We start from the raw sequence: 271,382 nt of genomic DNA, 5'->3' as shown, positions 1-271,382 counted from the left end.
CCTTTCATTACTTCACATAGCTTAATTTCTTCCTTTATTTTTCTTTTCTTCCCTCCTTCCTTTATCCTTCTTTCCTTCCTTCATTCCATCATCCTTCTTTTCCACTTTGGTTCATTATCACTTTCATATAGTTTAATTCCTTCCTTCCTTCCTTCCTTCCTTCCTTCCTTCCTTCCTTCCTTCCTTCCTTCCTTCCTTCCTTCCTTCCTTCCTTCTTTCCTTCAATCCTTTTTTCTTTCTTTGTTTTTCTTTCTTTCTTTCCTTCTCTCCTTCTTTCATCCTTCCTTTCCTCCTATAACTTTCTTTCTTTCTTTTGCTCATCCCTTTATCCATCTTTTCTTCCTTCCTTCTGTCTTTACTTCATATAGCTTTCTTTCTCTTTATTCCATCCTTCCACCATTCATCCTTCTTTTCCTCCCTCCTTCTTTCATTACTTCATATAGCTTAATTCCTTCCTTATTTCCTTCCTTTCTTCCATCATTCATCCTTGTTTTCCACCTTCCGTCATTACTTCATATAGCTTTATTTTCCTCGTTCCTTCATCCTTCTTTTCTTCCTTCCTTACTTCATATAGCTTTCTTTGTTTCCCTCACTCCTTCTTTTCCACCTACCTTCCTTCCTTCCCTCAATTCTTCCTTCTTTCTTTCTTTATTCTTCCTTCCTTCATTTCTATTCCTTTCTATAGCTTTCTTTCTTTCTTTCTTTCTTTCTTTCTTTCTTTCTTTCTTTCCTTCCTACTTCCTCCCTCCTTCCTCCTTTTTTCCTCCTACTAGCTTTCTTTATATAATATAGCTTCATTTCTTCCTTCCTCCCATCCATCCATCTATCCATCCTTCCTTCCTTCCTTCATTCCTTTCCTCTTCCTTCCTTCCCTCTTCCTTTATTCTTCTTTTCTACCTTCCTTCCTACTTTCCTTCCCTTCCGCCTACATCTTTCTTTCCTTCCTTCCTTCTGTCATTTCTTCATATAGCTTCCTTTCTTTCTCTTTATTCCATCTTTTCATCATTCATCCTTCTTTTCCTTCTTTTATTACTTCCTATGTCTTAATTTCTTTTCTTCTTCTTCTTTTCTTTCTTTCTTTCTTTCTTTCTTTCTTTCTTTCTTTCTTTCTTTCTTTCTTTCTTTCTTATTATTTCCTTCCCTCATTCCTTCATTATTCTTTTCTTCCTTCCTTTCTTCCTTCATATAGCTTTCATTCTTTCTTTTCTACCTTCCTACCTACTTTCCTTTCCTCCTTCCTTCATCCTTCTTTTATTCAATCCTTCTGTCATTACTTCTTTCTTTCTTTCTCTTTATTCTTCCTTCCTTCTGTCATTACTTCATATAGCTTTCTTTCTCTTTATTCCATCCTTCCTTCCATCATTCATCATTCTTTACCATCTTCCTTCTGTCATTACTTCATATAGCCTTCCTTTCTTCCTTAATTCATCCCTCTTCCTTCTTTCCTTCTTCCTTCCTTCTTTCATTACTTCCTTCCTTTCCCCTTCCTTCAACCTTCTTTTCTTCCTTCCTTCTTTCATTACTTCACATAGCTTAATTTCTTCCTTCTTTTTTCTTTTCTTCCTTCCTTCCTTTATCCTTCCTTCCTTCATTAATTCATAGCTTAATTCCTTCCTTTCTTTTTCTTTTCTGCCTTCCTTCCTTCATCCTTCTTTTCTTCCATCTTTCATTACTTCCTTCCTTTCCCCTTCCTTCATCCTTCTTTTCTTCCTTTCTTCTTTCATTACTTCACATAGTTTAATTTCTTCATTCCCTTTCTTTCCTTCCTTCCTTCCTTCCTTCCTTCCTTCCTTCCTTCCTTCCTTCCATTATCCTTCCTTCCTTCATTAATTCATATAGCTTTATTTGTTTCCTTCATCCTTCTTTTCCACCTTCCTCCTTTCATTACTTCATATAGCTTAATTCCTTCCTTCCTTCCTTTCTGCTTTCTTTCTTTCTTTCCTTCCCTCCTTCTTTCATCCTTCCTTTCCTCTTATAGCTTTCTTTCTTTCTTTTGCTCATCCCTTCATCCATCTTTTCTTCCTTCCTTCTGTCTTTACTTTATATAACTTTCTTTCTCTTTTTTTCCATCCTTCCATCCTTCATCATTCTTTTCCTCCCTCCTTCTTTCATTACTTCATATAGCTTAATTTCTTCCTTACTTCCTTCCTTTCTTCCATCATTCATCCTTATTTTCCACCTTCCTTCTGTCATTACTTCATATAGCTTTATTTTCCTTGTTCCTTCATCCTTCTTTTCTTCCTTCCTTCCTTCATTACTTCATATAGCTTTCTTTGCTTCATTCATGCCTTCTTTTCCACCTACCTTCTTTAATTACTTCATATAGCTTAATTCCTTCCACCCTACCTTCCTTCCCTCAATTCTTCCTTCTTTCTTTATTCTTCCTTCCTTCAGCTTTCTTTTTTTCTTTCTTTCCTTCCTACTTTCCCTCCTTCCTTCATCATTCTTTTCTACCTTCCTTCTGTCAATACTTCATATAGCTTTCTTTCTTTCTCTTTATTCCATCCTTCATCCATCATTCATCCTTCTTTTCCTCCTTCCTTCGTTCATTACTTCATATGGCTTAATTTCTTTCTTTCTTTCTTTCTTTCTTTCTTTCTTTCTTTCTTTCTTTCTTTCTTTCTTTCTTTCTTTCTTTCTTTCTTTCTTCCCTTCTTTCTTTCTTTCTTCCTTCCTTCCTTCTTTTTCCTTTCCTCCATCATATAGCATTCTATCTTTCTTTTCTACCTTCCTTCCTACTTTCCTTCCCTCCTTCCTTCATCCTTCTTTTCTTCCTTCCTTTTGTCATTACTTCATATAATTTTCTTTCTCTCTCTTTATTCCATCCTTCCTTCCATCATTCTTCTATTCTTCCATCATATAGCTGTCTTTCTTTTCTTTCTTTCCTTTCCTCCTTCTTTCATTCTTCTTTGCTTCCTTTTTCCTTTATATAGCTTTCTTTCTTTTTTTTATACCTTCCTTCAGCCTTCTTTTCTTCCTTCCTTCCTACTTTCCTTCCCTCCTTCCTTTAATCTTCTTTTCTTCTTTCCTTTTGTCATTACTTCATATAATTTTCTTTCTCTCTCTGTATTCCATCCTTCCTTCCATAATTCTTCTATTCTTCCATCATATAGCTTTCTTTCTTTTCTTTCTTTCCTTTCCTCCTTCTTTCATTCTTCTTTGCTTCCTTTTTCCTTTATATAGCTTTCTTTCTTTTTTCATGCCTTCCTTCAGCCTTCTTTTCTTCCTTCCTTCCTACTTTCCTTCCCTCCTTCCTTCATCCCTCTTTTCTTCCTTCCTTTTGTCATTACTTCATATAATTTTCTTTCTCTCTCTTTATTCCATCCTTCCTTCCATCATTCTTCTATTCTTCCATCATATAGCTTTCTTTCTTTTCTTTCTTTCCTTTCCTCCTTCTTTCATTCTTCTTTGCATCCTTTCCCCTTTATATAGCTTTCTTTCTTTTTTTATACTTTCCTCCAGCCTTCTTTTCTTCCTTCCTTCTGTCATATAGCTTTCTTTCTCTTTATTCCATCCTTCCATCATTCATCCTTCTTTTCCTTCTTCTTTCATACTTCATATGGCTTAATTTCTTTTCTTTCCCTCCTTCCTTTATTCTTCTTTGCTTCCTTCCTTTCTTCCTTCATATAGCTTTCATTCTTTCTTTTCTACCTTCCTACCTAATTTCCTTCCTTCCTTCCCTCCATCATTCATCCTTCTTTTCCACCTTCCTTCTGTCATTACTTCATATAGCTTTATTTTCCTCGTTCCTTCATCCTTCTTTTCTTCCTTCCTTCCTTCCTTCATTACTTCATATAGCTTTCTTTGCTTCATTCACGCCTTCTTTTCCACCTACCTTCTTTAATTACTTCATATAGCTTAATTCCTTCCACCCTGCCTTCCTTCCCTCAATTAGTTTCTTTCTTCCTTCCTTCCTTCCTTCCTTTCTTTCTTTCTTTCTTTCTTTCTTTCTTTCTTTCTTTCTTTCTTTCTTTCTTTCTTTCTTTCTTTCTTCCTTCCTTCCCTCCTTCCTTTATTTTTATTTTCTTCCTTCATATAGCTTTCTTTTTTCTTTTTCTTTCTTTCTTTTCTACCTTCCTTCCTACTTTCCTTCCCTCCTTCCTTCATCCTTCTTTTCTTCCTTCCTTCTTCCATTCATTTATATAGCTTAATTTCTTCCTTCCTTTCTTCCTTCCTTCTATATTTATTTTTCTTACTATCTTTCCTTCCTTTCTTCCTTCCTTCTTTATTTCTTTTTCTTTCTATCTTTCCTTCCCTCCTTCTTTCATTCCTTTTTGCTTCCTTCCTTCATTTAGCATTCTTTCTTTATTTTCTACCCTACTTCCTACTTTCCTTCCCTCCTTCCTTTATCCTTTTTTTCTTCTTTCCTTTTGTCATTACTTCATATAGCTTTCTTTCTCTCTCTTTATTCCACCCTTCCATCCTTCCATCATCCATCCCTCTTTTCCTCCTTCCTTCTTTTACTTTTCCTCCTTCCTTCATATGGCTTAATTTCTCTTTCTTTCTTTCTTTCTTTCTTTCTTTCTTTCTTTCTTTCTTTCTTTCTTTCTTTCTTTCTTTCTTTCATTCTTTCTTTCTTTCTTCCTATAGCTTTCTTTCTTTCTTTTATATCTTCCTTCCTACTTTCCTTCCTTCATTCTTCTTTTCTTTCTTCATATAGCTTTCTTTCTATCTTTCTTTCTTTTCTACCTTCCTTCCTACTTTCCTTCCCTCCATCCTTCATCCTTCTTTTCTTCCTTCCTTCTTTCATTAATTTATAGTGATGGGCGAATTTATTCGCCAGGCGCGAATTCGCGGCGAATTTGCGCGATTCGCTGCCAGCGAATAAATTTGCAAAACGCCCGCGAAAATTCGCAGCAAAAACGGGCGCCGGCATCAAAAAGCGTTCTTTCTTTCTTTCTTTCTTTCTTTCTATGGCATTCTTTCTTTCTTTTATATCTTCCTTCCTACTTTCCTTCCCTCCTTCCTTCACCCTTTCTTCCTTCCTTCTGTCATTACTTCATATAGCTTTCTTTCTTTCTTTTTTCTTTCCTTTTATTCCGTCCTTCCTTCCTTCATCGGTCATTTCTTCCTTCCTTCTGTCATTACTTCATATAGCTCTTTTTCTTTATTCCATCCTTCCTTCCATCATTCATCCTTTTTTTCCTCCTTCATTCTGTCATTACTTAATATAACTAGCTTTTTTTCTTTCTTTTTTCTCTTTCCTTCCTTCCTTCCCTCCTTCCTTCCTTCTTCTTTTCTTCCTTCCTTTCTTCCTCCATATAGCTTTCTTTCTTTCTATCCTTCATTCATCGTTTCTTTCCTTATTCATTCTGTCATTACTTCATATAGCTTTCTTTTCTTTTTCCTTCTCTCTTTTCTTCATTCTTCTTTTCTTCCTTCAAACAACTTTCTTTCTTTCTTTTTTGCCTTCCTTTCTACTTTCCTTCCCTCCTTCCTTTATCCTTATTTTCTTCCTTTCTTCTTTCTTTACCTCATATATGTTTCTTTCTATTAATTCTTTCTTACCTCCATCTTTCATCCTTCTTTTCTTCTTTTCCTCCTTCCTTCTATCATTACTTCATATAGCTTAATTTGTTCCTTCCTTCTGTCCTACCTTCAATCCTTCCTTCTTTCTTTCTTTTTGTTTCCTTCATCCTTCTTTCCTTCCTTCATTAGTTCATATAGCTTTCTTTCTTTCCTACCATCCTTCCTACTTTCCTTAATGCTTCTTTTCTTCCGTCCTTCTGTTTTTTTGTTTCCTTCCAGGCTTCCTTCATCCTACTTTTCCTCCTTCCTTCTGTCATTACTTAATATAGCTTTCTTTCTGTCAGGGAGCTGGGAGGTAGTCAGGATCAAGGAGGAAGCCCTCTTGAGGGAGCAAGGTTGCGGTATCCAAAGGGTTAAGCAAGCGGATGGTCAGAGTCCAGGCAAGAGTTCAGTGGCAGGCCAATCAGGATCAAATAACAAGAGTTCAGGCAGAGGGTCAAAACCAAGGCAGGAACAGGAATCAGGAGTGGGAACAGGAATCAAGGTTTGGAAACAGGAACCCAGGTTCAGGGTAGAAGAACCTATTCTTGGGCGCCATTCTGGCGTCCTTGGCGCCCTTAAATACACAAATCTTGGCGCCATAGTGACGTCACTGATGCTGGGTTTTTGCGCCACGCTGACATCATTGCGCCGACGCCGCTACCCATGTGGCGGCCATGGGCGACGCCATTTTGGGAACGATGCCGGCGGAGGAGGACACGCTGCCCGGAGTTCCTGGGACTGCTCCGGGCGGCCATCGTGACACTTTTTTTCTTTCCTTTCTTCCTTCAATACTTCATATAGGTTTCATTCTTTCTTTCCTATCTTCCTTCTTAATTTCCTTAATCCTTCTTTTCTTCTTTAATTCTGTCATTACTTCATATAGCTTTCTTTCTTTTTTCTTTCTTTCTTTTTATTCTATCCTTCCATCATTCATCATTCCTTTTCTCTTTCCTTCTGTCATAACTATATATTTACGTAATATAGCTTTCGTTCTTTTTTTTTCTTTCCTTTCCTCCTTCCTTCATTTTTCTTTTCTTCGTTAATTCCTTCCTTCAGTACTTCATATAACTTTCTTTCTTTTCTACCTTCCTTCCAACTTTTCTTCACTCCTTTGCTTCCCTTCATCCTTCTTCTCTTCCGTCATTATTTCATATAGCTTTCTTTCTTTCTCTCTTTCTCTCTCTTTATTCCATCCTTCCTTCCATCGGTCTTTTCTTCCGTTCTGCTGTCATTACTTCATATAGCTTTCTTTTTTTGTTTCTCTTTATTCCATCCATCCTTCCGTCCATCCTTCATTCATCCTTCTTGTCTTCTTTCCTTTCATTTCTTCATTTCTTTCTTCCTTCCTTCCTTCCTTCCTTCCTTCATGCTTCTTTTCTTCCTTCCCTCCTTCATTACTTCATATAGCTTTCTTTCTTTCCTTCATTCCTTCAGCCTTCTTTTCTTCTGTCCTTCCTTTATTACTGCATATAGCTGTCTTTCTTTCTCTCTCTCTCTTTATTCAATCCTTCCATCATTCATCCTTCTACTCCTCCTTCTGTCATTGTTTCATATAGCTTTCTCTGTTTCTTTCCTTCCTTCCTTCCTTCCTTCCTTCCTTCATCCTTCTTTTCTTCCTTTTCTTCCTTCCTTCCTTTCATTTCTTTCTTCCTACCCTACTTGATGCATCCTTCTTTTCTTCATATAAATTAATTTCTTTCTCCTTATTCCTTCCTTCCCCATCCATTTTTTCTTCCTCCCTTCTTTCATTACTTCATTTAGCTTACTTTGTTTCCATACTTCCTTCCTACCTTTCCTCCTTCCTTCATGCTTCTTTTCTTTCTTCCTTCTGTCAATACTTCATATAGCTTTCTTCCTTCCCTTATTCATTACTTCCTTTAGCTTCTTTCTTTCTTTCTCTTAATTTCTTTCTCTCTTTATTCCATCCTTCTTTCCTACAACCTTCCTTCCTTCTATCATTACTTCATAAAGCTTTTTTCTTTCTTTCTTTCTTTTTCTTTCTTTTTCTTTCTCTTCCCTCCATGTTTGCCATTGCACTAAACCAGTTTTCTATTTCTTTCATTTTCTCTTTCTTTACATGTTTTCTGTTACTCACCTTTATTTCTTCCTTCCTGCCTTCCTTTCTTTATTCCATCCTTCCTTCATCCTTTTTTGTTCCTTCCTTCTTTCATTATTTCATCAATAGCTTTCTTTCTTTTTTCTTTAATTTCCTTCCTTCATTGTTCTTTTCTTCCTTCCTTTATTCATAACCTCATAAAGCTTTATTTCTTTTTTCCATCCTTCCTTCCTAACTACCTTCCTTCTTTCCTTTCCTCCTTCCTTCACCTTCTTTTCTTCCTTCCTTCTGTCATTACTTCATATAGCTAGCTTTCTTTCTTTTTTATCTTTATACAATTGGTCCTTCCTTCGTCCTTATTTTCCTCCTTTCTTCTGCCATTATTTCATATAGCTTTCTTGCTTTTCTTTCTTTCTTTCTTTTTTCTTTCTTTCTTTCTTTCTTTCTTTCTTTCTTTCTTTCTTTCCTTCCTTCCTTCCTTCCATCCTTCCTTCATTCTTATTTTTTTTATTTCTTCTTTCATTACTTCATATAGCTTTCTTTTTCCATCCATCCTTCATTTCTTCCTACTTACTTTTCTTCCTTCTTTCCTTTGCTCCTTCCTTCATCTTCTTTCTACCTTCCATCTGTCATTATTTCATATATCCTTCTTTCTTTATTCCTTCATTACTTCATATAGCTTATTTTTTTTTTACTTCCTTTCATATAGCTTTCTTTCTTTCTGCCTTCCCTACTCAACTGGTTTTTGATTTCTCTTATTTTCTCTTTCTTTACAAATTTTCTTTTTCTTTCTTTCTTTCTTTCTTTCTTTCTTTCTTTCTTTCTTTCTTTCTTTCATTCTTTTTCTTCCTTACTTCTGTCTTTATTTCATATTGCCTTCCTTCCTTCCTCCCTTCCTTTTTTATTACTTCATTTTTATTACTTCATATAGCTTTCTTTCTTTCTTTCTTTCTTTCTTTCTTTCTTTCTCTTTATTCCTGCCTGCGTTCATCCTTTTTTCTTCCTTCCTTCTTTCATTACTTCATATAGCTTAATTTCTTTCTTTCTTCTATCCTTCCATCCTTCCAGTGATCCTTATTTTCTTCCTTCCTTCTGTCATTACTTTGTATAGCTTTCTTTCTCTTTATTGCATCCTTCCTTCTTTCAGTCATCCTTCTTTTCTTCCTACCTTCTGTCTGTCATTAATTCATATAGCTTTCTTTCTTTCTCTTTCTTTCTTTCTTTCTTTCTTTCTTTCTTTCTTTCTTTCTTTCTTTCTTCCTTTCTTCTCTCCTTCCTTCATTATTCTGTTCTTCTTTCCTTCCTTAATTACTTCCTATGACTAGCTTTCTTTCTTCCTTTCTTTATCCTTCTTTTCTTCCTTCCTTCTTGACTTCATATAGCTTATGTATTTTCTTCTTTCTTTCTTTCTTTCTTTCTTTCTTTCTTTCTTTCTTTTTTTCTTTCTTTCTTTCTTTTTATTCCACCCTTCTTTCCTTCATTCATCCTTCTACTACTCCTTCATTCTCCTTACATTTTTTAATGATCAAGACAAATTTGAAAATTGTGAATTATCCAAACTCGATTCCGATTTTAATTCGAATTTGATTTTCAAGATTTATCAAACGCTGGCCCTTGAAAAAGTCAAATTTGACTGTTCGCCACCTAAAACCTGCAAGGTCATATATAAGTCAATGGGAGAGGTCCAGGCATCAATTTGGACATGTTACTTGCCTTCCTGACATTTATTCTGAGAAAAAACTCGAATCGAGTTTATTCTAATTTGAGCTGGTAAAATTCTTTAAATAACCCCCCAATCGAATTTTTGAATTTAATAGAGTTAGAAAAACTCACATGAATTAGAAATTTGACCTTTAATATACGTGCCTCTCAGTTATATATTACTCCTTTTTCTTTCTTTCTTTTGTTTTCCTTTCTTCTTCCCTCTGATATGTTCTGATATGTTCTTGTTCTCTGATATATTCCACATTTTCATTCCATTTTTATATTGCTTAATTTTCCTATTGCCTTCCTTAGCATAACTTTTCATTTTCATTTTTCTTAATCAATTTTTACCTCTCTGTCTTCTTTCTTTCTTCCTTCCTTTCTACATTCCTCCTTGTCTAGTTCTGCCATTTCATTTCTTACATATATTTCTATTATTCCTTTTTCTTTTCTTCCACGTTTCCATTTTTTTTTGGTGTGATTTCTTTCTGTTTTATAAATTTCTCTATTTCTCTCATTCACATCTCTCATATCTGTATTATTCCTCTTTCTTTCTGTCTCCTTCTTTTTTCCTTCTTTCTTACATTCCTCCCTGTCTGGTCTGTCATGTCTTTCTGCCTCACACACTTGTATATATCCTGTTTATTTGCCATTCCTTTCTGTTTTATAAATGTATCTATTTCCCTCATTCATTCACTCTTTCTTAACATATGCTGTATGTAGATTTCCTATTTCTTACTTCTTTCTTGTTTTTGTCATTCTTTCCTTCTCTCGTTACTTTATAAATAGAATGCTTTCTTTCTTTTGCTCTCTTTTTCGCCATTCACATTCTTTCATACTTTTACTATTACGCCTCTTTCTCTCTCTTTCAATCTCAGGTTCTTTTACTACCATTCCTTTCTGTCTTATCCACTTGCATGTATTTTTTCTTCCTTGCTTCCGTATTCATTCCTCCTTTTTCATTTATATATCTCCATTACCTTTCTTTCTTTTCAACTTTTCACTTTAACTTTCTTCTTCTTTGTTTATTTTTTACCCTGTTTTTTGCCATTCTTTTATGTAAATTTCTGTATTTCACGCATTCATTTTATCTTTCTTTACATATATATCTAGTACTCCTATTTCTCTCTATCTTTCATTCTCTTCTTTCCATCCTCTCTCCTTTGTATTTTACTGTCATTCCTTTCCATCTCTTAATTATTCATTTCTTTCATTTTTTTCCAATCATCCTTTTTTCCTGTATTTTTCATTTTAATTTTTCATTTGTCATTTCTTTCTGTTTTTTTTTAAATTAATTTCTCTATTTCTTCCATGCTTTTCATCTTCTCTTTTTTATTTCCTACATTCTTCCATCTTTGTTTTTTCTACAAATCCTTTCTTCTTTTTTTTTTCTTTCATCTTAAAAATATTTTTTTTATTCCTTACTTCCTTCTTTTCAGGCATTTTTCAGAATTCCTTTCTATTTTTTTTTTTTTTTTTTTTACTATTTCTAAATCTATGTTTGACTACCTTCTGCGTCTTACAAATTCTCTTTTCTACATTTTCTCTTTCATTTTTTTAATTTCATGTTTTTTTTCTCTCCATCATTCAACTTATTCACCATTCTTCCTCCTTCTTTATGTTATCTTCCTTGGTTGTCTTTGTTATTTATATTCTCTGGCTTTTTCTTCCTTAATTTCTTCTTTTTCTTTTTAATATTCTTTTTATTGCTGAAAGCTCATTTTCTCTTCCTTTTATTCTGCTGATTAATTTCTACTGAAATTAATCATTTTCTTCTGCATTTTTTATCTATTGCTGTGATTCTCTCTCTTCCTTCCTTCATGCTTCTTTGATATTTAATAATCTACCTGTTCTTTCTTTCTTGCTATGCTTTGTTATTTATTGGTTTCATTATGTTCTGTTTATATCACTCCATATCCTGTGTATCCTGTGTATACTGTGTAGTATACCTTGTGGGCAGCATGGTGGCAGATTGGTTAGCGCTTCTGCCTTGCAGCACTGGCATCCTGGGTTTGAGTCTGACAGGGTACTATCTGCAAGGAGTTTTTACGTTCTCCCCATACATATCTGCATGGGTTTTCTCTAGGTTCTCTGGTTTCCTCTCACACTCCAAAAACATTCAGGCAGGTTAATTGGTTTCTGATGAAACTGACCCCAAGTGTGTGTGTGTTTGTGTCTATTTGTGGTAGGGACTTTAGATGCACATGTGCAATTCTGTTTCTGTAGTGTTGTGGAATGTGCAGTACTATATAACATATCTTTTACTGTTTACCATTATTTCACCTTCAATGTTTATGTTTTTTAATCCTCTTCATTTTACATTTATCATTTTTGGCTTTTCTGTTGCAGGTAATGGATATTTCTTGCAGGTGGTGGGTATGAATATCTCTTGCAGATAATGGATATGTATTGCAGGCAGTGGGTACGGCTATTTGTTGCAAACATCGGGCTTTGATTACAACATTGATTGGAGAGGGGAAAATATATAAAGAAGTGCAGAAAATGATAAGCTGCTCAGCTAAAATGATCTCAAATGCTTTAAAATGGCACCAAAACTTGAAAGACGTGGAAGAAAATGGAAAACGACCATTTGAATGGATAGAACAGTGATCCCCAACCAGTGGCTTATGAGCAACATGTTGCTCACCAACCCCTTGGATGTTGCTCCCTGTGGCCTCAAAGCTGGAGCTTATTTTTAAATTTCTGGTTTGGAGGCAGGTGCACTGCCAAACGGAGCCTTGTAGATAATAAACTTGTCTGTAGCAAGCAATGCCAGTCAGCAGCATCAAGGGCAAATAAGGTCTTGAGTTGTATTAAATGGGGCAGAGAGTCACGGGAGGAGGGGGTCGTTCTTCCACTGTATAGAGCACTGGTAAGGCCCCATCTAGAATATGCCGTACAGTTTTGGTCTCCATCACTCAAACAGGACATTATTGTATTAGAGAGGGTACAGAGAAGGGCAACTAAGCTGGTAAAGGGAAAATCTTAGCTATGAGGAAAGACTGGCCAAATTGGGGATGTTCACGCTGGAGAAGAGGCGCTTAAGGGGAGATATGATAACTATATATAAATATATAAGGGGATCATATAATAATCTCTCTAATGCTTTATTTACCAGTAGGTCTTTCCAGCTGACACAAGGTCACCCATTCCGATTAGAAGAAAAGAGGTTCTGCCTAAATATTGGGAAGGGGTTTGTTACAGTGAGAGCTGTGAAGATGTGGAATTGTCTCCCTGAATCAGTGGTACAGGCTGATACATTAGATAGGTACAAGAAGGGGTTGGATGGTGTTTAGCAAGTGAGGGAATACAGGGATATGGGAGATAGCTCATAGTACAAGTTGATCCAGGGACTGGTCCAATTGCTATTTTGGAGTCAGGAAGGAATTTTTCCCCCTCTGAGGCAAATTGGAGAGGCTTCAGATGTTTTTTTGCCTTCCTCTGGATCACTAGCAGTTAGGCAGATTAAAAAAAAAAACTAAAAGGTTGAACTTGATGGACGTGTGCCTTTTTTCAACCTTACTTACTATGTTACTATGTTACTATGAATGCAAAATTGATGAGAGGGGCTATTCTAATCACTTTTGCAATGTACATTTGTCATTTATTTATTCCAAGATATTAAGGGATACATGTACTGTTAATATGAATGAATTTTGTTACAACAGCACCACCTGCTGGTCAGTTTCCCACCAGTCTGACCACCAAGTAGTCAAGGAAGTTGTCAGGAGAAAGAAAGAGGCTGCTCTGATGTTCTTCTGCTTAGGAAAACAATTTGAAACCTTTTTCAAACCTCTTCTTTGACTTCTCGGAAACTCAAGATGGGCTCCCTACACTCCTGGGCCCTGCATCATTTGTAGATCTGCATATCTATTAGTACCCCTCAGACTGGCACATTGTTGTGTACAGAAAGATGAGAATAAACTGGCACTCATTTACTAACTGCTTGAGGAGGCTCCGGGGACAAAAGAGTAAATGTGTGTAAAAGTCACAGTCTAAATGGAAAAAAAAGGTTTATTAAAGCAGCAGTGTTTTGCTTCCCCCTGGTGGAAATCAATAGCGAGGACATGTATAATACAGATCAGATTGTAGGGTAATGAGGATGGGAATAATGAATAAGCAGCTACAAATACTACTTGCTTTGCAGTTCTTTTCATACAGAGCTATGTATAATAGACTGCAATAAAGGGAACACCAGGACATAACACATTCCCAACTTTGAGAGTTCCTGCCTTGGTGGACTTGCTGCGGATAGAGTTTTGGGAATTTCTCAGCGAAAAGGGACAAATTCGCCCATCACTAGTCATTAGGATTGTTACTTGGGAAGAAACCAGGCGGCATACTCTCTCTATGGACCATAGGGGGCTCTCCAGGAAAACTTGACTTCTTGTGGGACAGTGTAAGCACCTAACAGTAATGATCCAGACTTTCAAACCCAGCAGCTCCCCATCTTGTCAGGCCATCTTCTGTGTGTCAGTGGCACTGCACGTGCTCAGTGTGCTCTGGGCTGTCGCTAAGCTTAGGGGTTGTTGGGAATAATCAAGCAGAGAACATGTTTTTTTTTTTCTATCACAGAAGCTGATGGTACAAGGCTGATTATTAAATAATGCACATTGCACTGGTTTCTATGCTGCCGTGTGATTATGAATTAATTACTAATCAGCCTTGTATTGCGAATGTTATATTGTATGTGTACTGTATATTGTGGGTGGGCCATGAAAGGATAAGTAAACCTTTAAAATAAGTGAATGTAAAATTGATGAAGGGGGGTTTCTAAGCACTTTTGTAATGTACATTCATTATTTGTTTTGTTTTTATTCCTAGATATTAAGGGATACATGTACTGTTAATATGAATGAATTTAGTTACAACAGCACCACCTGCTGGTCATTTTCCCACTAGTCTGACCAACAAGTAGTCAAGGAAGTTGTCAGGAGAAAGAAAGAGGCTGCTCTGATGTTCTTCTGCTTATGAAAATAATTAGAAACCTTTCTCAAATCATTCCTAAGCAGAAGAACATCAGAGCAGCCTCTTTCTTTCTCCTGACAACTTCCTTGACTACTTGGTGGTCAGAATGGTCAGAAAATGACCAGCAGATGGTCACCAAATTAATTCATATTAACATATTACATGTATCCCTCCTATCTTGGAATAAAAATAAAATTAATAACGAATGTACATTACACACGTGCTTAGAATAGCCTCCTCATCAATTTTACATTTTAGGTTTACTTATCCTTTAAGCTCAGTAAGTGACAGCAGCATAGAGCATGTGCTAAAGAACTATAAAAACGTGTTACATTTCTAGCCTAGTTCTTTGTTGAGGTGTAGTTTTTCTTTAAAAGGAGAAGCTACTATCAAAATAAATAAATAGAATTATGGCTCTCTAAATGTAATTCACAGCAATTCAACACTGGATGTCTGTTTGTGGTCCCTGACTTGCATCTTCGTGGTCGATCATTGTTTCACGATTGGCTGGATGAGAATATGCTGTGCTTGTGTATATTTCCATCAATTAGCCTAATGTTCCGTGACATGGAAACCCTGTGCTTAATGGTCTGTGCAGGAGAGCGAATCCTTTACACCTGAAGTCCTGCATGCGGCAAGGGAAAGACTGCTGCTCCCCAGACTGACAAACTATAAAGGGATTCTGTCATGATTTTTATGATGTCGTTTTTATTTCTAAATGTCACTATTTACACTGCAAATAATTCACTCTACAATATAAAATTTCATTCCTGAACCAACAAGTGTATTTAGTTGTAATATTGGTGTGTAGGTGCATCTCAGGTCATTTTGCCTGGTCATTTGCTTTCAGAAAGAGCCAGCACTTTAGGATGGAACTGCTTTCTGGCAGGCTGTTGTTTCTCCTACTCAATGTAACTGAACGTGTCTCAGTGGGACCTGGATTTTACTATTGAGTGCTGTTCTTACCAGGGAGGTGTTATCTGGTGTTAGGGAGCTGTTATCTTCCCTTGTTGTGTTGTTAGGCTGCTGGGGGGAAAGGGAGGGGTGATATCACTCCAACTTGCAGTACAGCAGTAAAGAGTGACTGAAGTTTATCAGAGCACAAGTCACATGCCTGGGGGCAGCTGGGAAACTGACAATATGCCTAGCCCCATGTCAGATTTCAAAATTATAAAAATATCTGTTTGCTCTTTTGAGAAATGGATTTCAGTGCAGAATTCTGCTGGAGCAGCACTATTAACTGATGCGTTTTGGAAAAAAACATATTTCTCCCATGACAGTATCCCTTTAATGCCATTGTCATGATAACTGATAATTAAAATTTGACCAATAGGCTTGCTTTAATGCAGATGTGGGCAACAGGATGACAGCTATCATGGGTGTGGCGTTGGCCATCACATCATTTTGCATCAGCAAAAGTGTGAGTAGTAGTGTCCCACAGGTCAGTCCCAAACACATGACTTTAAGGGGCAGATTTATCAAGGGTTGAATAGTGAATTAGAATTTTCAAGTGTCAAAATTTGCACTTTCTGATTTTTATCCCCCTATTCAAATGTAAATTTTAATGTGAGATTTATCACACCTTGACCATGGAAACAGTCCTAATTCGAATCGACACCTAAAACCTACTAAAGGTGGCCATAGACACACAGATCCTATTGTACGAATCGAGGATTCGTACGATTTTCGGATTGTGTGTGGCGTGTGCCGACATCTTTCGTCCGGCGGAGATCGTCGTTTGGTCGATTGGTCAGGTTTGATTTTGACCCAACTGATCCCGCCGGAGCTCATGGCACATCGTAATCGGATCGTTCGGCCTTACGGCCGAACAATCAGATTACCCCCGATATAGCCATGCTCGTTAATGGCATATCGGGGAAAGATCCGCTCGTTTGCCGATGTTGCCAAATGAGTGGATCTTTGCGTCTATGGCCACCTTAAGTTAATGTACAAGTCAATGGCAGAGGTCTGATGAGCCATTTGGAGAGGTTAATAGCCGTCCTGACATTCAAGTTTTTTTTCGGGAGAAAAACTTGATTTGTACGAATTGAATACAAGTTGAATATGATTAGAATTTTCTGATCGGAACCATTCAATTGATTATTATACATTCAATTTTTTTCTTAAATAACCTCCCAGTCGGATTGTGAGTATATTCAAATTAAAAAGAAAATTCACATGAATTTGAAATTTGACCTTTGATAAATGGGCCTCTAAGGGTCCAGATTTGGCCACATCCCGAACCCAATCCTGGATTCCGAGCATTCCTACTGTGCAAGGATGTTAATATGGGAATGTTTATTGCCTAAACAGACATCAGGACCATTAACTTACTTTATTAATTACACCTATAGAAAAATAAAGGGGAAATACTGCCCTTTTGTGAAAAATATGTGTCTTCTCTGTTCCCATTGCCAGTGCCCTAAAGCTTTTTAACTTTAGTAATTTGACTGCTTTTACCTTGTTCAGGGCAATGTGCATGTGGTCAACCAGGTAAACATACAGTTCACTCAGGAACCCCTGCAGCTGCTCTGGGTCCTCAAAAGCTGTCATGTTCAGATACTTCTCTCTTACAATCTTCACCACTGCATGCTGCACAGGGAACACTTACAATTAGACTTTACACGCAAACCCCAAAACAACACTGTTGCCTCCTGTGCCTGACACTCACCCATTCTTAACTATACTGTCTGTACCTTCAGCTGCTCCTTGAATGCAAAGTATTTCTCAGTACAGTTCAGCTCATAGTTCAGCAGGCACTTCCAGTGTTGGACTGGGATGCCAGGGGCCCACCAAAAAACCTTAGACATGGGGCCCATCCTCATTACTATTATTCTTTCTCTCCACTCAACCTCTATTCTCCTAGTCTCTTTTCTTTACATACTATAATCTATTATTTCATCTATTTAGTCTCTTTGTTCTCATAGAAATAGAAAATGGCCATGAAATAGACCAAATGTTTAGCAGCATGAGGGGCCACTGACACCTAGGCCCACCAGGAGTTTTCCTGGTATCCTGATGGGCCAGTCTGATACTGAACACTTCTGCTCCTCCAAGGCCTGGTGGTCCAGCTCCTCTCCCTCAGTTGCCTTCTTCCCAAATAAAACACAGTACTCCTCCAAGATGAAGCTGGTGATGCTGCTGATCGGGATGTGGTTTTCCATTACTGCCTGGAAAGGGGACATTGGTTACTAAGAAAGCAGTGCTTCTCTATGGGCCATAGTAACTCACTGCACCATAGGTGGGGTATTCAAGGATAAATAAACCTTTAAAATAAGTGAATGTAAAATTGATTAGGGGACTATTCTAAGCTCTTTTGCAATGTACATTCATTATTTATTCATTTTTTTAATTTCCAAGATATTAAGGGATACATGTACTGTTAATATGAATGAATTTGTTACAACAGCGCCACCTGCTGGTCAGTTTCCCACCAGTCTGACCACCAAGTAGTCAAGGAAGTTGTCAGGAGAGAGAAAGAGGCTGATGTTCTTCTGCTTAGGAAAGATTTGAGAGAGGTTTCTAATTGTTCATCTAACAATGAATATGGATGGTTGCACTCTTACACAACCAAAAAGAAATGTATATAAGGTGATGTGTGAGCATTTAGGGGCGCCGGTATAATTACACCATGTGCCACACTCAAAACAAATGACGCTGCATAACCTGCGGTACTACTCTAGAAACGCACCAGTTTAACTACAAAACACTGGATATTTTTATTGGGCACTGACTGATTAGTTGTTTAAATATATATACAAGGATACCTATCATTTGGAGGAAAGAGTTGTATTTTCTGAAGGGAATTCCTCTAGTGGGCATGCTGGTCTCTACATTTGGAGTCAGCTCCATTTACGGCCAGTCATGTTGTGGCACACATATAGGGTTGCCTCCTGGCCAGTATTTTACCAGCCTGGCCGGTAAAAATGATTGAGCGCAATGTTATTAATGGGAAAAAATATAAGTATATAGGAAGGCCGGTATTTTTTTTCCAGAAAAGGTGGCAACCAGGTCCGGACTGAGAATTAAACTAGGCCCTGCCACTTCAGGTACACAGAGGCCCAATCAGCCCTCACAGAGGCCCAAACAGCTCCCACCAGCCCACTAAATAGTGACTTTCTATGGCACCTTATAGCAGCCCCTCTGGCATTTGCCAGAACCCACAGATTGCCAGTCAGGGCCTGGTGGCAACCCTACACACATACACATAATGAGCAGATACCCCAGCTTGCTAATTGTATGTAGATGGTATAGGCAGTGTTAGACTGGGGGGCCCAGGGCCCACCACGCCTGTTGCCTTAGGGGCCCCCACTGCACCCCAGGCCTCCCAGCCACAGCCCCCTCTGCCCCCCATCTCTGGGTATATGAAAGGTCAACACACCCCCCTATTCTACATCAAATTCGTGTGCAGAAGGAACAAGCTGATAAGCACTTTATGCACACGCCTGTACCCCATAAGGCCGCTCTCTCCCCGTGCAAAGGCTAGAACACTCGCTAGAGGCATTTTCCTCATAAAAGTGCTATTGTGCCATCTGAAGTAAGGGCTCTGCCAGCCCACAGCTCTGGTAGGAGAATCGATTCTCAAGTGATAGTTACCCTTTAATGTTTGCAATTCATTCTGCTGATAAAAAACAAAGATCTGCTGATTGAAATGTCAGTCTAATGGCATCAGGATTGGACGGCAGGAACACACTGAGCTGGGCACTTGTTGTACATAGCAGCTGATGGTGCTTAAATGAATGACAGAGGGAGGTGTGTAACAGTAGAAGGATACTCTGCAGAAAGGTAAAATAAATGTTAACGGAAACGGGCCTGGAAATACAACGAGTTATGTAACTGACATGTATTACAGCTGGATTTATAATGGGGCATATGCAGTAACTGGGAACATGTTTTTCCTGGTCTAGTAACCCACAGGAGCCAATGAGATTGTTGCATGCATTTCTCTAACTGCCCTAGACAGTTAATTTTTTTCCCTAAGCAGAAGAACATAAGAGCAGCCTCTTTCTTTCTCCTGACAACTTCCATGACTACTTAGTGGTCAGAAAATGACAACTAAGAGAAATGTAACAAAATTCATTCATATTAACAGTACATGTATCCCTTAATATCTTGGAATAAAAACAAAATAAATAATGAATGTAAATTACAAAAGTGCTTAGAATAGCCCCCTCATCAATTTTACATTCACTTATTTTAAAGGTTTACTTATCCTTTAAGGATAGTTGTCAGTCTTGGAGATAAGAGGTAGTAGTGGATGCAAGAAGTAACAGCCCTCTGTATGCTCAGGAATGCAAGTCTGTAAGTATATACAGTATACTGTTATACAGAAACGTGCTGGCTAAGTCTGCTCTTTTATAGAGGAGTATTTATACTGATTATTTATAAATACTGAACCTGATTTATATGGACTATCCTTATTATTGTCCCTTTGTCTCTGATTTTTATTGTCTACCTTGGTTTTGAGTTTATGACCCCGAAAATGTCCCTGGTTTTAAAGAACAACCAAACCTTTAATAATGACTGGGTCCCCCGCCAGAGCTGCTCCCTAGAGCAGACGCCAACCTGCACCACTTCAGGTCCCTTTCTCTGCCAATTTTAACACTGCCAATCCACTATGCTGCTCTTCAGAGACAGGCAAAGAAAATATGAATCTTAATGGGATACTGTCATGGGAAAAACATTTTGTTTCAAAACGCATGAGTTAATAGTGCTGCTCCAGCAGAATTCTGCACTGAAATCCATTTCTCAAAAGAGCAAACAGATTTTTTTATATTCAATTTTGAAATCTGACATGGGGCTAGACATATTGTCAGTTTCCCAGCTGCCCCAGTCATGTGACTTGTGCTCCGATAAACTTTAGTCACTCTTTACTGCAAGTTGGAGTGTTATCCCCCCCTTTCCCCCAGCAGCCTAACAACAGAACAATGGGAAGGTAAAGATAACAGCTGCCAGGTAGAACTAAGAACAACACTCAATAGTAAAATCCAGGTCCCACTGAGACACATTCAGTTACATTGAGTAGGAGAAACAACAACCTGCCAGAAAGCATTTCTCTCCTAAAGTGATGGCTCTTTCTGGAAGCACATGACCAGGCAAAATGACCTAGATTCTAGAGGGAGGGCCCTGTTATCACTAAGGGTCTAAAGGTCTTGTTCTCCTTTAAAGCCAGGGTCATTAGACCAACTGCTGATTTAGGAACAGTAATCACTTCTCAGTGTGTGTTCTCACAAGAAAAAGGAGTACAGAAAACATTATTGAACTATAATAAGTATGTCCATCAAATAGGGCACAGGCGAAAGGTATTCATTTATTGCACTTCTCTCTGGGCACAAAGAGCAGCAATAATGTCCCCTTAGAAGTGATTTTTGCAGTTGTGTTGCCATTGTTGTTACCAGGTTTTCAGCCTTGTGAAACCCGAACATTAATCTGGCCAAATGAAAACCAATTAAATACCAAGATACTCACCTTGACATGGCTTAGTTATTATGAAGTGCAGTTAATTTCTTGTTATTAAAGAAACAGAAATCACCAAATCAAAAACAAGAAATCGTTTTTCTAAATGAGCATTGCAGTATTTCAGAGCTTTCTGGATAACTGATTTCTGTATAATAGATCCCATACCTGTAGTTAAAGGATTGGTCTTACTCATCAAGCAGAATAGATAGGGGTTCCAGCCGTGTGGGTTTCAATTGGACATCTCAGTTTGTCAAAGGGCTGTCTGTTCAAAACTTTCTGTCCCATTTAAAACTTTGCGAAAACTGGACAGAAATCCAACCATTTGCATATAAGTGATGTAATAACCCTGACCCGGCATCATAGCTCCACGACATCATTGTGCCTGACTCTGATGTCATCATGCCCACCCCAAGATCACTGCTCCACCCCCAATTCTATCTGCCCCACCCCCATTGTTCAGGTTTAGCCACCGGCAAAGGTGTCAACCCTAATATACTGTGTCAATACCCCAAATCACACAATCAATGTAAATTTGGTAAGTTACAGGACAGATCCAAGGCAGTAAACTTTGACTGCAAAAATGTTTTATTGGGGAAGAAATCAGGTCCAGACTGAGACTCAAAATAGGCACTGGAATTTCAGCTACACAGAGGCCAAATCAGCTTACAATGAGGCCCAAACAGCCCCCACTAGCCCACGAAATACTGACTTTCTATGGCACCTTATAGCAGCCCCTCTGGCATTTGCCAAAACCCACAGATTGCCAGTCCAGGCCTGGAAGAAATGCTCCAGCAAATGTTTCGGGCTAAGCCCATTATCAAGTGTGCAAGAACATACAAAGGGAGGATATTCAAACATTCAATGAGCTTTCACCTCTCTTGGTGCATTGTGGGTGAGTCTTAAAGTGATAGCAAGTGAACTGTTATTCAGTGATTAAATTTCAACATAAACCACTGTGATAAAAAAAACTTTTAATCTGGACTGCTTCAACAAATGTTATGTGTATGACAACCTTTGCTCCTTTCCCTATGTGGATTTTGATGTTGGATAGACAGACGCACATTCTTTGGTAAGTAACCCCTACCGTGAGGACAAACAAACCAGAACCCTCTGTAACACAATGCACATAATTGGCCCCCAGACCCAATGCAAGAACTATGTACTGTCTGGATCCTACATTCATAAACTGGGCATGCTCCCCAAATGGCACCCCATTGGCCCGGCAGTATTAGCTATGATTGGCACCATTACAATTCATAGCCAGATTGGCCCCTATAATGGCCCGCCTGACCTATCATGTGATTGGACCTTCTGGAAGCTGCCTTTGTGGTTGACAGAAGGAATCAAACCCTGTTCTGCATTTACGACAGGGGCTGTTCCCTTTCTGGCATACAAAGTTGTTAGTCTTTTTATATAGATGGAGGACCACAAAGACTACCCAGCTGTAAGCCATCACAATTGTATCCACATGCTCCAGTAACCAGCAATAGCAGTGCCCACTGGCATTATCCACAAGCAGAACTACTGAATGCCGGCTGGGACATGATTTATGTCAAAAAGTTGCAGGCCATGTAAATGCAAAGGGAAAGTAAAGTCAGTTTCACCGATTACACAGACTGCTATACAAGCAGAGAATTCCACACACACAGTCTCTGAGCCAATGCTGATGATGGGCACGTGAGTAAAGCAATCTGCTCACAACAAGCACATGGGGACCTTCACAAGACCAAACCTCTTCTTGTTGAGAGAACCCACAGCTGTCAGAAAGTGCCCTCCTTAAATAAAGAAGGTTAACTGGTGATGTGTAGCAGAAGTTCCTTTTGGGATCTAGAGCTACAAATCAGGTAAGGTTAAGTAACACTTACTTTGTCCACTTTTCCAGGTTTTCCCTTTGGGCTGGGAGCAACAGTAGGGGTCCTCGTTATCCTCACAGCCAATAGCTTCACTCGGCAATCTGCTTCTGTATGCTGGAAAATTAAATACTATTGGTATGGGACATCGTTGTACATTATTTTTATTATTATATATTATATTATTATAATTATTATTATTAAATATATATATATATTATTATCAAGTATTTTTAGAGCGCCAACATATTGCTGTAAAATGAGTGTGTTTATACAAAGAAATCACATGAATTACATACATATAACATACAGAGTTACATACATAACAGCCAGTTCCTGTACAAAAGGTGAGGCCCTGTGCAAAAGAGCTAACAATCTAAAAGGACAAGGCAATGAGACACAAGATGTGGGCGTGGGCAAAATTAAAAATAAGCATGTAAGAGATGTAGCATATGGTATGGCATTTTGTAGCTAAACAGCGTGAGGGTAGGCTTCTCTAAATACAGTAAGTGTGTTTTAAGAGATATTTTGAAAGCAGAAAGGTTTGGAGCAAAGTCTGGAATGCGAGCGTGTGAGAAGGTAATGAGAGAAGGGTTGAGGAACAGATCAGTACATTACATATCTAATGGTTTTTACACTTGAATTCTAACGGGTCCTTCAAATAAGGAGGGAGGGCAGAGAATGGTGCAGAAATTAAGCATGATTAAAATGCATACATGACAATCATTTTTTGGTAAATCTACTTTAAATCTTACATTGGTGACCTGGGTATTGCATGGGGCTATTCTAAGGAATTTTGCAATTTACATTCATTATTTATTTTGTTTTTATTCCAAGATATTAATTAAGGGATACATGTGCTGTTAATATGAATGAATTTTGTTACAACAGCGCCACCTGCTGGTCAGTTTCCCACCAGTCTGACCAACAAGTAGTCAAGGAAGTTGTCAGGAGAAAGAAAGAGGCTGCTCTGATGTTCTTCTGCTTAGGAAAGATTTGAGAAAGATTTCTAATTGTTTTCCTAAGCAGAAGAACATCAGAGCAGCCTCTTTCTCTCTCCTGACAACTTCCTTGACTACTTGGTGGTCAGACTGGTGGGAAACTGACCAGCAGGTGGTGCTGTTGTAACAAAATTCATTCATATTAACAGTACTTGTATCCCTTAATATCTTGGAATAAAAATAAAATAAATAATTAATGTACATTATAAAAGTGCTTACAATTGCTCCCTCATCAAATTACATTCACTTATTTTAAAGGTTTACTTATCATTTAAGAAACTAAAAGGAACACTGACTTGAGTACCATAACTCCCAACATGGGTCAGATCAATACCTCGGTGGCTGGTGAACTTGGTGTATCATAAACGTGTAATTCTAATGTGATTGAAAAGGTCAAGTGAAGCCATTGATGTCATACGCTGTGACTGTGAATAACATGATATACTGAGATACAAGTATGTGCTGACAAGGACTCCCACAAAAGCAATAGGATTAAAGAACAGCTTGGACAGAGATAGGAACATGCTGATCAGTTGGGTCATATTTGTATATAATGGATAGTGATGGGCGAATTTATTCGCCAGGCGCGAATTCGTGGCGAATTTGCGCGATTCGCCGCCAGCGAATAAATTTGCGAAACGCCCGCAAAAATTTGCGGCAAAAATTCGCTGGCGTCAAAAAAATTTTTCCGAAAAATGGACGCCGGCGTCAAAAACGGGCGCCAGCGTCAAAAAAACGGGCGCCGGTGTCAAAAACGAGATGCCGGCGCCATTTTGCGAATTTTTCACCGTTTCGCGAATTTCTCAAATTTTCCGGCGAAGCAAAACGGCGCAAATTCGCCCATCACTAATAATGGAGCAACTTACTGATGCTGGGAGGGAGGATTAACCCACAAGATGCCAGGTCAGGGATGCTATGAAGCTGCACATAAATAATAGTTCTATGTGATACAATGAATGTATGATAATACACGACAAAGGGTTATCAATGTAGTTTTGACTCAACTGCACAACAATCTTTCCCTATGCCGGGCTCTAATCCCAAAGTGTCCGGTGTCTGGCCTGATCAAGCCACAAACAGCTGCTCTGGACCCAAACCCCCATTTTAACGGGGAAGTAAATTCTAAAATAGAATAGGGCTAGAAATGCTGTATTTTGTATACTAAACATAAACATGAACTTACTGCACCACAAACCTAATCAAACAAATGATTTATGCTTTCAAAGTTGGCCACAAGGGGTCACCATCTTGTAACTTTGTTATACATCTTTGCAAGACCAAGACTGTGCACATGCTCAGTGTGGTCTAGGCTGCTTAGGGATAGTCATAAATTATCAAAACAGCACAAGTAGTTTTTGTATTGTTTAATACAAACTTTCTCCAACTCTGCAGAACCAGTGGCTGCAGCAAAATAATCCTTCAAATAGAATCCCAGTTTATCTGTTTAAATCTGATCATTGTCCCTGCAGCTGGAGTTGGAAACAGTAAAGGGGATGTAAAGCAAGAAATAAAAATCAATATAAATCTCTACACAGTCGCCGACTGCTCTACAGGGCAAACAAATAAAGCTGCTTGAGTTCTGCAGGGCTGGGAAGTAAGGTGGGGCTCCCCCTGCTGTTCATAAGTATGATTGTTTCCCTGCAGAGCAGTTAGGGACCGTCTGACAATTATTAAACACAGCAGTAAATGAACAGGGAATTTCACTGCATACAGTTAGGTTTCTTATAAAAACAGTAAACATTTTTTAATTAAAGTATTTTCAAGATAGGTTTCTTTTTCAATAAAGAAAGTAAAAATGGGATTTTAATTTTTTGCCTTTACATGTCCTTTAAGTGGATAGTAGGGAATGGCTGAAGCCGCAACTTCCTTATACAGTGAAACCTCAATTTTACATCCCCTGATTTTAAGTTTTCCCTCATTTTACATTGTTGTTTTGTGGTTCACACCTATATACTGTTTTATACATTTTCCTGGATTTTACACCATTTTTTTCCGGTCCCCTGGAAATTTTAAATTGGGGGTTCTACTGTATGCAATTTAATTGGTGTACTGATAAATCAGCTCTGTGCACTTTTGGAATCCACCTGTGTAGCCAAACTGCATCACGGAAACTGATCGCAGCTCCCATTTTATAGCACGTTTTATTTAAGCAACGCTCTGTGTCTCCAGAAGGAGGAGCCTTAGCTCCTTTAATGGATTCTTGGAGGGTGATCTGATACTGACACTTTTGTGGGTCTTGGAGTCTTATGTTTGATGTAAAGCTATTCTGCTTAGAATAAAATCACAAGGCAGAAGAATGGGGCGCATTTAGAAGGTTCTGCAGGAAAGATACATATTGCTGAGTATTGCAGGTCCCTTGTCTCACATAACATTATGGGGCAAATTCACTATGCGCCGAAGCGCCTAACGCTAGCGTCAATTCGCTAGCGTTGGTCATTTTCGTTACTTCACAAATTCACTAACGAACGCTGGCTTAAATTCGCTAGTGTTACTTCTCACCCTTACGCCTGGCGAATATGCGCAACGGACGTAACTACGCAAATTCACTAACGCGCGCATTGTTCTGAACGCTACCTTTTACGCCAGACTTCCTTCGCCACCTCAGACCAGGCGAAGCGCAATAGAGTAGATAGGGATTGCTTCAAAAAAAGTTCAAATTTTTTCTATGTCCCAAAAAACGCTGGCGTTTTTTCTATATTATGGGTGATAGGCTGAAAAAGATCGAAAAAATTTTTGGGGCTCCCCTCCTTCCCCCCTACATTTCCTAACTCATGGCAACTTAACTATACAGTGGGCACATGTGTAGGGCAAAATAAAAATTTTATTTGATGTTTTGAAGGTTTCCCAGGCATTTGTAGTGATTCTACGTATTCCTCCATTGAAATTTGAATTTGGCGCCGTATGCAAATTAACCATCGCTAGCGTAACTTCGCTTCGCTTAGCGAATCAATGGTAGCGCAACTTCGCAACCTTACGCTACCCCTGGGCGTAACTTCGGATTTTAGTGAATTTGCGGAGCGTTGGCGAAACTACGCCTAGCGAAGTGTGGTGAAGTGCGGCAAAGTGCGGCGAAGTTACGCCTGGTGCAACTACGAATCTTAGTGAATTTGCCCCCATAAGTGCTTTCTACTGGCTTTAAAGGATAAGTAAACCTTTAAAATAAGTCAATGTAAAATTGACAAGGGGGCTATTCTAAGCACGTTCGATTTTCAGGGTACAGAGGTAGGGTGACTTTGAAATTATATTCACCTAAAATGAAAAAATAGCTTCAAATTAATACAGTACTGCAAATGACTACCTCTACTGTTCCCTTAACAGACTCTCTTTCTAAATAGTTTAATTTCATGTAAATATTGGCACAGGTTTTTCTGCACAACAAAGTCATAATTATTTGTATATGTGTGGTTTATCGTCTCAGAGGAAGATTGCTCTAATGCGCTAACCCCATTTGCAGACCCTAATGAAACAGCGACGTCCAGTGGGGAAACTAAGCTGACAACAGCTGTAATGATAATACCCCATTATTCATATATTGTAAAGTACATTCAAGAATATATAAAGGTGCCACCTGGCCAGTATTGTTACCAGCCTGACTGGCACAAATTATACGTCTGTTATTAATATGGAACAAAGATAAGAGAAATAGGAGGTGGAACCCAAGGAATAGGAGGCTCAGGATATTAAATTGTATTTTATAACAGAGACGGAGAAATGTCAGTGTCTCCAGTAGCTGCTAAGTATAGCCCTGGTGATTACATTGTGCTTCTGCTGCATGTTAGATGCTCCTGTGAATGAACCTTAGCGGATATTCCTGAGTAACTAAGAGTAATGGGCTTGCGGATATACACGATATATAGAGCCGCTGGTTATTTAGGACAATTAAAGGGGAACAATACATAAAAGTATTTTATAATGAAAAATGTATTTTTCTAATGAAGGAAAATATAACTCTAAGCAACATTCCATGCACCTTCAAAGCCTGAAAGGAGCCGAATGCTGTAGATCAGCGGTCCCCAACCTTTTTTGGCCCAGGGACCGGTGTAGAGCCAATTTTTTTTGCAAAGACCGGGAGGGTCAGAAGGGGGTCGGGAGGGCTCAGCATCCAATTCGACTCTCCGGCGTCCAATTAGGCACATTGTGTTAATTGGTCAATAGGCTCGGCGACCCAGTTCAATACTGTCCATGGCTTGATTCTGGGGTGCGGCCTGGCGGTTGGGGACCCCTGCTGTAGATGAATATGACAAGGAAGAAGAACCAAGGTAAGTTCCGCTGAACACCAATGTTTTTTTTTTAATAAAACTGGCCACCAATGGTTTTTTTAAATTTTCAAAGGGGACCCCTGACCACCAATGCTTTTGTTTTACTTGTTAGGGGGGCCACTGACCACCAATATGTTTTTTTACATTTTCTATGGGGCCCTGACCACCAATAGATTTTTTTTCATTTGTAAGGGGCCCTGGCCACCAATGTTTTTGGGTTTTTTACTTGTAGGGGGGGCCTAGAAGAGGTTGTCGTATGGGGGCCCGTGAATTCTGATGTAATAGTAGTATATTGTAATGTAGTAATGTCGTGAAGTATTAATAGTAAAATTTGCGAAGCGGTAAAAATTTCGCCAAATGAATTCAAGTCTATGTGCAGCAATTTTTTTTTGACGCGCAACTAATTTTTTTCACCCATTGGAATCTATGGGCATAATTTTCACAGTAAAACCGTAGTCTGTACAGAGAGATCCCATAAAACTATGACAGCATAGGTATTCCCCTGTACTAAGCACAATTCAGCAGGAACAGCCCCCTAAGTTTGCTCATAGTCTGTCAATTTTCAATTTTTTTTTGACGCGCAACTAATTTTTTTCACCCATTGGAATCTATGGGCATAATTTTCACAGTAAAACCGTAGTCTGTACAGAGAGATCCCATAAAACTATGGCAGCATAGGTATTACCCTGTACTAAGCACAATTCAGCAGGAACAGCCCCCTAAGTTTGCTCATAGTCTGTACAGAGAGATCCCATAAAACTATGGCAGCATAGGAGTCTATGTGCAGCAATTTTTTTTTTGACGCGCAACTAATTTTTTTCACCCATTGGAATCTATGGGCATAATTTTCACGGTAAAACCTGGTGAAAAATTTCACTCATCACTATTCAGTAGCTTGGTTGGGGGTCTGATTGATGGGGTTGTCCTCAGCCTGGCCAGTGACCTAGGGTTAGGTCTATTTACCTTTCAGCAGAGGAAATAGATCCACAGCATCTCGCCCAGAACCACACACTTCTCCTCCTTCTTCTCCTTAGGCAAAACGTAAATTTACTGAAAAGCAGGCAAACAGTGGAAGATAAGAAGAACACATGGAAAACAATCATGAAAAAAAGAAAACTTTCTAAGTAAAAGAAGGAAAGCTGGGACCAGCTCAATGCAAAAATAATCTATGGATACTATTACACTAGCTGAGGAGTATGGCAGATTCATTTGAATGAACACACACATAAATAAACAGGGCCGCCATTAGAAATCACGGGATCCCGTACAACAAAATTTTTGGGGCCCCCTGGGCCCCGCCCATCCTGGCCCCCAAGCCCCACCCCAGACCCGCCCACTCCACACCACAGTAAAAAAAACAGAAAGACATCAGCACTAATAACCCTCCCCCCCCCACACACACAAGTTAGAAAAAGCTATTGATGGTCAGGGCCCCCTTATAAGTTAAAAAAAACATTGGTGCCAGGGCCCCCCATACAAGTTAAAAAAAAATTGGGGCCCCAGAGAATATTTTTTAAAAATACATTGGTGGCAGGGGCCTATAGAGTATTAAAATAATACATTGGTGGCCAGGGGATTAACAAAAATAAAAAAACACACATTGGTGTTCAGTAGAATTGAACTCGTGGCTTCAGGACTTGAACTTTGCCTCCTTTTTCGGACTTTGGGTCTTTTCGCCGCTTCAGGACTTCAATTTTGGATGTTTTCATGACTTCTGGTCTATTCGCCAATTCGGCTTTTTGGCATTTCAGCTGTTCGGGACTTCGGAACAGCGGCACGGCTTCGGCGTTGTCAAGGGCAGCATAGGTATTCCCCTGCAGGCGTTTTTCAGGGGCTAACTTGTATCATGTCGAGAAGGTTCCACATCACTGGTGGAGTGAGTGATGTTGTGCTCACTGCACTAGAAGAGCCGAATTTCAGTTTTAAAAAATGGAAATTTGTATGTTAAAGTTACCGATCCGTGTCACCTGAGGTAAGATTCTCACCTTGCCTCATGGCCAAAGTGGCCTTGTTCCCCTGTACTAATCACAATTCAGCAGGAACAGTCCCTAAGTTTGCTCATAGTCTGTACAGAGAGATCCCATAAAACTATGGCAGCATAGTTATTCCTCTGTACTAAGTACAATTCTGCAGGAACAGCCCCTAAGTTTGCTCATAGCCTGTACAGAGAGATCCCATAAAACTATGGCAGCATAGGTATTCCCTGTACTAAGCACAATTCTGCAGGAACAGCCCCCTAAGTTTGCTCATAGTCTGTACAGAGAGATCCCATAAAACTATGGCAGCATAGGTATTCCCCTGTACTAAGCACAATTCTGCAGGAACAGCCCCTAAGTTTGCTCATAGTCTGTACAGAGAGATCCCATAAAACTATGGCAGCATAGGTATTCCCCTGTACTAAGCACAATTCTGCAGGAACAGCCCCTAAGTTTGCTCATAGTCTGTACAGAGAGATCCCATAAAACTATGGCAGCATAGGTATTCCTCTAATTCCCTGCAATAAACACAATTCTGCAGGAACATGTGATAAGAACCGACTCAGCAGATGTTACACACAACCTTGGAACAGTTTCTAGAAGGGCCCATGGACACTATGAAACTGTTCACTCCATTAAGGGGGGACAAGCATGGCCTGCAAAACTTTTCCTCCACAAACAGAACAGCCTTAGAATTTTGCTTATAGCAATTTTAAAGAGACAAAACTAAGCCAGTATAGGTATTGCCAGGCATTGTCAGACTGGCCCATAGGGATACCAGGAAAACTCCCGGTGGGCCCAGGTGTCAGGGGGCCCTTGTGCTGCTAAATATTTGACCTATTTTATGGCCATTCCCTATTTCTATGAGAACAAAGAGGCTAAATAAATAGATTATAGAGGTTAAGTGAGGAGAAATAATAATAGTACCCTGGTCTATGGTTCTTGGCCAGGTGCCAACAGTCTCCAAACATGAACAAAACTTTATATAGATTAAATAGTTTGTTTTTGGTCAGAAATTGAACAGCAAATGTCAGAACAAGAATAATCTGAAACAGGACAGGGTGAGACAGGAACGAGAACTGAATGGCAGCTCTCCTGCCCCCAAAAACATCTGGTGTCCTCAGAGATACAGTAATAACGTCCTAATCTTACCGTCTCCGAAAATCGAATAACGTGCGTGATGTATTATAAATCAATTAATATATTTATGTGGTTACCGTGAGCTCCAATGGCCCCAGTAGCATATTTTTAAATGACCATCACTACAACTGATATTCTGAAATATTATTCTTTATATCAGTAGTGGCTTTTGTTACATAGAGCTTCAGTCTTCATTGCTGGTGTTTATATGTTATATTCAGCCTGGGACTTGTTATGCAGTGATATCTCCCAATAGGGCAGGCTCATTTATCAGCATCTATTTACTAAAACATTTTACTGATTTTCGTGTGGGTGTTTGTAAGTTTATGGACACAACTACGGTGTCGATTTTGGTCTACTGTATTATATAACCTTCCTACCCTTCACCACCAGAGATGGGCAAAACCCCTACAACTGACAAGAAAGAAGTCCATAAGATGAGAAGGACCCCAAAAATGTACCAGGAAGATGCCTATGGGAAAGAGGCAGAAACCCCACAAACAAACAGTAAAAAAAAGTCTACCAGAGAGGGGCAGGACCTCTACAAATGACCAGAAAAAACCTACAAGAGAGGAGAAGAACCCCTACCACTGACAAGAAAGAAGTGCACAAAAGAGGGGCAGAACATCCAAATATTAACCAGAAAGAATCCCATAAGAGAAAGAGGCAGAAGACCATAAATAAAATGACCAGAAAAAATCTATATAGAGATAAAGAAGCCACACAAATGACCAGAAAAAAAACCTACAAGAGAGGAGAAAAAACCCCACAGATGACAAGAAAGAAGACCACCTATTTGGGGCAGAACCCCCCCAAAATAACCAGCAAGAAGCTTATCAGAAAGAGGTAGAAGCCCCATAAAAAGTCAACAAGAGAGGGGCAGAACCCCCTCAAATGAACCAGGAAAAAGCCCAAAATGAAAGGGGCACAACCCCCACCAGTAAACCAGAAAAAAACCCAAAAACCTACAAGAGAGGAAAAGAATCCCCACAAGAAAAAGAAAAAACGTCTAAATGAAAGGGGCAGAACGCCCGCAAGTAAATCAGAAAAAAGTCTACAGGATAAGAGAGGAACACCAGCGCCGGGCCAGACCCATTTTTGTTTTGTTTGTCGGTGCCACACAGAGCGTATTGCCAGCGCTTTCGTTTGTGCGTGCAGAGAGGTGCGTCAGAGTAGGGGGGTGGGAGGGGTGGAGGGGGGGCTCTGGACCCCCAGTCCGACTCTGGGAACCCCCACAAATGACCAGAAAAAAACGCTACAAGAGAGTGAAAGATCCTTCACAAATGACCAGGAAAAAAACCTTCAATAGAGGAGCAGAAATTCCACAAATGACTAGAAAAAAACCAACATGAGAGACAAAGAACCCCCCCCACACACAACTGACAAGAAAGAAGCCCACAAGAGAGGGGCAGAACCCTCAAACGTTAACCAGCAAGAAGCCCACAAGAGAGAGAAAGAAACCCCATACATGAACCATAAACATGTCTTCAAATGAACCAGAAAAAGCCCAAATGAGAGGGGCAGAACCCCCATAATTGAAGCAAAAAAAGCCACAAGAGAGGGGCAGAACCTCCACGAATGACTAGAAAAGAAAACCAACAAGAGAGGGTAAGAACCACTACAAATGATCAGAAAAAAACCCACAAGAGAGAGGAAGAACCCCCCAAAACTGTCAGGAAAGAAGACCATGGAAGAGGGGCTCAAAAATGAACCAGGAAGAAAATGAACCAGGAAGAAAATGAACCAGGAAGAAGCCCATTAGAGAGAGGCAGAAGCCCCACAAATAAACCATAAAAAAAGGCTGCAAGAGAGGGGCAGAACCCCCTCAATGAACCAGAAAAAGCCCAAATGAAAGGGAAAGAACCCCCAAAGTGAACTACAATAAAAGCTCACGAGACAAATTAACCAGAAAAAGCCTACAAGGGAGGGATAGAACCTCCACAGAATGGCCCCACATCCTCTCTCCTGTCTATAACATTGATTTCCAATTCCTTTATTTGCAAGAACTGTAATGAAGAGGTCACTGTAACCACTGGCCCACAGGAATACCTCGAAAACTCCCAGTGGGCCGGAAAACTTCGGGCAAAAAAACAAAGCGCTCCGTTTGCCATCCCGCCGACGATTTTCATTCTACCTGACAGGAAGGCAGAGCAAGGCAGTTCAGGGAGATTAGTCGCCCGAAAATTTTCCAAAGATGGCAACCCTAAGTACAAACCTATCTAAAACAATCCCCTTATCCGGAAATGCCAAGCTGTCTGCTGTCTAATCTGCAACATTATCTTTTTCCTTGGTAGAACTTTATTCATAATAATATTATTAATAAACATGACGTATAGTTTTAAGTCCTCCAAAGTTATGTCTGTGTCTCTCCACCCTCAAAAAATGCTACTAGGGACTATGGAATTTAAACAGGCTTAACCTATGTGAAAGCAAATACTGCCCTGAACTATGTGGGCCTGTAAATGATAGTAAATAGGATCATAACTTTTTGAGTGATGGATTCCCTTTAAGGCATCCATGGTAGTTTATATGTCTCCTATATTTAAACACCGATCACTTCACATACCATCGATTACTCAGTGTCGTACAGGAAGGCATATCTTGTGTCCCTCGAGGGTATATTGATCTAGGCACTCACATTCCTTATATTATTGGGAGACAGACATGTCAAACCCAAATGTCATGGGGAGCCACGTTATGGTGACCTTGGAGGGTGGGCACAGCTGTCTATAGAGGGGCCACGTACACAGTGGAGATGCAATACTATTGTAGAGAAGAAAATGTAAAAAAAAACCTTCAGTTTGTTATTGACTAAATGTTTAGGGACCTGTTATCCAGAATGCTCTGGATTTTCCGGATAACAGATCTTTCCTTAATTTGGATCTTTATACCTTAAACACTGTATCCAAAGGGTGTGAGGGTCTCCAAAAATAAAGAGGCAAATATAACAAGTAGAAAAATTTATTAGGACATGAAGACCTAGGTCTTCATGTCCTAATAAATTGTTCTACTTTTTATATTTGCCTCTTTATTTTTGGAGACCCTCACACCCTTTGGATACAGTGTTTTTGGTTTTTGCACCTTGGGACTGAGGTGAACTGTGAGTGTTTTCTCCTTATTATTTCTTCTATTATATATTTTTGTATCTTTACTCATTTAATATTTATTTGTTGAGTGGTACCATTGATACTTTTTGTTATGTGGCAGTACCACAAACCAAAGTATTTTCAGTCTTTATACCTTAAGTCTACTAGAAAATCATGTAAAAGGCCGGTTTTGATTCCAATAAGGATTAATTATATCTTAGTTGGGATCAAGTACAAGCTACTCTTTTATTATTACAGAGGAAAAATGAAATCATTTTTAAAAACTTGGATTATTTTGTTATAACAATGTCTATGAGAGATGGCCTTTCCATAATTCTGAGCTTTCTGGATAACGGGTTTCCTGTAATAACGCCAATTATTAGCTTGATAAAGAGCCGTGCTAGGCTCGAAACGTTGTAAATGCTGCTGAGAATAAAGGCATGTTTTAACTTAATTTTGGAGTGCTGCCCATTTCGATTGGTGATAACGCCAATTATTATACAGGTATGGAACCTATTATCCACATAGCATGGGATCTGGGTTTTGCCTGGTAAGTGATCTTTCGGTTATTTGCATCACCATTACTGGTTAGGGCAAAACTCCCCTTATCCATCTAGGGAAGAGTGCTAAAGATGACATTCCTCCCTAAACTTCTATATATTTTCCACAACTCACCATTCTTTATTCCCTGGAAATTATTTAACCTCCTAGATAAAGCCTTCTTGTGGGCCAACAAACCCCCCAGATTTGCTAGAGACAAGCTCAGAGCATCCATCAGGGGTGGTGGCCTAAGTCTTCCACATTGGCAATTTTACTTCCTAGCTGCCAGCTCTACTAATTCCAATGGTGGTTCTGCCCTGACCCTACCAATCCCAACCTTCATTTACAGGCAACCCTAGCTAGCTGAAAATACATTTCACAAACTTTTGGATAAATCAACTGACCACCCGATCATTGGGACACTCTATAAAGCATGGCAGATGATATTGACGTTGTATAAGATGAAGCCCTCAAATCTATCCCGGAATCTGCCGCTATGGGGTAATTCTCACTTGCTCAGCTTCCAACAAATTGCCCCATACCGAGTGTGGCCTCACTGGTGGTGGGTACATATGCTGGGCAATATGACTAATGCTCGGGTCTTGTTACCTAGAGACCAGATCAGACACACAGAAACAACTCCAACAGGTCTTTCCACAGCAATTCCAAGAGACCATAGTGCCCCTGACGCTCCTCAAAGTTGAAATCACTCTTGGCAACCATTCCTATAAAAAGTTGATTTCCACACTATACTCTCTACTCCTCTCTACCCTCCAATCCCCCTTTCTCACACCCCACACAGCTTGGTGGCAAGACATACCAGAGCTTGATGATGATGACTGGGAGGAAGCAACAGACAGGCCCTATGACTACCTGATCTCCACAGGAGAAAAGATAATTCAATTCAAACACAGGCTTCACCTGACCCCCTATGTTGAATGGGAACCAGAGACTCGTCTAACTGTCCTAATTGTAGTGCCCCCAATGCTGACTACCTCCAACTAATATGGCTATGTCCACAAGTCTACTACTTTTGGGATGAGGTCCTAGACTATATCCAGAGCATAACATCTCTACCCAAAATTATTACACCCAAGATATGCATATTCATAGAATATTCAAGTAGCTGCAAGCAGAACATTCATAGAATTTTAAAGGTGTTGTTTTTGTTGTTTTTCATTAAATTAACTTTTAGTATGATGTACACAGCAGTAGCGTCACTAGAGGGGGGTGGGCCTGGTGCGTGACGCGCAGCCGGGCCCCGCCCCCTCCATACGGCCGCATTTTCAGTTGTGCACGGGCTGCCGGTGGGGCCCTGAGGAGGTGCCCTGGCCCGCTCGCACCCCCTGCTCCCCCGGTAGTTCCGCCAGTGATATTCTCCAGTTTGCATTTTCAGCAATCTGGTTGCTAGGGTCCTAACTGCCCTAGCAACCATCCATTGATTTGAATAAGAGACTGGAATATGAATAGGAGGGGTCTCAAAGGAAATATGAGTATGGATTCGTTATCTGGAAATCCGTTATCCAGAAAGCTCCTAAATTATGGAAAGGCCTTCTCAGATAGACTTCATTTTATACAAATTAGCCAAATTTTTAAAAATAATTTCCTTTTTCCTCTGTAATAATAAAACAGTATCTTGTACTTGATCCCAACTAAGATATAATTAATCCTTATTGGAGGCAAAACCAGCCTATTGGGTTTATTTAATGTTTACATGATTTCCTAGAAGACGTAAGATATGGAGATCCAAATTATGGAAAGATCCGTTATCCCGTATACCCCAGGTCCCGAGCATTCTGGATAACAAGTCCTGTACCTGTAATATAAAGTAGCAACAACAATACATTTGTAGCCTTAAATAGAATTTGTTTTAAGATGGGGTCAGTGACCCCCATTTGAAAGCTTGAAAACGAAAACGGCAAAAAATTAAAAAATAATAAAAATGAAAAATAAAGGGCAATTAAAACAATATTTAGAATTAGCCATTCAATAACATACTAAAAATGAAATGAAAAGTGAAACACTACTTTAAGAGAACAATTCTGCATAGCTGTACCTAGAATTTGTAAACAATCTCTATTAAATTTTTTTCAGAAGCAAGGTACCTTTTCCCCGTTCAAGCCATTACAAATTCCTGAAGTTAGTTTCCCTTTCAAGGACAAGTAAACCTTTAAAATAAGTGAATGTAAAATTGATGGTGGGGCTATTCTAAGCACTTTTGTAATGTACATTCATTATTTATTTTGTTTTTATTCCAAGATATTAAGGGATACATGTACTGTTAATATGAATGAATTTTGTTATAACAGCACCACCTGCTGGTCAGTTTCCCACCAGTCTGACCACCAAGTAGTCAAGGAAGTTGTCAGGAGAAAGAAAGAGGCTGCTCTGATGTTCTTCTGCTTAGGAAAACAATTAGAAACATTTCTCACATCTTTCCTACAAAATTTTCTGCAAAATTCCCTATAAACCCTATAACCGTGGGTAAATAAAGGAAAAAGGTGATAATGATATAATGGGCTGGAGTGTATATACAGGTATGGGATCCGTTATTCGGAAACCAGTTATCCAGAAAGTTCCGAATTATGTAATGGCCGTCTCCCATATCTTAGATTATAATCATATAATTCCCATTTTTTTAAATGATTTCCTTTTTCTGTGTAATAATAAAACAGTCGCTTGTACTTGATCCCAACTAAGATATAATTAATCCTTATTGGAAGCAAAACCAGCCTATTGGGTTTATTTAATGTTTACATGATTTTCTAGTAGACTTAAGGCATAGAGGTCTAAATAAAGGAAAGATCCCTTATCCGGAAAACCCCAGGTCCCAAGTATTCTGTATAATTGGTCTCATACCTGTGCCATACAGTAGTTATTCTGTTTGGGTAACGGTAGCCAAAATGATCTGCCACCTAAAATATAATATATATACATACTTAAACCTGCTGAGACTGCTCTCATGGATATTAATAGAGGCAGGTTGTTAAATTTTGTCAGTTGTAAGTTCCGCCCCGGGATCCATTCCCAGCAGTCTACTTAGGGTGGAGCAGGGCTGGGAGATCGGGTGCTCACATCCAAAACCAGAATCCATCAGGTTATAAGAGGAAGAGGAGAAAAGAACAAAGGACTTGGAGGTAATTGACACAAGTTTCACTCTTTTTTTTTGGAGGGGGGATCCCATAAGTTTTAAAAGGGTTCTAAATTATTGTAATAATTGTAATATTGTAATTGGCTTTATCTAAATAAGTCAGGTAGTTGTGTATCTGGGTAGGAAGATATATACAGGGCAGTCAAAACATGAAAGATATGTTTGATTTCAATATCATTTGAGTCATTTTTTTTCCAAATATTTTCAGCCTTCTCAGCAGTTTTATTTATTGCAGGATGCAGCTAATTTACTATCATTATTTTCAAATTAAAGTCTTCATTTTTTTTTTTTTTTTTTTGCATAAATAGAAAAGTAATTGCAATTTGTCATTGTACCCTAATGGAATATATATATATATATATATATATATATATATATATATCTATATATATATATATATATATATATATATATATACATGCATAAAAAGACCAGCAACACCAGGATTTTTGGTAAAAGCATGTACAACCGATGTGACGTTTTGGTCCCCATTGGGACCTTTGTCAAGGTTCACTATACCATCACTATATATATATATAATACTATTGGGATACCGGCACTCCAGGAAAAATGTAGATCAACTGCCTGGGTGCTATCCTTAAACATTAGTTACTGGGGGACTATATATATATATATATATATATATATATATATATATATATATATATATATATATATATATATATATATTCTACATAAGTATGGGATCTGTTATCGAGAAAGCTCTGACTTTTGGAAAGGCTGTCTCCCACAGACTCCATTATAATCAAATGGGATGAAATATTAAAAATGATTTCCTTTTTCTCTGTAATAAGAAAACAGTATTATTTTATAATCCTTATTAGAATCAGAACCAGCATATTGAGTTTATTTAATGTTTACATGATTTTCTGGTAGTCTTCAGGTATGACTATCCAAACTACAGAAAGATCCATTATCCGGAAAACCTCAGGTCCTGTGCATTCTGGATAACAGTTCCCTTGCCTGTAATAACAGATGTTAATAGTGTTAACTAGGCTGCCTTATTGGGTTTTTATGAAGCAGGAATATCTTTACTAGCCTTAAACACCCGTTATCCAGAATACTCCAGGTCCCAAGCATTATGCATAATAAATCCTATATTTGTACAGTGGTATGTGATTAGGAGTCATTTGGTTGCTATTTGCTCACATATTCTGGGAAGCATCAGTGTCCAATCAGCACTTTCGCAGTGGCACTGAATGATGCCATAGATGGGTGTTGGAATGGGAGCTGCGTTTGTTTCCTAGGCTGCTGGTTCAGTTGACACAAGTTTGAGATGTATATAGAGCTAATAAAGACATTCGTTGGTGCATACCCATACAAGTAGAGAATCTCACCAGATTACACATGGGGTCTGGGTGCACATGAAGTAAAGGAACAGCAGACTTTATTTTAGGCAAATAGTAGATGTATCTCAGAGCAGCTGACGTGTGTGTCAGGTGCTGACCCTCTAAGCTTCCCATGAGCGTTGGTCTATTCCATTAAAAGATAAGTTGGGGTTATCTTCTTTCTTAGCGCAAGTCAACATGTATCCTCCTGTTGCTTTCTGTTAACTGGATCTGTTGAAATTAGCCACTTGTCCATTAGTCCATCTCATCACACTTGTCAAGAAACCAACCTTTCTGGTGAAACAGTTGTGTCTTGTCAATAATGAGCAGAACATTCAAGAGAATGTGGGTAAAATAGGAGTATTCCCCTATCATTCCAGACTTTATATGCAACCTAAAAATATACCAGTACCCTTGTCTTTTGGTGCTGAACGACAAAGTCACCGTTATTCTAAACTTGTCAGGCATCCTATACTGAAGGTGGATGTTGATTTTAGTCTTTGGGGAGGCTAAATAAGGCAGGCATACATTATTGCAATGCTACTTTGGTGTAGTATACCCCCAAAACACCTGGGTAATAATTACAGTGCCAATTCCATGTATAATACCCAACATACACATGGCAGATTAAAAAAAAACTCTAATTCCATGAAAAATTCCCAGAACATATGGCAGGATAAATACAGTGCCAATTCCATGTATAATACCCCAGAACACATGGCAGATAAATATAGTGACAATTCCATGTATAATACCCCAGAACACATGGCAGATAAATACAGTGCCAATTCCATGTATAATACCCCAGAACACACAGCAGATAAATACAGTGCCAATTCCCCCCAATGGTATAAAATACCCCCCCCAGAACACATGGCAGATAAATACAGTGCCAATTCCATGTATAATACCCCAGAACCCACATGGCAGATAAATTACAGTGCCAATTCCATGTATAATACCCCAGAACACATGGCAGATAAATACAGTGTCAATTCATGTATAATACCCCAGAACACATGGCAGATAAATACAGTGCCAATTCCATGTATAATACCCCAGAACACATGGCAGATAAATACAGTGCCAATTCCATGTATAATACCCCAGAACACATGGCAGATAAATACAGTGCCAATTCCATGTATAATATGGCCATACAGTGCCAATTCATGTATATACCCCCAAAACATGGCAGATATAATACAGTGTCAACAGTGTATAATACCCAAGAACACATGGCAGATAAATACAGTGCCAATTCCATGTATAATACCCAGAACACATGTCAGATAAAATACAAGTGCCAATTCCATGTATAAATACCACAGAGCACTATGGCAGATAAATTAGCAGTGCCAATTCCATGTATAGATACCGGCCAGCACGATAGATAGATAACAGTGTCTCAATTCATGTATAAGTACCGAGAACACATGGCAGATAGAATATCAGTGCCAAGTTCACCAGAACAGCAGTGGCCAGAGACACTATGGCAGTAACGACATGTCAGATTAGATACAGTGCCAATTCCATGTATAATTACAGCAGACAATTCCACATGCAGAATCATGGCTGACTAAATACAGTACCAAATTCCATGTAATATACGCCAGAACACATGGTAAGATCAAATACAATCGTAGATTGCATATCAGAACACTCTATGCAGATAAGATATCAGTGGCCAGTTGCAGTGTATATATACCGTCCAGAGGACACATGGCGATAAATACAGTACCAATTCCATGTATAATACCCAGAACACATGGCAGATAAATACAGTGCCAATTCCATGAACCCCCAGAACTACCATGTGCCCAATTCAATGTATATACCCCAGAACACATGGCCACATAATCCAGTGCCAATTCCATGTTTAATTCATGGCAGATAAATTTCAGTCCAATTCCATGTATAATACAACCAGAACTCATGCAGAAATAAAAAAATACATAAAAAAAGGTGCCAAATTCCCCATTGTTTTATAATACCCCATGAACACATGGCAGATAAAATACAGTACAATTCCATGTATAATACACCCAGAACACATGGCAGGATAAATTTACAGTGCCAATTCCATTATAATACCACCAGAACACATGGTAACAGATAAATACAAGTGCCAATCCATGTATATAACCAGCACACATGGCAGGATAAATACAGTGCCATTCCATGTATATACCCCCAGAACTATGGGTTCAGATACATACAGTGCCAATTCCATGTATAATACCCAGAACACAATGGCAGGATAAATACAAGTACCCAATTCCATGTATAGATACTCCAGACAATATGGCAAGATACATACAGTGCCAATTCCATGTTACTACCCCAGAACACATGGCAGATAATAATCAAGTGTCAAATTCCATTATATAATACCCGAAACACATGCGATAAATACAGTGCCAATTCCATGTATGATACCCCAGAAACACAATGGCAAGAAATAATACAGTGCCATTCCATGTATAATACCCCAGAACACATGCCCAGATAAATACAGTGCCAATTCCATGTATAAATACACCAGGTAGGAACACCAGAGTAAATATCAGTGCCAATTCGCATGTATATTGATTAGTACCATGGCAGTAACACATGGCAGATAAATAGTCAGTACCTGTGTGAAATTCCATGTTATAATAGCCAGAACGACATCAGGCCAGGATAAAACCGTGCCATTTCCATGCTTGATACCCCATGAATACATGGCAAGATGAAATATAGTGCAATTCCATGTGATTATGTGATACCCAGATAACACATGGCAATAAGATACAGTGCAATTCTCATTTGTATAATGACCGTGCAGGGAAACGATGTCAGATAAATACATGTTGTGCCAAGTTCATGTATAATCCCCAGAACAAACATGGCAAATAAATACAGTGCCAATTCCATGTATAATACCCCAGAACACATGGCAGATAAATACAGTAACCATTCATGTAATAATACACCAGAAACACATGGCAGATAAATACAGGTGTCACTTTCCATGTATATACCCAGAACACATTCAGATAAATATACAGTGCCAATTCCCGATGTATAATACCCCCAGAACACATGGCAGATAAATACAGTGCCAATTCCATGTATAATACCCCAGAACACATGGAAGATAAATACAGTACCAATTCCATGTATAATACCCCAGAACACATGGCAGATAAATACAGTGCCAATTCCATGTATAATACCCCCGAACACATTGCAGAAAAATACAGTGCCAATTCAGGTCACACTGGGTATTTCGGGGAGATTTAGTTGCCTGGCGACTAATCGCCTCGTCTTTGCGGCGACCAATCTCCTCGAATGACTTCCCTCACTCTTACGCTGGCTAAAATGAAAAATCGCCGGTGCTAAGCACATGCGGCAATTCGTTTTCCAAAGTCGCCGAAGTTTCCTCGTGAGGATTTTTCATTTTAGCCAGAGCAAGAGTGAGGGAAGGCGTTTGGGGAGATTGGTCGCTGCAAAGACAAGGCGATCAGTCGTCAGGCGACTAAATCTCCCCAAAACGCTCAGTGTGACCTTACTCTAATACCCCAGAACACATGGCAGATAAATACAGTGCCAATTCCATGTATAATACCCCAGAACACATGGCAGATAAATACAGTGCCAATTCCATGTATAATACCCCAGAACACATGCCAGATAAATACAGTGCCAATTCCATGTATAATACCCAAGAACACATGGCAGATAAATACAGTGTCAATTCCATGTATAATACCCCAGAACACATGGCACATAAATACAGTGCCAATTCCATGTATAATACCCCAGAACACATGGCAGATAAATACAGTGGCAATTCCATGTATAATACACCAGAACACATGGCAGATAAATACAGTGGCAATTCCATGTATAATACACCAGAACACATGGCAGATAAATACAGTGCCAATTCAACGTATAATACCCCAGAACACATGGCAGATAAATACAGTGTCAATTCCATGTATAATACCCCAGAACACATGACAGATAAATACAGTGACAATTCCATGTATAATACACCAGAACACATGGCAGATAAATACAGTGTCAATTCCATGTATAATACCCCAGAACACATGGCAGATAAATACAGTGCCAATTCCATGTATAATACACCAGAACACATGGCAGATAAATACAGTGCCAAATTCCATGTATAATACCCCAGAACACATGGCAGATAAATACAGTGCCAATTCCATGTATAATACACCAGAACACATGGCAGATAAATTACAGTGCCAAATTCCATGTATTAATACACCAGAACACATGGCAGATAAAATACAGTGCCAATTCCATGTATAATACCCCAGAACACATGTCAGATAAATACAGTGCCAATTCCATGTATAATACCCCAGAACACATGGCAGATAAATACAGTATCAATTCCATGTATAATACCCCAGAACACATGCCAGATAAATACAGTGCCAATTCCATGTATAATACCCAAGAACACATGGCAGATAAATACAGTGTCAATTCCATGTATAATACCCCAGAACACATGGCACATAAATACAGTGCCAATTCCATGTATAATACCCCAGAACACATGGCAGATAAATACAGTGGCAATTCCATGTATAATACACCAGAACACATGGCAGATAAATACAGTGGCAATTCCATGTATAATACACCAGAACACATGGCAGATAAATACAGTGCCAATTCAACGTATAATACCCCAGAACACATGGCAGATAAATACAGTGCCAATTCCATGTATAATACCCCAGAACACATTTAAGATAAATACAGTGTCAATTCCATGTATAATACCCCAGAACACATGACAGATAAATACAGTGACAATTCCATGTATAATACACCAGAACACATGGCAGATAAATACAGTGTCAATTCCATGTATAATACCCCAGAACACATGGCAGATAAATACAGTGCCAATTCCATGTATAATACACCAGAACACATGGCAGATAAATACAGTGCCAAATTCCATGTATAATACCCCAGAACACATGGCAGATAAATACAGTGCCAATTCCATGTATAATACACCAGAACACATGGCAGATAAATACAGTGCCAAATTCCATGTATAATACACCAGAACACATGGCAGATAAATACAGTGCCAATTCCATGTATAATACCCCAGAACACATGTCAGATAAATACAGTGCCAATTCCATGTATAATACCCCAGAACACATGGCAGATAAATACAGTGCCAATTCCATGTATAATACACCAGAACACATGGCAGATAAATACAGTGGCAATTCCATGTATAATAATGTATTGTAGTGCACCTCAGTAACTGTTCCATTCTGCCTGTATATTAGGGGGTGGGAACTATGGATATCTATAACATGAGTTTCTAATGTAAGCTAGGAATAGGGCAGGATTTACATGTATGTGGATATGGGAGGCAAGTGACTGGTGAGGGTGTGTATAATATATAATATGATTCATGTGTTGAGAGGAATGGCTGGGGTATGTCAGGGTTAGATGGAAGGGCTGAAAGGGCTAAGAGACTGGTATAATAAAGGCCAGACTATCTCCAAACCTCAATCTGCTGTCACTCACTAAACACTGGGGTTAAGGGTTTGCTTGTCACCTCATTAGTCTATTAAGGGCTGGGCATTCCTGAAAGTTGTGGGAAGCATCTAATTATAGGCCAGACAGACTCCCATATGTTTCCACAGCTCTTTCCTCCATACTGTTAATGACAGGGGAAAAGCCATTGTGTTTGTTGTGTCTGATAAAAGTATATTTACTGTAAAATAAATTGCATGCAATGCTACATATTTATGCTTCCAGATTAGAACACTTTATATCCTCTTGGATCAAGACTGCACCTCTGGTGTTTCCTCATAATTAGGGAGAGGCATTGCCTTCTGCCCCTCTGTAGGGGATTAAAGCTCCATTTCTGGACTGTATAAAAAGTATGTGTGACATCTTGTATTTGCCCTGTCTCTGCTTTTTGACTTCTAACTGATTAGAATACTGATTGGGAGGAATACTGGAACCTAGAAGAATACATGAATCCTGTCAATATTCAGAAATATCCCCCCCCCGTGCACTACGGCATGAGCAGTAGACAAACCATATCTGTAAGTGCTACACAAACAATTTCAATCTAAGAATAGTTCTCTGAGCAATTAACACAGTGCAGCCTGTCTCACGTGGATTGTGATATCTAAATAGACTTTCAGCAGTTCCTACAGCCCAGCTATTTCAATTGCACTCTTCCCCCAAGCTCTTTATTACTTGTGGGTAACACTATCTTCCATGGCATTATCTCTACTTAGGAATAAACATTTTGGCAGTGTAGCCCTCTTCCTGGCTTGCGGCCATCAGTCTTAAAAGGCACTACACCTACATTTCATATGTTCCCATGGTATGATTCCAATAGATATTTAAAGTGCTGAATAGATCATTACTGTGTTTCTAGCTCAGCTTTTACTTTCAGTTGTGCCAACAAGTCCACCTGCCATAGACCTGGTATTGTGTTATTGTGCCCTAACAAGACACCAGGGTAGAGGCTTATGTAAAGATTCATTCTTTTTTTCTTGTAGCCTTTACAGAGAGATACTAGGGGTATAGGCGTTCCCCTGTACTAAGCACCATTTTGCACAATATGTTAGGCTTTATAAGTTGTCTTCTCACACCTCCTCTGTTCTTTAGTTCTTGGGGTCAAGCCACTGTGCATCATTATATACTTGTATAATGTTATATGTGTTGGCCACAGAATATAGTGTAGGTATTAATTGGGTGCAATTTGGGTACAAGGAGCTTTGTCACCATTGTTCTCACCTCTTAATCTGCTAGCAAATGTTTCATTCTACCTATCTTATCATCAATGATCCTACAAAGGACTCCTCTCATCTTAACATTATCACCAGCAAGGTTTGACAGGTGGAGAAAAAAAAGTCTGTCAAAAGGTGTCCTTTGAAATGCTTCATATAATCATGAAAGGTTCACTGGAGAGCAAAGTAGTAAAAAGTAGTGAAAAAGCACCCTAAAAAGTCTGTTGGTGTAACTCAATATATGACCTCCTTCTTCCTTCTCCAGACTAGAGACTTCATCTGCTGTTGACATCCTACCGTGGCCTTGAAAGAATGATAGAAATGTTGTTATCTGAGTCCTTGGTATTTAAGAGACCAGATGTGAAAGCAGGTTCATTGCCAACCTCCTGGATGGAAATGATCTCCAGTGAGATCTAGCATGTCTTTTATTCCTAAGGTTGAAGATGAGATCTTCATCCTTGTATCAGTTATATATAAATTATTGCATTAATGGCTGTTTAAGTAGGGATCTGTGTTGGTTGACCATGTTCATAATTTAGCATTTTAGCATCTACCAGCAGTATAGTTGCAGTTTAGAAAGCTTGAGAGATGCAGATTGAACATTCTTGCTCTAAGCCCTTTGTTACAAATATAATTTACAGATTCACATGTCTAACTGGTGTTATGCCTTTCTTTCTTCTTATAGCTGTAATCATCTCGTTACCATGTCCCCGAAGAAAAAAACCATGAAGAGCAGCCACCCCGAGCAAAAGCCACCAACGGTGTCTGCTGCAACCAGTAGCTATTACACAGACTCTCTTGGTTTCATGTCTATCGACAGTAATGTGCCCGGCCTGTCTAACGTCATTCTGGAGAAGCTCAATATGAAGAGCTTTGAAGATTACAGGTAGACTATCTCTTATGTCTTTTATCTCATCTACTATTTTTTCTCCTCTATCCTTTGTTTGGTTCTTCAGTTGTCTTTAAGACTCCTTTTCCCTGTGGTCCTGGCTAGGCCCTCGAATTTCATCTCCTCTTTTGCCTACAAGATCACACCTTTCCAAGATGGTCCGCTTACATCTAGAAATCTAGGGGACAGCAGTCCAAACTCTTTCTAATTTGAAGGTTACTGGAAGTAACTATATGCCCATTATATTCTCTGTTGGTGGTCACCTTAGATAATCCTAGGTTAATACAAGCTCCTCTACTGAACACTATCAAATGTATTACTCAGGAGAAGAAATGTAAATTATATGGCCCTGCATAAACCTAGTTATTTATCTGTCTGTGAAAATTCTCTTTCATAGTTTATCTATATTAATAAGTCATATCAACTGGATTGAGATACAGCAGTTGACTTATTACTAGTTATTTATCTAAGATGACTGCTACATCATACTGCAAAAAGTACAATGTCTTCAGAGAATTCTATAACCTAAGTTCATAACCTAAGGATGAACAGACAAGGGGTTACTACGCTCAACTTTTTAGTCACATTATACCACTTTTATCTCATTTCCATTTCCCCCTATTTATTTCCTCTTCCCCTTCCTCTTCTTTAGGTCTGCAGTGGATGGTAAAAGCTTAACCACTAATTTTGGTATCCGAACCTATTATGATATGTTTCAAAAGATGGAGGACACTTTCAAATTTTGTGCTCAATGCAAGAAACTTCCATCACTCTTGCCAGACCCTCGAAGTATGAGACGGTGCAAAAGGTAACAAAGGGTTTTGTTCGTATTGACCTTGTTTATGGTCTTCATAGCATTCCCCTGAACCGTTATAATTTGAAGTACCGTTATCTAAGCTGATTCCCTTTATTTTGCTTGTGCCCATCTAATCTACATATCTGTTTTCCTACAGGTGTCAAAATGTATATTACTGTGGCTCGGAATGCCAGAGAGAGAACTGGCCATCCCATAAGAAATTTTGCAGAAAACTAAAGCTGGCAGCAATTGACAGACTGGTAGAATGGTTGGTATTTACAGGTAATGATGATGGGACAACTTGCTTCTTTACCATATAGCAACACATCCCAAGATGGTCTTGGAGTATTGTTCTTTGTCTTGCAAAATAGGAATTCAGGTTTGGCTAAATCCTGGCACTTATTGCAAGACCTCAAAAGTGTCATTAATACGGTTTGATGGGTAATGGGGTAGCTGGGTTAATTTGGTTTATCCTTATGGCCATGGTTAGTGGACAGTATGACACCAGAATTATGTTCTTGGTTTATAGGAGACATTCCATTTCCAACAAAACCATGGACCAAGTCTTGTTCTGAGGTGAAGACCTGGGAAGACTGGTTCTCTATGCAAGAGAGCCTGGAGGAGAAAGTGGACAGTATAATGGCAAGTCGATATATGGGGATCCTGTGGGCAAATGCTGGAAAGCCAAAACCAGAAGATGATGAACTCAGAGAATCGATTAAGCGTCTGACAACTGATTTCTTCACTAGACCCATGACCATCGGTTTTGCCATTAATGCCTTCAATGTGGACCCTTATACTAAACCAATAACGGTTCATGTGATTGGGGCTTCTTCTATTGAGACCCTGAACAGCAGAGTTACCGACTATGATGAACTAGCCAAAATGTTTCCTGGAAACCAAGGCATAGAGGTGGTAATGGTGGGACCTGAAGTAGTGGACGGCCCTGTTATGAGACCTCCCCTAGTGTCTTATGGGCCAAGGGGAAGAGTTTATGTGAGTGGATACAAGGGACTGTACCATGTCTTCTGGGAAACACTGATTGAGAACCAACAAGCGGCAAGACCTGATCTCGTAGTGGGCTTTCATCCAGGTACTTTGATCTAACTTCTTAAACTCATTTTAGGGAATATAAACAGTGCAGCAGAAGTTTATCCTCAGTTTTGCATCAGATGTTTGTGGTCTTGTCCAGTTCCTACATTTGGTCAAGGAGGCCAAATATGACCAAACATAGTATCAGGGTCGGTGACAATGCTCTAAGCCCCCCTAGGTGTACCAGCCCCCAGGGAGTCGTTCGATTCGCAGTGCTCGGTGTCAGTAACTATATTGTGTACTTATTTTTCCAGGCAAATGAGATAGCCAGACACATGATATGGTCTTATATTTAGACTCTAGAACTGGTGGAGTTAATATTTCAAATGGTTTCTTAGAAGAGCAGCAAAACAGGTGCTATGTTAGCTCTTAAGCACTGGTCTAGCTCCATATAGGTGCTTATGACTTTATGGGGAGCTGGAAGAAATTTGTGTATTTACAGCATGTGTAGAGCTTTAGCTGTGAATCTCTCTTGATGCCTGTGGATCCAAGGCTGACCCTGCTGCAGGATCTTGCCAAGACCAGTAGCTTAAGCTCAGGACTGGGATTACATACATTGCACACTTGACACCAATGCATTACTTGTGGTGACGTCCTCAAACAGATTCAGCAGGGATTTGGTACAGAATAATATGAGGCTTAGATCTGTGCAGGTGGGGATTTCTACATAGCACATAGTCTGTGCTTAGCTAGTCTAAGCTCTAAATCCTTAGCACTGGCTTTCAGTACCATTTTCCATCAAGTACAGCCGACATTTCTTACGATGTCAAAGAGTGAGAAAAGGCCTGAGCAAAACACATTTTTAGAGGGATGGTACAATATAAATTAGAGCTTCATCTATCTATACTTCAAATGCTATCCCTAATCCATATTCCATATTCAGAGGTTATTACTATTACTATACCTGCTACCCCACAGTCACACTCCCTTCCCAGAGACTATTATCCACTGTTACTATAGGCACCATCTCTCCCTACTATACCTGCTATCCCACAGCCACACTCCCTTCCCAGAGACTATTATCCACTGTTACTATAGGCACCATCTCTCCCTACTATACCTGCTATCCCACAGTCACACTCCCTTCCCAGAGACTATTATCCACTGTTACTATAGGCACCATCTCTCCCTACTATACCTGCTATCCCACAGTCACACTCCCTTCCCAGAGACTATTATCCACTGTTACTATAGACACCATCTCTCCCTACTATACCTGCTATCCCACACTCACACTCCCTTCCCAGAGACTATTATCCACTGTTACTATAGGCACCATCTCTCCCTACTATACCTGCTATCCCACAGTCACACTCCCTTCCCAGAGACTATTATCCACTGTTACTATAGGCACCATCTCTCCCTACTATACCTGCTATCCCACAGTCACACTCCCTTCCCAGAGACTATAATCCACTGTTACTATAGGCACCATCTCTCCCTACTATACCTGCTATCCCACAGTCACACTCCCTTCCCAGAGACTATTATCCACTGTTACTATAGGCACCATCTCTCCCTACTATACCTGCTATCCCACAGTCACACTCCCTTCCCAGAGACTATTATCCACTGTTACTATAGGCACCATCTCTCCCTACTATACCTGATATCCCACAGTCACACTCCCTTCCCAGAGACTATTATCCACTGTTACTATAGACACCATCTCTCCCTACTATACCTGCTATCCCACAGTCACACTCCCTTCCCAGAGACTATTATCCACTGTTACTATAGGCACCATCTCTCCCTACTATACCTGCTATCCCACAGTCACACTCCCTTCCCAGAGACTATTATCCCACTGTTACTATAGGCACCACCTCTCCCTACTATACCTGCTATCCCACAGTCACACTCCCTTCCCAGAGACTATTATCCCACTGTTACTATAGGCACCACCTCTCCCTACTATATCTGCTATCCCACAGCCACACTCCCTTCCCAGATACTATTATCCACTGTTACTATAGGCACCATCTCTCCCTACTATACCTGCTATCCCACAGTCACACTCCCTTCCCAGAGACTATTATCCCACTGTTACTATAGGCACCATCTCTCCCTACTATACCTGCTATCCCACAGTCACACTCCCTTCCCAGAGACTATTATCCACTGTTACTATAGGCACCATCTCTCCCTACTATATCTGCTATCCCACAGTCACACTCCCTTCCCAGAGACTATTATCCACTGTTACTATAGACACCATCTCTCCCTACTATACCTGCTATCCCACAGTCACACTCCTTTCCCAGAGACTATTATCCCACTGTTACTATAGGCACCATCTCTCCCTACTATACCTGCTATCCCACAGTCACACTCCCTTCCCAGAGACTATTATCCCACTGTTACTATAGACACCATCTCTCCCTACTATACCTGCTATCCCACAGTCACACTCCCTTCCCAGAGACTATTATCCCACTGTTACTATAGACACCACCTCTCCCTACTATACCTGCTATCCCACAGTCACACTCCCTTCCCAGAGACTATTATCCACTGTTACTATAGGCACCATCTCTCCCTACTATACCTGCTATCCCACAGTCACACTCCCTTCCCAGAGACTATTATCCCACTGTTACTATAGACACCATCTCTCCCTACTATACCTGCTATCCCACAGTCACACTCCCTTCCCAGAGACTATTATCCCACTGTTACTATAGACACCATCTCTCCCTACTATACCTGCTATCCCACAGTCACACTCCCTTCAGAAGACTATTATCCCATTGCTATTATCAACAGTGCTATTTCTGGTAACAATCTTGCCTCACATGGCACTTTACCAGGGGTGGCAAAAACCTATTGAGATTTCCAACATCCTAAAGCTGTTTATCTGTGATATTGAACAGTTTTCATCTCTTAGATGACTGAGTAGAGTCACCCCTGAATGCAATAGGGCAGTGATCCCCAACCAGTAGCTCGTGAGTAACATGTTGCTCTCCAACCCCTTGGATGTTGCTCCCAGTGGCCTCAAACCAAGAGCTTATTTTTGAATTACTGACTTAGAGGCAAGTTGTTGTTGCATAAAAACCAGTAACGTAACTAGAGGGGGTCGGGCCCTGGCGCAGGTTGTGCAGCCAGGCCCCGTCCCCCTCCGTACGCCCGTAAAGGGCCGAAGAACTCAGTGGCGTGCGAGCTGCCAGGGGGCCCTGAGGGGGTGCGGGCCCTGGCCCAATCGCACCCCCTGCTCCCCTGATAGTTAAGCCACTGATAAAAACCCCATATTCTGCCAAACAGAGCCTCAAGTAGGTTGACAGTCCACATAGAGGATACCAAATGGCCAATCACAGCCCTTATGCGGCACCCCAAAAACTTTTTTCATGCTAGCGTTGCTCCCCAACTCATTTAACAGCTGAATGTTGCTCAAAGGGTTGGGGATCCCTGCAATAGGGCAACAAGGTCATTCGTCTGACCTTCCTAATACAGTGTGACACAGACACGTATAGGATTTACAATGCAGTAGGTCACATGGCACATACAGAATTTTTACATACATTCCGTTTATTGCCATTTGATGTTGTATAAGAGTCAGCGGCATCAAAGGTCTTTAGGGAGGGACACAATGGCAGGTGCTGCCGCTGATCCCATTTCACTGATACAATCCTGCAGGGGAACTTGTTGTCCTTGAACAAAACAAGCTTTTCATACTGTAAATAACAGTGAAATGGCCCCTGACTGAGCCAAGCGTCAGACAGCTACTGTTATAGACTCCATGGGGGGGGGGGTATGTGACACTTTTTCCTTGTACAAAACTGCCATTTAACTTTTATGAAAGGACACAGAAAATACAAAAACGTTGCCATTTTGTAAGGGGCACTACAGGGAAACGGAGTCTCCAGTCTCTTCTACAAAGAACTTCACCGCACCCACCTCGGTCTTGTCCTGCGCAGGGCAATGAGCCAACCATATAGTACAGGTATGGGACCTGTTATACAGAATGCTCAGGACCGGGGTTATCCGGATAATGGATCTTTTTTTTAATTTAGATCTTCATTCTCTTTGTCTACTTAAAAATCATGTAAATATTAAATAAACCCAATAGGCTGCTTTTGCTTCCGATAAGGATTAATTATATCTTAGTTGGGATCAAGTACAAGCGACTGTTTTATTTTACACAGAAAAGGGAAATAATTTTTAAAAAATTTGGATTACTCAAATAAAATGGAATCTATGGAAGACAGCCTTTCCATAATTTGGATAATGGGTTTCTGGATAACGGATCCCATACCTGTATTACTGAGCATGAATACCTATATGGGGGGGAGGGGGAATCATCTCAGTGCAGTAATCCATAGCAACCAATCACCAGTTAGCTTTTATCAGTCTGTCACATATAGAGTAATAAAAGAAAATCTCTGATTGGTTGCTGTGGATTATTGCCTGGATGGGTTCCCTTGATTTTTGTGTGAGCGCTGTGCTGTATGAGAGCCAACAGGATGGCATTTATTACTGGAAATGGCAGTTTCAATATGGGATTATCTGTGGCACATGCTATTGGATGGGTGAAAAAATTCAGGCACCAATTCGTGGCAAAATTTCGCGGTTCGAATAAATTCTCTAAACTGCTGCGAAAATTTGACCGGCATTAAAGGATTTTGAAAAAAAAGTAGTTTGCGTCAAAACTGTCGCGCATCAACATTATTCACACGCCCATTGACTTTATTGCTGGCGTCAAAATTGACGTAAGTATCAGAATTGACGTGGACATCGAAATTCGGGTTTCGCGAACATCTCATTTAGCGAATCTTTCACTGTTTGGCGAATTTCACGGGAACTTCTTGAATTTCGTGGGAAACTTGCGAATTTTTAGCTGAAACGGGACACATTTGCTCATCACTAGTAATAAACGTTTCCAAAGCCAAAGGCTTTATTTATATCAAACTGACAATGAGTTTCTGTCTGATAGAAAATGTCCAGCCTCCTAGTGACTAAATTCGTTAGCCTATTACTTCAGGCCGGTGCTTCTATCCATAGGAAATAAAAAGCACGTAGTCATTAGGCTGAAGGGGAATAACACATTATGGAGAGGCTGAGACCCAGCACTTAGTCCAATGAGACCTACAGGGGGGTGAGTGACAGACACAGACAGACAAGTCCCAGTCACTTGTGATGTCCGAGCTGCTGTCACTATAACAAGCTGAAGGGCTGTCACTCTAATGTCAGTTTGTCCCTCTTATTAATCCCCCACAGATTTTCAGGCTATTTTCAGCGCTATATATGAAATGCCCCCAGGCCTGCGGAATGTCACACTCCTATCACTCCATATGGTGCCTGATTAACCCCTTCACTACCTCAGTGTCGCTTAGCAATGCCCAGAAAAAGGAGATTTTTCAAACTAATATTGCCATTAAAGGGAATGCTATGATTGGTCTAAAGGAAATAAAAATGTGCTAATTAGGACATTTTAATTATTTATATTTTAAAAAAAAAGCTGTTAAAGGAGAACTAAAGCCTAACTAAAGAAGTAGCTAGAAATGTTGTTTTGTGCTTCTGTACCAGCCCAAGGCAACCACAGCCCTTTAGCAGTAAAGATGTGTCTCCAAAGATGCCCCAGTAGCTCCCCATCTTCTTTTCTGCTGATTCACTGATTCACATGCTCTGTGCTGCTGTCACTTACTGAGCTTAGGGACCCACTCACAATATACAGTACACATAGAATAGAAATGTCACAATATAAGGTTGAATAGTAATTAATACAGATAATTACTACATGGCAGCACAGAAACCAGTGCAATTAGCATCAGAATTTAATAATCAGCAAACCTGTAGCATCAGCTTATATTACAGCCAGGGAAGCTCATTTTCTGCTGGATAATTAGTGACGAGCCCTAAGCTTAGCTTCTCAACAGCCAATCAGAGCCCACTGAGCATGTGAGTGTCACAGACACTTTCCAAGATGGTGACCCCCTGTGACAAGTTTGAAGTCCTGGATCATTGCTGCTATTGACAAGCTGAAACTTTAGCCTCGTGCAATAAGTTCACTATATAAAATATGACATTTTTAGCCACATTCATTTTTTAGGGTTTAGTTCTCCTTGAAAAGTTGGCACTTTTTTTTTATCACTACTTGTCTATTAGGAAATGTTAATGTCTCTTTCCAATCTCCCTATTTATCCTCCCCAGGGTTCCATGCGTCTCAGGGCCTGGCAGAAGGTTGGCTTCCCACTCTGTTGCTGCTGCGGGACTACAACATCCCTTCCTTGTTTACTATGTACAGGTATTTGCTCTACAGGCTGCTGTTCCTTTATTGCTGTTCACTAGAACTAGGGGAGCAGGGGGTACAATTAAACAATTACAATATTGAATTCCAGGCTTGGAGGCAAGTTTTGGTTGTATAAAAAACAAGTGTACTGCCAAATAGAGTCTCCTGTAGTCTGCCAGTCAACAAAGGGGCTACCAAATAGCCAATCACAGCTCTTAATCTGCACCCCCTTTTTCATGCTTATATTGCTCCCCAACTCTTTTTTCAATTGAATGTGGTGAAAAAAATGTTGGGGGCCCCCTGGTTTAGAGTGTTGAAAATTGGGTATAATGTCAGTTTGCTTCAATGTTTTTGGAAGTGTGACTATTACTACTATTATCTATATATTTGCAACTGTGTTAAAGGTCAGTTAGGGGGAGATTTGGGGTGAGTGCTTAATTGTACCCTGGAACTATAGCAGGGTGACTGTTTCCCCAATGTTTCTATATATCTGTAACCTTGCTATAAGCTAAGGGGGCCCAATCTGAAGTTCAGTTAGGTGGAGATTTGGGGTGAGTGCTTATTTGTACCCTGGAACTATAGCAGGGTGACTGTTACCCCAATGTTTCTATATATCTGTAACCTTGTTATGAGCTAATGGGCCCAGCCTGAAGGTCAGTTAGGGGGAGATTTGGGGTGAGTGTTTATTTGTACCCTGGGTACCCCTGGAACTATAGCAGGATGACTGTTACCCCAATGTTTCTTTATATCTGTAACCTTGTTATGAGCTAAGGGAGCCCAGTCTGAAGGCCAGTTAGGGGGAGATTTGGGGTGAGTGCGTATTTGAGCCCTTGGTACCCCTGGAACTATAGCAGGATGACTGTTACCCCAATGTTTCTATATATCTGTAACCTTGTTATGAGCTAAGGGGGCCCAGTCTGAAGGTCAGTTAGGGGGAGATTTGGGGTGAGTGTTTATTTGTACCCTGGGTACCCCTGGAACTATAACAGGGTGACTGTTACCCCAATGTTTCTATATATCTGTAACCTTGTTATGAGCTAAGGGGGCCCAGTCTGAAGGTCAGTTAGGGGGAGATTTGGGGTGAGTGTTTATTTGTACCCTGGGTACCCCTGCAACTATAGCAGGGTGACTATAACCCCAATGTTTCTATATATCTGTAACATTGTCTTGGGGTGCAACCTGAAGGCCAATAAGGGTGAGCTTTGGGGTTTATAAGTGGTGGCGTATTTACAGCAGACCAGAAAAGTGAAGTGACTGGGCACTGCCATCAAACACTTATCTGTGCATTTTCTCTTCGTCAACAGTGAGCATGAGATGAAGTATTCCCTGCAGATCCTGGCAGAGTTGGAAACCCAGGTTTTGTCTTTTGGGCCTTTCCCTTTTGCATCCCTGAAGCCAGAGCAAGTCCAGACGGACCCCAACAAAACCCCAGCGAGCAGTAATGCTCTCCACCTGCTCTTCCGAGGCACCATTGGGGCAGACTCAGAGACTGACATGGCAGAGTTAGAGGAAACAGACAGCAGCTAAACAGCTACTTGCCTTGCCCCCCCAAGGTGCAACAGCCCACGTCTTAACAGTCCCACGACTTAAGTCCAGTTGAAAAAGGTGGCCTGTCCTACTTCTGTACTGGTGCCTGGAGAGTCAAATGCTTCACCCATAAAGCCATTCTGACTATTTGTATTGGGGTTTTTTTTCTAGATTTTTCAGATTATAGACTGACAAATATATCCAATCATGTTTTTTTTTAATATCATCTTGTAACGTTGTCTGAAAATGATGTGAAATGGTTAGTAAAGTAGATGGGAAAACTGATTCTTTTTTTGCATTTGACATTTCTTTCTTGAGGTTGTGTTTCCTTCCTTATTAACAATAAGCAGCAGTGCTGTCTTGCTTTCTGGCTGAGCTTCCAGCAAATGGATCTCTGGAGGACACTGGGGATCAGCATAAGCGGTGTGACCTTCCATTAGAGCCCAGGCAACAATGAAGTTCTTTGTAAAGCTGAAACTGCCAGATAAGCCAGTAACAAAGGGTAAATAAAATAATAGATCCTTAAGACAAATACAAAGGTAAACTATAGAAAAGAAGGTCTTCAAGTAAATAAACTGACGCTATGGTGGGATATAGTAACACCCATAGCAGACTGGATGAGACTTGTATATCATTGGCGTTCCTTATAACAAACAACTAGAAATACGTGGCTTATTCTCATCCATAATCAACCTGGCCAATTACTGAACTGTCATAGCCATTGCCTTAAATAACCCAAGATATGAGTCTTACTGTATATTAGATAAGCACTATTTAAAGATACTAAGCAGACTGCTACTGTCGGTCTTGGCTGCAGTTGCCATGGTAACTGATGCCAGCCAGTAACCGCAGCGTCAGTCACCATGGAGATAAAAGGGAGAGTGAAATCAGAATTCAGTGGTGGTTGTCCATAGCTTGGTGGAGCGTGGTGAGCTCTCACATAGGGGAGGAAGGGAGTTCTCCCCAAAGAACAGGGGTTTTGCTGACTTTAGACAGTTAAAGGATAAGTAAACCTTTAAAACAGTGATCCTCAACCAGTAGCTCGTGAGTAACATGTTGCTCACCAACCCCATGGATCTTGCTCTCAGTGGCCTCAAAGCCGGTGATTATTTTTGAATTCCGGTCTTGGAAGCAAGTTTTAATTGCATAAAAACTAAGTATACTGCCAAGTAGAGTCTGTGGGCTGGCAGTCCATATAGGGGCTACCAAATGGCCAATCACAGCCCTTATTTGGCACCGCAAAGGACTTTTTTCATGCTTGTGTTGCTCCCCAATTCTTTTTACATTTGAATGTGGCTCATGGGTAAAAAAGGTTGAGGACCCCTGCTTTAAAATAAATGAATATAAAATTGATGAGGGGGCTATTCTAAGACATTTTGCATTGCACATTCATTATTTATTTTGTTTTTATTCCAAGATATTAAGGGATACATGTACTGTTAATATGAATGAATTTAGTTCCAACAGCGCCACCTGCTGGTCAGTTTCCCACCAGTCTGACCACCAAGTAGTCAAGGAAGTTGTCAGGAGAAAGAAAGAGGCTGCTCTCATGTTTTTCTGCTTAGGAAACAAAAGTAGAAATCTTTCTCAACTCTTTCAAAACCAACTGCATCCCAACCAGCGCCCATCAAGTCCTGTTGCATTTTATGACCTGCACCCAACCACATTCCCCCATAATGTCATTATCAGCACAATTTCATCTCCAAACCAGAGGGGCCCTGCTTTAAATTTGATCCACCATCTGTCACAATTGGCACTGGCACCTCTATCTTGTCCTGAACCTGCCCAACCTCTGAGGAAACCTGCAGATCTCTTATTAAATAAAGTCAGTCTAAACCTTATACTCTAAAAAAGCTGTGGATTCTGGGCAATGTTTTTCATATAGGCACCGAGGGTGACAAGAGTAAATTTGGTGACCGAGGGGAGGTGGGCGGTGGATATGAAGGCCAACAGGATAGAATGAGCATGTGCCTATTGCCAAGCATAAGGGGCTGGCTGATGTCCGGTGCTAGAGCAGCTCTAGGCCTGAATACAACCCTTTGTGGGACAAGACAGCACCCCAAAAGTGCCTCAGATTGTATATCCCTGAAGGATCTACTTTTATGTGCTAAGGATTTAATTTATTAGGAAGGTTAATTTTTTATTAGGAAGGTTTTTGGGCAGCGTGATCTTCAGTGCTGTCCAACTTCTGTGGTACTGAGGGCCACAATTTTTCTGGCCTACATGGTGGAGTTAATGGAACCCAGTGTTAAACCACATCCATGTTACCACAAGACCATGTCCACATTAATTGTGGTAACACACCAAAAAAAACAAATGAGTATGGCAACACACAATAGAGCAGGCAGAATATGACACACACAGGGGGCATAAGGAAGGTAGAGTATGGCACACACAGGGAGCATAGGGAAGGCTGAGTAGGGCACACACAGGGAGCATAGGGAAGGCTGAGTAGGGCACACACAGGGAGCATAGGGAAGGCTGAGTAGGGCACACATAGGGAGCATAGGGAAGGCTGAGTAGGGCACACATAGGGAGCATAGGGAAGGCTGAGTAGGGCACACATAGGGAGCATAGGACAGACAGAGTATGGCACACACAGAGAGCCTAGAGCAGTCAGAGTATGGCACACACAGGGAGCATAGGAAAGGCTGAGTAGGGCACACATAGGGAGCATAGGACAGACAGAGTATGGCACACACAGGGAGCATAGGGAAGGCTGAGTAGGGCACACATAGGGAGCATAGGACAGACAGAGTATGGCACACACAGGGAGCATAGGGAAGGCAGAACAGAGCAGGAGACAGGGAAATCTATGAGGACCACTGACGTACTACATACAGTGACACAATGCTGGGGCCCCTCCAGCAGTTTGTGTGAACAGGTGAACAATGTGGGCAGTTTCAGTCTGAGGAGTGAACAGTAGGGTGTGTACAATAGAGGTGTTACAGGGGGATTACAGGTGTGAACAATACAGGGGATTACATTTTGAATTTAAACAATGCAGGGGCCACTTAATCTCAGTAGTGATACCATTTAAATCTTACACATGGTAATCAGACACAGCAGACAGACTTTGAAGTGGGGGGGAGGCCAGGCCTGTAATGATGCAGTACCACCAGTGGCCACCAGTCGGCACGAGGTGTGAAGTTTTGCTACAAGGCTGTCAGTTCTGTTTCTAATTTGGGAAAATTAACGAGCGAGAGAGGGTTTTTTTTCTATTTGGCTGAGATGAATCATATCAGTACTTTATGTTTCAACGACAGCTTTTTCTCTCCTGAATCATCCAGTTCTGTTCTTGGTACTTAAATTGTAATGAGCAATAAAAATCAATATTAATAAAGACTTGCCTCACGATTAGTCTGCTCTCTGATTGTCAGGGTCGCTGACCCCTAGTAAATGGTTTGCGTTTCCTTTTTTTTTTACTTTCCTGGGACTAAAATTGTCCTGATGCTTGCAAAGTAAAGGGGAACTGCACCTTTGAAGGGAAATTGACATACTGTAGCTGTAGCAATGTACCCAAAAATATAGGTTTTATTAGTATTTTATAATGTCTAAAATATGTAATGATATATCAAGTGCTTTCTCAACCCAGTCTTTTCCCCTGCTGCAAACAGCTCAGGCTGCAAAAGAGAAAATACACGTGGATAGTTCTCTTTAATGGATGTTTTCCTGGATGACTATGGAAGGACAAAGACAAAGATGCTGTTTATTTTGCACCACTTATTTCACCATTTCTGGCATTAAAGTTCGCAGAGGTTTATATATGGAGACCCTTCGTTTTTGCAGATCTCAAGCTTGGAATTTATCAAATCCAATATATAAGCAATGTAAAAATTGCAATTATATGGAAAAAAAGATTTCTAATTTAGTGGACTAAATCCTGGAGACTGATCGTGATTAAGGGGAGAGATCACCAAGACAAACACCTATTTTTAAAGGAATAAAATCAAGATTAAAGGGATGGACTGAGGGGGTGTTACAAGCATTTAGAAGTTGGGCTACTCGTCCTGCGGAATAACTGTTAAAATACAAAAATACAAAGGCTGCTCATTGGATTCCAATATTGTTACAAGGAGCAGGTTATGGAGTCAGACATGTTATGGCCTGGAACCCACCCCCATTAAGGCAATAGGGAAGTTCCATTGGTGTTTGTAGGGGTGTTATTGCAAATGAGGAATAAACCAATATCAGGTTCACGCACAAATGTCGTATTAGCCTGTCTACTTTAACCTCATTTCTGCTTAGGAAACTGTCCCCGTGGGACTCCTCAGGCACACAAGGAGGGGTGGCATTCGCATGAGTTTCCCCTGCCCCCCCCTCTCATCTGGCACACGATGCAAATAGAACCGTCTGACTCATCAGAATGACGTGTGGTGAAAATCTGAATATTAATGTGTATTTCTGGGCTAATTTATTCGCATTCTTCTGCCTGGCCAGACTCCAAGCGGGAGCACTTAAACATGGCACAAACAAGCAGCTTGATGTCAGAGTGCAGAATACACTGTTCTTAAAGGGAAACTGTCATTAGTAAATTCATTTGGTATTTGTGCATGAGAACATGGACTTTTTACTAGAATCACTCTGGGTGGGGATGTTTTTATGTACTTTAATGATGATCAAAGTGTGGAAAGTTGACACCTTTAGCAACCAGTAAGAAATAGATGCCCAGTTATTCCTCCCTTCTGAAGTGCAAATACCTAAGTAGCAAACCTGTTCAACGACTATTTATTCATCCTGATAAATTCCGGACACCTCACGGAATAACAATCACCGCTCGTTTCATTTGTTTCCAACAGACCATGTCATACTGGGAGGGAGAGAGGAGCAATTATTTCCAAAGCTTTGTATTATTAGAGGAGAAAGGGCTGATCGTTGTCTTGATCAAGGTTTGGCAGCTTGGAGACCTTTACTTGGTGTTAGACGACATCTACATGTGGTTCCCAAACTATGGGGGATGCCCCCTTCTCCTCGTGGAACCTAAAACAAAGATGTTGGGGATCAACCTCAAGGCCAGTAAGGGTGAGATCAGGGAAAAATGCCTATTAGGTCTCTGAGAACAAGACGTCTTGGCCAGTTAGGGTGAGATTTGGGGTGAGTGCTTATTTGTGCCCTGGGTACCCCTGGAACTATAGCAGGGTGACACCCCAATGTTTCTATATATCTGTAACCTTGTTATGAGCTAAGGGGGCCCAGTCTGAAGGTCAGTTAGGGGGAGATTTGGGGTGAGTGCTTATTTGTGCCCTGGGTACCCCTGGAACTATAGCAGGATGACTGTTACCCCAATGTTTCTATATATCTGTAACCTTGTTATGAGCTAAGGGGGCCCAGTCTGAAGGTCAGTTAGGGGGAGATTTGGGGTGAGTGCTTATTTGTGCCCTGGGTACCCCTGGAACTATAGCAGGATGACTGTTACCCCAATGTTTCTATATATCTGTAACCTTGTTATGAGCTAAGGGGGCCCAGTCTGAAGGTCAGTTAGGGGGAGATTTGGGGTGAGTGCTTATTTGTGCCCTGGGTACCCCTGGAACTATAGCAGGATGACTGTTACCCCAATGTTTCTATATATCTGTAACCTTGTTATGAGCTAAGGGGGCCCAGTCTGAAGGTCAGTTAGGGGGAGATTTGGGGTGAGTGTTTATTTGTACCCTGGGTACCCCTGGAACCATAGCAGGGTGACTGTTACCCCAATGTCTCTATATATCTGTAACCTTGTTATGAGCTAAGGGGGTCCAGCCTGAGGGTAGTTAGGGTGAAATTTGGGATGAGTGTTTGTGTCCTGAGGCTGGTAGCAAAATTATTCAGGCATCTGTTTGACCAATGTGGTATCCCATCTCTTCCATTAGCGTTTTTACAAGGAAAGCCATCTCCCAACATGTAGTGACAGAGGATGGAGCTCCCTTCTGGGCTGGCCAATCTCATCACACAGGAGATAGACCTTAAACCAGTGGTTTCCAAAGCAGTGGGAATTGGGGGGGGGCTCAGGCTGAGGGACATTTCAGGGTAAAATTTGGGGGTGAATAGGATTGTATTACAGGTGTCAGAGTGAAGTCTGTAACCTTGCTATGAGCTAAGAGGCAATATGTTTGACTGCAAAGGGGGCCTGAACCCAAGATATCTGAAGACTCTTCCATTAAACAACAGTCCCTTGAACAGTTATAGAATCTCAATGCAAATTAGGTTTTTCATATGGCTTTCCTTGTTCATTGAAACATGGGGATCCCAGACTCTTCTATGTTCTTCTATTCACTGATTGTAGTCTCTTTCACGGATTGTAGCCTCTTTTACTAATTATAGTCTCTTTCACTGATTATAGTCTCTTTCACTGATTGTAGTCTCTTTCATCTGACTATGGTATGACATTCAGTATGGTAGCTCCCCTGCCCACCTAATAGATTTAAAGTACAGATATGGTACCTGTTATCCAGAATACTCAGGATCTGGGGTTTCTGAATAATGGATCTTTCTGTAATTTGGATCTTCATGCCTTAAGTCTACTAGAAAATCATGTAAACATTAAATAAACCCAATAGGCTGGTTTTGCCTCCAATAAGGATTAATTATATCTTAGTTGGGATCAAGTACAAGTTACTGTTTTATTATTACACAGAAAAAGGAAATCATTTTTATACATTTGGATTATTTACTGTAATTATAATGAAGTCTGTGGGAGACAGCCTTTCCGTAATTCAGAGCTTTCTGGATAACGGGTTTCCGAATAATAAATCCCATACCTGTACCGTCATGCAGATACCAAAAGATCTCAGTATAGAAAAGCCAATACCCAAGTCTTTTTGAGGGTCTGAAGAAAAATACATTTTACTTAAAAACAGAGGAATTTTATGTGAATATTTAGAATATACAGTATCCTGCAAAGTCTATTTTTGTTGGTTCCTGGGATGTAAATCTGACCAATGATGCAGGAGGGGCGGAACAATGACACATGGGATGAGCAATGTCAGTGAGCGGAGTGATGACATCAGCGGCTGTATTTGGGGTGGATTTATGGGACAAAGAAAGCAGGAACAAGAGAAGATTACAAATTTACCATCAAGTAAATTGACAGAAAATGTTGTAATAATGGCTGCTGTTTTACTTGCTAGTCTGGTGAAATACCAGCTGGGTGACAACCCTATGGATCAGATGGCAACACAATTGATCAGATGGCAACCCTATTGGTCAGATGGCCATGGGGGCACCCCAATGATTGGCTGGCATTGTTCACAAGGATGATATCACCAGTTATGTCATAGCAGGGTTATAGTGTCCAAGGAAGCTTGCTAACTGCACTAGATCAGTACAATATAACTGTTTGGTTGCTATGGGTTACTAGATGTGGAGCAAACTTTATTTAATTGGATTTATGCTTAGATTCTCAAGAGCAGCCCAGAGCGCACTGAGCATGTGCACTGCCACTAAAATCCTAACAAGATCCAAAATGGGGAACTGCTGTGAAAGTGGATCATTACTGTTATAGGGCTGATAAATCCCAAGGCTGTTCTAGTATATAAAATAAACCACGTCTAGCCTTATTCTTTTTAAGGCTTCAGTTCTCCTTTGATTATACAAACTAAGACTTTAAATAGGACTATTTCTTGGACAATTATATTTCTTTATGGAAATATTTACTATTTACTCAGTCTGCGTTCTTCAACAAATTGTTTAAATCTCTCTACAAGTCCTAGGGACTAGGGACAGGTTTAGAGAACAGGGGGCCGATGAGAGGATGACTGTGCCATTGTTACTTGGCCTTATGATGTAGAAATGGTCACTATGGCCTAGAACAGGGGTCCCCAACCTATTTTATCCATGAACCACATGCAAATATAAAAATAATTGAGGAGCTGCACAAGCATGAAAAAAAGTGCCAGGAGGTGCCAAATAAGGGCTGTGATTGGCTATTTGGTAGCCCCTATGTGGACTGGCAGCCTAGAGTAGGCTTAGTTTGACAGTGCCCCTTATTTTTATGCAACCAAAACTTGTCTCCATGTTAGGAGATCAAAAATAAGAACCTGAGTCCACTGGGAGCAACTGGGGTTGGTGAGCTTGTGAGCTACTGTTTGTGGACTACTGGCCTAGAGAAATGAACTTGTAGGGGGCCTGATTAAATCCTGTGTCAGTGTGTTCTCTGCACCCAAAGGCCTGTAGGAAATAAACCTCAACAACCTGCCACCACCTAGACAGCAGATTTGTCAATTTTATCCCATTGTCCATCTGTTCCAAGATGGAAGCTGTAGCAGGGTCCATCACTGTGCTTCATGCTGTATACCGTGGATGCAGGTCTTCCTCATGGAAATGTCCTTGAGTCTGGGGAGGGTTACTTTTTAATTTTTCACGTTAGGGAACCATTTCCTGTGCCTTTGGAACAGGCAGAAAAAAAAGTGCAATTGTAAATTGTATTGGTCCCCCATTTTCAGCTGTCTGTGTTGGAAGGAGCGGAATGGCTGGATGGGCCGTTGGCTCTGTCTCTCAGTTCGGGTAAAGTCAATGTGTCTGGGGCTGAGGTTTTACGGGTCCGTTCTTTAGGAAGGCTGAGGAATTCCGGCGGATCTCCTGTCACAGGGGTGGAGGGTGCACTTCGGATGGCTGGGCTGTGCCCCTCTGCACTAATGGTGATGGTGGGAGCAACTGGGCCAATCTTTTCATTGGTGGCCGCTTGTGTCTCCTTTTCATATTCCCGAACTTCCATCATTGTCATCCCTGTGATACAGGAAACAAAGCACAGGTTGGGGGATCAGTGTTACATACTAGGGATGCACCGAATCCACTATTTGGGATTCAGCCGAATCCTTTGTGAAAGATTCAGTCGAATACCAAACTGAATCCTAATTTGCATATGCATATTAGGGTCGGGAAAGGAGAAAGTGGAAACATTTTTTTTTACATTCTTGTTTTGTGACAAAAAGTTTTGATTTGGCACAGAATCCAGAGTCTAATGTGTTTCATGCCTTGTGAGGACTTATTTATAAGAGCAGAATTTATAGACTAGCGTGCTTCAAGCTACTTATTTACAGGCACAGGATTCAGAATCGAACGCGTTTCATGCCTAGCGAGAACTTAATCATAGATGCAGAATTTATAGACTAGCGTGTTTCATGTCACTTTTTCATAGGCACATAATTCAATGTTTAAGGCATGTTATGCTTTGGGAGGACTTATTCATAAACACAGAATTTGTAGACTAACGCGTCTCATGCCACTTATTAATAGGCACAGAATACAGAGTCTAATGCATTTCATGCCTTGTGAGGACTTATTCATAAGCACAGAATTTCTAGACTAGCGTGCTTCAAGCCACTTTTTCACAGGCACAGAATTCAGAATCGAACGCGTTTCATGCCCTGCGAGAACTTAATCCTAGATGCGAAATTTATAGACTAGCGTGTTTCATGCTACTTATTCATAGGCACATAATTCAATATTTAATGCATGTTATGCCTTGGGAGGACTTATTCATAAACACAGAATTTGTAGACTAATGTGTCTCATGCCACTTATTAATAGGCACAGAATTCGGAGTCTAATGCGTTTCATGCCTTGTGAGGACTTATTCATAAGAGCAGAATATATAGACTAGCGTGCTTCAAGCCCTTTATTCATAGGCACCAAATTCAAAATTTAATACGTTTCATGCCTTGCGAGATGCAGAATTTATGGACTGGCGCGTTTCATGCACGTAATTCAATGTCTAATGCATTTTATGCCTTTAGAGGACTAATTCATAGGTGCAGAATTTATAGACTAATGCATTTCATGTCACTTATTCATAAGCACAGAATTAGCAGCCTGACATATTTCATACCTTGCCGGCACTTATTCTAAGGTACAGAATTTATAGTCCAAAGCATTTTATGTGTATTATTCATAGGTACATGAATTCATAGGTTCATGGGAGGACTTATCCATAAGAACTTAATTCAGAATCTAACGCGTTTCTTGTCTTACCAGCATGTATTCCTAGGCACAGAACTTGCAGCCTAATTATTTCATTCCTTACCAGCACTTATTCTTATGCACAGAATTTGTAGACTTACGTGTTAAATGACTTATCAGGACTTATTCATAGGCACAGAATGTAAAGCCTAGTGAATATCATTCCTTACTAGCACTTATTCACAGCCACACAATTTATAGCTTAACGCATTTCATACCTCACCAGCACTTATTCATAGGCACAGAATTCATAGCTTATTAGTACTTATTTATAGGGATAAAAATTATAGTCTAATGCATTTTCTATCTCACTGGCACGGAATCATAGGCGCAGAATTCATGCTTTACCCACATATATTCATAAGCACAGAATTTCTAGCTTTACGCATTTCGTGCTGTACCAACATATTCTCCAGTATTACTCACTTAGCGGCAGTGCGGTATGCCATCACTATCTGCAGTGGGGTAACCCTGGACTTGCCCTGGATTCTCCAAAAACCATCAATGGAATTTATGTTTACATGTTATATGTGGAGGCTGCAAATGAGCTACACCCACCAGTTCACCATGTTATGATTGGTTAGGAGATGGGTACATCTCTCCTCCCCTCTGCTACCCTTACCTTCACTATGGTTTGTGCAGCAAATATCTGGCCTCCATGAAGCTGCCATCCAGGCATGGGTTATATTAAAGGGATACTGTCATGGGAAAAAAAAAATTTTTCAAAATGAATCAGTTAATAGTGCTGCTCCAGCAGAATTCTGTGCTGAAATCCATTTCTCAAAAGAGCAAACAGATTTTTTTATATTCAATTTTAAAATCTGACATGGGGCTAGACAGTTTGTCAATTTCCCAGCTGCCCCAGTCATGTGACTTGTGCCTGCACTTTAGGAGAGAAATGCTTTCTGGCAGGCTGCTGTTTTTCCTTCTCAATGTAACTGAATGTGTCTCAGTGGGACATGGGATTTTACTATTGAGTGTTGTTCTTAGATCTACCAGGCAGCTGTTATCTTGTGTTAGGGAGCTGCTATCTGGTTACCTTCCCATTGTTCTTTTGTTTGGCTGCTGGGGGGGGAAAGGGAGGGGGTGATATCACTCCAACTTGCAGTACAGCAGTAAAGAGTGACTGAAGTTTATCAGAGCACAAGTCACATGACTTGGGGCAGCTGGGAAATTGACAATATGTCTAGTCCCATGTCAGATTTCAAATTTGAATATAAAAAAATCTGTTTGCTCTTTTGAGAAATGGATTTCAGTGCAGAATTCTGCTGGAGCAGCACTATTAACTGATTCATTTTGAACACATTTTTTTCCCCCATGACAGTATCCCTTTAAGCACACACTTGGAACTCTAGCTACAATAGCAGTGATGCATGGATTTTAGTGGCCATGCTTTATGAACCTTCTTACTTACCATACCACTCATCCACCCATGCGAATGCCTGGCGGTGTCCAACCAGCAACAGATCTCTGATCACCTGGAGCAATGAGTAAGCAAAAAGTAAACAGTGTTACATGGAGCAGCTGTAAATCTATTGGAGACACATAGGGGCACATTTACTAAGGGTCGAAGTGAATTTTCGAATTCAAAAACTGCAAATTTCGAAGTAATTTTTGGGTACTTCGACCATCGAATAGGCCTAAATTCGATTCAAATTGAAAATACTTTGAATATTCGACCATTCGAAAATCGAAATACTGTCTCTTTAAAAAACTTCGAATTCGACACTTCGCCACCTTAAACCTGCCGAATTGCTATGTTAGCCTATGGGGACCTCCTAGAACCTATAGCTAATATTTGGCTAAAGTTTTAGAAGTCAAAGTTTTTTTTTGGAAAAAAAAGTTTTAGCACTTCGAAATTCGGCCCTTAGTAAATATGCCCCTAAAGCACTTTAAAGGGGACCCGTCACCCAAAAAAAAATATTCAAAATTCTATTTTATCACATTAGTCAAGCAAAATGAACTTTAATTACACTGTATAAATTATTTGAATCTTGTTTCCTTCAGTCTGGGAATTCATAATTACAACAAGCAGGCAGCAGCCATTTTGTGGACACTGTTATTAAAGGATAAGTAAACCTTTAAAATAACTGCATATAAAATTGATGAAGGGGCTATTCTAAGCACTTTTGTCATATGAATTCATTATTTATTTATTTTTTATTCCTAGATATTAAGGGATACATGTACTGTTAATATGAATGAATTTTACTACAACAGCGCCACCTGCTGGTCAGTTTCCCACCAGTCTGACCGCCAAGTAGTCAAGGAAGTTGTCAGGAGAAAGAAAGAGGCTGCTCTGATGTTCTTCTGCTTAGGAAAACAATTAGAAACATTTCTCAAATCTTTCCTAAGCAGAAGAACATCAGAGCAGCCTCTTTCTTTCTCCTGACAACTTCCTTGACTACTTGGTGGTCAGACTGGTGGGAAACTGACCAGCAGGTGGTGCTGTTGTAACAAAATTCATTAATATTAACAGTACATGTATCCCTTAATATCTTGGAATAAAAACAAAATAAATAATGAATTTACATTGCAATATTTCTTAGAATAGCAACCTAATCAATTTTACATGCAATTATTTTAAAGGTTTACTTATCCTTTAAGACAAGTCTTGTATCATCTCAGAATCTTGTTTGTGCACCAGAATGGGGGAGCTGATGTCCATCCCCATGTCCTGGCTACACAATTAAATGGTGAAGAGAATGGGGGAATGTGGGGAGAGCAGTGACATCTAGGCAGTGCTGAATGGAAAGTGAAAGTAATTGTCTGCCTAAGGCAAAGAGGGGGGGCTGACAAAATTTGATTGACAGCTGAGATTTTTAAAAGAACGTACAACAGCTATGAATGCTTTAATAAAAAATTAGAAATTGGATTTTCTACTTTAAGTCCAGAGCAATTAAAAAACAAAGCTGTGAAGTGTAAATGGCTATACATATGCAAATGTATCAGCCTGCTAATTGGCAGTGAGTATTCCTATGGACACATGGACATTGGGTGCATTTATTTATAAACACATCCTCCCGGGCCTTAGAGAATAGACAAGTAGTGGTATCCACACATGTATTTGCATACTTGCTCGTTCCGATTTTAGCACATTAATTAGCACATTTGAAAAAATATCATGCACGTGTGCCCTTAATTAATTTCTACTCCTAATCACAAGTACAAAATCACACCTATATAACTAATAAACTCTATATAGAGCAGACTCAGAATAGCATATATACATATAATATTTGTCAATAAAACCAAAGAACGGATGCATGCTCATATATATATATATATATATATATATATATTATATATATATATATATATATTATGATGTACACATACATTTATATAATACACAAAAGCCATGAATATTTTGTAGAGTATATCCTTATAGACGGTGAGTTCTGATGTCATCAGTTATAGTGATGTCATTTCTGTCACATGACTCACTGAATCTTGTCTTGTATTTAATATATAAAGTACCCACTGTTACAAAATATGAGAATATTAGAATTTACCTCGGAGTTCAATGACCTGTATAAAAAAACCCTCGGCCTTCGGACTCGTGTTTTTATATGGTCATAAAACTCCCCGGTAACTTATAATATCCTTATGAGAGGGGGTACTTTATTTGCTATATATATATATAATGAAGAACCAAAAAATGCCAGCACCAAGGGTCTTGTGTCAAAAAAACTTGTATTAAGACATGATATGTAAAAACCGACGTTTCGGTCCCTCCTTGAAAAAGGTCCCAAGAGGGACCGAAACGTCGGTTTTTACATATCATATCATATATATATATATATATATATATATATATATATATACTATACACACACACACACACACACACGCAGGTATAGGATCTGTTATCCGGAAACCCATTATCCAGAAAGTTCCGAATTTAGTAAAGGTTGTGTCCCATAATCCAAATAATTAAAATTTTTAAAAATTATTTCCTTTCCCGAGCATTCTGGATAACAGGTCCCATACCTGTGTATATATATATATATATATATATATAGTGTTTCCATAAATTAGAAACTGACCTTGTGTACAAAATGCTCCACTCGGGTTTGCAGTCCCCACACTTCAAATTTGACATTAACAAGCTTATAGGAGCACATGACTGGCCGTACATGTTGCCTCCATCCCTCTTTCAGGGGACCTCGTCCTGTCCTACTTGACTCAAAATGCCGCAGATCCTGACAAAGGAGGAAAAAAGGTCATATAGCCTTCGCTAAAAAGGACAAACATTCTGTTCTATGGTTGCAATGTAAGAAAAGCAAGTGTTGCTTTGTTATGATTTGTGACATTTAAAACCTGAAGGACGTGTCTTTTTTCAAACTTACTGCATCATAGTACAGGCCTGAAGGTGCAAAGTAACATATACTATCACTCATGTACTATAAGGAATAATGTTCCCCCTACTGTAAATGATAAGGATATTAGAAGTCACTGAGGGGTTGTTCTGTGTCCATATAAAGGCACAAGGCTGCAGGCTGAGTTATACAGGGAACTCTGAGTATCACTCATGTACTATAAGGGATAATGTACCCCCTACTATAAATTGTAAGGATATTAGAAGTCACTTAGGGGTTCTGTGAGAATGTCTGTGGGAGCTGGTAGTTTATGTAACATTGTTCTCAGGCCCAGACTGACAATCTGGAAATTCTGGCAAATGGTAACTGTGAGCAGCTTTATCCTGGGCCTGTGTGGGTCTGTTAGAGCCTCTGTGTACTTAAAGGGGAACTATCACTATAATGAAAATTTAATATAAGCTTCAGCATACTGAAATAAAAAACTGTATAAATACAATCAATTAAATATTCTGCATTGTTTCTGAAATAATCAAGTTTATCTTCTCTATTCCTCTCTCAGCATCTGTTTCTCTTCATTCTCTCTTCATGCAGCATTTGGGTGTCAGATATGTAGGGACCTATAGGATCTATTAGGCTCCTATAGAGTTAATCCCCTACCTTTGCTTAAGTTCTCTTTTCCCTTGTTATTGGGCCAAGCCCTTGTAACTGGTAAAGTGTAACAACCACACCTATTGGACAAAGAGTGTAATGACACTCCCCTGCCACACTGCTATATAGTGCTGTGTAGGGAGTGGCCTCTTCCTCTTTGGCTCCTGGTGTCTGTGCTGCTAGGTGTTTCCCATTGAGCCTGGGATCACCAAGGCCCCAGTAAAGCCATTTACCCCAAAGGGACCTGTACCTTTGGTGCTGAAGTCGGGAACCAGGCAATCCCGTGAATGAGGATTAGCTATCATTAGGGCAGATCTGTAATAGTCTCTCTAGGAGAGAGAGATAGCTAGATTAAGGTAGCATGAGCAGTTCTGTGCTCCAACAAGGAGAATAGCAGGGAGTAGCCTCCCAAAGGCTTTTAAGGTGCCTTTAGTGTAAGGAACTCAGTGATAGGGAATTCAGTTAGCAGAGCACTGCCTGACCCCTACTTGATCGATCCTGTTTCACTTTGGTCGCTGGTCTTTGGGAGTGAGATATTCTTCCTACTGTTTGACTTGAGGAGTGACATCTGTACATGCTGCATCATCATCAATGCTATCCTTTCTCCTCTGTGATGTGCTAACTCCTACTGCAACTCCTGCGTGAGTAAACCTGTGGTCAATTGCCTTTGCATATCCTTTTGGGTTCAATAAACCATTTCACTTGTTTTCACTATCTAAGAACCTCCTGGCGTCCATTATTCTATTTTTGCACTTATATGCCTGTGGGTTGTAGTTTTACACCATCTTAAAGGGGAAGCTTCCATTTAGCGAAGGCTCCGCCCTGAGTGTAGTTTCACAGTGTAACCCATGCTCATACACTAGCTGGACACCCTTAACCCCTAATTGGCGGGATAGGCCAGAAAAGCGTTACATTTTGGCGCCCAACGTGGGGCCCCGCCCCCAATCCAGGCTATATTTGTGTTTTTACAATTTTTGTGAAATTGTGCACTGTATCTTTAAATTTTGCTGACAGGCTGCCGGACCCGTTAGGCAAAGGGCAGTCCTGCACGCACTTGCTATTTTTGGTGTGCGCATAGTAAGGCCGTGGGTTCGGGCTTGGTGGTTCTCCCCGTTCTCCTTATTCGCCTGCGCCACTAAAGTCCCGCCAGGCGCATATTCGCTGGCGGTTTTTGTTTTGCACTGTGAGTCTTCGCTGGCGCCATTTTAGCCCTCGCGAGATTTTCAGGCGCCATCTTGTCCCGCGCAGATCCTGTTTGGCGCGCTTGGGAAAGGAGGCGGTCTATGACTATACGTCACCGCCGCCATTTTTGTGGAGTGTTATCTGGAGGGAGGACGTGTCCCAGCACAGTTCCTGCTTTGGCCTACTTTACAAACCTAGCGATTGTTACGGTGAGGATTGTAAGCACAGTTACTCCACTTTATTAGCGATATTAGCTACAGACATATCGCCCTTCACTGCGGATACCCAGACGGTTATACCAACTTGTCAAGGTCCTCAGTGCCGCACCTTTACCGGTCCACGGCTGTGGCCGGATCCTGTGCGGAGTTCACACCAGCTTTGTCCATTACCCTGCGGCTGCGGGTTATACCATTTGCCGACCATCTTTAGCCACGTGGCAAGCGGCTGATTTCAAGATGGCGGATCATGGATGGGACGGCTGGCCTGATCCGGAAGCCGGTTCTGCTTCTAACAACTTTACCCTGAAAGACCCACTACCTGAAACAAGCAATAAGAGGTATGTGTGGAACGGCACTTTTGGGGAAAAATACATAACTGCCGAATGTAAGGTGATTGTGGCGTATTGTGGGCGCTGCGGCGCTGAAGGGGATAGAGCTTTCCGAAGAATTAGCTCTTCGTGCCATGTGTGTGGGTTTGGTTGCTGGATGGGGCCCCTAGCTGTTGTAGAGGAGTCCCCAGGGCCAATGATCATGTCCCCAGCACCTCCCGCACCAGAAGAGCTTGTCCCCAGGGTGCCTGATGTCGCAGCTGTGACTGGCAATGAGCCTGCACCCCCTGCCTGTCCATCACCGATGCCACGCTGTTCAAGTCCCACGGCTGTGGGTGAAGAACAAGCCTCTGTTGCTATGGGGGGCATTTCCCTAGATCCTCCCGTTAAAGATGCAACACCAGCCACACGTGGTAGGGGCCGCGGCCGCGCTTCCTCCACGCTTCCAAGGAGCACAGCTTCCACTAAAGGGAATGCTAATGTCTCCCAACCCAGTTCCTCTGCGGAGAGTAGCTTTCTCTCTATAGCATCTCCAGAGCCAGACTGGGCTGAAATGGATTTTGGACCTCTGCCAACTCCATCTTCATCGAATGATACAAGGTTTTTCTGTTTTGAGCCACTGCCTCCTAAGAGCCCTGAAGTCGACAATTCCTTTTGGGTCTCCCCTGGGCGTGTTGACCCTAAGAAACAGCGCACCGTTTCAAGGATCCAGAGGATCATCAATATAAAGGTGTATGACCAGTGGGGCTATTACATGCCATATGCCCCGGAATGGGTGTATGACGAGATGGAAAAGCACCTTGATGAATGGATCTACGGGGAGCTCCTCAGGAAGGAGGGAATTGGTTCTGGAGGCCTCTTCCACAGCGACGCTACCAAGAGGGAGCGTGACCTGAATTTCCTCAGCAACGTGGTTCACGAGTGGTGGTACGGCCGTACCATCCTGAAGCACTATGTCAAAAGCTGCGGGAAGTTCCAGGAAGAGAAGCATTTTGGGCTTAGTGAGCTTATATCCAATGGGGGCCGCGTTGACAAGCCGCACCCCAACTACTACCTTTCATATGAGGACACACGGGCCAGATCATGCCTTGGGAGAGGGATCGAAAAGCCTTCCTTAGAGGAGGTGTGACTGTAATTCCTCCGGGTGTATGACCCCCTCTATGTTTGCACAGCTCTCTCTGGACTCCAGTTTGTTGAGACTTCCTTGAGGGTTGTCTTTGTTTTCTGTTCGTCTAGATTGATGCCCGATTATTGGGGCCTTCTTCAAAGAAGTCGTCTAGATTGATGCCCTGTTTGGGCCTTCTTCATTTGTTTGTTCACCATTTTCAGTTGCTGGACTTATGGACATTGTCCAGGACCACTTGTAAATAGTTGGGTTCATGAGAAAGGACTGCTGAGCCCCCACCAAAACTCTTCTACCTCTAACTACTCGCTGAGTAGCACCTTTATTCTTCACCTTACTACTCCCCAAGTGGCTCTCAGTGACTTTGTACACTTGGGTAGGGGGGGGTGTGATATGGAATAAAGCTTTTGGTTATGGTGGGGTCATGTAACTCAACTGCACTGAAAATGAGTGTTCATGTGTGAAAAGAAATGTATGCTAATTTTTCTTTTCAGCCAAGCCTGGGCCTGGACCTCCTGATACTCTATGGATGGTTCAAGTGTCGTAAGTTAAGTGCCTGAGTGTCCTTATGGGTTCTCATGAATGTAATAAAGTTATGCAACTGATGTTATTTGCACTGAAACTTACTCAACACAGTATTGCACTTTTGCTCTTTACTGTTCTTTTCTCCACAGTACCCATTGTTACCAGGTATTCCTCAGGAGGGGATACCAGAAGAGTGATGTTCAATGGTATTGTTGGTTTGCACTTGTATATTCACTTTGTTACTATTGTGTCTATATTATTTCACCATTGTCGGGACGAAATGGATTTTTCCCCCGGGTGTATGTAGGGACCTATAGGATCTATTAGGCTCCTATAGAGTTAATCCCCTACCTTTGCTTAAGTTCTCTTTTCCCTTGTTATTGGGCCAAGCCCTTGTAACTGGTAAAGTGTAACAACCACACCTATTGGACAAAGAGTGTAATGACACTCCCCTGCCACACTGCTATATAGTGCTGTGTAGGGAGTGGCCTCTTCCTCTTTGGCTCCTGGTGTCTGTGCTGCTAGGTGTTTCCCATTGAGCCTGGGATCACCAAGGCCCCAGTAAAGCCATTTACCCCAAAGGGACCTGTACCTTTGGTGCTGAAGTCGGGAACCAGGCAATCCCGTGAATGAGGATTAGCTATCATTAGGGCAGATCTGTAATAGTCTCTCTAGGAGAGAGAGATAGCTAGATTAAGGTAGCATGAGCAGTTCTGTGCTCCAACAAGGAGAATAGCAGGGAGTAGCCTCCCAAAGGCTTTTAAGGTGCCTTTAGTGTAAGGAACTCAGTGATAGGGAATTCAGTTAGCAGAGCACTGCCTGACCCCTACTTGATCGATCCTGTTTCACTTTGGTCGCTGGTCTTTGGGAGTGAGATATTCTTCCTACTGTTTGACTTGAGGAGTGACATCTGTACATGCTGCATCATCATCAATGCTATCCTTTCTCCTCTGTGATGTGCTAACTCCTACTGCAACTCCTGCGTGAGTAAACCTGTGGTCAATTGCCTTTGCATATCCTTTTGGGTTCAATAAACCATTTCACTTGTTTTCACTATCTAAGAACCTCCTGGCGTCCATTATTCTATTTTTGCACTTATATGCCTGTGGGTTGTAGTTTTACACCATCTTAAAGGGGAAGCTTCCATTTAGCGAAGGCTCCGCCCTGAGTGTAGTTTCACAGTGTAACCCATGCTCATACACTAGCTGGACACCCTTAACCCCTAATTGGCGGGATAGGCCAGAAAAGCGTTACAGATATTCATTGACAGTTAGATCCAATATATCTTATAGGGGGGGTCCTTTTACCTAGAAGATGTATTAGAGCTCACTCTATTAAAATCACCAGACATCATGTCTCTCTACATGCAGGATTTGTGCAAAAGGCAGTTATTTTGTTAGATTTTGTTAGGTTTGCAAATTGCAAATTTAAGTTACTGTCAACATTATTTTCACGCACAATAGTAACGTAATTAGAGGTAGTAACGTAATTAGAGGGGGGTGGGCCCTGGTGCGAAATGTGCAGCCGGGCCCCGCCCCCCTCCGTACGCAATTATCTTCCCGGAAATCGGTGGGGCACAAGCTGCCGGGGGGCCCCGGTTGTTCTGCCACTGGCGCACAACAACTTTGCACAGTGTGCGCCCTCAGGCAAACACCCGTCTCATTTGTGAGCCATTTGCAAAAATTCATTCTCAATGCTAATTCGCAAAGACCGGAAAGACGAGCATAGCAGTGCAATTTTTTTAGTGTTCAGGAAAAAACATGGGCAATACAACCATTTGAGAATAAACAAACTTTATAAATGACCCCCACAGTTATTTAATGAGTGGTTACTGTTTTCAGGAGGTGCAGCTCCACTTGCACCCACTCACCTCCACACTCTTGTAATAGCGCTCTGGGATCTCATCAAACGCAATGTCTACAAAGGAGACTTCATGCGTGTCTTCTGAGTCGTCCTGCTGAAATATCTGAAAAGGCAGAATTGAGTCCAGAATTACACACAGTCTTTGTGCCAATGATCCTCCAATGTCACACTAACGGGGACATTTAGAAGTCCAGGATGAAATTGCTGGAACACCAGGAGCAATGTCCCAAAGGGAACAATCCTGATAAATGAAGGACACATGGACTTGACGTCATCCAAGGGCAGGCAGATGTTGGGAACGGAAGTGGAGAAACGTATTCTGTGCTCAACCAGACGTTACCCACCCTAATATTTAACTACCCATTACCCAACCCAGTGTCTGCTTTTTCTGAGGGTTCCCACCCTGCTGCAAGACTGTGGGGTCTCTACTGGTACAGTCACAATAAATGAATAAAAAGAAAAGAAACTTACACTGTCATTATCCCCACAGTCGTCGGAATATCTCGTCTCAATATGGATGGAGAATTTCGGTAGAAAAGAACACTATTTAAAGGAAGAGCGCATAGTTAACCCAGCAACAAAAACATGGCAGTGATGTGGGTCAATTCCAGTGTCGGACTGGCCCACAGGGATACCAACAAAACTCCCGGTGGGCCCAGGTGTCAGTGGCCCCTCATGCTGCTAAACATTTGGCCTATTTCATGGTCATTCCCTATTTCTATGAGAACAAAGAGGCTAAATAGATGGAATAATAGATTATAGTGTGTACATAAAAGAGACTAGGAGAATAGAGGTTGAGTGAGAAGAAGAAGAATACAGTACTGAGTGAGATTTTTAGGTGGGCTCCTGGTGTCCCAGTCCAACACTGGTCATTTCTGTCAATATCTCATATATCGAGTGTATTCATATCTATATTAACATGGAGCTATCACTTAAAACAGTGCTCATCAGTTTGGTTTTCATAAAAGTTTGCCCAGGTGCAGTAACCCATAGCAACCAATTAGCAGGTAGCATTTACTGGTCGTCTGAATAAAAGCAAACATGTTTTTGGTTGCTATGGGTTACTGCTCCTGAGCAAACGTAGTGCCTTTTATTACATACAGGAGTAAATGTATCCAGAAGCAATAACCCATAGCAACCAATCAGCAAGTAGAATTTACTGGTCACCTGCACTTAGGTACAGTAACACCAAAATGAAAAATGTGTTTTAAAGTGATGACAATATCATGTAATGTTTCCCTGCCAATGGTAAAACTGATGTGTTTACTTCAGGAACACTACTATAGTTCATATAAACAAGCTGCTGTGTAGCCATGGGGGCAGCCATTCAAGCACAGGATACACAGTAGATAACAGATAAGTACTACTACAGTTTATATAAACAAGCTGCTGTTTAGCCATGGGGGCAGCCATTCAAGCACAGGATACACAGTAGATAACAGATAAGTACTACTATAGTTTATATAAACAAGCTGCTGTTTAGCCATGGGGGCAGCCATTCAAGCACAAGATACACAGTAGATAAGAGATAAGTACTACTATAGTTTATATAAACAAGTTGCTGTGTAGCCATGGGGGCAGCCATTCAAGCACAGGATACACAGTAGATAACAGATAAGTACTACTATAGTTTATATAAACAAGCTGCTGTGTAGCCATGGGGGCAGCCATTCAAGCACAGGATACACAGTAGATAAGAGATAAGTACTACTATAGTTTATATAAACAAGTTGCTGTGTAGCCATGGGGGCAGCCATTCAAGCACAGGATACACAGTAGATAACAGATAAATACTACTATAGTTTATATAAACAAGCTGCTGTGTAGCCATGGCGGAAATTTAAAAAAGGCTATATATAACAGATGACACCATTATGTTCTACAGCTTGAATGGCTGCCCCCATGGCTACACAGCAGCTTGTTATCTGATGCTACTTGGTTATTGTGTGTTATAGGTAGTGCATATAATATACTTACTGTGTATTCTATAGGCAGCCAGAAGGATTTCCATCCAAGAGTCAGCAGCAGAACAGCAGTGGGAGAGGGATTCATGGTAGGATAAGAAAAGAAGGGGGTGGGGAAACAAAATATAAAAAAAAGAATATAAATTAATTGGTATATGTTAGGAGATGGCATAACAAATGCTCACCTTGGCCAATGCCTACTCTGTCAATCCAGACTAAATGAAAATTTATTGGGCTGTCTATGATGTGAAAAGTACAGCAAGGCCAATTAATATTTGGCCCAAGAGCTGCCACATATCTACTCTTGTAATTGACCTGCACAGGCAGACTGAGGGATGGACGAGGCAAAAGATTAGATGAGTCAAACGGAGGATCTTACCGTCCATGGTCTCCTTTTTGTAGGCAAGAGACAGATATTATCAGGGGCATAAGTGAGCCCCCCAAACCGAGAACTAGCCAAAGTAGCTGCATGTGATAATGTCCAGGACCCGACTCAGAAGAACACAGAGAAGTCAAGGCTGCAGGCAAACAAAAATCTGTGTTGCAACTTGCATGCCAAGTATGGGATCCATTATCCAAAACATGGGCTTTGCCAAATAAGGGTCTTCTCATAATTTGGATTGCCCTACTCTATGGGATCTGTTATCCAGAAACCCGTAATCCAGAAAGCACCAGATTACAGGAAGGCTATCCCATAGACTCCACTTTAAGCAAATAATTTCAAATTTTAACAATTATTTCCAACAAAACCTTGTACTCAATTCCAACTAAGATATCATTAATTCTTATAAGAAGCAGTCCTAAAACAATCCTATTGAGTTTATTTAATGTTCAAATTATTTTTTTAGTAGACTTAAAGGGGTTTGTCACCTTTGAGTTAACTTTAAATATGATATAGAGCAGGGGTGTCCAAACTGCGGCCCGAGGGCCACTTGCGGGCCAGGATGCATATCAATGTGGCCCATCTTGAAACGCTTGGTTCCCGAGGAAACGTCATGTTGCAAAGGATATAGGAGGAGGGGGGACTCTGCCCATTGTCCAGTTAGTAATGATAATATAATAATAAGTCTATTTAATATCCAGGTGTCCCATATTCCAGTGTATAGCTCCATCAGGTTATCCAACTGGCATAGTAGTTCTGTGTATTTCCTTTACTTTTACAAATCACACGTGTTTGTGTATTTCATGTGTGGCCCCAGACAATTTTTCTTTTTCCAATGTGGCCCGGCAAGCCAAAAGTTTGGACACCCCTGATGTAGAGAGTGATTCTGAGACAATTAGCAATTGGTTTTCATTTTTATTATTTGTGTTTTTTGAGCTATTTAGCTTTTTATTCAGCAGCTCTTCAGTTTGCAGTTTTAGTAATCTGGTTGCTAGGGTCCAAATTACCCTAGCGACCATGCATTGCTCTGAATAAGAGACTGCAATATGAATAGGAGAGGCCTGAACAGAAGTTGAGTAATAAAAAGTAGCAACAACAATAAATGTGTGGCCTTAAGGTGGCCAAAGACACAACAATTACGATCTTTCTACACACGTGTAGAGCTGATTCGTCAGATATAAAGGTAGAAACAATAGAATTCTACCTGTATCTGACGATTCAGCACTAACAATGGCCGATCTTTGAGTGCATTCAAAGGCTTCCAATCAAAATTTCCGTCCAGCCCGATCGACGAACCGACCGATATCCAAGTTTTTTGTCGATATCGGTCGGCTCTTTTCCTACCATACATGCACTGAATATCGTACGACGATTAGTTTCGTACAATATTATCTGTGTGCCTATGGCCACCTTTACAGAGCATTTGTTTTTTAGATGGAGTCAGCGCCCCCCGTTTGATATCTGGAAAGAGTTACAAAAAGATGGTAAATAACGCAAAAACTATAAAAAATAAATAATGAAAAGTTGTTCGACATTGGACAGTCTATAAATACTAAAAATTAACTTAAAGGTGATCCACCCCTTTAAGGTGTGGCGATCCAAATAACGGAAAGATCCCATTTATCCGGAAAACCCCAGGTCCCGGGGATTCTGGATAACAGGTCCCATACCTGTATGTTCTTAAAAGAACATTGTAGGACCTTTGTGGATATATAGAGATAATTAATGGCTATACATCTATATACATGTAATTACTATATGTATAAAATTCTATAAGATGAGTTATGTGATAAGTACCTGTCACTGTGTAAGGGTAATAATTCCAAGCTTTCTCGCAGATATAGAAGATCCGTGGGACGACGGCTCGTGCCCAGCTCGGCAATTTGCTGTAGGGAGAGCAGAGAGGGGGATTAGAAACCGTGTTCACCTACAGTTTGCTCTACCCACCCCCTGTCCTATAGGATAAGTAAACCTTTAAAATAAAGTGCATGTAAAATTGATGAGGGGGCTATTCTAAGAATTTTTGCAATGTACATTCATTATTTATTTATTTTTTATTTCAAGATATTAAGGGATACATGTACTGTTAATATGAATGAATTTTGTTCCAACAGCACCACCTGCTGGTCAGTTTTCCACCAGTCTGACCACAAAGTAGTCAAGGAAGTTGTCAGGGGAAAGAAAGAGGCTGCTCTGATGTTCTTCTGAAAACAATTAGAAACCTCTCTCAAATCTTTTCCTAAGCAGAAGAACATCAGCCTCTTTCTTTCTCCTGACAACTTCCTTGACTACTTGGTGGTCAGACTGGTGGGAAACTGACCAGCAGGTGGTGCTGTTGTAACAAAAATCATTCATATTAACAATTTCAAGGTTTACTTTTCCTTTAAGCACAGATTATCATGCAAGGGTATAGATTACTGAGTTGTCAGTATAAATGGAAAAATATGGAAAAAATGTGGGTATTTATACCTTTTTCTAGAAATAACAAAGTCAGCATTTCAAAGCAAATGCTCTCAGCAAGCAGAAATCTGTTTCCCCAATGTTCCTTTGTATTTTAGGGCCACCCGGTCACTTGTAATTGCAGCCAATCAGATTTCACTTCCAGCCCTGAATGTGTCCCCAGGAGGCCGCATATGGGAAATCAGATGTGTGTGTAGAATGCATCATCACTTCTCCTTTACTATTCTGTGTGGCATTCCATTCAGCTGAGGCTGCTGTTTTATTGCTGATGCTTCTATTAAGGCCTCTCCTATTCATTCTTCATTCTGACATACATAACATGGTAATTCCCATCTTCCCTGAAAATGAGGCATTCCCCATAGTCACCCACAGAACACTGCCATCTACTGGTCACAATAAATGGTGCTCTTCTATTGAAGGTAATTTTATTTAATATCCCACATGGTATCTATCTATCTATCTATCTATCTATCTATCTATCTATCTGTCTGTCTGTCTGTCTGTCTGTCTGTCTGTCTGTCTGTCTGTCTATCTATCTTCTATCTATCTATTATCTATCTATCTATCGATCATCTATCTATCATCTATCTATCTATCTATCTATCTATCTATCTATCTATCTATCATCTATCTATCTATCATCTATCTATCTATCTATCTATCTATCTATCTATCTATCTATCTATTATCTATCTATCTATCATCTATCTATCTATCTATCTATCTATCATCTATCTATCTATCTATCTATCTATCATCTATCTATCTATCTATCTATCTATCTATCTATCTATCTATCTATCTATCTATTATCTATCTATCTATCTATCTATCTATCTATCTATCTATCTATCTATCTATCTATCTATCATCTATCTATCTATCATCACACACACATGAACCTGGTGCCACATAGAGAAATAGAGAATAGTGGTCATTTGGCTTTCTGATCTGGCTCCTTTATCAGTGACCCCTCACCCCAAGCTTGAAAGCTAATGAAATCTCCTTCTCTAGTCTCTTTGACCAAAGCCGGACCCCTGGGCGCAGGCAGAACAGAGAAGAGGAGACAGGAGGAGGGGGCATAGAGAGTAATGATGTTCGGCAGATTGTCAGCAGGGGCCCACTTACTGTTACTATAAATAGCAGCAAAGCAGAATTGTGTGAGCTGTGAGATGCTAAATATAGCTCCCGACACTGTCAGTTCTCCCCCCGCCACCTCACCTCCTGCCCACACCTCCCGCTGCGATTGTGTGTGATGCCCATACCTGGATACCAATCCATAATCATAGGCTGAAACCTCAACGGGATTGGCTAGTAAGAGGCACAGAGCTGATTTTTGGGGGTAGCTGGAGAAATCAATTCTTAGAATGGGTGACTGCAATGGTCCCTGCATAATGAGGTCTATTAGAGCTCCATAACATATTATATATCTACCTCTTTGCCAGCAGCCAAACAGCACTTGTCATAACAGATAATAGTCTCTAATAGTGTGACTGTGGGATAGCAGGTATAGTAGGGAGAGATGGTGCCTATAGTAACAGTGGATAATAGTCTCTGGGAAGGGAGTGTGACTGTGGGATAGCAGGTATAGTAGGGAGAGATGGTGCCTATAGTAACAGTGGATAATAGTCTCTGGGAAGGGAGTGTGACTGTGGGATAGCAGGTATAGTAGGGAGAGATGGTGCCTATAGTAACAGTGGATAATAGTCTCTGGGAAGGGAGTGTGACTGTGGGATAGCAGGTATAGTAGGGAGAGATGGTGCCTATAGTAACAGTGGATAATAGTCTCTGGGAAGGGAGTGTGACTGTGGGATAGCAGGTATAGTAGGGAGAGATGGTGTCTATAGTAACAGTGGGATAATAGTCTCTGGGAAGGGAGTGTGACTGTGGGATAGCAGGTATAGTAGGGAGAGATGGTGTCTATAGTAACAGTGGGATAATAGTCTCTGGGAAGGGAGTGTGACTGTGGGATAGCAGGTATAGTAGGTAGAGATGGTGCCTATAGTAACAGTGGATAATAGTCTCTGGGAAGGGAGTGTGACTGTGGGATAGCAGGTATAGTAGGTAGAGATGGTGCCTATAGTAACAGTGGATAATAGTCTCTGGGAAGGGAGTGTGACTGTGGGATAGCAGGTATAGTAGGTAGAGATGGTGCCTATCGTAACAGTGGGATAATAGTCTCTGGGAAGTGAGTGTGGCTGTGGAATAGCAGGTATAGTAGGGAGAGATGGTGCCTATAGTAACAGTGGATAATAGTCTCTGGGAAGGGAGTGTGACTGTGGCATAGCAGGTATAGTAGGGAGAGATGGTGCCTATAGTAACAGTGGGATAATAGTCTCTGGGAAGGGAGTGTGACTGTGGGATAGCAGGTATAGTAGGGAGAGATGGTGCCTATAGTAACAGTGGATAATAGTCTCTGGGAAGGGAGTGTGACTGTGGGATAGCAGGTATAGTAGGGAGAGATGGTGCCTATAGTAACAGTGGATAATAGTCTCTGGGAAGGGAATGTGACTGTGGGATAACAGGTATAGTAGGGTGAGATGGTGCCTATAGTAACAGTGGGATAATAGTCTCTGGGAAGGGAGTGTGACTGTGGGATAGCAGGTATAGTAGGGAGAGATGGTGCCTATAGTAACAGTGGGATTATAGTCTCTGGGAAGGGAGTGTGACTGTGGGATAGCAGGTATAGTAGGGAGAGATGGTGCCTATAGTAACAGTGGGATAATAGTCTCTGGGAAGGGAGTGTGACTGTGAGATAGCAGGTAAAGTAGGGAGAGATGGTGCCTATAGTAACAGTGGGATAATAGTCTCTGGGAAGGGAGTGTGACTGTAGGATAGCAGGTATAGTAGGGAGAGATGGTGTCTATAGCAACAGTGGATAATAGTCTCTGGGAAGGGAGTGTGACTGTGGGATAGCAGGTATAGTAGGGAGAGATGGTTCCTATAGTAACAGTGGGATAATAGTCTCTGGGAAGGGAGTGTGACTGTGGGATAGCAAGTAAAGTAGGGAGAGATGGTGCCTATAGTAACAGTGGCTAATAGTCTCTGGGAAAGGAGTGTGACTGTGGGATAGCAGGTATAGTAGGGAGAGATGGTGCCTATAGAAACAGTGGGATAATAGTCTCTGGGAAGGGAGTGTGACTGTGGGATAGCAGGTATAGTAGGGAGAGATGGTGCCTATAGTAACAGTGGATAATAGTCTCTGGGAAGGGAGTGTGACTGTGGGATAGCAGGTATAGTAGGGAGAGATGGTGCCTATAGTAACAGTGGATAATAGTCTCTGGGAAGGGAGTGTGACTGTGGGATAGCAGGTATAGTAGGGAGAGATGGTGCCTATAGTAACAGTGGGATAATAGTCTCTGGGAAGGGAGTGTGACTGTGGGATAGCAGGTATAATAGGGAGAGATGGTGCCTATCGTAACAGTGTAACAGTTACCAAGGCATCTTCTATTTGTTGCACTTACACTCCAGCCACAGAAAATTATCCATTAAAGAGCCACTATATTATAACATTTACCTGCTAACTTACACTTAGTGCAGACAAATGTTTGCACATGCCCTGGCACATTATTTGGCACACCAAAGCACTGCACACATTAGCTTCTTGATAGAGGCTGTAATACAATAAGAGGGCTATAATAAAGAAGCCTGTGGCTTGAAAGTTTAGAATAATGGCACCATGGGCCCAAATCTGCGAGTAATTCTTCTGACAACCCTATCCATATTAAGATAGACACAGTAGGGCAAGATGGAGATAGTAGAGCATGATGATGACAGTAGAGTAAGATGGAGACAGTAGGGCATGATGATGACAAGGCAAGATGGAGATAGCAGAGCATGATGATGACAGTAGGGCATGATGATGACAGTAGGGCATGATGATGACAGTAGGGAAAGCTGGAGATAGTATGGCATGATGATGACAGTAGGGCAAGATGGAGATAGTAGAGCATGATGATGACAGCACGGCATGGTGATGACAGTAGGGCAAGATGATGACAGTAGGGTAAGATGGAGACAATAGGGCATGATGATGACAAGGCAAGATGGAGATAGTAGGGCATGATGATGACAGCAGGGAATGATGATGACAGTAGGGCAAGATGGAGACAGTAGTGTAAGATGGAGACAGTAGGGCATGATGATGACAGTATTACACGATAGAGATAGTATGTCACGATGATGACAATAGGGCATGATGATAACAGTAGGGCATGATGATGGCAGTAGGACATGATGATGGCGGTTGGGCAAGATGTAGACATTAGGGCATGATGATGACAGAAGGGCATGATGATGACAGTAGGGCAAGATGGAGACAGTAGTGTAAAATGGAGACAGTAGGGCATGATGATGACAATATTGCAAGATGGGAATAGTAGGGCACAACAATGACAATAGGGCATGATGATGACAATAGGGCATGATGATGGCAGTAGGACACAATGATGGCAGTTGGGCAAGATGGAGACAGTAGGGCATGATGATGGCAGAAGGGCATGATGATGACAGTAGGGCAAGATGGAGACAGTAGGGCTTGCCCCAAACTGATATGCTGTCAACAGTACAGCAAGATGGTTCTAAAACCACCAAACTCCCAGGAAACACTAACAGCCTTGGACCCCCACCACCACTACAAACAGCCCCAGTTCTCTTACTCACCTGGATAGATGGACCCGTTTCTCTGTGTACTGTCCCGAGCCATGTACCGGATCATGATGTTCTCTGTTCTCCATCACCTCCACTCCCTCCCCTCGGTCACTTTCCTGGTGACTGTGTTTGCTGATGGTATACAGCTGTCCGATCCTGTACTGTTAACCAGAAAGAGAGAATGGTTATGATACAGGGTAGTTGAACTCTATCTAAAGGGGCGCAGTAATAAAACATATATAAAGCTTGCAAATATACTAACCTACGCACTATTTCCTTTCCCTCACAAAGCAGCAGTTCAGTCACACTTTATGGCTGACATCTGAGGTATCTTTTTAACTGACAAAAGACCACGGTAACAGACAGATCGCCAGTGTTGCTAGCCCTGAGCACTCAACGTTTCTATGCTTTCAATAAAGTTACTCAGATGGTTCTCAACTTTGTCACATATGCCTATGAATATGTTAAGAATTTTCTGGAGAAAAGTTCTGACAACATCTGTTAAAAGTAAAAATAGAAATAGTTATTAAAGTAATGTATTCACAGTATGCCTGCAGCACCGTGCTAGCTAAATTAGCGTGTTCTTTGAAGCTTTTGTTCTTGAGTCAAAGACTAGGATGAAAAAATGTTCCATATTTATAAATAAGATTCCTATTTGATTTGTTATATGTTTAGAAGGCAAAGAAATTGTTAGGACGTAGCCTACTGTTAGCAAAAAAACTCTTCCGTATATATGGACTGCCATGCTGCTTGCAGTCTAAATCTATCTCCATAGATGTATTTAAGGATAAGGAACCACTGAATGTGGCTGGATTTATTTAACCCTTGGACCCTGGGCTATTCTCAAGATATGGAACCCCAAGAGTTAAATAGCTCTTTGACTGCCAGAAATCCCCAACATAGGACAGCAGTTTGACTCCACGTCCTTTTGTCACAGCATTTTAAGACACAGTAACCCCAGCATTTCATGATACAGTGACCCCGGCATTTCATGATACAGTGACCCCAGCATTTCATGATACAGTGACCCCAGCATTTCATGATACAGTGACCCCAGCATTTCAGAACACAGTGACCCCAGCATTTCATGATACAGTGACCCCAGCATTTCAGAACACAGTGTCCCCGGGATTTCATGATACAGTGACCCCAGCATTTCAGAACACAGTGACCCCAGCATTTCATGATACAGTGACCCCAGCATTTCAGAACACAGTGTCCCCGGCATTTCATGATACAGTGACCCCAGCATTTCAGAACACAGTGACCCCAGCATTTCATGATACAGTGACCCCAGCATTTCAGAACACAGTGTCCCCAGCATTTCATGATACAGTGACCCTAGCATTTTATGATTGAGTGGTGGCATCAGTATTCCTTGACACAGGGCCCCCAGATTTTCATGACTCTGTGGCCCCAGCATTTTATAACACAGGTTTACCTGGACCCAACCCGCCTATATCTGTGATTTAATTGGCTAATTCTACTGTCTGTCAAGAGAGCTGTGGTTCCGGTAATATATAACATAGTGGCTGCAGCATTTTATACTCCCAGCATATTATGGCATGCTTCATGAGAAAAGTCTTGCCTTCCTGGAGACAGAAGGAAGTATATCTACTGGACACTTTGCTACATGCCCCAAGTTAAGTCCATTCTATCATGGTTTGATTGTTGGGTGAAATTGCTATTAGAATTTCCCTTGTGCTTTTTTTAATTATGGCAGAACCCATTCCCTCCACACAGGGAACAATATGGGAACTGCCCTCCTACCAATCATTCCTCCAGGGAATCAATATAGCAGCTCCCATTGAATTGAATAAATACAATTACGGGGAGGAAGACACACAATCAGCCATATTGTTAAGCTCTAATGGAAAATATACTGTGATGACTGATAATCACAAGTTAGTGTTTCCATTGGTCCGTGGCCAACTCTTTCCCCTTGTCTATCCATGGTCGATACAATGGAAGATTTTGATTATGAAAGGAATGAATGATGCCATTGATTCCTTGCTTTTAATTAGTTAGACTGATGGAGGACTGGGAGCTTTTGTCGTAATTAAGGTTTAACCATAAGACACGTTATAAAGATATATTTATAGGACTTCACAACTTTGCTGTCATTTACTGCAGTTGCCGCAGCATCATCCACTCCAGATAAAAATTAACTTTCATTTGGCATAGTCACAATCAAGGGCAGCACCTACAAAAATAAGAACTCAATTTATTTTGACCTCCAATATCCTTATGCAGATTGTAGACATAAGGATGCTATTGGGCAATGGAATAAAAGGTTATAAGTTTGTTCCAGGTGGAAACCCCAATATAAAATGTTCCATAACGAAAACAATAATTCAGAGCAACTTTCCAATGCATACAGGAGGGACAGGACATGGCTGGCCCTTGGCATACCCTAAAGTTACACATAATTCAAAATATACAAGAAAGGAGCACCGGATGGATGAAAGGCACTAGGGTACTTGGCGTTTTACGCAGGATGATCTGGTGATCTGGTACTTGCGTGTAGGATCTTATCAGCTTGGCACAATTGTTTTCGCATCATAGAAAGCCAATTGCTTCTGCCCCAAAATTAAAACTTGTTAATTACATATGAGCTATTTCACCATTTATACTCTGGATTGGCTTCCCATCCCTTTCCATTGCTGTGCTGAACCCCCATACAGCCTGGGGATCCAGCAATGTGCGTTTCTGACTTCTGAGAGATGAATAAACCCTTTTAGAAAGGTCAGCTGCAGCCTTCTGAGTGAATTAGAGATACCTTCCCTCGCGTCATGCCGTGACGTCATTCCTCCGTTAATGGTGACCCGGTTAACCTCCATGCTAATGACCCTCCCCTCCTCCAGGGTAACGAGGAGTAAGTAAGAAGCTTTCTCGATACCTGGGGCTCACGCAATTAGCAAAAGGAATCATTTGTAGTGAGGGTGACATTAGAGAAAGCGTCCGTCAGCTCCCGTTGTCATGGAGACAGCATCTTTCCCTTTCTAAGTCTGGTTCTCTTTCCTCTTCTCCTCTCCCTTTACTTTCCAATTATCACTTGTTTTCCTTCATCCTCAGACTTGTTTTTTTTCTGCATCTGACACCCTCAGCATTAAAATCAGGGATACTTCCATCCCGAAATGTCTTAATATGACACATTTTCAAATGCTGCGGAAATGTTTACTTTGCCTTTCTACATTTTTCTGTCTCAGTCAAGTTCTGTCAAAATGTACAGAATGCTCTGTTATACAGATAGCTAGAATCTCAGCTGCCATAAAGCAGGACAGGACTGCTGCTTACAATGGGGATCAGATAGGATCTGTGCAGCCACTGGGACAGAATGTTCTGTTATACAGATAGCTAGAATCTCAGCTGCCATAAAGCAGGACAGGACTGCTGCTTACAATGGGGATCAGATAGGATCTGTGCAGCCACTGGGACAGAATCCTCTGTTATACAGATAGCTAGAATCTCAGCTGCCATAAAGCAGGACAGGACTGCTGCTTACAATGGGGATCAGATAGGATCTGTGCAGCCACTGGGACAGAATCCTCTGTTATACAGATAGCTAGAATCTCAGCTGCCATAAAGCAAGACAGGACTGCTGCTTACAATGGGGATCAGATAGGGATTTTTATTAAAAATATGAACAATAACAATAAACAAAATCAAAATGTCATAACAAACAAATCAAAACATACAACAGATACATATTCAAAAATCCATAGTTTTTTCCCATGAAAAATCTACCCCCCTCCACAATTTATTGTTTTCTTTATTGATATTTATTTCTTTCAATTTTATCCAGGTATAATTCTTTCAAAATCTTTTTGGTTGTCAAATCTATAGATCCTTCTTCTCTCCCAAAAGTTTTACCACATCTCCTCATCCATAAGAAATATCGAACAACTGAGAAAATAACAAAGAGGGTCTCTTTATCCAGAGGATGGTCATTAGTTACAATTCCATAGGCTCTTTCCCCGTAAGTGTTTCTACAGAAATTATTGATTCCCAAAGTTGTTAAAACTTGATCATAAAGGGCTTTTGAGACTGAACATTCTAATAAGAAATGATCTACTGTTTCTTCTTTTCCACAGTCCCAGGGGCATAAACTATTTACTGTACTTAGATAACTTAAATTTCCCCTTACAAATAACTTCCCCTGTAGGGCTAACCATGCGTTATCAAACATTTTTTCTGGGAGTCTTTTTCCATTCAAAAACTTAATGCATTCCCCCATGACTTTTACAGGGCAATCTTTTGGACTCAAAGAGACAACAAAAAAGGAGCTTAGCACTTGTTCATACAACTGTTTTCTTGATAAGTTTTCAATATCATTGAAACCTAAACCCCACTTTTTCAACAATTTTAAACCTAACGCAATATGTTGCGGAAAACCTCCCCCCCTGATCCGGACCCCCTTCACTCTACCGCCCTCCACCCAGTCTCTGATAAAAGGCGAAACCCAGGATCTGACACAGTTTTCCCACAGAGAACACGTCCTTTGACCCAGATTCCCAAAATTGAATTTAAGAAAAATGGTGCCAAAGAAGGCAATTGGACAAACCATCCCTAGACCTCCCTCTTTCTTCTGTAGGAATGTTACCCCTCTTTTTACCGGGTTCAGCCTACTCCCCCAGAGCATCTGGAAAAACAAACTGTAAACCCGAGCATAGAGAGATTCTGGCAAGGGAAACACATAAGCAACAAAAAGAAACAATGGGATCAAAAAGGTCTTGATCAGATTAACCCTTTCTCTATAGGTCAGCTTCCAAGATCTCCAACGCTGAACTTTTGCCAAACCAACATCCACTTTCTCTTCCCAATTTAATCTGCTATTATCATCCCTTCCAAATTTTACTCCCAAGATTTTAACCTGCTCTGGGGCCACTGAGAAATTTCCGGCCTGAAAATCCGGTTCCCCTCCTAGAGTCCAAAAAGCTTCCGACTCATGATTAACTGAGGATCCAGAGGCCCTTGAGTAGCTTCTGATACAATCAGTGATCACCTCAACCTCCGCCTGCTTAGAAATGACCACTGACACATCATCCGCGTAGGCTACAAACCTGAGTGGCTGCCCGCCAGGCACACAGACCCCCTCCATGCCCTTCTCCTCCAGCATCCTCAGGAAGGGATCCAGAGCAAATACATAGAGAAGAGGACTCAGAGGGCAGCCCTGCCGCACCCTGGCCCCAACATCAAAGGTTTCACCTTGCCAGCCATTAATCAGTGGGAAGCTTTTTGCCCCTTCATACAAAATCCTTAACCAACTAATGAATTTGCCTGGGATGCCGTATTTAGACAAAACAGCCCATAGATAGTCATGGTTAACCTTATCAAAAGCTTTAGTTTGATCCAAAGACAACAGGTATTTTCCCCACCCATGAGCTTTGCATGACTCCAAGGCTTCCCTTAAAGTAAGGAGGGCCCCAAAGATGCTCCGCCCCTTCACCGTGCAGAACTGACAGGACGATAATAAAGTGCCAGAAAACAAAATCAAACGTGAAAAAAGAATCCGCGCCAGAATCTTTCTGTCAGAATTGAGAAGGGCAATTGGCCTCCAGTTCTCAACCTTCTCATCATCCTTCCCCTTTGACAGCAAAATTAAAGAAGAACACCTCATTGACTCAGGCATACCCCCCTCCAAACATTCATTAAAGATCTTAACTAACACCGGGACTAACAGCGATTTAAAGGTCTTATAAAACTCTGCTGTTAGCCCATCAGGCCCTGGAGCTTTCTTGTTGTGCATTTTATCAATCGCACCCGCCACCTCTTCCTCCTCAATATTTGCTGTCAATGGGGAAAGTCCAAATTTACTGTATCAGGTCCTGGGGTCGCCTTTAAAAAGTTTTCAGTCCTTTCCCTCTCCAAAGTTTTACTTCTGAACAGATCAGCATAGTACGACCTTACAACCCCGAGGATACCCTCCCTGGATTTCTGTATAACTCCCTCGGAGTCAATAAGGCCAGTCACCTGCTTTTTCTTAAAGGTCTCTCTACAATTCTGAAAAGGATCAGGGGAGTTTTTTGCCCCAAAATCTCTCTCCAGAATCATAGAGTCCTTGCGACTGTACTGATGCTGTCTAATCAGATATTTCAACCGGGCAATTTTTTCCCCCACCACCCGGCCGAAATTAAGGTTTCCAACTTCTTCCTCAGAGACTGGTATGTTTTAGATCTTAAACCCTCCCGTTTAACAGATAGTTTTGTGAAGAAAGTTCGGATTTCTTTTTTTGCTTCCTCCCACCAGTGTACCACAGAATCAAAGAAAAAGAATTTTGACCACAAGGCTTCAAAAAACACCTTAAAAGAGCCATCCTCTGCTGCTTCTTTAAGAGACCCAATTCCCAGCCTCCACAGTCCTTTGCCTCTCTTGGGAAGATCTGATGTTCCCTCCCCTTCCTTTACAAATATCATATCAATACGACTACTTCTATTGGAGCAAAAGTATGTATGTACTGCTTTCCTCCCTCCACAAGTAGCCACATCAATATAACCCACCTGCTTAATTATACCTAACAAGAAAGCACCTTCATATTTGTTATATCTCCCAGTTCTATCTCCTGGATTTAAGGTCTGGTTAAAATCACCAGCCCAAATGACTTGGCTAGAAACACACAAGTATTGTTTTATTTCTTCTAACAGATCTTTTCTTTCTATCACTGCATGAGGGGCATAAATATTTATAAGTCTGTAACTTTCTCCTTTTATATTTACATCTAGTAAAATACATCTACCCACTTTAAGCTCTAAAAATCTCTTAACCTTAATGTCTGAGAATCCCTTAAAAAGAATTCCCACCCCCCCTGCTGTTTCCTCTGCTATGGACCAAAATGATGGACCCAACTGCCAGTCCCTTTTTGCATTAAAAATCTCTATCTTATTGGTTAGTCTTGTTTCTTGCAAAAAATAAATGTAATTTTCTTCTTTCTCCAAGTTACTAAACACTTCCCGTCTTTTTTTAACATTTTTAATACTACACACATTTATAGTACTAAATTTAATTATTTGTTCAGGCATCTTGGAGAGTTAGTTGTTCTCACAGGATTGTGTTCTGCATGTCTTTTATACTGGGGTTTCCCCATGCCCCCCAACGACTCCCCCTCCACCAGGAGATCCTCCTCATCAATGGACTCCCACTCTTCCTCACTATCTATCCTTCCTTTCCTTTTCTTCCCTTGCTCCTCCACAATTCCTATTTCCACATTTGATGGACCCTCAGATTCTAATACAGAATCTTTCTTTCTTTTGCCCAAACCACTGCTGGGGGGTACCACATTCTTTTTAATTGACCTTTCCTTGACTCTCTTTTTTACCTCCTTTTTGTTCCCTTCATCCCTTTTTTTCTCTTCACCAATCCTTCTCAATTCCTCTTCCTCCTCTGCCAAATCCCCCCATGACTTTCCTGAGGGCAATTCAAATCTGTTTGAAGTTTTGATTTCACTTTCAAAGATCATTTTACCTGCTTTTTTTCCTGCCTTTTTTCCTGCCACCTTCCAGTCATCCCCTCTTCCCTGCACTGATGTAACAGTACTTTCTGCCTTTTGGTTTTCTTTACTTTGACAGGGGGCAACCTCATTGTTCCCTTCCTCCTCCCGCCTTTCTTCTGTTACATCTTCCTGAAATATTTCCTCCTCTATTCTTGGGCAAAGTTTAACAATATTGTGCCAGGCATTAGGACAATCACGGTGTGTATGACCCAGTTCCGCACACAGGTTACACCTCACATTCTTGCAGTCTTTGTTGACATGTCCCTGGGCCCCACACAATGTGCACATCTTTATTGTACAGTCTCCCGCCAAATGCCTCCTTGATCCACACTTATAACATTGACGGGGCTGCCCTGGATAAAAGCAAACACCCCTTTCTCTGCCTATAAAAAATGAATTTGGGAGATGCTGTGTCATGTTGTTTTGCACATTTAGCCTCACTTGAGCCTTCCAACCCACCACCCAAAATCCTTCCTCATTATATACAGGTTTTAAAGGCGTCAAAACATTGCATTGTCTCTTTAACCAGACTAACACATCAGCAGGAGGGACAGACTCATTCTTAAAAAAGATTGTTACTGTTTTTACTTCTGGTTTTGAGACTGGACTCGCCCTGAAGCCTTCCCATGCTGAGGATGTCTTTTTATCTTGATATAAATTCCAAAATCTGTCTAAACCTTGGGACAACTTGAAACTTATTTCAAAATCAATATCTGACACATTTACAAAAGCAAAAACATCTGCAGGAGTAAATCCCATTGATTGTTTGATTAAGTTTTTACACACATAGCGGCTACCTGGTGATTTCTCCTTTTCTCCCTCCCATTTGATTTTAACCACATTTCTCCTTTTGAAAGTGAGCCCATCATGAAAAGATTCCTCCTGCCTTGCAAAAAATTTCCTTTTCTCCCAGAAAGACCTACTATCCTGTTTACCTTGTTCAGGATCAACTCCATTTTGAGCAAATTGTTGTGTTGTTTCCTCAGGTAAAGCACTAGTTGCTTCATTCTCAGCAGCTTGTGTCTCCCCCTCCCCCTCCACCTCATTTACATTCCCTTCAGAGACTGCACATTCCTTGTTGTTAAACAAAACATTTTCATTCCTTTCTTTTCCATTTGTTTCAGACAAATTATTTGCACCATTATCATCTGATTCCCCCCCACCTTCATTCAGCACAAAATCCAAATAAGAGGATTCAAAGGTCTTTTTCCCTCCACTGGACATTTGTTTAAACCGTTCCTTGTTTTTATACACCTCCTCCCATGGTTTAATCACTAATAACAAAGCCTCCATATTTTCCACCACCTCCTCCAGTTCTTTATTCATTTCTGCCAGTTTCCTGATGCCTTGAGCTCTGAAATGTCCCTTAGCAGATTTAACATTTGAAAGTTCCCTCTCAATGTTTTTTTCCAAAGTATTTCTCCTGTTACTTAACAGTTCCATAGCTCTGAGTGATTCAATGATGTGTGAGGTATTAACAGTGTGTCCACTACTAGTCACATTAGAAGAGTCATTAGCCAGTGCTCCACTCACCCGTGCCCCAGTCCTGGTCTCCTCTGTGCCATCCAGCGCCCCCTCTGCCACTGCCACAGCAAGCTGGCCACACAGCGCCTCAAGCCCTGCCATATGTTTAGCAGGACTATCCTTCACTCTTGCCTCCCTGCTAGTCACTTTCTCCACAGTGTTTGTCTCAGTGTTGTTGGTGTGACAATGTGCTGGAGCTGCAGTTCTCAGAGTCTCACCTGAAGCCTCACTGCTGCTGCTTGCGGACGCCATCTTGTCCTTTTCCTCAGCACTAGCACCGGAGCTCCCTCCTTCTGCCTGGGCCTCAGATACTTCACTGTCGCCCACCTCTGCGTTACTGAGGGAACACTCCAAAAGGGTACTTGCACCACATCTGCGCACTTCTGAAACACTTTGGGGGCTGCTGGAATCCACTGCTTTCTCCATGGGCATTTCACATGGGGAGCTTGCACCAGGCAAATCCTCCATATTGGCTGTTTGTTCAGACACTTCTGCTGACTGTGTTACTTCCATCAATTCTTCACTGTTTTCTTCATTACACACCACTTCACATGTTTTCACAAGTTTTCTTGCTTTTGCAAAAGACTTTCTTTATGGTTTCTTTTGGGACTTTTTTCCCAACACCTAAAGTCTTTGTTCCACTTTTAACACGAGCTGACATCCTTCTCTCCATTTCCAAGTTGTAGGTAAATAATAAAGTCCAAAAGAAAGTGTAAACTGCACCCCCAGACCCTTGCTGGGCCTGGGGTAAGCTCTGTAACTCAGGAGCTCCTCACACGCACGTCCTTCCTGATTGGGGATCAGATAGGATCTGTGCAGCTACTGGGACAGAATGTTCTGTTATACAGATAGCTAGAATCTCAGCTGCCATAAAGCAGAGCAGGACTGTTGCTTACAATGGGGATCAGATCTGACAATATGTTCTTTTATAAATATAGCTAAAATCTCAGCCATATAGTAGATCAGTGCTGTGAGGTTAGGAAATGAGATTAGCAATTTCAATTATGGATCCGCACACACCAATTTTCTGCAGTTTTCTTTAATTTTTATTCACCACCATAAATAAAAATTAAAGAAAACTGCAGAAAATTGGTGTGTGCGGATCCATAATTGAAATTGCTACTATTGGAGGGCCTCGTCAGGCCGGAGGATAACCAGCACCACTAAAGCAGAAGAAGTGAGTAAAGTTCCAGGAGTGCAGTGTAACCACTTCAATACAATAGGAAATGAGATTAACCATACCGCATTTTCATAAAATTACAGGCAGAGGCCTTTGACTTGAATAGGAGGTGCACTGCCTATGATAGACCCTGATGTTGCCTGGCAAGGATTGCTGCTTTTTTAGTTGGATAGTGACCCAATACTCACTACATTTCAAGCAGCCCCATTTTCTCAAACCCCTGCCTAATGGAGGTTCCTCTGTATCATGTTCTTGACTGACTGCATGTCCTATGGCCCCTGTGCCTGCTAGTTGGCATTGCACTTCAACTCATGAGTTACTTGACGGCCTACTGGGGCCTATTTGTGCCATTGTCCTGCCCTGTTTGGTCTGCAGTACAAAGTGCCAATCATAGAAACCTTCATACACTGCACATAACCTCTATTAAGGTTTCTCAACTGACCAAATGATCCAGGGCATCCTGCATATTCACTAAAATGATTTGCCCTGAAGGCAATGCCCTGAGGCCAGCAGGCAGCAGACGTCATGTCCTCTCCTAACTGTCGCCTGCCTTCAACCTGCTGACAGTGACATGAGCTCTTAGCCACACAACTGTCATTGCTCACCACCTCAGAGGCTCTGATAGAAATATTCTAGAATTGGGAGGGGGGATGATGTGATTTGAGAGGGTGACCACAGCAAGTAGCCTTAGGCTATGTGAGATTTTTTCTGTTATTTAAAGAATTGTGGCTTACTTGCTTGTTGTCACTTGTGGACCTATTCACTGAACGGGCAAGAGGTAAAAAATTTTTAGGTATTTTAGTGTTTTTTTTTTTTGCACAATGTTCAATAGCGATAATGCTTTCTGCAGGAAAGCATAATGCATCTAAATATACACAACATACATACAAGAGACAGCAATAGCTTACTTATTTCAGGATAAAATACAAAGACAACATGTTTACATAATAAATATGTCCAAGGCTACTTTATGGGCATTCTAGATGAGTTACCAAACTACACCCATAACTTGTGTTTTTTAAATAATTTAATAATTAGAAATAAAAGAAAAATTAGAAGAAAACTGAATTCCAAGAAATTTGAACAAACATTGACAATTTTTTTTAAAGTTATTTGTAAATAAATTACCATAGCTGTTGAAAAAAGTAGGGATGGGATTCAGCCAGGATACAGCCTTTTTCAGCAGGATTCGGATTCAGCCAATTACTTGTGCCTGGCCAAACTGAATCTGAATCCTAATTTTTAAGTAAAAAAAATTTTAATATGAGAGTTAGGATTTGTATCCAGTTCGGCATTTGCCAGAATCTTTTACAAACGATTCAGGGATTCGTCAGAATCCCAAAAAGTTGCTTCAGTGTATCCCTAGAAAATAGGGATTTTCTGTACAAATAGGGATTTTATGTATACAATGTGGTACAAGCCAGTTGATTAACAGACCTGGAGGAGAATTATCTTTAAATACATTGTTTCAAGAGTCAGAACAAGAAGATAGAAAGGGGTACCTAAATACGAACAAATGCACACAATTAGAAATAAGCAGATTTGTGAAATTTATACCAAAACATCAGTGGTTTAATAATATAGAGGGAGACCAGTGCTGAAGACACAAGAACAATTTTTTTCAACATTCAGCATTACTGACTGTCTCTATGGGTACGGACCTGCAGGAAAATATGAGAACAATTAAGACGTGTTGCTATACCTTTCAATATATAGGATTGCACCACAAAGAAAACACATTAATACCTGCTCTTGAATACAAGGCCGCACTAGAATTAAAGGGGTTAAAATAAAATAAATATAGACACAATATATATACAGTATATACTGGAGAGAGAGAGAGAGAGAGAGAGAGAGAGAGAGAGAGAGAGAGAGAATATCATAAAAAGCAAGGCACCCACAGGACTTTAAAATATGGTGAAAAGAAATAAAGTTTATTTATTACATTTATTTATTTAATAAATAAAATGTATTTCTTTTCACCATATCCTGTGAGTGCCTTGTTTTATATGATAAAGCGGTGTTCTGTGGTGTGCACCAGATATATTTTTTAAGTTAGTACTGCTATTTTTCCTATATATATATATATATATATATATATATATATATATATATATATATATATATATATATATATATATATATATATATATATATATATATATATTTTTTTTTTTTATGCAATCATCATGCATTAGAATAGACATACTCTTAAACACCCATGTGTAAGAGCCCAGGGTAAGAACTGCTTGGAGATAAGTAGATGTTGATGGAGAAGATGAGTTCATCAGGGTTAAATGGCCATAACAGCAGAAAGCCCACATGTAAGCCTGCCGCTGACTTGGGGACTTCCTGAGCCTGCAATGTGGGCTTCCTGTCAACGCTGCCCGCTGAATTTAGTTTAAAAAAAAAAAACAACTAAAACCCTCACCTTTTTGCAAAGAGGGAGTGAATGAAAACCCCTTCTGTTCTTCCAAAAACAAAACTTCATAATAAGCTACTCCGGCTGATACAATGAAAAAACACATTCATAAAATTGATTCGTCCGTTACAGGGGAAGTGAAATTCTGATATTAAGGAAAGATGGATGTCATACCTGACAAAAAGATTTGCTGCATATGTTTTAGACACGCCCATTTTTTGACCACACCTCCAAATTACCATGATAATTTTACAAAATTTCGCAGGTTATAAAAGTTTGAAAACATTTCTCTGCTTTTTATGTGATATTACAGTTTTGCTAATGAAGGTAAATTATCCTTTAAACTGCAAGTCACTGTTTCCCCAAAAGACTTGCTTATCTTAAATTGTTACAATTCTATCTTAAATAGTTACAAATGTATCTAATTGCACCTGCAACGTATTCTGGGCTCTGCCAAAAGCCAATTGAGTTTTAGAAACGTTCAATCTTTTTCTGGCTGTTCAGTGCAGGAGATAAAAAGTCAAAAAGTGATTTTTTTTTTAGTTATTTAGCTTTTTATTCAGCAGCTCTCCAATTTGCAATTTCAGCAATCTGGTTGTTAGGGTCCAGATTATCCTAGTAACCATGCATTGATTTAAATAAGAGACTGGAATATGAATAGGAGAGGACTGAATAGAAAGATAAGGAATAAAAAGTAGCAATAACAATAATTTGTAGCCCATTTGAAAGCTGGAAAGAGTCAGCAGAAGAAAGCAAATAAATAGTAAACTTCAAAAACAGAAAGACCAATTGCAAAGTTGCTTAGAATTAGCTATTCTATAACATACTAAAAGTTACATTAAAGGTGAACCAACCCTTTAAAGGCAATACAATATACAGTAAAAATGATGATAATGAGAGAGATGAGCTGAGCAGGTGAAATTGCATCAACAATACAGATCGATTTACTACATGGATGATCATAAAAGTTGATGACATGACTTATTTCATCTGGCTTCACATGTATCTAGGTAGGGGCCAGAAGGAAAGGGGCGATAAACCAAAAACCAATATGGAAGGTTCCATGACGCTTAAAGTTTCCACAGCAACAGCAGGGACAGGAAGTCAGCTTGGTGGCCTCTTCCTGTATCATGTAGCTGTAAAGTTAAGAGCAGTTTAACCCTTCACACAGCTTTCTCTGTAGAAAATCCTGAGCTCACTGAACTACTTCTTCTTTTCTGTGACTTTCTCCAGCCTTTAAGCCATATTTTATTATACACCTCATTGACTTACTGTCACCCATACCTGCTAATTGTTTGTGGATGTAAATAAGGTTTGAGGGATGCCTGCAGGCGGTAACAATACAGTTCTGTCTGGCATGTGACACAGGAAACAATCAATTATATTAAGAGAATATTAAAAATAGCAACTTTTAGGGATATGCAAAATATACACTCAGCTAAAGACTGGATACTTCAGAAAAGATTTGGCAGGATTCTGAACCACATATATGACCAAATTCAAACTAAATTGTGTCATAGAAAACTTCTGGGAAGGGAGTGTAGCTGTATGATAACAGGTATAGTAGGGAGAGATGGTGCCTATAGTAACAGTGGATAATAGTCTCTGGGAAGGGAGTGTGACTGTGGGATAGCAGGTATAGTAGGGAGAGATGGTGCCTATAGTAACAGTGGATAATAGTCTCTGGGAAGGGAGTGTGACTGTGGGATAGCAGGTATAGTAGGGAGAGATGGTGCCTATAGTAACAGTGGATAATAGTCTCTGGGAAGGGAGTGTGACTGTGGGATAGCAGGTATAGTAGGGAGAGATGGTGCCTATAGTAACAGTGGGATAATAGTCTCTGGGAAGGGAGTGTGACTGTGGGATAGCAGGTATAGTAGGGAGAGATGGTGCCTATAGTAACAGTGGGATAATAGTCTCTGGGAAGGGAGTGTGACTGTGGGATAGCAGGTATAGTAGGGAGAGATGGTGTCTATAGTAACAGTGGATAATAGTCTGGGAAGGGAGTGTGACTGTGGGATAGCAGGTATAGTAGGGAGAGATGGTGTCTATAGTAACAGTGGATAATAGTCTCTGGGAAGGGAGTGTGACTGTGGGATAGCAGGTATAGTAGGGAGAGATGGTGCCTATAGTAACAGTGGGATAATAGTCTCTGGGAAGGGAGTGTGACTGTGGGATAGCAGGTATAGTAGTGAGAGATGGTGTCTATAGTAACAGTGGATAATAGTCTCTGGGAAGGGAGTGTGACTGTGGGATAGCAGGTATAGTAGGGAGAGATGGTGCTATAGTAACAGTGGATAATAGTCTCTGGGAAGGGAGTGTGACTGTGGGATAGCAGGTATAGTAGGGAGAGATGGTGCCTATAGTAACAGTGGATAATAGTCTCTGGGAAGGGAGTGTGACTGTGGATAGCAGGTATAGTAGGGAGAGATGGTGCCTATAGTAGCAGTGTGATAGTCTATGGGAAGGGAGTGTGACTGTGGATAGCAGGTATAGTAGGGAGAGATGGTGTCTATAGTAACAGTGGGATAATAGTCTCTGGGAAGGGAGTGTGACTGTGAGATAACAGGTATAGTAGGGAGAGATGGTGCCTATAGTAACAGTGGATAATAGTCTCTGGGAAGGGAGTGTGACTGTGGGATAGCAGGTATAGTAGGGAGAGATGGTGCCTATAGTAACAGTGGATAATAGTCTCTGGGAAGGGAGTGTGACTGTGGATAGCAGGTATAGTAGGGAGAGATGGTGCCTATAGTAGCAGTGTGATAGTCTATGGGAAGGGAGTGTGACTGTGGATAGCAGGTATAGTAGGGAGAGATGGTGCCTATAGTAGCAGTGTGATAGTCTATGGAAAGGGAGTGTGACTGTGTGATAGCAGGTATAGTAGTGAGAGATGGTGTCTATAGTAACAGTGGGATAATAGTCTCTGGGAAGGGAGTGTGACTGTGGGATAGCAGGTATAGTAGGGAGAGATGGTGCCTATAGTAACAGTGGGATAATAGTCTCTGGGAAGGGAGTGTGGCTGTGGGATAACAGGTATAGTAGGGAGAGATTGTGCCTATAGTAACAGTGGATAATAGTCTCTGGGAAGGGAGTGTGACTGTGGGATAGCAGGTATAGTAGGGAGAGATGGTGCCTATAGTAACAGTGGATAATAGTCTCTGGGAAGGGAGTGTGACTGTGGGATAGCAGGTAAAGTAGGGAGAGATGGTGCCTATAGTAACAGTGGGATAATAGTCTCTGGGAAGGGACTGTGGCTGTGGGATAGCAGGTATAGTAGGGAGAGATGGTGTCTATAGTAACAGTGGATAATAGTCTCTGGGAAGGGACTGTGGCTGTGGGATAGCAGGTAAAGTAGGGAGAGACGAGTGAGAGAACAGTAGATAAGCTCTGAGGTGTATCTCTCTCCAGGGGTGATCCTGGCCCCTCCACCGCCTGAGGCAGCAGCAGTTGCTGCTGCCCCCCCTCCCCTGGAAATTCGATCTTAAAGTACCAGGAGCAGCATTTTTGCCGCCGCCTGGTATCTAGTGGGGCGCTGCCGACAGCCTCAACTCGCCCCTGTCTCTCTCACACTTTATCTGATGCCGCTCTTGATCTCCCTTGTCATGAAACAGCTGCAGCAGCCATAGCTGACCCAGTGGAGCTCTATTAGTCGTTTACTCACTTCCTAGATTCCAAAATATTAGGCTGAAATCTGCTGTGTGTGATTTGGCTATTAACGACCCTGGCTGGCAGATGGCAGAAGGCTTTCCAGATTTCCATTTGTAAAAGAGGAAATTAATAGTGGCACGGTTGGTTAGTTCATTGAATGGTTGGATAGATAGTCAGATAAAGTCTTGACTTTAATAACCCACCACGATGCATTGCATGCACTAGCTGTTGTATGCTTTGTAGAGATGTCGCGAACTGTTCGCCGGCGAACTTGTTCGCGCGAACATCGGGTGTTCGCGCTCGCCGGAAGTTCGCGAACGTCGCGCGACGTTCGCCATTTTGGGTTCGCCATTGTTGGCGCTTTTTTTTGCCCTCTCACCCCAGACCAGCAGGTACATGGCAGCCAATCAGGAAGCTCTCCCCTGGACCACTCCCCTTCCCTATAAAAACCGAAGCCCTGCAGCGTTTTTTCACTCTGCCTGTGTGTGCTGAAGAGATAGTGTAGGGAGAGAGCTGCTGCCTGTTAGTGATTTCAGGGACAGTTGAAAGTTTGCTGGCTAGTAATCGTTTTGATACTGCTCTGTTATTGGAGGGACAGAAGTCTGCAGGGGTTTGAGGGACATTTAAGCTTAGGTAGCTTTGCTGGCTAGTAATCTACCTTCTACTGCAGTGCTCTGTATGTAGCTGCAGTGGGCAGCTGTCCTGCTTCTGATCTCATCTGCTGACTGCTGCAATAACAGTAGTCCTTGTAAGGACTGCTTTTATTTATTTTTTTGTTGTTTTACTACTACTACTACTACTACTACTATAAGAGCCCAGTGCTATTAGTCTAGCAGTGTTGGGGAGTGGGACTGGTGTGCTAATCTGCTGCTCCTAGTAGTTCAGCAGCACCAACTTTAATTTTTTTTTTTTAATATTCATTTTTTTTTTATTTTACTTTTTTTATTTTACTACCGCTGTAGTAGTGTATAAGTTGACCTTTTAGGCATTATTTGCCCTGTAGGCATTATTTGCACACTGTTTTCTTCAACCCGCCATCGAGCTGTGTGACCTTGTTCACATTCTGTCTAAATATCCATAATATTACCGTCTCCAGAAAAACACCGGAGTCACTTTTTTCAAGCAGCCATAATATATTTTACGTAATCCGTATCCACCACTGTAGTAGTGTATACGTTGACCTTGTAGGCATTGTTTGCCCAGTTTTTTTGGCCACAGCCACTGAAGCACAGAGGCCAGAAAAAATATGCCATATAAATGCTGAAAATAGTCATTTTTTGCCATACGTTGACTCAACGTATATGGCAAAAAATGACTATTTTCAGCATTTATGTGGCATATTTTTTCTGGCAACTGTGCTTCAGTGGCTGCAACCAAAAAAACTGGGCAAACAATGTCTACAAGGTCAACGTATGGCGAAAAATTACTATTTTCAGCATTTATATGGCATATTTTTTCTGGCAACTGTGCTTCAGTGGCTGCGTCCAAAAAAACTGGGCAAACAATGTCTACAAGGTCAACGTATGGCGAAAAATGACTATTTTCAGCATTTATATGGCATATTTTTTCTGGCAACTGTGCTTCAGTGGCTGCGTCCAAAAAAACTGGGCAAACAATGCCTACAAGGTCAACGTATGGCAGTTGTTTAAAGAGAACAGTAGATTACTAGCCAGCAAAGCTACCTAAGCTAAAATGTCCCTCAAATCCCTGCAGACTTCTGTCCCTCCAATACAGAGCAGTATCAAGCAGATTACTAGCCAGCAAACTTACTATCATCTGTCCCTGAAATCACTAACAGCTCTCCCCCTACACTATCTCTTCCAAGCACACACAGGCAGATTTTTCAGATACATTTTTGCCCTTGATCCCCCTCTGGCATGCCACTGTCCAGGTCGTTGCACCCTTTAAACAACTTTAAAATCATTTTTCTGGCCAGAAATGTCTTTTCTAGATGTTAAAGTTCGCCTTCCCATTGAAGTCTATGGGGTTCGCGAACCGTTCGCGAACCGCTCGCATTTTTGCGCAAGTTCGCGAATATGTTCGCGAACTTTTTTTCCGACGTTCGCTACATCCCTAATGCTTTGACATGTAAACTAGTTCTGTCCACTGTAAGTACTGGGCATTAGCTTCAGCATCTTGGTGTGAGACTCGACCCCATTTTTTCATAATAGATATGTGTTTTTCAGAGATATGTGTTATGCAGAGGGTGCTTGCAGTTCATTTAACTCAGTGGTGTAGGTACACCCCAATATCTGTGGGTGAGCCTTTGTAGAAAATGTATCTGCAATGCATGGTATACAATAATAGGTATTACTAATGTCAAACCTTTTGGCCTGACCAAATTATATTACATATAGAATGCAAGGATTCATCCCATGTGCCCAAATCTTAGCAGATAGTCTCCAGCACTTGTGCCATGTGCCATTATTTACTAGCAGATGAATATACAGAACTCAAACACATTGTTTTGAAATACAAATAGGACATTTAGTGTTTAAGTCTAGTGTAAAGCTTCTTGGGGTGGGGGTAGGGGAGAGAAGCTAAAAACGAGAGCTCACATAACACAAGGGTGTCATTTGCTGATGCAGTGATAGAATTCGCTGCTGTGCCAAGGTCACGAAAAACCTGCTGCTAATTGAAACTGAGCTTTTGGGCACAGGGGCTTGTTAGCACTTCAGATGGAGAGAAGTTAAGAAAACAGAGTTGGCAACACAGTCCCAATATTTATAATCAGTTGTTCCGCTGCTGCCCAGGTATCTGCAGTTAATCCACTGCTTAAGATGTTATAAGGTCCTTACAGAATAAAGATAGGAGACTAGCCCACCACAAGACTATGCCTTCATAACTGTCCAGAGGAAGGAGAACAGCCAACGGCAATCATCAGACTTCTTGACCCAACCCACAACAAATCTCTGCCCTGCTGGCTGATAAAGGTAAAGAGAAAAACCCACAAAAAGGGACAGATATCTTAGATGAAGGGTGAAAAAATCCAGCTCACAACCTAAAGGTGGCCATAGATGTACGATTTTTCCATCAACTAAAAAGACATACAGTTGAAGCTAGGAAACTGTGGGTAGCTGCCTGCTTGGTCCAGCAGACAATTGGACAATGGATACATTTCACTGTGACTGATGAAAATTTTCTAACCGGCCAGATCAGTTTTCTGACCAATGTTGGACAAACAATCATTAGATGCACGATCGCTTGGTGCCCACTAACCTCACGATAATTTGATGGATTTGTCGGATCGCCCTAAAATCGGTTTTTAAGGAGAGAAAGATTGTAAAGTCTATGGTAAGCTTAACTTTGTTCTCCTGATTGGTTAGGAGAAGGAGAGCAACTCACAATCAAATGATTGGTTAGGAGAAGTAGAGCAATTCACAATCAAATGATTGGTTAGGAGAAGGAGAGAAACTCACAATCAAATGATTGGTTAGGAGAAGGAGAGCAACTCACAATCAAATGATTGGTTAGGAGAAGGAAAGCAACTCACAATCAAATGATTGGTTAGGAGAAGGAGAGCAACTCACAATCAAATGATTGGTTAGGAGAAGGAAAGCAACTCACAATCAAATGATTGGTTAGGAGAAGGAGAGCAACTCACAATCAAATGATTGGTTAGGAGAAGGAGAGCAACTCACAATCAAATGATTGGTTAGGAGAAGAAGAGCAACTCACAATCAAATGATTGGTTAGGAGAAGGAGAGCATCTCACAATCAAATGATTGGTTAGGAGAAGGAGAGCAACTCACAATCAAATGATTGGTTAGGAGAAGGAAAGCAACTCACAATCAAATGATTGGTTAGGAGAAGTAGAGCAATTCACAATCAAATGATTGGTTAGGAGAAGGAGAGCAACTCACAATCAAATGATTGGTTAGGAGAAGGAGAGCAACTCGCAATCAAATGATTGGTTAGGAGAAGGAGAGCATCTCACAATCAAATGATTGGTTAGGAGAAGGAGAAAAACTCACAATCAAATGATTGGTTAGGAGAAGGAGAAAAACTCACATTCAAATGATTGGTTAGGAGAAGGAGAGCAACTCACAATCAAATGATTGGTTAGGAGAAGGAGAGAAACTCACAATTAAATGATTGGTTAGGAGAAGGAGAAAAACTCACAATCAAATGATTGGTTAGGAGAAGGAGAGCAACTCACAATCAAATGATTGGTTAGGAGAAGGAGAGCAACTCACAATCAAATGATTGGTTAGGAGAAGGAGAAAAACTCACAATCAAATGATTGGTTAGGAGAAGGAGAGCAACTCACAATCAAATGATTGGTTAGGAGAAGGAGAGAAACTCACAATTAAATGATTGGTTAGGAGAAGGAGAAAAACTCACAATCAAATGATTGGTTAGGAGAAGGAGAGCAACTCACAATCAAATGATTGGTTAGGAGAAGGAGAAAAACTCACAATCAAATGATTGGTTAGGAGAAGGAAAGCAACTCACAATCAAATGATTGGTTAAGAGAACAAACTCTGCCAACCTGACTGAACTGAAAAATGGCAGCAACCCACAACCAAACACTGCCAACCTCATTGAACAAAGGAAAAGTGATGAAACCAACAGCCTAATGAGTTTCCTTGGGAAAAGCTGGGACAGTTTGGAGGCACATGGTGTTTTACAATAGCTTTACACCAGGAGGCCAGAAGCAGCTTACTGAGCATAGCCATCTGTTTGTAGCTCGGACCTTTGCTTGTCTGATCATTATTTTTATGACGGATACAATCCATAATTGCAGTTGGGGAGCCAGCAGTCCATTGCACCCTCTGTTTGTACAGATAACACTTTTCTATAATAATAACAGATAAAGGGAAAGTAAACCCCGCTAATATACAGTGTAATTTCCCTTTGAAGAGGAAAATGAAGGTAGACAGAAAGGTACCAGATGTTCCAGCACATAAAAATATAACAAAATGAGGCTCTTAATCCCATGCAAGCCCTTGTCCTGTTGCACATCATAGGAGAAAATAGATGTTCCTAATATCACACAGCTAATACTTTCAGCTACAAAGAGAAACTGACCCAATGGCACCATAAATCTCCTCCAACTAATGCTCAGGCAGACAAATATTGTTTCAGAGAATGACTTTGCGAAGAAGAAAACATATGTGAATTCACAGTAAAAATAAGACAAATACTATCATGTCTCCCTTTCAGGGACCCAGAAATTTTTCCAGCTTTCATTTCTGCTCAGCACATGGGGTCTAGAACCTTGTGAATTTAAATGTTTTGCTATGCAATTGTGCTTAGAATATGCCTATGCTGATATAGTGTTATGGCTTCTCTCTCTCTCTGTTAAAGGGGACCCGTCACCCAAAAAAATTATTCGAAATCCTATTTTATCACATTAGTCAAGCAAAATGAACTTTAATTACACTATATAAATTATTTGAATCTTGTTTCCAATCAGTCTGGGAATTCATAATTATAACAAGCAGGCAGGAGCCATTTTATGGACACTGTTATTAAGACAAGTCTTGTATCATCTCAGAATATTGTTTGTGCACCAGAATGGGGGACCTGATGTCCATCCCCATGCCCTGGTTACACAATTAAATGGTTAAGAGAACGGGGGAATGTGGCGAGAGCAGTGACATTTGGAAGTGCTGAATGGAAAGTGAAAGTAATTGCCCATGGCATAGAGGAGGGGCAGACAATATTTGATTGACAGCTGAGATTTTTAAATGAGTTTACAGCAGCTATGAATGCTTTAATAAAAAATAGAAATTGGATTTCATGTTTAATTTGAAAAAGACTTTTATTATACAGATTTTTGTGTCTGGCTGACAGGTCCACTTTAAGGCTGTAGGCAAACTTAGGGGCTGTTCCTGCTGAATTGTACTTAGTACAGAGGAATACCTATGCTGCCATAGTTTTATGGGATCTCTCTGTACAGACTATGAGCAAACTTAGGGACTGTTCCTGCAGAATTGTGCTTACAGGGGAATACCTATGCCACCATAGTTTTATGGTATCTCTCTGTACAGACTATGAGCAAACTTAGGGGACTGTTCCTGCTGAATTGTGCTTAGTACAGGGGAATACCTATGCTGCCATAGTTTTATGGTATCTCTCTGTACAGACTATGAGCAAATTAGGGGGCTGTTCCTGCTGAATTGTGCTTAGTACAGGGAATACCTATACTGCCATAGTTTTATGGGATCTCTCTGTACAGACTATGAGCAAACTTAGGGGCTGTTCCTGCTGGATTTTGCTTAGTACAGAGGAATTCCTAAGCTTGTATAGCCATAGCTTTCTAGATAGGCTATGAACAAATTTATGGAGTGACATGTTTATATGCCTTAAGTATTCTGTTCAGCCCCTCTCCTCAGTAGCGTAACTAGAGAGGGATGGGCCCTGGTTTGTGACGCGCAGCCGGGCCCCGCCCCCCTCTGTACGGCCACATTTTCAGTGGCGCACGGGCTGCCGAGGGGGGCCCTGAGTGGGTGCGGGCCCTGGCCCGCTTGCACCCCCTGCTCCCCCGGTAGCTCCCCACTGCCTCTCCTATTCATCTTACAGTTTGACATTGAAACCCTTTCCTAGTTATTAGGATAAATGCAACCCTAGCAACCATATAATAGTATAAGTCCCAAACGATTGAGCTGCCAAGGAAAAATAAAGACCAGCTACATATTACCTGAGAAATTCAATGTCTGCATCAAACTAAGAGTGGCTAAAATTACATATAGGATAAAGATGTGTCTATTTTGTGGTTTCTATAGATCTGGGTATTACCTTAACCCCCTCTACTCCCAGCCAGGGAGGACAAGTAACATTTCTCAGAATTCCCTTTCCAGAAGCTCTTACTTTCTGCTGTAGCATCTTGAAATCAGGAGGAATAGGGACCCATTGCCCAGGTGTTTTTGTATTATAGAATCCACAAACAAGCAAAAACCCTAAAGGCACAACATATACAGTTTGGCCCATAAATCTTTGGACAGAGACAACTTTTTTCAAATGTTGGTTGTCTGTACATTACCACAATGAATTTTAAATGAAACAACTCAGATGCAGTTGAACTGCAGACTTTCAGCTTTAATTCAGTGGGTTGAACAAAAAGATTGCATAAAAATGTGAGGAACTAAAGCCTTTTTTTAACACAATCACTTCATTTCAGGGGCTCAAAAGTAATTAGACAAATTAAATAACTGAAAATAAAGTGTTCATTTCTAATACTTGGTTGAAAACCCTTTGCTGGCAATGACAGGCTGAAGTCTTGAACTCATGGACATCACCAGATTCTGGGTTTCCTTCTTTTTAATGCTCTGCCAGGCCTTTACTGTAGCGGCTTTCAGTTGCTGTTTGTTTGTGGGTCTTTCTGTCCCAAGTTTAGTCTTCAACAAGTGAAATGCAGCTCAATTGGGTTCAGATCAGGTGACTGACTTGGCCATTCAAGAATATTCCACTTCTTTGCTTTATGGCTGTATGTTTTGGGTCATTATGAAACGCCTCCCAATCAATGTGACTGCATTTAGCTGGATTTGAGCAGACAGTGTCTCTGAACAGCTCAGAATTCATTCTTGTGCTTCTGTCCTGTGTCACATGATGGATAAACACTAGTGTCCCAGTGCCACTGGCAGCAATGCACACCCAAGCCATCACACTGCCTCCCAAATGTTTTATACATCATGTGCTATGCTTTGGATCATGAGCTGTTCCACGCCTTCTCCATACTTTTTTCTTGCCATCATTCTGGTAGAGGTTGATCTTGGTTTCATCTGTCCAAAGAATATTTTTCCAGAACTGTGCTGGCTTTTTTAGATTTTTTTCTTTAGCAAAGTCCAATGTAGCCTTTCTATTCTTGATGCTTATGAGTGACTTGCACCGTGCAGTGCACCCTCTGTATTTACTTTCATGCAGTCTTCTCTTTATGGTAGACTTGGATATGGATACTCTATCTCCTGGAGAGTGTTGTTCACTTGTTTGGCTGTTGTGAAGGGGTTTCTCTTCACCATGGAAATGATTCTGAGATCATCCAGCAGTATTGTCTTCTGTGGACGTCCAGGTCTTTTTGTATTGCTGAGTTCACCAGGGCTTTTTCTTTCTCAGGATGTACCAAACGGTAGAGTTTGCCACTCCTAATATTGTAGCAATTTCTCGGATGGGTTTTTCTGTTTTTGCATCTTAAAGATGGCTTGTTTCATCTGCATGGAGAGCTCCTTTGATTGCATGTCGTCTATTCACAACAAAATCATCCACATACAAGCACCCCCCCCCCCTCAAATCAACTCCAGGGCTTTTATCTGCTTCATTGATAATGACATAACAAAGGAATTGCCCACACCTGCCCATGAAATAGCCTTTGAGTCAATTGTCCAATTACTTTTGAGCCCCTGAAATGAAGTGTAAAAAAAGGCTTTAGTTCCTCACATTTTTATACAATCTTTTTATTAAACCCACTGAATTAAAGCTGAAAGTCTGCAGTTCAACTGCATCTGAGTTGTTTCATTTAAAATCCATTGTGGTAATGTACAGAACCAAGTTGTCTCTGTCCAAAGATTTATGGGACTAACTGTAGGCCCTGCATCTTCACAGGCTTTAGGGTCACTTAAAATATATCCATGCTTTTCCTGTAGTGATAATTCCCTGAAGGTGAAGTGTAAAAATAAAGTAACTGATATTAATTATGGGTACAACTGTAACATATTCTATTATCACACTGTACAAGCAGCCTGGGACTTGCCAACTCATTTTCACCTCTAATGTCTCATGGAAGGCAAAGAAGTCATGGCAAGTATTTTTAATCTCCTTTACTATATCCCCAGATCCCAAATTCTCTTATAAACCATCCCTAAAACCCCCAACTACCTGTTTGAATGGTCCAGTAACTCTCCAGCTGCTCCTATAAACTTTCCTCAATCCTCATAACAGAACAGCAGCTCATATAAATCCTACCACTCTTCTTGCAAGGGTTTGGTGTCAGATTTTTACTGACAGTTAGACCTAACATTTCTTTTAGGTGAGGGGGGCTCCCTTTTCTAAAAGATGTTTTAGAGCTCACTCAAATTCCATCACAAACAAAATCTAACAAAATTACCGTTGCCAGCACAAATCCTACATGTAGAGAGACAGTATTACTTTTGATTTTAAAAGAGTGAGCCCTGTTACATCTTCTAGGCAAAAAGCTGTATTAGACCTAGCTTCATTCAAAATCAGACTCCAAACTCCAAAAATCAGACTCCAAACTCCACTCCAATAAACAACGAACAGTGAGAGTGAAGAGTAGCTTGATTATTTCTAGGGATGCACAGACCCAATTCAGCCGAATCTCTCACAAAGGATTCGGTGCTTTGGCCGAATCCAAAATAGTGGATTTGGTGCATCCCTAATTATTTCATTTGTAATTGATCCACTATCTCAGTGTGATTAAGCTTATGTTTACATTTTCATTTTCGAAATAGTTTCCCTTTTAACTACCCCAGCTGTTCCTGAAATCTCTGCCCGTAACTCTACTCTATCATGCTGTATAAAAAGTGGAGGAAAGCATCACCAGTGATGTTGCCCATAGCAACCAATCAGGAATTAGCTCATTTGCTCATTAGCTGAAGATAGCTCATAGTACAAGTTGATCCAGGGACTGGTCCCATTGCCATCTTGGAGTCAGGAAGGAATTTTTTCCCCCTCTGAGGCAAATTGGAGAGGCTTCAGACGTTTTTTTTTGCCTTCCTCTGGATCAACTGGCAGTTGGACGTGTGTCATTTTTCAACCTAACTTACTATATTACTATGGAGATTTCAACAGTCACCTATATGCACTATTAAAGGGGTCCATCACCTTTAAATGAACTTTTAATATGTAGAAAGTGATATTCTGAGATAATTTGCAATTGGTTTTCATTTTTTATTATTTGTGGTTTTTGAGTTATTTAGCTTTGTATTCAGCAGCTCTCCAGTTTGCAATTTCAGCCATCTGGTTGGTAAATTACCTTAGAAACCTTGGAATATTTTGAATAAGAGACTGGAATATGAATAGGAGACGCCTGAATAGAAAGATGAGTGATGAAAATAGCATTATATGCTGGATATCTTAGAAACCATAAATGGGATGAAGGAAATCAAATCAACCCCTTAACCCCCACCTTGACCCAGTGTCGGACTCGGACTGGGATGCCAGGGGCCCACCAGAAATCCTTAGACCATGGGCTCACTTTCCAAACAATTATTGCTCCTCTCCTCACTCAATCTCTTTATTCTCTTTTTTATATCTACTTAACATATTCTTCTATTATTACACATTTTTGCCCATAAAGAAATAGGGAATGGCAATGAAATAAACCAAATTATTAGAAGCAAGAGGCCCACTGACACTTGGGCCCACCGGGAGTTTTCCTGGTATCCCGGTGGGCCATTCCGACACTTGACCCCTCCTCTAACTGCACTTAAACTCCTCCCTGCACCTTCAGCTTTAGTTGTACCTATACGTTTTGCCAATTGCTTACATCACCTAAACAATTCTCTATAAATCAGCCAACCACCCTATAGAATTTGCTCTCTCCACCCCAATAAGTCTTCTGTCTCTATTTTGCACTCTCTCATCTCAACCATCACCAGCAGTTCTCTTTAGCCCATATACGACCATTATAAAAATGATGTAGTGTGTTAGAAAAGACACAAAAGAGTGAAGCCTCTGAGAATTCTTTCCAAGGTCCTGGACAATTGAGCAATTCCTCCCCTCACACCTCCACTCTTCCAGGTCTACAGCCAATAGAAAAAGGGGAAATTCTACCTTTGGTTTTGGGGGGGAGAAGAACAGGCTGATGGGATATTAATAAACAGGTCAAGTGTTCATTCAGATGCTCAGGCTGATTGTATTCCTGGTGATAGGGCCAAGCAAATATTTGCAAAGCTGTGCGAGGGGAATGGCTGAAGCGCTACATCAATTTACTGGGAACGATAAGAGCAAAGTGGAAAATCACTGGGAGAGACAGAGCAGATACATGGGACCAAGTGTAATGGAGACACTGAGGAAATTGCTGATCCTCCTCTCCCTCACTATTTCCTTCTTTATGGCTCCTGCTTTTAGTGTTCTTTCCGTCTCTGTAGACTGCTTCTTATAAGTCTTATTTTGTACGATGCCCCTTATGTGTCTATGCCAGTGCTAATGTACATCACAAAGCTCACCACCCCATTGGCTCAGCCCTGTCATTATTTATAAGCCTGTGTATTCTACATCCTTTTATTTCCTTCTTTCTTACTTTCTAACTCATATTCTTTCTTCTGTTTTCCTTCTTGTCTCTTCTTTCTTATCCCATTACTCAATCCCTTCCACTCCTTCCTGTCACTCACATTTTGCCCATCAATTTTTTCTCTCCTACATGATTATTTCCATTCCATCATTTTCCATTTGTCAGCTTGTGTCCTGCGTTCCCATCTTCTTCATAACCCCAATTTGCATATTGGATTTGCTAATTAGTCAGGAGACCACTTGGGCCCCTGCCCCCTACCTAACCTGATCCCTATTCTGCCCCAATTCTTAAAGGGGAAGTTAATGTTTAGTTGTTATAGAATGGCCAGTTCTAAGAAACTTTTCATTTGGTCTTCATTATAATTTATTTTTATAGATTTTGAATTATTTGCCTAATTCCCCTGACTCTTTTCGACTCTTAAATGGTGGTCCCTGCTCCCATATAAAAAAAAACAAATGCTCTGTAAAACTGCAAATTTATTGTCATTAGTACTTTTTATTACTCTTCTTTCTATTCAGTCTTAGTCCTATTCATATTCCAGTCTCCTATTAAAATCAATGTATGGTTGCTAAGGTACTTTGGACACTAGCAACCATATTGCTGACATTGCAAACTGTTGAATAAAAAGCTAAAAAAATGCAAATAATATGAAATGAATCCAATTGCAAATTGTCTCAGAATTTCTCTACATCATACTTAAAGTTAACTCAGAGGTGAATAACCCCTTTAAACTCCGTGATACCACATTTTTTTCGGATACTTTATTTTGTGCTTCTATGCCTTCTTTTTCTTTTCAGTTTTCTTCTCCCATTCCTAACCTTTTTTTGATTCTGAATAATGTTATACCATTTCTTTCTCCCATTCCTTTTTTATTCTAAATAATGTTTAATGTTCCATTCTGCAGAATAATTGGGTTCTATTCATTACATCATTACATGATCTTGTCTCTTTATTAAAGACACAATACACCTGAATTCTAAGTAGGGTTTAATCCCACTTGGTGCTGTATTATCAGGGTCTAAAACTGGACATACATGGGCCAATATACAGACCAAGTCGGCAGCTTATTTGAAGGTGTATAGGGTCCTCCGACTGAGCTTCCCCAATTGATATTGTACCAGATTACAATATCTGAATTTAAAAATCAGAAAATCATCCAGATGTCAATAGGTCAAGTTTAAAAATCCCGTCGGATCAAGGACCACATTGGTTTGTTGATGTGGTCCTCGATCTGACCGCCTGTATTTCCTGCAATGTCATCTGATTGTTGGACCCTAGGGCTCATTGGATCAGCTGGATATTTCCCACCTCAAGATGGGCATATTGGGGAGAAATCTGCTCTTTTGGGGACCTTGCCGAACATGGCCATCTTAAAGGGATACTGTCATGGGAAAACATGTTTTTTTTTCAAAATGCATCAGTTAGTTAATAGTGCTGCTCCATCAGAATTCTGCACTGAAATCCATTTCTCAAAAGAGCAAACAGATTTTTTTCATATTTAAGTTTGAAATCTGGCAAGGGGCTAGACATATTGTCAGTTTCCCAGGTGCCCCAGTCATGTTACTTATGCTCTGATAAACTTCAGTCACTCTTTACTGCTGTACTGCAAGTTGGAGTGATATCATCCCCCCCCTTTCCCCCCAGCAGCCAAACAAAATAACAATGGGAAGGTAACCAGATAGCAGCTAACACAAGATAACAGCTGCCGGGTAGATCTAAGAACAGCACTCAACAGTAAAATCCAGGTCCCACTGAGACACATTTAGTAACATTGAGTAGGAGAAACAACAGCCTGCCAGAAAGCAGTTCCATCCTAAAGTGCTGGCTCTTTCTGAAAGCACATGACCAGGCAAAATGACCTGAGATGCACCTACACACCAATATTACAACTAACAAATACACTTGCTGGTTCAGGAATGACATTTTATATTGTAGAGTGAATTATTTGCAGTGTAAACAGTGTCATTAAGAAATAAAAATCATGAAAATCACGACAGAATCCCTTTAAGAGTGAAGACACAGACAGCACTAGCAGCAGCTACATGTCATGGCTACAAAAAAAAGACAATAGTGATAATTGGATTTGCTATGACACTACATGTGTTTTAGCTACATGAGCCAATTCTCAGTATTGTCTATGGTAGGGCATTTTCTAGCCACAAAAACATACCTCCCAACTGTCCCGTTTTCAGCAGGACAGCCCCGCTTTTGACAGCTCAACCCGCAGTCCCGCACGTCTACTTAAATTCCCGACTTTCTCAGCACTGACAGCCAGAATTTGAGAAAAAAAACAAAGTTTCAGTAACTGTTACTAGTAACTCTGGAGCCCTGCCATAGATAATACTGAGAATTGCCATATATAATACTGAGAATTGCCATTTATAATACTTAGAATTGCCATTTATAATACTGAGAATTGCCATAGATAATATTGAGAATTGCCATATATAATACTGAGAATTTCCATTTATAATACTTAGAATTGCCATTTATAATACTGAGAATTGCCATTTATAATACTTAGAATTGCCATTTATAATACTGAGAATTGCCATTTATAATACTTAGAATTGCCATAGATAATACTGAGAATTGCCATATATAATACTGAGAATTGCCATATATAATACTGAGAATTGCCATATATAATACTGAGAATTGCCATATATAATACTGAGAATTGCCATTTATAATACTTAGAATTGCCATAGATAATACTGAGAATTGCCATATATAATACTGAGAATTGCCATTTATAATACTTAGAATTGCCATAGATAATACTGAGAATTGCCATATATAATACTGAGAATTGCCATATATAATACTGAGAATTGCCATATATAATACTGAGAATTGCCATTTATAATACTGAGAATTGCCATTTATAATACTTAGAATTGCCATTTATAATACTGAGAATTGCCATAGATAATATTGAGAATTGCTATATATTAAACTGAGAATTGCCATTTATAATACTTAGAATTGCCATTTATAATACTGATAATTGCCATAGATAATACTGAGAATTGCTATATATAATAGTTAGAATTGCCATTTATAATACTGAGAATTGCCATAGATAATATTGAGAATTGCTATATATAATACTGAGAATTGCCATTTATAATACTTAGAATTGCCATTTATAATACTGAGAATTGGCATAGATAATATTGAGAATTGCTATATATAATACTGAGAATTGCCATTTATAATACTTAGAATTGCCATAGATAATACTGAGAATTGCTATATATTAAACTGAGAATTGCCATACTGCTCGGCTCATCTGAGCTATTAACATATGAAACAGTGATATCTCTATCTCTCTAAATAGAAGAGGAGCCTTTTTCTGTAGAATGTATATGGTGCATGGCTGAAGAGCTAACAATCAAAGCTCCTATATATGATTCCTGACTTCCCTTTTTCCCTACCCTTAGTATTTCTTTCCTCTCCCTTTGCTTCCATGCACAATGTACCTGCTAATAGCAATCTCTACTTAAACAATGCAAATCTGTCAGTGTTACTAAGGTAACCCTTAGGGCCTGTCATCTTGTCACTAACATCAGGCGTCATGCAGTAAGTTGTAACTCCCTCCATCCTCTCTAAATCAACAAGTAGCTCTTTAACCATTTATCACCCTGACAGACTGCACAGCTACTCGCTATGTGAAATATATAGTGAATAAAGTACCCCTTCTTGTAAAATATAAGGATATTATAAGTTACCGAGGAGTTTCATGATCATATTTATACAGGTCATGGAACTCCGAGGTAACTTCTAATATCCTTATATTTTGCAACTGGGGGTACTTTTTTTATTATAATACTCAAGTTTCAGTGAGTAATGTGACAGAAATGACATCAGAACTCACCGTTTATAACTGATGACATCAGAACTCACCGTTTATAAGGAAATTTACAAGATATTTATGGCTTTTGTGTATTTTATATATATATATATATATTCAGAGGCAATTTGTAATTGGTTTTCATTTTTTATTATTTTTGGTTTTTGAGTTATTTAGCTTTTTTATTTAGCAGCTCTCAAGTTTGCAATTTAAGTAATCTGGTTGTTAGGGTCCAAATTACCCCTAGCAACTTTTGAATAAGAAACTGAAATATAAAAAAAAGTAGCAATAACAATACATTTGTAGCCTTACAGAGTATTTGGTTTTTTTAAATGGCATGAGTGACCCCTCATCTTTATAGTTGTTGATTTGCCTTCTTCATCTGACTCTATTAACTTTTAAACAAGAGTCACAGACCCCATCTAAAAAGCAAATGCTCTGTACGGCTACACATTTACTGGTTTTGCTCCCTTTGATTACTCATCTTTCTACTCAGCCTCTCTCCTATTCATATTCCAGTCTCGTATTCAGGGTCGGATCGGCCCGCCGGCCCCGACCCCCTCTCCTGATCTCCTGGCCCTAGAAAAAAAATTGCGGCGTCACACAGCACCATTCGGGCTTGAGCAAGGGTTGCCACCTGGCCGGTATTTTACCGGCCTGGCCGGTAAAAATGATGTTTGAGCCCAATGTTTTTAATAGGGAAAAAAGATAAATATATAGGAAGGCCGGTATTTTTTACCAGAAAAGGTGGCAACCCTATCTTGGGCGAATTAGGAAGCAGAGGAAGCAGATAGGGTTGTCGCCTGCCCGCTATTTTACTGGCCTGGCCAGTTAAACTGCCGGTTGATCCCAAAAATATATAGGAAAATTTTTTTTGCAGGGGGGCCCGGCATACTCTAGTTGTGCCACTGGTGGGACCAGAGGCACATTGACCATTTAGAGAAGAAAATTCCATATAGGGCGACTAGGGTTGCCACCTTCCTGTCGGTTTAACACCGAACTGTGGGCGGGGCCATGACCGGCGGGGCAGGGTATGATGTTGTGGGGCATGGGCGTGACCTTGCATGGGAGTCCAATTCGTCGGGGGCAGGGCTATGACATGGCGATCAGTGATTGCCCAATTGTCGCATCAATCACTGGGAAATCTGCCTGGTTTTCCTAATTTGGAAAACCGGGCAGGTAGTTTTGACCCAGGCAGACCTTCAAAAAACTAGGCTGTCCGGGTCAAAACTGGACAGGTGGCAACCCTAAGGGCAACAGTATAGCAGACTGGGGTAGTGAGCAAAATATATATATTGTTTTTCTGAGCCTGAAATGAACGGAAAAGGGTCTTTCCATAAATATCCCTAGCGAAACAATGGCACTGTATGTGTTATGTTAAGCCAGTAGTGATACTCTGGGTGTGAAAACAAAACTCCACATGCTCAGTATGCTGAGCCACAGCTTTATACTGTAGTAAGGGCCCAAACGAAAAATAAGCACTTAGACCTGTCCTCATAGGGGAACTACACATGGTTGGTTTTAAGGTATGGCAGAAAGTACATTTGGGGGTGACATAGGGCGCAGAGTCTGGCCACACCATGTTGCCCCACAACAGCTGCCCAAAAATCCCTGGGCGGCATTTAGTACTTAAGGGCAAAGAGAGGTGTTGGGATGGCGATGGGGGGGGGGGTATCACATGAAATTTTTAATCCTGGAAAATAGGTGCAACATTATCACTGCAAAGTTTTCTTCATTTCTGTAAGTACAATTATATACTGTATATATATAAATATAAATACAATGTGAAGTGGAAAACTCTATCCCCCAAATAGGCAGAAGCACCTATTAGAAAAAACTGATACATTAGATAGGTATAAGGAAGGGTCGGCTGCTTTATTCACCAGTAGCTCCTACCAGCAGACAGGAGGGAGCCAATGAGATTAGAGGAGGGAAAGGGGTGTTACAGGGAGAGCTGGGAAGTGAATCAGTGGTACAGGCTGATACATTAGATAGGTATAAGAAGGGGTTGGATGGTGTTTAGCAAGGGAAGGAATACAAGGTTATGGAAGATAGCTCATAGTACAGGTATGGGATCCGTTACCTGGAAACCCGTTATGCAGAAAGCTCCGAACTCCATTATAATCAAATAATTACATTTTTAAAAGTGATTTCCCTTTTCTCTGTAGTTATGGAACGGTACCTTGTACTTGATCCCAACTAAGATACAATAAATCCCAACTGGATGCAAAGCAATCATATTGGGTTTAATTAATATGTAAATGATTTTCTAGTAGACTTAAGGTAAGGAGATCCAAAAATATCCCACATCCGGAAAACACATCCGGAAAGTCCTGTGCATTCTGTATAACAGGTCCCATACCTGTACAAGTTGATCCAGGGACTGGTCGGATTGCTATTTTGGAGTCAGGAAGGAATTTGCCCCCTTTGAGGCAAATTGGAGAGGCTTTTTTTTAGATGGTGTCAGTGATACCCATTTTAAAGTAAGAGTTAGAAGAAGAAGGCAAAAAATTAAAAAAACGCTTTAGAAATGAAGACCAATTGAAAAGTTGCTTAGGAGTAGCCTTTCTATAACATAAAACTAAAAGTTATCTTAAAGGTAAACCACCCCTTTAACCCCCAGCACATTACGGTAGATAAGAAATGGGCTGCCAATGCCTTATTTATACCCCCAGCACATTAGAAAAGGATTGAGCTGCCTACATCATATTATTAACCCCCAGCACATTAGATTAGGTTTGAGTCACCTACATTAAATATTAACCCCCACCATGTTAGATAGGGATTAAACAACCTGCATCATATATGAACCCTTCAGCACATTATATAATGATCGTGTCACCTAAATCATTTATTAACTCCAAGCTCATTAAATAAGAATTGACCCATCTACATTATACATTAACCCCCAGCTCATTATCTAAGGACTGAATGACCCACAACATGTTATATAACCACAGTAGAGTTTACTTTACCTCTTCTGTCGTAAGGGGCATACATATCCGATACTCCTTCACCAACATCCTTATTCACAACAGCTGGGGGTGGAACAGCTTGTCAAGCAAAATCTAGAACAGAGATGGATAACAAACATCAATAGACGCCCTGAGATTATACTGTGAAAACCAACAGTCTCCCCCCCTTCATCCCAACCCTAAATTTCAGTTGAAATCCCTACAGTCATTGGGTACCATAATAACTTTAAACTAGAGCAAGTCACACTTTGTTTGCTTTGGGTTATACAGTCTGCATTTCGTATATGATGTGCTTTATGATCAGATTTTCATAAGAGGCATATGATCCGTTATCCGGAAACCCATTATCCAGAAAGCTCTGAATTACTGAATAGTCCCATAGACTCCATTTTATACAAATAATTTTATACAAATAATAATATAACTGATTTCCTCATGCGCACACTGCGTTTTCCGTGTTTTTACGCACATGCGCACGTAGAGATTTAGAAGTTGGAATGGGGCCCCGGGACTGCCAGGAAGACCCTTTGTTATGCAGCCCCGGAGGGCCCCCATGGCTACAGTCCGACCCTGCTACCTTGATCCCAACTAAGATATAATTAATCCTTATTGCAGGCAAAACCAGCCTATTGGGTTTATTTAATGTTTATTTTCTAGTAGACTTAAGGTATGAAGATCCAAATTACAGAAAGATTGGTTATGCAGAAAACCCCAGGTCCCGAGCATTCTGGATAAAAGGTCCCATACCTGTACCAACTTTTCTTAAGGTCCCCATAGACGCGACGATTCTTCTTGCCGAACGACCGATTTTAGGGAAGTCCGACCAATCCTTCGAAATTATCGTGCGGTTAGTGGTATTCGAACGATCGTACATCTTACGATTTTTCGGCCGACATCTGTCGGGAAATTGATCGGCCAGGTCAAAAAATCTTTGTCGGTCCCAGTGCAATCTCTCTATGTTTGCAGGGCCAAGCAGGCAGCTCCCCTTTGTTTTCCTGGTAAATTGGTCTTTTTAGTTGATGGTAGATTCGTACGATCGTACGATCGTTCTGAGAAGATCGTGGTCTCACGATCAGGATCTGATCTTTTAAAAATCTCAACATCTATGGCCAGCTTAACTGTACACCTTTGATTTGCTCTCTCAGTGCAATGCAAAGTAAGCAAGCCCATAGTGCAACACAACTCTGAACCTCCATTTTCTGGTACATTAATTCACTACCTCCTTCATAATTATCAAGTACCTATTCAATATAACATTGAAGTGGGTGCACTTTATTTTATCCATTGCATGCCAAGTTTTTCCCATAGCCGCCTGCACTCCTTGTAAGCCACAAAGACAGACAGAGGCCAACGAGGCATCACAGGCTCTGGTTTCCAGCGCCTCAGAACGGTTCCTTTTCTCTAGCAACGTGCCAGATGATATCATGATAAGATTACCTCTCATTTTTCCGGGGGAAGTAAAACAAGCAGGTTGTAGTGACCTAACACAAATGATCTCAATTAAACAAAGTGACGAGTGGCTGACTTGTCACTAGACATAACTCCCATGTTAAGCGGCATGATCCTAATTACAGGCCGGACACGCAAAAGAAGGAGTTGGGATAATAAATAAGAGTCTCTAAGCCTTCATCTCTGTGTTGTATGGCTGGAGCCCTCAGTTGCACCTGTATCAGGATCAAATGAAGAATCTCTTTTGCTTTATTCAACAGCAGCACAATATATGCACAATTCCTTGCTGGGAACCTTGTAGGATCAAGTGCTCCATCCAAAAAAGCCAGGAGCTTGGCCTGCCCTGTCCCTGAGCAGAAGCTCTCTTTGCTTAAATGACCACAGCTCCTTCTATTTCTCCTTTACAAAACTATATAAATAATATATATGCGCATTATGAACAGTTACATGGAGCAGATTTTCTAAAGGGTGAAGTGGCCGTCGCTAGTGAAACTTCATTCGAAATCTAATCCGCAGGGATATTGCCAATTTAGCAAAATTTTAGCAAAAGAGACCATCGCTAGAGCAGTTTCGCACCATTTTGCCAGGCGCATTTTTGCTCAGGTGAACGATCGAAACTCTGCAAATTCACTAAAGTGTGAATTTTCCATTACGTTACACTTTTCGCCAGAGTTTCCTTCGCTACCTTAGACCTGGCGAACTGATAGGATGAAGCTACATCCTCCTCAATCGTATGTCAGTGACATCATATCCTGTATGCCGTAAAGTTATAAAAATGATCAAAAAACCACTGGTGGTTTTTCATATTTTATAGCAAGATTGTATTTAAAAATTCTAACAATTAAAAAAAATGTTTTAAACATTTTTTAACCATTTGAGGGACATGCCACATTTGTTTTAGGGTGTCTAGGTCATTAGAGGATCTCTTTTGTCTTTATTTTGCTTCCTAGGACATTTGTAATAATTAGTGGCCACTTCAAGCTATTTCATCAACATCTCTAATAATAACTTATAAACGACCTATATGTACCCGCCCTATACAAACTGACCTAAATGTAAGAGTACTAACGAAGTTTCATTAGGCAGAAATGAACGCTAGCGAAAGATCGTTATGAAATGCTCGCGCTGACGCTAGTGAAACTTTGACAGCGTTCGGCTGCAGAGACGCAACTTCACATTTTATTGAATTAGTGTAGTGGTAGTGAAGTGTGGCGAAGCCTTCGCAGACAAAAATTCGCCCTTTAGCGAATTTGCCCCATACTATCCAGCATAGTGATAAGAATAACATAACTGTCTCTTCTTCAGCAGCCACCATACCTTCATAATTCTATTTTCCCTATGTCCAAAACAAATATTAAAGGGGTGGTTCGCCTTTAAGTTAACTTTTAGTATATTATAAAATGGATAATAGTAAGCAACTTTTCAACTGGCCTTCATCTTTTTATTTCTTTTATAGTTTTTCAATTATTTGCTTTTTTCCTTCTGACCCTTTCCATCTTTCAAATAGGGGTCACTGGCGCCATTAAAAAAAACAAATGTATTGTTATTGCTACTTTGTATTACTCATTTTTCTATTCAGGCCCCTTTCCTATTCATATTCCAGTCTCAATACATGGCTGCTACGGTATTTTGCAGTGGTGTAACTAGAGTGCAAGAAAATCTTCAGAGGGGCTCAGCGCACTCCGATCCCCATCCTCCCGCCCACTTCCCACCTCCGCCCACACTCCTCCCACTCCTGCCCAGACTCCACCTACTTGTTGCCCCTCGCCAACACGCTCTGCTTCCCCGTCTCAGGTAAGAGATCTGTTGGGGAAGGGGGGGGGGGGTTTCATATTGGCTATAGAGGAAGCAGACCTGCTCTGTAGTTACGCCACTGGTAATTTGGACCCTAGCAACCAGATTGCTGAAAGCTGGAGAGCTGCTGAATAAAAAGTAAAATAACTCAAAAAACACAAATAATAAAAAAAATTAAAACCCATTGCAAATTGTGTCAGAATATTGTTCTCTATATCATACTAAAATATAATTTATAGGTGAGCAACCCCTTTAATGTGTATTTTATTTCATTATGCTTTTGTCACCCCCTGCTAGATTCTATGGAGGTGCTCCTTCCCATTGTATTGTTCTGCAGGCAGCGCAACTCATTCGAGGCGTGCCGCCAGCTCACCTCCTAGGGACAAGGAGCAAAAATAACATAGTAAAAGCTGATTTTCATGGGGACTTTTATAGCTTTGGGAGAGAACAGTAGGCGACTTAAGTCTGATTTCAGTCGAAATGCTGATGTATTTGCAAATACTGACATCTGGCAAATTAGCTTTATATTTAGAGCACAGATTACTTTGAACTGACTTTATGGCCTGTGCAGGATTTAGCGGCTGAGATCTGGATCATATACAGGGCAGCTGCCATAATATGCATATACACCCTTTAGGGTGCCAGCTGTTGGCTGGGGGTACTGGGGCATGTTGTTTCACATATTTAACCCCCTCCAGTCATAGAAGCATGACTTGATGCACATATTGACATAGTAATCAGCTGCTACAGAGTATTACATGACTGAATGAACCTTGTGTCATTGGTCTGCTCTATGTTGTTTACCTATGATGGTGATTGTCAGCTCTGCACCCCGTGTTTTTTTTTTAGCAGGCAAGCCTGATGATGGTAGATGACTGGATTCTCTCCCATATGTGTACCGCAATAGTATATCTTTCTTTACGGCAGAGAATATCAGACCTTGCAGAAGCCTTGCATTTCCCAGGAGGCATAAGAGGTAAGAGGTGAACAAATCCTCTCCATACATGTCCATTTCATTACCAGCCTATATCAATTTATTGGGTTATTGGGTCAGGGAATTCCTCATTTGCAAAGGAGCTTAGCTACAGTCAGCCATGTGAAGGGCCAAGCATGGGGCCAACTGGGTGTTACATTATGTGGCTGGAGCCTGGATCAAGTCTTTTATATAGAGCGTTCCTCAAGTCCATGTTTTGTCTACAGTGATTCATAAATATCATGTATATTGGAGTCCCTTTGGGGCCTCTCTCAGTCTGTCTCTAATATTGCCTCATGGCTATACAAAGACAAATTACATATACAAGCTGGTAATTGCTGTGTTTGAGAAGTAATGATGTACCTGTGATGTCACATAATGACTTCCAATGAGATGACTGTATTAGTGGCACTCCTACGGCACCTAGAAACCCCTTCTGCAAACTCTGCTGCCGTAATTGCTGCCTGAATTCTCAGATTGAAAGAGAATTAAATGAAATGTTATGTAATATATGAAATGTGCTGTACTACAGCTCCAGCTTAAGGTGGCAAATCCTCATTACAGATTGTCACACCAGGCTACTATTTGTGCATAAGGCAGCCAATCAGTTGCAGCGCCACTGGATGGAGCGAGTTCATAAAGGGCCTTTAGTGTGAGTGGGTGCCTGGTTCTATACTTCAACCCAAACTAATAGACTGCATGTTTGGGAAACACTGATATAAAGTGTTATAAGTGCCATCTTGCCCGTCTTTTTTTACTGTCACCATATTTCCCTATTGTTTCCATTATGCCCTGCTGCCATAACATTGACCTGCTGCTGCCATTTTTCCTACCCTATTATTGCTATCTTATTTTACCTTAACTGTCTTACCCTACTGTTGTCAGACTGCCCTATTGTCTCCATTTTGCATTTCTGTCTTCAGTTTGCCTGGTTGTCACCTTCTTCTCCTACTGTCTGCTATCAAATTGTTGCTAACAAATTGTAAGGTCTCCATGTTGCCCTACTGTTCTCATTTATCTTTTCTCTAGTCAACTCTGCCCTGCTGACATCATCTTGCCCTACTGTCATATTCTTGCCATGTTGTATAATAGTCATCTTGCCCTATTGTTTCCATCATTGCTCCATACTGTTGTCAACGTTTCCTACTGTCTCCATCTTACCATACAATTCTGATCTGACCTGCTGTCTCCATCTTGTCTTGCTGTCTGTATCTTGCCCTACTGTAGACAACTAGCTCTGTTTTCTCCATCTTGCCATAGTGTCACCATCTTGCACTACTGTTGTCATTCTCCACTACTAAAGCGAACTTGCCATGTTGGCAACATTTTGGCCTACAGTCACTATCTTGCCCAGATGTTGCCATCTTCCCCTACTGTCACTAACTTCTTCTACTTCCTCTTGCAATACTGTTGTTAATTTGCCAGGTAGTCTCCGTCTTGACCTACTTTCCCCAACTCATCCTGCTGTCTCCATCTGCTCTACAGTTCTGATTTTGGTGTATTCTAGTCAATATGCCCTGATGTCACCATTTTGTCCTATCACCATCTTGCCCTATCTTTGTAATTTTGCTAACTTGCTCTACTGTGACCCTCTTGCCCAATTGTCTCTATCTTATCCTACTGCCTTTATCTTGCCTTACTGTCTCTATCTTGTCCTAGTGCCCTTATCTTTCCCTACTTTCACCATCATGTCCTGCCATCATCATTTTGTCCTACTTTAGTGATCCTGCCCTATTATACTTATTATTCACTCTCTTAAGACAGCTGTGTAGATTGCAAGCACAAACATTCTTTTAGAGGAGAGGGGGTGCTGCAAACCTTGAAGATCTTAGGAATACAGTCTTTCACTGGATCTCACGTCTGTGATTGGGAGACTGACCATAACACAGTCTCAGGTGGCCTTGGGTTTTATTATAGAGATCATCCATGTGGAGCAGTCATGTGATACCAATAGCACAACATTAGGAGGCCCCAGGATTATCATTGTCCAGAAAATCAGATTGTACTATTAAGTATGGCACAAGGAGTCACAAAAACATTTTTTTGTAGGGTTTCAGAGAAAAAATAAAGGTTTTGAATGACAGCACTGCTGCTAGTTGAATAAGCTTGGCTAATGTTGAGCTCCCTGTCCTGGTTGGCCCTGGGCAGATGGCTATTTATTCAAGCAGCCCTGATGGTGACACCCACGGTCCCTGCAAATTGGGGTCAATTTATAGTGATGCCAAGCTCTTGTGCCAGCTCATTAGCAGTCAGGCTTGAGGTGTTGTTAGTCCATCTGTGGATGGGGTTAGGGTAAAGTGCAGCCAAAACCTTTCGGCTCCACTCTTGGACTAATATTATTGTCAGTTATGCATCTACTGAGACTTTAATACTCAATAACTCAAATGACTCAAATACATTATCATCCCATCCCCCTGTTAAAATCACAAATGTAATAACTCTGTTTTTCACTTTTAATATTGTCTCCTTTTTCAAATCTTAATTTATCTTAGTCCCCTGTTCAAAATAACAGCTTTAATATCGTTCCCTCATTCATAGTAACAGTTTAGTAGTGTCCCTTTCCAAAATAGCAGTCCTAAAGATACTGCACTGGTGCAAAGGTAGGCAATTTACATTCTTCTACACTACAGCAAAATCTATAATGAAATCCCACCTTGGAGGCTTGTGCGTACAATGACTTGTCATTACAAGCTTTATTTTTTATTTCTGACCAGTCCCAATGGATCTCTCTCTCTCTCTGGAAACTCTACCTACCCCAGACTGGTTTCTAGAGCAGTCCCTTTATGGAAGTATCATCCACATTTATCCTGTATGTCACCAACATGTGCTGTAAAGCTGCACCAGACAGAAAACACACACAGACATGTATACATTCATACACTCATCTGAAGAGCTGATACTCCAAAGTCCTCTTATACACCCCAGTTGCCCCCCTCCCAGTTGCCATACACCCCCACTTACAGATCCGTGTGCCAGCTGGCATTATTGCACATTTTCTTGTTGGGGCACGTAACTGTACAAGTGCACCCATCTGCGATTGTGTTCTTATCACAGCAGCTACACTGGTGCCAATTGCTTTCCTTTATGCTTCCAAATGTTCTGCTGCACTTTTCAGCCAACATACAAGTTGCCCAGTCCAATACTATCATTTATATACACCCTTTTGCCCAAATTGTGCAGTTCCCTCACTATCTCTTACAATATAAAGAAACCAGGATGCTGTTTTGGGATGGAGGGTGTGGATCTGGGTTGGTACCCAGCAGCATCACTCACCTGGCCGGACCTGTTAGGATGCAGATTGTCCTGTCAGCCTGTTCTCTTGCTGTTTACATGTGCGAGCTGCTCTCCTTTTTTCCCTTTCTTTCTTCTTCTTCTTTTTCTCTATCTTTATGCCGTTGCCACGGTACCCTGACACCTTCCCCTCCAGTGCCTGTTGTTAAGGAGTGGGGGCTATTTGTTTAAGAAAGGTTGTTGAATAGGTGTCTGTCCCCTGTCAGCGTATGAGTGTCTCTGTTTTACAGGGAGGGATGCTTGTCTCTTTTCTGAACTGCTTTGCTCTCTGGCGGTGCCCTCCCTCTTTTTCCTCTTCGCTCTCTCCTCTTCCTCTCTGGTGTGTCTTGCCTTTGATGGGTGTGTCACAATTACGGTCTGTCTCTTTGTGTGTGTGGCAGATTTAGTGCCTTTTGCTGGTTCTTGCTCTCTTTTCTCACGCCTACCTCCCTGTGCTTTGCACCACAATAGTACCGCTCGGCTGTTGGGCTCACACTCAGCCATCTCCCTCTTATTTGTCCTTATCAGGGGGAAACCTTACTTGTCTGGCCACGTGGATTTTGTCTAGAACTCAGTCACGATCCCTTAAATCTTCCTAGGCAAATATTAAAGGGGATGTAAACCCAAAAATAAAGATATAACATTTGTTTTAATGATAGAAAATGCAACTCTAATCAACTTTCCAATAAATACTATTTGTAAATGTAAAAAGGAGTAGTATTTTTAACTCCCCTCTCTTGCATACACCTAGTTACCAGGGCACCACAATGGCTGGCACTTGGGGTGTGTTGCCCTCGATTGCACCTTGCCCCAATTACCACTGCTCTGGGTTAAAGGAGAACTAAAGCTTAACCAAGGAAGTAGGCTAGAAATGCTGTACATTATGTTTTGGGCTTCTGTACCAGCCCAAGGCAACCACAGCTCTTTAGCAGTAAAGATCTGTGTCTCCAAAGATGCCCCAGTAGCTCCCCATCTTCTTTTCTGCTGATTCACTGCACATGCTCTGTGCTGCTGTCACTTACTGAGCTTAGGGACCCACTCACAATATACAGTACACATAGAATAGAAATGTCACAATATAAGGCTGATTAGTAATTAATACAGATAATTACTACATGGCAGCACAGAAACCAGTGCAATTAGCATCAGAATTTAATAATCAGCAAACCTGTAGCATCAGTTTATATTACAGGGGAAGCTCATTTTCTGCTGGATAATTAGTGACGAGCCCTAAGCTTAGCTTCTCAACAGCCAATCAGAGCCCACTGAGCATGTGAGTGTCACAGACACTTTCCAAGATGGTGACCCCCTGTGATAAGTTTGAAGTCCTGGATCATTGCTGCTATTGAGAATCTGAAATTTCATGCTGGTACAATAAGTTCAGTATGTAAAATATGGCATTTGTAGCCACATTCATTTTAGGGTTTCTCCTTTAAGTGTGAGTGTCACTTAAGCTGTGTCATAGTATTTTTGCCAGGGCTGTATTTCAATATAGACATACGTGGGCCCATGAATAGGGTGGGAACTTTAGCTGGCCAACGTTTAAAAAAAACAAAAAAAAACGCTTAAATAAATACTCCCCTCCTAGCTCTAAGTACTCGTGGCTAATCTGGTGGCCGAGAAGAGGGATTACCCATTTCTTTGGCAAACAACTGTACCTTACATGCATCAAACAGCGGTGAGGGTGGCAGAGGTCAGGGGTTGGGTGCCTTGGACAGCACCAGACAGAAGTACTGCTCTGACTTCACAGTCATACAGAAAATGTAATTTACATAATCAGTTGCAATTGGTCTTTTTAAAAAAAATGTCTGTGGCTTTGAAAAACGAACATAGTAGACCGATTTACTCTATTGTCTGCTCACAAGGCCCCCAGTGTTGAGGAAAACTCCAGATGGGTCTGTGCTCTCCTGTTCACCCAACCACGTGGCCGTGTATGTCCATGGTCAGCCCCCAATTAATGAAAGAGTAAAAAGGTGGTGATATGGTGGAAAGAACTGATGAATGCATGCGATGTGACTAAAGTAAGTGAAGGTAATTAGTTTGGACAGTGATAGTGACGGAACTATACTAGGGTTGCCACCTTTTCGTGACCCACGATCCGGGCAGGGGCAGTGCCATGACATATCATGGGCGTACCCAGAGACATCACAGGGTGGGCCTATGATCAGCAATTGGCTGATCGCCATGTCAATCAAGGGAGATCCTGCCTGGCTTTCCTTATTTGGAAAACTGGGCAGACTTTCTTGACCCGGGCAGCGCCTCTGATAACTGGGCTGTCAATGTCAAATCCGGACAGGTGGCAACCCTAAACTCCTCGCAAGTTCCGCCACTGACATTGATAGACCCCAATGTACCTTGTGCAAAAGAAAATACACCCATAGTCTCCAATGTATTCTGCAGTAAAAAAGTTGCCAAGACAAAAATTGTCTATAGAGCTCCAATGTATTTTGTGCAGAAAACATTGTTTTACACTTTCATTTTTGAGATACATTCCCTTTAAGTGTCCCGTGTTGTGAGAAATCAGGAACAGGAAGTTGTTCTGAGGAACAAGAGAGCAGGAACAGGAAGTGAAGTATTTGAAGTAAAATGTAGTATACCAGAGTTATTTGTAAAGCCCTAAATGCTGAATAAGGATGGAAACTTTCCTACAGAGTGTGGCCACCTGCTCTTTTAATAACCAGTCGCATGTAAATTCCACATCCTGTGTGTCTGTTTAGCAATCCGCAATAATCAGCAATAAAGCAATCTAAAGCCACATTCACATATATTCTGTAATGTTTCCTATTTCTGAGGATGTTCCACTTGCATCTGTATTTAATTCAACTGTCCCTTTTTTGAAGGGACAGCCAGAAAAAGAAACAAAGTTTCTCACTTAATTGGCTTTTAACACAAAGCCCAGAACCGCTAACTGGTGCAAATAAGATACTTTGTAACAATTTTGAGACACAAAAAAAACAGTTTAGATAAGGAGAATTATTTTCAAACTTTCATAACCTGCCAAATTTTGTAAAATGAACCCTCTTTTTACTTCCAAAATGTTGGGAGGTATGTTTAATTGTTTTGAACGTGAAAAAGTTCTGTAGAGAACTGGCGGGTACAGTGGGACAAGTTTATAAAGGGTTTGGAAGGCTTCAATATGAAGTATATGATTAGTGCATATGGCTATTGATAATATCTGGGAAGCGACTGTGGCTGTGGGTCTGCCTCCTCTGTAGTTACGTCCCTGAAAGAGACTGTGACTGTGGGATAGCAGGTATAGTAGAGAGAGATGGTGTCTATAGTAACAGTGGGATAATAGTCTCTGGGAAGGGAGTGTGACTGTGGGATAGCAGGTATAGTAGGGAGAGATGGTGCCTATAGTAACAGTGGGATAATAGTCTCTGGGAAGGGAGTGTGACTGTGGGATAGCAGGTATAGTAGGGAGAGATGGTGCCTATAGTAACAGTGGGATAATAGTCTCTGGGAAGGGAGTGTGACTGTGGGATAGCAGGTATAGTAGGGAGAGATGGTGCCTATAGTAACAGTGGGATAATAGTCTCTGGGAAGGGAGTGTGACTGTGGGATAGCAGGTATAGTAGGGAGAGATGGTGTCTATAGTAACAGTGGGATAATAGTCTCTGGGAAGGGAGTGTGACTGTGGGATATCAGGTATAGTAGGGAGAGATGGTGCCTATAGTAACAGTGGATAATAGTCTCTGGGAAGGGAGTGTGAATGTGGGATAGCAGGTATAGTAGGGAGAGATAGTGTCTATAGTAACAGTGGGATAATAGTCTCTGGGAAGGGAGTGTGACTGTGGGATAGCAGGTATAGTAGGGAGAGATGGTGTCTATAGTAACAGTGGATAATAGTCTCTGGGATGGGAGTGTGGCTGTGGGATAGCAGGTATAGTAGGGAGAGATGGTGTCTATAGTAACAGTGGATAATAGTCTCTGGGAAGGGAGTGTGACTGTGGGATAGCAGGTATAGTAGGGAGAGATGGTGCCTATAGTAACAGTGGATAATAGTCTCTGGGAAGGGAGTGTGACTGTGGGATAGCAGGTATAGTAGGGAGAGATGGTGCCTATAATAACAGTGGATAATAGTCTCTGGGAAGGGAGTGTGACTGTGGGATAGCAGGTATAGTAGGGAGAGATGGTGTCTATAGTAACAGTGGATAATAGTCTCTGGGAAGGGAGTGTGACTGTGGGATAGCAGGTATAGTAGGGAGAGATGGTGTCTATAGTAACAGTGGATAATAGTCTCTGGGAAGGGAGTGTGACTGTGGGATAGCAGGTATAGTAGGGAGAGATGGTGTCTATAGTAACAGTGGGATAATAGTCTCTGGGAAGGGAGTGTGACTGTGGGATAGCAGGTATAGTAGGGAGAGATGGTGCCTATAGTAACAGTGGATAATAGTCTCTGGGAAGGGAGTGTGACTGTGGGATAGCAGGTATAGTAGGGAGAGGTGGTGCCTATAGTAACAGTGGATAATAGTCTCTGGGAAGGGAGTGTGACTGTGGGATAGCAGGTATAGTAGGGAGAGATGGTGTCTATAGTAACAGTGGGATAATAGTCTCTGGGAAGGGAGTGTGACTGTGGGATAGCAGGTATAGTAGGGAGCAGGGCCGCCATCAGAAATCACGGGGCCCCACACAACAACATTTTCTGGGCCCCCTCGCCACGCCTCCCCTAACCACGCCCCCAACCACGCCCCCAACCACGCCCCCACCAGTACAAAGGTCCCATGGACATTTGTGGCTAGTTAAGAAAACCAGGCAGGGCCCAAGAAAAAAAAAAACTGGCGGCCTACTAAAATTATATATAAAAACACGCCATTCAGGGGGATGTCGAAAAGCTACATTGGTGGCCGGGGTCACAAAAAAAAAACCACTGGTGGCCAGACCCTTCTGCAAGCCAGGGGGCTGCATGGAGGGTCAGGGGCAATCATTGGTGGTCAGTGACTTGCTGAGGGGCCCTGCCACCAGTGTTTTTTTGTGACCCCTGGCCACCAATGTAGCTCTTTGGTATCCCCCAGAATGGGTTAGGTGCCCGCATTGGGGGTTCAGGGGCCCTGCATTGGTGGTTCAAGGGTCCAAAGCCCTGCAAGGGGTTCAGGGGCCCTGCATTAGTGGCTCAGGGGCTCTGCATTGGTGGCTCAGGGGCCTGGGGCCCTGCATGGGGTTCAGGGGCCCTGCATTGGTGGTTCAGGGGCCCACAGCCCTGCATGGGGTTCAGGGGCCCTGCATGGGGTTCAGGGGCCCTGCATTGGTGGTTCAGGGGCCCACAGCGCTGGATGGGGTTCAGGAGCCCTGCATTGGTGGCTATGGGGCTCTGCATTGGTGGCTCAGGGGCCTGCGGCCCTGCATGAGGTTCAGTGGCCCTGCGTTGGTGGCTCAGGGGCCCTGCATTGGTGATTCAGGGGCCCACAGCCCTGGATGGGGTTCAGGGGCCCTGCATTGGTGGTTCAGGGGCCCTGCAACCCTGCATTGGTGGTTCAGGGGCCCTGTGACCCTGCATTGGTGGTTCAGGGGCCCGTGGCCCTGCGTGGGGTTCAGGGGCCTGCATTGGTGGTTCAGGGGCCTGCGTGGGGGTTCAGGGAGTCGCATTGGTGAACAGGGGCAGGCATTGGTGGTCAGTGGCACTTACCTGTAACTGGGGGGTCTCTCTTACACACCCTCACATGGTGACTTCTTCTTCTGTGCGGTCTTCTTCATCTGCGCTGTCATCTTCTTCTGCGCTGTCTCCTCCTGCATCCGGCGGGGTCTTCCGCATCATCGCCGTCACCCGGAAGACTGTCCTTCGCCAACCGCGTCTTCACTCTTCTGTCTGCAGGCGGCAGGGTGCCGGCGGTTTAAATAGCGTTGCGCCCGTGCGTACTGACGTCATGTGTACGCACGGGACGCAGCCAATAGGAATAGCCGCTGACACCAATGAAAGTTTCGCCGGGCCCGGTTTCTCTACGTGAAGGGGCCCGGCAATCAGTGAAGTGCGGCTCGACCGGGCCCCCCTCACAGCTTAAAATCCTCCGGGCCCGGGAGAACTGTCCCCCTTGTGACCCCCTGATGGCGGCCCTGGTAGGGAGAGATGGTGCCTATAGTAACAGTGGATAATAGTCTCTGGGAAGGGAGTGTGACTGTGGGATAGCAGGTATAGTAGGGAGAGATGGTGCCTATAGTAACAGTGGATAATAGTCTCTGGGAAGGGAGTGTGACTGTGGGATAGCAGGTATAGTAGGGAGAGATGGTGCCTATAGTAACAGTGGATAATAGTCTCTGGGAAGGGAGTGTGACTGTGGGATAGCAGGTATAGTAGAGAGAGATGGTGTCTATAGTAACAGTGGGATAATAGTCTCTGGGAAGGGAGTGTGACTGTGGGATAGCAGGTATAGTAGGGAGAGATGGTGCCTATAGTAACAGTGGATAATAGTCTCTGGGAAGGGAGTGTGACTGTGGGATAGCAGGTATAGTAGGGAGAGATGGTGCCTATAGTAACAGTGGATAATAGTCTCTGGGAAGGGAGTGTGACTGTGGGATAGCAGGTATAGTAGGGAGAGATGGTGCCTATAGTAACAGTGGATAATAGTCTCTGGGAAGGGAGTGTGACTGTGGGATAGCAGGTATAGTAGGGAGAGATGGTGTCTTTAGTAACAGTGGGATAATAGTCTCTGGGTAGGGAGTGTGACTGTGGGATAGCAGGTATAGTAGGGAGAGATGGTGCCTATAGTAACAGTGGATAATAGTCTCTGGGAAGGGCGTGTGACTGTGGGATAGCAGGTATAGTAGGGAGAGATGGTGTCTATAGTAACAGTGGATAATAGTCTCTGGGAAGGGAGTGTGACTGTGGGATAGCAGGTATAGTAGGGAGAGATGGTGCCTATAGTAACAGTGGATAATAGTCTCTGGGAAGGAAGTGTGACTGTGGGATAGCAGGTATAGTAGGGAGAGATGGTGCCTAGGGTAATAGTGGCTAATAGTCTCTGGGAAGGGAGTGTGACTGTGGGATAGCAGGTATAGTAGGGAGAAATGGTGCCTATAGTAACAGTGGATAATAGTCTCTGGGAAGGGAGTGTGACTGTAGGATAGCAGGTATAGTAGAGAGAGATGGTGCCTAGTGATGGGCGAATTTGCGCCGATTCGCTTCGCCAAAAAATTCGCGAATTTCGCGCGAAATTCGCGAAATGGCGAAAAATTCGCGAAACGGCGCCGGCGTCTCGTTTTTGACGCCGGCGCCCGTTTTTCCGACGCCGGCGCCCGTTTTTGGCGCCGGCGCCCGTTTTTGACGCCGGCGACTTTTTTCGTTAAATTTTTTTTTTTGACGCCGTCGAATTTTTACCGCGAATTTTCGCGGGCGTTTCGCGAATTTATTCGCTCGGCGCGAATCGCGCAAATTCGCCGCGAATTCGCGTCTGGCGAATAAATTCGCCCATCACTAATGGTGCCTATAGTAACAGTGGATAATAGTCTCTGGGAAGGGAGTGTGACTGTGGGATAGCAGGTATAGTAGGGAGAGATGGTGCCTAAGGTAACAGTGGACAATAGTCTCTGGGAAGGGAGTGTGACTGTGGGATAGCAGGTATAGTAGGGAGAGATGGTGCCTATAGTAACAGTGGATAATAGTCTCTGGGAAGGGAGTGTGACTGTGGGATAGCAGGTATAGTAGGAAGAGATGGTGCCTATAGTAACAGTGGATAATAGTCTCTGGGAAGGGAGTGTGACTGTGGGATAGCAGGTATAGTAGGGAGAGATGGTGCCTATAGTAACAGTGGATAATAGTCTCTGGGAAGGGCGTGTGACTGTGGGATAGCAGGTATAGTAGGGAGAGATGGTGTCTATAGTAACAGTGGATAATAGTCTCTGGGAAGGGAGTGTGACTGTGGGATAGCAGGTATAGTAGGGAGAGATGGTGCCTATAGTAACAGTGGATAATAGTCTCTGGGAATGGAATGTGACTGTGGGATAGCAGGTATAGTAGGGAGAGATGGTGCCTATAGTAAAAGTGGGATAATAGTCTCTGGGAAGGGAGTGTGACTGTTGGATAGCACGTATAGTAGGAAGAGATGGTGTCTATCGTAGCAGCGGGATAATAGATGCCCATCTATACATATATAATAAATGCAATGTCCTTCCTTGTCATGCCTCTGGACTGCCCTTGAGCATAAGAGTGGAGCAGATTTGGCCCCCATTAGTTCAGAACCTGCAATACTCTATAATGCATGTGCACTGTCTACACTTTTCCTGGACCAAATAAATCAGGTACATAACTATATTATGACAGGCCTCCCAGCAAAAACTATTTTTGGGCCATGGTGTTCTACATACTGGATATTTTTACCGGGCCCTCCCTTTTCACATTTTGGGGGACCCTGTTGTTACCCCACTGAATTTAAGAACACCCTTAAGATTTAATTTTTCAGGTCCAAGTTCTACCACCCACCTCACCATGGGAGCAAAGGGTCTCCCATGGTTCATTTTTTATTATTTGTGTTTTTTGAGTTATTTAGCTTTTTATTTAGCAGCTTTCCAGTTTGCTATTTCAGCAATCTGGTTGCTAGGGTCCAAATTACCCTAGCAACCATGCATTGATTTGAATAAGAGACAGGAATGTGAATAGGAGAGGCCTGACTAGAAAGATGAGTAATAAAAAGTAGCAATAACAATACATTTGTAGCCTTACAGAGCATTTGTTTTTAGATGGGGTCAGTGACCCCCATTTGAAAGCTGGAAAGAGTCAGAAGAAGAAGGAAAATAATTCAAAAACTCGAGAAAAAAAAAAAAAGAAAAATGAATACCAGTTGATTAGAATTGCCCATTCTATAACATACTAAAAGTTAATTGATAATCAATATCGATTCATTTATTCCAAGTGATGCCCTCACTGCCAGAACAAATCAGCTTCCCCTTTTAGTATTGCCATCTATAAATAACTTCCTGTCTGTGCTGCCTCCGCATTGCCTGGTTAAGACCAATCGATTGTCTGACTGCCCGAAAGGTAAACAAGCTCCATAAATAAGTTTGTCTGCTGAACAGACACAAACACCTTGCTATAAATACCCAGGGCTCGGTGACTATGGGCTGATGTCTGCAGAGCAAATTAGAGGGATGATCCCACTACATTTTCGTCCACTTCTATAGTCATATCCCTTAAAGGATAAGTAAACAGTGAATGTAAAATTGATGAAGGGGTTTTCTAAGCACTTTTGTAATGTACATTCATTATTTATTTTGTTTGTATTCCAAGATATTAAGGAAAACATGTATTGTTAATATGAATGAATTTTGTTACAACAGCGCCACCTGCTGGTCAGTTTCCCACCGGTCTGACCACCAAGTAGTCAAGGAAGTTGTCAGGAGAAAGAAAGAGGCTGCTCTGATGTGAGAGGTTTCTAATTTTTTTCCAAATCAGAAGAACAACAGAGCAGCCTCTTTCTTTCTCCTGACAACTTCCTTGACTACTTGGTGGTCAGACTGGTGGGAAACTGACCAGCAGGTGGTGCTGTTGGAACAAAATTAATTAATCTTAACAGTACATGTATCCTTTAATATCTTGGAATAAAAATAAAATAAATAATGAATGTACATTGCACAAGTGCTTAGAATAGCCCCCTCATCAATTTTACATCCACTTATTTTAAAGGTTTACTTATCTTTTAAAGGGTTGGTTCACCTTTCAGTTAACCTTCAGTACGTTATAGAACGGCCAATTTTAGCAAGCTTCATTATTTATTTTCTATAATTTTTTAATTATTTGTCTTTTTCTTCTAACTCTTTCCAGCTTTCAAATGGGGGTTGCTGACCCCCATCTAAAGCTCTGTAAGGCTACAAATGTAGTGGTCTTGCTACTTTTTATTACTTTCCATTACTTTTTATTACGTTTTTCTATTCAGGCCTCTCCTATTCAGTATTGCTACAGTAGTAAAGTTTTAATACAAATTTGTTGCTAGAGGCTAAGGCTAAAGGGGTGGTTCACCTTTAAATTAACTTTTAGTATGATGTAGAGAGTGATATTCTGAGATAATGTGCAATTGGTTTTCATTTTCTATTATTTGGGGCTTTTGAATTATTCAGCTTTCGCCAGTTTACAATTCCAGCAATCTGGTTGCTAGGGTCCAAAAATTCCTAGCAACCATGCATTGGTTTAAATAAGAGTCTGGAATATGAATCGGAGAGGCCTGAATAGAAAGATGAGTTATAAAAAGTAGCAGTAACAATATATTTGAAGCCTTTCAGAGCAATTGTTGTTTAAATGGGGTCAGTAACCCCCTATTTGAAAGCTGGAGAGTGTCAGAAGAAAAAGGCAGTTAATTCAAAAACTGTTCAAAAATAAATAATGAAGACCAAATGAAAAGTTGCTTGGAATCAGCCATTCTATAACATACTAAAAGGTTAACTTTAAGGTAAACCACCCCTTTAAGACCCTGAAACGTAAATTTTCCAGGAATAAGCAATATGGCAGCTTACACTATACACCTGTTATAGGTCTTAACGCCACTTAGTTGTTATACGTGTACATGTTCCTATCCGCAGCAGACCAGTGTCAGTGGCCCTTTAAATCTGTCATTAAAACAAGTCTTCCGAAGAATCTCAACATCCTGTAAATAAAGTGCACAGCATAGAAACATGCTTATGTAAATAACTGTCTTATGTAAATCCCTTCTTCTATCACTCCATCCGCAACTGTCACTTTATGACAGCCCTTAATCTCTGTTTGTTCTCTTATTCCTTTAATATCACTTAGAAGGTTGGCAAACATGGAACTGGATCTTATTTGTTCCATTGTGCGCCTCTGTTTTGAAAACTTTGCCTTTATGTGCAAGAAAGATTAAATCCCTGGAACCTTGTTATAGAGACACCAGCACCTTTGATTGTCTCCACTGGGCCCAGATCCCATACAACTGTCTGTTGGGCGGTAGGAGAAATGGCGTTAATCTGTCTGAAATTCTGGCACTGGGATAGGGTCATGGTGCGCCAGACATAGGCTGAAGTTATTCCATTAGGCATTGCTGGGGTTAATGTTTCCCAGAACCTGAAACAAGTCCTAGCACCAAAGGGGAACAAGGAAACTAAACGGTGGACAGGATCAGTGTGCTACGCATGATAGAGTACCTGAGTTAACCTGCGGGTTGCGAGTAGAAGTTCCGGGTGCGGGTATAGACGGGGGTCGGTGGTTCTGCGGGTTTGTGGGTCTTCTTAATAGCAATTTTTACTCCTTTTTTTCTGATCACGCCTACTTTCGATGATGTCACTTCTGGTTTACAATGACAGCGCTTCCTGTTTTACTCCTTTTTTTCTGATCACGCCGGTTTACAATGACAGCACTTCCTGATTCTTGATGGTCAGCGGGTCGAGGGTCCGGGTTGCAGATAAGGTACTTGCGGGTCGGGTAGCGGGTCCAAGCGGGTAAGAATGCGGGTTGCGGGTCCGGGTTCCAAAAAATGAACCTGCGCAGGACTCATGAGCCAGTACTGTAAAAAGAACCACTCCCTCTATTATAGCACCTCAAAATATATCCCAAAATGCACAGTGCAGTCAGGTTTATGTTGCCAGTCCAATAGGAAACTGAAGAGACTAATACTATAAAAGGCAGAGGAAACCAAACCATGACATTTTTTTTAGGAATAACCAAGCTACTCAACACTATTGTAGTGGCAGTCCATGCATTTGCTCCAGCCATTGTACCTCTGACCCTACACTTTGCCTGGAGCCAGTGGGGTCGCTATAGGGGGAGTCGATCCCTACAGCTACAGGAGGGGCCCAGAAGATAGGTGGTCCTGGTAAGGTTCCATAATTTCCTTGTTCTCCCTAGGCCAAAATCCATCTGTGGGAGGGAAAGGTAGGGGGTCCCAGAAATACACTCAACATGTGACTAACCCTTCCCTGAGACTCTGCCAGTTCAGTAATATGAAACTTCACATTTGGAGTTTAGACACATTGATTCATACATCCCAACTGTCCCTTTTTCTACAGTCACGATTTTAACTCAACCTGCAGTCCCAGATTGTTACTGAAATGTTCTGACTTTCTCTTTGATCTCCTGCACTGAACAGCCAGAAAAACTTTCTAAACTTAATTGGCTTTTGGCAGAGAACCCAGAATAGGTGGCAGGTGCACTTAGATACAATTTACAATTTAAGATAAGCAAAGAAACAATTGTAACAATTTAAGATAAGCAGGTCCCTTCGGGGGAAGTGTAACTTGCAACTTAAAGAGCCACAGAACCACAGAAATGTGTTCAAACTTTCATAACCTACCAAAGTTTGTAAAACGAACATGGTAATTAGGGGTGTTGCCCCAAAAATGGGCATGGCCAAAAATTTGCTCAGCAATTCTTTTCGTCACTCTTTCTATTTCCAAATTGGGAGGTATGTGATTCCACTGCATAAACAGGCTACTCTACTGGGACACCTGGAATACTCCAGGGGGGCTTACTTCTCAGAAAGCTCCTCTGTTCTGTGACCAGCTCATGACAATTCTCTTCTTCTTGTGTAGGAGAGAAAAGCAGAAATGGAGGGAAGCAGAGAAGAAAGATGCAATAGGAAAGAATAATCAAGAGAAGAGGTGAGAAGCAGGAAAAGGGAGGTAAAGAAACTCGGGAAAGAGAGAGAAGGTAGGAGAAGATGCTTACAGGGCTGTCATCAGGGGATACCATATTCAGCAAGCCCCAAAATGGAAAAGCTTGATTTGCAGGCTACAAAAGGGGTTTGTAGTGAGTGGGAAGGGGTTTGGAGGTGCAAATATATCTGATACCCACAAAACCTATGTATCAGGTAGGCTCAGGTCACAAACTGGGGTTGCTGCAGCTGCAGGTGTGAATCGATGGCCTCCCTCTTGATGATGTCAGTGACATGCCCCTTCTTCTCATGACATCACCAGTGGGTTCTCCTTGACTTCAAAGTAAGGCTCTTTGGACCTGGGCTGGTTTTGGTTCATCAAAGGTTCAGGTATGGGTCATATTTTTAGTGATTTACACATCACTATTGGATCATCAGTGGAGTTTGGCATAATTGGGGTGGAGTGGATCAGGGTCAGGAAGTTTGGGGAGAACAATGGGGAGAAGCTTGAAGCTTTCTTTATTGGAGCCCTATTTTATTTGTTGAGGCCACTACCCAGCAGGCCCAGGTAATAATCATGGCCCCTTGGGAGGAAGGGCCTTGCTTTGTTACAGTAGTATGGGGCCTGTGATTATTGATGGTGGTCCTGGACATTTAGAAAGCAGAAGAGAAAAGGGGACCACCTAGGTCGGCATGTTATAACCCTTGTTATCCAGTCCTAAGTATTAAAGAAAAGATTGTAAGCTCTTTGGGTCAGGTGCCTGTGTTAGAAATATCTGATATAGAGATGATATATTTGCCTCTGTGAGTTCCTTGGTTACTAAGATAACTGGGCGGCTGTGAAACGTTATGATACGTTGAATTTGGGGGTTCCGTCGTGATAGGCTCCCTCTTCCCCATTGTCAGTAACACTCGCTGCTTTGCCAGAGCTCTGTGCAGAATGTAAGGGGGGGGGGTGAGTGTATATATAGGTGACACCTGTGGATTTCTAAAGTTAACCGTTGGCTGTGTGTGTGTGGCTTTAAGGGTAGGATGACCGGTTCAATCCCAGGCCTGTTTGGCTACTGTCTGTTATAAGGCAACTGTGTTGTACTTTCATCTTTTCCCTTTGGCTAATGAAAATATTAAGAGATCAGTGTGCAATTAGTCCCTAGTTTACATGAAGGTGCTGCAGTTTCAGTCTTTTGTGAGATTTCATTGTTCCCTTTTCCTTCCCACTTGCCTTAGACCCCTGTAGTGTCATAATCCTGGGAGGGAGAATAATTTGGCAACCCTAGTGTATATCAGTGCAGCAACCAATCAGGGACTTACTTTCCTCATCTGGACTAACCTCTGATTGGCTGCTATGGGTTATTGAACTGATTGCAAAAAAACTGGACAATTAAACTTGACTTTTCCTTTAAAGGGGAACTCGACCACAAAAAAAAATTGTCTACTGAAAATGTCATTATAAGTCATAGATTACTATGTTCTATGAAATATTTGTTTTCCGCACCTTCTAGCAATTCACCCCTGCCAATTGGAAGTCCAAAAAATGATAGATGTGCTGGCAATTCCATGAATTAACAATTATTTAATACCCAAAAGAAAGGAACTGCCAGACTTCTGCTTCGTTGTTTCAGGACCACCATGGAAGAAAACAGGAACAGCTTTCAATGCAAGTGCATTTACAGGTAAATTTGAAACCACAGGACACGTCTAATAAATATACTGTATACTGGAAAGTTGATTTTTTCTTTTACATTACATTTTGTTCAACTTTTCTCTGTGCCATGTAATTTGTACACTAGTGTTTCTCTTTAAGCAGACTGATCAGTATTAACACCCAGTGGCTTTGGTGCCACCTTGTGGCTGAAGTGCTAAGTACATATAACAGCTTCAGGTGCATAAAATAAAATATCCTTAGTTTAGTGTTCCAGAGCTGGCCAAGAGGTGACCTTACAGACATGGGCCTAGGGCACTTGGGGGGCACCATGTCTGAGTCTCCCACCCTATTTCTGTGGGGGTTTTTTTCGCAGTTATTACAGTTTTGCTAATGAAGGTGAATTGCCCTTTAAGCTACGAGTCTAATATCTGCCAAGGGACCTGTCATCTTATATTGTTACAGTTACTTATTTGCTTATCTCAAATTGTTACAAAAGTATATTATCTGCAGCTGTGGCTGTTTTGGGCTCTTTGCCAAGAGCCAATTAAATTAGAAACTTTGTTTCTTTTTCTGGCTGTTCAGTGCAGAGAAAATTCGGGACTTTCCAGTACAAATGAGGGACTGCGGGTTGAGCTGTCAAAAGAGGGACTGTCCCGCTGAAAACAGGACAGTTGGGAGGTATGCGAGTCATGGGGGTCTTAACGGAGCATCTTGAAATCCAGCCCTGTGACCTTATCTTTGATGGAAGAGGTTAAAAGAACTTTCACTGTGTTTACTTACTACATTCTAGAATTAAAATTGGGACACTGAAGACCCCTCTCCTTTCTTCCTAAGCCACACCCACTCATAAATAACCTTGCCCCAGTCGGCCAGGCAGAGTAAAACTGGGCAAGTCTTGTTTGGCAACGTCACTCGTGTGTTGGGCCAAAGTGGGGTGAGTGTCCCCAATTATGGGAGTATACTGCTGGCTTATGTAGAGGAGGAACTCATTAGTTCTCATCAGGCCTGACTTACCCACCCGTTAGATATAGATATGGAACTGAATTACATTTACATATGAGTTGGGTGGGTTGTTGTCAATTCCCCAGTTTAAGGCCCCCCACTAGACTATTTGGCCACTTTTACACCAAAACTCCAAAGAGAACCACAGGCAGCTTCTTCCCAACATGTATTTAATGTCACTCAAAGTTGTACATTATTACTGCATGTTATTAATAACAGAGAGAATGTACAGAATGTGATGGAATGCTATGAATATACCCACCCCCTGCTTATCCCCAGCTTCACTTGGTACATACAGTTATTATAACAGAGAGGTGAACGAGGGGGTTGAGGTGAGTGGATCGGGGGCTCAGATTTATCATTCAGTCATAGTTCCAAGAATTTTTACAAGGGATGCACAGAATCCAGGATTCGGTTCGGGCAGTATTCGGCAATTTTTCAGCAGGATTCAGATTTGGCCGAAATCTTCTGCCTGGCCGAACTGAATCTGAATCCTAATTTGCATATGCAAAATCCTAATTTGCATATGCAAATTAGGGGCGGAAGGGAAATTGTGTGACTTTTTGTCACAGAACAAGGAAGTAAATATTTTTCAGGGTCTCTAGGAAAGAAAATGCCCATTCTCCCCAAATCTGCCCCTCCCCCATTGCTCCAATCTCCCACAGGGGGGCAGCAGCACAATTCAAGCTATTCTCTCTCCTGTTTGTCCCTCCCTTGTCGGCTGGTCTCTTACCCACAGCCCAATGATTGGACAGAGCTCTCCTCCAATCGCTAACTGCCATCACAAAACTATTGACAGAGAAGTTTTTTTTTCATTTTAAGGAAACCATGTCCATGTTGTCTTAAAGGGACACTGTAATCTCTGCCAAAAAAGCTTGCACCTCATTCCAGTACTATAGAAGATATAAAAGAGAGGAAAAAAAGTTAGTCCCTTTAGTCCTGTTAACACCTGCCTGTCCTCTTTCAGTCTCTCAACTGTAATATTGCGTCACAAAAAACGGATCAACGCCTATGGCAACGGAGAAAACAAACAACAAAAAATAAAAAGCGGAATATAGTATAGTATTTTTTTGAAAAATTATCCACTGAACACCATGGGGCCCATTTACTTAGTTCGAGTGAAGGAATAGAATAAAAAAAAACTTTGAATTTCAAATGTTTTTTTTGGCTACTTCGACCTTCGACTACGACTTCGACTTCGAATCGAAAGATTCTAACTAAAAATCGTTCGACTATTCGACCATTCAACCTTCGACTACGACTTCGACTTGGAATCGAACAATTCGAACTAAAAATCGTTCGACTGTTCGACCATTCGATAGTCGCAGTACTGTCTCTTCAAAAAAAAACTTCGACCCCCTAGTTCGCCACCTAAAACCTACCGAAGTCAGGTCATGTTAGCCTATGGGGAAGGTCCCCATAGGCTGTCTAAGCTTTTTTGGGTCGAAGAAAAATCATTTGATCGATGGATTAAAATCCTTCGAATCGAACGAATGAAAGAGTGAACGTTTAAAGGGGAAGTGATATATTACATCGCCTTTTTCCTATTTCAACACATGGTGTTCAGTGGATAATTTTTAAAAAAAATACTATACTATATTCCACTTTTTGTTTTTTGTTATTTGTTTTCTCCGTCATTCCAGTACTTGGCATCTAAACGGAACAGTTTATTTTAAAGGGAAAGTAAACACTCCTGCACTGCACTGCTCAAACACTCTACCTACAACCTGCAGTGATTAATAGTTGCTAAGCAGAAATGGGCCAAGGCAAAACGGTGTCCAAGGAGCTCTATTTTAAGGGATGCCAGGGTACTATGAGATCTCCCACTGAGCACCATAGCTGTGAGAGTGGGCCCTCAATTTCAGGTTCTCTGGTGTGCCCCTAGGATTTCCAGTCTGACCCTACAGGCTTCCATCTAAACCACAGCCTGGTTGCTTGAGTCAGTCTTACCTTAGCAACCCAATGTGTGTTTACATTAAAGAGAGAGCTTCAGAAATCCTAAAATTAAACAAGACCATTTGCAAAGACTTCATCCAAGTACACTGTCTACATCACAAAAATTTTATTTAATGGTTAAAAAAAATGGAGTTACCATTTCTGTTTTGGCAGGGCAGTTACAGTAGCACCAATGTTTGTCTATACTGAGAGAAGCGATTAGTGTGATACTACAAATGGTATAAAATCTCTACACTCCAATGAAACAGTGCCCCCCCCCAGTGACCATGTGATACGGAGAAACAATAGAAGGGAAATATATAACAATTTAATACCATGTGTTGCCGAAATGTTACCTTTTGTGGGGAATCATTAAAACAAACAAAGAAATAGCTTTGCCTGGTTCAAATTGGAGAACTTAGGCTTAGCCAGTGATGAAATTCATTCGGGAGGAGTACACTAAGTCTACAATGTAAGCCACTAGGTTGAAGTAGATGAGGAATGTCACTCCAAGGGAATTTTCCCATATGCATCCATTGATAAGCTGACAGCTGTCTGGCCTGTTTGGGTTGTCCTTGAAATTGTAATAAGGCCAAATGATGGCCACGGTGATGTACATGGCCACACACAGGATGTTATAACCGATCAGGACCTTCTCAAGATAAGTGGATAAAATCACCAAAAGACCTCCGATGGTGATGAAAACGATAAGGGTGGTGATAATGAAGCAGATGGAGAATACAGCCACGCACCACTGGAGTCCACCAAGGCCCCCATAAGGAATGCCTGGAATGAGGGAGAAGATCAAACAAGCCACGTAGGACTGCAAGATCTTGAGTAACCCAGGCACCGTGGAGAGAAAACCACTAACCTCCCCTGGTTTCGCCCGAATCAGCCCGACCTCTGCAGCATAAGCAAAGAAACACAAGATTGAGGTGGCTGTAGCTGCACCACGACAGGCACAGGAATGACCACTACACCCGCCCCTGAGGTAGATAGATGGATACATGATGGAAGTAGTGAAGAGCATGAGTGTAGCCAGCATGGAGAAGGCTGAGGTGAAATCTTCCCAAGAGATGGCGACACGGTGGCAGAGGCCAGTTATCTCCAGCACTATTATTATTATAGTGATTGCGAAGCAGAAGCACCACGTGAACATGCTCCAGTTTCCATAGATGTTGCCGTACATGTTAACGCTGGCCACCAAGCTGAAGGAGGTGCAGGAGAAGAAGACCTGGGCAAAGCGCAGTATCCTCAGGGGTGAGCCAAGAGAATGGTAGTCCATATATAAATTGGGCATGATTGATCACGGGGCAGTTACAAAAAGGCCAAACAGTGCTTCTTTCGGACAGTTGGTATCTTCACTCGTGTAGATGCCAGGGGTGTTTCTACTTCTGTAGTAGCAAGTGGTATCTCCTCTCTTTCTATTGCCAGATGTATCTTTGCTCCTGTAGTTGCTGGTGCTTTCTGTACTCCTGGAAAACCACTTGCTGGTTGTATTTTCACTGTGGGAGGTGATTAGTAAGAATCATGAACCTTATGGAGGTATCTATACTCCAGAGTCTTGTGTAAAGTGGAATCCGGTGGCCTTGAGTCACTAATTCCTTAAATGCTATAAAGCCATCACCTACCAATTAACTTGAGGTTGGGTGAGTAATCTGGCACTAAACTGGGTTTGTAATCCCTCAGAATTCCATTTCAGCCAAAATGCCACCTAGCTGCATGGCAGTGCCAGTCATCGAAAGCTGTATCTCCTGAGCTAAGGCTTAGACGTTTCCACCACAATCCACAGAAGCTGTAGAGACCCCAGTCTCCAAACTGGACTGATATCTTGCAGCTCAAAGCTGTGTGTGTGTTGCACCAGCAAATATCAGTTCCTCTTTACTCTCAGGACGTTCCAGGACGCACTCCAGCCCTCTCCAGTTTCAGGTGTTCCAGCCAGTTTGGACTATGGAACTTTTTTAAGGATCACACCCAGTGCAGTGTTTAGTGAATGCTCCACCCATCCCCAACGCTCCGGTCTCTGTATAACTGGGTTATGTGCCACACATAACCTATATCAGGGCTGTCCCCCCTTTGCTTGTGCCAAGTTCCTCTCTTTGCTATGATGCAACTCCCAGGCTACAGCCTGCCATTTAGAATTGTTTGAATAACGACTTGTGCAAATATGGTTTTAATCCAAAGCATCAGGTTATAGTATTTTAAGCAGTTCTTCCTGGCTGCTTCTGAGAAGGGCTGGACAGCATTTCAGATGTTGCTGAACTAAACCTGCCACCAAAAGTGACATTTATGTAGCAAGCCGGTATGCTCTCCTGGATACAACTGAAAGTCAAGTTTGAAGGTAAATTAAGGGGAAATATGGGCTGAAAACTTTTTTTCTGTTGTCTGAATGCAGGGTTTTACACTGCTAAAATAAATTAAAACTTGCAGTTTGTTATGTTTTGGGTAGCCGAGGATGAGTAGAGTATAACAGTGCTTTATTAGCAGACTCATGCAGGCATTACACAACAGTAACTTTCACTTTTAAAGGACCAGTAACGTCAAATTTTTTTTTTACAAAATTCGTTAGTATACATCGAAATATAAACACCAACACACTTTAAAATTTTAAATTGCAAAGCCTTTATTAAAAAATAACTTACTGAAACGCCACTTCCTGTCCTCTTCAGAAACGGCGACACGGCGACCATCCATCCTGCAGCAGTTGATTTCTTCTCCCTGGCTATCTCTCCTGGCCACCCTATGTCTGCCGCGCTCTGCTCTGCCAGCAAGATTGACAGCCAGCTTCTTCTTCTCCTCCAGTCACTTCTTGATGCAGCCGTCCTGGTGGTGATCATCTATGGGGGTGGTTGGCACGAAACCCACGTGCGCTTGCCTTCTCCCTGCACACTCGGTGTGCTGCTGCTGCTGACTGAGCCCTGCTGCCCCTTGTCTCCGCTGAACCCTGTGTGATGGAGGTCCCTGCTGGTGGTCTGCGACGGAGAGCGCTTGTTGTTGCTTCCACTGCCGGGCCTGTCACTCCTCATCGCTGCTCCCATTGATAGTAGCGCCATGGAGAGCCTGTCCCGCAGTACTGCTGCAGATTCCATTGCCGTACTTCTCCACCGATAACAGTTTCAGTTCAAGTAGCAGCGCCTGGGACAGCGCCACGCTGACAGGCTCTCATTAGGACAATACAGAACTCTTCATCGCTTTTATTTATTAACATGCTCAGATTATATTTTTTCATTAGTTCTTGCTGACAGGGGGTCTGCAGCGTGTGGGGGGGGCGGCGGAGAGCGCCATGGATCTGACAGGAGAGCCTGTCAGCATGGCGCTGTCCCAGGCGCTGCCGCTTGAACTGAAGCTGTTAACAAAATAACTACAGTGGGCACCTGGAGGCCCAGTAGTCTCATGGATTTATACACAATGCTTGGATGAAGCGGTATGTGTGGTCAGGGATCAACAGCCTACAGAATTCTAGGGGTGTGGTCAAAGACACCCGAGAAATCAAATCGCCAGCGGGATGGAACTCGCGTCGCTTCATTTTCCGAAGTCGCCCGAAGTTTCCTCGTGAGCGAGTGCCATCCCACTGGCGATTTCTCATTATAGCCGGCGGGAAGTTAGGGGAAGGCAGATCGGGGAGATTGTTGCCCAGAAGAAGAGGCGATTAGTCGCCAGGCGACTAAATCTCCCTGAATCTCCCCATTTGCCCTTACCCTTAAACTTTGTAGCGAAAGCTGATTAAAAGACCTGTTTATTTTGGTGCCCCCTACAGTGTCCCCTATGATTCGGGAACAGGCTATTGCAAAGGAACACAAATCACTCTGTCAGGTCTGAAAGGCATTTATTTATATAGAATTCCAGACGCTGAAATACCAAAGTTATACAAAAAAAGCTTTGATAAAATATGGACCAGAGTATAGATAGGAAACGCAGGTGAGAGCGTGCCTTATTCTGTAAATACATTGGTACACGTATCTGTGACATAACATTATATATAAACATCTTCTTCCTCTTGCAATTAGTCTCTCTCCTCCCCCATAGACCGGCAGTCTCCATCTTTATATCATCTCGTTGGGGGGGTTCCAGAAGCTACTTGCCTGCTGGTCCGCCGGTTAGTCACGGTTATTCATTGTTGGTAAAAAATAAAAATTCCATAAAAAAAACTAGTACTATGCAACATTCTGCAGTGCCATAGGCTGGAAGGGATATTGATGTGGTTAGAGAGAGGGCAACTAGATTTCCAGCATAATCAGGATTTACCTTAAATTGGATGAATAATACTGTCCCACAGTGTGCGGTTTTGACTGGGGATGGAAATAGGGAGATTTGAAAAGAAAAAAAGTATGAGATTCCTTTCATCTTTAGGGCAGTTGTAGTCAGATAGTTCAAATCAAGCCTCCCTTAGACAACCAGTCTTTGATCATGGACCCCCTTAGCTCATGAGAAGGTTACAGATATAAGAAAATGTTGGTGTATCACTCATGCAGCCATAGAAGAAGCTCCGGGAATATCTGGGACAGCAAATACATTTTCGTCCCGAGTCTCACCCTAAACATTGGCTTCCAGGGGTATGTAGGAGAGTAAATAAACATTCCCCCAAATCTCACCCTACCTGGTCTTCTAGTTGGGCTTCAGAGATATCTTAGATATTTAGAAGTGCAAATACACCTTATCATCACTTTAATAGGCTTTTAGCTGGGATTCATGTGCATCTAGGAGATTCTAGATCTCACCCAAACTGCCTATCAAGTTCACCTTTCAGGGATATCTAGGAGAGCAATTAGACATTCCCCAAATCTCACCCTAAGTGGCCTTCACACTGGGCTTTCAGGGGTATCTAGAAGAACAGGCATTGTCTCACCTTAACTGTGCTTCAAGCTGCGCTTTCAGGTGTATCTAAGAGATAGAATAGAAATTCTCCCCAAAACTCACCTTAACTGGCCTTCAACCTGGGCTTTAAAATGCCTCAAATCTTACCCTAAATTACTTCTAAACTGGACTTTTAGATGTATCTAGGAGAGAGAATAGTCATTGTCCCCAAATCTCACCTTAACTGGCCTTCAATCGGGGCTTTAAGATGCCTCAAATCTTACTCTAATTGAATTCTAAGCTGGACTTTTAGATGCATCCAGGAGAGAGAATAGGAATTCTCCCCAAATCTCTGGCCTTGACTGGCCTTCAAGCTGGGCTGTCAGGGGTATATAGGAGATAATAGACACTCTCCTCAAATCTCTCTTTAATTGGCCTTCAAGCTGGGCTTTCAAATGCATCTAGGAGAAAGAATAGGCATTCTCTTCAAATTCACCCTAACTGACCTTCATGCCGAACTCAAAGTCTATAAGTTGGATGGTGATTTGCCCGAGATAGAAAGGCGGTAGATGTGTTTGTCTGTAGAACAGATAGGCAGTAGATTACTTTCCTGTGGAATAGATAGACAGTATACTTGTTTGCCCAGAATACTTGTTTGGCAGTAGATTTTTTTCTGAGTAGGCTAGATAGCCAATACATTTGCTAAGGTGGAGGTCAAGGTCAAGGTGGCAGTAGAGTTGTTTAACTGTAGGAAAGATGGGTGGGTAGATTGATTTGCCCGGTCATTTGAGATGCTTGTGAGATAGATTTGCACACAGGCAATAGATTTGTTTGTCTGGGCCTCTGGCTTGGATAAGCGGTAGACTGTGTTTCCCTTTGAGATAGATGTGCACTAGGTTTCTTTGCCCATAGACAGACAGGCTGCATGCAGTAAATGCTCTGACCAATGAGATAGACTGGGATCAAGTCTGTTTCTTGACAGAGTGGAAAAAGAGTTCATTTCCCTGTAGGAGAGTCCCAGTGCTTGGCTGGTTTCATATTGGCTGGACTATAATAATCCAGTCTGGAGGCACATTGTCGGTGTCGAGATCCTAGAAGAGATGCTCACAAAACCCCCAGCTCTTTTGTCTGTGATGACTGGAATTTCTCGTTCAGCCTGCTGACCCTGTAGGTCTCATAATGGATGTTGTGGGTTATGTCTTTAAGGTCCTGCAGGTTGGATCTGTGCAGAGATAGAAAGGAAGAGGAAATGGTTATAATGAACCAACTGTATGTAGCCTTACCACAAATGTCTCGTTCTCTACACTAACTACATCCCTTCTTCACTCACAGAGAGCTTCTGCTGGGGACAGACAAGGCATCTTCAATAGGTATCTCTTTTAAAAGCAGTGCTCCCCTCTGGATGTATCTGGTAATGCAGCTACGGTGCTGGCATAGTCCCAAGTACACTTCTAAATCAAAACACTATTTTACAGCTTGGATCAGTATTTGCTGTGATCTAATAAGAGGACCACAGGGAGACATACCGGATGAGCAGATCCCGGAGGTTGGCAAATTCACAGTGCGCCGTGTTCTCAACTGGAAAGAAAAGATAGTGAGACGTCAGGCAGTGCCCTCTGCAAAATATACCTGCCCTTCTATGGGTGGTGCTGCAGACTCATGTACAATATGATGTATACTAATGAATGATTGGGGAGGCTTCATTCCCTCTATGTCTTTACCTTTTCATTAGTTCTGGGGTATTATACATGGAATTGGCACTGTATTTATCTGACATGTGTTCTGGGGTATTATACATGGAATTGATACTGTATTTATCTGCCATGTGTTCTGGGGTATTATACATGGAATTGGTACTGTATTTATCTGCCATGTGTTCTGGGGTATTATACATGGAATTGGCACTGTATTTATCTGCCATGTGTTCTGGGGTATTATACATGGAATTGGCACTGTATTTATCTGCCATGTGTTCTGGGGTATTATACATGGAATTGGCACTGTATTTATCTGCCATGTGTTCTGGGGTATTATACATGGAATTGGCACTGTATTTATCTGCCATGTGTTCTGGGGTATTATACATGGAATTGGTACTGTATTTATCTGCCATGTGTTCTGGGGTATTATACATGGAATTGGCACTGTATTTATCTGCCATGTGTTCTGGGGTATTATACATGGAATTGGCCCTGTATTTATCTGCCATGTGTTCTGGGGTATTATACATGGAATTGGTACTGTATTTATCTGCTGTGTGTTCTGGGGTATTATACATGGAATTGGCACTGTATTTATCTGCCATGTGTTCTGGGGTATTATACATGGAATTGGCACTGTATGTATCTGCCATGTGTTCTGGATTATACATGGAACAGACACTGTATCCTCATCTGAACTGTATAAAAGGTTTTAAGGGTTTATAGGGAACCAATCAACCACGACCACCTGTTTCATTTGGCTTCACAAATCCCTTTAACTTTGCCGCTTGTGAAGCATCAGTACAGCAGCACAATATACAAAGTATGAAGTTCAGTGGGAAAACAAATTGCTTGTTTATTGGGTGCCGTTTAGTAAATGTGCAAACATAAAGGCAACGTTTGCACATTCATCTGGCATGTAACAGGCACCAATCTCCCCCATTGTGTTTTTCTGTTGGTGTAACGAGGGTCCAGTTCCGTATTCCGCATTTGCTCCATGGTGCTGTTATTTCCTATGGTGTCTAAATATGAACCTCTATAGTGGTGTAAAGATGAACACAACCACCACCCCAAAAAGAGACCTGCTTATAATAGAAGGGGCTCTGTGGCACAAAAATGAAGGATGGATAAATTGACCAACAAATAGGAGGTTCCTTGCTGTGTCCGAGCATGGGAGATTTCCATCAATTGCTTCAAAGTGCTTGCACCTACTCTGACCTCCCAGCATGATGGATAACAGACACTGCACTCCCTCCCTTCTTTTCTGTGTGCAAGTATGAACGAGGGAGGATGGGAGCAGCTAATGGACAAGGAGGGAGTGGAAGCTATGAAGCAGCTATGCTCTGTATATACACATGTTACATGTGTGGGCTGCTTATAGTTCCATGTGAGTCTGCACCCTGAGCTTTGGGGCTCGGAAGAGTAAACATTTCCACGGCATTGGTTTTTTCTCACCTTCTATGATTCCCCACTTGGTCTTTCGGCCCAAGACTTTCCTGCCGTTCACCTGATGCTCCTCATCTGTTCCCACCACGGCGAATGGAATCTTCTCCTGGGGGAGGGAGGGAATGGTTAGGCTTCAAGGATAAGTAAACCTTTAAAATACCCCCCCTCGTGAATATTCTAAGCACTTTTGTAATGTACATTCATTATTTATTTTGTTTTTATTCCAAGATATTAAATACATGTACCGTTAATATGAATGAATTTTGTTACAACAGCGCCACCTGCTGGTCAGTTTCCCACCAGTCTGACCACCAAGTAGTCAAGGAAGTTGTCAGGAGAAAGAAAGAGGCTGCTCTGATGTTCTTCTGCTTAGGAAAGATGTGAGAAAGGTTTCTAATTGTTTTCCTAAGCAGAAGAACATGAGAGCAGCCTCTTTCTTTCTCCTGACAACTTCCTTGACTACTTGGTGGTCAGACTGGTCAGAAACTGACCAGTAGGCGGCAATGTTGTCACCAAATTCATTCACATGTTAGTGATGTGTGGGTCAGGTTAAAAACTAGCCAAAACCGTCCTCCCTCCACCCACTCCTACCCACACCAGACTTCCGGGGTCCTTTTATAGACCCGCCCTACCCCGTGGATGACATCACAAAAGAGGAGGGGCAAGCAGGCGCACGGCTATAAAACCGGAAGTCAGTAGTGCAAGGTGGCGCAAATGGGGGTGCGAGGACTGCCCACACCCGACTCTGCCCGCACTTTACTAGTACATGTATCTTTTGAATAATGGATGTAAATGACAAAAGTGCTGAGAATAGCCCCCTCATCCATTTTACATTCACTTATTTTAAAGGTTTACTTATCCTTTAGGCCTGTAAGGCCTGGGTGATAAATATACATTAGCCCGAGCTACTGCCCAAACTGGGTGGTGAGATAAGGTTTGGTAAAACCCCCTTACCCGGATTTTGTCATTCAGTAACGCCTCAACCGGATCTTCATCCAGCTCTGGCTGTGGGTACACACTGATCCCGTTAGTCTGTAGGTCCTTTCGTATCTGCAGGGAACAAGATTGCTTTCATTTCTAATGCATTAATCCGTTTATCACACAGCGGTGCCCAAAATATATTGATTGTTAGATGGACATTTCATATTTCAGTTGCCAGTTGTGTATTCCTGGTCTTAGGGACACATAGAGGCACATTTATCAAAGGTCGAATTTTGAATTCATGTGAGTTTTTTTTAAACTCCTTTAAATTCGAATATACTCGGAATTCGATTGGGGGTTATTTAATAAAAAAATCGAATGTCTAAAACTCGAACAAATTTTACCGACTCGAAAACTCAAATCTAATTAGACTAAACTTGATTCGAGTTTTTTCTCCAAAAAAAAAAAACTTGAATGTCAGGAAGGCTACTAACATGTGCAAATTAGTCCCTGGACCTCTGCCATTGACTTCTACATGAACTCAGCAGGTTTTAGGTGGCAGATAGTCGAATTCGAGTTCTTAAAGGGCCAGAGTATGATAAATCTCGAAATTCGAATTAAAACTCAAATCGAGTTTGGATAATTCACGTTTCGAATTTGAGAGTTTTTGACCAAAAAAAAAATTTTTCAATTTCAAAAAATCAGCACCATAAAGTAGAATTTGATGGTGGAGGGAAAATGGAAGGGTCCATGTGCACTGGAGTGCTTGTATCCAATCAGAATTGAGCAGGCAGAGGTTCTGCCTCATACCAGGGTCACCGTGATGAGGGTCCTGCAGTCATGGGCCTCATGGAAGAAGAGATGGAAAAAAAAGAGTGATTTATAGGTTGGAGAAGGGGCATGGCTTGTGTGGGAGTGGGTGGGGTTATAAATAATTGGGGAGTGGCCGTGGCAGAACAGGGGCACGGCTGTGCATTTTTTCCCACTGGGACCCTATTTTACTTGTTGGTGGTGCTCCATTGGGTTAATAATGTTAAGCTCCCTCAAAGGAAGGTCCCTGAACTTAGAACGGGGCCCCGTGAATTCTAATGGCGGCTCTGTCTGATACACACGTAGTACAACCAAGTACATACCCTCTGTTTGAATTCCTCCCTCTCTTCCAAGGTGAGAGTATCTGCTTTAGCGATCACCGGCACCACATTCACAATCCGGCCCAACCGCTTCATAAATTCCAAGTCCAAGGGTCTCAGCCTGTAAGGGAAAATGTAATGAGTTTCCGGATATCACCCACACATTCAGGAGCAAACTGAGCATGCTCAAGCCCTAGCCCTGGAGGTTTAAGCTGAAAACAGGAAGTCTGATACAGAAGCCCATGAGTACACAATAGAAGGAAAGAAATGTGGTGTTTCTATTGATAGAGGACTCAGAGCCGCATTACTTTGAGGGATTACTGGTATATTTATATAGACTTTTCCGATAAAGCTTACTTAATGTTAGCCTTTCCTTCTCCTTTAAGTATTGTAAGCAGCTTGGCAGCTCCCATCAATATCCACAAATACAAATATACAGAATACCTGCCACTGCCATTGGTAGGGAGAGCGAGGGTGGACAGGCACTCACCAGTGACCCGTGGGGGGGATGAAGTAGATACAGCTGTGAATCCGGGAGTCAGGGATGCGGCGCTTGCGGTTGATGAGAATTTCCTCCCTCAGGTACTTCTCGTACTGCTCGTGTATGTACTTAATGATGGGGTCCCAGCTAGAGAAAAGAGAGCCTAACATCATTGTGCCTTATAGAACAGAGTTGCCATAGTCCATTCCAATTTCTACCAATAGGTGGCGACACCTTTGTAATGTGTCTCACGCTGAGGCATGCAATATGGCAGCTTCCACTCCTGCAGATGTTTCACACTTACCAGTTCTGATTGTTGATCTGGTCGCCGAATCCCGGTGTGTCGATTACAGTGAGTCTCATCTCCATGCCCCTCTCCTCGACCACTGGGGAAGAGGGAAACAGAGATCAGTGCCCAATGGTGCTAATATGTGGAGCTTTAAAGGAAAACTATAACCCCAAAATGAATACTAGAGCAACAGTTTATATCATATTAAGTGGCATATTAAAGAATCTTGTGAAACTGGTATATGTATTTAAGAAAATATTGCCCTTTTACATCTCTTGCCTTGAACCACCATTTCATGATGGTCTGTGTGCTGCCTCAGAGATCACCTGACCAGAAATACTGCAGCTCTAACTGTAACAGGAAGAGATCACTTCACCAGAAATACTGTAACTGTAACAGGAAGCGATCACCTGACCAGAAATACTGTAGCTCTAACTGTAACAGGAAGAGATCACCTGACCAGAAATACTGCAGCTCTAACTGTAACAGGAAGAAGTGAGGAAGCAAAAGACAGAACTCTGTCTGTTAATTGGCTCATGTGACATAACATTTGGTATGTTTGTGTGCACCGTGAATCATACAATCCCAGGGGGCGGCCCTTATTTTTTAAAATGGCAGTTTTCTATTTATGATTACCCAATGGCACATATTACTAAAAAAGTATATTATTATGAAAATGGTTTATTTACATAAAGCAGGGTTTTACATATGAGCTGTTTCATGCAATATCCTTTTATAGAGACCTACATTGTTTGAGGGGTATAGGGGCTCTTGGTAGCACTTATTATTGTTCCTAAAGCCTTTGCCGTACGGTACAATGAATCATATTTATTCTTTATAAGAAGCTGGTAGAAAACCCACCTTGACTGACCGAGTTCAGTTCCGTGGTTTTGGGTATGGCGGTGCCGGGAGATTTCCGAATCACTTTGGACTTGAAAAGAGTGTTCACTAGGGTGGATTTCCCCAAGCCGCTCTGTCCTGTAGGTGGCGCCGATACGGAAGAGGGGAGAGCAGGAGGGGAAGGATAATAGAAGAGGAAATAGAAATACAACTTTAAGGATATGAGCTACAAATGGGTCATAATAAACATACGCCAACATTTACCTATTAATAGAGATAAGACTGGTTATAACAATGAATATTAGTTATTCTCTCTCTATGGCCTAGGGGTGAGTAAGAACAGACAGAAAAGCTGAAGCTGCCAGACCCATTACTCTGTGAATAGCTGCCCTGCCAGGAACAGAACCTCGTGTCTCACAAGTTTACTGGCAAGTTGGTCAGAAAGTGGCTTTTAGCTCTCAACATCTGCACTTTGTTCCTCTCTCTGTTTTACACTTTCCAGCTGATTGTACCAACGACAGCAGAAATATAACCTGCCTAGAGTTGCCACCTGCTCGGGTCTGAACTTTCTGTTCGGTTTCCAACCTTATGAAACCCGGACAATAATCTGTCCAATACTGTACATGAAAATAATTTAAATACTAAGATACTCGCCTTTTTTATTATTACAGATCCAAAAAAAATGCAAATTAGCATGGCTGTATTTCAGAGCTTTCTGGATAACTGATTTCTGTATAAAAGATCTCATACATTTAATTAAAGGATTGGGCTTAATCATCAAGCAGAATATAGATAGAAATAGGGTTTAGAACTGGGCATCAACTCTGCGAAAACTGGATAAAAATCCAGCAGTTGCATCTAAGTGATGCAATAACCTTGCCCTGGTGTCATAACTCCAACAACATCACTGTGCCCACCTCTGATGTCATCACTGCCCCACCCCCAATGTTATCTGCCCTGACCCACGTGTTCTGGTTTAGCCATCGGTAAAGGTGGCAACCCTAAACCTGCCCCACAGGCAAACACAAGTAGAACACAGAGAGATGCTCCTGCCTTGCTTTACTGCAATAACTCAGATCAATTGCTGCACTTCTGTTTTACTGCACTGACAGTGATCATCCTCCGAGGTTCTGCTTTACTCCTCTTACAGAGATCAGCCCCTGAAGTTCTGCTTTACTGCACTGACAGAGATCAGCCTCCGAGGTTCTGCTACTGCACTTAAGCTGGTCAAAGACGCAAAGATTTGATCGTACGAATCTCCGATTTTTGGGCCGTGTGTAATATGTTGCGACATTTTTCGTGCCATGGAGATCAGTCGTTCAGTCGATCGGACAGGTTAGAAAATTTCTGTTGGCTGCCAATAATATCTCTGCGTGTATTGCCGATCTGACGATATCAGTGGGAGACTGTCACTAGCTTTGGTTGGACATAGATATCGTACGATTGCTGTCAGGGGCAGAACATCGGCTGATCTGTTCTTTAACTACTTTATTTGATCGGAATGGTTAGTGGCAGGTCGGGAGATGGCACCGAACGATCATTCGTCCGATAGCAAGGTAAATCTATGGCCAGCTTTACAGACATCGGCCTCTGAGGTTCTGTTTTATTGCACTTACAGACAGTGTCGGACTGGGCCGGCGGGACACCGGGAAAAACCCCGGTGGGCCCCGGGCTCTTGTGGGCCCCGCCGGCCCAGATCCACTACTTGTCTCATTATAGTTTCATTTCTGCGGCTCTGCTTTACTACATGTACAGAGATCAACCCCTGCAGAGCCTGTCATTACACATAGACAATATCACACACAGCAAACCTGGCAGATACAGAGCACTGCAGAGAGCCTGTGTCAGATATTGGAACTAGCCATCATTACAGGGGTGGGTGGGGTATGACTTTTGTGACCTAATGATGATAAGGCCGCCATACACGGGATAATAAATGATAGACCGAGTCAGCAGATAACTGGCCGCGTGTGGGGCCATCCGACGGGCTTCCCCGATCGATATCTGGCAGGTTAAAAAATCCCGTCAGATCCCGGTCGTATCTTTGCGCTTATCATAATCCGATAGTTGGACTCTAGGGCCCACGATCGGATCAGCCCGATTTTGGGGAGAGATACGGTCTTTTGGCGATGTCTCTGCGTCTATGGCCACCTTTATCGCAAGCGAGCAGATTTATAAAGGTTGCTCGTTTGTCGATGTCTCCAAACGGACGGATGTCTCCCCGATATGCCCACATTGAAGTAGGTGATATCGAGCTGATCCGCCCTAGGGTCCAACGATTGGATCATAATACATCCGATCCGACTCGGTCTGTCTACAGCTTTTAGCGGCCAGTGTCTTAAGCCTCACCAAGCACAGCGTGGAAAAAATACTCCTTAACTACAAATCTGCCTATAAATATCTTAGAACTCAGTGGGTGGCTTAACTAGACTAATTTCAATGCTAGGCATATTTTGCATTTAACTGAAGAAGATGAAAAGGGCCATTGAGTGAAACAAATTCTGTTTACCTCTGTTTGACCAGCACCTGCCAATCGATTGTTTCTTGTTATCTCCATTTAAAAACCCATCCTATGCTATGTACAGTATCTGTAACATGCAGTGGGCCCGGCTGAATCTTAAATGTGGCTACATAACTATATTAGGAGAGGCCGGGTGGTTTTTGCCAGGCCAGAGCAACAGTACATTACAGTTAAATGCATTTTATTGGTTACACTTCTACTAGTAGTGACACCTAGAGGAAACATGGCTGCCACCAGCGTGCATTAGGATTAAAGGGGAACTATCGCGAAAATGAAAATGTAAAATAAGCTTCCTCATACTGAAACTTTCTAAATACAATCAATTAAATATTCTACATTGTTTCTGAAATAATCAAATTTATCTTCACTATTCCTCTCTCAGCATCTGTTTCTCTTCATTCTCTCTTCATGCAGCAGTTGGGTGTCAGATAATAATTGACAGTTAGATCCAATATATCTTATAGGGGGGCTTCCTTTCCTAGCAGATGTATTAGAGCTCACTCAAATAACTGATTCCAGTACAAACAAAATAATTGCCTTTTGCACAAATCCTGCATGTAGAGAGACATCATGTCTGGGGATTTTAATAGAGTGAGCTCTAATACATCTTCTTGGCAAAAGGAGCCCCCCTATAAGATATATTGGATCATTCATCTGACACCCAACTGCTGCATGAAGACAGAATGAAGAGAAACAGATGCTGAGAGAGGGATAGTGAACATGAACTTGATTATTTCAGAAACAATGCAGAATATTTAATTGATTATATTTAGAAAACGTCTTATTTCGGTATGATGAATTTTTAATTGTTGTATTTAGAAAGTTTCTTATTTCAGTATGCTGAAGCTTATATTAAATTTTCATTTTTGTGATAGTTCCCCTTTAAGGATAAGTCGTTTCAGGTCAGTTGTCTGTCTGCCCACAAGCAGCTGATACTCACCCACCACCATAATGTTGAATTCAAAGCCATTTTTCATGGCTTTGCGCCTCATCTGGTCCAGCACTGTGTCGATGCCCACATATCCGATGGGTTCCTGGCTGACATCGGCGCATCTCTTGGACTCTGCCACCTCCAGCTCGGGCCGGGAAAGGCTCTGCTCCTCCATTCTGCTGCAGCTGAAGGCTTCCCTGGGGCTGAGATCGGAACCTGGAGAAAAGAGGAAGAAGGAGTCAGAGGCAGAGGAATAAAACTATTTATAAAAATAAAAAGGAGAAATGTCAAGGCCGAGCATGTGTGATTTAACTCTTCTGTGGGATCATTAGTGGTACTGAGAACTCCATGTGCTCAACAATGTAAAGCAACAACTTCCAGCTAGGACCACAATTCAATTTCCCAGCATCCCCTGCCAGTGTAGGGAAATAGAAACACAGGGTAACAGGTGCAGTGCACTTTGGTGCAAGGGATCCCCATATGTTATACATGCCTAATGGAGGCAGTAATTCCAGGGTGAGACATTTGCTTTTATTATTCTACCTGCAATAAACAAATTGAAGCTAAAGGCTGATTGGCTACTGCGCTGGAAAAATCTGTGAGTGGCTTACTGGAGCATGTATGGGGCCAAACCAATGGATTGGGCAGAAATCAAGTGGAAAAGCCATTGAGTGGGGATCCCACCTCTCCTGACCAATCAGCCTTGACCCCTGTTATGACTGATCACTGGCCAGGAGGCATGTGGGTGACCAAGTTGTATTCCCAACGTTGCCGTACGCTTTTTATATAAATGTATTTATTTATAGGGTTGTGGGGCTGTTAGGAGGTCACCCCTGAAAAACATGCCTATGGCAGGTACTAGTAGGGGAAACTGAGCACTGACCATCGCTTCCCGAGGGGTGCCCATCTGTCGCTGCCAGTATCAGCCAACCAGATGCACAACAGTTAAAGGACACGGATCCCCCCCTGTGTCTGTCCCTTAGCCCTAATACCATCTACACAATTAGTCAGTAGCAGAGGGGGCTGCCATGCAGATTAACAGGGCCCAACTTTGCATAACAGATAAGTGGATTTAGAACAAAGCTAGTTGCTCCTGAACCCACAGCATCCAACATTGCTGCTGGCTGGGCATGCTGGGAGCTGTAGTTCTAAAGCTGCTGGTATACCTCATCACAGATCAGGTGACTTACACTGGTGGCCATTAACTCTCCCTGTCCCAGAGAACTATAAGGGGGGAGATGATAGCAAAGCTTCTCTAGTCTCATTCTGACTCACTGAACTACTCATTTCCCCTTGCTGCTCCCACCAACACCACGTACCTCTTCTTCTATCCGGGCTAAATGCTGGGAGACAAGACTCACTCTCCTGTCCTTTTAATTCCTACATGGAGACTCCGGCACCCCCTTCCCAACAAATGGTGCTGGCCTGGAGATCCTCGGCTCCCTTGCACTATGTTATAGCTGGGAAGCTGGACTCTCTCATCCTCTGTGTCTATAGGAGCCCCCCAGTGGGACCAGACAACAAAGAAAGACCCTACGGTACAGCAACACGTGATTTGAATTGAAATGAGTAACCCTTTCAGAGCTAAGAGAGGCTTCATTATACCCAGAATGCCCAGCCCCCGTCACCTCTTCCATCAATCATACGGTCTCCTCCAGGGTCCCACTTGGTAGACAATAAAACTGATCAATGGCCTGATTGGCTGCATGCTCCTTAAACAGAGAACCAACCAATGAGCTACTACTTGTGCTTCAGAGCTTGCAACTTCATTAGTGAACTAATTGTTACCCCCTTCCCCAATGAAAGTGAGCCGTCTTTAGCACTGGATATGGACACTGAAGAATAGGAGTTTGTAGATTTGCATGGGGAATCTTCCTGCACTCCAAAACCATATGGGCAAGGTGATTGGCTGCTGATCGAATTGATCCTAATGTGTGTGATAAGTGTAAACTCCACTGACACTCTGCCTTTTTATAAAATGATGACAACAATAAAGCCAATCCCAAATGTCAAGGGTTCTCTCCAATCAGAATCCCCCTTACTAATGGCCAGGTCGGTCATCTCATTGGCTAACATAGATATTATGGCTTACTGTATCAAGCCCAGAAGAACGTTGTAGTCTAACAACAGCTAGGTGGAGCAACACGGCTATGGATGGTCTACTTCCCCTTTAATGATATTGTTATGAAAGGGGAACTATCGCAAAAATGAAAAGTTAATATAAGCTTCATCATACTGAAATAAGAAGTTTTCTTCATATAATCAATAGATATTCTGCATCGTTTCTGAAATAATCAAGTTCATCTTCACTATTCCTCTCTCAGCATCTGTTTCTCTTCATTCTGTCTTCCTGCAGTAGTTGGGTGTCAGATATTCATTGACAGTTCTGATATACATTATAGGGAGGCTCCTTTTGCCTAGAAGATGTATTAGAGCTCACTCTATTAAAATCACCAGACATCATGTCTCTCTACATGCAGGATTTGTGCAAAAGGCAGTTATTTTGTTTGTACTGGAATCAGTTATTTGAGTGAGCTCTAATACATCTTCTAGGCAAAAGGAGCCCCCCTATAAGATATATTGTATCTAACTGTCAATGAATATGTGACACCCAACTGCTGCATAAAGACAGAATGAAGAGAAACAGATGCTGAGAGAGGAATAGTGATGGTAAACTTGATTATTTCAGAAACAATGCAGAATATCTAATTGTATTTAAAAAGTTTTTTATTTCAGTATGATGAAGTTTATATTAAATTTTCATTTTCGTGATAGTTCCCCTTTAATGGTACCAAAAACAACCTGTAGCAGCTTGTGCACATCACATTGTAGCCTGAACTACAATTCCCAGAAGCCACCCTCTTCTCTCCATTCCTTTGTAAGGTTATTAGCTGGCTAGGGTTGCTGGGAGTTGATAACCCTTTGTGTTGATCCCATGCAATGCCAATTATATCCATGCACGGGTGGCTGATGTTGGGGCGCTAAAGTTGGCACGGGCCGGAACCCCCTAGAGTTCAGCATCCCAGTATCAATAGGAGCAGCTGTGGGAGACACACAGAGGAACACAGGGCCAATCTATCCCAGTAAAGCCCTGATCTCTGAGAACAGAGCCCATTGAACAGATGGAAGGAGCCGGCCCATGGAGACAAAGGAGGAGAGGGTTACGGGGCCAGGGCTTTGTGTACACTCACAATACAATGGCTTTCTTTTTCCGTGCAGTCTAAACAGGGGGAAGAAAGGGTGAGAGAGAAAGGGGCCAACCCTGAACAGATCAGAAACTTCAGTACAGGGGTCTCTGGGTCAACTGTAGCCTCCAGACGTTAATCCTTTCGCTCCTGAAAAGGGGACAGGCCCCATGCAGAAAAGATTCTAACTGTTTCATGTCTACTTAGTTCCATTCGGAACCAGCAATTAAAGGGGATTTTGTTTCCAGAAAGCTCTTCCTCTGCTGCACTCTCTGCTCTACAAAGTAGACGGCCTACATTTAATTACACATGCAAGATGATCCAATGAGATTAAAGCTACAAGCCGTCCTCTCCCAATGGACAAGCATAGGACCCTATTAAAAGCTAATTGACGGCTTGGTGGCCATATCAAGCAAACCTTCCACTGTGTGGCTTCTGGACCAATGGAGCCAATTTGTTTGTGTTTGGGCAACTTTGGTCATCTTGCCATAACTTAACATATGGAGACTACTGTGCATTTGTGACTTGATAATCATACAGCCTTCCTTAAGCTCCCCACACACAAGCAAAGATTAAGCTGGCAGCTTATTGGGCAGTGTATGAGGGCCCTCCTACAGGCATCCCTGATCGGTATCTGTCCCGAAAGTTGGCCAGCTGTCAATTGGGCAGGTTTAAAAATCCCATTGGATCAAGGAATTCATAGGTTAGTCGATCCCCGTCCCCGATCTGACCTCCAGTATTCTGCTTGTTGTGATCTGATGGTTGGGCCCTAGGGCCAACGATTGGATCAGCCCAATATCTCCCACCTTAAGGTGGGCCTATCGGGAGAGATCCACTCATTTGATGAATAGATCACTCTATGTATGGCCAGATTTAGAGGAGGCTCAATGCTTGGACTTTATGGAGATCACCCCAAACCCACTGTGCAGAAAGAAACCTTGTCTCGAATAATGCGCTGGTGTCTTTACCTAATAAAGAGTTGTATTGTAGTGTATTTATAGTGTTGCTTGAAGATTGGTTTTTGTGGCTCTGGTTACTTTTCCATACCCAGTAGCATCCAAAAGGGGGCACCATGTTTCAGATTAATTCCAACCACCAGCCTGAGGGAAACAATTCTGCAACCACAGAGGCAACCTTGATTGAACCTTGAGTAAGATTAATGTTACATACAGGCAGTTCTAGATAATGACAAGTATAGCACCCAATATAGAGCAAATAGCCTCCAAGCCTACAACATGCCATTATTTTAAAGTCTTTTAAACGGGTGCCAAGAGATTTTGTCTCTGCTTTCTATTTGTTATACACCCAATAAATAACATTTAAAACGAAATTGGTGAAGCTGAATGAGCAGAGTCAGTTCAGGACATGTATAGAGGGAGCGAGTCTTTGTATAAACAGACAGAGGGGCTTAGGCTATAGAGAAAGAACAGATATGGTTTCCTCGCTCGCATGAAAAGGCCACAACATGACACTTTTATGATGAATTCTTTGTTAGGGTCTTGTACATAAAACAGAAACGGTTGTGTCCATTGTCAGATGGGCTTCTTCTTGAGCTCCCTCATTTAAGTGGATTCAAACCCTCTACTCTGTCCCCTAGCTGTATAAACTGGGGGTTAAGAAATCACAGATGCAAGAAAGTTCACTGATGAGAAAGTTAACAATCCACATATTTCTGGCCAGAGCAATATTAGACTACTTGGTGTTCAAGAACTGCTGGTATAATGGGAGGTGTCTACCATGAAAAGACTGGGCTCATTTTCAGGTTCTGAGAAGATCTACATTCCCATTGTGACATTGTTGACTTCTCATTGAATCTTTCCATCTCTGAAGAGCAAACTCGCATCGCTAAGTAGATATCTAATTCGCCCTCTTTCATAGGAACATGTCTCCTGAAGATTAGAGAACTTCCCTTTTGAATAATCTTACATCAAGGTTCCACACTTTCCATTCACTGTCCCATAAAAGCTGCCAACAGATGAAGTTGGCAGTTAATAGGCCGTTGTATGGGGCCCTCTGACTGATTTCCCTGATTGATATCTGGCCAAAAACTGGGCAGATGTCAACTGGGCAGTAGGGATGTAGCGAACTGCCGTTTATGTGTTCGCGAACGCCGTTCGCGAACACCGGCAAAAAATGCGAACAGTTCGCGAACTGTTCGCGAACTTCGAACATCCGAAAATCGTTCGATTCGAACGATCGAAGGATTTTAATCATTCGATCGAACGATTTTCGTTCGAATCGAACGATCGAAGCTATTCGATCGAATGATTTCATTCAATCCAATGGCTTCGATCGTTCGATTCGAACGAAAATCCTTCGATTTAGCGATCGAATGGTCGAATGGTCGAACGATTTTTGACGCGAACGCCTGTTGGCGAACGTCGCGCGACGTTCGCGAACATTCGGCGGACGCGAACAGTCGAAGTTCGCGCGAACTAGTTCGCCGGCGAACAGTTCGCTACATCCCTACTGGGCAGGTTTAAAAATCCATTTGGATCGAGGACTGAGTCTGCTCATTGATGGAGTCCTTGCTCTGACCCCCTACACTCCCCCTGTTGTTCCCCTAGGGCCCAACGATTGCATTAGCCTGGTATTGCCCACTCAACTGGGCAGGTTTAAAAATCCAGTTGGATCAAGGATTTTGTTGGTTCGTTGATGCAGTCCTTGCTCTGACCCCCTGCACTCCCCGTGTTGTTCCCCTAGGGCTCAGCGATCGCATCAGCCCGATATTGCCCACTCAAAGTATAAATAGGGACAAGATTTTCTTATTTGGCGACCTCTGGTTGGTCACCTTTACAGAAATCTCCCCTCTAGATTGAGACATCCCTGCTGGATCCTAAGGTTTCCCTTAATTGCAATTCCTTGGGGGTTCTAAGAGAAAACTTTGAGCGACTTCAGAAAACAAAGCAATCCGACTGCAATCCCGCCGGCGATTTATATTCTAGCTGGCGGGAAGGCAATTTCAGGGAGATTAGTCGCCCGAAGAAGAGGCAATTTGTCACCGGGCGACTAAATCTCCCCGAATCTCCACGTGTGTCTCTTTGGGGTGTTCGTGGATTTACAGAACTTTATCAGGAACATTAGGCATTATTTGTGATAATTACCTTTCTACATGGGAAAGCCTATTATACTCGGAGAGAGAACTGACTGGGTGTGTAGGTTGTGCATGAGCGACTGTTTAGTTTGCTCAGCAGATGTTGATCAGAAGAAGATGTAGCACTTTTGTGATGCACATGGGTCCTTGCACATGTCAAACAGGTTGTAGCATCCTGGAAACCACAGCATGGCAAACATGGAGCAAAGGTGCAAGCAGAACGTCAAATACAGATCAAACTTTGCAAATGTCAAAGCTCCTACTCGAGTGATGTTATGGGTGTTGGCCTGGAACAAGGTTCTACCATGAAGTCTAAACTACGATTCTTTGTTGACACAAGTAGGAGCTGCTCAGCGCAACCCCTTACCATGTTCCAAAACTTTAGCATTTTCCCCACAGATAGAAATGATCAGGATCCCATATTAAATTTACTAAACTCACCAAAGTACAGAAGAGGCCCAGGTGCACTGCTCTAAGCCTTCAGCTAGGGGAGCGGATCAAACCCATATTGTTGCACTCAATGAGTTGAGTCTTCTCAACAGACATGTAAAAATTCAAAAGGTTTATTAGATACTAATGGAGATAGCCTTACGCGTTTCATGTTTCATTATCACTTAATCATAGGTTAATTTCCTTCACAGACCCATAGGACAAACCACTTATCCTGAATACACTGCTTTAAAGTACAAATCAACACTTCAACCTGGAGGGGGGGCTCCTCTTAGAAAATCTGTATCTGGATAAGACAACATGGGGAAAGGAAAGCGCAAGGAAAGTTTAGCATTTCTACTCATTAAATGGTTGGGAAGAAAGTCACACTTGTGGCCCAACACAACAGATTGCTGCAGTGAGGCAATAGCAGAGGTGACTGTTATTTTATATTTCCATGTTTGATGATCCCTTGAGATAACTGTGATCATAGTGACACCTGCAGGTGAGAATAGGTAACTCAAGCTATGGTATCAATGCAACTTTCCAATGCTTTAGTTTAGTCAATGAACAACCCTTTTGGCCTTGTATGATGCTTACAAAATGCTCCCAGTCTTTTAGGAGACTAGCAGCACCATTCATTTTAACGGAGACATGGAGAATGATGGACAAGCTAAACCAGTGATCCCCATCCAGTGGCTCGTCAGCATCTTGTTGCCCCCCCAACCCCTTGGATGTTGCTCCCAGTGGCCTCACAGCAGGTGTTTATTTTTGAATTCCAGGCTTTGAAGGCAAGTTTTGGTTGAATAAAAATCAGTTGTACTGCCAAACAGAGACTCATTTAGACTGCCAGTCCACATAGGGGCCAGCATAAAGCCAATTGCAGCCAGTATTTGGCAGAAACCTTTTTTCATGCTTGTGTTACTCACCTACTCTTTTTATAACTGATTGTGGCTCATGAGAAAAAAAAGGTTGGGGACCCCTGTGCTAGACAGACTGCAAATTCTTGTTCTGTGAGAAACTCAACTTCCATAGAATCCCCCCAAGCTAGGCAGCCCACACCTAATTACAGATGCAGGAGAAGGCACCAATGGGAACCCAGTACTATATCACTGTTGTGTAGCATAGGGAGATCACTGTAGTGCATTTTGTATTCACTCAGCACGCCAAGTACAAAACCGTTACATAAAGAATTAATGGATACACAGCCAGATGCATCAACTCCCAATCACTTCTCTAAAGTTGGCCATAGACGCAAAGATCCGATCATACGAATCAACGTACGATCGTACTTTCCCATCTCCCGACTCTTCACTAACCATTCAGCTCAAAGTCTTACCATTCTGGTCAAATAGTAGTAGTAAAAAAACAGATCAGCTGATGTTCTACCTCTGACAGCACCATAGTACGATAGTTATGTCTGACAAAGCTAGTGACAGTTTCCCACTGGAAATCGTAAGATCGGCAATAGACGCAGAGATATTGTCGGCAGGCGGCAGAAATTTTCTAACCTGTCCGATCGACCAAACGACTGATCTCCGCCGGACGAAAAATGTGAGGACTCTCCACACACGGTCAGAAAATCGTACGCATCCACGATTCGTACGATCGGATCGTTGCGTCTATGGCCAGCTTAATGCCACTCCCTGTTTGCACAGTTGCACAACAACACCTGTTATTGGGCTCTCCAGCCTGGGCTCCAGCAAATACAAAGCCTGTTAAAGGATAAGTAAACCTTTAAAGTAACTGCATGTAAAATTGATGAGGGGGCTATTCTAAGCACTTTTGTCATTTAGATTCATTATTTATTTATTTTATTCCAAGATATTAAGGCATACATGTACTGTCAATATGAATTTATTGTTACAACAGTCAAGTCAACAGCGCCACCTGCTGGTCAGTTTCTGACCAGTCTGACCACCAAGTAGTCAAGGAAGTTGTCAGGAGAAAGAAAGAGACTGCTCTGATGTTCTTCTGCTTAGGAAAGGTTTGAGAAAGGTTTCTAATTGTTTTCAACAATTGTTTAACAACATTCATTCATATTAACAGTGCATGTATCCCTTAATATCTTGCAATAAAAACAAAATAAATAATGAATGTACATTGCAATATTTCTTAGAATAGCAACCTAATCAATTTTACATGCAATTATTTTAAAGGTTTACTTATCCTTTAAATATCCCACATCTGGGAAATGGACTTTCACCTGATTGGCTGCTTTGTCTAGGGCTAATGTGACAGGGGAGACACCCAGAATGTGCACTATTGCCCCTATGACAAAAGCAGAAATGCCTTCCTATTGGTTACCCAGCGGGTTTGGTTATAAGTTCCACCACAAGTGAAGCTATAGATGGAAATGTCAGGCGATGTATTTCTTCGCTATTTCAGATGACAGCAATGTTTATAATATCCTGTCATAGAAAATATACACGTCTGTAATTCTGGGGAGGAAGAGGAGGTGGGAAGACGAAGGGCAGCTTTTTTTCTGTTTAAAACACATTTCAGCCCCTGTTCCCACAAGCTTGAGCAAACACAGCCTCCCTGTAACAAAAGAAGGGTCCTGTCACCCTGACCCTGATATTTTATCCAGGCGTTCTAAACCACAGAACATTCTAGCTGGGACCTACCCAGAATATCATCAAGTCATAAAAAGGGCATTTAAAGGGGTTGTTCATCTTTGAGTTGACTTTTAGTACAGAGGTATGTAATCCGTTATCCAGAAAGTTCCGAATTACAGGATGGCTGTCTCCCATAGGCACCATTATAATTAAATAATTAAAATGTTTTAAAAGATTTCCTTTTTCTGTGTAATAATAAAACAGTAGCTTGTACTTGATCCCAACTAAGATATAATTAACCCTTATTGGAAGCAAAACCAGCCTATTGGGTTGATTTAATGTTTACATGATTTTCTAGTACATTTAAGGCACAGAGATCTAAATTACGGAAAGATCCCTTATCTGGAAAACCCCAGGTCCCGAGCATTCTGGATAATGGGTCCCATACCTGTATGATGTACAGCAGGGATCCCCAACCTTCTTTACCCCTGATCCATATTCAAATGTAAAAAAAGGTGTAGAGCAACGCAAGAATGCAAGAGTTCCTGGGGGTCCGTGATTGCCTATTGGTAGCCCCTATGTGGACTGGCAGACTACAGGAGGTTCTGTTTGACAGTACAGCTGGTTTTTATACAACCAAAACTTGCCTCCAAGCCTGGAATTCAAAAATAATCACCTGCTTTGAGGCCACTGGGAGCAACATCCAAGGGGTCGGAGAGCAACATGTTACTCACGTGCCACTGGTTGGGGATCACTGATGCAGAGAGTGATTTTCTGAGATAATTTGCAATTGGTTTTCATTTTTTATTAACTGTGGTTTTTGAGTTATTTAGCTTTTTATTCAGCAGCTCTACACTTTGCAATTTTAGCCATCTGTTTGCTAGGGTACAAATTCCCCTAGCAACCACACACGGTCCAAAAATCATACGAATTGAGGATTCATACATAGTGATGGGCGAATTTGCGCCGTTTCGGTTCGCCGAAAAATTTGGGAATTTCACGCGAAATTCGTGAAAGGACGAAAAATTCACGAAACGGCGCCAGCGTCTCGTTTTTGACGCTGTTTTTTTGAAAAATGCGGGCGTATCGTGAATTTATTCGCTGGCGGCGAATCGCGCAAATTCGCCGCGAATTAGCGCCTGGCAAATAAATTCGCTCATCACTATTCATACAATCAAATCTTTGCAACTATGGCCAGCTTTAGCCAGACCTTCTCATTCCCTTTAGTTATCACCCCTCTTTCATTCTGTGTTTACTTGTGTCCTTATCCCTCTCACACCCATTCAGTTGTTCCAGGAAGCAGCCCCCTCCCATACACACCCTTCTTGGCCTCTGACCCCCCTTCTCTCCATTCACAAAAACATTTTGCTCTTCATCAGGCCAGAGGCAGCACAGACAGACAGAATCCCTTACAAACCCCCCTCCACCGCCTCCTTCTGAATATACACAACTGGGGCAACTATCCACCCATTGTTGGAGCCAATAGTAACCCAGCAGCAGTTTCAATCATGGAAAGTAACAACCTAATCCTAGTTGCTCCTGGGTAACAGACCTTAGCAACCTAACTGGCAGCCAAAGACAGGCTTCAGGTTAAGTGATCAGATTAGGGTTGCCACCTGTCCTGACCCCATTTTTTGAAGCTATGACTTGATGATTGATCATAGGGAAATCCGGCCTGCTTTTCCTAATTTGGAGAACCGGGCAGGATTCCCTATGATTGTCGTGGCGATTGGCCAATCGTCAAGTCATAGCCCCGCCCCTGACATCACGGCCCGCCCCTGACGTGTTACAGCTCGGCTCTTGTTACATCATGTCCCCGCCCCCTCCCCGGAGTCAGGCAAAAGGTGGCAACATTAGATCGGATGATATCACAATATAATCCCAACAACAGATGAGTCAACTAATAAATGACCAATTAGAAGCCTGATGGCACTACTATTGCTGTTCATGGGCTAAACCACCTGACCACAAATCTTTGTATATTATTTTTGGGGGAGATTCAGTTACTGACAACCACTTGAGGTGAAAGTTTGACACGAGCTCCGTGGATTCTGAACTCGCAAAGAGTCAGAACCCAGAACAAAAGAATCACAGTGTTTAAATAAACCTGTTAAAATGAAGATACCAGTGAGAGAACATAGAGATATTGCTTCACAGAATAACTATGAACTAACTGCTCTTACTGCCATCAGGTGGTTCTGTCCTTAAGGCCAGGGTACTAGTGACAAAACCTAGCCTGAGAATAGAATCCATCCAAGTCTGGGGGTTCATGGGAGAATCTGCAAACACAGAATTTTATTCTCTTTCACAATCCCCTTTATTTGCCATTCTGGGCATAATAAAGCTTTGTGTATAACCCTATTCACTCATCACTATGGGCAAGATTGGCCATGTACCTACACAGCTTTCACTTTAAAGGGCTAGTTCACCTTTACATTGACTTTTAGTAAGTTATAGAATGGCTCTATAACTATGCAACTTTTCAAGTGACCTTCATTTTTTTTTTCAGACTCTCCGCTTTTCAAATAGGGGTCACTGACCCCATTTAAAAAAAAAGACAAATTCTCTTTCAAACTAAACATGGAAAGTTATCGCTAAGTTTTATTACTCATTGTTTTATTCAGGCCTCTCCAATTCATATTCCAGTCTCTTATTCAAATCAGAGCATGGTTACTAGGGTAATCTGGACTCTAGCAACCAGATGGCTGCAATTGCTAACTGGGAGCTGCTGAATAAAAAGCTAATTAACTCAAAAACCACAAATAATAAAAAACCATTGTAAATTGTCTCAGAATATCACTCTGTACTCATACTAAATGTTAACTTAAAGGAGAACAAATGCTTTAAGGGTTATGCCAAAATAGCAGTAAAAGCTTTACTCCTCCCATTACACAACTGCATCATTTTATACTCAGTACTAGATTTATAGGCGACTGCTCTCTGTGTATTGTATGTTGCACATTCACACACACACAAAAATGTGTACTTTTCTTTGAGCCTTTCTTTGTTTTGCTTTTTCGACTATAGAGTTTTTCTTTTGCTTGTTGCTGCTTTTTTTTTATCAAGATCTGAGTCTCTTTTTATCCCTTATCAAATCTCTAATAAGCACATTAGGGATTCTGTACAAACCGCACGCCTTGTACTTGGACTTAAAAACGCAGAGACCTGAGCCAAAATGACTAAACCCGACAGCAAAGACAGCTGCTTTAACGGGGACAGCCAATTAGTGATCAGGCATACAACTATTCATAAGATAGTCGGCCAATTACTGATTGAAAAGTCAGTGGCTAATGGGACAGCAAGTTACTGATTGGACCGTGACCCTGAGGACACTGAATGCAGTAGGGAGGCTGTAGCCCCATACAATGGAAATAATTTAAATAATTAAACCTGTGGCCCCCTAAAACAAAAAAGAGCTGGAGAGACACAGGTTGGACAATCCTGATGTATAAATAGTATAAATAGTTAAAGATCAAACAATCAGTCGATCACTGGGGGACACTCCAGTCAGCCGATCACTGGAGAACCCTGCAGTTAGAAGCTCATAGGGGAAGCCTGCAGTCAGTTGATCATTGGAGAACCCTGCAGTAAACTGGTCATTGGGGAACCTTGCAGTCAGCTGGTCATTGGGAACCCTGTATTTAGCTGGCTATTGGGGAACCCTGCAGTGAGCCAATCACTGAGAACCCTGCAGTCAGTCGATCACTGGAGAACCCTGCAGTCAGCTTGTCATTGGGGAATCCTGCAGTTAGAAACTCATCGGGGAACCCTGCATTCGGCTGGTCATTGGGGAACCCTGCAGTCAGCCAATCACTGGAGAACCCTGCAGTCAGCTGGTCATTGGGGAACCCTGCAGTCAACTGATCACTGGGGAACCCTGCAGTCAGCTGGTCATTAGGGAACCCTGCAGTCAGCTGATCACTTGGTATGGGGAACCCTGCAGTCAGCCGATCACTGGGGAACCCTGCAGTCAACTGGTCATTGGGAACCCTGCATTAAGCTGGTCACTGGGGAACCCTGCAGTCAGCCAATCACTGGAGAACCCTGCAGTCAGTCGGTCATTGGGGAACCCTGCAGTTAGAAACTCATAGGGGAACCCTGCAGTCAGCTGGTCATTGGGGAACCCTGCAGTCAGCCAATCACTGGAGAACCCCACAGTCAGGTGGTCATTGGGGAACCCTGCAGTAAGAAGCTCATAGGGGAACCCTGCAGTCAGCTGGTCATTGGGGAACCCTGCAGTCAACCACTGGGGAACCCTGCAGTCAAGAGCTGCCCCCTACAGAAATAATGCAGAACATGGAGGTTTAACATCTTTAGAATAACATCATGACAAGGAACACAGAGACCAGACCTGGGATTAAGGGATTGAAACCAAGTCTGTGTATTATTGGCTTTGTCTGGCCATTGCTTTTACTTACAACTCATCATTTTCTCTCTGCCTTTCCAATTCCCACCTGGACATTCTCTCTGAGTGTGTGTTTATATTTTATTCTGCACAAACAGCCTGGAGTCACTATCAGGCCCAAATCCTGGGAAATGAATGTACTTGGGCTTTGGGAAGTGTGTGGGTGATGTAGATGGGGGTTTTGGAGTCTGAATTGGGATGAGGCCAGTGAGTGAGAATATAACACTATGTACCTTCCTGATTGTAGTGCTGGTAACCCCCCATGTGACTGCCTCATTCTCCCCTTCTAAATACACATATAGTAGAAATATTCCATCGCTGCAACGTCTCTATTTCTGCACTCTTCCTTATATTCTCTATATTGTCCCAGCATTCCTCATGTTCCCTTTGCTATACTGTCGCTTACACTAGTGCCCAGCAGGAAGGAACGAGTGCAAGGAAAATACCTTCCCCTTGTTACAGTGTAACTTACAGTAATGCCCAGCAGGAAGGAACGAGTGCAAGGAAAATACCTTCCCCTTGTTACAGTGTAACTTACAGTATGGGGCGAGTGCAAGAAAAATGTTCCAGTGAATAAGTGCACATGGTATATCACATGTTCTATAAAGGTGAGAAAGTGCAGAGCAATAATGGGCCTTATATCACTGGGGGCCCCTGATGAGTTGTCGCTCCCTATTTTGGACAAGCCCCTTGCTCAGTTGCAGATGTTTAGGCAACAGCTGTTTCCTTACTTTGGCCCTATTCCCAAAAGCAGTGAAATCATTTTCCATGTTTCAGCTCTGTCCTTGGCTGATCTCCAGTCCTTTCCATAGATTGTAAAAAAAAAATGCAGCCCTCCTGGTGCTGATGTACTGGAACAAATGCCGGGAGCAGGATCCACGCAGGACCCACGCTGAGCCGCTGCTCATACTCACAGCAAGGGACCCCCGTCCTTCACCCTGACTAATGGAACTGCTAGGGGTCTCCCTCACCACAAGGTGGCAGTGTGGTACCAAACTAATCATCCTGCAACAGGGAAAGTTATAAAAGAAAGAAGAATTTAAAAGAGTTTGAAAAAAAACTCTCACCAATTAAGTCATCGTTTTAACCTTAACCAAAATAAGGATAAGAATATCCACTGCCCATTTCTGACTAAAATAAAGACTACAGTCAAGACTGTTACTGCAAGTGCAACTGCCAGTTCTACACAATTGTCAGAGGAGGGCCTGGAGTTGTTTAACCCGCCTATAACATGGGAGTGCGGTGGGTAAAGATACAGAACAAACCATCACATACACAATTGTGCTCTGACCTTTATGAGCTGATTAATAATTTACTTTTGGTGCATATATATTATATATATATATAATTTCTGGGATCCCTGCTGGGCAACAGGCCTGTAAATGTCACGTTATTTCCTGGAATCCCGTGATAAAAGCATCTAAAAGTCCCATTACAGGAGGCTGACTCTACCCTTAATAATGAGAAGATGAATGATTAAATGTGGGCTTCCTTGCTATAACATTGGCTTTGGGCAGTAACATACCTCCCAACATTTTGGAAGTAAAAAGAGGGCCAAAGAATGTTTACCCGCACGTAGCGCAGCAATTTTTTTGACCACACCCTTTCTGTGGCCACACCCCCTAATTACCATATTTGTTTTACATAATTTGGCAGGTTATGAAAGTTTGAAAATATTTCTCCTTATCTAAACTGTGTTTTTGTGTCTCAAAATTGTTACAAAGTATCTTATTTGCACCTGTTAGCTGTTCTGTGCTCTCTGCTTAAAGCCAATTAAGTGAGAAACTTTGTTTCTTTTTCTGGCTGTTCAGTACAGAGAAAAGAGGGACTTTCCAGTACAAATGAGGGACTGCGGGTTGAGCTGTCAAAAGAGGGACTGTCCCTCCGAAAAAGGGACAGTTGGGAGGTATGGCAGTAATAAAGGCCATAGGATAAAGCGAATGACACTTGTTTTGCTGACAGTTTGTTTGCTAGAGACAGACATGCCCCAAATGGCGGGACGGGCCGGGACCAATGATGTGCGCAGCAGCTGCATTTGAGCTTGGGGTCAGTGGGGAAAAAAACGCCAGTTGGAAATTTAATTCAAATCCTGTTTTCTTTGGCAACCATTGTGTTTATCTCCTTACAAAAGGGAACAGATTGGGGGCTCTGGGAGTGTAAACACACACAGGAATAATAGGGGAGAGTGCAATTCCCACCCTGCAGCTGTACTACAACTCCCAGCATTACCTGCAGCTAGAGTTCAGGAACAACATGAAATAAACCCAATCGGCTGGTGTTGCTTCCAATAAGGGTTAATTATATCTTAGTTGGGATCAAGTACAAGCGACTGTTTTATTATTACAGAGGAAAAAGGAAATCGTTTGAAAAAAAATGGATCATTTGGATAAAATGGAGTCTATGGAAAACAGCCTTTCTGTGATTCTGAGCTTTCTGGATAACGGGTTTCTGGATATGAATCCGATTCTTGTACCTTATTATTTGCATTGTCAAATTTGTGCTGTAATGTAAAGGGCATGTCAGGGGATGCCAACATCCTATATATATAGGTACAAAGATAATTACTAAAGGTGGAATCTCTCATAATTAGTGATGGGCTTTTCGCTTCGCCGAAAAATTTGCGAAATGGCACCAAATTCGCCGCAAATTCGTGCCTGGCAAATAAATTCGCCCATCACTACTCATAATGTTTTTCAACTGGCAGCGGTGGAGATGAGGAGTCCTACATACTTCCCTTTTATAACATTCCTTCGGAGTACGTAAATCTGTCACTCACCCCTCACCTTCCCCTTTCTTCCATTTACACAGTGTTACTCTGTGGGTGCGCACCCATAATAAATCCCTCTGCCCCAGCAAAGCTGCCTCTCACTTTCTGATCCCCCTTGACCAGGCTCTATATAACCAGAGCTGTCTCTTTGCCTTATATTAAACAATAAAGGTGCTGGCTTACACTGAATTCTCGGAGTTGGAAGACATAGTGTTATGGTTTCTCTCTGTACGGACTATGAACAAAATTAGGGGGCTGTTCCTGCTGAATTGTGCTTAGTACAGGGGAATACCTATGCTGCCATAGTTTTATGTGATCTCTCTGTACAGACTATGAGCAAACTTAGGGGCTGTTCCTGCTGAATTGTGCTTAGTACAGGGGAATACCTATACTGCCATGGTTTTATGGGATCGCTCTGTACAGACTATGAGCAAACTTAGGGGACTGTTCCTGCTGAATTGTGCTTAGTACAGGGGAATACCTATGCTGTCATAGTTTTATTGTATCTCTGTACAGACTATGAGCAAATTTAGGGGATGTTCCTGCTGAATTGTGCTTAGTACAGGGGAATACCTATGCTGCCATAGTTTAATGGGATCTCTCTGTACAGACTATGAGCAAACTTAGGGGGCTGTTCCTGCTGAATTGTGCTTAGTACAGGGGAATACCTATGCTGCCATAGTTTTATGGGATCTCTCTGTACAGACTATGAGCAAACTTAGGGGGCTGTTCCTGCTGAATTGTGCTTAGTACAGGGGAATACCTATGCTGCCATAGTTTTATGGGATCTTTCTGTACAGACTATGTGCAAACTTAGGGGGCTGTTCCTGCTGAATTGTGCTTAGTACAGGGGAATACCTATGCTGCCATAGTTTTATGGGATCTCTCTGTACAGACTATGAGCAAACTTAGGGGGCTGTTCCTGCTGAATTGTGCTTAGTACAGGGGAATACCTATGCTGCCATAGTTTTATGGGATCTCTCTGTACAGACTATGAGCAAACTTAGGGGGCTGTTCCTGCTGAATTGTGCTTAGTACAGGGGAATACCTATGCTGCCATAGTTTTATGGTATCTCTCTGTACAGACTATGAGCAAACTTAGGGGCTGTTCCTGTTGAATTGTGCTTAGTACAGGGGAATACCTATGCTGCCATAGTTTTATGGGATCTCTCTGTACAGACTATGAGCAAACTTAGGGGGCTGTTCCTGTTGAATTGTGCTTAGTACAGGGGAATACCTATGCTGCCATAGTTTTATGGGATCTCTCTGTACAGACTATGAGCAAACTTAGGGGGCTGTTCCTGCTGAATTGTGCTTAGTACAGGGGAATACCTATGCTGCCATAGTTTTATGGGATCTCTCTGTACAGACTATGAGCAAACTTAGAGGGAATATCTGTGCTGTAAGTATAAACGGGGGAATGTAATAAAAATCGCTAACAGAAAAACTATTCGCAATGCGAAAAGTTATGCCTTTGCGCGAACAAATTTTGCTTTGTGCGAATTTAATATAGCTTTTGCGAGCCCGGAAACTGTTTAGCGACCACTTCCGACAGTGAAAGACCGTTTGCGAATTTTATAGTTTGCGCCAATGCGCAGTCAATGTAATAAAACTTCTTACTGAAAAAGTCGTTATGTTTGCTCCAGAAGATTACGACACCTTCAAGCACTTCTTATGAGTGCGCAATTAAAATTCGCAATGCGCAATTAAAATTCGCAATGCAATAACAGTTTAAGGAACAATATTACATTGCGAGTTGTGGATTTTTAGTCTTATTGGTGCGAATTATTTTGCTCTTTGCGACTTTTATTACATTCCCCTGTAAGTCTCACTTGAGGGATGCTAAAATAGATGTTTATTCCCACTAGGGATAGTGGGATCAGAGGGTCATGGGTGGCGTTTTGAAAAGGTTTAATGCTCAAAGAGAATTGAGTATTTCTCTCCCCCAGAAATAATACCTTGGCCAGTGATGAGCAGTGTATAATCAGTGACAGACTTGTTGCTACAGCTGCGAGGCTTTCACTCAAATAATCACACGTGTCCCCCAAAAATAATAAACAGTCAGGATGCAACCCCATAGAGGCAGATTATGAAAAAGAGCAATAGCTCAGAGGCCCAGAGCGCAGGCCCATATATACGGATCTAACAGCTGCCATGTTGTAGCCCAATAATCTTGCCCTTAATAAATTAACCAATTATTTATGATTATAAATTAATCATATTCAGTTATTCCCTGCAGTGGTATGTCTCTCCAAGCATTGAGGCATTGCCTCCAACATTATGTCAACCCCACAAGCAGTAAGTAATTGCCTCTAGTATGTCAGGCCCAAAAGCAATACCTAATTGCCTCCAGCAATATGTCTGCCCCACAAGAACTAATTGCCTTCAGCAGTATATCAGCCCCACATCCAATGAGTTATTACCCCCACCCGTAAGTCTGCCCCACAAGAACTAATTGCCCCTAAAACTGTGTTAACCCCACAAATGATTCCCTCTAGCAGTATGTCTACCCCACAAGCAGTATGTAATTGCCTCCGACTATTTGTCAGCCCCACATGCAGTATATAATTGCCTCCAAATGTATGTCAACCCAACAAGGTGTAAGTCATTTTCCCCAGCACTGAGTCTACCTGGCTATTCCCCTAGCCCTTTATGTATTTGCCCCGTGTTTACATTATTCAAGCAGTGTATTCAGCTAAACACGTGTTAGTATTGACTGTGATTCACTTTAATGTGCAACAACTGCCTCAATGTGAGACTCATCCCTACAAACTGGGGCCAAGTAAGTAAAGAAACCTGTAAGTAAGGATAACTGTAAGTAAGGAATCCTGTAAGTAAAGATACCTGTAAGTAAGGAAACCTATAAGTAAAGAAACCTGTAAGTAAGGATACCTGTAAGTAAGGAAACCTGTAAGAAAGGAAACCTGTAAGTAAGGATACCTGTAAGTAAAGAAACCTGTAAGTAAAGATATCTGTAAGTAAGGAAACCTATAAGTAAAGAAACCTGTAAGTAAGGATACCTGTAAGTAAAGAAACCTGTAAGTAAGGATAACTGTAAGTAAGGATACCTGTAAGTAAGGATACCTTTAAGTAAAGAAACCTGTAAGTAAGGATAACTGTAAGTAAAGAAACCTGTAAGTAAGGATAACTGTAAGTAAGGAAACCTGTAAGTAAGGAAACCTGTAAGTAAGGAAACCTGTAAGTAAGGATAACTGTAAGTAAGGAAACCTGTAAGTAAGGATACCTGTAAATAAGGAAACCTGTTAATAAGGAAACCTGTAAGGATAACTGTAAGTAAGGAAAACTGTAAGTAAGGAAAACTGTAAGTAAGGAAACCTGTAAGTAAGGAAACCTGTAAGTAAGGAAACCTGTGCCATGACTGAGCTGCCTTGTGTGCTGCAGGGTTCCTGACTGTCAATTTCCCCTTTGCCCCACTCTCTCTCTATGGGAACATCTGTTTTTCAGGTAGAAGAAGAATCAAATCTGTTTAAAAGCATCTTGGCACGTAGCCCAACCATTCTCCTCCCCTCCCGAGGCCTTCCTCCCACTCGCAGGCTCAGGAGACACTGAGGTAGGGGGATGCCTTCTTGTGCCAAGAGTGGAGGGGAGGGGAGACGACAGATGAGCCGAAATAGAGGCAAAAAAGAACCCTCACCCTCCCTTCCTCGGTGCTCCCTTTCCCAAAGCCTGGGAGAAAATCCAAGTGTTGTTCTCTAAACAGGCAGGACCAGGCACGTCCACTCCCACCCGCTATCAATACCTATTGATGTGTATGGAAAGTATTTTTCTCCAGCATTTCATATGTGGGGGGACTTAAACATGGGGGTAAGCGAATAACAGGCACAAAGCTTTTTTTCAACCTAGTAAAAAATCACATGGTGGCTTTCAAACAATTAATGGTTGGAGCCAGTCAGGCCTCTTTCTGCTACAATTTGCCCTTGTCAGAGCCTTGATGTTCTTCATGCAACTTAATCGGAATTTGGAACACTAGGGGATTTCCTGGTATGGATGAGAAAGAGGCTACAATAATTCAAAGGTTACATGAGGCATAAAAGTTGTTGCCTTGAATTATATCATTTTCCTTGTGTTGAGAGTTAACGATTAAGCTATATCATGCAATTTGTGTTTGCCCTCAATGACAAGGTCCATTGATACTTCTGTTATCATTGCTGTTACGTCAACTATCAAAGACTCAAAGAAAATCATAGTTATTCATGTTCTTACCATCTACTCTGGAATCTGAGATTTGGAGCTTTGCTTGACCAGAGTCTTCAGCAACTCTGGAGACTGGAGCCTCCTGAACAGATTCTTTCCTATGTCTCTCCACTGACACGACACTTTGATGCTCATTCTGTAAGAAGTAGTTATGAGGAGACACTCCATTTCTAGATTCTTCCATGACTCTCTGGGTTTGTACTATTTCCTGCTGGCAGGAGATAGATGCTGAATACCCATACCCTGGCATCCTTGTAGAGAATGACATCTCTCCATGTATAGCAGCATCTTGAACATTGGGTTCACCATCAGCTATGCAAAGCAAGGCCTTCTCATTGGCTGTGTTGGTTTGAAGATATGAATTTTGATGGGGGACTCTATCTGAGTTCCCAAAAGAGTGGGCCCTCTGCATCATGGATCTGAGTCTATTAGACGATACTTCTGTTTTTTTCCCAGTTTGGCTCAGATCTGTTTCTTGAGGGAGTGACTGTGAAAAAATCCGAGAGTCAGCGAACTGTGATCTCTGAGAGGTTGGCGTTGTTCTCTCAGCCGGAGGTCTTCCAAAAGACGGCATTTGGGAGTGACCCTTGGAAATTGCTTCTGTTTTCTCCCTTGTTCCTTGTGGAACTTGGCCTGAATTACCATGTAGATTAACTCTTAGTTGTGTCCTTGGTAATGGTCTTGTCATCTGTTCAGGAGCATATCCATTAGAAGGCTTCACTATTGAACCTAGAAGGCTACCTGGAACTTTCTGAAGAGTGGCTGGTTGCAATAAGCCAAAGACTGGAGATGGTGAGGGTGAACATCTCAAACTGCAGTTGATTGGAGCATCAGTAGGTGGTGAGGAAGAGGATGAAGAAGAGGAAAATGAAGGCTCCCTACTGATTGGTTTGGTTTCCCTTGAGAGTGGCCTCTTATAATCTGGGGTAGGAGAGCTCCATCCCTCTGAAGGTGGATATCCTGCATCAGGAGATGGCACCAGATCTGGGACATTGTCTTCAGCAATATGTAGGTCCAGAGAAGGGAGAGAGCTGTGATTGTTGTTTGTCACAGGTACCAGTCGAACCCCAGGTCTTTCAGCTTCTGAATGAAAAACACTGCCATGAGAAGAGAATTTTTTTAGTACTGGGCTCAAGGTATTGTTGATGGCCATCATGGAGTCATGCTGATCGAGTGCTTTCTGTGTACGCAGCTGATGAAAAGGTTTTGTAGCAGGTGGGCATTCCAAGCTGGAAGTGGAGCTGTGAAGGCTCTCGCTGTCACTGCCATGACCAGAGGAAGAAAACCCACTTGGGTTGAGGCGTGTTTGGAAGGAAGAAACTCGATTAAGGCTTTGCCCTGTGCTTCCATTGCTTCTAGCCATCTGCATGGTTCCGCGGTTCAAGGACAAGCTACTGGTAATTCGGGTCTTGAGAACTGGACTTTGAGCCGGACTGCAGCTGGAACTGATGCTGATACGCGACTGGTAAACAGGTTGGTGCATACCAGGAGATATTATATTATCCCCATTGCTTGTCCGGATAATGCCAGCTTGGCTGGGACTGAAGGGTGAGGCGAGAGGAGACATTGGTGAGAACACAGGAGTGTCATCCACATCCTCCATATCAAAGGACCTTTTCAGGGCTGTGGTTAAAAAGAGAAAATAAATCAGGTATGAGACAGCTGGCTAATTAAACTTACTATACATGCAATAAAGGGCACATGCTAATATAACAAAGCAAATTACTAATATCTAACTTTGACTGGCGTATCACATTTCTACTTCTGAATTTAGAATACCGGCTTTATTGCTATGTTCATTGTGTAGGCAATACTAAGAGAGCATGAAGGCAGCAGTAACTTAGCAAGATCTAATTAGCCATATTAGAAGTTACTTCAGAGTTCTACAAACTGTTGTATAATCAGCCATTCTCATAATCAACCTCCTTGCAGACTTCTAATATCCTTATATACTGGTTACTGGAGGTAGGCAGGCTATTTGAGCGCCATGAGGCTTTCATTTGTCTACTGTAAGATAAAGAGCCTGATTGCTGTAGCCGCTATAATCCTCCAGTTATGAAAGTTTGAGTCTTTCACACTGACTGGACTCCATTCATGCCTATGGGACATGCTTTCCACAGGAAGCCCCACTGTGGCGCCCAAGAATGGATTTTGTATCAAGGATTAAGCCATATGCACAGCAGACATGATGCCCATGATAACACTCACCACTGAATGCTTAATGGGGCTTAAATTAAGCTTGAAGTTAAACTTCCCCTATAATGATAAGGAGGGGGGTAGGAATGCTATATCATCCCCTTAAAAGCATACCCCCAATTAAGTCCACATGTTACACGGCTGATTAGCAAATGGCTACAATGAATGTGTAAGAACCAGGAAAAGAAGCATTATTCCATGCTGATTTTTAGGATTCACGGCTCCTTTAGCCACGGCAAAACCCCTGCGAGCGCGACTTCCTAGCACATGCCGAGACAAATACGTATTTTATGCTCCCACACAAAGCCGACAATCATCCTTATGAAATTCATTCCATATATGGTTTTCTCTTTGGAGGGTCTCGGAGCCAAACCTTGCATAATGGCACTGTAATTGTGAATAGAATCTCAAGGCACTGACTATGTGCCAGCCCTACAGTGACATGGAATGTAGTCAGTGGCAACACAGATGGTTTTTTCCCAAGCAGGCAATTATCACAGGTACTTGTGTTTCTGCTCATACTGTTGCACCGAAGAGTCCAGTGGTGCATGTTGCCAATATGGCAACCATGGTGTAACTAGAGATTATAGTAGGACTGGCACAAACAGGACTTCACTCCAATGCTTGATGGGATTAAAAGTATATTTTATTTAGCAAAAAACATCTCAAATGATGTAGCCTTACATGTTTCGTGCCATGTGGGCACTTAATCATAGGCTTCATCATACTACAATCAACACTGGACTTTCATTTGAAAGAATTTGATCCATGGTGCAACACCTGATACACAGGCTGAGCCTCTCTACCTGATCAGCCAACAGTACGGCCAACACTTTATTGCTTGGGACAGCAACCCAAAGAATTGGAACAGTTGGAAATGAAGAGGAGCACTACCTAGCTGTCATTGTGCATGGGAACACGTATGACTGCATTGGAACATGTACGGCCAGCCCCACTCTCCACCCTCTACGTGAGCAGTCACAATACAACTAGGGATGTAGCGAACTGTTCGCCGGTGAACTAGTTCGCGCGAACTTCGACTGTTCGCGTCCGCCGAATGTTCGCGAACGTCGCGCGACGTTCGCCAATAGGCGTTCGCGTCAAAAATCGTTCGACCATTCGACCATTCGATTCCTTCGACCGCTAAAATCGAAGGATTTTCGTTCGAATCGAACGATCGAAGCCATTGGATTGAATGAAATCATTCGATCGAATGGCTTCGATCGTTCGATTCGAACGAAAATCCTTCGATCGAACGATTAAAATCCTTCGATCGTTCGAATCGAATGATTTTCGGATGTTCGAAGTTCGCGAACTGTTCGCGAACTGTTCGCATTTTTTGCCGGTGTTCGCGAACGGCGTTCGCGAACACATAAACGGCAGTTCGCTACATCCCTAAATACAACAAAGCTCTCTCTGCCGGCCGCACAGGGACCATCTCTCACCACCCCCAGCTGTTTGTTGTCTGCACCCGGACAGAAACACTTTCATCTCTAGGTGTGAGATTCGACTGGCCAAGTGCCGTGCCACCGCTCTCCAGCTGTTATCAAACAGCAAAGCTCTTTAGCTGCCCATCACAGTCAGTAGAAAGAGAGATAGAGAACATTAACCTTACAACAGTTGTATAGAGCTGTATATACTGGGATCAAATCCTGAAATGGAAAAAAACAAAAATTCCACCAATCTTTAAAATTGTGATAAAGATCTTGCCTCTTGTAAGGTAAGCTTTCTTCACTGTACAACATCTGGGCAGCAATGGGGTTAAACAGAGTGAGCTCTTAATGAGCGCAGGACGGGCTTGGGTGAGAAATTAGACTCCAAGCACCTCCGGAAGCAAAAAAAAAAAAGGATTAAATGAGTCAATTGAATTCAAGAACCCAAAACTGTGTGCCTTGGGGGCAACAAAGACATATGGCTGCCAGGTCTCTCTCCACCCACGTGGCCAGGAATCCACAACTGGGAATCAGGCTGAGAATACAGAAGTCCTAAAGTGTTAACCCCTTTGCTTACATGGTAAAAACCAAGTAGAATTTGGTACAGTGCTCCAACATTTCTCTCCATTGTGTGAGATTTGGGGTTATATAATAGTAATATTATAAGTGGCTGCTTTGTAACGGCCACTTTACTCTCAATTTATGTTCTATATATTTGTTCTCTATATTTTGATTAATTTGCCATTCGCAACTGTACCTCCCCAAGCCCACATCTGTGAGACCTGTCACCAGGGCTGCCATCAGGAGGTCACAGGGGGTACAAATGTACCGGGCCAGAAGGGGTGTCCCCTTGGCAGCGCCAAAGCCGTGCCGTCTTCTGAACCGCCGAAAAGCCAAAGTAACTGCCAAAGTCACGATAAGAGACAAACTGCCAAAGTCACAAAGCCACAAAAAGATCCGAAGTCATGAAAAGACTGAGCCGAACTTGAAGTCCTGAAGCCGCGAAAAGACCCGAAGTTGAAGTCCTGAAGCCACAAGTTCAGTTGTGTGTTTTTTTATTTTTTTAAAGCCCTGGCCACCAATGTATTATTTTAATACTCTATAGGCCCCTGCTGCCATTGTTTTTTTTTTTTTAAATATTCTTTGGGGCCCCAATGTTTTTTTAACTTATAAGGGGGCCTGTCGCCAACTTTTTTTAACTTACGGGGGTCCCTGGCACCAATGTTTTTAAAAAAAAAAAACCTTTTATGGTTTCACCAATCCCTTGATAGAGGCTTCTGCAAGCCATAACTCTAAGGCAGTGATTTGGCCCCACGGTGGCCAAAGGACATATCAGAAGGTTTTCATTAGCCTGCAGCTTTCTCCAGTAACTTGCTCTTTGGGTGGGGGTCTGAGGGACAGGTCAATGCTCTTCCAGCAGGACCATCCAATGAACTCACTAGAGGTCAGGACCACCAAGACACCATGGAGCATGTTAAACCTCTTGACTTAGGGCACTAAATCCACAGTTTTTATTGCCACTATAGGGTTTTAGTGTTGCCACCCTGTGGCTCCTACTTGAACCTTTTTAACAGACAGTGGGTTGCCAGGATGTAGCCCTGCAGGCTATAATGGTACTAAGCACCAATGAAAGGAATCCTCGCATCTAGTAGACCATCCTGAAAGCCTTTAGGATATATGACATAAGGTCAGTCAGCTGCCCCCCCTCCCCTTTTCCTGGCCTCCATATGTGCGATACTTAATCGTAACAGCAAAAGGAAGGGGCAGGTTACGATTATTAGACCCTGTTAAGTTATTTGAAGAGGGAAAAAGAAACAAGTTAATTATACGTTTGGCTCAAAGTCGCTATGGTGGGAATCCACAGGGCTGGCAGTAAAGAGAATAGGGCCGCTGGGCACTTAAAGGAAAAACATGAGCCCTCAACAGTAAAATCAAAAGGTCAAATATACCAAGCTATGGACCTCCAGCTGTTGTTGAACTACAACTACCAATACCTTTGGATGTGATTAGGAGTTAAAGGAACTGTTACACCAAAAAATTACAATATAATGTACTGTTGCCCTCTACTAGTAAGGCTATGGACGCAAGTGCCGATTTCTGCTGCGGTCTGCGGCGTGGTTTTTAAAGAGCAGACTGCTGCGTAAATAAGCTAGCGAAATGTGCCATTGCCTAAGCTTGAAACTGCTAGCCTATTTACGCAACGGTCAGCTTTTTTTAAAAACCGCTCTGCGTACCGCACCGAGAATCCACACGTGTGTCCATAGGCCCGGGCCTAGGGTGGCATGCTGCCCAAGCACACCCACATTGGGTGTGTTTGCTATAGAATCACAACTACAGTTTATATAAACAAGTTGCTGTGTAGCCACGGGGGCAGCCATTGAAGCATAATATACAAAGTTGATAACAGAGATAAACCCTAAAGAATCCCATTGAATACTACAGAGCTTATCTGTTATCTACTCTGTGCCCTGTGCCTATTCCTCTTTTTCAGCTTTAAATGGCTGCCCCATGGCTACAAAGCAGCTTGTTCAAATAAACTATTGTAAAGTAGAGAAAATATGCGGACAGATAAAGTTGGCAGCTTATTGGCCAGTCTATGGGTCCCTCCAATGGGCTTCTGCAATTGACATCTCACCAGATGTCGATTGGGCAAACTTCAAATTTCCACCGTCTGCATTCCTGGCCTTGTGATCCAATGGTTGGGCCCTAGTGCCCATAATGTGATCAGCCTGTTATCACTCAGGGGGGCATATCAGTGCAATATTGTTTTGAGAGGTTCGCAACCTCTCCAAACAAGCGGATCTAGTACCCATGTATGGCCACCTTAAGCCATGGCCACTTTAAGCCATTCATCAGTAGTTTGGAAGATGAGAAGCCTTCAACTCCAAATCCCACCCTAAGGGCCAAGACAAACGCTCAGATTCAGCGAGATTAGTCGTCCAGAACTGCCTCCCTGTGGCTAGAATGTAAAGAGCCGGCGGGATGGCAATTGGTGTGCTTCGTTTTCCAAAGTTGTCTCACGAGGATACTTCGGGCAACTTCGGAAAAAGAATAGTTCCGAGTGCCATCCCGCCGGCGATTTAGATTCCAGCGGGCAGGAGGCTCTGCCCTTACAGTTTGGGAACCACTACTCTATGTAACACAGTTGCCTAACATCCCAAACTCTCCCTGACCATTTGGCTCCTGTGCCCAAACCAATCCCAGACACCTCTACCCACCTCCCCCCCATCATTATGTTTCTTCTTCCCATCTGTTCCCTGCATCTCTTCATTCTTATCAGATTATCTCTCGTAAGGGGGGGCTAAGGGTGGCCATACACAGGAAGGATCCGCTCGTTTGGCAATGTCGCCAAACGAGCAGTTCTCTCCCCGATATGCCCACCTCAATCCACCTCGGATCCTAACGATGGATAACGGGCGGTCGGATCTCGGGACCGCATCAACGAACAGATGCGGACACAATCCGACGGGATTTTTAGTCCCGTCCGATCGTCATCTGGCTGACTTTCGGGCAGATATCGATCAGGGAAGCCCATACACGGGCCAATAAGCTGCCGACTCGGTCTGTCAGCAGCTTTTATCGGCCCGTGTATGGCCACCTACAGTCTTGTCAGTACTTTAAGGTTAACTTTTCGTATGTTATAGAATGGCTAATACTTTTCAAATGTTCAATCTTTTTACTTTTTTATATAGTTTTTGAATTCTTCTTCTTCGGACTCCAGTTTTAAAAATGGGGTCACCGACCCCATCTAAAAACAAATGCTCTGTAAGGCTACACATGTATTGTTATTGTTACTTTTTATTACTCCTCTTTCTATTCAGTCCCTCTCCTATTCATATTCCAGTCTCTTATCCAAATCAGGGCAATTTGGACCCTAGCAATCGGACTGCTGAGATTGTAAACTGGAGAGCTGCTGAATAAAAAAAAGCTCATTAACTCAGAAACCACAAATAATAAAAAATGAAAACCAAATTGCAGATGAACAAAGGTGGAATTAAAGGTGAAAGCTGTATTTTCAGCAGGGACCCCACTATGACTCACCTCCAATAAGGATTTATATTGTTATGTCAATAATAGACATAGAAAGGACACTATTCCACCCCCCCCCCCCGTTAATAGTCATAATGAATAAGCATCTGATATGAAAAACATGTAACATACAAGGGGGAGGGTTAAACTTTTTTTATAGCATGGTAGATCGAGGCTCTCATCTTTCCTGTTAGGTCTTGTCACTGAAAGTTAGAGATTCCTGAAAAGAAATGGGTAAACTGCCCCCTGCTGTCTGACTAAAAAGAAAAACCCCTAATAAGAAATGTACTCTACTTGCACCTATGAGGCCCTAGTGATTTTTTGGGGTTGACGTTTGATTCAAGTCAAATGAGGGCTATTCCTGAGACAAGTATTAGCCTTTATATAGCCCACGACACAGTTTTTACAGAAATTATAACTGACATCAACCCCGTCATATTTGGTTTAGGAAAATAAAGTCCAGGAATAAAAACCCATCCAGACATGGCCTTAAAGGAGTATTAAACCCTTCTTGTAAGCACAGGGCCCCTTCGCTCTCCCCTCCACCCCTCCTCAACTGCACCAACAAGACTTCTCCAAAGCACCCTGCTCCCTCTGCATCTGACAATAAAGCAGAGATATGCAGTGGGGTTGGTGGCTGCCATGTTTGACCACGTCACTTCCTGATTACTGACTAGGACCATGCACACTGGAAACCATGGACAGGAAGTGACATGAGCAGACAAGGAGGAAGGTCAAGTACCGGAGAGCAGGGCTGTTTGGGGAATTTGTCCCATGCCGTAGGTTTACTTTCTCATTCAAAAATTAATATTCTCACTGCTATGTGTTTGTTTTAAAAAGTTTAGAATTTTTACACTGTACTCCCATCTTGTTTTTCTTTGAACTTAATGAAATATTACTGTTTCCCCAAGGAGCAAAGTACGTGGCATTTTGGTCTGATTCAGAACACTGACCTCTCCCTGTGCCGTAGGAGACAATAGATGATTAACAGTCATTAAGTGACCCTTTTCACTTGTCGGTGTTGTTTTTCACACCTTTGATGCAGTAACTTTATCCCACATCCTCTGCCTCACCAAATGCTATTCCCAAGGGCTAAACAGTTGCTTGCTATAGTAACTCACAGAAGGCATGGTGCTGACAGGCCCCTGTGGGGACAATTGATGTTCCTGCACGTGGAAGCCCAAGGCCCAGCTTTATTTTCCTCATAAAGGAACTTATCTCCTTAAACGGTGCCTTCTGAAATTTCCAGTCAATTAAACCAAACAATACACAGTCAAAATGGGGATTATTTCTGTAAAAATTAAATCCCAAAGTTAAATTGCTCAACACGCACCTGATTTTTCCCTCTAGGGCAGGGCAAACAGTCACATTTCAGCTCGTTCAGTTCAGTCACAAACCCAGCCAGGTGAGAAGGGTCGTTTCCATTCTCTGGACCAGTACTGCCACTGTGTCTATGTCACACAGGTAACATTCAACTCACAGCAGCCATTCTCAATGTTGATTATTCCAAAGCCAAGGTCAATTTCCATAGACCAGGGGTCCCCAAACTTTTTTTACTTGTGAGCCACATTCAAGTGTAAAATAATGTTGAGAGCAACATAAGCATGCAAACGGTTCCTGGGGCTTCCAAATAAGGGTTGCGATTGGGTATTGGTAACTCCTATGTGGACGTAAAGCCAGCAGGAGGATCTGTTTGGCAGTACACATGGTTTTTATGCAATTAATGCTTGTAGCACCTGCATGGAGGCCACTGGGAGCAACATCCAAGGGGTCGGAGAGCAACATGTTGCTCACAAGCCACTGGTTGGGGATCACTGGCATAGATTATTATCCCCACTGCTACTATAGGCACCATCTCTCCCTACTATACCCGCTATCATACAGCCACAGTCCCTTCCCAGAGACTATTATCCACTGTTACTATAGGCACCATCTCTCCCTACTATACCTGCTATCCCACAGTCACACTCCCTTCCCAGAGACTATTATCCACTGTTACTATAGACACCATCTCTCCCTACTATACCTGCTATCCCACAGTCACACTCCCTTCCCAGAGACTATTATCCACTGTTACTATAGGCACCATCTCTCCCTACTATACCTGCTATCCCACAGTCACACTCCCTTCCCAGAGACTATTATCCACTGTTACTATAGGCACCATCTCTCCCTACTATACCTGCTATCCCACAGTCACACTCCCTTACCAGAGACTATTATCCCCACTGTTACTATAGACACCATCTCTCTCTACTATACCTGCTATCCCACAGTCACACTCCCTTACCAGAGACTATTATCCCCACTGTTACTATAGACACCATCTCTCTCTACTATACCTGCTATCCCACAGTCACACTCCCTTCCCAGAGACTATTAGCCACTGTTACTATAGGCACCATCTCTCCCTACTATACCTGCTATCTCACAGCCACACTCCCTTCCCAGAGACTATTATCCACTGTTAGTATAGGCACCATCTCTCCCTACTATACCTGCTATCCCACAGTCACACTCCCTTCCCAGAGACTATTATCCACTGTTACTATAGGCACCATCTCTCCCTACTATACCTGCTATCTCACAGCCACAATCCCTTCCCAGAGACTATTATCCACTGTTACTATAGACACCATCTCTCACTACTATACCTGCTATCCCACAGTCACACTCCCTTCCCAGAGACTATTATCCCACTGTTACTATAGACACCATCTCTCCCTACTATACCTGCTATCCCACAGTCACACTCCCTTCCCAGAGACTATTATCCCACTGTTACTATAGGCACAATCTCTCCCTACTATACCTGCTATCCCACATTCACACTCCCTTCCCAGAGACTATTATCCCACTGTTACTATAGGCACAATCTCTCCCTACTATACCTGCTATCCCACAGTCACACTCCCTTCCCAGAGACTATTATCCCACTGTTACTATAGACACCATCTCTCCCTACTATACCTGCTATCCCACAGTCACACTCCCTTCCCAGAGACTATTATCCCACTGTTACTATAGACACCATCTCTCCCTACTATACCTGCTATCCCACAGTCACACTCCCTTCCCAGAGACTATTATCCCACTATTACTATAGGCACCATCTCTCCCTACTATACCTGCTATCTCACAGCCACAATCCCTTCCCAGAGACTATTATCCACTGTTACTATAGACACCATCTCTCACTACTATACCTGCTATCCCACAGTCACACTCCCTTCCCAGAGACTATTATCCCACTGTTACTATAGACACCATCTCTCCCTACTATACCTGCTATCCCACAGTCACACTCCCTTCCCAGAGACTATTATCCCACTGTTACTATAGGCACAATCTCTCCCTACTATACCTGCTATCCCACATTCACACTCCCTTCCCAGAGACTATTATCCCACTGTTACTATAGGCACAATCTCTCCCTACTATACCTGCTATCCCACAGTCACACTCCCTTCCCAGAGACTATTATCCCACTGTTACTATAGACACCATCTCTCCCTACTATACCTGCTATCCCACAGTCACACTTCCTTCCCAGAGACTATTATCCCACTATTACTATAGGCACCATCTCTCCCTACTATACCTGCTATCCCACAGTCACACTCCCTTCCCAGAGACTATTATCCCACTATTACTATAGGCACTATCTCTCCTACTTTAAATGCTATTCTACAGCTCTGGATGGTTGTAGATTGATCATCCCTGATTTAAGTTATTGTATTGTTATTGTAACTTCCTCATATAGAACATATGCATTCCTACAATGTCAGGGGCATCTTGTTCTTGAACTCCATGCATGGATAAATCCCCTACTCTCTGTGTTGGTGTATATATTAACTATGTGTCACCTTTTGAATAATACATTGCTGGTGTTGCAGCAAACAGGTTAATTTCAATAAAAAAGATCAGTATTACTGTGAGAATTTATGTGTGGAACTCCAAAAATTACAGAGGCAATTACAACTGAATGAGAAATCCGCTCTGCTTTTGTTTAGAGATTTTACCTGACTGAGGAAGGAATGTTAGAGAAATTCCAGAGCAGTTATTATCCTGCCCCGCGCACCCCGTCTCGCCACAGGGGATGGAAAAGGAACTGCCGAGACGTCAGTAAGGATTTGGGTTACAAAAATCTTTGCCTTTCAATGTCCTGTATAATTTGCAGGTAGCAGTACCAGTGATCAGTGAGCATCTCCCAGGATCCCTCTGAAAGTCAATGAGGGCCACAGATTACCCACCTGGGGGCCACAGGATGAATATCCCTGTTCATTTAATACAACTGAGTGTCTATGCCTGTTTACATATTAGGACTGATGTTATATTTAACTAAAGCACAGTGTTTTTCATAACTATAAATTAGCTTATTTAAAGCAGATGCCGCAAGGGGAAGCTTTAAGTGTTTTAAAGGAAAGACAACATTTTATAGTGGTGCCCTGCACTGGCAAAACTGGTGAGTTTGCTTTAGAAAACACATATAAGTTTATAAAATCCCATTGTATACTATAGAGTTATCCTGTGCCTTTTCTCCTTTTTTAGCTTTGAATTTATATAAACTATAGTAGTACTTATCTGTTATCTACTGTGTATCCTGTGCTTGAATGACTGCCCCAGGGCTACACAGCAGCTTGTTTATATAAACTATAGTAGTACTTATCTGTTATCTACTGTGTATCCTGTGCTTGAATGGCTGCCCCCATGGCTACACTGCAGCTTGTTTATATAAACTATAGTAGTACTTATCTGTTATCTACTGTGTATCCTGTGCTTGAATGGCTGCCCCCATGGCTACACAGCAGCTTGTTTATATAAACTATAGTAGTACTTATCTGTTATCTACTGTGTATTCTGTGTTTGAATGGCTGCCCCCATGGCTACACAGCAGCTTGTTTATATAAACTATAATAGCACTAATCTGTTATCCACTGTGTATCCTGTGCTTGAATGGCTGCCCCATGGCTACACAGCAGCTTGTTTATATAAACTATAGTAGTACTTATCTGTTATCCAGTGTGTATCCTGTGCTTGAATGGCTGCCCCCATGGCTACACAGCAGCTTGTTTATATAAACTATAGTAGTACTTATCTGTTATCTACTGTGTATCCTGTGCTTGAATGGCTGGCCCCATGGCTACACAGCAGCTTGTTTGTATAAATGATAGTTGTGTTTCTGAAGCAAACACAGCATATTTACCAATGCAGCACAACAACTACATTATATTTATAATTAGTTTAGGACACTTTTAACTTCCTTTAACTGAAACGAAACCTGGCAACAGGCTACACCTGGCCGTTGCAACAACCGGGGTTGTTTGTTCTGTATTCTCCTGACGAAGATCCCGGTGTGTGAACAAAACGTTGAGTCTACAATAAATAACTATTTGTATTTGCATCAAGAAAACCTGTGAGTGTCCCTGCATATGTATAACCACACTATTGCTGGCACCGGGCAGTTACACGGGAAAACGGAGTGCACGTTTGAGACTTATGTAGTATATATATATACAGTATATAGCCAAGTACATTAGGGCCTAATATTGCCTCACATTGCTGTCTGCAGTCGTCTGAAACAGTGCAGCAACTGTCTGGGAAATGGGCACTGAAGCAGAACAAACAGACACGGCGCATTGAAAACAGACAATTGTAAAAAAAAGACATATGTTTAGGTTATGAAACGTATGTGGCGCTAACTAACCCCAAACAAGGGGATGGGTGTGAAGTCACAGCACCCCCCTTATTACTCACAACACATTCTCCTCTCTGTTCATTAACTAGATGATGTGATCTCATTCTCTGTCTCGCTTCCAAATAACCTCATTCATCAAGTAATGAATTATTGTTTCATAAAAACTAAAAAAAAGGGGGAGTGAGCTAATCTCACCCATAAAGCAGAGGGGTCATGTATTGTTTTAACTTGTTATGGGCCATATTCCATGTCAGTATGATTTAGAGGTTACACTTGAACAGGGGGGCTGGTTTATTAACAGAAGTGCTCAATTGTACACATGCAGGCAAGAGTAGAAACCAACAGTGTAACCAGTTGCTTGGTTACCACATAAGGCTGCCATGGTGCCATCAGCAATATGTATTGATTGCTGAGTATCTGCAGCACATTCCTTTACCTTGTTTACAATCTGCACAGCTGTGGTTAGTTGCTAGGTTACAATGTAGTAATGTCCTTGCACTGTTAGCAATATGGGAAGCTGTGGTTGGTTGCTGAATTATCATGTGACAATGTCCTGGCTCTCCTGGCAATATGGGCAACTGTGGTTGGTTGCTAAGTTATCTTGTGATAATGTAATGGCTGTGATACCAATATTTACGTCTGTGATTGGTTGATAACGTGTAGCGTTCCTAGCAACTTATCAGTAGATTTGCAACTCCTCTATTAATATTAGCATACTGGCACCCTCAATATCAGTGTATAAAGTGTAAAATGTCATTATAACCATTGCAGAGCAATGTTACGCTCCAGAAGCTGCTGGGCCTCACTGCCCATGTTAGGACCCCCCCAAAACATATAATGACACTGCTTATCAGTCTGTGACCATAGGGTGACCTAAATGTTAGCTTACACCAATAAATGTGTTGCACACAAAGTAAGTCCAATGAGTGCTCCATATCCTTCCTGCTGATCTACAGTTATGGGACCTGTTATCAGGGTCGGACCTAGGGGTAGGCAGAAGAGGCAGTTGCCTAAGCCGAAAAGATTAGGGGGCGCTGGCCAGTTACCTCCTCTGCCTACCCCTAGACCAGACTCACCTTAATTAAGCTTCCGCTATATGCGAGTTACGTTTCCGAGTGTGGCGAGAGAGCGGTGTTTCCATGCATGAGCGAGTGGAGTTACCATGCATGCGCGACAGAGCGTAATTACTGCACACCCGAGCCGAGTTATAGCGCATGCGCACGTCGGGGAAAGGGAGGGGGCGAGCTGGCTGGGCTGCCTAGTACGCTGCCTAGTACGCCAGGCCCGCCTCTGCTTGTTATCCCGAATGCTCGGAACCTATGGCTTTCTGGATAAGGACCTTTTTGTAATTTGGATCTTCATACCTTAAGTCTGTTAGAAAATCATATAAACATTAAATAAACCCAATAGGCTGGTTTTGTTTCCAATAATGATAAATTATATCTTAGTCGAGATCAAGAACAAGCTACCGTTTTATTATTCAACCAAATGAGCAATTCAGGTGGCACTCCAGATGGGTTTGAGGGGGTTTATTGCAACATTAGGGTAACAGTATCGCCTTACGCATTTCGGGAAACATTCCCTTAATCATAGGCATTCCCTTAATCATTAATCATAGGCATGCCTATGATTAAGGGAATGTTTCCCGAAATGCGTAAGGCGATACTGTTATCCTAATGTTGCAATAAACCCCCTCAAACCTATCTGGAGTGCTGCCTGAATTGCTCATTTGGACCTATATCACAGCTGGAACGCTGGTGGCTGAGAACACAGAGCTTGTGGAGCTGATTGGAGGGACATCACGTGGTGGAGTCTTGAGCAGTCATACCCTCACTGACTTCACTATTTTATTATTACAGAGAAAAAGGGATTATAAAAATTTTGGATTATTTGGATAAAATGGAGTCTATAGGGCAGATTTACTTTTTTTGCCACCGTCCGTTTCGCACTGATCGCAACACTTCGGCAGATGCAAATTCGCTCAGACTACGCCGATTCACTAATATGCGGAGTTTAGTCCTGGGCTCCGAACGCTGGCTACTTTTCGCTAGCGGTTCTTGGCAATGTGAGCATCTCATAACTAAGATGCGCTAGGGTTCATTTGTGCCTATTGAAAATTCACTAATGATCTTGAGCTTAGGTCAATTTGCAAACGACGGGAAATTAAAAGTTGTATGGACGTCTTTATGTTAAATGTTGGTGCAAATACTTACAAATTCCACTTTGAAAAACACATGTCCAGGGAACCGTAATAAAGACAATAGAGTTATTATAATGCCCTACACATGAGCCCACTGTAAATGTTCCATATGTTATAAAATGTATGGGGAAAACCGGTCACTCAAAAAAAGTTTAAGTTAGGACTTTTGCAGGCAATCCCGCTTCAAAAAAGCAAAAGTCGCCAGTGTTTTTTGAACTTAGATTCATTTTCGGCACACAGAATATGATGTAAGTGACAGGAGATTGAGGAAGTTATAGCTACTTTATAGCACTTCGCCTGGAGTCCTCATTTTAGTGAATTTGCAGGGTAACTTCCGTTCACCAGAGCGAAAAGTTGCCTGGCAATAGACTGTGAATGAGCGATATCGACGGTCAAAAAAATTATTAACAATTACTACACACAAACAGAAGAGAATTCTGGGAAATTAAAAAGTGGAAGATAACGGCAAAGGGGTGCTCTTTGCATTAATATCCATTTCTGCTAGGTCTTGTCACCCAATATTATTCCCAGCATCATGGAAAATGAGGCGTTTACTCCTAAGTATGAGACTCTGGGGTAAATTTATCAAAGAGTGAAATTCCGCCACTAGAGTGAAATTCTGCAGCGCTCAATTCATTTCTATGAGATTTTGAAAGGCGTATTTATCAATGGGTGAAGTGAAAGTTCACCCTTTGAAATATACGCCTATAAAAATCCCATAGAAATGAATGGAGAGTGGCGGAATTTCACTCTAGTGGCGGAACTTCACTATTAACGTCACTCTTTGATAAATATACCCCTAAGTGTCTCATTATGCTTAGTGTGACTAAAGCAGGCCATACATGCAAGGTTACCTTGAGGAGGGCAATATGAAGCTGATCTGATTGAGGGCCCTAGGGTCCAACGGTCGGATAACATCCATGTGAACACAGGTGGTTAACTGAGGACTACATCAAAGAACCAATGAGGCCCTTGATCCGGTGACAATTCTTAAACCTGGCTGATCAACATCTGCCCGACTTTTGACCAGATATCAATATGGGGAATCCTGTCGGAGGGCTCAATAAATTGCCCAATAAGTTGCTAACTTAGTCTGTCAACAGCTAATACAGGCCCATATATATTAAGAAGGCAACCGCCATGGGACACAGGGAGAGCTGACTACCGAATGCTTGCTACGAGATCCTGGACCCAGAGCAAATGAGTCCATTATGGCTACATAATTATGAACCCTCTAAGCCAACTCCTGCCAAAGGAATCTGTGTTTCTTGTAATTTCATATATGTGGTGGCACTAAGTTATGCACAATTATGCACGTTTCCAAGAACATAATTGTGTACATGGAACTGGTATATTAACATTACTGCACCCAAGCATTGCTGTCCATATGCCCCACAGATGTTTCTTTCTTTCTACACTTCGCATGGGCAGGGCAAGCTAACCATCCACCATGATTGACACATATTTGGTCTCCAACGATCAAGACTGACATTGGGCCAAAGCCTTCAGGGTTCCATGTTCTTTTAAATTGGTAAATTAATCCAAATCCTGACAGTTATGACAGCTTGAAATATTGTCGGGTTAATTATTTCATTTAAAGCCCTGTGTGCAAGCTTAATGCCTTCTGTACTATGGAAACGTGTGGAACATAATGTCTATCCCCAATCATGACTTGCAGGGATAGACCTGCTGAGCTTTCCCAGAGCACCAAAAAGAAGCACAATGCATCAGTTGGTGTATACTGCTTAGTATATATGCATTCATTAAAGACCTCCCTAGCATCAGGTTGCCACGCCATCCCTTTAAATCTGGTAACACATAACACATTATGAAACCAGTATAGTCTGCAGAATGTCTTGTATCCACCATCAGGGCAGCCATCAGGGGGGGACAGGGGGGAGAGTTGTAGGGGGTCCGAGGGTAAGGGGGGCCCGGCCATGCCACACTTACTTGATTAGCCTGGCCCCCCAACTTTCTGAGAGCTGATGACTTCGGGAAGGCATGGACGTTTAAGGGGCCCTGGCCACCAATTTTCTCATAATGTGGGGGGGGGGCCTGGCCACCAATTTTTTTTCTCATGTGGGGTCCAAGTCACCAATATTTTTTAATGGGGGGCCCTGGCCACAAATGTTTTTTTATGGGGGGCCCTGACCACCAATATCTTTTTATTTTTTATTAACATGTGGGAACCCTAGCCACTAATATTTTTTTTGTTTTTTTACTGTGTGGTGGGGGGCGGACCTGTGGGGTGCGGAAGGCGGACCTGTAGGTCGGGCTTGCGGTGGGTGCAGCCCAGGGTGCCCAGGAAATTTTGTCGTATGGGGCCCTGCGATTTCTGATGTTGGTCCTGTCCACCATTAAGTGAAGAAGATGGCAACCCTGCCTAGCTTCTATTCTTCTAGCAGAACCAAGTACTAATGAAAGATATATGAGATTGGCTTGTGTTGGGCAGGTTAGAGTATCCCCTTATGATGAGGACCTCATCAGCCAGTTGATGTATTTATCCCCCTATGGGCAGAGCTAGGCCAAATAGTATTGGCACCCAAGGTGCACACTGTTGAAACATGATCCCTCCTGGTGAAACCACTGCCCACCCACTCCCTGCTTGGTCTGCACATTGGCTTCTCAAGCCCCTATATCCCCCTAACTGTTTCACCTGAGGGATTTCCCTCTTCTGCTTACCCATAGACCCCCGCCCATGAGTCTGCATAGACCCACCGTACAATATGCTTACCTACCAACCTTAGCAAACAAGATGATCCTTAAGTGTACAACTAGATTTATAGGGGGATACGGTGCAATCCTGACTCTGTAGAAGTCCCTTTCTACCACAAAGTTCAGTTGTTCATTTCCACGATCACAGGGGAATGTACAGGTATATAGAGTTTAAAAAAAGAATGCATACATTTACATCGTTTGTATCTGACATTCAGTTTGTGCTGCTGGAAAGAAACATCTTCCTGGTCTACAAAGCATGAAGCATCTTCTGGTCTCCTATTGGAAGACTATCGGGCTGTTTACTTTTTCCATACAAAATGGATTGGGGTCACTGCTTATTGTGCACAGAACATTCCTTTTCAGTGTCTATGAGTTTATACAAGCGACAATAGACATACTATTTGCCTTGGCTATGACCTTGTTCCAAAACAGGTCTAAACTTGGTCAGGGCCTCTTTGAAAGTCCAACTATGTCCAGGGCCCTACTTAGCTCATGAAATGAGTATAGATATAAGAAATATTGGTGTATATATTGTCATAATTCCAAGAATACCTAGGACAGCAAATACATGTTAACCATAAATCCAATCCTAATTGACACACACCTAAAGATCTGCTCCATCTTTAATATGCACCATCAGGCATGGGATCCTGGTGAAAATGCAACCACCTGCATTTTTGTGCCGAATAGAATTGGGCACCCCACCACCACCAGTCATCACCCTTCTACATTACATAGAGACCCACCTGCAGAGTAAGTGAATTGATCCGACTTTAGAATTCCATGGAAGTGGATTTAGTTCTTGAGCCCACCCTGCTATTGGCGGAGTATTTCTGGGTGCATTTCCTAAGAAAACACTTGTTTCTGTCAAACTGAGGGGAAAATATGGAAATTGTCTTAAAATGAGTCGACCAACGCTAACCTGGCATAACCCTGGCTTCCTTTCTTTAATGCGAAACAGACATTTTATTGTAAAGCCTGTGTAGGTTAGAATGAAAGGACTGTCCTCAGATACCCTCCCTCAAAGATGGGAGACGGACCCTAGTGCTGATCTAAAATATGTGTGTATGTATATCTTTATTTACATAGGCTACCTTCCCTTTCCTGAGACACCCTGCAAAAATATTTTTGGGGCTCAATCAAAGTCACATTACAGTGCCCCCTCATTCTTGCATCCACTTCTGAACTGATGTGACAGAATGATTGCAAGCAGGAGGGTGGGGCGTGGGGGAATGCTGAAAGCTAATGATGCCACTGAGTGCTACGGTATAGCACTGTACATTATTAAAGGGGAATGTTTGCCTTTAAATTAACTTGTACAAGTATGGGACCTGCTATCCAGAATGTTCGGACCCGGGTATTCCCAGATAATGGATCTTTCCATAATTTGGATCTTCATACCTTAAGTCTACTTGAAAATCATTAAAACATTAAATAAACCCAATAGCCGCGTCTAACAAATCACAGGCAAATCTTCCCGTGTGCCACTGCCCTTTCGCTTTTTTGTTCATCAGCTCTCCAGTAGTGATGGGCAAATAAATTCGGCAGGAGTGAATTTTCAGTGAATTTCTGCATTTAGGCGCCAGCGAATAAATCTGCAAAACCGCAACGAAAATCCGTTGCGTCCAAAAAATTTAGACGCGTGTCAGAGTGGTCGCGCGCATAAAAACTGTCGCACGTCAAAATTATTCGGATGCCCATTGAGTTTAATGCGGGTGTCAAAATTGACGCGGGCATCACAAATTTTTCGGCGAAGTGAAACGGCACAAATTCACCCATCACTACTCTCCAGTTTGGACTTTCAGCAGCTATCTGGTTGCTATGGTCTTGTTTACCTTAATAACCAGGCAATGGTATGAATGAGAGACTGAACAGGAGAGGATCTGATTAGAAAAATAAGGAATAAAAAGTAACAATAATAATAATATTATATCATTATAATAATAATAATAATAAAATATTAGGCTCACAGAGCAATCTTTTTTTAATTTTTTTTATAGCTGCTGGGGTCAGTCACCCCCCATTTGAAAGCTGGAAAGAGGAAGGTAGAATAAGAAGGCAAATAATTCCAAAATAAATAATGAAGACCACCTGCAAGGTTGCACAGACAGGGGACAAACACTACAATAAAAATAAAATTAGGATCCACATTTTTCCACAAGAGGAAAGGTTTACAGTCTAAGTGCAACACAATCATAATCTCAGATGATTAAAACAGTATTTGCCGTTTCCTAGGAGGAAGCAATGGGGCGACAGATGGATCCTGTGGAAGAAAAAATATTTAAAGTTCTAATGCTCTTAAAACCTTTTTAAAGGGGCAGTTTACCTTACAATTAACTTTTACAATTTGCATAGAGCCAAGTATTGCTGTTTTTGTCTATAAAGTATTATTATCATTGTTCCAACTGTCAAATTCCTTCCAGCGAAATAGACAAGGGGTGCGTGGGCATTTAAGGGGTCTGGTCGCTAGATCAGAGCAGGATGATGGATAAAGTGCTAATCTCTTGTCAGTTCACAGCCCTGCATCAGGCAGTGGAAGGCAGGGGGTTAAGAGGCCAACATCAGGGCGAGTTAGGGTCTAGGTTAGGAAAGCAAAAGCATTTTTACCTGTCAGTACAAGCAGATGCCTTCTGCTGTCGGGGAATGAAATGATTACCTGGAATTCCACAAGTCACCTCTCCCAAGCACCTCGGAAAGGGTGGGCGGGGAGACGGCCAGAGGTTACATGACCTAGGATGAGATTTAAGGTGTGGAGAAGAAGGGGAGGGGATCGCTGTGTTTGTTGAGGGGGTTTGTTTGAGCTCCCAAGGCAAAATAGCTGGTGCAGCAATTTTGTTTTTAAAGGGAAAGTGCTGCCTGAAAAAGGAAACTTCGGGCAACTTCGGAAAACGAAGCGACGCGTGTGCTTTAATGCAAGCGACTTTTCATTAAAGCAGATGGGAAGACACGCAAAGGCAGTGTCGCCCAGAAGAAGAGGCGATTAGTCGTCAGGCTGAATCTGCTCGTGTGGACTAACCCTCGTTAAGGTGTCCCCCATCCAAAAACTGTTAAAAATATAATTCCAAGCAAATTTCCAATAGACCCTCATACAACATTTGTCTGCAGCTGCAACTGAAGCTGATATCCTTTCCTTTTCCATGGCTCTGACTCTTGAAACCATGTAGCTGACGTCAGTTCTCCTTCAGGTCTGTTAAACAAGTGGTTTCTGCTGCATTGTTCCTGGAGTCAGTACCAGCAGTGCAGCATTGCTTAGAACTTGTTTTTTTCATTATGCAAAACAAAAACTGGGGGGAAGTTTTAGCAGAGATCCACTTTGAATACAGAAACAATTTTGTTACCCTGTCATCACTCTATTCGATATTATCCACTGTGATACAATCATTTCCTTAAAAGGAGAATTATTAAATACTTTATATAATTTCCATTAAACATAAGTTGCATTGTGGACATAATTAGCATTTTTGGCCAATACGGTCCTCGGTTGCAGAGGAGACTCAAACCTCCCTAATCGATAGCTGGACGGTTTTTGGGCAGATATCAGTAGGGGAGGCCTGTTGGGAGGCCTCATACATGGGCAGAAAAGCTTCCAAATCGTCAAAAGGACCTGAATCTGCCTGCCCTTAAGGGCAGAGACGCACGCGAAGATTCGGGGAGATTTAGTCTCCCGGCAACAAATAGCCTCTTCTTCGGACGACTTATCTCCTCACCCCAAACTGGGGATTAGTCGACCCAAAGTATTAGCGATTTGTCGCCGGGCGACTAAATCTCCCGGAATCTTCGTGTGTGTCTCTACCCTAAAGCCATAGACGTGCAGATTTACCTTCATATCAGGCGAACGATCGTTCGTGCCATCTCCCGACCTGCCACAAATTATTCAGATCAAATAAAGTAGTAAAAGAACAGATCAGACGATGTTCTGCCCCTGACAGCAATTGTACGAAAGTTATGTCCGACAAAAGCTGGTGACAGTGATGGCCAGCTTTAGAGTTGACTTAAAGGTGAACCACCCCTTCAACATTCCTGCAGCTTCCCTTTTTGCATACCAGAGACCTAATTAATGATCACAATTAGCAGCTCCTGGTGTACTGTAGACAACCAAATTAGGGCCACTTTGTTCCTGTAAAGTGTTTTATTTCACTACTGAAACACTGATCTCGTGAGGCAACTTCGGAAACCGAAGCGCATTGATTGCCGACTGCCTCCCATCGGCTAGAATGTAAATCGCCCGCGGGAGGCAGTTCGCGTAGATTTGTTGCCCCGAAGAAGAGGAGATTTGTCGCTGGGCAACTAATCTCCCCAAATCTGAGCCTGTGTCTCTGCACTTAATGGGTTTAAAAAACTAATCTTAAAAACATGACCTCCATCATCTGACAATAGCACATAAATACAAACACCCTTTTACCATTTCTGTGCCACATTTTTGGTAGCACAGCCTAAATGTGGCCCACAAACCAAACAATTATGACCATCATGGCCAATGACAATAAGTATAAGCCCCGGACAAGCAGACCCCTCTCACTTACTGTTGCATCCCCACAGAGTGATGGGAGGTACTAGCATTAGTGATGTGCGAATTTGCGCGAAATGGTGCCGGCGTCTCGTTTTTTACGCCGGCGCCCGTTTTTTTTACGCCAACACCCGTTTTTGACGCCAGCGAATTTTTTCGCTGGCAGCGAATCGTGCAAATTCGCCGCGAATTCAGGCCTGGCGAATAAATTCGCCCATCACTAACTAGCAGTCTTAAGCTGGCCATAGACACAAAGATCTCATCGTACGAATCGAGGATTCATATGATTTTCGGACCGTGTGTGGAGAGTCCCAAGATTTTTCGTCCGGCAGAGATCAGTCGTTTGGTCCAACAGACAGGTTAAAAGATTTCTGTCGCCTGCCGATAATATCTCTGCGTGTATTGCCGATCGTACGATTTTCAGAAGGACAATGTCACCAGCTTTTGTCAGACATAACTTTCGTACGATTGCTGTCAGGGGCAGAATATCGGCTGATCTGTTCTTTAACTACTTTATTTGATCGGAATGGTTAGTGGCAGGTCGGGAGATGGGAACATCCGATCGTACGATGATTAGTACTATCGGATCTTTGCGTCTATGGCCAGCTTAAATCTGTCTGGACACACCCACTGTGACAGTCAACAGAAACTGTCCGTATGCTGATGGGACAACCAGGAGCTAAGGTGGCCATACATGCTACACTTACGATCTTTCCCACGACCATTGGCCGTACGAAAGTTCTTTCGTCCACTCTACTAATGTTAAGAGCTGAATCGTCGCATATGCAGGTAAAAACAAAAATAATTTTTTAGCTCTATCTGATGATTCAGAATTAATGTTACGATGTGTCTAATCAAAACTTTCAGTCCTACCCAATCGACAAGACAACCAATATCCAAGGCTTTTTACCAATATCGCCTGCCTTGTCTCCCACCACACATGCAACGATTATCGCAAGAAAGATCTTTTGTACAATAATATCTGTGCATCTATGGCCACCTTCCTGAACCTTGTTGCACACCGCATTTCTGTATCTATAATAACATTTATACACAAGGGAGAGAATTGTGATACCTGTTGCCTCATCTAAGGTAATGCATACAATACATAAATACATTTTAACTAAAGCCAAGCCCATGCTTTGTGTTGGCCCTCGCCATGTTTGCTCAAACTTGCACTGGTACTCCATCCTTATATACACAAAGAACCGAAGAGTGTTTACATGTATTGTAACAGGGTACATCAGACAATATTTACATTATAGTTGTGTGTTTTACCACAAAAAAAGTTTGAGATCAAAAATCCCCTAGGGGTCAAAGATATTGTCAAGGGTGGGCCAAAACACACACTTGAATATCTAGCAGTTAGCATCTTCTCAGCAACACCTAGAGGATCTTGATGTCTCAGGAAGCCTCCTAACCAGCCATGTGTCAGTAGAGGCCTTCTCAACATAAGTAAAACCATAATTTAAGCATAGGGTACCTGCACAGGCCCCCATCCTTCTCCCACACCAAACAAGACACCTAGAACATCCCAGGTTCCCCATGCTGAAACTTGAAAACATAGAGCTGCTTAGTGGGGTTGGCAGCCTCCATGTTTGACCGGTTTAATTCTTGTCCCACCCTTTGGAAGCTAGGGACAGTAAGTGAAGAGGCCACCACCATCCTCACTGGTTAGCACTTTTGGTTCATATATGAGGGGAGCCGGGGCATTCAGTGTCTGTGGTGCATTTTGGATGAGTGGTGAGAGGCCTGTACATGAAACATATGATGAGTTTACTTCTTTGAGGAGCTTTGAGTAACTCTGGTAGAGCATTGGGCAACTGTTGGTCATGCAGGTCCCACGCACATGGGCCAATAAGCTGCCCACTTTGTCAAAATGACTTGGAAGTAGGGATGACACTTGGCCAGTATTTTACCGGCCTGACCAGTAAAAATGATGGTTGATCCCAATGTTATTAATAGGGAAAAAAGATAAATAAAGAGGAAGGCCGGTAATTTTTTTTCCAGAAAAGGTGGCAACCCTACTTGGAAGGTCCGAAACGTTGCTGAAGTAGCCGTATGTGATAATAAAGGTGGTTTTATTTTTGATATGCGAGTGCCGCTATCTTTCTACTTTAAGATATAAGGTATGTGAAGGTGAACACATCAATTTGCGTGCATGCAAAGGGAATATATATCCCAGCAGCGTGTTACAAAGTATTAGGTGTGCTTTAAAATAGGCATGTTATTTTTAGTGCTAGCTTCTATTAAAAGCATGGGAGCAAGGGAGCAAGGGAGGGCAGAATATTATTTAAGAAGCTAAAACTATAAGAGCTTAGGGGTTCAGGCAGTGAAGATCAGAGGGTTGTGGGTGATTAAAGAATACACACAAGGTGTGTGTGTGGGGGGGTTACGGGAGACAGCAATTATACTTTGGCCAAAAATATAGAAAGACACCAGCCTGACTCAGGAGAAGAGACAGTTCCCTTAGAGCAGGCGAGACACGCCTCCGGACTCAGAGAGGGAGAGACAGTGGAGATGTTATCTGAATTCTATTCAAGTTTTGCAGTGGCACAAAAGAGAAAGAAGAGCCAGAAGGGATCAAATCCCACGGTTTGCAGAATCTGGCACAATTCCGCTTGTTTCATCCCTGCCCACTATCCCATGAAACATTATCGCAGGCAGACGTTTGCGAGCCTTTTGGTATCTGCAAAGGATACGCTGGCTGGAGAGTCAGTTCCTGGGGTGGGAGGAATATATGAAAGAGTCAGGAATAGAAAGATACGACTTCCAGGAACAGAAATTGAAAGCAAAGTATCAAAGGATACCCCCTTCCTTTTAAATCATTCTTTTATATGAGTATCTCATAAATTCAACATATTTTAAAGCTGCAGCAGAGCTGTTACCAGTTGCTAAGCTTCATTTTTAATCATTCTGCTAATTAATACTGTTATGGCACATGGGTCTTTTTCTTGCAGGCACATATATGAGGAAAAAAGGTGCTCCACTGCCTTCTGCCCCCTGTATGTGTATTCACTGAAAGGTACAGGGTCCGCAGTTCCCGTGCACCCATAAGCGGTACAGAAGGCAGCAGATCGCCTTTTGCCTGCTGGAGAACCTGTGCCAGAGGAGCAAACATTCACATTAAGGGTAGCAGGGTTGTAGTCCTGCAGTAATGCACAGAACAGATTTGAGATAAGATCTCTGACCACTATGGCCTCACTCCTCTGTTTATGGTCACAAAGCTGGTGTAGACTCCCATGGAACATACTGTACAAATGTTTTTAGCATTTTGCCTGTAGTGGTTTTCACCACTCTTATGATTCTGGGGAGATTAGTCACCCAGCGGAAGACTAATCTCCCTTCCTGTCGGCACAAATCTTTTTTTTTTTTCGAAGTCGACCGAAGTTTTCTCGTGAGGCGACTAATCTCCCCCGAATCTTACCGTATGCCACCAGCCTAACAGAGATTGTCTAAATTGTGACTCAGATAATAAGCATAGTCATACTCAGACTCAGGTTGCTGAAGTAATTTGCCTCTGTCAGACGCATGTTTCCCCTCTAATACCCTATATAGAATGGAAGTGATCAGGGCAAGTCCAGCCCACCAGTCACAGATTGAGCTCAGACCTGCCCTGGAGCAACCAACTTTCACATGTCAGTGATCCTAAAAGATGGCTGAGGTCATGGCACATGCATCCTCCTAGTTTCTATGGAAGGGTCATTCAGGGACATTTTGCTTCCACAGCACACCTGCATAAATCATCTAAAACCACAACCTACCCAGTTTCTACACTGACAGTTCATATCAAGTGAAACCAGCACACAGACCTCAAGAACATTAGACTTTAGGGCTAATGTAGTTCTAATGTAAGTGTGATGTATTTGTCTCCAGACTCTACACCGTGGACAACTGAAAATGCAAAAGTATGGCACTCATGCACAACTGTCATCTTCCAACATGGATGAGTGCAGTTACAGACCATAACTGTGCATCCCGGTGGTGATTCTCCTTATCCACAATGAGACAATTGGTTTCTTCTACTTCAACAGAGCAGAGAGTTGCAGCTACAAAATCCTGTATGACATGAGACAAAGAGTAGCCAGAACCTTAACAGAACAGCAACAACAGCTCATTGAATTGTAGATAAAAAGAACCCATTCGGTCTCATTTGGTTGCATGAAGTCCCTAGACCTCCAGTTGAACCCCCCCCGCCAAACATAAATGACCTTCATCTTTCATATAATATTTTGCCTAAATTGCTTCTACATAAATAGCACAGAAAGACAGACCCATAATATTTTTACTTTGATCCTACCCTGGGCCCCAGCCAGTCTAGCCCAACCAGCCCCAGGATTGGCTGGTCTGCCCTGTGAGATTCTCCTAACATTGGACAAGTCACCGTGGGCTGTTATTTTACATTGATTTGACAGATTTCACCTTTTAGTTCACTCTCTTGACAAGTCGAGTTAAAATGAGACAACTTCCAGATCTGCTTTACTCAGGCAAAATAATAATAATAAATCCTATTATCTCCATGTGCCCGAGGCACAAAACTGTACTGTTGGCTTTAAGAACTGTCATGGTGATTTGAACTGACAAATTTTCCCTGATACACAACTAGAGGGAAAAGCCTTGTTTGACAGATTTCTAGGGGTGGCCTCACACTGGTCAACCTCCCCAAATTGTGGAAGATTTCTCTACATACATGGTTAGACAAAGTTAACTAATCTTCTAGTATGCCTATGGGCTAAAATGCAGATTGCAAAACAGGCTGAAACCCATCACCTCCCTGAGCCTACACAGTTAACCCTAAATTAATTTAACTCCAGCCAACTTCCTGATGTCTAGGAAGGGAGAGGATTACCCATCTCTATTTCCATAGTTTAGATTCTAGACTGTAACCCTGAATGGGTTACTTAACCTACCTGTAGTCAAGATACAGGATACTTGGAAGAGGAGAAACTTTCCAGACAAGCACTAATGGTGTTTAACCAACTTCCTCTATCTGGGACTGAGATTTTGATGTTTTTTTTGGTTAAATCCCTTAATAAATGGGCAATATTTGGGAAGATTTAGCTTATAAAAAGAGTAAGAGGTATCCACAGAGATATCCTTAACAATAAATAAGCATGTACCCCCTTAATTGCACCATTGCCGATGTTCAGGCTGACCTCCATTGCCCAAATTGAGTCCATTTAGGGGAAGTGAGTCCCACCTATAATGATTCAGTTTAGTGGTTGACCCACACCCTGCTTCTGAAACTTTCTTTGACTGATCTAACTCCTGTTTTGTGGTGTCTAAAGTCTCTCTGGTCTTCATGCTGGAAAAAGTAACCACAACTCTCTCTGGCCTGTCAATGCCTCTAAACTCAAGGGCTTGTGCCGCTCCCTGCCTCTGATCTCTAGGATGGTAGACCACCAATGCACTTTGATATGGAATGGGTTACCCTGAGTAAATACAAAAAAATATTGAGCGCACCTTTTATGCGTGTAGCATCACGTTAAACATGGATATTTCTCTGCACAGTCCTGACGCCCAACCAACCCCCCCCCCCAACTACACACTCACAAACACACTCAGGTACAAACACACTCGCCGCACACATGTACAAAACCTAATTGCTAGGAAGAAACTTTGAAGAATTCCATTAAAAACCCACATGAAAGCAAATGCTACTTTATCTAGCACATTCTGTTTTCTATTGCCTCTACCTAAATGAATTGTTATCTTGTCTAAACTGTCTCTTCCATCACCTCCTGTGTTTGTATTGCTTGGCTGTTATTGTTGTCTCCCTGGTGTCTAATGTATGGCTCCCTGTCCCTTGCTGTGCTCCAACTTCAAGGGTTCACAATAAGCATGAAACCACAGTTCACACCGAGGACAGAATATTACTTCCCTGTATCTTGGCATTCATACATTAGTGGCATTCGCCACAGTTCTTTCCTCAACTGAAGCATTTGTGGAACCTGGTTATATTTCTGGCAGTGGAAGACATAATGCAGCTCATATCATCAATAGAAATTGGCTGAGTAGCCACCAGACAAAGCTATAACTCCTGACACTCTCTTTTTCCTTCAGACACAGATATCATAGAGGAGCCCACAAGTTTAGAGAGATAAGTGTCTTGATGTCTTTCTCCATAGCTCCGGGTGCAATGCTTTGGAGCCTCACACTATCTATAGACTCAGCTGGGATTAAGGCCTACATTTGATAAGCCACCACTTGGCCTAATAACAGCAATTCGTCTGCCCCTTCCAGGCTTTTCATAAATTGCCCACAAGGTTAGTAAAATATCATTAAAAAATATAATTTTAAAGTATGAATTGATATAGCGCCAAAGAGGCTTTTTTAACATTCACATTAGTGGAGTTTACAATTTAAAGGTGGCCATAGACGTAACAATTACGATCTTTCTTGGAAAAGATCTTTCCAAGATCTTTTCTGACGATTCAGCACTAAACAGTGGGCGATGTTCCTGTGCCTTCAAAGGCGCCCAATCAATAGTTTCCGCCCAATAAAGATCGTTTGCTTCAAAACGCACGTGTAGAGCTGAATTGTCAGGTATACATGTATAGAAACAATAGAATTATACCTGTATCTGATGATTCAGCACCAAACATTGGGCAATGTTTGGGTGCCTTCAAAGGCGCCAAATCAAAATTTTCCACCTGGGCCACCTGGGCCATATCCAAGTCTTCTGCCGATATCAGTTAACTCGTCTCCTGCCATACACACACCGAATATCATACGAAAATTAGTTTTGTACAATAATATCTGTGCGTCTATGGCCACCTTGAGGCCCTTATCACATTCACCCACTCTAGGGTCAGCTTTATAAAGAGACAATTATGTTGTCTGTATGTTTTTGGAGTATGGGAGGAAACCAAGTGTCACGATCGGCACCCAAAATCCAGAACCAATGCTAAGGCTCCCTGGTCTCGGCTCTAGCTTCTGCCTTTAACAGCCGCCTTTTACCTCAGAAGGAGCCCTCGGCTAATTGGTCGCCGCCAGGTCTTATAAAGAGAGGAACCAAGCTAAGGGTTCTGGACGAGCAGAGGGGCACGATCATTAAATAAAGTCTTTTTGGGCAGGAGGTCACAGTTCAAGGAACAGACGAAAAGCGTACTCCAATCAGGCCGGGTCGGTGCAGGCAGATTTCAGGCGAAGTCAGACAGGCAAGGGTCAAAATCAGGATATCAATCAGAAGAGTCAGACAGGCACGGGTCAGAATAAGGATTTTAGAATAGTCGGTTACCAGGCAGGGTCAGGAACACAGAAGTCAGATTAGTCAGGCAGGCAGGGGTCAACAACAGGAATCAGATACAGAATCAAACAAGAATAGCACCCTGGAACTCACTAAGATGAACCAAACAAACGGGCAATAAGTTTAGGTCAGAGGCCCCTTTAAATATTTGAATTTCGGGCGCAGGCACACGGCCGGCACGTAAAACTAGGAAGTGCGCGGCCGGGCGCCCATAGTGAAGCTGGTGCAGAACTGAAAGGGCTAGGGCTGCGGGTGTCCCCGCCGGGCCCTAGTCCCCACTAGACCACCAGGGTAAGCCCTTACACCAAGATACCTTGAGAAAACCCAAGGGGCAAAAGGGAAAACATACAAAGTCTTTTGCAGGTAGCGCCTAGGTTAGAATAAATTTTGAGATCCAAACACTACAAAGTAACTGTGCTAACCATAAAAACTACAGCTGAAAGTTGTGAATTCCAAAAAAAAAAGTTTAGTTGCAAGATAGGTGCAAGCAGTACATGCATACTCCTTCCGCCATACCTCTAACAAATTCTAAATAGTGAAGGTATTTGCCTGGGAAGAAATACCTTCATAATTCAAGTTAAAAGGCATTACTTTTGTTGCAGGTTATGTAAAAATCCAGTTTCTAAGGATGAAGGTACTCTATTAAATTCCTTGCAACAATCGTTTCCTTCTCTAAATGTGGGGATAATGTCATAAACGTCAACAATCAGGGCATTTAATAGTATAGTATATATACTGTAATATCATAAATGGAAACTGCCTGGGACCACCAGTGAGAGGTGGCTTTTGGTCCAAAAACTCAACTCAAATCCGTGCACATGACTGAACGTTTCATTGTAACAGGTGGCACGGAATGGTATCGGGGATTTCTGCGCCTGCATATTTCAGACGTTACGTGTGCCCATAGCCCTTACTGACATCCAAAGACTTTATCTTAATCTTCTCAAATCAGGCTTTTTGAAGTCTACTAATGTAATGAAATTAGAAAGGGATTAGCAAACGGTCGCAATGTCGACTCTAAGTACTCACATTCTAGGGCCAGTTAAAAAGTGATAAAAGATAGAGCAGAGGGATGGAAACAGATGTTCTGGATAAAAAATTCAAATAAAAACCACATATATAAACTTCCACTTAATAGAACACCCACACGCACTGAGCCTTGTTTATATATTATGTTCACTTTAATGTTACTGAAGCAAGAAAAAGCACCGGGGTCTTTGTCTTTTCCACATTAGCCAATTAATGGGGGAATGCTTTGCCTAATCTAGTGAAGTATTTCCTCATTAATTGGTTAATGTGCGTAGTTTGCCTCTTATTATTCTGTCTGGCTGGTAATTAGCTATGTTGGAGGATGTGGGCTCCCAACTACACCATTAAGTCCAGGGCTGAGAATAGATTTCAAAGACATACACACATGAGAGGTAATCACGGGCTTTAGATCTTTCTACAACGTTGATGGATATTATTGACCTTTCTTCTAGTAGAGATAGTCTAGTTTTGGTCTTGTGCTTCAGCTGATGGGATAGGCCTCCAACAGGGATTCTGGGGTGGTTTAGCTTACTCAAGGGGATAAATAGCTGTTAGAGGTGCTTTTCAACATCAGAGTTAAGAGCTTAAGCCGCCAAGCATAGATCCTGGGCCTACATTCCGATCAGGTGGCGGGCCATGTAAATTGATCAGGAGATGACTACATCCATGGCCTAGTAAGGTTCTTGCCCAGCAGGATTTTCCAGGTTTCCTTATTAATATTTGACCAGTCATATTTAAGCAGCCAACTCAGCCAATCTTGACTAGCATTGTTCCATGCACAGACTTTACTCCAGTTTGCAGTGATATTACAACCCATTTATCAAGTCATTTTACACTTATATACCATGCAGTATGATTTTAAAATACCAGGACTGTTCAGGCAGTCAGATTTAATGTTAAAAATGATTTAGTTAAAATGACCACATGTTCTTCATATGAAATAGGTCTGCACATTAACTTCATAAGAGTGACAGGGAATATCTTCTTTTTTTTCTTAGATACGGATAAATCTGTTCATCTAGAACCATATGGTCTACTTATCTACAAATGGGCATTGCAGCGAGACCAATAAATCTGTTTTAATGGCATTCTAGTCTAAACTACTTGCCCCTTACAAATGTTCCTGCCGGGTTTTTGTCCATGAAATGATACCACAAGCCAAAACTCCTTCTGTTTGAGATCACACCAGGCCCACACAGACAAAAAAACTAATCCCAGGTCTTCAAAGTAGATAAAGATCCAGATCTGGTATTTTTACAACTTTCTTCAGACTCTGTGACACGTTGGAACAAATTGACTTGGCAAAACCAGAACTGGATTATTATCATTCTAGCTACATGAAGTGTCTCTGGACACTCAAACTGAGACTAGCGAAGAGCAGTCAGAGAATTCCATTTATCAAAAGCCAACAAGAGACCAGGATTGTCCTTACGTAACAGATGTGGTTATGTCAAACCAAATGCACTCAGGCCTGGCTTCATACATCATCTGTTCCTGGCTTTTGGAATTGTAGATCACTACCTTACAGCCTAGGGTTCAATGACATCCACTGAAGGGTGGCTCAGTTATATTGATCCATTTGTGCTGAAGATCCTTTCATGTGTAGCTGTTGAGAGTTAACTATTGTTCCTAAATGTAGGAAGTGCTGGTTTGCTTCAGACAGAATAACCATATTACAACAAACAGTTGACACATTATGTTCCAAGCCAGCATTAAACCATAGTGTAACTTACAATGGAGCCCACCAGAACAGTAAACATCAAATTCCCATGCAATGAGTATGGACAACAACAGCCACTACTTCATCATAAACCTTAGGGTCAGGGCAAACGCTCAGATTCGGGGAGATTAGTCGCCTGTCAACAAATCTCCTCTTCTTCAGGGCGACTAATTTCCACAAACTGCCTCCCGCCGGCTAGAATGTAACTCTGAGCGATTCATTTTCCCTCACGAGGAAACCTCGGGCGACTTCGGAAAACAAATCGCTCTGAGTGCCATCCCACCGGTGATTTACATTCTAGCCGGCGGGAGGCAGTTCAGGGAGATTAGTCGCCCTGAAGAAGATGAGATTTGTCACCGGGCGACTAATCTCCCCGAATCTGAGCATGTGCCCTGACCCTTAACGTTAGTGCCCAGTGACCAAAGCTGGCTAGAACAATCCAGTACAACGTAGTCATCAGTAAAGCCCTAGTGTCTATTATAGATGCAGTGAAGGAATGAGAGTCTATACAAGTTCTGCTAAAGTTCTAGATGTGGAATAGGGCTGCATAGCTGGTCATACATGGGAAGATCCGCAGATAATTGCTCAATTGGGTCGGCCATGCTCTGGTCTAAATAGGGATGATTTTCCACCCGGGTCAACGACTGGATCCTACTTCATGCATATGGAGACCCATCTGGATAGGGTCGCATGTCCTCAGCCTAAATCAATTTTTATAATAAGCCGTTGACTTGGGATGGCAAACTTATGGATACAGATTCAGAAGGTCTGGGAACCGTCTATTTAAATAATATAGAGCTGCCTTGAGGGGTGTAGCATGAATGACTATTCCGAACTAAAATGTGATGGGTGGGCAGCAGGCTTTCAGTAATTGAGCTGGGGATAGCAGTTTTGGGAAGAGACTAAAGGGAACAGAATCATTTTGTGTAATTTTCCCAGATCTGTGTGTGACTGTTTGGGATGGTAAGAACTCTATAATTATACAATATGGGCCCTTAATGTGATGCCAAGACAAAGAATTCTCCATCAGCTTGAGCAGAGAAGTCTCAAGAAAGGAGGAAAATACCTTAATTGTTTCCCGTAAGCCCAAGAGATGGGGGCGGAAATGAGCTAAAATGTGTTCTTCCAGCATTCCACCTAAGTAATGAGCAGGAAAGAGGCAGAATGGAAAAAATCCCATCCTCCACCCTCATCAATTCAGTATTATCACAGCCATAAAACAGAAAACTATTGGGGATGCAACAAGTATTATCTTGTATAACAGGGAACATGTGGCCAATGTAACCCATCGAGCCTGCCCTTGTACAACCCATATAAATAAGCCATACAATGGCCCCAAGAGTGCAAGCAGCAACTTTAAAGAACACTATTATTCCAGTTTTTACATCTGGGAAGAACAATTTGACCTTTGAGAAATGCATCCAGAACATTCTAGTGAGTTACTATCCTTTAAAGATGGTCAAGTGATCCCATTAGTGGTCAATACATATTATACAAGTGAGCATTAGGTGGGATCATGTATTTGTAGCTTGTCTTGTAAAATAAATTTATAGTCCTGAAAAATAGAGATACAGAATGCTACATAGTTTACCCAGCTGTTAAAAGGCACATGAGTCACACATCAAAGGACATGTTTTAACTGTTGCAAATATGTGCGCAAACATTTCCACCCCCTGCAAGTTGAAATACATGTGAAAATGGGAATATGAATGTACTGTGAAGCAGTTTTATTGCCTCTGCCCATTATATTCTTTCTGGCACAGACAGCTTTAATGAACATACTGTATATAAATAACACATACCAATTACCCCCAATACCACCAAAGGCACCAGCCTTCACTACTATACCTGCTATCCCACAGTCACACTCCCTTCCCACAGACTATTATCCACTGTTACTATAGGCACCATCTCTCCCTACTATACCTGCTATCCCACAGTCACACTCCCTTCCCAGAGACTATTATCCCACTGTTACTATAGGCACCATCTCTCCCTACTATACCTGCTATCCCACAGTCACACTCCCTTCCCAGAGACTATTATCCACTGTTACTATAGACACCATCTCTCCCTACTATACCTGCTATCCCACAGTCACACTCCCTTCCCAGAGACTATTATCCACTGTTACTATAGGCACCATCTCTCCCTACTATACCTGCTATCCCACAGTCACACTCCCTTCCCAGAGACTATTATCCACTGTTACTATAGGCACCATCTCTCCCTACTATACCTGCTATCCCACAGTCACACTCCCTTCCCAGAGACTATTATCCCCACTGTTACTATAGACACCATCTCTCCCTACTATACCTGCTATCCCACAGTCACGCTCCCTTCCCAGAGACTATTATCCACTGTTACTATAGACACCATCTCTTCCTACTATACCTGCTATCCCTCAGTCACACTCCCTTCCCAGAGACTATTACCCACTGTTACTATAGACACCATCTCTCCCTACTATACCTGCTATCCCACAGTCACACTCCCTTCCCAGAGACTATTATCCACTGTTACTATAGACACCATCTCTCCCTACTATACCTGTTATCCCACAGTCACACTCCCTTCCCAGAGACTATTATCCACTGTTACTATAGGCACCACCTCTCCCTACTATACCTGCTATCCCACAGTCACACTCCCTTCCCAGAGACTATTATCCACTGTTACTATAGACACCATCTCTCCCTACTATACCTGCTATCCCACAGTCACACTCCCTTCCCAGAGACTATTATCCACTGTTACTATAGGCACCACCTCTCCCTACTATACCTGCTATCCCACAGTCACACTCCCTTCCCAGAGACTATTATCCACTGTTACTATAGACACCATCTCTCCCTACTATACCTGCTATCCCACAGTCACACTCCCTTCCCAGAGACTATTATCCACTGTTACTATAGGCACCACCTCTCCCTACTATACCTGCTATCCCACAGTCACACTCCCTTCCCAGAGACTATTATCCACTGTTACTATAGACACCACCTCTCCCTACTATACCTGCTATCCCACAGTCACACTCCCTTCCCACAGACTATTATCCACTGTTACTATAGGCACCATCTCTCCCTACTATACCTGCTATCCCACAGTCACACTCCCTTCCCAGAGACTATTATCCCACTGTTACTATAGGCACCATCTCTCCCTACTATACCTGCTATCCCACAGTCACACTCCCTTCCCAGAGACTATTATCCACTGTTACTATAGACACCATCTCTCCCTACTATACCTGCTATCCCACAGTCACACTCCCTTCCCAGAGACTATTATCCACTGTTACTATAGGCACCATCTCTCCCTACTATACCTGCTATCCCACAGTCACACTCCCTTCCCAGAGACTATTATCCACTGTTACTATAGGCACCATCTCTCCCTACTATACCTGCTATCCCACAGTCACACTCCCTTCCCAGAGACTATTATCCCCACTGTTACTATAGACACCATCTCTCCCTACTATACCTGCTATCCCACAGTCACGCTCCCTTCCCAGAGACTATTATCCACTGTTACTATAGACACCATCTCTTCCTACTATACCTGCTATCCCTCAGTCACACTCCCTTCCCAGAGACTATTACCCACTGTTACTATAGACACCATCTCTCCCTACTATACCTGCTATCCCACAGTCACACTCCCTTCCCAGAGACTATTATCCACTGTTACTATAGACACCATCTCTCCCTACTATACCTGTTATCCCACAGTCACACTCCCTTCCCAGAGACTATTATCCACTGTTACTATAGGCACCACCTCTCCCTACTATACCTGCTATCCCACAGTCACACTCCCTTCCCAGAGACTATTATCCACTGTTACTATAGACACCATCTCTCCCTACTATACCTGCTATCCCACAGTCACACTCCCTTCCCAGAGACTATTATCCACTGTTACTATAGGCACCACCTCTCCCTACTATACCTGCTATCCCACAGTCACACTCCCTTCCCAGAGACTATTATCCACTGTTACTATAGACACCATCTCTCCCTACTATACCTGCTATCCCACAGTCACACTCCCTTCCCAGAGACTATTATCCACTGTTACTATAGACACCATCTCTCCCTACTATACCTGTTATCCCACAGTCACACTCCCTTCCCAGAGACTATTATCCACTGTTACTATAGGCACCACCTCTCCCTACTATACCTGCTATCCCACAGTCACACTCCCTTCCCACAGACTATTATCCACTGTTACTATAGACACCATCTCTCCCTACTATACCTGCTATCCCACAGTCACACTCCCTTCCCAGAGACTATTATCCACTGTTACTATAGACACCATCTCTCCCTACTATACCTGCTATCCCACAGTCACACTCCCTTCCCAGAGACTATTATCCACTGTTACTATAGGCACCATCTCTCCCTACTATACCTGCTATCCCACAGTCACACTCCCTTCCCAGAGACTATTATCCACTGTTACTATAGACACCATCTCTCCCTACTATACCTGCTATCCCACAGTCACACTCCCTTCCCAGAGACTATTATCCACTGTTACTATAGACACCATCTCTCCCTACTATACCTGCTATCCCACAGTCACACTCCCTTCCCAGAGACTATTATCCACTGTTACTATAGGCACCATCTCTCCCTACTATACCTGCTATCCCACAGTCACACTCCCTTCCCAGAGACTATTATCCCCACTGTTACTATAGACACCATCTCTCCCTACTATACCTGCTATCCCACAGTCACGCTCCCTTCCCAGAGACTATTATCCACTGTTACTATAGACACCATCTCTTCCTACTATACCTGCTATCCCTCAGTCACACTCCCTTCCCAGAGACTATTACCCACTGTTACTATAGACACCATCTCTCCCTACTATACCTGCTATCCCACAGTCACACTCCCTTCCCAGAGACTATTATCCACTGTTACTATAGACACCATCTCTCCCTACTATACCTGTTATCCCACAGTCACACTCCCTTCCCAGAGACTATTATCCACTGTTACTATAGGCACCACCTCTCCCTACTATACCTGCTATCCCACAGTCACACTCCCTTCCCAGAGACTATTATCCACTGTTACTATAGACACCATCTCTCCCTACTATACCTGCTATCCCACAGTCACACTCCCTTCCCAGAGACTATTATCCACTGTTACTATAGGCACCACCTCTCCCTACTATACCTGCTATCCCACAGTCACACTCCCTTCCCAGAGACTATTATCCACTGTTACTATAGACACCATCTCTCCCTACTATACCTGCTATCCCACAGTCACACTCCCTTCCCAGAGACTATTATCCACTGTTACTATAGACACCATCTCTTCCTACTATACCTGTTATCCCACAGTCACACTCCCTTCCCAGAGACTATTATCCCACTGTTACTATAGGCACCATCTCTCCCTACTATACCTGCTATCCCACAGTCACACTCCCTTCCCAGAGACTATTATCCCACTGTTACTATAGACACCATCTCTCCCTACTATACCTGCTATCCCACAGTCACACTCCCTTCCCAGAGACTATTATCCCCACTGTTACTATAGGCACCATCTCTCCCTACTATACCTGCTATCCCACAGTCACACTACCTTCCCAGAGACTATTATCCACGGTTACTATAGACATCATCTCTCCCTACTATACCTGCTATCCCACAGTCACACTCCCTTCCCAGAGACTATTATCCACGGTTACTATAGACACCATCTCTCCCTACTATACCTGCTATCCCACAGTCACACTCCCTTTCCACAGACTATTATCCACTGTTACTATAGACACCATCTCTCCCTACTATACCTGCTATCCCACAGTCACACTCCCTTCCCAGAGACTATTATCCCACTGTTACTATAGACACCATCTCTCCCTACTATACCTGCTATCCCACAGTCACACTCCCTTCCCAGAGACTATTATCCACTGTTACTATAGGCACCAGCTCTCCCTACTATACCTGCTATCCCACAGTCACACTCCCTTCCCAGAGACTATTATCCACTCTTACTATAGGCACCATCTCTCCCTACTATACCTGCTATCCCACAGTCACGCTCCCTTCCCAGAGACTATTATCCACTGTTACTATAGACACCATCTCTCCCTACTATACCTGCTATCCCACAGTCACACTCCCTTCCCAGAGACTATTATCCACTGTTACTATAGGCACCATCTCTCCCTACTATACCTGCTATCCCACAGTCACACTCCCTTCCCAGAGACTATTATCCACTCTTACTATAGGCACCATCTCTCCCTACTATACCTGCTATCCCACAGTCACGCTCCCTTCCCAGAGACTATTATCCACTGTTACTATAGACACCATCTCTCCCTACTATACCTGCTATCCCACAGTCACACTCCCTTCCCAGAGACTATTATCCACTGTTACTATAGACACCATCTCTCCCTACTATACCTGCTATCCCACAGTCACACTCCCTTCCCAGAGACTATTATCCACTGTTACTATAGGCACCATCTCTCCCTACTATACCTGCTATCCCTCAGTCACACTCCCTTCCCAGAGACTATTATCCACTGTTACTATAGGCACCAACTCTCCCTACTATATCTGTTATCCCTTAGCCACAGTCATATAGTTTTTCATGGGGTTTTGCAGCCACACGTCTTTTATAATAAGGCAAGGAGTGAAACAGAGAAGTTGCCCTTCTTCACAAAGTTTTATAAACATGCCCCTTGGGGTTCTGCAGCTGGTGGTAATTGTATAACCTCTGACCTTGCTTAAAGAGATTCCAGGGCACAGTGCACAAGGTACTGCGGTTCAGGAAGGGAGCACACCTGATACGCCACTAGGCATGAAGTTGTACAAGAGCATTTCAACCCCCGCAGGCCACCGTCCAGGGAAAGCACATGCATGTGGCGGAATGTACCCAGGTTGCTCAGCGAAAACGAAATGAATTACAGCTTTCTACTGAAATAACAGTTTTATTTCCATGCAGGTGACTAGAGGTTTCAGATGCAATGCAGCAGACGTCAGCTCATTAACAGACCTGTGAAGTATCATGCAAGGCTGATTTCTGCCAGATTGTTTCTAAAGTCAGAACCAGCAGTGCAGACAGGGACAGACAAATACTGATTTTGGTTACAATGACATTTACCAATACCCGGCACTTTTCAATTAATGTATTTTGAAAACTGGCTTAGAATTACATTGTCATTATGTTATTTTTGGCCTTATATTCCCTTTAATCCCTGGCAAGCTAAAGAAAGTAGGGCCGTGTTTCCTCCCGAGGGTGTGCACACAGTCACGACTGTCATCTGACCCCATCACTCTCTCCGCTTCAGTCGTAAAACAATTGCACTCTAAATAGCTTATCAGTTATTTGCTATGCAAATCAGCCCTCCCTCTGATACAAAGGAATTCCTGGGCCAGATATGGGCGCTTCTGAAGTCACAAAAAATAACATTTTTTTCAAACAAACCAAGGAGAGGGTCACATGGGCGGTTTCCTTGCAACGTTACAGCGGAAATATAAATAGATTATGCCTTTTGTGCAATACACTTCAATCAATATTCTGTGATAGAAGGAGAAAATAGCAGTCATTTGTATTCGATGGCTGCCATATACCTACTGCTATACATACTATAGCCCCCGAGAGCTGTGCTTATATCAGGGGAATTACTGGCAAAAGTGTTATTGTATCTCTCTGAGCAAATGAGCAAATTTAGGGGACTGTTCATGCAGAATCATGCTCATTAAATAGAAATACCAGTGCTTGCATAAATTTTTCATATCCCTCAGCACAGTCTTTTAAAAAAACGAAGCTTGCAAGGTCACACCACACCTTCTGGATTCTATGAAACGATTATAAACCTACAGGAGGGCTATGAGAAGTAATAAGAAAAGATGTGCCCAACCAGCCTCTTATGTCATAAATTAACATTCTCTTCCTAAAAGATTATCCCATGGCTATTATAAGCACCATCTCTCCCTACTATACCTGCTATCCCACAGTCACACTCCCTTCCCAGAGACTATTATCCACTGTTACTATAGGCACCATCTCTCCCTACTATACCTGCTATCCCACAGTCACTCTCCCTTCCCAGAGACTATTATCCCACTGTTACTATAGGCACCATCTCTCCCTACTATACCTGCTATCCCACAGTCACTCTCCCTTCCCAGAGACTATTATCCCACTGTTACTATAGACACCATCTCTCCCTACTATACCTGCTATCCCACAGTCACACTCCCTTCCCAGAGACTATTATCCACTGTTACTATAGACACCATCTCTCCCTACTATACCTGCTATCCCACAGTCACACTCCCTTCCCAGAGACTATTATCCCACTGTTACTATAGGCACCATCTCTCCCTACTATACCTGCTATCCCACAGTCACACTCCCTTCCCAGAGACTATTATCCACTGTTACTATAGGCACCATCTCTCCCTACTATACCTGCTATCCCACAGTCACACTCCCTTCCCAGAGACTATTATCCACTGTTACTATAGACACCATCTCTCCCTACTATACCTGCTATCCCACAGTCACACTCCCTTCCCAGAGACTATTATCCACTGTTACTATAGGCACCATCTCTCCCTACTATACCTGCTATCCCACAGTCACACTCCCTTCCCAGAGACTATTATCCCACTGTTACTATAGGCACCATCTCTTCCTACTATACCTGCTATCCCACAGTCACACTCCCTTCCCAGAGACTATTATACCACTGTTACTATAGACACCATCTCTCCCTACTATACCTGCTATCCCACAGTCACACTCCCTTCCCAGAGACTATTATCCCACTGTTACTATAGGCACCATCTCTTCCTACTATACCTGCTATCCCACAGTCACACTCCCTTCCCAGAGACTATTATCCCACTGCTACTATAGGCAGCATCTCTCCCTACTATACCTGCTATCCCACAGTCACACTCCCTTCCCAGAGACTATTATCCCACTGTTACTATAGACACCATCTCTCCCTACTATACCTGCTATCCCACAGTCACACTCCCTTCCCAGAGACTATTATCCCACTGTTACTATAGGCACCATCTCTTCCTACTATACCTGCTATCCCACAGTCACACTCCCTTCCCAGAGACTATTATCCACTGTTACTATAGACACCATCTCTCCCTACTATACCTGCTATCCCACAGTCACACTCCCTTCCCAGAGACTATTATCCACTGTTACACTATAGGCACCATCTCTCCCTACTATACCTGCTATCCCACAGTCACACTCCCTTCCCAGAGACTATTATCCCACTGTTACTATAGACACCATCTCTCCCTACTATACCTGCTATCCCACAGTCACACTCCCTTCCCAGAGACTATTATCCCACTGTTACTATAGGCACCATCTCTTCCTACTATACCTGCTATCCCACAGTCACACTCCCTTCCCAGAGACTATTATCCCACTGCTACTATAGGCAGCATCTCTCCCTACTATACCTGCTATCCCACAGTCACACTCCCTTCCCAGAGACTATTATCCCACTGTTACTATAGACACCATCTCTCCCTACTATACCTGCTATCCCACAGTCACACTCCCTTCCCAGAGACTATTATCCCACTGTTACTATAGGCACCATCTCTCCCTACTATACCTGCTATCCCACAGTCACACTCCCTTCCCAGAGACTATTATCCACTGTTACTATAGACACCATCTCTCCCTACTATACCTGCTATCCCACAGTCACACTCCCTTCCCAGAGACTATTATCCACTGTTACACTATAGGCACCATCTCTCCCTACTATACCTGCTATCCCACAGTCACACTCCCTTCCCAGAGACTATTATCCCACTGTTACTATAGACACCATCTCTCCCTACTATACCTGCTATCCCACAGTCACACTCCCTTCCCAGAGACTATTATCCCACTGCTACTATAGGCAGCATCCTATTAATAACATTGGCATCAAGAATAATCTTTACTGGCCAGATGGCAACCCTTTACACAAGTGATGCATTTTGCAGCACTAGCTTCAATATAGCTCAGTTGGCGCTTAAAGGAATTGTTCAGTGTAAAAATAAAAACTAGGTAAATAAATAGGCTGTGCAAATTAAATAATGTATCTAATATAGTTAGTAATGTAATGTATAAAGGCTGGAGTGACTGGATGTCTAACACAATAGCCAGACAGCGCCGATTCTACTTACAGCGCCGCCTGAGGCGGCTCCTTCAATGCCGCCCCTCCCTCGCAGGCAGGAACACTAATGCGTAGAGTGCAATTGCGCTCTCTCGCAATAGTAAAGCCGAATTTCCGGTTTAAAAACAGAAATTCGGCTCTTAAAGGTACCAGGAGCGGCTTTTTGCCGCCCCTGGAAACCTCTCCTGCGTTGCCGCCTGTGGCGAGTTTCTCAACTCGCCTCATTGGCGGTGAGCCCCTGTAGCCAGAACACTACTTCCTGCTTTTTCAGCTGTCTTGGTTTCCACTGATTTACCAGGCAGTAACCAAACAGTGACTTGAGGGGGGACCAAATGGGTCATAACTGTTGCTTTTGAATCTGAGCTGAATGCTGAGGATCAATTACAAACTCACTGAACAGTTATGTCCCATGTGACACCCCCTTACAGTCACTGACTAACTCAGAGTTAGAGAGCTGAAAAGCAGGAAGTAGTGTTCTGGCTATTATGTTACACATCCAGTCACTCCAGACTTTATACATTACATTTTTGGCTAACTAACTATATTAGAAACATTTTTTATTTTGCACAGCCTATCTATTTACCCAGTTTTTATTTTCACACTGAACTGTTCCTTTAAATTTCACTACTCCCAGCATTAGAACAGAACAGAGAGCTGACGTGTGGATAATCTATAAGAGCCTAGAATTATAAACTTTCTGTGCTAAACATAATATCTATAAAATAAAATGTGTCTACCACCAATATATAAGCTTTAATCATGTACCAAAACGAAACTCTGAAGAAACAGTCCCATAATATGCCCAGGCAGAGGAATACGTCTATGTTATTACTATATGACTATTACTATGGCCGTTTTAAAAATGGAAACATAATTTGCAGAACCACATGAGCGCTGCAGGGGCTGTATTCTTGGCTACTTCAAACACAAGCCAAGTATTGTCTGGCTAAGATGAAACACTGCCAATGGCTCCCATGCTCCTGTCCCCAGTGCTCCTATACCAAAGAACTCCACCTCTAATCGTTGACCTCTGTCAAAAATTATTGACCCCTAACTCTGTCCCTAGGGGAAAAAGCATTTAAAGACATCCATCCATCACATTGGTAGGCTACTGTACATCAAATAGTTTGGACGAGGGAACAGCCATCTCCAAATAATAAAAACACTGCCCCACAAACCCTAAACTTCTATACACAGGGTATCAATCAGGAATGGCCCAGCCTGCCAGTCATCAGCATTCTTGAGCAACACTCGTATTCTTTACTGAATGAACCTCAAAATACTCCCTATTCTTCCCCTTATACCCCTCACTGTGCCACATACCTTCACCTGCAGTCTAGCAGTCCACGTGGGGTTTGTAGTAACAAAGGCAAACTTTTCCTAATCTTGTAACACCCAACAACCAACCAGCAGTTGGCTTTTAATTGTCACACCCCTATATTAAATCTACTTTAATGATGAGGCTCATGTATTTTTTGGCCACTTATCTTCAGGCTTCCCATCAATCTGGTACCATGCAGCTGAGAAACCACTTATTACAGAAGATTCAATGGCCTCATTGTTTAACTAAACAACTTTGTGTCAACAGGAGCGTGTCGGGCGCTTTCATGATTTGGAAAAGGTATTTACTAACAGGGAGTGTCCAGCAGCTGAGTGCTTTCTTTGTCACTAACTCAATAACTGCATTGATCAGAGTAGGAGGCTACAGCACAAGAAGGTAGCCAGAGGTCCTCCATGTTTGCACAACAACATTAACAATGAATGACATGTCAAAGGAGAGAAAAGAAAACCACTTGCCACTTATTGAGGCCACGTTTCTCTGAAGGAGACTTATCACAGTCTCTGGGCTAATAACTACTGGCGCGATACATGGTACAGTGGCAGATCCATATTATCACGCATATTTTGGCACACAAACTTGGAATACTTCTAGCTACTTTGGTGCACATGTGGCTCCATTTGAAGCATTTAGAAGGGCTGTCCGAGTGAAAACTGCCTGTCCGGTTTACCAATTAGGGGATTGTGATCAGTCAATTGATTATCTCTAGGCCAGAACCGTGCCCCCAACGTCTCCGGACCTGCTTCCGCTGTCACGTGCCCCGCCCCCTGTCGAGAGTCAATCTACCAAAAAGATGGCAATCATAAGCGCAGCCCTCTAGCATCAAAGTAGCTCAGTCACTACCTTTAGCATTAGATTAAAGTATTACAGTAAAGTATGTGGATAAACTTTATAAAAGTTTAGAATTGATTTGGAAAATGTTTGCTTGTTGAAATATAACATGATCTGATGGGCCAAAAGATAGCCTTGACCTTTGTGGCAAAAGTCTGGCATTTCATGGGCTAAAGGCCCTGAACAAAGTTGGAACTTCAAGTGGGTCCTGAGCTGGGCCTTCAAGTGTGGCTTCATAAGCTATGGGTGGCCAAGGCCAAGGGTTGGATCTTTAAAGTGAGGCCCTGACTAAAGTCTTGACTTTTCAAAGTAGTTCATGGGGGGGGTGAACAAAGGCTGGACCTTTAAGAGTATTTTCATGAGCTAAAGGTGGCAAGATGCTGGACCTTCCAGGGTTGCTTCAAGAGCCAGGGGTAGCATTGACCAAAGACTGGACCATAAAGGGGCACCATGAACAAAGGTTGGATCTTCAAGGGAGTCTTCACAGGTTAAGGGTGGCCCTGGCCAGATGCTAGATATTCCAGGGTGATTTTAATAGTTAAGGGTGGTCCTGGCAAAGGTTGGACCTACAAGGGAAGCTTTGACCAAATAATTGCCCTTAAAAGGTGGTTTTGTGCCTAAAGGGGACTTTAACCAAAGCTTGGAGCTTGGATTGCTTTATGAGCAGCCCTGACAAAAGGTTGGACATTCAAGAGGAGCCCAGACCAATAGTTTTACCTTTCAGGTTGGCTGCAATCTTAACCAGTCAACAGTTATGTCCAAAATATCTTTGAGTCCTTTGCGGAAGATGCTTGATGTTTTACGTATCACTTAGTAATACACAAAAGCTATGAATATCTTGTAAATCCTTATAAACGGTGAGTTCTGATGTCATCAGTTATAAATGGTGAGTTCTGATGTCATTTCTGTCACATGACTCACTGAAATTTGTGTATTATAATAAATAAAGTATATCAGAAGTTACCTCGGAGTTCCATGACCTCTATAAAAACACTCGGCCTTCAGCCTCGTGTTTTTATATGGTCATGAAACTCCTCGGTAACTTATAATATCCTTATACTTTACAAGAGGGGGTACTTTATTCACTATTTATTGGAACTGTAAATCACAGGCATCTACTTAAAGGGCAGGTGCAATGGAAGCTCTAAAGCAAATGAATGACGCTGCCTTATTTATGGAGACCGGTCAATTGGTAGAGAACAATTATTTCGAATTAATTTTTAATGACAATAGACAATTGGGGTTGCGCAGCTAGAATGAGGACAAGATACTTAACTTTAGAATGTAATGTCTCCTTGATCCATTTTATCTTCTCTTATTGTGAGCAGAGAGAGGACAGCCCTAAACAGATGGGGGCTTCCATGATTATTTTAGCACTTATCTCAAGTGAACAATTAATCAGCAAGACTGTTTGTTCATTAAAGGAGCTCTTTCTGATGTTCTGTTTGTCTAACGATTTGGTGATATCACCTCCCTCCCAGTTTCCTATTATCCCCTAATATCGTGTAAGTAATCACATTACAAGGCCTATGTTAAAGGCAATGGCACATGAGTCATGACAGTTTTTTGGCACATGAGTCAAGTTAGGTTTTTTTTTTGTTCAACTGATTGCTAGCTCAGTGGGTGGCTCTTCTCGTTCATTTGATTTGCATTCACACAGACCCATGACTCAAAGCTGTGAATACACTTTAAGATCTGCTTGTATGGCATGGTCATCAATGGAACAGAACCTAAAGGAGAACGAATGGTAAAATACAAATAAAGCTCTATGTAGTGCTTTAAGTCAAGAGCTACTTACAGTCAGGGCCAGATTTGTGGGCAGGCCACAAAGGCCCGGGTTAAGGGTGGTAAATTACAGGGTTCGGCATGCCGCCCGCTAGCCGCATCTGAACTGAGGACTGGGCGGGAGATTTTGAGTTGTTTAAATCTCCCACCCGCCCGGTCCCCAGTTCTGGCAATCTAGGCTCACCTGCAACGTAGGTGAGTGGTGGGGCCGGTAAAGTTTTCCCAAAAAGGTGGCAACCCTACCCAGCACCCAGACCCACTACCCAACAGCTTGCTTACCCCCGACCCAGCACCCACAAAAACTGGAAGTGACGTCACATTTAACAGGAAGTGGTGTCACTTTTACACAGAAGTGACATCACGCAGGACCCTATTCCAATACCACAAACTCAGGAGAGGGTAGAAGGTTGGAGGGACCAGTCATGCAACATAGACGGGTACCCAGACAGGTTACCAGCAGACTACCTGCACAGAAATTCAGGTATTCAGAAATTTCTGCCCAAAACCAGACCACCTTGCGGGTATTCCGTTGGTACCTGACCTGATGCAGGACTCTAATCTGTGACCCTAGCATATCATATGTCAGACTGGAAGACTGCTCAATGGAAAGCCAAGTCATTTACAGACCACAACAACATGCGGTTGCAGAATTATACTGTCCTCCTCAAACTTTAAAGGAGAACCAAACCTCAACAAAGAATTCAAAATGCTACCAGCCCAAGCTCTATGCCTATGAAGAGGCCACCAGTAGCTCCCCATCTTCTTTTCTGCTGATTCCCAGCACAACATGACCCCTAAGCTTAGCTTCTCAAGAGCAGCCCAGAGCACACTGAGCATGTGCAGTGCCACTTATGCTCATGAAGGCCTGGCTCATTACTGTTCTAGGGCTGCTGTTCTCTGTGCAGGTACAGTAAATTCAATGTATATTTACAGTATTTATAGCCTAGAAGTTTAGTTGTCCTCTAATTTCAACAACTGTTTGTCTTACAACCCATTTTGGAGGCATATAGAAGACATGATATAGATGCTCAGTCTTGCTATCTAGGTCAAACAACTCTAAGAACCCCCCCCCCAAAAAAAAAACGAAAGTCCTAGCGGAGCCTAGAATGACATCACATGATCAGAAATCTTTAAGGCATTTGCTCATTGTCTCCTTTGATTTGAGAACTTTCTTTTTCCATTAGCGAGTCCGGTGTTGGCGGCGGGCATAATCCTATAAGTCGCATTAGGCCACTACACTGTGCCCGTCTGCTGTTCAGTCTTTCCACATCCCTTCAGGGATAATCACACTGACAGCTCAGGAAGCCCTGACGTCAGCCCCATCTGCTGATTAGCCATGGTCAGTGTCAGGATAAAGAGAGTAAGGAGCAGGAGGAAGCTGCCATGTGATAACAAGACAACCCATTACATGGTCACACTGCCCTTGGCATGCTATTCATATAGAGTATTTGCCCACTGTGATGGCAAAGGGAAGTCAGTCTGCTCTGCAATGCTTCCTTACAGCTTATTCTTTGCACAGGACAGGAACAGCAAGTTACATTCATTGGCTCAGGGTCACTTTAACGGGAATATTACATTCTAATCATTTTATTTTATTATAAGCACAATAAATAGCAATTATAGGCAACAAAAGGATGAGGCTAGTGGCATAGGGTGACTTTAACCCACTGAAATGTGCCCAAAATCTCAGCAACACCAGTACTATAGGACTCAAATGGGGGGTAGCAGGGTACATATTGGGTCACTGCACTGTACTGAAAGGGAGTGGCTATGTTGCTAGCCTCAGAAGAAGTGTTATTCCTAGGTTCTGAGAAAGTAATAAAGAAAAAAAGAAGGAAGAAAGAAAGAAAGAAAGAAAGAAAGAAAGAAAGAAAGAAAGAAAGAAAGAAAGAAAGGGGATGGTGTTGTTAGTCCCACTGGGAGTGGGAAAGGGTGTGAGCCGAATGAGATACAGTCAAAGGGAAAGGTATGCTCCCTATGAGGTGAGGCTGAAGCAGGGGCGCTCCACCAATGGGGCGAGTTGAGACACTCGCCTCAGGCGGCAGCGCCCCCCTGGTTACCAGGGGCGGCAAAAATGCCGCTCCTGGTAACTAAGAGCCGAATTTCCGGTTTTCAACCCGGAAATTCGGCTCTTCTAGTGCAGAGAGCGCAATTGCGCTCTCTGCACTAGCGTCGTGCAGCGCCCCGACCCCCTCCTGCGCAAAAAATGTGAGCGCCGGGAGGAGGGGTCGGGGCGGCAACGGAAGGCCGCCTCAGGCGGCATAAAGGCGCGGATCGGCGTTGGGCTGAAGGGTAGAAAAGGGATATGTATTCTCTGTGAAAGGGAGGCCAAAGAGCTAGAGACAAGGGAGGCCAGAGAACTAGAGACAAGGGAGGCCAGAGAGCTAGAGACAAGGGAGAACCAGAGAGCTAGAGACAAGCAAGAACCAGAGAGCTAGAGACAAGGGAGGCCAGAGAGCTAGAGACAAGATATAACCAGAGAGCTAGAGACAAGGGAGGTCAGGGAGCTAGAGACAAGGGAGAACCAGAGAGCTAGAGATAAGCGAGAACCAGAGAGCTAGAGACAAGGGAGGCCAGAGACATAGAGACAAGAGAGAAAAGAGAGCTAAAGACAAGGGAGGACAAAGAGCTAGAGACAAGGGAGGCCAGATAGCTAGAGACAAGGGAGACAAGGAAGAAAAGAGAGCTAGAGACAAGGGAGGCCAAAGAGCTGGAGACAAAGGAGGCCAGATAGCTAGAGACAAGGGAGGCCAGAGAGCTAGAGACAAGGGAGGCCAGAGAGCTAGAGACAAGGGAGAACCAGAGAGCTAGAGACAAGCAAGAACCTGAGAGCTAGAGACAAGGGAGGCCAAAGAGCTAGAGACAAGGGAGAACCAGAGAGCTAAATACAAGGGAGGACAACGAGCTAGAGACAAGGGAGGCCAGATAGCTAGAGACAAGGGAGAAAAGAGAGCTAGAGACAAGGGAGGCCAAAGAGCTAGAGACAAGGGAGGCCAGATAGCTAGAGACAAGGGAGAACCAGTGAGCTAGAGACAAGTGAGAACCAGAGAGCTAGAGACAAGGGAGAAACAGAGAGCTAGAGACAAGCAAGAACCAGAGAGCTAGAGACAAGGGAGGCCAGAGAGCTAGAGACAAGATATAACCAGAGAGCTAGAGACAAGGGAGGTCAGGGAGCTAGAGACAAGGGAGAACCAGAGAGCTAGAGATAAGCGAGAACCAGAGAGCTAGAGACAAGGGAGGCCAGAGACATAGAGACAAGAGAGAAAAGAGAGCTAAAGACAAGGGAGGACAAAGAGCTAGAGACAAGGGAGGCCAGATAGCTAGAGACAAGGGAGACAAGGAAGAAAAGAGAGCTAGAGACAAGGGAGGCCAAAGAGCTGGAGACAAAGGAGGCCAGATAGCTAGAGACAAGGGAGGCCAGAGAGCTAGAGACAAGGGAGGCCAGAGAGCTAGAGACAAGGGAGAACCAGAGAGCTAGAGACAAGCAAGAACCTGAGAGCTAGAGACAAGGGAGGCCAAAGAGCTAGAGACAAGGGAGAACCAGAGAGCTAAATACAAGGGAGGACAACGAGCTAGAGACAAGGGAGGCCAGATAGCTAGAGACAAGGGAGAAAAGAGAGCTAGAGACAAGGGAGGCCAAAGAGCTAGAGACAAGGGAGGCCAGATAGCTAGAGACAAGGGAGAACCAGTGAGCTAGAGACAAGTGAGAACCAGAGAGCTAGAGACAAGGGAGAAACAGAGAGCTAGAGACAAGGGAGGCCAGAGAGCTAGAGACAAGGGAGAACCAGAGAGCTAGAGACAAGAGAGAACCAGAGAGCTAGAGACAAGGGAGGCCAGAGAGCTGGAGACAAGGGAGACAAGGGAGAAAAGAGAGCTAGAGACAAGGGAGGCCAAAGAGCTAGAGACAAGGGAGGCCAGATAGCTAGAGACAAGGGAGAACCGGAGAGCGAGAGACAAGGGAGAACCAGAGAGCTAGAGACAAGGGAGGCCAGAGAGCTAGAGACAAGGGAGAACCAGAGAGCTAGAGACAAGGGAGAACCAGAGAGCTAGAGACAAGAGAGAACCAGAGAGCTAGAGACAAGGGAGGCCAGAGAGCTGGAGACAAGGGAGAAAAGAGAGCTAGAGACAAGGGAGGCCAAAGAGCTAGAGACAAGGGAGGCCAGATAGCTAGAGACAAGGGAGAACCGGAGAGCGAGAGACAAGGGAGAACCAGAGAGCTAGAGACAAGGGAGGCCAGAGAGCTGGAGACAAGGGAGAACCAGAGAGCTAAAGACAAGAGAGAACCAGAGAGCTAGAGACAAGGGAGAACCAGAGAGCTGGAGACAAGGGAGACTAGAGAACTGGAGACAAGGGAGACCAGAAAGCTAGAGACAAGGGAGGCCAGAGAGCTAAAGACAAAGGAGGCCAGAGAGCTAAAGACAAAGGAGGCCAGAGAGCTAGAGACAGAAGATGATTAGAAAGAAGGAGGGGGGGAGAGAGAAAGTGGGGGGGTTCCTAAAGAGAGAGAGAGAGAGAGAGAATGTAGGGGCAGAGTACAGAGTTGCACAGACATGGCGAACAACTGATATGAGAGATCCAGTAGTGACGCACAGTCAGATACAGTGTCATGAAATGAGCTACACTGATATATTCTAATTCTACACAACCAGGACACAATGCACAAAGGGGTTCCACTGTGTCCTGTACAGTCACAACATTCCTGCACTACTGACACTTCAACACACTCATATAAACTACTGCCACACATATACATTCACATACACACATATATATTCACATACACACATATACATTCACATACACACATATATATTCACATACACACATATATATTCACATACACACATATACATTCACATACACACATATATATTCACATACACACATATATATTCACACACACACATATATATTCACATACACACATATATATTCACATACACACATATACATTCACATAAACACATATATATTCACATACACACATATATATTCACACACACACATATATATTCACATACACACATATATATTCACATACACACATATATATTCACATACACACATATACATTCACATACACACATATATATTCACATACACACATATATATTCACATACACACATATATATTCACATACACACATATATATTCACATACACACATATACATTCACATACACACATATATATTCACATACACACATATACATTCACATACACACATATATATTCACATACACACATATATATTCACATACACACATATATATTCACATACACACATATATATTCACATACACACATATATATTCACATACACACATATATATTCACATACACACATATATATTCACATACACACATATATATTCACATACACACATATACATTCACATAAACACATATATATTCACATACACACATATATATTCACATACACACATATATATTCACATACACACATATACAATATATTGATTCTGGCTTGAACAATGACACACTGATATAAAGTCACACAATAACTGTCACACTCAAGTCTCTCTGTTACAGACACATCCCAGGGAAGAGACTGCTACTCCCAGACACAAACTGATGGGAATCCTGTAGCAGCAGTTGCAGTTGGTCACTGTATTGAGATACACAGGCTGGGCACACAGAGGAGACACAGGAAAGCTGTAGAGTGTGTATGGGCAGTGCTACTGGGGGCACATGGCGATTAAGTGGTAGATGCACAGTCGCATAGTCGCATAGTCGCACAGTCGCACATAGTCGCACATAGTCGCATATAGAAGCACAGGGTCACTTACCCTCAAAGTCGGAGAGGATCCCCTCCAGGTGGTCGCTGACCGACAGCTCGGACATAGTTGTCCCTTCCCTGAGCAGGTGTGTGGGTTTGGGAGGTTTGGGCTGCGACAGGGTCTCCGACCCAATCAGACAGGACAATGAGAGCGCAGAGTGGGATGACTGGGGTTATAGAGGGATATAGAGTGAGAGCAGCTCCCCTAGTTCCCTGCCAGTCTGAAACTGTGATCAGCTCGGAGAGGGGAGGGACACAGATCAGTTACATGGCCCCTTCCCCTCCCATTCTCCCAAATACCTACATCCCCCTCTCCCTCCCCCCCTCCTGCCTCTCTGTCATGTGCACATCTGGGAGCCTGGGGGGAGACACATGTCTCTGGGACACTTCTTGCATCTCATAAGCTTTGTTTGCCTTTAAATTCAACTTAGTATGATGTACAGACAGAAATTCTAACACATGTTGCAATTGGTGTTTCATTTTTTATTATTTGCTGGTTTTTGAGTTATTTAGCTTTTTATTCAGCAGCTCTCCAGTTTGCAATTTCAGCAATCCGGTTGCTAGGGTCTAAATCATCCTAGCAACCATGCATTGATTTGAATAAGAGACTGGAATATGAATAGGAGAGGGACTGAATAAAGAGGAGGAATAAAAAGTAACAATAACAATACATTTGTAGCCTTAGGGTCAGGGCACACAGGCAGATTCGGGGAGATTAGTCGCCCGGCGACAAATCTCCTCTTCTTCGGGGTGACTAATCTCCCCAAACTGCCTTCTTGCCAGCTAGAATGCAAATCACCGGCGGGATGGCACTCGGAGCGATTCATTTTACGAAGTCGCCCAAAGTTGCCTGACGAGGAAACTTCGGGCGACTTCGGAAAACGAATCGCTCCAGCGATTTACATTTTAGCCGACGGGAAGGCAGGGGATTTATTCGCTGGGCGACTAATCTCCCCGAATCTGCCTGTGTGCCCTGACCATTACAGAGCTTTTGTTTTTTAGATGGGGGTCTGTTGACCCCTATTTCAAAGCTGGAAAGAGTCACAATAAGGAGAATAATTCAAGAACTATAAAAAAAATAATAATAATGAAGACCAATTGAAAAGTTAATTAGAATTGATCAGGAGTCCCATATACTCCCCAGGTGGGGGGGGGGGTGAGTAGCCAAACTACAAATTGCGGCATCGTTAGCATGGGGGGGGGATAGCTGCTGGGGAATAGCCCTGTGGAGGGGAGAGCTGAAGGCAGGGGTGTAAGTGTCAGGGGGAGGCTATAGGTGCAATGGAGACACCCAGTGGAGGTAGAGCTGAGTGGGTGCTGTGTGCTTCTGGGAATGCTGGGATTTGTAGTTCACACTAGGGGACACAGTGAGAGGGCAGTGAAGGGCAAAAGGCAGGAGGTTAATAAGGGAGAGATGGCGACTGACGCAGTAGGACTCAAGGAAACAATTGGCCATTCATTAGCCGCTGTAACAAAACAAGGTCTGTGAGGCCGACACCAGAATGGCAGCATCTGTGTGACATGAGGCTCGGCACGCACACCCCTCTCCGGCCTTACTCAGCTAAAACCTGTGGCCCTTGTCATGTTGTTAAACTACAACTCCCGAAGTCTGACTGTGGCTGTTTGGAGCTATAGTGTAATCATGGCAGGTAGAGAATGGTACAGTCTCAGGGACTTCCTTTAATCTCAGGGGGTGCTGCTATTGGTACTCACTCCGCTGCCACTTTAACTGTCCCTTGGGCCCCCTGTCCTAGTGTATTCCTAGTTTTTGGGTCTACAAATGTTGCAGAACTACAACTCCCAGAATTCCACAATATATAACGAAGGGTTAAAACACGGTGCAATTTAAAGGAGAAGGAAAGGCTAAAACTAAGTAAGCTTTATCAGAAAGGTCTATATAAATATACCAGTAAACCCTCAAAGTAATGCTGCTCTGAGTCCTCTGTCAAAAGAAACATCACATTTCTTTCCTTCTATTGTGTACTCATGGGCTTCTGTATCAGACTTCCTGTTTTCAGCTTAAACCTCCAGGGCTAGGGCTTGAGCATGCTCAGTTTGCTCCTCTCCCTCCCATCCCTTCTCTGCTGTAATCTGAGCCCAGAACCATGGTTGGACTGGGACACCTGGGGCCCACCAAAAAATCTCAGACATGGGGCCCACCTGGTACTATTTTCTTCTCTCACTCAACCTCTATTCTCCTAGTCTCTTTTATTTACACACTGTAATCTATTATTCCATCTATTTAGCCTCTTTGTTCTCATAGAAATAAGGAATGACCATGAAATAGGCCAAATGTTTAGAAGCAGGAGGCCCCACTGACACTTGGGACCACCGGGAGTTTTCCTGGTATCCCTGTGGGCCAGCCCGACACTGCCCAGAGCTATGAGAGACTCAGACCGGAAGTGATGTCACACCAAGCTAATATGGCATCTGTTATCCTAAACAAAGAGAGAGAGCTTCTAGAGTTCTTTACTCAGGTATGGTAAAACATTCTGCAAAATAAATAGTGTTATAGCACTATGGTGGCTAATCTATTGGCAATAAACTGCTTCTGTAGCTTTCCTTCTCCTTTAAATGCTTCAATTAAAACATGCTGCCAAAACTATTCCCATGATCCTCCCAAATCCTGCCCACGTTCCTGCTCCTTTTGCACCCCACAAATTGCACCTTTTCATCTCGGGCCCTCCTATGCCATTGGGCCTCTAACTGCAGTACCCTCTGTAACCCTCATCATACACAGGCAGACATGGTTGAGCAGATTTGGACCATAATGCACCACCAGCTGGGCAATTGCCATTAAAATGAATGGAAGGTGATTCCGGTGGCAAAATGTCTGGAATGCTGCCTGTGTCATTGCCCTTCGGTTGATGCTGCTCTGTTTGTTTTTAAAGAATGGAGTGTAGTCTCCTTCCTACCTCCCAGAGAGCAGCAGTATGGGCATGCTTTACGGCTGAGATTCTACATATTCCACTCATGTGAAAAAGAGATGGCTTTGCTTGCTGTGCTTTAGATAAATTCAAGCAGCAGTGGCCATACATGCACTACAAATCCCAGAATCCTTATAGGCAGTTTAGAGGCTAAATGAACCTCTGGCTAATGACAGAGTTCAGGGGCTCAAGACTGAAGACATGAGCAGAGTGAGACACAGAGTGAGTTTGAAGGAGTAGTTCACCTATAAGTAAATGTTAGTGTTTTATAGAATGGCCAATACATATAGCACTCGGTTCTACCCTTACCCACATGCCATCACCACAGGTCCAGGGTACCTGCAAATCTTGGAGATATCACCAATTCTAGAACACTTCTGGCCAAAAATGTTCTACTGGTATGTGACCTGTTATCCAGAATGCTCGGGACCTAGTGTTTTTTAGATAATGGACCTTTCTTTAATTTGCTTCATACTTTAAATCTACTAGAAAATCATTTAAGCATTAAATAAACCCAATAGCAGTGTCGGACTGGCCCACAGGGATACCAGGAAAAGTCCCGGTGGGCCCAGGTGTCAGTGGGGCCTCCTGCTTCTAAACATTTGACCTATTTCATGGCCATTCCCTATTTCTCGGCTAAATTTAAAAGAAAAGGCTAAAATCATAGATTATTGTATATTAAGAAAAGAGACTAGGAGAATAGAGGTTGAGTGAGGAGAGGAAATAAAATAGTACTGAGAGTGGGCCCCTGATCTAAGGTTTTTGGGTGGCTCCTGGTGTCCCAGTCTGACGCTGCCCAATAGGCTGGTTTTGCTTCCAATAAGGATTAATTATTAATAATCTTAGTTGGGATCAAGTACAAGCTACTGTTTTATTATTACAGAGAAAAAGGAAATCATTTTTAAAAATTGGGATGATTTGGATAATACGGAGTCTATGGAAGATGGCCTTTCCGTATTTTGGAGCTTTCTGGATATCAGGTTTACGGATAACGGATCCCATAGCTGTACTAGTTATGAGAAACCTGTAGCCCTCCAGCACTCTATGCCATTCTCTACCCCCTCTGCTGAAAGGCTGCGCCATGCATGCACCTTGTAAAGATCTGATTGGCCAAGGAACTCTAAAGCAATGGAATTTATTAGCATAACATGGAATAGGTACTGTGTGTATATGGGAAAAGATTAACATTCCCCAAATGTGGGATATTTGTCTAAAATTGCTGGGTGGCAGTCAGACGCACACTCACACCCAAATCATATCCACACAGAGATAGGGATCCGCTGGGAGATAAGGATCCAGTAAAGGAGTCATTATTCTGCTCCCCCAGCCCCTGATTATTTCATGCTATAATATGATATAAAACATATGAGATATATAAGGATCTCAGCCCCAGATTATGGAGAGTATCAAGCAATTGAATGACATAGGAGATTTATATTGGTTATTAGAGGCCTCTGATACCCAGCAGAGAGGGCTGAAGGGAAGGAGAGCAGAACAGACGCCGGCACGGAGGTGTCAATGAGATTTGGAAGGCCTGTGTTAATGTTTGGGAAAGAAGACCCACCCTGTGTCAGCATCTGTCTAAGTATCTGTTAGCATCCGGGTGCTAATGCAGCCAAGTTGGGGGGAAGCTGAGCTCACCCTGTGCTAACATGGCCTGGAATATTGCTTTGCATCCCATAGTCCTCTGCTTCTTCCCAGAATTCCAGGGAATAACTGCTGGAGGGTCCAATGGGCCTGAGACTGATCAGAGAAGTTCATTGTATGTTTATGAAAAATGCCTTCTTATTAAAGCGGACCCTAACATGACATTCCCGTGGGACACAGTAACGTTCACTTATGTTTACTGCTTGGTGTATAGAAGGCTTCCAGTACATGGCCACATGCCATCCTGTGCCAACTGAAATGCTATTGGGCTAAATGTGGATTGTCTCGCTTCCATGCCCACCCCTGTGTGTGCCCCATGCCATGTTCTGTAGGCACCCAGCTATATATATTGTGCCCCATGCCATGTTCTGTAGGCACCCAGCTATATATATTGTGCCCCATGCCATGTTCTGTAGGCACCCAGCTATATATATTGTGCCCCATGCCATGTTCTGTAGGCACCCAGCTATATATATATATTGTGCCCCAAGCCATGTTCTGTAGGCACCCAGCTATATATATATTGTGCCCCATGCCATGTTCTGTAGACACCAAGCTATATATATATATATAGTGCCCCATGCCATGTTCTGTAGGCACCAAGCTATATATATATATATATATATATATATATATATATATATATATATATATATATATATATATATATATATATTGTGCCCCATGCCCTGGTACCTGTGCTGTTCTGTGACTGGCGTCTCCCCGTAGCAGCGCTGAGTTTCGGGATCAGGGGCAGGTGCTGATCTGGACAATCTGAGCTTTGTCTGTGCTCTGCCCCTGTTCTGGGCTCAGATAAATTACAGGGAAGGGAGGGGCAGCGTAGGTTATATGAATTAATCCCACCAGGCATTTAATATCTGCTTCCATCATTCGCACCGCAGCCCCAGCCAAGCCTTGTACTACATGCCTAGCAATATCCTATACCTGGGGGTACAGAGGCACTGCCCCATTCCTGCCTCATTCCTGCCCAATTCCTGCTACAAACTGCTTCCAGGCAGGGAACGGGAACCGGCTGGTGCACTGCAGGGAGCGGCATCTACACTTGGAGACTTGGGGATTTTTTTGGAGAGGGGTGCATGCCTCTTATTATTATTATGCTTTATTTATATAGCACCAACATCTTCTGCAGCACTGTACAGAGCTTACTAGAATTATGCTATGTAAGCCAAAGGGTGATGGCACACAGGGTGGACATACCCCACGTGCCATCACCTTTACGTTTAGGGTAAGGTCACACTGGGAGATTCGGGGAGATTTAGTTTCCTGGCTACTAATCACCTCTTCTTTGGGGCGACTAATCTCCCCAAACTGCTTTCCCCTGCCTTCCACCTGCTAAAATGAAAAATCGCAGCGGCATGCCACTCGCGGCGCTTCGTTTTCCTAAGTCACCCGAAGTTGCCTGTTGAGGAAACGAGTGCCATGCCGCTGCGATTTTTCATTCTAGCAGGTCGAAGGCAGGGGAAATCAGTTTGGGGAGATTAGTCGCCCCAAAGAATTGGCGATTAATCACCGGGCGACTAAATCTCCCCCAATCTCCCACTGTGAACTTACCCTTATGGAGCACCTGGAGATAGGGTTGCCACCTGGCCGGTAAAAATGATGCTTGACGCCAATGTTATTAATAGAAAAAAATGGCAAGAATTTAGGAAGGCCGGTATTTTTTTCCAGAAAAGGTGGTAACCCTACATGGAGATGATTAGCTGCAGCCTGTACCAAATAGGAAACAGTGAAACCTACTTGTAGCTGTATGTAGCAGCTACTGATCCTATCATGTGATCTGTGCCCTAAGCATTCCAAATACATTGCTCAAATAATGGTGTGCACTGAAAACATTTTCCCCCAGGCTTTCCAAATGCATTGCTCACAAAGTGGTGTGTACTGAAAACACCCCCCCCCCAGACTTTCCAAATGCATTGCTCACAAAGTGGTGTGTACTGAAAACCTTTTCCCCCAGGCTATCCAAATGCATGGCTCAGAAAGTGGTGTGCTCAAAAAACATCCCCCCAGGCTATCCAAATGCATTGCTCAGGAAGTGGTGTGCACTGAAAACGTTTTCCCCCAGAGTATCCAAATGCATTTCTCAGAAAGTGGTGTGTACTGAAAAACCTTTCCTCCATGCTTTCCAAATGCATGATGTGCACTGAAAATAGCAAAATACCCCCCCCCCCCGGCTTTCCAATTGCATGGCTCACAAAGTGGTGTGCACTAAAAACCCTTCCACCAGGCTTTCCAAATGCATGATTTAAAAACAGAAGTGTTCCCTGAAAACATATTCCTCCTAGGCATTCCAAACTTTGGCTAAAGAAATAAAGTGTGCACCAAAATGCTTTGATAAACGCATCCTCTTTTATACTACTGAGGTTTATTTATACAGTGTACAGGATTTGGCTTTCGAATAGTTTGAACACCCAGTGCCATCTAGTGGTGCTTCATACAAACGACAGAGCTTTATTCATTGTTACATGAAACTGGCACAGCTTCATTGTAGAAGAATCATGGCAAAGGGATATGACTTGGTGCCTCTGTTTAGAGAAGCGGAGCATCATCCGTTGCACACACAGTAACCCGTCCTAACTGCCCAGATCTTGTAACTCATAAGCTGAAATATATTAATCTATTGCACTAACAGTGATCGGATCTGGGATAAATTCATTTTAATAGAAATGACATAATGGAATTACCTTCCCACCAGGGGGCACCTTTCCACACAACAGAGTCATCCTTAATGAGTTGCTGAATGATAAGAAAGCTAAGCATAGGCAGAGAAAAGCAAACCTCTGCTGCATCCTTATTAAACAGACCTAATTAGGGGAACATAAAGAAAATAAATGGGGGTATTTAGACAGGCTTTATCAGCTGCAGTATGTTAGGGTAAGGAACTGCTGTGCTCCATTTAGAATAAATCCCTTATTTCCCTCCTTTAATCAGCCCTGAGCTCTGCTAATCCCACTCTGCATTATGATAAGGGCCCTGATGTTTATATTCCCTGCTGTGCAACTCCCAGCCCTTCCCACACCCCCGGCTCTGCCTGGCTCGGCTCATTCACAGTAGCAGGGGGATCACTCAGCGCCTCTCTCCCAACCCTTCCTTGTATTGCTTCCCCCAAACCTCCCACTGCCAACAGCCCTAAATCATCACATGTTTTGGCCTGGGAGGTTATTTGGGGTGAGGAACTGCCTGATATCCGTCTGCACAGTGACTCCCAGCACTAAACAGAAATATATAACCGCCTATTATATTTGTCTGCTCTAAAACCACAAATCCTTCTGTCCATTCATTCCCCTCCTTCCTTCCTTTCTTTCTTTCTTTCTTTCTTTCTTTCTTTCTTTCTTTCTTTCTTTCTTTCTTTCTTTCTTTCTTTCTTTCTGGAACATTTCTTAAGATTACCAAAAAATGTTTTTGGGTGGAGTTCCCCTTTAAATCAATTAAACATATTCCTATCATTAAAGGGATTCTGTCATGATTTTTTTCAGAAAGAGCCAGCACTTGAAGTTTCCTCGTGAGGCAACTTTGGGCGACTTCGGAAAACAAAGCGATCCGAGTGCCATCCCGCTGGCGATTTAGATTCTAGCTGATGGGGAGGCAGTTCAGGGAGATTAGTCGCCCAAATCTTCTCGTCTGTCTCTGCCCTTAGAATGGAACTGCTTTCTGGCAGGCTGTTGTTTCTCCTACTCAATATAATGTATGTGTCTCAGGGGGACCTGGACTTTACTATTGAGTGCTGTTCTTAGATCTACCAGGCAGCTGTTATCTTGTGTTAGGGAGCTGCTATCTGGTTACCTTCCCATTGTTCTGTTGTTAGGCTGCTGGGGGGGGGGAAGGGGGGGGTAATTTCACTCCAACTTGCAGTACAGCAGTAAAGAGTGACTGAAGTTTATCAGAGAATATAGAAAATTACGGATCCGCACACACTTTATCTTCAAGCAGATGGGAGTTAACCCAAGTTTATTGTGGTTAACTCCCAACGTTTCGGGGGGGTTTCGGGATCAACGTTTCGGGGGGGTTTACCCACCCTTCATCAGGATAAAGGGTGGGTAAACCCTCCCGAAACGTTGATCTTAGTGGTGGCACAATAAACTTGGGTTAACCCCCATCTGCTTGAAGATAAAGTGTGTGCGGATCCGTAATTTTCTATATTCGCTTATAAGGGACCTTGCCGGGTTCACGGAGACCCAGCACCACTGGAAGCAGAGGAGTGAATACACAGGAGTGCGGTGGTGAGAATTTTCTTATACTTTTGAAGTTTATCAGAGCCCAAGTCACATGACTGGGGGCAGCTGGGAAACTGACAATATATCTAGCCACCTGTCATATTTCAAAATTAAATGTAAAAAAATCGGTCTGCTCTTTTGAGAAACGGATTTCAGTGCAGAATTCTGCTGGAGCAGTGCTATTAACTGATGTGTTTTGAAAAAAACATGTTTTCCCATGACAGGATCCCTTCAAACTAAAGCCTTAATACAGGGAAGTGGTCCCTGTACTTTTAGAGCAGCATTGCAGTTAGTCTGCTTTTTTTTTATTCTGCATCTCTATAATGTGAACCTTATGACATTGCCATCTGGTTGCTAAGGTCAGTGATCCCAGCAAACAGCAAGGTTTGCTGGGATCAGCAACCAGTTTGCCCTGGAGGTGCCTGCATGTGTCTCCTTACTGTGCAAACATTAAATCACACCCTGGGGTGGCAATTTCACTAGACCTGTTGTCTGTCCAGAAATAGTCACCTGAGCCCCGTTTCCAAGTGGATGGTGCATGCACTACTGAAAGCAGGATCTGTTTGGTTGTCTAGCTTTTCTCTGCACTGCTGATTCTGACTCCTGAAACAGTGTAGCAAAAGCCTGGGGATTATCAGACCTGGAGGAAAAATTAGTTCAGCTGCATTGTTTCAAGAGTCAGAAACAGAGAACAAAAAAGTCTAGACTGTTTCAGGAGTCAGAAACAGCAGTGCAGAGAAAAGCTATACAACCACACAGATCCTGCTTTCAGTAGTGCATGCACCATCCACATGGTAAAGGTAACAGGATCTGTTTGGTTGTCTAGCTTTTCTCTGCACTGCTGGTTCTGACTCCTGAAACAGTGTAGCAAAAGCCTGGGGGATTATCAGACTTTTAAGAGAAATGACTTCAGCTACATTGTTTCAAGAGTCAGAAACAGAGAACAAAAAAGTCTAAACATTGGGGCCCTAGAGTTTACTTACCCCCATTCCAAACCTCCTAATCCCATGTCAGAGGATTTCAGATACAAGAGAAAATGAAGTCTTTAAACTGTTACATTCCGGTGCACCTTGCAGGGGGGTAATACCAAACATATTGGCTGGGATAGGGGCAGGCCCTGCGGATATTATGGCTGCAATTAGGTATTTATTACCAATTTATTAGTCACATTAGAATCCCCGGGGGCTCATTGAATCCCTGGATTAAAACCTTGTCCCTGCTAAACTCATCACAGTACTATGGATTCTCAGAGGGGCTGTTCCTTCTTGATTAGGTCAACTTGCATTTAAATGTCTTTCAATGTTCTTGACTCTGTTTGTTGACTCCCATTCTAAATGGATGTATTGTGAGCCAGGGCGTCAAACACGGAATTAACACGTGAACATGGAAAGAGCAGCCCTAATCCAGAGAGAAAACACGGCCGGGAGGAATTCGTTTAAAGGGTAAACTAACCGCTGTGAAGGAGTCATGTTTGTATTCCATTTACATTCCCTTGAGCAGACAGGAGAGTGCGGGGGGGGGGGGGGTATATGGAGTTATTGTCTGTACAGAACATTCCTTTTGCACCTATTTGCCTCTGTATATTGGAGATTGGGGGAGATTAGCTCTGTAGCTAATGTGGGGGATACTCACACCTTCTTGGGTGGCAGGGATTCTACTGATAGATTAGCGAATAGGCCTATTTATTATATAGGGACAACTTCAGTAAAGATCATTGTGCATGAAAACATTTCTTAAGAAATTTTCAGTCAATTGTAGCCAGTCAACCAAACTGACCAGCAGGTGATGCTGTTGTTTCAAATTCATCAAGTTTGCAGCCTAATTATTAAATGATGAAAGAGCCCACCATGCGATAACACCCCTATAATACATACACATATATATTCCCTTATAAATGGTGCTTTGTAATGTCATTTGTGTCCGGGGTCGGACTGGGCTGGTGGGAAAACACCCGGTGGGCCCCGCCGGCCAAGACCTGCTAAGGGTAAGGCCACACTAAGCGATAGCGCGGCGATTTGACTCGCCGCGACTATTCGCCGCGACTTTTAATCCTCAATCGCTGGCGAAACTTTGGCGCTGGCGTCTATGGGAAATCGCGCAAAATCGCCAGCGTAAAAACACACGCGGCGATCTTTTTTCTATAGTCGCTCGAAATCGCCTAGCGAGGCGATTTCGAGCGACAATAGAAAAAGATCGCCGCGTGTGTTTTTACGCAGCGATTCCCCATAGACGCCAGCGTCAAAGTTTCGCCAGCGATTGAGGATTAAAAGTCGCGGCGAATAGTCGCGGCGAGTCAAATCGCCGCGCTATCGCTTAGTGTGGCCTTACCCTAATGCTGCTGCCCGACCTCCCTCCTTGACCCCAATCTCGGCCGCTAGCATGTAAAACATAAGGATATTAGAAGTCATCTTTGAGTTCAGCCGTTGGCCTCATACTTGTGAATTATACTCAGAGTTCCCTGTAATAAGTAATTCATTTTACAGTCACGGTTATTGATCGTACTTTTTAAGCACTGGCACTTTAACTGACTAATGATTTTCTGTACGCCAACTCACTAATTACGAAAGGAATCAACTCCATACTAATTGTGTTCACAAGTTACTAATTTGTATATTGTATTAAAGAAAGTGGTGGGTTTTACCACTTTTTGTCTTAATAAATTAAATATATTTTAATTGTCAATGTCCAGTTGTAAAGTTACAGTGATTTAAAATTTGTAAATATAATTGTTATTGAAAATAGTGTTTGCGTGTCCCTTGCTTCTTTACACTGCTGGTTCCAACTACTGAAAATATATAACAAAAGCTAGATCTGCATATTTCACAAGTCTGTTAACGAGCTACTGCTCCTCTGTACTCCTTATCACATGCAGTTATCTCCCTACTCTCCTTTGCCCATCTCTCCTGTGCATGTTCCTCCTTACCCTTCTCTGTCCCTCTCTCCCTGACAGGTGTCTCACTACCCTTCTCTGTCCCTCTCTCCCTGACAGGTGTCTCCCTACACTTCTCTGTCCATCTCTCTGACAAGTGTCTCTCTACCCTTTTCTGCCCATCTTTCCCTGACAAGTGTCTTGTACCCTTCTCTGCCCATCTCTCCCTGCGAGATGTCTCCCTGCCCTTCTATTCAGTGGCATACTATGAGGTTTTTTGGGCCCCACTGAAATCCCCTACATGAACTCACAATGCCACAGATAGGAGGAGGGTGCAGGTGCATGCCACAGATAGGAGGAGGGTGCATGCCACAGATAGGAGGAGGGTGCAGGCCACAGATAGGAGGAGGGTGCAGGTGCATAGGAAGAGGGTGCAGGTGCATGCCACAGATAGGAGGAGGGTGCATGTTCATAGGAGGAGGGTGCAGGTGCATGCCACAGATACGAGGAGGGTGCAGGTGCATAGGAGGAGGGTGCAGGTGCATGCCACAGATAGGAGGAGGGTGCAGGTGCATAGGATTAGGGTGCAGGTGCATAGGAGGAGGGTGCAGGTGCATGTCACAGATACGAGAAGGTTGCAGGTTCATAGGAGGAGGGTGCAGGTGCATGCCACAGATACGAGGAGGGTGCAGGTGCATAGGAGGAGGGTGCAGATGCATGCCACAGATAGGAGGAGGGTGCAGGTGCATAGGAGTAGGGTGCAGGTGCATAGGAGGAGGGTGCAGGTGCATGCCACAGATAGGAGGAGGGTAGGAGAGTGCAGGTGCATGCCACAGATAGGAGGAGGCTACAGGTGCATAGGAGGATGGTGCAGGTGCATGCCACAGATAGGAGGAGGGCGCAAGTGCATGCCACAGATAGGAGGAGGGTGCAGGTGCAAACAGGAAGATGAATGTAGTGAGGGGGCCGCCCCCATATTGTACTGATGAAGACTATGCTGGGTTTGTGCTGATGGAGACCATGCTGGGTTTGTGCTGATGGAGACCAGGCTGGGTTTGTGCCACTGGAAAACATGCTGGATTTGTGTTCATGAAGACCATGCTGGGTTTGTGCTGATGGAGACCATGCTGAATTTGTGCTGATGGAGACCATGTTGGGTTTGTGCTGATGGAGATGGTGCTGGGTTTGTGCTGAAGGAGATTTTGCTTGGTTTGTACCACTGGAGGTCAGGCTGGGTTGAAGCTACTGGAGAAAATGCTGGATTTGTGTTCTTGAAGACCATGCTGGATTGGTGCTGATAGAGATCTTGCTGGTTTTGTACCACTGGAGGTCAGGCTGGGTTTAGGCTACTGGAGAACATGCTTGGTTTGTGTTCATAAAGACCATGTTGGGTTTGTGCTGATGGAGATCTTGCTGGGTCTGTACCACTGGAGGTCAGGCTGGGTTTAGGCCACTGGAGAACATGCTGGATTTGTGTTCATGAGGACCATGCTGGGGTTGTGCTGATGGAGACCATGCTGGGTTTGTGCAGGTGGAGCTGGTTCTGGGTTTGTGCTGATGGAGATGGTGCTCAGTTTGTGCTGATTGAGATCTTGCTGGGTTTGTACCACTGGAGGCCAGGCTGGGTTTAGACTACTGGCCTCAGGGGTTTCATTCAGGGGCCACTTCTCAAATCAGTATAACAGCAGGTTTCCAGTGATACATATTAAGTTCCAAACCCTGTCACTCCCAGACACAAGAAAAATTTGTCTTTTGAGATGTTTGTTAAATCACATATTTTAATAATTCCAATCCCTATACCTGCTGTTTATTTCTCTCACGCATTGCCGAAATAGAGCTACAAATCACTCTGTTCCCCATGCCGAATCTCTGTAAATGCCAAGTCTAACATCTGAAATGCATTGTTCCCTGCTACTGAAAATTAAAATCTAGGCTGTTTTGTTTAATACGTGCAAATGCCATAGTAACGGCACCAGTATCAAAGTCCCTGCCTGTGGCAGTCTACATTATTTTTCTAATTTTTGACTTTTTTAGGGCCTTCTGGAAAGTCATAATGTTAGTAACTCGAACTGATATAACTGATCCTGCAGCCTTGTGCCTTTATATGGTCACAGAACAACCCCTCAGTGACTTCCAATATCCTTATCATTTACAGTAGGGGTACACTATCCCTTATAATACATGAGTGATACTCAGAGTTCCCTGTATAACTCAACCTGTAACCTTGTGCCTTTATATGGTCACAGAACAACCCCTCAGTGACTTCTAATATCCTTATCATTTACAGTAGGGGGTACATTATCCCTTATAATACATGAGTGATATTCAGAGTTCCCTGTATAACTCAACCTGTAACCTTGTGCCTTTATATGGTCACAGAACAACCCCTCAGTGACTTCTAATATCCTTATCATTTACAGTAGGGGGTACATTATCCCTTATAATACATGAGTGATACTCAGAGTTCCCTGTATAACTCAGCCTGCAGCCTTGTGCCTTTATATGGTCACAGAACAACCCCTCAGTGACTTCTAATATCCTTATCATTTACAGTAGGGGGTACATTATCCCTTATAATACATGAGTGATACTCAGAGTTCCCTGTATAACTCAGCCTGTAGCCTTGTGTCTTTATATGGTCACAGAACAACCCCTCAGTGACTTCTAATATCCTTATCATTTACAGTAGGGGGTACATTATCCCTTATAATACATGAGTGATACTCAGAGTTCCCTGTATAACTCAGCCTGCAGCCTTATGCCTTTATATGGTCACAGAACAACCCCTCAGTGACTTCTAATATCCTTATCATTTACAGTAGGGGGTACATTATCCCTTATAATACATAAGTGATACTCAGTTCCCTGTATAACTCAACCTGCAGCCTTGTGCCTTTATATGGTCACAGAACAACCCCTCAGTGACTTCTAATATCCTTATCATTTACAGTAGGGGGTACATTATCCCTTATAATACATAAGTGATACTCAGTTCCCTGTATAACTCAGCCTGCAGCCTTGTGCCTTTATATGGTCACAGAACAATCCCTCAGTGACTTCTAATATCCTTATCATTTACATTAGGGGGTACATTATCCCTTATAATACATGAGTGATAATCAGAGTTCCCTGTATAACTCAGCCTGTAGCCTTGTGCCTTTATATTGTCACAGAACAACCCCTCAGTGACTTCTAATATCCTTATCATTTACAGTAGGGGGTACATTATCCCTTATAATACATGAGTGATACTCAGAGTTCCCTGTATAACTCAGCCTGCAGCCTTGTGTCTTTATATGGTCACAGAACAACCCCTCAGTGACTTCTAATAGCCTTAGAAATTACATTTGGGGGTACAGTATCCCATGGACCAAGAACAGTGAAGGGAAAGGAAACTCCAGACAATTGGTCAGAGTTGCAGTTGAATGGGGCACAGAGGTAGTTATGTGTCAGGTACATGAAGTTCAGGTAAGTCAGTAGATGACAAGTAGTAATGGTTTGATATCAGCCTGAATGGGCACGAGCAAGAGATCATTGCCCTTGTCTTGTTGAGTGAAGGTCTCTCATGGCATGATGGGATTTGTAGTGACATTATACCTGCTAGTGGTGTAGGGAACACAGGCAGGATCTAGTTGGCTTCTCTTCCCCACTCTCCCTATCCTTTTCTCTATACCAACCCACCTATGATACGTCTCTGTTCCTCTCTTTACTCTTTCTCCACTTTTTCCTGCTCTGTCACTCTGCCCCTTTTCATTTGTCTTCCTCTGTTTCCTCTTCCATATTAATTCCCTCATTTCCCCCGTTGTCTCCCCACTCACCCATATTATTTCCCTCTACTCCTCTCTTCTTTACTTTCCACCTGTTATTCCCCTACCTGCTACTTCTCTCTGGCCCTCTCTCTTCATGACTGTCTCCCCGTTAGTTTTCTGTCCTCACTCAGAGAGGTGTGTCTCTACATCGCTCATCTTTTCTCTCTCCCTGTCTCTCCTCTCTCTGTCATTTTCCCTATTACTTCTTCCTATCTCTCCATTCTTCCCCCCCTCATCTTCTCTCCCGTCTGTCTTTTCTTTTGATCTCTCTCAATACCTCATTCTTGTCATTACTCTGTCCCTCACACTCTCACTATTACTTCTCTCTGCCCCTCTACTCTCTCCTCTCCCTCGGGTATTTCTCTGCCTCTACTACTCTCTGTCCCTCCATCTGTGCCTTCCCTTCTGCTCCCCTTTCTGTTCTTGTCTCTGTCTCTGCCTGTGCCACTCTATTCTCTTTTCATTTTCTGTTCATGCCTCTATCTCTGCCTGTGATTCTCTATTTTCTTCTCTCTTTCTGGTCTCTCCCCTGTCTTTCCCTGTGACACTCTATTCTCTTCTCCCTTTCTGTTCTTTCCTCTGTCTCTGCCTGTGGCACTTTATTCACGTCTACCTTCCTATTCTTCCTCTGTCTTTCACTGTGACACTTTATTCTCTTTTTACCTTTCTATTCTTCCTCTGTCTTTCCATGTGCCACTCTATTCTCTTCTGCCATTCTGTTGTTTCCTCTGTCTTTCCCTGTGACAATCTATTCTGTTCTCCCTTTCTGCTCTTTCCTCTGTCTCTGCCTGTTACACTCTATTCTCTTTTCCTTTTCTGTTCTGTCCTCAGTCTCTACTTGTGACACTTTATTCTCTTCTCTTTCTGGTCTCTCCTCTGTATTTCCATGCTACACGCTATTCTATATTCCTTTTCTGTTCTTTCCTCTGCCTGTTATACTCTATTCTCCTCTCCCTTTCTCTTTTTTATCTGTCTTTCCATGAGACTCTATTTTCTTCTCCCATTCTGTTTTTTCCTCTGTCTCTACCTGTGACACTCTATTCTCTTCTCTTTCTGGTCTCTCCTCTGTCTTTCCATGTGACACGCTATTCTATGTTCCTTTTCTGTTCTTTCCTCTGTCTTTACCTGTGACACTCTATTCTCTTTTCCTTTTCTATTCTTCCGCTGTCTTTCCCTGTGACACTTTATTCTCTTCTCCCTTCCCCTCTCTTCTTTCCTGTTTCACTCCTCCTCTCCCCCCTACAAAGGGCTGTGCTTGCATTTGGCTGGCACGTAGAGGAGCCAGACACTGTGTAAGGTAAGAGCAGACACAGGAGGAGAGGCTCACAAGTGACAAGGTGCTGGAATGAGCGGACTGGGTGACCCACAGACATGCTCCACTTAGCAGCACCCATCCTGCCAGACCTGGGATCCAGCTGAGCCCTGAGGAACAAGGTAAAGGTGCACAGGCTGGGGTTATGGTGGGAGCAGGTAGTTACATATCTGGGGTGGGTCGTGCATTCAGGGAACAGACATTTGGCAACACACAAGTACAGAATTACTGAATGTGGAAGCTGTTACTCTTCTGATCTAGGAATATTGCCAATTTAATAGGGTTTCCGTGGGGTGGAAGCAGCACTTGGGCAGTTATAGAGACTTTATGAGGTTGTAAAGTCAAGTGGTGATGTGGAGTTACTTTCCAAACATTTCACCATGAGGAGCTTGAGCCAACACAAATCATTATGTCTTATTAGTTGAGATCCATCAAGTTCAGCCTTCTGCCATTGAGCTTTTCATTGGAAACTTTTGGCCGCTGTTGTGACTTTGACAGGTACAGACACAAGAAAGTCCAAACTCCAGAGGGGCTACTTCATATACAGTTCCACTGAATCTATAACCAACTCTTGTTATTGACTGAGAATGTTGGGAGGTGTAGTTTTGCAACAGTTAGCTTTATGGCTGGCTTGGGGCTGGTTGATGTATGTGTAGGGGCCATTCCTTTACCTTGCGCCTCTTCCCTTCTCTGTAGCCAAGCTTCCAGGTCCAAGAGATGGGAAATGCAGTAAAACAAGAGTTTAACCCTTTATTGCCAATTTCTGTCTCATCCCAAAACAGGAGTATGAGTAACTATTAGCCTGGATGTAACAAAGGATTATTTGCTAAATTGGGCATGGGGAGCTGTCAGAAAGTCATTTGGAAACTTGCAGTTGGTTATCTTTTGCAGTTATAATTCATTCTGCCCTGTGCTGGTTCCCTTGTCTTTCTAAGCTTTATTTCAATATTAATTAATTAATTAATTAATTAATTAATCCTAATTAGTGCACAAATCAGTGGGTTCTAAATGGAACGGGTCAGTTATAAACACAAGTAGAAGTGCAATAGAATGGAAAAACTATTGAGGGTGCTACAACGTAATTCACAAAGGTCCATGCTCCTAGAGACGGGCTGCAGTGTTAGTGCCCCCTTTATTGATGCCACTGTCCCTAAAGGCATGCAACAACATTTAGATTGTAAGCTCTGTGGGCAGAAACATTTGCTGAGATAGAGTCCCAGTTCTGTATCAGAACACAAACAGGAGAGATAATAAAGGCAGGAAAGGAGAAGGATGCACGAGACTGAGAAGATGACAGAGACGAGAGATTAAAGGAGAAGTAAAGAATTGTACAATGATTGGAAGGATTAGAGATGGAGTGGACGGGGAGAAGTGGCATTAATTGGAAAGGAGGGAGAGAAGCAGGCTGAGCTGGAGAAGAGAGAAAAGAGGAAAAGGAAAGGGAGAGGATTCAGGGAGCGGTGGTCCTTATATTCCTGTCAGTTTTACATACAGGGGCACCTCCATGATTGCACTGGGCAATGGCACTTGGGCACCTTGCATTTCAGTCTGCCCAATACATTCCCCAGTTACTCAGAGAAACCTCCATCACTTCAGTGGTGCCACTGATTGCCTTATGGAGCCCAGAGTATTCTGTCGTCAGTCCACTAGATGATGCCACTCGAGGTGCACAGTGGGCATCGCTGCAACATGGCTGGCACTCTCCGAGCAGGGGGTCAATGGTTTGACCCTTTCCATGCCAGGAACAAACGTATACATTCACTATATCTCCAGCCTCTGGCGCTGAACTAAGATAAGCAGCATTGTTTGATGGCCGGTGGCTGGTGCTGGGATGCCAGTAGCTGATGGTGCAGGAGATGGAAAGGTGGAGAAAACCTGGAGAAAAGAACTTTAGGGAAAGTTGAAGTGCAGTGCTGGGGGGGGGGGAGCTGAGAGAACAGACCTTATTAACGTGTTATATCTAGATAAATCCCTTTCTATTCTGACATGCCAACATCACAATCAACGTCACTTGTGTACCCAGTAACACTGTATAAGCTGCTTGAGTGGAGACATTGGGAAGGGTCTATACTGTATTTCTATAAAGCACTGTATTTGTTATTCACATATGCACAGTAGCTAAGTAGTGGGGTACTGAAAGGAGCAGCATGGTCTCTAGGCATTCTACATTATGGTGTGTTAAGGTGGCCATACACAGAGAGATCCGTTCGTTTGGTGATGACGCCCATATGCTCCGATCTCTCCCATATGCTCCGATCTCTAGGGCCCAACGATTGGATCCTAACTAGTGGGAACGGGAAATCAGGCCAATGCTGAAGTGTGACAAGAGGCCGGGGGATGAAGCCCAAAATCTGGTAACTCCCAAGAAAATGGGGGGGGGGTGACAGCTCTGCATTTAAGAATTTAAATTTAGAACCACCGCAGTCCATACACATGGGGTGTTTTTAGTATTTCCAGTTCTCTCAGGGAGATCCATAGAGATCAAAACACCTCTTTCCCCTATATGATGATGTAATACATAGAGGTCAATGGAGCTTTTGCAAAATCTGGAGGACAATAAAAATCTCATGGAGCAACAGATCTGGTCCAAGGGCCTCCAGTTAGACAGCCTTACCATAGGGCAAAGCAGGAGTTTCAATGTTGGACCTCCTTATGCCATAACTCCTGTCTAGAACCAAATTAGCACCCTTGGACCTTGTACAAATAGTAATTCCTCTAGATTGGATGAGATCAAGTTGCAACTCCTGTAACTGTTTTACAGTGTCTCTGCGTATGAAGGAGCTATGAAGGCAAGGGAGGCAGAGATTTAGGGGACAGACAGAAGACAAACAAGGGGGGTGAAAAAATAGAGAAGGATGCGTGGGTTAAAGAAGAGAAAAGAAGGGAAAAGAGGGTCAGGGAATGGAAAAAAAAGAGACACACAAGGGAGAGATAAGTAGCAAGAGGGGCCACAACACCAACAGTGGGGGAACAGAAAAAGGAATAAAAGAGAAAATATAAGAGAAGAAATATAGTTCAAATAGACTTAAGGGGGTGAAGTAAAGCAGAGAATAAAGGAGCAGATATAATATTAAGGTTGGAAAATATAGTTCAACAATAACCAGAGGTCAACCCTTGCTGCACTGGTACTGAGCACAATCATTATCCCAATGATGTGTTTCTGGCAGCCGTTCATAATAATGTACCAATAATATCCTGCTCTGCTCCCTATGGCATTGATTTTCCATGAAATAAATAAAGAATTGTGTTCACCAACATTAACCCCTGATCGTAATTAGCGTGAGCTGCCATTAAATGTTCTATAGTTTAATTAGAAAGCATTCCTCTAGGGACTGAGGGGTCTGAGGGATACATCATCAATATATCGATCACTGGAGAGAAGAGCTCCTGGATCCTCTCCCAAATTTGACTTTTCAGTCTGTTTTGTAGACAAGAGTTGGATGAATTCCTAGGTAAATAAAATGAGGAAAGAGTTGGTACAAAGTAACATTTTGTCAGGCAAATGGCACATGGAGCCCTTTAAAAAAAAGTGCCCAATTTTGCCCACTTTGTCTTCCAGCAACAGCACACTCAGGCATCTCCCATTCAAGTCAATGGAAGAGTTGCAGGGGTTGATTTCGGGCATTTTTTAGCCGGGGTGGTGGGTACTGAGCAAAGTAAATTCTTCCAATTTACTTGGACTTGCACTGTCCAATGAGCAGACAATTCCCACCACACCCCCTTTAGTTCTACAAAATGAAAATATTTATCATCAAAATCACTTTACGTTCTGGTTGTTGGGTTAGCAGTTTAGCTTTCAACCTGTATGTAACCAGGTTCATGAGGGAATCTTCAGCCTAAACCACTAGGTTGGGCACCTCCCCAGTTAGAGCCTCCAATGTGTCTTATCTAGATGGTACCTCTACTAGATTCATGGAGAAGAAGTCCCCATACCTTCAGAGATGTACAAATCTTCCCAGAATTGATACCACTGGTAGGACCACTGGTAGGATGGGGGGGGGGGTCTGGGAGTTGTTGGACATAGGGGGTATGGTGACATTCTTTGGTTTTAAGCAGGGATAGTCTAGACCAGAGATTCTCAACCTTTTGAGCAACATTCAGTAGTAAAAGGAGTTGGGGAGCAAAACTAACATAAAAAATCTTATTGGGGTGCCAAATAAGTGCTGTGATTGGCCATTTTGCAGCCCCTATGTGGATTGTCAATCTACATTGAGACTCTGTTTGGCATTACATTTATTCAAAAATAGGCACCTGCTTTGAGGCCACTGGGAGCAACATCCAAGGGGTTGAAGAGCAACATGTTACTCATGAGTTACTGGTTGAGGGATCACTGGTCTAGACTGCCAGAGTATCAGGGACTTTCCATGTGGGGCCCCAAGCCTAGTGGGTTTAAGCCAAGGACACTTTCCATCAGCCCTTTCTTATTTGCACCATAGATCTAAGTGACACCCATTACATTTAGCAATGTCTACATCTAATTGTTGAGAGAGTGAACCCTTGATGCCAGGTCCAGGGCCCAGTCTGTGTGTGCCATGCAAAAGTACTGTTTCTGCCCAGAGGGATGAACCTTGCAATAAAGATTACTTTTACACTACAGTCATGGCTCTTGTGTATTATACACAGCTCTCACTTAGTGTCTGTAGGGTCCTTATTTGATCTATTGTAAAGCAATACAAAATTAATGAAAAATGATTTACCTGCTCCCCAGGGACTTTCTACTTGTGGATTAATTTATGACAATCATCAAAAGAGACAGCACAAGATGAATATGTTCTGATTGCACGTGGGGTCAATACCGTTGAATGAACAACATGACATCCATGACATCCAGTGCACAACACAACTGCATTTAGTAGGATTAGCCACTATTTATAGTGCACTCACAGGCAAGGAAAATGAGAATATCGTATGCACAACAACATTCACAAATACTGCCCATAAGAACCCATGAACTCTTTTTGGTGACAGTTGGGGCACTTAGATATATATCCGTTGTGTCACCTCTGGTACCTCCAATGTTGGACTGGCCTGGCCGTGTACCAAAGAATCCCAGACCCTAGTGGGTCCCAGTCTTTGAAAATTCCTATTGGCTCTTTCTTATCTCCACCTTAAACCTATGTAAACCTCTACCCCATTTGACACTGTCTCCATATAATTGTTGTGAGAGTGTGTCTTGGATATCAGGTTCTCTGGTGAGTCTTAAAAGGCCTAGTCTGACACTTTGAAGAGACAATCCTGGCCCTTTAAGTGAGACGGCAAGCATCCCGGTTAAGAATAAACACAGTTAGTGGGGCTTTGAAGAAAGTGGTGAGTTCAAGGGAATTGGTGCCCCTAAGAGAATTGGTTGACCAATGACCATTAATGCTGTGACTGAGGACGCCAGGCTGTGTATAGCACAGCTAGAAAATCCCAGAGTTAGGCTAGCTTTCATTATATCTCTCTGCTATATAAAGGGCAGCCTCAAAAGTTTGGTCACAACAGAAAATTCTACAGCGTTTCTGCCACACTTATAAGTAGGGTTGCCTGGCCGGTAAAAAATGATGGTTGATTCCAATGTTATTAATAGGGGAAAAAAGATAAATATATCGGAAGGTCCGGTATTTTTTTCTAGAAAAGGTGGCAGCCCTACTTATAAGTGAGGTTGTGCTTATTTGAAAGAATGTGGTAGAACATACAGAAAACTTTCTGTCCTCAAAAGAAAACCAGTTGAAACATGAGAAAATCAATACGTCTCCAAGACAAGGGGAAAAACAAAAGAGCAAAGAGCAGAACTAAAAGGGAATCCGCTATCTCTTTCCAAAATGTCAAGGAACACCATCATTCATCAGTTCTATCAAGCGTTGGAATAGATCACAGAGATAGGGGACCATGCCTCACAGGAACCAGAACAAGCTTTGTAATACAGATTCTTTGCTGCTTAGTAAGACTCATAAACAATTGCAAGAAACCAGTGGTTCCCAAAATGTAGGCTGCCCTCTGTGCTAAGGGGGCTTTGAAGGAAAATTAGGTTGTGATTTGGTATAATGTCTATTTGTTCTCCTAAAATACCCTGGTGAGATGTCAGATGAACACTTGTTTACTGAATATTCTCCGGGGTTATACACTTTATTATGGGCTAAGGGTTCCCTGAGCAAAGCCTGGTCCTCCAAGGGGGTCTTGAAGCAAAAACAATGACTGAAGATGAAATGCCTCAGAACGTTAGGCAGTTATGCCTCTCTACTTTATAACTAGTGTTTTAATGAACAATCATTGATTTATAGACATATGTATTTGTCTACTGGCATTGTTTGTATCCCATTGTACAATATAAGACAATAACAGACCTTTTTTTTTTCAAAATGCAGATCCATCAGCTAAATCCATGTCGGAGCCTGATGACTTTGCTGGCCTTGCCGGCCCCTGGAATTCATCTGAATTCAGCCTATTCAGCCCGGCGAGTATTGTGGTCCCAGTGATCTTCTCTCTCATCTTCTTGCTTGGGACTGTGGGGAACAGCTTGGTGCTTGCCGTGCTCCTAAGAAGCGGGCAAAGGACACACAACACAACCAATCTGTTTATACTCAATCTCAGCGTAGCCGATGTATCCTTCATCATCTTCTGCGTGCCCTTCCAGGCTACCATCTATTCCTTGGAGGACTGGGTATTTGGGGCTTTCATGTGCAAAGCTGTGCACTTCTTTATCTATCTCACCATGTATGCCAGTAGTTTCACCCTCGCCGCTGTCTCTGTTGACAGGTATGTATAAATCCCTATAAATTCAAAGGGCATATTAACTTTCACATTTTGAATCAGAAGTGAGTAATATAGTTCAGGAGAAGAGATCTTTCCAGGCAAAATATCCACAAGCCCTTACTTTATTTCCTCCACAGGCCTACAGTACACCTATATATAATTTAGCACTACACTGAATGCTACATAAGAGTGGGACCTTGATATTGTAATTTCTAGTGTGTTCTATGGGGTCCAGTATGACTCTGGCTCAAGCACAGTAAAAGAACCCATGAAACTCACAATAATGATCATAACGGTGCTGTATCAGAGCGTTCAAAATGATCAGTATTATATAGGAAGCCCTGAAGCAAGCCCGGAAAGATATATTCTTTACTACAACAGAACACCAGAACCAGCCTTAAAGGGATACTATAAACCATGTAAATTTCTTTTATTTTGACTTGGTATCAGAGGTAAGCAGATGCAGTGAACGCTATAGACTATGTTTACAGCAACAGTATTTGGTGACATATAAACCATTGCTGCTGGGGCAAGTGGAAGGAACCCTTAGGAACCCTCAGAAAACTCTTCTTCTCCACCAAAGACACTGGGAATCATGCATCATGTAGTCTGAGAAGGAAGCACAGAACTAAAAGATGATGTTCCTAAGCTACTGGCTTGCCCAGTCTTGCAGGGGAGAACTTCATAAAAGGTGTTTGGGGTCTCTGGTCAGGCTGTTACTGCAACACCAGTCTGCTTGTTGGAAAATTAAAACTATAGTATAAGTATATAATAATAATAAAGGAACACCAATTGTTGTACAGGATAGAGTTAGCTTTTTTGAAGTTGTTTATGCAAGGTTTCCATACTTCATAATATATCCCCCCTTGTTTTCTTGTAAGGTACCTGGCAATTCGTTACCCCCTACGCTCCCGTGAACTTCGGACTCCATGCAATGCAATTGCCACCATGGCTATAATATGGGGCCTCTCTGTGGTGTTTGCTGGTCCCTATCTGAGTTACTATGACTTAATGGACTATGAGTCCAGTCATATCTGCATGCCGGGCTGGAAGGAGAGGACACGTAAGATAATGGATACCGGCACATTCATTGTGGGTTATGTGATCCCCGTTCTCATTGTAAGCCTGTCTTACACCAGGACTATTAAGTACTTATGGACAGCAGTTGACCCACTGGAGGATATGTCAGAGTCCAAAAAAGCCAAGAGAAAGGTGACCAAGATGATCATTATTGTCACTGTCCTCTTCTGTCTTTGCTGGCTTCCTCACCATGTTGTGGTCATGTGCTACCTATATGGTGACTTCCCTTTCAACCAAGCCACGTATGCCTTCCGCCTGCTCTCTCATTGCATGGCCTACGCCAATTCTTGCCTCAATCCCATCGTCTATGCCTTGGTTTCGAAGCACTTCCGTAAAGGGTTTCAGAAGGTCTTCAGCTGTCTGCTGAGGAAGAAAGGTCGGAATAAAGTCCATGTGGTCAATGCAGCCCATGCCGAACCAGGGTTTGACGCAGCTTCTTCTGAAATGTCTCACATTAATGATGACAATGGAAAAAAGAATGGACATCATGCAGGAGGAAATCATTCTGATTCATCAAGACCATTGGGTACACCTTGACAGTTTCTCTAAACCATTCCCCCCAATAATCCTCTAACAAGCCAAAATTTAAGATTATCATCAAGCAGTTCAAGAAGAAGTCTCACTCATTTAAGAGGAACTCATATCTTCACAAGTGCTGATCTCATGAGCCTGGGGTAAGGGAAGGTCTATTGTCTTTTTAAGGACACTATGAATAAAGATAGGGAAAAAGCCAGAGAAGGACTGCATCTCTTCAAGAGTAAAGGAAGTAGAGGAAACATCCAGTATTATGTAGATTCATTACAGTTCCTCATAAGCTTCTTGGTGCTTTAATACCAAGGAATTGACCAAAATGGTACAGGTTCTTGAAATGTCTTTCACCAAACACTGTTATGAAGAACAGTATTTTGAGATACAGTTGTTACCTTCAGCTAATATATGAGGTGCAACACCTTCCATTCCTTCCAAATTTCATTGTAGAAAGTCAGACTAGGTAGGTGCAGAGTAAGATGGAAAACCTCTTTTGGAGAAAATCTGGAGTTAAATCAAGGGTGTTGCACTTATGCTGCCACAGCTGTTGTAACTTCCAGAATAAGAGCATTTAGTAGGAGGGTGCAAGTTGGGCTCCTATATAGTAAATTCAATATAAACATACTACAAATTGCTCACTGTAAAGGTCTGTCCAGGTTGGAAATGATGTACAAATGGGTATGTAGCCATGATGTATCTGCGGAGATATGTTCCACCACAATCTCTGTCCAAGTGACGGGCTGCCTGATGAGTAGCATTAAGGTAAAATAGAACAAACGTTGGACAAATTCTGGAATTGTGTGGGATAATTTACAACTATAACCTAGATATTAGCATTTATTACCTAATGATTTGTATTTTCATAGGATCCCCCAAAAGAAAAGTGACAAACAGTTTCTAAAGACTCACTTGCTTTATTACCAAACCAAAGGATTGTGGTTGGTTGCCCTGGTTAATTGTGTAGACATCAGATCAGAGGAGGAACATATACATCACTCTATTGGCTGATAACAAAGCCCATGGACAGTATATGTGTTGGGACCACTCACTGTGCTCAGTGCCTTTGAGGACAGTACACCCAACTAATTTTGTACACATTAAAAGCTGATCATAGAAACCTAACAGGGTTGGGATTATCGAGCCCCAGCTGGGTCTTGCCTGGTTTGAGAAGGGGCAGGTTAGCTCAGATGCTAAGAAACCACTGGTGAAAAAAAAGCAATCTGGAAATTTGTGGTGACACAGCCGTTGTATATCGTTGACTTGAACAAGCAAACCTGAAGCTGTTATTCAGGTGATTTTGCAATCACATCCTATTATCCTCTCTGGGGTACTGTAACTATAAAGAAATAAAGATAACTTCAGTTTGCAAACACTGATTAGAGTTTTGACTATTTTTGGTTTGTACATCCATATATATATATTTCTTATTGTACCCATCAATAAAAATGATTATATGCTGTCAATGCTATTAATAGAAAAGATACCAGATCCATAGGGCTCAAGACTACTACACCACAACACTGTACCCAAGCTTGCAGCATGATCTTTTTGTGCCCCAAAAATATATTCCTATGTTGAGGCTTTATAAAGTGTCACAGTCGCCGTGTATAACCCAACGCATTTCATACCATTGCCTGTGCTTATTCAAGGACACAAACTGCATACTGAGCAGCAAACCTCTTTCAATCAGGCAATTTTAGTGGAAGTAAAATCAATCTTTTAAAGTTCAAATATAATAGTATAGATATGAGTAATGGAGAATTATTCAAGCACTTTTCTTAATGGAAACCAGACTATTAATTCTATCCAAGTCAGTAGTCACTAGTCTCACTCTAACAGACTCTTCAATTTAATGGCATCAGGTTAATAAAGGTATTTTGCACAGACACCACATCCAGTTTTTCTACACTGTATCATTGGCATTTCTGATGCCTGACAAGGAGAGGCTGAAAGTGAAATTACACTATTAGATAATACACCAATCAGTTATAGCGCTGATACTACAGATTAGCAAAGCTGGCTATACATCTAAAGATACACTCATTTAACAGAAGCAGAACTTTGCCTGGTAGGACACCCACCTGGTAGAGTCCTGCAGCGAGTCGGTTACCTGCGGGTACCCACAGGTTATCCGCAAAAAAAGGTAGGTACCCTGCGTAATAAAGGTAGGCTTTTCAGGTGCGGGTATAGATGAGGGTCTGCGGGTCACAGGTCTGTGGGTTGTGGGTTAGGTTGTAGGTCTTATCTATATTGTCTATATTTTACTACTTTACCTGGTAGGACACCCTCCTAGTAGAGTTCTGCAGCGGGTCGGTTACCTGCAAGTACCCTAGGGAATTAGGGTAGGATTTTTGGGTGCGGGTGTCATCTATATATCTTATCTTATGTTATATTGTCTAGATTTTACTAATTGTAAAACTTCTGATGAAGTAACTTCGGGTTTGCAGCAACAGCACTTTCTGTTTAATGGTGATAGGTGGATTGCGGATCAGGTTGCAGATAAGGCAGTTGCAGGCCAGGTCGGGTAGCAGATCCAAGCTGGTAAATTTGTGGATTTCGGTTCGGGACGTGGGCTGCGGGTTGCGGGTTCGGGTCTCAAAAATTGGTTCAGCTCAGGACTCTACCACCTGCTCAGTCTGGCTCAAGCATAACGACCTGGCTAATGATTTTGATCTCATGGGTTTGTACCTTCAGCAGCAGAGCACATATACAGGTGGCAGATGTCCTCACCCATCTGAATTCTCTACCTGGGTCAAGCAGGCGTGGATCATTTAGGTCCTTGGGGTTATACCTGCAGCAGCAGAGCACATATACAGGCAGTGGATGTCCTCAGCCATCTGAACTCTCCACCCAGGTCAATCAGGTACAGTATGTGAATGTCTTCACAGGCCCAATGGCAGAGATAAAGGACAAATCGGCAGCCAATATCTGCCCATAGGCATCGAATTTGGAGCAATTGGTCCCTCCCAGCTGTCATATCTATGTGTCTCTTATCCATCTGAGGTTCTAGGATCAGCCCGACAATACACAGCACAAAGCAGGTGTTGTAGAATTTCAGTTACCAGAGACCACTTAAGGTGAAAGAAAAAGTTTATTTGACATGAGCTCAGTGGATTCCAGAACTTGAACAAAAGAATCACAGCGTTTTTATAGACTTGTAAAAGTGAGTTACCAGTAGGAGAGCGTAGAGATATGTTATCACAGAACAGAATAACTATGAACTGATCTTACTGCCAAACAGGTGCCTCTGCCCTTAAGGCCAGGGTACTAGTGACCAATGCTAGCTTGAGAACTGGATCCAACCAAGTCAGAGGGACTCACATGGGAATCTGCATACACAGAATTTCATTCTCTGTCACAGGCAGGGCAACCATTATAAATCACGGGGCCCCGTATAACAACATTTTTGGGGGCCCCTGGGCCCACCCATGACAGTCCGGAAGCCCCACCCAGATCCCGCCCACACCACAGTTAAAAGACCACACAATCATCAGTGCTAAAAATGGTAACCCCCCCACATACACACAAGTTATAAAAAGCCATTGATGGTTCAGGGCCCCCATATAAGTTAAAAAAAAAACTGTGGTACTAGGGCCCCCCAAAGAAATTTTTGTTTTAAAAAAGAAACATTGGCCCCCAGAACCACATAAAAGTTTTTTAAAAATCATTGGTGGTCAGGTCCCCCCATAAGTTAAAAAAACATATTGGAGCCAGTGCCCCCCTTGCAAGTTAGAAAAACATTGGAGAATATTTAATAAAAAAATTGCTGGCAGGGGCCTGAAGTGTATTAAAATAATACATTGGTGGCTAGGGCTTTAAAAGAATAAAAAAAGCACACATTGGTGTTTAACAGAACTGAACTCGTGGCTTCAGGACTTCAAGTTCGGGTCTTTTCGTGATTTCGGGTCTTTTCGTGGCTTCAAGACTTCAAGTTCGGCTCATTTTGTGATTTTGGGTCTTTTTGCGGCTTCAAGACTTCAAGTTTGGCTCTTTTCACGACTTCAGCTCTTTTTGTGGCTTCAGCACTTCAAGTTCGGCTCTTTTCGTGACTTCGGCAGTTCAGGACTTCGGCTTTTCGGAGGTTCAGGACTTTCGAAGAGGCGGTACGGCTTCGTCACTGCCAAGGGGGGGGCTGCCTATTTCAAAAACTGCAGCACAGCCGGGTCCCCCCCCTTTAGGCCCAGTCCCGGTACACTTGTACCCCCTGTGCCCCCCCTGATGGTGGCCCTGGTCACAGGTAAAAAGGCAACTTCTTCTACAGAATTCACATTTAAGTTAATAATAGGAAACAATAATTATCTAGATTGAAGTGTCCTTGCATTCCATCTTGCTTATAGCTGATTCCTAGTTATGACTGACTTTAATGCTCCACAGTAAAGCTCAGTGATGGACAGAAGGATTGAGGTAGAACGATTCCAAATTGGGTGTCAATTCTAAATTAAACCTCCTCTGGAAATCAGGGTGGCAATTCCTCGAGTGTATTTCATATTTCAAGTGTAACAAAAAAAAACAAACCCCCGGTTCCTATAATAACCCATTATTCCTGAACTGGAGCAGAATTGTCATTGGCTTTAGACTGGAAATGATGCTGACTGTCCCCCTGATGCCCCATTAATTGTGGGGGATACACCAAAGCTTGGGGGTAAAGCTTGGGGGTGAAATCACAGCACAAAGTTGTGTTTAATGGAGGTATTACTGGGACTTCACTGCAACTGAAGGACACATATCAGAATGTTTCCTTCCCTCTCCATCTTGTCCTGATATCTCTATTACTACCAGGAGGATCAGCAAAGAAAAAAAGCCAATTAACCCCATAATTTGAATCCTTGTGGAAAACAGCAAGATTATCTTCACATAATAACATGGATAATTGCATTGGATGAGTTAATGTCAGTTATAATCTGGCAACTGTAATATTAATATTTCACCATCTGCATTCACTTGTTTTAGCTCCAATTTGCTCAACTGATTCATTCTGTGTTCTGCCTGAAATAGAAAGTGCAATACAGAGAGAAAGTGCAATATAGAGAGATAGTGCAAATTAGAGAGAAAGTGCAATAGAGAGAGAAAGTGCAAATTAGAGAGAAAGTGCAATAGAGAGAGAAAGTGCAAATTAGAGAGAGAAAGTGCAAATTAGAGAGAAAGTTCAAAGCAGAGCCAAAATACAAAGTAAGTTTAAAAACCCTGAAGTATACACAGTTCTGCCTCTCTCTCCTGCCCATATAATATACACCGTTAACTCTCTCCTGCCCATAAAATATACACCGTTAACTCTCTACTGCCCATATAATATACACCGTTAACTCTCTCCTGCCCATATAATATACACCGTTAACTCTCTCCTGCCCATATAATATACACAGTTAACTCTCTCCGGCCCATATAATATACACAGTTAACTCTCTCCTGCCCATATAATATACGCAGTTAACTCTCTCCTGCCCATATAAAATACGCAGTTAACTCTCTCCTGCCCATATACTATCCACAGTTAACTCTCTCCTGCCCATATAATATACACAGTTAACACTCTCCTGCCCATATAATATACACAGTTAACTCTCTCCTGCCCATATAATATGCACAGTTAACTCTCATCTGTCCATACAATATCCGCAGCTAATTCTCTCCTACCCATATAATATACACAGTTAATTCTCTGCTGCCCATATAATATACACAGTTAACACTCTCCTGCCCATATAATATACACAGTTAACTCTCTCCTGCCCATACAATATACACAGTTAACTCTCTCCTGCCCATACAATATACACAGTAACACTCTCCTGCCCATATACTATGCACAGTTAACTCTCTCCTTCCAATATAATATACACAGTTAACTCTCTCCTTCCCATATAATATACACAATAACTCTCTCCTACACATATACTATGCACAGTTAACTCTCTCCTGCCCATATAATATACACAGTAACTCTCTCCTGCCCACATAATAGACACAGTTAACTCTCTCCTGTCCATATAATATGCAAAGCATATACTCTCCTATCCATGTTACATGAAAAATTATACACAGCTAGTTCTAGCCTGTCCATAGAATATCCTGCCTGTATAGTAAAGAGAGCAAATTCTCTCTAGTCCATAAAATAAACATAACTTTCCTATCCTGCTCATAAAATATATACAGTTAATTCTATGCTTCCTATATACTATAAACATACATCAATCCCCTGCAGTTATCTCTTTTCCATCCATATTATACAGAATGCAGATTCTCTCCTATCCATACACACAGTTATTCATTATGTGACGATCTACTTGAGAATCCTCGACTATATCACCCTCTGCTCCTCTGTGACAGTAAATACCTGTAATTACGCACAATATCTATGTACAAAGCCATTATGCCTCACAGTGTTATACAATATGATATAGACATCCATAATTTACAGCCTGTAACTTATATTAAGAGTGTTGCTATGGCTCTGAAAAGCTGCATTAGAGAACTCCATCAATCCCAGTTGATTATACGTATGAGTATTACACACATGCATAATGGAACATCACATCACTCTCCCGGCAGTTTATGCATCAGTGTTCTTTAATCAAAGTCTGCCGACACGCTGATATCTTTCCATATATTGGACCCCAGTGAGCTGACTGATCTTACAGGGCTGAGAAGCCATTAAGGGGCCACAGTGTGGGAAATGATTGCCTATGGGTGATTTGCATTGCGCCACAGCAGTAAGCGAATAAATCCCACTGGGACAACGGACGCCTATGACTTTCATTCTCTTCACGCCGAATATAATAACAATGTGTCTGTCAATAAATGAAAATGTAAAGTCAATATGGTCCCGTCGAGCAGCTGGTAATCTGGCAGAAAAAAGTACATTTGTGCACATGACTTAAACATGGAAATTATATTATCACCCCAGTAATGTTCTAATAAATAATTCTGCCCTTCCAAGAATAAAAAGTATTTCCCTGTACTTGTCCCAATGTGAAATAACAGGGAAATATTCTATTCCCGGTCTCGCTTTATTGTCCAGTTCTATTTGCTCCCTGGCTCCTGGCAGAATCTAATGTACCTATAACAATAGAAGAGATAAGGGCAGCAGCTGGGGCAGAACAACCAAACCACAGCGCTTTTAAAGGATAAGTAAACCTTTAAAATAAGTGAATGTAAAATTGATGAGGGGGCTATTCTAAGCACTTTTATAATATACATTCATTATTTATTTTGTTTTTAATTTCCAAGATATTAAGGAATACATGTACTGTTAATATGAATGAATTTTGTTCCAACAGCACCACCTGCTGGTCAGTTTCCCACCAGTCTGACCACCAAGTAGTCAAGGAAGTTGTCAGGAGAAAGAAAGAGGCTGCTCTGATGTTCTTCTGCTTAGGAAAGCTCATTAAAATATCTCAGCTGTCAATCAAATATTGTCTGCCCCTCCTCTATGCCTTAGGCAGACAATTACTTTCCATTCAGCACTTCCTACATGTCACTGCTCTCCCCACGTTCCCCCGTTCTCTTCACCATTTAATTGTGTAGCCAGGACATGGGGATGGACATCAGGTCCCCCATTCTGGTGCACAAACAATATTCTGAGATGATACAAGACTTGTCTTAATAACAGTGTCCACAAAATGGCTCCTGCCTGCTTGTTATAATTATGAATTCCCAGACTGAAGGAAACAAGATTCAAATAATTTATACAGTGTAATTAAAGTTCATTTTGCTTGACAAATGTGATAAAATAGGATTTTGAATAATTTTTTTGGGTGACGGGTCCCCTTTAAGGTATGAAGATCCAAAAGATCCGTTATTCAGAAAACTCCAAGTCCCGAGCATTCTGGATAAGAGGTCCCATACCTGTATATAAATAAAGGGAAGGTATGGCTCTCTCAGAATGCTCTTGGAGACACACAGCATAATGGGGGCTGTGTTCACTAAGGCTGGAAAAGCCAATACAGGTATTGATTAGTCACCACCTTTGGAAAAGGGAGACAATGAGTGAGTGAGTGAGTGAGTAAGTGAGTGAGTGAGTGAGTAAGTGAGTGAGTAAGTGAGTGAGTGAGTGAGTAAGTGAGTGAGCTCTCTGTCCAAGAAGTATAAAGTGAGCTTGTAAACGCTGAGAGAGCTGAGGCGACGGGCTGAAGGTGAGTTAAATATCTGTCATTTTCTTGGATTAATTTGCTCTGATAACAATTCAAGAGCAGGTTTCTTACATATGAACAGGCTGACTGCCAGCGAATCAGTCTGTTCAGGTTTCAGATGAAAGAACATTCATTTGTTTGTTGTGTGTACTTGGTAAAATTGAAACATGCTTTGTATTGTGGGGGTGAAATCCCTGCTGTGAATGAAACACAGACAAATACCTGCTCGAGGCTCCCTGAGTGTTGCTGTTTGTTGACACTTGGAATGAAAAGCTGATACCAGAGACCATTTTCTAATCCCGTAATTTCACAGGTTATGATAAATATTAGAGGTAGGGTCTGAATTTCACTTCCCTGTGATTTTCTAATTCTTCTTAGGGCAAATCTTTTACTAAATTCTCTAAATTCTCTTTCTAGATTTTCTTCTCTGGTGTGAAACATTGTTACCGATATTACTATTTAAGCTTCAGGTATCTGCAAACATTACTTTGTTTAGAGGCAGTTACAAAGGTGTAACTACAACTTGGAGTGTTTCCTTCTACCTTGGACATATAAAAGTACATTTTCTGACCTGTCATTAGGGATGGGCTAATTTGCGCTGTTTCGATTCACCGAAAAATTTGCGAATTTCCCGCAAAATCTGCGAAACTGTGAAAAATTAGCGAAACTGCGCCAGCATCTCGTTTTTGAGGCCGTCAACGAATTTCCGCAGCTGTTTTGCACCTGGCGAATAAATTCGCCCATCACTATCAGTCATTGTTTTAAAGCAGGGCTCCCCAATCTTTTATTCTCCTGAGCCACATTCAAATGTAAAAGAGTTTGGAAGCCGCACAAACATCGATAATGTTCCTGTGGGTGCCAAATAAGGGTTGTGATTGACTTTTTGGAATCCCCATGTGGACTGGCAGCCTACAGGAGTCTCTGTTTGGCAGTACATCTGGTTTTCATACAACCAAAACTTGTCTCCAAGACAAGAATTCAAAAATAAGCTCCTGCTTTGAGGCCAGTGGGAGCAACATCCAAAGAGTTTGTGATCAACATGTCGCTCATGAGCCACTGGTTGGGGATCACTGATTTAGACTATGGCAATAGATTGGTCCTATGCCACTTTATTGTGATGGGATTATAGCACATGGGGCCAGGTGGTCTGTTGGATGGACGAAATACCCAATAAAGGTGGCCATGTATGGAGTATGACACCAAATGAGCAGATCTCTCCCCGAAATGCCCACATTGGGGTGGGAGATATCAGGCTGATCGGATTCTGATCGGATCAGAATGGAGGCAATACGGGTGGTCAGATTGTGGGACTGAATCAACTTTCAGGCCAGATATCGTTCGGGGTCGCCCATTGGATGGCCCCACACACAGCCTTCAGCTAGCGGAGTGGGTCAAACCATAATGACGAAGAGCAGGCACTCAGAGAGCAATCTTCCCAACAGATCTTTAAAATCAAAAACGTTTTTTATTATACAGGTATACATGGAGAACGCCTTACACGTTTCATGGGCAGATTGGCATAGGCATAGGACTATAATTTAGGGGCCCATTTACTTAGCTCGAGTGAAGGAATAGAATAAAAAAAACTTTGAATTTCAAATCTTTTTTTTGGCTACTTCAACCATCGAATTGGTTACTTCGACCATCGAATTGAACCGAACAAACTAAAAATCGTTCAAATATTCGACCATTCGATAGTCGAAGTACTGTCTCTGTAAAAAAAACTTTGACCCCCTAGTTCGCCACCTAAAACCTACCGAGGTGCCATGTTAGCCTATGGGGAAGGTCCCCATATGCTTTGTAACAATTTTTAGGTCGAAGAAAAATCGTTCGATCGATGGATTAAAATCCTTCGAATTGAACGATTCGAAGGATTTAATCTTTCAATCGAGCGATTTTTCGTTTGATCGCTCGATCGAACTATTTGCGGTAAATCCTTCAACTTCGATATTCGAAGTCGAAGGATTTACATTCGGCAGTCGAATTTAACCCTCGATATTCGACCCTATGTAAATCTGCCCCTAAGTGTTTGTGAAAAGCGTAACGTGTAAGGCGTCCTCCGTGTGTACCTTGTAATAAAAAACTTTTTGGATTTTACACGTCTGTTGGGAAGATTGCTCTTTGAGTGCCTGCTCTTCATCCTTACATGTTTTCCATCAAATAAATCACTTATAGTATTATGTTTCCATAAGATATTTCTGCTCTTACAGTAAATAAACACTTTCTTTTCTGATAATGAATCATCTTCTCCTGCAAGGACAGTGGAAGTCCTCTTCATAACCTGCATCAGGACAACCACAATTTGTCAAATCCTGAAAATCGCTCCACCCATTCCTTAAAATGGACAGCACCATCATTGATTCACTAAAGAACATATGAGGCTTATAGAGGGTCACATCTTTCTTTCCAGATCGGTATCAACATGGAATGCGACATGACGGAAGCAGTATGTTTGCTGGTCTGTTTTGTCAATGGGAGAAAGTCTAACCATTCCCATGACCAAGAAGAGACAGAATAGAAGATGGATTCTGTGCCCTGAAAAGTGAATAATGAGCCAGTTTGAGTCAGCTATTAATTAATTGAATGACACTGAAGACCATTAGTCAATACAAAGCAATAATGTGTGAGTATAAAAGATGAGAAACTCATACTCTTGGGTAAATGGGTTTATGTATTTTGTAAATGATGATGATGATGATGATGATGAAGTAGTAGCAATTATTATTAGTAGTTGTACTATGCATCCAATGAATCATGTGTGAAATGTCAGAAGAGTAAAACTCATGGCAAACAGAGGGGACACAATAGCCCCAGGGATGTTTTTTTTACCCAACATCAGGTGTTGACCTCCTTTCAGTGGCATATTTTCCCTTTAAGAAATGTGGGTTTACTACATGACTGCACAAATTGAGGGAAGCCAAGAGTCCAACGTTTAGTTAAGTCAAGGGTTCAATGTCACATTGCGCAAGGAGTTTTGGTATCATTAGAATGGAGGCCGTGGATAGGAATGCTTAGCTGTCTCTGTACACAATACCATGTTTACATAATAAACCATTTTCCTTGTAAAAGTAACGCAATGTGATGACTGCAAGGATACAGAGAGATGCTTGCCATTCATTGGCTGGGCCTCCTTATGAGCTGTGACAATGGGTCAAGGCTTGACATGCACTGGTATTCTTGCAACAGAATAGCTTTGTTTACGGATTTTATTTCTCTGCTGCTTCTCTCAAATAAAAATAATATAACCCTACATATGAGAAAAAGTCCATTCTCTTAAAGAAACCACTGCTTATTTAAAGGATTAGTAAACCTTTAAAATAAGTGAATGTAAAATTGATGAGGGGGCTATCCTAAACACTTTTGCAATGTACATTCATTATTTATTTTGTTTTTATTCCAAGATATTAAGGGATACATGTACTGTTAATATGAATGAATTTTGTTACAACAGCGCCACCTGCTGGTCAGTTTCTGACCAGTCTGACCACAAAGTAGTCAAGGAAGTTGTCAGGAGAAAGAAAGAGGCTGCTCTGATGTTCTTCTAAGGAAAACAATTAGAAACCTTTCTCAAATCTTTCCTGATTGGTCTGATTGGTCTGATTGGTTACACCAGGAAGCTGCACTGCTGCAGTGTTATGCGTGTGTTAGTAAATTAAGGCCCAAGGCTCCTGTAATGCCGTCCTTGGATCAGCAGCAGGTCAAGGGGATGTTTGCAGCCTTCTGTACTCAAACTGCAAGAAGCACTGCCACCGTAATTTGTCTGGATATCTCAATATTTCTCCCAAATCAATGGCACGGTAACTGGAAGCTCTAGAATATACTCTTATTAGTTTCTTCCTCATTTCAAATAGACCTTTGCTAATAAGATCATTTGTAAAGTTTAGGGCCTAGTACAAAGTGTTTGTTACTCTGTGTGGGGGACCTTTCCAGTCCCAACTCCCACCCCTACCCACCCATTAACTTGTGCAAGTGCAGGTAGGCAGTGTCAGACTGGCCCACAGGGATACCAGGAAAACTTCCGGTGGGCCCAGGTGTCAGTGGCCCCTCATGCTGCTAAACATTTGGCTTATTTCATGGTCATTCCCTATTGCTATGAGAATAAAGAGGCTAAATAGATGGAATAATATGTTATAGTATGGAAAGAAAAGAGAATAGGAGAACAGAGGTTGACTAAGGAAAGGAAGAAAATAATACTTAGAGTGGGCCCCTGGTCTAAAGGTGTTTGGGTGGGCCCCTGGTCTAAGGGTTTTTGGTGGGCCCCTGGTGTCCCCGTCCGACACTGCAGGTAGGCACCCGCTGCAAAAGACCCCTGGCCCTCAGCATTGAACCGTGCACCTACTGCCATCATGGAATATTAGATTGAAAGTCAAAGGGGCGACCCTTACCTCTCAGCCGTCCTGAGGTTCCTTCCATTCTGCTGCCCCTCAATACTCACCTTTTTAGCGATGGAGGAGGGTTTGCATCGCTAGTGGAGAGAGCACAATTGTGCTTTCTGCACTAGAAGAGCTGAATTTCTGGTTTGAAAATTGGAAATTCGTCTCTTAAAGTTACCAGGAGCTGCTTTTTTTGCCTCCTCTGGTAACTTGTGGGGTGCTGTTGTCTGAGGCAAGTTACTCAGGCCCCTGGAAAGTAACCCTTTAAAACAGTATTTCTTGACCTATGCGTTGGGCCTAACACTGTGTTCCCATGAAGTTTATAGTGGGTCTCCATGACCTCCTTTAGTAAAGCAAAACGCTACAATAATAATTAAAGGGAGAACATAAGAAACCCTACTTTAAATCAAAGCTG

The 271,382-nt window shown here is 42.4% G+C and overlaps 5 protein-coding genes across 9 annotated transcripts; 2 read left to right on the top strand and 3 right to left on the bottom strand.

Annotated features, from left to right (window-relative positions):
- Positions 1-37,567: 37,567 nt before the first annotated feature.
- Positions 37,568-56,677, top strand: mss51.S (MSS51 mitochondrial translational activator S homeolog). The gene is made up of 7 exons (XM_018239351.2): positions 37,568-37,687; positions 46,548-46,748; positions 47,404-47,559; positions 47,705-47,829; positions 48,077-48,640; positions 54,787-54,880; positions 56,170-56,677. Exons 2-7 carry the CDS (start codon positions 46,567-46,569, stop codon positions 56,390-56,392), a joined length of 1,344 nt encoding a protein of 447 aa, XP_018094840.1. The 5' UTR covers positions 37,568-37,687; positions 46,548-46,566; the 3' UTR covers positions 56,393-56,677.
- Positions 56,678-63,062: 6,385 nt separating this feature from the next.
- On the bottom strand, positions 63,063-128,373 carry LOC108703254 (cytoplasmic phosphatidylinositol transfer protein 1). 2 transcript variants are annotated; one of them, XM_041578215.1, is made up of 10 exons: positions 127,769-128,373; positions 120,280-120,372; positions 86,004-86,152; positions 80,679-80,767; positions 78,513-78,520; positions 77,007-77,078; positions 76,543-76,638; positions 70,375-70,530; positions 67,740-67,803; positions 63,066-65,092 (listed from the first exon to the last, which is right to left on the bottom strand). In XM_041578215.1, the coding sequence occupies exons 2-10, from the start codon at positions 120,325-120,327 to the stop codon at positions 64,806-64,808; spliced, it is 969 nt and encodes a 322-aa protein (XP_041434149.1). In that variant the 5' UTR covers positions 120,328-120,372; positions 127,769-128,373; the 3' UTR covers positions 63,066-64,805. The 2 variants fall into 2 exon arrangements, with proteins under 2 accessions (XP_041434148.1, XP_041434149.1); XM_041578214.1 differs by lacking the exons at positions 120,280-120,372; positions 127,769-128,373 and adding an exon at positions 95,014-95,822 and having other exon boundaries at positions 63,063-65,092.
- Positions 128,374-144,387: 16,014 nt separating this feature from the next.
- On the bottom strand, positions 144,388-147,303 carry LOC108703253 (myeloid-associated differentiation marker-like protein 2). Its single transcript, XM_018239349.2, has one exon. The coding sequence runs from the start codon at positions 146,172-146,174 to the stop codon at positions 145,299-145,301; it is 876 nt and encodes a 291-aa protein (XP_018094838.1). The 5' UTR covers positions 146,175-147,303; the 3' UTR covers positions 144,388-145,298.
- Positions 147,304-148,683: 1,380 nt separating this feature from the next.
- Positions 148,684-233,577, bottom strand: septin12.S (septin 12 S homeolog). Of its 4 annotated transcripts, none has more exons than XM_018237202.2 (11): positions 233,340-233,577; positions 180,590-182,203; positions 159,937-160,143; positions 156,497-156,613; positions 155,651-155,732; positions 155,356-155,493; positions 154,869-154,986; positions 153,769-153,864; positions 152,824-152,920; positions 151,195-151,246; positions 148,684-150,890 (listed from the first exon to the last, which is right to left on the bottom strand). In XM_018237202.2, the coding sequence occupies exons 1-11, from the start codon at positions 233,392-233,394 to the stop codon at positions 150,773-150,775; spliced, it is 2,694 nt and encodes an 897-aa protein (XP_018092691.1). In that variant the 5' UTR covers positions 233,395-233,577; the 3' UTR covers positions 148,684-150,772. The 4 variants fall into 4 exon arrangements, with proteins under 4 accessions (XP_018092691.1, XP_018092692.1, XP_041433559.1 ...); XM_018237203.2 differs by lacking the exon at positions 233,340-233,577 and adding an exon at positions 201,462-201,711; XM_041577625.1 differs by lacking the exon at positions 180,590-182,203 and having other exon boundaries at positions 233,340-233,571.
- Positions 233,578-249,580: 16,003 nt separating this feature from the next.
- XB5962511.S (provisional ortholog of galanin receptor 2 S homeolog) lies at positions 249,581-258,491 on the top strand. The gene is made up of 3 exons (XM_018239348.2): positions 249,581-250,247; positions 256,470-256,860; positions 257,739-258,491. The coding sequence occupies exons 2-3, from the start codon at positions 256,487-256,489 to the stop codon at positions 258,472-258,474; spliced, it is 1,110 nt and encodes a 369-aa protein (XP_018094837.1). The 5' UTR covers positions 249,581-250,247; positions 256,470-256,486; the 3' UTR covers positions 258,475-258,491.
- The last annotated feature ends 12,891 nt before the right edge of the window (positions 258,492-271,382 follow it).

The sequence above is a fragment of the Xenopus laevis genome, chromosome 9_10S (assembly GCF_017654675.1).
Source record: "Xenopus laevis strain J_2021 chromosome 9_10S, Xenopus_laevis_v10.1, whole genome shotgun sequence".
Classification (NCBI taxonomy): Eukaryota; Metazoa; Chordata; class Amphibia; order Anura; family Pipidae; genus Xenopus; species Xenopus laevis.
This window is presented reverse-complemented; position numbering and strand designations above follow the sequence as displayed.

Coding starts and splice junctions, on each gene's coding strand:
- LOC108703253 (XM_018239349.2), bottom strand. CDS start 146,174: ATGCCCAATTTATATATGGACTACCATTCTCTTGGCTCACCCCTGAGG.
- XB5962511.S (XM_018239348.2), top strand. CDS start 256,487: ATGTCGGAGCCTGATGACTTTGCTGGCCTTGCCGGCCCCTGGAATTCA. Junction 256,861..257,738: donor GCCGCTGTCTCTGTTGACAG/GTATGTATAAAT, acceptor TTTTCTTGTAAG/GTACCTGGCAATTCGTTACC.
- LOC108703254 (XM_041578214.1), bottom strand. CDS start 95,517: ATGGAAGTAACACAGTCAGCAGAAGTGTCTGAACAAACAGCCAATATG. Junction 76,639..77,006: donor ACTGTGGGGATAATGACAGT/GTAAGTTTCTTT, acceptor CTGCCTTTTCAG/ATATTTCAGCAGGACGACTC. Junction 65,093..67,739: donor ATGGGTGGATGAGTGGTATG/GTAAGTAAGAAG, acceptor CCTGTATCACAG/GGATGACAATGATGGAAGTT.
- mss51.S (XM_018239351.2), top strand. CDS start 46,567: ATGTCCCCGAAGAAAAAAACCATGAAGAGCAGCCACCCCGAGCAAAAG. Junction 47,830..48,076: donor AGAATGGTTGGTATTTACAG/GTAATGATGATG, acceptor CTTGGTTTATAG/GAGACATTCCATTTCCAACA. Junction 54,881..56,169: donor TCCTTGTTTACTATGTACAG/GTATTTGCTCTA, acceptor CTTCGTCAACAG/TGAGCATGAGATGAAGTATT.
- septin12.S (XM_018237202.2), bottom strand. CDS start 233,394: ATGTCCGAGCTGTCGGTCAGCGACCACCTGGAGGGGATCCTCTCCGAC. Junction 154,987..155,355: donor ATCCCCCCCACGGGTCACTG/GTGAGTGCCTGT, acceptor TTTCCCTTACAG/GCTGAGACCCTTGGACTTGG. Junction 151,247..152,823: donor CAAGTGGGGAATCATAGAAG/GTGAGAAAAAAC, acceptor TTTTCTTTCCAG/TTGAGAACACGGCGCACTGT.